The 288,358-nt window shown below is 41.6% G+C and overlaps 1 protein-coding gene and 1 non-coding gene across 10 annotated transcripts; one reads left to right on the top strand and one right to left on the bottom strand.

Annotated features, from left to right (window-relative positions):
• The first annotated feature begins 63,495 nt into the window (after window positions 1–63,495).
• Window positions 63,496–63,598, top strand: LOC126083480 (U6 spliceosomal RNA). The gene has a single exon (XR_007518824.1). It is a non-coding gene; the product is annotated as a U6 spliceosomal RNA (small nuclear RNA).
• Window positions 63,599–127,248: 63,650 nt separating this feature from the next.
• On the bottom strand, window positions 127,249–277,336 carry ZNF462 (zinc finger protein 462). Of its 9 annotated transcripts, none has more exons than XR_007518805.1 (14): window positions 274,195–274,794; window positions 217,790–218,039; window positions 211,426–217,022; window positions 210,506–210,670; window positions 208,581–208,684; window positions 204,832–204,950; window positions 197,886–198,077; window positions 161,784–162,051; window positions 159,426–159,562; window positions 149,054–149,277; window positions 135,714–135,846; window positions 130,959–131,082; window positions 129,079–129,676; window positions 127,249–127,610 (listed from the first exon to the last, which is right to left on the bottom strand). XR_007518805.1 is itself a non-coding variant. In XM_049897299.1 (13 exons), the coding sequence occupies exons 2-13, from the start codon at window positions 218,007–218,009 to the stop codon at window positions 129,469–129,471; spliced, it is 7,491 nt and encodes a 2,496-aa protein (XP_049753256.1). In that variant the 5' UTR covers window positions 218,010–218,039; window positions 277,251–277,336; the 3' UTR covers window positions 127,806–129,468. The 9 variants fall into 9 exon arrangements, 7 of the variants coding, with proteins under 7 accessions (XP_049753256.1, XP_049753253.1, XP_049753259.1 ...); XR_007518806.1 differs by lacking the exon at window positions 127,249–127,610 and adding an exon at window positions 127,806–128,381; XM_049897299.1 differs by lacking the exons at window positions 127,249–127,610; window positions 274,195–274,794 and adding an exon at window positions 277,251–277,336 and having other exon boundaries at window positions 127,806–129,676.
• Between the last annotated feature and the right edge of the window lie 11,022 nt (window positions 277,337–288,358).

The raw sequence follows: 288,358 nt of genomic DNA, 5'->3' as shown, positions 1-288,358 counted from the left end.
ATTCTGCTCCTATATCCTTCTATAGTCTATTTGAGAAATTTTATTGTTAATCTTTTGGATTTCTAGTTGTGTTTATATGATTTCTAATTGTCTATTTATTTTGTTGTTTTGTTATCGTATTGTTTTCCTGAATTCTTCTATTGCTCTGGTCTATGTTTTCCTTGATGTTGTCTATGCTGTCCTTGGTTTAGTGTGCTTTCCTTGATCTCTTGGAGGGCCTGTACATTAGTCTTTTGAATTCCTTATTAGGTGGTTCCATTGTCATTTCTTCCTCTGGAAGGTTTTCTGGTTCTTTATTTTGGTCACTTGTGGGGCCATCGTCTCCTGTTTCTTTATGTGATTAGATACTTTATGTTGTTTCCAGGCATCAAGAAGTTATTATATTTATTTATTTTTTGCTGCATACTGAATTTTTGTTTTGTTTTGATATATCGTAGTAGGCTGGGTATGTGTGCTACTCTGGTCACTCATTTGGCTGTGTTGAAGCTCTCACCTTCTGTCTCTAGGTGGGTGTGGCTGTGGCAGCAACTGGGTGTATAAGCATGAGTCTCTGTTCACTGGTCTTGTGGGGCTGCTGAGAATGTAGCTGGCATTTCTGATGAGGTGATGCGTCTGTTCAGCCAGTCACCTGGCTGTGGGTGCAGGGGGCATTCTCCCTGGTTGCTGGGTTGAATGTTGTGTGTGTGGTCTGCTGATTGCCAGGTGGCTGGGGTAAGGGTGCTCGGGTTCTTGGTCACCTGGTGGGTGGTGCAGAAACTCTCACCAATGATCCTGAGTGGGCAGGGCTGCACAAAGGTGTTCCTAGTGGACATAAGCCTCTAGTTGCGTGGGGGGTGTTGCAAAGGGTGAGACAGGGAGGATGTCTCCTGTCTATGGGATGAGCGCCCAGTTGGAATGTGTGCCCTTCTCTGCTAGAGCGTGTTGCAGGGGAGGTTGTGCAGCTGGTCATTGGGGTCCTGGTGCAGGTGGTTGTAGGGAGTAGGTGGCACCGCTGGTCTTCAGGTCCCTGGTGCAGGTGGCTGGAGGGAGTATGAGGCAATGTTGGTCATCAGGCCCCTTGTGGTGCAGTTGGAGGGAGTGGGAGGCACTGCTGGCCCTCAGGTCATGAGCATGAATGGCTGGGTGGAGTGGGAATCACTGTTTATCTTTAGGCTCCCAGTGTGGGTGGTTGGAGGGAGTAGGAGGCACCAAAGGTCTTTAGGTCCCTGATATAGGTGGCTGGAGGGAGCAGGATGTACCTCCAGCCTTCAGGGCCCTGGCATAGGTGACTGGAGGGAGTGGGAGGCACTGTTGTCCCTCAGACCCCTGGCAGGGGTGGCAGGAGGGAGTGGGAGGTGCCACTGTTGCTGTAAGAGGTACTGCAGGACTGTGGGCCCCTGGTGCAAGTGGCTGGAGGTAGTGGGAGGTACTGCTGGTGCTGTAAGAGGTACTGTAGTACTGTGGGCCTCCAGAATGAGTGGTTGGAGAGACTGGGAGGCACTGCCGGTGTTGTAGAAGGCATAGCAAGACTGTGGGCCCCTAGCATGGGTGGCTGGATGGATTGGAAAGCGCCACTGGCACTGTAGGAGGTGCTGCAGGTACATAGGCCCCCAGAGCAAGTGGCTGAGTGAAGTGGTAGGCTCCTCCAGCCCATTGGCACCTGGTTTAGGGGGTGGGACAGTGGTTGTTGCTGCCAGACTGTGATCATGTGCGGGGGGGGGATGAATAAGAAGGGTGGGGGGGGCCCACAGGCCCATGGGCCTCCAGCACAGGGGGCCGGGGTGGGCATGGTGGGTGCACTTAACTTTGGCAGAGGGGAAGCACACCTGCCTGGCTCTGGACACAAGTGTAGAGTTTCTCCTACTTGGCTACAGTAGATGATGGGGGTTTTAGCTGGGAATGCTGCTTGCTTTTTCTCAACGTGGCCATGTTGTACAGGTTTGGCTAGCAGGGGGCTGGTGATCTGTAATTCTCTGTGTCCACTGTTTTTATACTTCCTCTCCTTCCACTTCATGCTTGGTCTGATTCTTCAGCCTTGTCTTTGATGCTCAGGGTTCCAAAGTTGTCATTTATATCCAATTTACTTGTTTTCTTTGGTCTTTGTTATAAGAGGGATGCTATGAAGCATCTGACTACTCTGCCATCTTGGATCACCTCCTCCAAGTTAACAGTCTTGAAAGCATCTGGAATACCTAGGGAATGGAGAGAAGCTCAGTGTGACCTGAACTGGCAAAAATAATACTAGAAATGCTAGACTGAAACTAGATTGTGAGGAGTACCAAAAGCCGTTTAAAAAATGTTAAAAATATGTTTCTTGTCTCAGAGAAAGGGCCTGATTGAGTTTTGGAAGGATCTCTTGGCAACCCTGTGAAGAGTACATTGGATTGAATTTTGCTAGTCCAAGAGAGGGGAAGAAGTCTGAGGAGTAGCCAGCTTTGGAAAGCATAAAGAAACAAGCTTCTAGTAGCAGATAGGATTTCAGTGTGCGTGGGAAGGGAGTAAAGGAGAAGGGAGGGAGGCTTTAAGCTTATTGTATAGCAGACTTGGCTGCTTCTGTGTTGATCTCTCTCCCTGGGTCAGGATGTATATTTTGCTCAGTATTTTCTTCTCAAAGCCTAGCCCAGTGCTCATTTTTATGGTTATATGAGTGGAATAAAATATTTATCTGTGTGAGGCCAAATGACTCATTAATACTTCAACCTAACCAACTGGGTGAACTGTTGTTTTCCATTGCTCCTGACAACATCAGGTTTGGTTTGTTTACAGTCCAGCCCAGTGCCTTATAGTCTACAACATGCTTTAAACTCACGTAATTGTATTCCATTTTTATAATCAGGCAGTGTAACAGATATTATTATTTTCATTTTGCAGATGAAGAAACTGAGGTTCAGAGACAGTTGACATGGTCAGATACCATCAGTGGCAGAGATGGGCCTTATATGTGTATCATCTGACTCCTTGACCAGTGCTTCTATCAGCTCATGGCTGCTGACTGATTAAGTCCATCAGGATATCTGAAATCTCCAGTACCTAACATATAGAAGCTCTGTAGTGGACATGAGCTAGTTTTTCCTGCTCAATTTGCAAACTCCCATTTTTCTGATATCTGCATCTATCAGTTAAGCTAGCTGCTGTAACAAATCCCAAAATACATAATGTTTCAAACAATGAGAGACTATCCATAATGGGTGTTCCGGTTTGGCGGGCAGCTTTCCTCCAAACAGTAAAGATTTAGGGACCCCAGCTTCTTTTTTTTTTGCCTCCACCATCCTAAATTCATGGCTTCCAAGGTTGGCTGGGGGGGTTTCATGGGCCTAGAAGGAGAAGTCTTTGTGTAGTGCAAACAGTTAATGTTCTGGCTGCTCACTGAAAAGTTGGAGTTTCAAGTCCACCAAGAGGCAACTCTACTTCCATATCATCAGCCATTGAGAACTCTATGGAGCGTAGTTCTACTCTGACACACATGGAGTTGTCGTGGGTCGAATTAACTCCACAGCAACTGGTTTTTTAGAAGCAATATATATCACTTCTACTCACCTTCAATTGGCTAGAACTCAGTCCCATGGCCACACCCAACTGTAAGTCGACTAGGAACTATAATTAGGCTATGTATCTAGGAAGACAGGTTTGGGAAGAGCAAACCAGTCACTACCATAGCACTGGCAAGCTATCCATTCCTGTCTTCCGCCCAAGGGGCCTGAATGAAGCTGTTTGCCTCTTACCCTCGATCTCCCTCATCTAAGATCTAAGACAATTCAGCCTTAACCCATCAGCTGAATTCACTTCCTCCGTATGCTTCAGGTATTGACAAGTGATCCAAGATGTTCCAATGAGACTCAATCCCAGAACTTCATTGGAACATTTGGCAAAGAGAACTTCTCTTTCCCTTCGGGTTTCTAAGCTGTAAAGATAGGAACTAGGGCCAGTAAGCAGCCACTTTGTCAGCATGATGGGACAGCCTGCTTGAGAATGAAGCCAATACATAAGAAAGTGGAGCTGAGACAGAAAGAGATGAATTTCAGATGAGTATCTATATTCAGGCATGTCCGAATCCTACCCCTGGATTTTTCACTTAATAAATCCTTTAAAAATTGTTTTTCTTGAGCCCAGTTTGATTTGAGTTTCTGTCATTTATAAGAGACCTATTAGAGGCCCATTTGTAAAACTTGGGAACTCCCCTCTTATCCCGTCCCTCCATTCTCAAATCTGATGACATGTGCACACCCACTCTACTCTCCACTAGAGCACACCCTCTGCTGTTATACAAATGAGCCCTCTGAGACTGGGGACTGCCTTTTGAGTCAGCCCATCTCCATATGGCTGAACTGCTCATTTTCTCATTTATTTTATTTTATATTAACATGGGAAATGCTTTGAATCAGATACATTTGTTGCTTTCCAAAGAGGTTAGAATTATTTAGAATTACATTGATCTCTCTCTTTTTTTAAGTTTCTGTAGAAATAATGGCATGAAAACACTTTTAAAAGGATATAAACTCCATATAGGGTGAACCTTGATCTCACATTCATTTCTCATATGAATAGAACCAATTTTGAATTCTATAAGGAAAAATTCTTCTAGAAATCAATCCCATACAGGTGTTTTAAAGATCAAAGTATGACCTCCGTTCACAAAGTTTCCATTGGAAAAAAATGTGGCAAAAATCTGGTACAGCTTAGTGGCCACGTGGCATCCCATTCACACACACATGCACACACATTTTAATTTAAGAAATTGAGAAAGACAGGAGCATTACTCTTAAAGAAGTTCAAGGAAAATATGTTTGAGCTTTTCAAGAAGTTCTGGGGCTGCTGGAAGTTTCATTAAAGGTGTAGCAGGAGCTATAAGATTGCTTATTTTAGGTTCTTACTGCTAAAGAGGATTGCGGAGAACCCAGAGAGAGTTTAGAGGCCAGCCGCTTGCCCTCTTTCACAGCATGCTCTAGCCATGCAGTACTTTGTGCAGTTCCTCACACATATCACACCATCCTGTGCCTGCTGCCGTTACGTCAATTCTGACTCATAGTGACTCTATAGAACAGAGTAGAACTGCCCCATTTGGTTTCCAAGGAGCGGCTGGTAAATTCAAACTGCTGACCTTTTGGTTAGCTGCCTGAGCTCTTAACCATGTACCACCAGGGCACCACCACACCATCAGATTTCCCTAAACCTGCACCTAGAAGGCACTTCCCAAACGTCTTCACTTAGAACACATTTCTTGAGATGCCTCAAATGTTACCACTTCTGTGAAGGCTTCTAGGAAGAAGTTATGCTCTTCTCTGTGACCCATAGTGCTTTGCACTAATTTCCACATTATTTGTTTGTTTTTATCACATTGTGCATTTTTATTAATGGCTTCTTCGCTTGTCTCTCTGGCTTAACTGTTGATTTCTTGAAAGCACAGGCTGTGGATCAGTCATCTTTGCAGTTCCAGTGAATTTAGACTAGGGTTCGGCGTACAATGGATATTTTAAAAATGTCAAATACATGGAAAACTACCACAGATCTGATAAGATGGCACACCAAGATTTATGACAGAGAGAGGAAGCTTGCTTAGCTCTGAGGTGAGCATGACTGATAACAAACTGGCAGTTCAGAGATGGTGCCAAAGGGTCATTTTGGAGAGGTGAAATAAACTTTGTTCATACTTTGGTTTGCTTGTGACTGAATTATTTTGCTCAGTCACATGGGGAAAATCAGACTAGAAGAGTTCCTTTAAGTGAAATGACAAATATACCCACTAATTCCATTTATACTGGTCTTTATCCAGTTAGTAGTAGGGGGGCCCAGTCTGCCTGAGAGAGTTCCTGCTAACTATAGTGCCCCTGTTAAGTCTCAAAAGTGTGCCAGTGTCAATGTAAATTCTTTGGCCACCATATTAATGGGTTCTGAGATATCAAAGATAGAATTGGCTTGGGAGGCAATTTCTTCTAAGTTGGAGAAGGGCTTGACTCAGCTAGTCCCTTGCCTTAATGGTCAGGGAGGAGAAATTTCACTCTTGGTGCCCCTCTGTTGCTTTCCGCATTGGAGGAGAGAAATTTACTCTCTTGCTCTATTAATATTTGTGACAATAAAAATAAATCACGGTTGATGTTATTTATATCATTTTAAATCTTTACAATAACTCTGCAAGCAGTAGCCACATTTTACTGATAAAGAAGCTGAGGCTAAGAGAAATTAAATAAATTGCTCAAGATCATAACACGAATATGGGTCAGAATTAAAATATAAACCTCGTATTGTCTGACTCTAAACTCATTCCCTTTTTGCTTTACAACATTGCTTATAATTTAGCAAACTGCATTCACACCAAAATTCCTTTAAGATTTTGGAACTCATTTTCCCCTGTCTGAATTATTAGGTAATGGTGCGATTCTAGCCTAACAAAAGAAGACTTTTTTACATCTGTTTGTTGTAAAAGACTGCTCAGCTCTGTAAAGTTCAGTCCATAAATTAATGCATTGTTTCTGATATGAAATGAGGATTGGATTTGTGTGAATGAGTGTCTGTGTTGTAATTAATCCCAGTAATGATCTTTTGACTTAGGAACCATTAATATGTAATTAGATAGGTTTAACTGGAAAACATTTTAATTATTTATAATAGGGACAAGCAAGGGAGTCAGGAATGGGGTGGAGTAGACAGAAATTAGACAGCAGAGCTAATAATGCTTTGCCTTGTGATTACTTCAGCATTGAAGATTACATTGTTGCTTGCAATAGCAAAAAATCAAAACCACCTGTAGCCTTGTCTATACCATGAAATACTATGGAGTGGATAAAATACAATGGATTACTATACAGCCATATAAGAACTGGTTATAGGTACTGTCTTAGTCATCTAGTGCTGTTATAACAGAAATACCACAAGTGGATGGGTTCATCAAACAGAAATTTATTCTTTCACAGTCTAGGAGGATAGATGTCCAAATTCAGGGCATAAGCTCCAGGGGAAGGCTTTCTCTCTGCCAGCTCTGGAGCAAGATCCTTGCCATCAGTCTTCCCCTGGTCTAAGAGCTTCCCAGGCACAGGAACTCCAGGTCCGAAGGATGCGCTCTGCTCCCAGTGTTGCTTTCTTGTTGGTATGAGGTCCCCCACTTTCTACTCGCTTCCATTTTATCTCTTGTAAGATAAAAGGTGATACAGGCCACACCCCAGGGAAACTCCCTTTACATTGGATCAGGGATGTGACCTGAGTAAGGGTGTTACATCCTACCCTAATCCTCTTTAACATAATCTAATCTTGCCTCATTAACCACTGGCGGAGATTAGGATTTACAACACGTAGAAAAATTACATCAATCACAAAATGGAAGACAACCACACAGTACTGGAAATCGTGGCCTAACCAAGTTGACCCATATTTTCTGGGGACACAATTCAATCCATGATAGGTACTTACTGATGTGGAAGGTAGATTTAAAACATTCCTAAGAATAAAAAGCAGGTTATAAAGTAGTAAAACTATGATACAGTTTCTCCTGTTATCTGAAAGTACAGCATTCCTGTGAAACCTTTTGTAAGCAAAAATGGCGTAAAGCAAAGAAGTAATTACCATTAATTTATATGAGGAAATTTTTTGAGTACTCCCAGACTCCCAAACCCCAAAAATAACCTACCAAATCATACCAAATGACACATAAAACCTACAATAACACTAACATATAGTAAAAGCAGGAATGACATGATAAATACACAGCCCATATAAAGTAGAAATAATGTATGTATAGTGTAGTTTCACAGACGGTTCAAAGCAATGATGGCTTGATGCTGAGATGCTGAGCATAGTTCCTGGGGAAGGAGCTTGGCGGGGCCACTCTCCCTTGGGGTGCACACTGCCTTTTTAAGGGCTTGCTGCAAAACAAACACTGAAAGCTATTTCCTCTTTTTGCCTTTTTTCGTAAAAGTGAAAATCCTCTTCAGATTTCTTGTGGTTAGTGAAAACAGGTACTAATGTAGGTCTTTTGTAAAAGTGAAATGGCATAGAGCAAACTTTCAAAAAATGGGGGATACTTGTACGTTCTTTTTTTTATAATATACTCCCAGAAAAATGTTTGGAAAGATACATGTAGGTGTCTCTGGTGCCAAATTTTAGGTGGTTTTATTTTATCCCCTTTCTGGTTTATGTATATTTTCTAAGTTTTCTATGTTGTTGTTGTTAGCAGTTGTTGAGTCAGCCCGTGACTCATGGCAACCCCAGACACAACGGAACAAAACATTTCCCGATCCTGTGCCATCCCCATGATTGGTTGCAGAGCAGACCATTGCTATCCATAGGGTTTTCGTTGGCTATACAAATGTTATTGTTTTCTGCACCATGAAATAAAAATAATTGGGAATTTGGACTCTGATGTCTCCCTTAACCCTCCAAAAATTAAGGTAGGCACTGTTAGTTCAAGCCCAAATCCAGTCAGTAATACAAAGGCAGGACTGGACTTTGCAATTTTAGTCTCTGTATCCAAGGAATACTCTGAGTTGGACAGCAGAATCTGTGACTCAATGAGCTGAAGCCCCTGGCCCCTCAGTCCCAGCACATCCCCACCCCTCTTCTCCTGGCTTGGAAAGAACTAGCCCGTTGACAAGGTTAGTAGTGACCACACACGCTCAGTGATAACCAGAGGGAGTGTTGAGCAAATATAAGCTACAGACTGTATTTTTGCTTCTTATTAAGGCTCTGGAGACAAGAACATGACAACATTTTGGCAACTGGGACTGTAGCCATGTGTGAGGAGAAAGTGATTTGCATGAGCAATGCAAAACCACCTGGTTTATTGCAACTCTGAACAAGTTAAATGAATCAAATTCCCAGTTGGATCCCAGAAGAAGCTAACTTACACACACACACACACACACACACACACACACACACACACACACACCCTGCAAAAACAACTCCAGTTCCATACACATAAACCACTGAAGAGCCTTTTGCCCTCTTGCTCTCACCCCATCTGCCTTGATTTTCCTAATGAGCTTGTATGAATCCTCTTACCCTGGTTGCTTTATGGTTCAGCTTCTTTTCCTGAACCACACCCCTCAATGGCCATTCTCCAGAAGATGTCTTCAGTGGTGCAAAGGAGCCAGAGAAATAGGAGTGCTTGTCCTCTCATCACCAACAATTAGAACTTCCAAGAGATGACTGGCCACCAGCCCATCTAACTGCATATTCTTGGAATCCACTCCAGATCAACTGCATCAGAACCTCTAGGCATGACACCGCAGCATCTTCACTGTTATCATATTTTCTGGGTGGTTCTTTTACATGCTGAAGTTTGGGAACAACTGCCTGAGACTGTAAATGCTGCTTATGCATCTGGCAGGCCCTTACAGCCCCTCAGCCTTTCAGGGCTTCTGCTTTCCTCTTGCCAGGTCCTGGAACAAAGAAATGTCCCAGCAATGCATTTCTTTCCCAGAAAGGCTGTCACCGGGGCTGGGTACAGCGTGGTACAGATTGAGGAGATGAAGAGCTGTGTGTCAGAATACTGGAAAAGGGAGCACAAAGTAGGAGAAGTTATAAAGAAGGCCTTGTGTGTAGGAAAAAGAACTAAGTAGGAGACTGAAGACCTGATTTCAAGACTGAGTTCAGCTACAAATCTTCGTAATCATGAGTTTTCTTGGACTTTCATCCCTCATTCATTCATTGAACAAGCATATCCTAAGTGTCTGCCTTATGCCAACACTATGGCTGCTGAGGGATAGAGTAGCTGTGATAGCCAGCTTCCAAGATGGCCTTCAAGGATCCCTGTCTCCTGGCATTCATACCTTTGTGTACTCCACCCTCACTTCTCCCTGCCGCCCCTGCCCCCCCTCCACACTTAATAGGGCTAACCTGTACAACCCATAGAATATTGCATAAATGACAGTGTACGACTTCCGAGGCTAAGTCATAAAAGACATCGTGCTTTCCACCTTGCTTTCTCTTGGATTACTTACTCTGGTGGAAGCCAGCCTCTATCTTGCGGGGTTGCTTAAGCAGTGCCTGCTCAGAGAGGCCCATTTGGGGAGAAACTGAGGCCTCCTGCCAACAACCAGTGCCATGAGAGTGAGCCATTTTGGAACAGATTATTAGCCTCAGCTAAGCCTTCAGATAACTGTCAGCAGTCTGGCTGACATGACAGAGTCTAATCCAGAACCACCCAGCTAAACTGCTTCTGAATTTCTGACCTGCAGAAACTGTGAGATAATAAATGTTTATTATTTTAAGCAACTTCATTTTGGGGTAATTTGTTAAGCAGTAAAGTATAACTAATATAGTTGTGAACAAGACATATAAGACCCCTACATTTAGACTATAATAGAGATTATAGTCTAGTGGGTTGGATTGGGATTAGGCAAAATAATTAAACAATCAAATGAATACATAAGTGTAGGTTGTGATAAGTGGTGTGATGGAAAAAAGTAGGGTGCTGAGCTGGGATAAAGTTGTATGATGGAGGAGTACCTTTAGATCAAGTGGGCACAGAAGCCTCACTGAGATGCCGAATCTTCAGCAGACACAGAAAGGCAAAGGTGCCTAGAGGAGCCATCACGCACCCAGATACTGAAGGTGTACGTTAAATATGACAGAGCTGCCCTGCCTGTCTTGGGCCTCTTACCTCTGACTATTTCATGAGAGAGAAATAAACTTCTACCTTGTATAAACTATGGCATTTGTGGGCTCTCCTGACAGTTTTGCTGGTCCCCTACCTATAACTAGAGGCCATGTTGGGGCCTTGGAGGCCATGGTTTGGGCTTGGCCTTTTTCTCTAACAGCATTGGAGAAGTCATTGGAAGATTTTAAGCAGCAAAGCAAGATGATCTCATTTATTCTCTAAAAAGTTCACTGTAGCTGTTCCCTGGGTCTCTGCTCTCTAAGTTTCAGATTTCTAATTTGTAAAACAGGAGTCTGAGACAGAATTTTCCACCTGGCTTATCCCCTCAAAGTCTCTCCCTTCCAGGCTAAACATTCCAGTCCTTTTAACCATCCTTCACACAGTTTGGTGCCTTCACAAGCTTGGATATTCTCCATGGAATTTATGTGTGTTCACGTCTTCTTGAATTGAGATACTTCAAAGCCAGCCCAACAGTCCAGCCATGGTCTGCCTAACGAGAGGTCGAGCAGGGCTGAAGGCCTCCTCATGAGGTCATTTTTTGACGTGTGTAAAAAATCTCTTCCTCTGCTGCCACTCCGGAAGGTAAGTTGTATGAAGTTATCCTTTGCTAGTTTGGAACTGCTTCTTTGTTTATTTATTTATTTCATCATGTATTCTCTCTACAGATGGCAACAGCAGAACAGAGAAGTCCAGGGGTACATCCAGAGCATCTCCTCTGAGATGGGTTTGGGGCAAGAGATGGCTTACTGGATATTCTGGATGTAATTGCATGAGAGTGGCAAGTTCTTTTGAAAAGTGGCTACAGAGACCATCTTTGCATTAGAAACATTATGAACTTGAATATTTTATTTATTTTTTCATAGCATCTTAATTTTTTTATTGAACTTTAGATGAAAGCTTACAGAACAAACTAGTTTCTCATCCGTTAGTACACACATTTTTGTTTGACATTGGTTAACAGCCCCACGACATGTCAACATTCTCCCTTCTCAACCCTGGGTTCCCTATTGCCAGCTGTCCTGTTCCCTCCTACTTTCCAGTCCCCATCCCAGGGCTGTGTGCCCCTTTGGTCTTGAAGAACTTGAGTATTATAGTTTCAAAGTGAATCATCTAAGAATGATGCTACAGATGGGTCTGAAACCTGATGGATATTTCTCATACAAAGGATCAGTTCTGCCTGGAGTTCAGAGAAAAGATCACACTAGCTAATTTAGATAGGAATGATAACTTTCCAACTGGGGTAACAGATAAGTGCTTCCAGAAACAGCTTCTTTAGAAAGTGAAGCCACAAATGGCTGCTTTCAGAGAGAAGGAGGAAACAGTAGAAGAAAGAAGAATTTAGGTCAGCCAGAATGGGGCCCCAAAAAAGTCAAGTTCAGGAATAATTTAGCAGATAGGGATCCAAAGAATATGTGGTTTGCTTGACAAATGACATTCACTTTGAGAAGTGAAAATGAAATTGGAGGAAGCAAAATTGCTGCATAATAGGTCCTGGAGATTGAAGACAAATGATACCAGGGAAGAAAAGAGTTGTAAAGCCTTCCTAGTTAAGCACAAAATTGCAATGTATGAATTTTGGTCCATAAAGGGTCAGGGGAAGATCCCACAGATAATGGCTTTATCCCACGTAGCCCCCAAACAATGTTCATTAACAGAGGATCTCAAGCACTTGACAAGCGTGTCTCACCAGACTCATGCTGCCTTTTCTTGAAGCTGCTCATTCTGGGCATAACTCTTTAACAGGATCAGACCATTTAATTCAACAGTTAAATCTGGGAAAGATGGAAAAAGACTTTTACCCTGAATGTCAAGGGGCTCTAAGAAGAGCTGAGGGGAATTGGAGGGGGATAGAGGATGCACACTGAAACTTAGGAGCTGTGGGGCTGGCAGAATCTCACCCTTGCAAAATAATGATCCTTGGCCAGAGCACAGCATACATGGACTTGTGCCTGGGGACATCTGGGCTTCATTCCTGGCCTAATGAACGACTCTGTGTGAGATTTTTAGACCAGTCACTTCATCTTTCTGAGACTTATTTTCTCCACTCCCAGGACAGATGTAATCATATCTATTGACCCTCTCTTTCCACTTTACAGAGATAAAGAGGCAATAGTGTGTACACAGTGGTTAACAATTTACAAAGTGCTTTAATCAACATTGGCTTCTCATTTAACCCTCACAATTTTTAATAGTCCTACAAGGTGGTATAATTGGCTCCATTTTATGGATGAGCACACTGAGGCCCAGAAAAGTTAAATGACTTGCCCAAGATACAAACCTAAGTGGAAGAGCAAAAACTAGAGCATAAGTAGTCTTGATTCCAAATATAGGAATCTTTCAATGAGCCCACAACCGTCTAATGAAGGACAAAGAAATTATGAGTGCTTCTTCTGGGATATAATAAAAAACCAGTTGCTGTTGAGTTGATTCCACCTCATGTGTGCCAGAGTATAATTATGCTCCATAAGATTTTCAATGGAGAAGCAGGGCCAAGATGGCAGACTAGTCACATGCTTCCTGTTATCCCTTTTACAACAAAGACCCAGAAAAAAAAGTGAATTGGATATATATGACAATCTAGGAACCCTAAGCATCAAAAACAAAGCTGAAGAATCTAATAGAAGGACCACTGGGAGGAGAGACAGTTCATAAACCACAGAAATGGGGAATTATGGATCACCAGGTTACCAGTGTCCTGCTAGCTGAATCTACACAGCACAAATATACTGAGGTAAGCAGGAGCATCCCAAGCTGAAACTCACCCCTTCTGGTCCAGCTAAGCAGCAGCGACTCTGCACACACCTCCAGAACCAAACAGCAGTAACATCAGACCTGAGAAAGTTAAGTGTAAGCTCCCAACCCACTATGCACACCATATCCCTTCCCCCACCAGAGCTCCCTGGCTGAGGAGCAATCCCTTCTCCTTGTCTATGCTCCTCCCTTCCCTGACACCAGTCTCGCAGCATTCCTCTAAGCCAGGAACTCACAGCCTGGTCCAGAGACACCCACAACTTTGCCTAGCCACAGGTGTAGGGGGTCTATGGAATGGCAGTGCCCTTCACTCCTGCTGATCACTTGCACCAGTGCCTTGCCAGCCAATCTGGCATGGCATGCCCTCATTAGGACAAAATGGGCAGGGCTTCCAGATGAAGCCCATTTTCACCTGCAGCAGCCAAATGGGAGCTACAGATTTGTGACATTTGACACCACCCTGCCCCCTAAGAGTGGGCCTCACCCATCTACACTAGGGGGCTGAGGGCTAGTGGTACAACACACTCCATCTAGCCTCCCACAATGGGAGCCTGAGAACCAGTGGCAAGCTCCAATCATTCCAGCCAATGGCACTGGCCACCCAAGGACTGGTTGCAGTACTCTGCCCCTCCCCCCACCACCACTATGAACTCTAATAGACAGGGATGCATCTTCCATCCAGGCACCCAGGGATAGCTGACAGCCCCCTGCCTTACCCCCCCCAACACACACATTGTCCTCCACTGCAACCAGAGACCTGTGCCTGCTCTGAACGCCTCCATGCAGCCCTGCCTGCCCAGAACTATAGTTGAGAGTGTTCACACCACACACTAAGTGACCAATGACCCAGGCACCTGCACCCCAACCAACTGGTAAGCGGTGGAGCACCCACATAATACCCAACTCAACGACCAGGCAGAACACCTCCTACATCTATGGCCAGGTGACTGGCAGGACAAATTCATCATCTCAGCAAATGTCATGTATATCTTCAACAGCCCCACAAGAAGAGTGAACAGACTCCCAGGATCACACACCTAGTAGCTGCTCCAACTACCTGGAGAAAGGAGGTGAGAGCTTCAATGAAGCCAGATTAAAGACCAGTATAGCACACATGCCCAGCCTACTTGGACATACCAAAACAAAATAAAAATTCAGGACAGAGTAAACAAAAATACAATAAATAAAATAACTTACTGATGCATTAGAGACAACAGTCAATATCAAATCACATAAAGAAGGAAGATAGCTTCAGCAAGCAGCCAATATAAAGAACCAGAAAACTTTCCATAAGAAGATAAGGCAATGGAACTGCCTGACAAAGAATTCAAAAAGCTAATATACAGAACTCTCCAAGAGATCAAGAAGGAGATCAGGCAAAACACATAGACAAAGCAACAGAAGAATTCAGGAAAAAAATATAAGAACAAAATAACTGAATAAACAGGCTCCTAGAAACCATACAAAAACTGCAACTAGAAATCCAAAAGACTTACAATAAAATTTAAGAATTAGACAACCCAATAGGAGGTCATAGGAGCAGAATCGAGATAATGGAAGTCATAATTAGTGAGATTGAAGATAAATCCCTTGACACCAATTTGTTTGAAAAAATCAGAAAAAATTATGAAGAAAGCCTAAGAATTATGTGGGATAACTATAAAGAGGAAAAACCTATGAGTGATCAGGGTACCAGAATGAAGGGAATAACAGAAAACAAAGACAGAATTGTTGAAGATTTGCCAGCATGAAACTTCCCCAATATCATAAAAGAAGAGAAGACATCTATCCAAGAAGCTCAAAAAACCCCACACAGGACAGACCGCCCCCCCCGCCCCGCCAAAGAAAGTCACCAAGACATATCATAAACACACTTGGCAAAACCAAGGACAAATAAAGAATACTAAGAGTGGCTAGGGATAAATGAAAAGTCGACACAACAGAGAACCAGTAAGACTAAACTCTGATTATTCAGCAGAAACAACGCAGGCAAGAAGGCAATGGGATGACATATATAAAGCCTTGAGGGAAAAAAATTGCCAACCAAGAATTATATATCCAGCAAAATTGTCTCTCAAATATGATGATGAAGTTAGGTCATTCCCAGATAAACAGAAATTAAGGGAATATGTAAAAACCAGATCAAAATAACATGAAATATTAAAGATAGTCCTTCGGCTACAGAAGCAACATCAGACAACAACCCAAGACTAGGACACAGGACAGATCAACCAGATATCAACCCAGATAGGGAATTTGCAAAAAACAAAACAAAACTAATAGACTGAAATAGGGAACCAGAAACGTCAATATGTAAATGACAAAAACGTCAAAACAGAAAGAGGGAATAAACGCTACAGTCGTAGAACTTCCATACGGAGAGGAAGCCAAGGCAATATCAAGAAGTAAAAGACTGATTCAAACTTAGAAAAATAAAGGTCAATGTCAAGGTAACCACAAAGAAGCTAACAACCCTGCCCATCAAAATAAAAAGGAAAAACACAGACTCAGCAAGCATAAAATTAACACAATGAAAGAGATGAAAAGAAAATCCATAAACAAAAAGAACTCACCACAGAAAATTAAGTGGATCAAAGAAACAAAACAAAACAAAAAAATGGAATCAGTAAACTCATACCTATCAATAATTATGCTGAAAATAAATGGTCTAAATGCACCACCAAAGAGACAGAGAGTGGCAGAATGAATTAAAAAAAAAAAAAAAAAAGATTCATCTATATGCAAGAGATACACCTTGGACACGAAGACATAAACTAAAACTCAAAGGATAGAAAAAATATGCCAAGAAAACAATAACCAAAGAAGAGTAGGCCTGGCAATATTGATCTCTGATAAAAAAGACTTTAAAGCAAAAGCCACCATAAAGGATAAAAAAGGACACTATACAATGATTAAAGTGTCAATCCACCAGAAGGACGTAACCATAATAAAATATATGCACCTAATGATGGGGCTCCAAAATACATTTAAAAAACTCCCACAGCATTGAAAAGAGAAATAGACAATTCCAAAATAATAGGAGGAGACTTTAACACACCACTTCTGGTGAAGGACAGAACATCTAGAATGAAACTCAAAAAAGATACAGAAGATCTAAATGCCACAATCAACCAAGTCAACCTCAGGGACATATACAAAACACTCCACCCAACAGCAGTACAGTAAACATTCTTTTCAAATGCACATAGAACATTCTCCAGAATAGACCACATTTTAGGCCTTAACAAAATTCAAAACATCAAAATATTTCAAAGCATCTTTTCTGATAATAATGCCATAAAAGTAAAAATCAGTAACAGAAACAGCAAGGGAAAAAAATTGAATACATGGAAACTGAACAACACCTTGCTTAAAAACTACTGGGTAATGGAAGAAACCAAGGATGGACTAAAAATATTCATAGAATCAAATGAGAATGTACACATATCTTACCAAAATCTCTGGGGCACAGCAGAAGCAGTGCTCAGAGGTCAATTTATAGCAATAGATGCACATATCAAAGAAGAAGAAAGGGCCAAAAAACTCAAACAAATAGAAAGAGAGCAGCACAGAAGCCCTCAGACACCAGAACAAAGGAAGTAATAAAGATTAGAGCAGAAATAAATGAAAAAAAAAAATTTTTTTTTAGAGAACAGAAAAACAATAGAAAGAATCATCAAGACCAGAAGTTGGTTCTTTGAAAAGATCAACAACATCAACAAACCATTGGCTAAACTGACAAAAGAAAAACAGGAGAGGAAGCAAATAACCTGAATAAGAAATGAGACTGGACATATCACAACAGACCCAACTGAAATAAAAAGGATCATAACAGAATACTATGAAAAATTGTACTCCAACAAATTTGGAAACCTAGAGGAAATGGATGAATTTCTAGAAACACACTACCTATTTAAACTAACACAAACTGAGGTAGAAAAACTAAACAGACTCATAACAAAAGAAGAGATTGAAGAGGTAATAAAAAAACTTCCAACAAAAATAGCCCTGGCCCAGATGTCTTCACTGGAGAATTCTACCAAACTTTCAGAGAAGAGCTTACACAACACTATTCAAACTATTTCAGAGCATAGAAAAGGAAACAATACTCCGGAACTCATTCTATGAAGCCAGAATAACCCTGATAGCAAAGCCAGCAAAGACACCACAAAAAAGAAAACTACAGACACATATCTCTCATGAACATAGATGCAAAAATTCTCAACAAAATTCTAGCCAATAGAATTCAACAACATATCAAGAAATAATACACCATGACCAAGTGGGATTCATACCAAGTATGCAGAGATGGTTCAACATTAGAAAATCAACCGATGTAATCCACCACATAAAAATAGCAAAAGGAAAGAACTCACATGATCATGTCAGTCGATGCAGAAAGGCATTTGACAAAGTCCAACATTCATTCTGATAAAAACTCTCAGCAAGATAGGATTAGAATGGGAATTCCTCATCATAATAAAGGGCATTATACAAAACCAACAGCCAACTTCATTCTTAATGGAGAGAGACTGAAAGCATTCCCCTTGAGTACAGAAAGCAGACAAGGATGCCCTTTATCACCACTCTTATTCAACATTGTGCTTGAAGTCCTAGCTAAAGCAATAAAGCAAAAAAAAAAAGGACATCCAAATTGGTAAGGTAGAGATAAAATTATCCCTATTCACAGATGATGTGATCTTATACACAGAAAACCCCAAAGAATCCACAAGAAAGCTACTGGAACTGATTGATTTCAGCAAAGTTGCAGGATACAAGATAAACGTACAAGAATCAGTTGGATTCTTCTATGCCAACAAAGAGAACTTTGAAAAGCAAATTGCCAAATCAACACAAATCAACACCATTTACAATAGCCCTCAAGAAGATAAAGCACATAGGAATAACTCTAACCAGTGATGTAAAAAACCTATACAAAGAAAACTACAAAACACTACTGCAAAAAAACAAGATACCTATGTAAGTGGAAAAACATACCACACTCATGGATAGGAAGACTCAACATTGTGATAATGTCAATACTACCCAAAGCAATCTACAGATACAATGTAATCCCAATTCAAATTCAACAGCATTGTTTAATGAGATGGAGGAAAAAATCACCAACTTTATATGGAAAGGGAAGAGGCCCCAGATAAGTAAAGCATTACTGAAGAAGAAGAACAAAGTAGGAGGCCTCATACTACCTGATTTTAGAACCTATTATACAGCCATGGTAGTTGAAACAGCCTGGTACTGGTACACCAGACACATACAGCAGTGGAACAGAATTGAGAACCCAAACCTAAATCCATCCATCTACGTGCAGTTGATATTTGATGAAGGGCCAACTATTAAATGGGGAAAAGACAGTCACTTTAACAAATGGTGCTGGCATAACTGGATGTCCATCTGTAAAAAAATGAAACAAGATCTATACTTCACACCATATATAAAAACTAACTCAAAATGGATAAAACACCTAAATATAAGATCTAAAATGATAATGATCATGGAAGAAAAAAATAGGGACAACATTAGGGGCCCTAATACATGATGTACACAGGATACAAACCGTAACTAACAATGCATAAACACCAGGAAAGACACTAGATAACTGGGAGCTCCTAAAAATTAAACACTTTTTTTTTTTATAGTTATCAAAAGACTTCACCAAAAGAGTAAAAAGAGAACCTACAGACTGGGAAAAATTTTTTGGCTATGACATATCTGACAAGGATCTAATTTCTAAAATCTACAAAATATTTCAACACCTTAGTAACAAAAAGACAAAGAATGCAATGAAAAATGGGCAAAGGATATGAAGAGACACTTTACCAAAGAAGACATTCAGGCAGCTAACAGACACATGAGGAAATGCTCACCATCATTAGCATTAAAGAAATGCAAACAAAAACTGCAATGAGATACCATCTTACTCTGACAATACTGGCACTAAGCCAAAAAACACAAAATAACCAATGTTGGAGAGGTTTGGGGAAGATTGGAACTCTGATGCACTGCTGGTGGGAATGTAAAATGGTACAACCACTTTGGAAAATGATATGGTGCTTCCTTAAAAAGCTACTAGTAGAAATACCACATGATTCAGCAATCTTGCTCCCAGGAATACCCTAGAGAAATAAGAGCCATCACACGAATAGACGTATGCACACCCATGTTCATTGCAGGATTATTCACAATAGCAAAAAGATGGAAACGAATGCCCATCAACAGATGAATGGATAAAAAAATTATGGTACGTACACACAATGGAATACTATTCAATGATAAAGAACAATGATGAATCCGCAAAACATTTTACAACATGGACAAATTCGGAGCGCATTACGCTGAGTGAAATAAGTCAATCACAAAAGCACAAATATTGTATGTTGTTGTTGTTTTTGTTAGGGTCCATCGAATCGGTTCCTACTCACAGCAACCCCACGTACCACAGAACAGAACACTGCTGGGTCCCACGCCATGCTCACAATCACTGTTATGCTTCAGCCCATTGTTGCACCCAGTGTGTCAATTCCCTCTCGTTGAATGCCTTCCTCTTTTCTGCTAACCCTGTACTTTACCAAGCATAATGTCCTTCTCCAGGGACTGATCCCTCCTGACTACATGTCCAAAATATGTAATATGCAGTCTCACCATTCTTCTAAGGAGCATTCTGGTTGTACTTCTTCCAAGACGGATTTGTTCCCTCTATTCAATATTCTTCTCAACACTACAATTCAAAGGCGTCAATTCTTCTTTGGTCTGTCTTATTCATTGCCCAGCTTTCAGGTGTATATGATGCTATTGAAAATACCATGGCTTGGGTCAGGCTCACCTTAGTCTTCAAGGTGACATCTTTACTTTCCAAAGCTTTAAAAAGGTCCTTTGCAGCAGATTTGCCCAATGCAATGGGTCTTTTGATTTCTTGACTGCTGCTTCCTTGGATGTTGATTGTGCATCCAAGTAAAATGAAATCCTTGACTTCAATCTTTTCTCTGTTTATAATGATGTTGTTTATTGATCCAGTTGTGAGGATTTTTGTTTTCTTTATGTTGAGGTGTAATCCATACTGAAGGCTGTGGTCTTTAATTTTCATCAGTAAGTACGTTAAGTCGTCCTCTTCACTTTCAGCAAGGAAGGTTATGTCATCCGCATATCACAGGTTGTTAATGAGTCTTCCTCCAATCTTGATGCCCCGTTCTTTTTCATATAGTCCAGCTTCTCGGATTATTTACTCAGCATACAGAATGAATATGTATGGTAAAAGGATACAACCCTAATGCACACGTTTCCTGACTTTAAACCATGCAGTATCACCTTAATATCATTAATATCACACACAAGCAAAATTTTGCTGAAGATCATCCAAAAGTGGCTGCTGCAGTATATCGACAGAAAACTGCCAGAAATTCAGGTCGGATACAGAAGAGAATGTAGAACCAGGGATATCGTTGCTGAGAGGCATTCGACTGTGTGAATCATAACAAATTATGATAACATTGTGAAGAATGGAAATTCCAGAACACTTAATTGTGCTCATGAGGAATCTGTACATAATCAGGAGGCATCGTTTCTATCACCAAAGCCATATTTTCCAACTAGTAATCCTTCTTTGTTTCCAACTTTTTTATTTCAATCACCAGTAACTATCAGTGCATCCTGATTGCATGTTTAATCAATTTCAGACTGCCTAAGTCGGTAAAAATCTTCAGTTTCTTCATCTTTGGCCTTAGTGGTTGATGCATAAATTTGAATGATAGTCATATTAACTGGTCTTCCTTGTAGGCGTATGGATATTATCCTATCACTGACAGCGTTGCACTTCAGGATAGATCTTGAAATTTTTTTTGACGATGAATGCAACGTCATTCCTCTTCAAGTTGTCATTCCTAGCATAGTAGACCAAATGATTGTCCAATTCAAAATGGCCAATATCAGTCCATTTCAGCTCACTAGTGCCTAGGATATCAATGTTTATGCTTTCCATTTCATTTTTGATGATTTCTAATTTTCCTAGATTGATACTTCGTACATTCATATTGTATGAGGCCACTATTGTAACAACTCAAGAAAAGATACACACACACACACACACACACACAAAACTTTGATGGTTATGAGGGTGGGGAGGGAGGGGAAGGGGAAATCACTAAGTAAATAGTAGAGAAGTCTCAACTTTGGTGAAGGGAAAGACAATACACACTAGAGAGAAAGTCAGCACAACTTGACCAAAGCAAGGGCATGGCAGTTTTCTAGACACGTCCAAGCACCTTAAGGGACTGAGATGCTGGGGTTGGGGGCTGGGGACCATAGTCTCAGGGGACGTCTGGGTCAATTGGCATAACATAGTTAACAAAGAAAATGTTCTACATTCCACTTTGGTAAACAGCATCTGGGGTCTTAAAAGGCTGCAAGCAACCATCTAAGACACATTACTGGTCCTATTCTGCTTGGAGAAAAGGATATTGAAGAAAACCAAAGACACAAGAAAAATACTAGCTCAAAGAACTGAAGGACCACATGAACCAGAGCCTGCACCAGCCAGAGCCCAGAAGAACTAAATGGTGCCCAGCTACCACTACCGACTGCTCTTACAGGGATCATAACAGAGAGTCCTGGACAGAATGGGAGAAAAATGTAGAACAGAATTCAAATTCATGAAAAAAGACTAGGCTTGCTGGTCTGACAGAGACTGGAGGAATCCCTGAGACAATAGCCCCCAGACACTCTACTAACTCAGAACTGAAACCAATCCCAAAGTCCAGCTTTCAGACAAAGATTAACCCAGTGCTAGATAGGCCTATAAAACAAACAATAGCACACCTGATCAGCATGCTTCTTAGTTCAACCAAATATATGAGACTGAATGGGCAACTCCTGCCCAAAAGCAAGACGAGAAGGCAGGAAGGGACAGGAACTGGATGAATGGACACAGGGATGCCAGATTGGAAAGGGGGATCATGCTGTCACATTGTGGATATTGCAACCAATGTCACAAAACAATATGTGCATGAATTTTTGAATTAGAAATTAACTTGATCGGAAAAAGTTTTTAGCTATGACATTTCCTATCAGTGTCTGATCTCTAAAATCTACATGATACTGCAAAAACTCAACTGCAAAAAGGCAAATAACCCTATTAAAAATGGGCAAAAGATATGAATAGACACTTCACTAAAGAAGACATTCAGGTAGCTAACAGATACATGAGGAAATGTTCACAATCATTAGCCATTAGAGAAATACAGATCAAAACTACAACGAGATTTCATCTCACTCCAACAAGGCCAGCATTAATCCAAAAAACACAAAATAATAAATGTTGGAGAGGCTGTGGAGAGACTGGAACACTTCTACACTGCTGGTGGAAATGTCAAATGGTACAACCACTTTGGAAATCGATTTGGTGCTTCCTTAAAAAGCTAGAAATAGAACTACCATGGGATCCAGCAATCCCACTCCTTGGAATATATCCTAGAGAAATAAGAGCCTTTACACGAACAGATACATGCACACCCATGTTTATTGCAGCACAGTTTACAATAGCAAAAAGATGGAAGCAACCAAGGTGCCCATCAACAGATGAATGGATAAATAAATTATGGTATATTCACACAATGGAATACTATGCATTGATAAAGAACAGTGAAGAATCTGTGAAACATTTCATAACATGGAAGAACCTGGAAGGCATTATGCTCAGTGAAATTAATCAGTTGCAAAAGGACAAATACTGTATAAGACCACTATTATAAGAACTTGAGAAATAGTTTAAACTGAAAAGAAAGCATTCTTTTGTGGTTACGAGGGGAGGGAGGGAGGGAGGGTGGGAGAGGGGTATTCACTAATTAGATGGTAGATAAGAACTACCTTAGGTGAAGGGAAAGACAACACACGATACAGGGGAGGTCAGCACAACTGGACTAAACCAAAAGCAAAGAAGTTTCCTGAATAAACTGAATGCTTCAAAGGCCAGTGTAGCAGGGCAGGGGTTTGGGGACCATGATTTCAGGGGACATCTAAGTCAATTTGCATAATAAAATCTATTAAGAAAACATTCTGCGTCCCACTTTGAAGAGTGTCGTCTGGGGTCTTAAACACTAGCAAGCAGCCATCTAGATGCATCAATTGGTCTCAACCCACCTGGATCAAAGGAGAATGAAGAACACCAAGGACACAAGGTAATTATGAGCCCAAGAGACAGAAAGGGCTACATGAACCAGAGACTACATCGTTCTGAGAACAGAAGAACTAGATGGTGCCTGGCTATAACCGATGACTGCCCTGACAGGGAACACAACAGAGAACCCCTGAGGGAGCAGGAGAGCAGTGGGATGCAGACCCCAAATTCTCATAAGACCAGACTTAACCGTCTGACTGAGACTAGAAGGACCCCAATGGTCATGGCCCCCAGACCCTCTGTTGGCCCAGGACAGGAACCATTCCCGAAGCCAACTGTTCAGACATGGATTGGACTGGACAATGGGTTGGAGAGGGATGCTGGTGAGGAGTGAGCTTCTTGGATCAGGTGGACACTTGAGACTATGTTGGCATCTCCTGCCTGGAGGGGAGATGAGAGCGTGGAGGGGGTTAGAAGCTGGTGAAATGGACACGAAGAGAGAGAGTGGAGGGAGAGAGCGGGCTGTCTCATTAGGGGGAGAGTAAATGGGAGTATGTAGCAAGGTGTATATAAGTTTTTATGTGAGAGACTGACTTGATTTGTAAACTTTCACTTAAAGCACAATAAAAATTGTATATATATAAAAAAATTAACTTGAGCTGTAGACCTTCACCTACAGTACAATAAAATTAAAAATTTTTTTTTGCAATGCCTGATTTTTCAGAAGTAGATCACCAGGACTTTCTTCCGAGGTCCCTCTGGGTGGACTCAAACCTCCAACCTTTTGGTTAGCAGCAAGTGCATTAACCGTTTATACCATCCAGGGACTCCCTGGGATATAGTATATTGTCATAAAGAGAGTGGGTTTTGGAATAAGCCGGCTTGCGTTCAAATTTCAGTTTTGTCACTTTCTAGTTGTGTTACTTCATAACACAAGCCTTGGTGTCCTTGTTTGTAAAACAGGGGTCAAAATGGTTCTTCAGCCATGAAGTTATTGTAGATTCACTGAGATAAAGGACTTAGAATATTCAGAGCATCGAGTAGCAACTATTCGATGTAAGAAAGTTTACTGTCCTAGCAGATTATGGAAACGTGGTGCAGAAGAGCTCAGTGGGGGAGAGGTTAGCATGGCTCTGAAGTCGGATGACCTGGGTTTGAATTCTGACTCTGCCATTTAGTAAGCCTCAGTTTTTATGTCTGTAAAATAGGGTTGCTGTTGCTATTGTATCATGGCTGTTTATTAAAAATCAGGAAGAAGAGCTAGAGTCTTAAAAAAGTGAGCAGTTCCAGAAACTGGTAAACCGCTTCAGGGTGAAACAAGGACTTATTTGGGGCCTGAAGTGTTTTCCTCAGTTCCCCAAATCTGGAGCCATACTTGCATTTTGGCATCTTCATCTCAGCGTGTTTCTTCTGTCTACCATGCTTTGCAGTGAGTCCTATCTCATCGTTCTATAATGGCTGCATGGGAGCCCTGGGGACTCAGTGGTTAAAGCACTCGGTTGCCAGTGAAAAGGTCAGTGGTTTGAACTCACCAGCCACTCCCTGGAAGAAAGATGTGACAGTCTGCTTCCGTAAAGATTTACAGCCTTGGAAACTCTATGGGGCAGTTCCACTCTGTCCCATAGGGTCACTATGAGTTCAAATGGACTGGACAGCAGTGAGTTTGGTTTTGGTTTGGGATTCTTGCCATCATCAATGGGTCTTCATTTTCAACTTAATCTATTTGTTCATTTACTCATTCCCTCATACATTCACTCATTTACACCCATCTGCTCATCCTTCTGTTCCACAAACATTTCTTGGGTATCTCCTTGGGCTCAGAATTCATTTATTGGGAAAGTAAAAATTAATCAGACATGGTAATGACATCCCAGAGCCTAGGATGTATTGTGGGAGATAAGACATGTGTATAAATTCCAAAGTACAAAGGCGGATGAGGTAAGTGTCACTCCAGAGGGATGGTTAATTTGGAGCAGCACATTGAGACAGAGCTCACAGCCATCAAGGTGGAAGGTGGTCATGAGGGAGAGGCATTGAGACGGATCGAGGTAGGGAAAGGATGCTCCGGGTGTGGTAGCAGCACAGCCAAAAGACTCACAGATCCTCGAGTGGCTTTGCTGCCCAGCCTTGCACTAGGGATGGATGCCTAACCTGGCTGCCTGGACTCAGAGCCCTGTGGGGCCTGTCCGTGGTTGGCCCTGTTGGGTAAGTTGGGAGAATCCAGGAGTCAGATAAATATAGGTTACATTTCAGCTCCACCTCACGCTAGCTGGATGGCTTCACTTCTTGGAGCCTCCATCCTTCCATCAGCGATATAGGGATTAAAAAGCCTTTCCTACAGAGGGCTGTGATTGCTCGGATAAAACAACATATGTGAAAAAGTCATTCTATAGGACACAGCTATTGCATTGATGACACTTTGTTGCCAACCTATAATTTCCTCAGGAGAGGTGGTGCCATCCCAGCTGTGACACAGTCTGAGAGCTGGCCCTGTGAATTCCATCATGCTTTTCCTGTGGGTCCCCGACCTGTCACTCACAGTGCACACTGGTGGAAACTCTAAGTGCTAGGCTCAGCTTTGGAGGTATAAAGGGATATTTTTCTCCTTTGTGTTCTCTTCTTCCCCTTTACCTATTTAGGCAGGGAGGAGGCTCTGTGCCTTCTTGCCCCAAAGAAGTTTTGTGTCGGAACAAAAGCCAAGATTTGCCTGCAAAGGACTTGCCTTCCTGGCTTCTGTTTTCAAAAATCTAAATCCACTGAGGAGATTATGCTCAGAGTCCTCAAGAAAGAGTAGAAAGAGAGAATACTTCCTGGGAAAACCCTAAAAGAGAGACCAAAGAGGGATCTACGAAATCAGAATCTGTGGAGGGGCAGAGAGGTCAGTGGTAATGTGGGCACCAGCGCCTTGCTCCCATTAGGCCTCAGTGGAGAATGGCTGCATGGTTTCCAGACTTGTGAATACTCCTTTACATACAGCAGAAGCAATGTACTTTTAAGTACCATGTACAGATGCACAATGGGCATCTTAGATTAAACAGTATAAAATGATTGTGGATGATTTCGGTAAGGGAGAACTAAAAAATCAAACCACCTGCTGACGAGTCTATTTTAACTCATGGCAACCCCGTGTGTGTTCCATGATACTATGTAAGATCCCAGTACCTTGAACTGCTCTGGGAGAAAGCCCCCGGAAATATTGTGGTTGAATACCTCACAGCTTGGAGGAGCAGGGGCTTAGCGTTAAGATGCTGATGAAAAGAAATTAAAGAAATGTGACATTGCTTGCACCCTTGAGTATGTGAAATGAGAATCATACCTCCTCGGCTACAATACACGTGTCCACACATTTTCCAGCAATTTCTTATGGGGGCATGTGCTAGGGGACATTTCATTTGTGTAATATGTTGAACTGTATTTTTACTCAGAGCAAGTAAGAAAGAATATGCTATGTTCCAGATAAAACTGTCCTGCCATGTCTTCATAGCAGAAATAGTCACTGCAGTCTGCACTCTGGTAAATGTGCATCAGTGACTGAGGTTTGGCTCAGTCAGCCCACAGGGAAATTCAACCAATCGGAATTAGCAAGACCGGCCAACCACACACACAGGCTGGCCTCAGAATTCTCAAACTGGCCTGCCTTGGGAGTTGATGTGGCACTTTATACGCAACATTGGCCACCTGAAAAAGTGAATTACCTGAGAATAGCATGGCATAAATGCCCTGACGGTGCGGTGGGTAAAGTGCTTGGCTGCTATCATGGATTGAATTGTGTCCCCCCAAAATATGTGTCAACTTGTTTAGGCCATGGTTCCCAGTATTGCGTGATTATCCACCATTTTGTCATTTGATGAGATTTTCCTATGTGTTGTAAATCTTATCACTATGTGGATTAGAAGCAGTCATACTGATGAAGTCTACAAGATTAGATAGTGTCTTAAGCCAATCGCTTTTGAGATATAAAAGAGAGAAGCAAGCAGAGAGACATGGAGAAAGCAGCGTCGGGAGCAGAGTGCGTCCTTCGGATCCAAGGTTCCTGTGCAAGGGAAGATTGATGAGGAGGATCTTCCTCCAGAGTGAACAGAGAGAAAAAACACCTTCCCCTGGAGCGAGTGCCTTGAGTTTGGACTTCTAGCCTACTTAACTGTGAAGGAATAAATTTCTCTTTGTTGCAGTCATCTACTTGTGGCATTTCTGTTACAGCAGTACTAGATGACCAAGACAGCTGCTAACCAAAAGGTGGGCAGTTTGAACCCACCAGCCACTGCATGGGAGAAGGATGTGGCAGTCTACTTCTGCAGAGATTTACAGCCTTCGAAACCCTATGGGGCAGTTCTACTCTGTCCTGTAGGGACACTATGAGTCGGAATTGACTCGATGGCAGTGGGTGGGAGGATGGCATACTAAAACAATAATGCTATAGTAATAGTGCTATTGTCATTATAGAAATGTCTACACTAGGACAAAAGCAGAACATTCAAATCAGGTTATTCAAATCGACAAAAGTGGAGCCTTTGAAAGATTGGTCTTACTAGTGTATGATTTTTCTGTAGGGTCTTCTTGGCACTAGCTATTTTTGATCTCTACTTATAAACATAAAGTTCTCTTTGCCTTTCACAAATGGGCAGGTAAATGGGCAGGAACTGGGGTTGGGACAGGACAGAGATGTTGCTCAGGATTTTCTTTCACCTAACCTCACCCCAGGGCTCACTATAGAAACACCCGAAGTATATTTGCCAAACTGAACAAGAATTCTTAAAAGAATGGGCTTCACGTGGTGTTGGCCAACAACATGGCCTCCTGCTGATCAAACGCCAGGCATCACTTCTCAATTTCTATTTCTTTCTCTCTGCAAGACCCTAGAGGTCCCTGTGCTCCAGTCAATTTCTTAGTAGTAGGCTCTCCTCTAACCTGGCTGAAAATTCCTCCCTGTTCAGGTTAAAGCTGTTTCATACTTTAGGGTCAACCACTTTACAGCTAACTGCTGCTGTTAATCCCACAGAGAACTGGCCCTTGCTCATCCATCCAATCTCAGTGAGAAAAGGAAAAACACGAGATCAGATCATGGCCAAGTGACATTTTATGTTTGAGCAAGAAGGACTGTATGGCCACTAAGTGAGTTGAAAAATTCAGGAACAGAGTGGAGATGATGGAGAAGAGAATGCACGTGGGAAAAAAGAAGCATGTTGAAGTCCTACGAGACCTTAAGGTGAAGGTTTCCACGTGCAGTTGAATATGTAGCCTGAAACTCTGGGTAGAGGTCTTGATCATAGATACAGAGTTGTCAGTTATGGTTTGGGCACAGATAAAGTAGAAGCCATGTAAGTGAGTGACATGGCCCTGGGGGAAGGTACAGAGTGGGAAGAGAAGGGACCTTCCCAGGAATACCAGAATTTAAAGAACAAACAAAGGCAAAGGATTCAGGGAAAAGCTACCAGGACTGATGAATGCAGAAGGAAGAGAAAAATCCAAAATAAGTGCTAGTTCAGAGATGAAGGAGAGGGTTCTAAGAAGAAGGATGTGGTCAGCTTTGTCACGTGCTTCAGAGAAATAACTAAGGTGAGAACTAAGAGTTGCCTGGGTTTGACAAATAGGAGGTAACTTCAGAGGTGGAGCGGTGGAGGAAAGACGCAGGTTGCTGAAATGTGCGCTATTTCAAGAGGCTGTAGAGGGATGCAAGGGATTAGCTTTGAAAAGAATCTTCCCTTCCTAAGAGACCACAAGTAAGGAAATAATGATAGATTAAAATGTAGTTAATTCTGAAGTTGAACAGGAGAGGATCTGAGGGGAATTTATACGCAGCGACCTGCGTATTTACTATACTAAGTAAGAGATACTTGCGGTGCTGAGACAACATATGTGGTACAGGACTTGAGAAGAGGAATGAGAGTTTGGATCAAGCCTGTGAAGAATGGGAGAGAGGAACAAATAAAAGATTACAGCCAGGTGGATGGTTTTTCCAGGTGAAGGTTTTGGAGGTAGATATACGTGAGGTGAAGGTTTTAGAGGCAGATGTTTGCAGGGGCAAACTGTGGCCATGGATGTGATTTCCTGGAATGGAGGGGTTGTTGCTGTTTGGTGCCATTGAGTCAGTTGCCACTCATAGCAAACCTATGTATAACAGAACGAAACACTGCTCAGTCCTGTGCCGTCCTCACAATAGCAGGTATGCTTGAGCACATTGTCGCAGCTACTTTGTCAGTCCATCTCGTTGAGGGTCTTCTTCCTTTTTGCTGACCCTCCACTTTATCAAGCATAATGTCCTTCTCCAGGGATTGGTCCCTCCTGATAACATGTCCAAAGTAAGCGAGACAAACGCCCCTAAGGAGCATTCTGGTTGTACTTTTTCCAAGAAAGGAATGGAAGGCAAGGGTGTAGAAATAAGATGCTGGAAGGATCTTTCAGCAGATCTTGAGGGCATCTGAGCTGGCAGCAGGGATTGGGGTGGAGAGAACACTGTGAATCAATGCCAACGTGCAGCAAATGTTGAATGAATACTTACTTCACACCAGGCACTGGTCCCCAGTGAAAGCAGAGGTACATTTGAATATGGTTAGTGGATAAGAGGACTAGGCTAGGAGGCAATGGTATAGCCTAATGCGGTGACTCAGAGAGAGAGGAGAATCTTTGAATCACTTGGGGATGGAAACCTTATAAGTAAATGACAGTGGGAGGCTGGGATAATGCTCTCCTTCCCCCTGGTTGTGGGCTGTGTGTTTTAGGGAGTGGTGAGGACCGTGGGAAGATGAGCAGCCTCCACTGGAGAAGGCTGCGGAGAAGCAGTCATTAGGGATGCGCCATGTGCCTAGCCATGTGTCAACTGCTTGAATAACCACAGAGCTTGGCCCTACTCTGAGGGTCCCTGGAACCTTTTTGAGCGCCCATCTGTGCCGCCAGACCTTGATGGGTTTACTGTTTCTCTCTGCTCTGTTGGCTAAGCCCTGCTCACACAGGGATAATGAAGGTCTCGTTTGCCTCTGACAATATGGTGCCTTTCTGCATAATTTACATGTTTTCTTCAAGGCCCAGACACTAAGTAATTAGGTAACAAACTTTGGTGCAGGGCCTTGCTACTGAGACATGGAAACCCAGACTATGTGCTTTTATACTCTTTTGTGGTAGCTTCCAGCACACGTCTGCAGCCTGGAACAGTGTCTCTCTATCCTGGTCTTGGCAGGTACATGCTACATAGAGGACTTGGGCTTCTCAGGGTGACTGGCTGAATCTAAGTGTTAGCATTATGTCGCCATCACCTCCTGAAATTCAGCTGCAGCCAGTAGGCTTATAAATATTTCTCCGAGACAGGATTTTGTCTCCAATTTGCAAGAACGTTAACCACCACTTATTGAGCACTTGTATGTGTCAGGCACTGTGCTAAGGATTTTCATGAAAAAAAATTTTTTTTACTTTGTACACTGACCAGTGAGGTAAGTACTGCTTTTCCCTTTTTTGAAGGTGGTAACAGAGATTCATTAGTTGCTGTTGAGTCAGCTCCAACTCATGGCAACCTCATGTACAACAGAATGAAATGTTGCCAGGTCCGGCTCCATCCTCACAATTGCTGGTACGCTTGAGTCCATTGTTGTTGCCACTGTGTGTTTTGAGTACCTTCCAAGCTAGGGGGTTCTCATCTTCCAGCGCTGTTTCAGGTAACGTTCTCACTGAGGCTTAGAGAGGGAAAATCAGTTGCCCATGGACACAGCTCCTGATGGGGGCAGGATTGGCTGCCGGGTAGTTGGACCCCAGAGGCTGCCCTCTTAATCACTGCCACACCGCCTCCTCGGGTCTTCTCTTCCCTCCATCATTTGGCATCTGTGTTATTAGAGTTTCAGGACTCACACTTATTCATTCAACAATCTTTCACTGAGCATCAACTCTGTGCTAGATCCCATGGGAGTTTAAGATTGCTGGAGAGTAAAATAAGGCAAAGAGTTGAAATCTCTGCGGCTACAGATGCAGACAGGAGCCAGCTGACGAAGGGTGATGGGGCCACATTCAGTAGTCTGGGCTTTCTCCTGAAGGTGACGGGGAGACAGGGCTTCCTCCTGGAGGTGATGAAGAGACATTTGGGGATTTCAAGCAGAGGAGTGAACATTATGCAAACAAATATTCACCACCCATCTCCTTTGTGTCAGATATTTAGTACGAACTGGTGCAGGGAATAGGGCGAGATAAACCAGGATGCTAGAATGCAAAATTCAAAGTCTCAGAGTGGGTGCTTCCTGAAATGTTGCACCCTAGGTGCCTGGATTACAGTAACCTAGTCCAGGTCTTGGAGGATGTTACGGGGGAGACAAAGATGAATACAATTTAGATCGCCACTCGTTAGACAGTGATAAACTGTGGGGAGAGGAGGAGCAGCAATAGGTATAGTTGCAACTAACCACTTATACAAGGCACTGAATGAAGGAGTGACTTAGGAACTGAGGAGCATTAGATACTATCCATATTCCTACTGGAGAAAATGCAAACATAATCATGTCCGTGGCTCCTTACCATTACTCTCAATTGAATACAATGTCAGATTGTGCTAACCACATTTTGCAAGTCTTCTTAAGTGGGTATGGGTTTTACTAATTCCATAGCTTTTTGTTGTTGGCTAGGTACTAGCCTGAAGACTAGGTACACCAGGTCTGGAGGCTGGTTCTGGGAACTCCTACAAAGAAAGTTTCATCTTTGGTCACCAAGACCCACCAGGATTCAAAGTCAAGCTAGGTCAAGAGCTCGAGTGCTTGGGATGGGCGTAGGATGACGGAGCAGCTGCTACCTTTTCCTAAGTTTTAGAATCCAAGACTGGGACTTTTTTAAATCTTCCCAATCTTTTCTGTGTCTGTGTGTGTGCGTGCGTGCGTGCTCACGTGCACGTGTGCTTTAGGTGAAGGTTTATAGAGCAAATTAGTTTCCCATTCAATAGTTTATACACAAATTGTTCCATGATATAGGTTGCACTCCCTGCAATGTGTCAGCAATCTTCCCATTACCACCTCAGTGCCCTATTTCCATTCGTTTGGTTTTCCTGCCTTCTCACCTTTGCTTTGGGTGTATGTTGTCCTTTTGGTCTCTCGTAGATGGTTGTTTTAAGGAGTGCTTTCCTCACGTGTGTTATTGCTTATCTATAGGCCTGTCTATTATTTGGCTGAAAGGTGATCTCTGGGAATGGGTTCAGTTCCAAGTTAGACGAGTGCCTAACGGCTATATTCTCAGGGGTTCCTCCGGTCTCTCTCAGACAAGTAAATCTGTTTTTTTTTTTTAATGAATTTGAATTTTGTTTTACTTTTTTTTTCCCCCTACTCTAACTAAAAAAAAAATAATAATAACTTTTTTTCTTTTTTACTCTAACTGGGACCTTCTACTGTGATCCTGGTCAGAGTGTTCAGTAGTGGTAACTGGGCACCATCAGTTCTTCTGGTCTCAGGCTGGTGGAGGCTATGATTCCTGTGGTCCATTTGTCCTTTGGACTAATTGTTTCCTTGAGTCTTTGGTTTTCTTCACTGTCCTTCACTCCAGATGGAAAGAGTCCGATAGTTGTATCTTAGATGGCCCCTTGAAAGCTTTAAGACCTCAGACGCTGCTCACCAAAGTAGGTTGTAGAACATTTTCTTTATGAACTATGTTATGCCAATTGATCTACATGTTCCCTGGGAACATGGTCCTTAGCCCTCAAGCCCAGTAACTCAGTTCCACCAGCTTTTTGGTTATGTCTAGGTTGTTTTCATGACAGTACCCGCTGTGTGCTCTATTTTATATATGAATATACATGCAGCACATATGAATATGTATGTAGAAATATCCACAGCCAAACCTATATATGCACGTGGGTGTACTCCTGTATGCCCTTCCACACCTATTCAGCATACATATCTACCTATGTGTCCTATCATAAATTGTTTGTTTTACTATTGTTGCAGGATTATGTATGTTGTAGTATTTACCTTCATTGCCTTTTATTCTTGTGTACCTCTAGGTGTCTTCCTTTGCCTTGGTCATGTTGTGCTGACTTCCCCCACATTGTGTACTGCCTTTTCCTTCACCAAAGGTTAACACGTCTACTCTGTAGTTAGTGATTCCCCCCTCCCCCACCCATACCTGGTAACCATTAAAAAATGTTTCTTTCTTTGTGTAAACCTTTTCTTGACTATGTACAATTGTGGTTTCATACAACATTTGTCCTTTTGTGATTGACTTTTCACTCAGCATAATGTCCTCCAAATTCATCCATGTTGTGAGATGTTTTGTGGGTTCATCATTAGTCTTTATCGTTGCATAGTATTCCTTAGTGTGCATGTACCACATTTTGTTTATCCATTCATCAATTGATGGGCACTTGGGTGGTTTCCATTTTTTTTGCTGTTGTGAATAATGCTGCAGTGAACATGGGTGTGCATATGTCTATTCTTGTCACAGTTCTTGCTTCTCTCAGATGTATACCAAGGAGTGGGATTGCTGGATCATATGGTATTTCTATTTGGAGCTTTTTAAGGAAACACCATACCGTTTTCCATAGTGGTTGTGCCATTTACACTCCCACCAGCAGTGTATAAGTTCCAATCTCCCCACAACCTCACCAGCATTTGTTGTTTTCTGTTTTTTTGATCAGTGCCATCATTGCTGGGGTGAGATTGTATCTCATTGTAGTTTTGATTTGCGTTTCTTTAAAGGCTAATGATCGGGAATGTCTGTTCATGTGTTTGTTAGCTGCCTGAATGTCTTCTTTGGTGAAGTGGCGGTTCCTGTCCTTTGCCTATTTTTTACTTGGGCTGTTTGTCTCTTTGTTGTTGAGGTGTTGAAGTTTTCTACAAATTTTAGAGATTAGACTCTTGTTGTATATGTTGTAGCTAAAGATTTTTTCCCAGTGTCTAGTTTCCCTTTTTACTCTTTTGGTAAAGTCTTTTGATGAGCATTAGTTTTGATTTTTAGGAGACCCCAATTATCTATTTTACCTCTTGCCATTTGTGCATTTTTAATTATGTTTGGTATTCTATTTATGCCATGTATTAGGGCTCCTAGTGATGCTCCTATTTTTTCTTCCATGATCCTATAGTTTTAGGTTTTATGTTTAGGTCTTTGATCCATTTTGAGTTCATTTTTGTGTATGGTGTGAGGTATGGATGTTGTATCATTTTTCTGCAAATGGATGTCCAGTTTTGCCAGCAAGATTTCTTAAAGAGACTATCTCTTCCCTATTTAATGGAGTTCGATGCTTTGTCAAAGATCAACTGTCCATAGGTAGATGGATTTACTTCTGGGTTCAATTAATTCTGTTCCTAAGGTCTATGTGTCTGTCATTGTACCAGTGCCAGGCAGATCTGATTACCGTGGCTGTATGGTAGGCTCTGAGATGGGGGAGTATGAAGGCTCCTACTTTGTTCTTCTTCTTCAATAATGTTTTATTAGAACTTTCCAGTCTTTTGACTCTGATTCTGTCACTCCAAAAACTAGTTCATTGCTCTTTAGGAATTTTACTGACCTTTGCCCTAAATAAAGAACAGCTATCATTCCCGCCTACTTCTCCCTGAACATTTTCAACCTCAATAATTGTTAATGGTTTAGACTTGTGTTACTAACAAGTGTTAGGTGCTGTCAAGTGGGTTCCAACTCAGAGTGACACTATGTACAACAGAAGGGAACACTGCCTGGTCCCGTGCCATCCTCACAATCATTGTTAATGCTTGAGCCCATTGTTGCAACCACAGTGTCAATCCATCTCTTTGAAGGTCTTCCTCTTTTTCTCCGACCCTTTACTTTACCAAGCATGATGTCCTTCTCCAGGAACTGGTCCCTCTTGATAACATGTCCAAAGTACATGAGACAAAATCTTGCCATCCTCACTTTTAAGGAGCATTCTGGCTGTACTTCTTCCAAAACAGATTTGTTCATTCTTCTGGCAGTCCATGGTATAGTCAACATTCTTCACCAATATCATAATTCAAATGCATCAATTTTTGTTCGGTCTTCTTTATTCATTGTCTAGTTTTCGCATACATATGAGGTGATGAAAATATCACAGCATAGGTCAGGCCCACTTTAGTCCTCAAAGTGACACCTTTGTTTCTGAATACTTTAAAGAGGTCATTGGCAGCAGATTTGCCCAGTGCGATACATTCATTTCTTGACTGCTGCCTCCATGGGCGTTGATTGTGGATCTAAGTAAAATGAAATCCTTGACAACTTCCACCTTTTCTCTATTTAACATGATGTTGCTTATTGGTCCAGTTGTAAGGATTTTTGTTTTCTTTATGTTGAAGTGCAATCCATACTGAAGGTTGTAGTCTTTGATCTTCATCAGTAAGTGCTTCAAGTTCTCTTCACTTTCAGCAAGTGAGGTTGTGTCATCTGCATATCACAGGTCGTTAATGAGTCTTCCACCAATTCTGATGCTGTGTTCTTCTTCATATACTCCAGCTTTTCAGATTATTTGTTTAGCACACAGATTGAATAAGTATGGTGAAAAAATACAGCTCTGACGCACACCTTTCCTAACTTTAAACCATGCAGTATCCTCTTGTTCTGCTCAAACAACTCTCTCTTGGTTTATGTACAGGTTCCTCACGAACACAATTAAGCGTTCTGGAATTCCCATTCTTCACAATGGTATCCATAGTTTGTTATGATCCACACCGTCAAATGTCTTTCATAATCAATAAAACACAGGTAAACATCTTTCTGGTATTCTCTGTTCTCAGCCAAGGTCCATACGACATCAGTAATGATATCCCTCGTTCCACGTACTCTTCTGAATCCAGCTTGAATTTCTAGCAGTTCCTTGTCAATGTACCTCTGCAACCGCTTTTAAATGATCTTCAGCAAAATTTTGTGTGTGATGTTAATGATATTGTTCCATAATTTCCACATTCTGTTGGATCACCTTTCTTTGGAACGGGCACAAATATATCTCTCTTCCAGTTAACTGGACAGGTAGCTAGCTGTCTTCCAAATTTCTTGGCAGAGACGAGTGACCACCTCCAGTGCTGCATCAATTTGTTGAAACATCACAATTGGTATTCCATCAATTCCTGGAGCCTTGGTTTTCGCCATTGCCTTCAGTGCACCTTGGATTTCTTCCTAATTACCATTGGTTCTTGATCATATGCTACCTCTTGAAATGGTTGAATGCCAACGAATTCTTTTTGGTACAGTGACTCTGCATTCCTTCCATCTTCTTTTGATGCTTCCTGTGTCATTCAATATTTTCCCCATAGAATCTTTCAAAATTGCAACTGGAGGCTTGAATTTTTTTTCAGTTCTTTCAGCTTGAGAAATGCTGAGAGTGTCCTTCCTTTTTGATTTTCTAACTCCAGGTCTTTGCAAGTTTCATTATAATACTTTGTCTTCTCGAGCTGTCCTTTAAAATCTTTTGTTCAGCTCTTTTACTTCATTGTTTCTTCCTGTCACTTTAGCTACTGTATGTTTAAGAACAAGTTTCAGAGTCTCTTCTGACAACCATTTGGGTCTTTTCTTTCTTTCCTGTCTTTTAATGATCTTTTGCTTTCTTCATGCATGATGTCCTTGATGTCATTCCATAAATTCTCTGGTCTTTGGTCAGTAGTTTTCCATGTGTCAAATCTATTCTTGAGATGGTCTCTAAATTCAGGTGGGATATACTCATGGTTGTATTTTGGCTCTCGTGGATTTGTTCTAATTTTCTTCAGCTTCAACTGGAGCTTGCGTATGAGCAATTGATGGTCTGTTCCACAGTCAGCCCCTGGCCTTGTTCTGACTGATGATATTGAGCTTCTCTTCTCTTTCTGCCTCTTTCCACAGATGTAGTTGATTTGATTCCTGTCTATTCCATTTGGTGAGGTCCACATGTACAGTCACTGTTTATGTTGCTGAAAAAAAAGTATTTGCAATGAAGAAGTTGTTGGTCTTGCAAAATTCTATCATTCGATCTCTGGCGTTGTTTCTATCTCCAAGGCCATATTTTCCAAGTACTGGTCCTTCTTCTTTGTTTCCAACTTTTGCATTCCAATCACCAGTAATTATCAATGTATCTTGATTTTGTGTTTGATCAATTTCAGACTGCAGAAGTTGGTAAAAATCTTCAATTTCTTCATCTTTGGCCTTAGTGATTGGTGTGTAAATTTGAATAACAGTCGTATTAGCTGATCTTCCTTGTACAAAAAACTTGTTGCTATTGAGTCGATTCCCACTCATCTCGACCCTATAGAACAAAGTAGAACTACCCCATATGGTTCCCAATGTGGATTCCAACTGCCAACCTTTTAGTTAGCAGCCAAACACTTAACCACTGCTCTACCAGGGCCCCAAGGCCTTCCTTGTAGTTGTGTGGAGATTATCATATCACTGACAGCATTGTACTTTATGATAGATCTTGAAACGTTCTTTTTGACGATGAATGCAACACCATTCCTCTTCAATTTGTCATTCCTGGCATAGCAGACCATATGATTGTCCAATTCAAAATAGCCAATACCAGTCCATTTCAGCCCACTAATGCCTAGGATATCAATCTTTATGGATTCCATTTCATTTTTGACAACTTCCAATTTTCCTAAACTCATGCTTCATACATTCCAAGTTCCAGTTATTAATGGATGTTTGCAGCTGTTTCTTCTCATTTTGAGTTGTGCCACATTAGCAAATGAAGGTCCCAAAAGCTTTACTCCACCCACATCATTAAGGTCAACTCTACTTTGAGGAGGCAGCACTTTCCCAGTGATATTTTGAGTGCTTTCTAACCTAAGGGGCTCATCTTCTGGCACTCTCTCAGACAATGTTCCACTGCAATTCATAAGGTTTTTACTGGCCAATTTTTTCAAAAGTAGACCACGAGGTCCTTCTTCCTAGTCTGCCTCAGTCTGTAAACTCCATTGAAACCTGTCCACCATGGGTGACCTTGCTGATATTTGAAATACTGGTGGCACAGCTTAAAGCATCACAGCAACACACAAGCCACTACAGTATAACAAACTGACAGATGTGGGGATTCAATGGCTAAAAGGCAAAACTGCAATGAAGCATCAAGTTCCTAGAGAACACAGAAAAATGCACAGTAAAATGTGATATACATCCTGTTAAGACCCTTTTCTGAAAGGCTGAGACAGAGAGATGGAGAATGTTCAGCAGTTGCCCTGAGAAGAGTCAGTGGGAACTCAGGGGCACATTCACCCATACTGGGCATGAAGTGCAGTGGGGTTAAGATTCTCATAAGAAGGGAGAAGAGGTCTGCTTTCAGTTTTGGTTGTCAGCTAGATGATGGAAAGCAGCATGGTTCAGTGGAAAGGGCACTGGTCTGGGTGGTAAGAGACTTGGTTCCAGTGCAATTCTGCTACTGTCCCAGGACAAATAACTTGGCTTCTAATTTTTTCCACTTCAAAATAGAAAGATGATCACTGATGTTGTTCTCAGTTCATAGATTTCACATTCTATGAATGCTCGGGAAAAAAAAAAGAAACATTGCCCCATCTGGCTCCCACCATGTATAGGATGAACTGTGAAGCTGTAGTTCTTTAGGGACAGATGGTAGGCAGGTACCCATTTCCATATTTGGTATGAAGTAAGAGGAGGAGGGAAAGAAAATAATGATGTCTGAGCCAACCTACTCAGGCAGCCAGCTCCTCACACAGCCTTCCTCGTCCGCTGTTCAAGTTGGTGATTGTCATATGATCTCTCAGCGTCTGGTACCTGACCCACTTCCCCATCCAACTGGTTGTTTATAGGAGTCTTCCCCAGGGAAGCCTCTGGCTGTACTTCTTTGGGGATTCTGTTTTTAATAATGCTTTCAACTGTTCTCACAATCCTCTGTCCTGGAGGTCTCCCTTGAAGCCAACCAAGCATGTAACACTTTAAATGAAACGTGGCTACATGTAAGACATTTAACACTGAAAATCCCCTCTGTGGGCACAACTTCTATCTTTCAGCTTGACTCCCAGAGTCTGCAGTGTAGAGGAATAGAAAGAGCAGACACTTTTGGAGCGCAGCAGAGATGTGGGACCCTGCATACATCCCAGAGGTTGTTTTCTTATTTGTAAAGAGAACCTAACGACATATGCATAGAGAGTGGATGAGAGAACTGAAAGAGCAGGTGTATTGTAGTGATGGCTGCACAACATAATGAACGTAATTAATGTCACCGAATTGTACATGCAAAGAATGTTGAAACTAAAAATGTTTTGTTGTATGTGTTTTTACCATGATGAATGAATTAATTATTAAAAAGAGGGTGTGTGTGAGAAATAGCCAAGAGCTTAGAAAGAACACGTGGGGTTCTTCCTTTCCCCCCTTAGTGGCCTCTTAATTGAGTCTCCAAAATTTATTCCACCCCAGACGATGTCAGGAACCCCCTTCATCTGCTGTGGTTGGTTTAGGCTTGGGCAACTGACCTAATTCTAGTTAATGAGACCTGAGGGGAAGTCTGCTGGGAGGCTTTTGGGAAGGTTTTCTTTCTCCAAAGAAGAGATGCAAGGAAGAGTTAGCCCCTGTTTTCCTTTGGATAATGTACTTTCTGGAGGTGACATCTATAATTCCTGTACCCATTTTGCTGCAGATAAGCTAATATATAAATAAGGGCAGAGCCCATAGGCTGTAAGAGAAGCAGAGTAAGAGTCTGCATGTCCCTTGTCCGATTTATAGACTTTTTGTTGTACTGGTTAACATATATATTTCCTTGTTATTTAAATCAGTTTGAGTCAGAGTTTTCTGTCCTTTGCAGTTGAAAGCATGCAAGTGGGTAAACCCTTGTTATGGGCTCCAATTCTTTATCATGAACTCTTCATGTTCCTCCCGCTATTCCCAACTTCCTCCTGCTATTCCCCTTGATTTATAGCCCACTCCAGTTTTCCAGAGCCAAGTGTTCCACCAGGAGGACACTTCCTGCCAACCCTTCCTCCACTGACATTCAGTTATTTCTGCTTTAAAAAGCCCCAATATCCTTTCTTTGCCCCCACTCTCCAGGGCCACAGTGTATTACCATGGCAGTATGACATCATGCCCACTGGCCATGTTATAGACCCATGCTTTTTCCCCTTACTTAGGCCTTGCTGCTGCTCCAGTCAATCTGGATTACATGCTATTTCCACCTCCAAGCAATTACTCATGCTGTTGCTGCCAGCTGGTATACACTGTCACTCTCTAGAGCAATCTTTCTTGTCCTTCCAATCCAGTCCCAAATGCAGCTTTCCCTGAATGAAATGCAAATGCCATCTCACCTGAATTCCCATACTAACTCCATATCTCTCTTCAACTCCGGGTCAATGTTCTCATGTACATATATGTCCATTTCTCTTATATTCCCTAGTAGACATATTTTGTTAAGTATGAAGAGCCACACAAATATAAATTAGAAAAGAAGCAAAGGATGAAGACCAAAGGTGCAGATTTTAAATCAATTGGACTCTAGTCTGAAGATGGGCCATGTCACTTATTAGCTAAGGGAAATGAAGACAATAACTTAAACTCTGTGCTGCAATTTTCAACTGAAGATGGAGCTAATACTACCTACCTCTTAAGCAGTTGGGAGAATTATACGAGATAGTTATATAAAAATATATGAAGATGTTAGAGACAGAGGAAGTCCTCAATATTACTTCATTTCTTCCTTTTCACTATAAATGGGGCAGAGTATGTCCTTTCTGCTGACAAAATGTGTGTGTGTGTGCATGCAAAACTTTGGATATCAAGTCATCTGTGGTATTGTAAAACTAAGTTCATTTTGACAACATTCAAGTAAAATCAAAAGCCCCCGCCCCTTTGCCCATCACACGGAAGTAGGCATAAGGACATAAACTCAACAATCCATGCACACCCCTATATGCCAGTGCTGCAGCACATGAAATAGCATGCAATGAACTGAGTGGGAGCTCAAGCCCATTGCCCTGAGACCCCTCAGTGTGATTCTTTGAACCTGCGGGCACTTCACAGATAGCAAATCCTCCTGCCTGGTGGGTTGCCTCACTCAGATGTTTACACCCTCCTCCCCACAGATAAAAACAGAAGAACTATTCATTTTAAGAGTTTTTTCTGTTACCCTACTTGAAGATATGGCTATCAAACTTTCGAGGGCATAAGAATGAGTTGGGGGTTTGCTAAAGGGTAGATTCCTAGCCTCACCCTTAGGGATTTTGCTTGGTATAGGCATAAGTGTGGCATAGCTATGGCCCAGGACTCTCTATCTTCAACAAGCATCTAAAGTGATCCTCATTTAGGTGAGAAACACTGAGTGCCAGATTATGACCAATGGCAGGAAAAGCTGGCTCTCACAGAATAAGTACACCATGACATCCTGAGTCGACGTGGTTAATAACCCTGGGCATTTGTTGGATCTCAATGGATGGACCTCACAGTCCTGCGAGTACCATGGGGACGAAGGATCTCATACCATAGGGAACATTCGGAGCTACAGGAGATTCCAAGGAAGAACAGGTTGAACATTAATAAGGAAGAGCCTTGGCACTGGCCTAGGGAACAAGATAAGCTAAATCTCTGGATCTACTCTGAGACCAGAATAGCCTGGGGACTACCTAGAAGTGATATAGGCAGGTGAGCTTGAAGGGTGGGAAGGCAATCAACACCAAGGTGTAGGACCATCAGGAACTTGGACTATGGAACTTGAACTATGGGAACTGCTCAACTTTCTAGTTCAAATATTTATTTGTTCGTTTCCTTTTTGAGGCCCCTAATTGTGTTTTATCATTTCTATTGAAAATATCAACCAAGTTTGGGAGTCCATTTATGGCAAAAATTTAAAGGAGTACAGCCCTGAGTGAGGCCACTTACTGGGAGGGTGGGAATTGACTACTGACCACCACTCATTTTCTTGAATGCCTTTATGAGCTGGCACTTTATATACATTGTCTCTAATTCCCACAGCACACTATAAAGTCAGCGTTAATTGCCTCTGTTTTTCGGACGAGGATCCAAAGTTTCAGAGAGGTTAAACAATTTGCCTAGGGTCACACAGCTAAGAAGATGAAAGTCACAAGCACAGGGTGGGCCCTTCTTAACTGGAGGTTCTCCCGGTATTTTGTCATGCTCCCACCTGGGAGGGCCTTATCCTTCAGTGGCCAGGGAAAGACCTCCTAGGACCCATGATCCAGCCTTACTAGACACCTGGCAGAGAAAGTGGTTTCTGAAGCAGGGAAAACCCAGGAAGATTGCTCAGTTCCCGTGCATGCTGCTTCCCAGCTGGGGATGACAGTTAATCTTGAAAATCAATTCAGTGCCTGCTCTTTTTGTAGATGCTCCCTAGGGCAGGCCACGGCTCCTCTCACTGCTGTTAAACAGCACAAAAAATGGGGAATTGAGAGGGATAAGGCATGCTGTGTTCACCAGTGTGAGCAAGTCAAGGGTAACTGAGTGCTGGGCAGGCGATCACCTACAGAGCGTTCACTGTGGGCTTGTTGATGGCACCTTCAGCCTCAGGGGCAGAAAAAGAATGGGTGGGCAGGAAGTGATTCTGGCCCCTTCACTCTGACAGTGAGCAGAATTGGCTCCTGTAGGCAATCTCAAGTCTCTCTAGAACAGCCTGGGCCTGGGCCCCTTTGGCTCTGTGGCAAAGCTGTGCTTCTCTGGATACTTTCTGGACTGTGGCCAAATACCCTCTGAGGCATCTCCAGAAGTGGACAAAGTTTACCCATGGTTGATGACCCCACAGGGAGCCCAGACCCAAAGTGTGGCTGGAAGACTTGTGACATCTCACGTCCAGGTTATCTCAAGGCTGCCATTATGCCACACTGTTCCAAGACTAGTGGACGATGCCAGTTAAGCTGGAATTTGCTTCCAGATTCTGGAAGGCCGGCAGAAGGGGCCATTTTCAGAGAGGACCACTTCTGCTTCAGATGAGAAACCAATGGCATCCCCCAGTGGGACAGGTTGCAATATTACCTCACGGAACCATAACATTCATCTTAATGCATTTTTACCTATGAGATCACAACTCTGAGAGGAAGGCAGGATAGAAATTGTCCCCAATTTACAGAAGAGGTAATGGATGCTCTGAGACTTTAATAAGAATTGAAATGGTAGAAGACAAATTTAAACACAGAACTTCTAAGAATGGTATTTACTTTTTGCTATTACTACATATGTCTGAGATTGAGTATCTTCTTTTTTGAGGATATTGTTTGCTTGAGGTAAACCAAAAAAAAAAAAAAAAAAGTTGCTGTTGATTCTGACTCCTGGAGACCCCATGTGTGACCCATGTGCGTTAGAATAGAACTGTGCCCCTTAGGGTTTTCAATGGCTAATTTTTTGGAAATAGGTTGCCAGGCTTTTCTTCTGAGACACCTCTGGGTGGACTCTAACCTCTCAGCAGCTGAATGCATTAAGGGTTTTCACCATTGTGGTAATAATGATAGTAATGAGTATGTCAGAGTGTGTGAGGAGGCACAGAGACCATTAACATGAAAGTGCATTGTAAAGCAACAGTGCAACACAAGGAAATGGAATATTAATCAAATTCTTGCCACCTCACTTTCTCTTCCCCTTAGAATATTTTCTCAGTAATGACTTTCCTTCCTGTCTCCTCCCTATGCAGCTTCATCGTCTGAGTGAAGATAACGAGAGCCAGTGTAGCAGGCCTATGGAGGTGGGGGTTATTATCGCTTTTTTACAAATGAGTAAGCTGAGGCTCAGGGAAATGATTTTCTTGACTTAATTAGCTGGTGTTTGGTGGAGCCAGGGTTCTCTCTGACTCCTGCTGTGACCCCCACACAAGCCCAGGATAGCAGGAGATGGAGGTGAGACTCCAGAACTCAGAGTTCATCTCCCAGGTGGGGCCTCACTCACGGCTCCACTGTGCCTCTCTGTATTGGTGATCTCAAGGCCTCCCAGACCCTGAACGTTCTAGAGAGAGAGCCTGCGCATACCTCAAGCTATGGCCACTGATTCATACACGCATTTTCTTCCAACCTGAGGCTCAGTCCGCTCCCCTGAATGGCATGGTCGGGGCTGCCAAAGTGTCTTCATACGTAGATTAGGCAGCAGGGAGAGCAGATGGAAGCTTAGCTCCTGCCTCCAAAAGTCCGTGGAGAAGGACAGCTTCTCAGAGTCCAATTAATCAGAGGATCTCAACTATCAGGAAGCAGAAAGCCACCAGCCCTCCCCTTTTAAGAATCTGTCATGGTGGGAGAACGGGGCACTGGACTCAAGGACAGGAAATCTGGATTTTAGGGTTGAGTGAAGTTTCCAGAGAGAGATTGCACGTGGTTGAACTACATAGTTTTGTCATTTGCTAAATGTGTGATCTTGGGCAAATCACTTGATTTCTCTTAGCCTTGGTTTTCTCACCTGAAAAATGAGCATTCATTCATTAATTCAAAAGATTTGTTTTCACTCTTAGCCAACCAAGCTTTTCAACCATATTTTGATGCTCTGCTTCCTTGTCTTCCCCATAGTCAGGCCCTTGAATTGACAACCTATTGTAGGTCTTGTTAATTCAACTCTAACTTTATCTCCAGTGTATTCCTCTCAGTGCCTGTCTCTCTCCTGCCTCCCCATCTTCCTGTCATGCCCCAACTCCATTCACCTCACTCTGAACTTCACACCCAGTAGCTATACAGTAGAGGTGCCCACTCCTCCCTTTAAAGCCGTGGGCTCCATCCCCAGTGGTGGGTAAGCGGCTGCTTTTGGTTAGGCCCAGAAAGGTTCTTGCCAGCCCAAATTTATTGGATTCTCAACTTTTAGAAGGGATTTCTGCTCTTTTTGTTATTATTATTTTAATTGTCCTACAAACAATTTAAGGGAGCTCAGGTTCAGAGATGTTTCCTATTGAACTGAAGCTGACACTTTGCCCCAGGACAGCATTGATTCAGGGGTAGCTGAGACCTAGTTCAATATGAAAGACTCCCAGGAGCCCCTCACTGCCAGAGTGCTCCTTCTGTCTTGATGCATCACCCGGTCCATGCCAATTATGCTGTCAGCAAATGTATCCATTTTTGAAATTATGCTCCCATTATGGGTTATTTATATAGGGTAGACCAAAGTGTCCATAATGCTTGCCCATAAAGCGAGCACCTTCTTATTTCTGACTACTCTTTACTTGAAAGTCACTACCTGTTTCCTGGATTTGAGCCAATTTGCCATCCGTTTTTAATAGATGGTGCTACTTCTGTGCTTTTAGTCTATGTTATCCACTTTTTTGGGTGGCTCTGGTCTCTATTAGTTTCCTGGATTTAGAAGGGTCACAGACTCTGTTATCAATTTTAACCTGCCAGGTTACCAAGAGAGGTGAGCCTGCTCTCTGCTTTCTCTTATACACACACACACACACACACACACTCACAGACAAAGTTCTCACAAAACTTAGTAGTCCCGTTTTCGGTGGGCTCTCCTGGGCTCTTTTTGCCTAAGTAAATAAACAGGTTTAATTGTTTTTCTTGCTCTGGAAACATGAGTGTCTACCTAAGTAGTCCGTGGGTTCCTTGATCCACCAGGACTTCTTTCGTGTGTCAAAGAAAGTGAAATGGAACTTGAGTTACCGTCCTCCTACTACTCCAGTACTGTTCTCTAAACCTTTCAGCTATGAAAAAATTGCCTCCAAAGAGTTCCTGTTATTTTCCTCTATTTGTTCCTTCATATTTAGATTTACCTCTTCAAAACCATTTTCCTTCTCAACCATCTTCCATCCTGACCACCTTATTATTCTGTTCTATAGAGTCTTTTAAGGCCATATGTCATAGTCCCTTACTGTTCTGTCCACTCATCCCCTTGTTTGGTAGCCTCAGTACGAGGGAAAGCTAGTGTAAGGATCAGGTGATGGCTATTTCATGGATGTGGGTCTTTCCATCTCAGCCTTTGCAAAGAAGAAAGTGGCCTACGCCAAAGCACAAGGTGATGTCTCCCATTTCCCAGTTTCTCCCAGGAAAATTTGGCCCATGATGGTCAAAGAAGCAGAGTTCCATTACTACCCCTTCAGGGTGTTGATCTTCAACTGTGTAATTATTGGTTTGGACTAAAGGAGGCCTTAAGCTTTTTTTTTTCCTTTAAATTAAACTTTTTATTTTGATATAATTTAGTCACATGCAGTTCCAAGAAATAATACAGTTTTACCTAATGGTAAAATCTTGCAAAATTATAGTACAATATCAAAACTAGGGTAATGACTTTTATACTGTCAAGATACAGAACATTTCCATTACCACAAAGATCTCTTGTGCTACCCTTTTTTTTTTAATAATTTTTATTGTGCTTAAAGTTTGCAAATCAAGTCAGTCTCTCACATATAAACTTATATACACTTCACTACATACTCCCATTTACTCTCCTCCTAATGAGTCAGCCCGATCCCTCCTTCCAGTCTCTCCTTTCATGACCGTTTTGCCAGTTTCTAACCCCCTCTACCCTCCCATCTCACCTCCAGACAGGAGATGCCAACACAGTCTCAAGTGTCCACCTCATGCAAGTAGCTCACTCCTCATCAGCATCTCTCTCCAACCCATTGTCCAGTCCAATCCATGTCTAATGAGTTGGCTTCGGGAATGGTTCCTGTCCTGGGCCAACAGAAGGTTTGGGAACCATGATCACTGGGGTTCTTCTAGTCTTAGTCAGACCATTAAGTCTGGTCTTTTTATGAGAATTTGGGGTCTGCACCCCACTGTTCTCCTGCTCCCTCAGGGGCTCTCTATTGTGTTCCCTGTCAGGGCAGTCATTGGTTGTGGCCAGGCACCATTTAGTTCTTCTGGTTTCAGGATGATGTAGTCTCTAGTTCATGTAGCCCTTTCTGTCTTTTGGGCTCATAATTACCTTGTGACATTGTTGCTCTTCATTCTCCTTTGATCCAGGTCTTGCTACCCTTTTATAGATACACCTACCTTTCTCTCCGACCTTGACTTCTAGCAACCCCTAATCTATTCTCCATTTCTATAACTTTGTCATCTCTAGAATGTTATGTGAAGGGAATCATACAGTAGGTAACCTTTGGGGACTAGATTTTTTCACTCAGCATCTTTCTCTGGAGATTTTTCAGGTTTTTGAGTGTATCAATGTTTCAATTTTTTTTTTTTTTTTTTTTGAGTAGCATCCCATGGTATGGATGTACCATAGTTTGTGTAACCATTCACCCATTGAAGGGTTTTTGGCTATTATGAATAAAACTGCTATAAACATTTGTGTACAGGTTTTTATGTGAGCATACATCTTTATTTCTCTGGGATAAATGCCCAGGAGTACAATTTCTGGGTTCTTTCCATTCTGTGAGCCTTTCTAAAAAATGTTCTTACCTACTGCACTAGTGACTAGAACTTCCAGCACTATGTTGACCAAAAGTGATTTAAACAATGGGCATTTGTTTTTCTGACTTATTAAGCAGTCTGGAGGCCGGGGGTTCCAGCAACTCAGTAGCTTAGTGATATCAGGACTCTGGGTCAGCTTCTTGGCCTTCTTCTCAAGGTTTCCAGATGGCTGCACAGCTCAATGCATCAGGTCTTCCCAGGAAACCATCCAAAAGCAGGAAGGGAGATGCAGGGATTTATTCTCATGCATGTCTGTCTTATTGGCAAGGACAATCTTTCCCAGAAGAGTTTTGCTAACTCCTCTGATCTCATAGGCCACAGCTGAGACCCATGCCATACCTTAGCAGCAAGGGAGGCGAAAATATTTGTTATCTACCCTTTTTAGTCTCTATCATGAATGGAGGGCTCTGCTAGCAAGGAAGAAAGGTAGACAACCAACAATATATGACACAATCCCCATTTTCTGATGGGAAAAACTAGATTTCATAAATTTTTTTTTTGAAGATCACACAACCAGTAAATGGCAGATCTCAGCATTGCAGGTGGAAAAGGAAGCAATATTTCTTACAAGGCCAACAAATTACTATAGATAAACTAAATACAGGCTCATATTCTTTTCCTCTCACTTCTTCTCAAACCTTAAAAAATTGAGGAAAGTGTCAAGTTGTCTTTGAAGGACTCAAACCCTAAGTGACTTAGATTTGTATGGTCACAAGGGCAGTAACTGATTATTCATTTTCCTGTGCTTGACTCGAGCCCATGGTACTCATGCTGCCACTTCCCCCTACTGCACCCCTGGCAGACATTACTAATGGAAGATAGCTCTCTTTCACTGAGCCTGGTCAAAAGCTAATGATTCTCTATACAACATTTCAGGCAGGAATGGCAAATTGTTTTCAGTGGTCAACATAACAGATGAAGCCAATTACCCATCCCTGCTGGAGACTCTGCGAGGATCATATGACGTAACCAGTGTATTACAAAGCCCTCTTATAGTCCTCTGGTGACAAACTCTCACGTCACAGAGTCCTGTCAGCCCTCACAAAGCTGGTTCACTTCTTGTTTCACATGTGTCTGACACGAGCAATTAGGGGTGGATGTGACTGAAAAACCTTGGAGCAGTTAGTATTCACTAGCCTTTAATAAAAACAGGAGCCCAAGCAGGGAAATGAAAGAATGTCCAGCTGCAAAGGACGCCAATCCCCTGAGGACAACTCTGGCTGACAGAGGTTCACCCTTATTTTGAGATTAGCATTTTGCCAAAATGGTATCAATGCTGCCTTCCGGTCATACTGGGAAAGGACAGTAACAAGGGCCCAGGTGTTGAGATGACAAATTATGAAAGAGGCCTCAGTAAATAAAGAAATTGCTGATATCATGCCTCTGCTTTTCTGGTAAATTCTTATTTTCTTCTTGGCAACTCTTATGCTGACAGGTTGAAATCTGGGCTCCTTAGCCTGGCGTGTTAGACCCTTGGTGATCCTATTTCAGAGCTACAGATGGTTCACGCTGGAAGACCCATAGCAAACACACAGACTTCTTAGGTTGCCTCATGCCCCAGGGCTCTAGTGCCAGTTATGCATTCAGCCAGAAAGAAAGCCACATGCCCAGAAAGGCCAATGTAAGGAGCTGTAGATGACTAAAGGCCTATCATTTGGTCATTCTGACAGCCAGTTAGCCAATTCAGTTAGCCAATTAGCTTAGGTATTTCACTTAAGTCACTCCCAGAAATTTAAGTTAAATGAAAAGATACATCTGGCAACAAAGATGCCTATAGCTCATGGAAAGTCAAGAACCATCTCTACCATGGAGGCTGGAAGCTCAGCGAGAAGCCAGGGCTGCAAGGATCATCACTGTATCTCAACACCACTGACCGGACTCCCCAGGTATTCTCAGGGCAACTCCATCTACCAACTCTGCCACTCTCTGCTCTGCATATCTCTCTCTACCTCATGTTTATTTGTCCTGCTCAGACTTCTGGCACATTCACAATACCTAGTACTTCTCTTCTTTGCAACTTTTCTTCTTGGCTTCTGTTGCCAATTGGGTGAATCTTTCTGCATTTCCTGGTTCAAATTTTTGAGAGAGTCTGATTGGCACAGTTACTATTTTGGCAGTACTTTTGAAAACAAGACCACCCTTGTAAGTTTCTATCATGGATTGGCTGTCCTTGGGTTAAGTGCTAGAGGGGATCAGTGGCATAATATGTGCCTGCCAAAGGCTGAGCCCCCACCAGTTGCTGTGCAAGGGGCTCAAAGTTTTGACCGTTACCATGGTTTACCTGTCCAGCACACCTGCAATGTGCTAAGCCCTAGGGATAGAGAGCTAAATTAAGACAGCCCCTGATTTTAGACAGTGTAGGATTAAGAACAAGAACTTCAGAATCAGATATATTTGGGTTTGAGTCTGTGTATCTCAAGCTAATTTTGTGACTATAGACAAGTTACTGAGTTTCTTTGAGCCTTGGTTTCTTCATCTGAAAAATGGAATAATAGCATCTCTCTTTGGGGTTATTATGAGGATTAAATGCAGTAATGTGAGTAAAATACTAAACACAAAGCCTAGAACACAGATGTTTAATAAATATTAGTTTTTATTAATTTATACTTATAAAGATGAATTCATGAGCTCAAAAGGGCCCTCAGTCCTTTGTTTACAATGCCTAGGAAGTCTTGACTATTAGCTAAAGAAGTTTCATAAATTTTAGGCTTCAAATTCACATCAAAGTTTACCCCAGACCCAGAACACTCCAAGCCACAGGTGTGTACCACAATAGGAACTCAGTTAGTGATTATTGCATCAGAAGTCACAAAGATCTTAAACTTTCATGAAAAAGAGTTGTGCTACTGCTCCTCTCTGAACCTCAGTCACTCCGCCTGTCCAGCGAGGGAAGTTGACACATCTGTCCTTTGTGGTCCATTTGAGTCGTAATGTCTTGGGATTGTATTTTTCATTATCGACCTCTCTAGCAGATTGGAGTGGAGGAGAGGTTAAGAGAGAAGAAGGTACTGGCACAGATCCAACTTTTTTTTCTCTTTAAAGTCTCCCACAGAAGAAGTTATTAAATTTGGAATCCCTTGAGACACTTGATTTAATTTTCAGGGAAGAAGTCATCTGCTTGCACTTATTCTTGGGGACTTTCTGTAAGTAAGAAGCTGGTAGACTTCTTTACTTTTCCATTTGTCATTTGCAACTTAAATTTCAGCGAAAATAACAGAATAGTATCCTACGTTATAGCCAGTATCAGTACACTCCTGAGTTAGCGTGGAGCCTAGCATGTAGTAGGCACTCAGGAAATATTTGTTGAATGGATAAGTGAATGAAGCCACTTAGAGATCTAGTCCAACCTGACCATTTTACAGATTGGGAAACTAAGGCTGGGAAAAAGAAACTGAGTCATGCTAGTTCATCAGTGACAGAGCGGGCCCACAAGCCCAAGACTTCTCTGAGCCTAAAAATTATGAAGTCCCAGGGATTTAATGTCTAAGTAGATACAATTGTGAATACGATAAATTATAATTTTGACTAGAAAATAGTCTCTGGTAGGCATCAGCAAACTTTTCTTAAAAAGGCCAGTTAGTAAATATTTTAAGGAGCTCTGGTAGAGCAATGGTTAATGCTTGGCTGCTAATTCAATGGTCAGTGGTTCAAATCCACTAGCTGTTCCATGGAAAAAAAGACCTGGCAAAACCCTATGGGGTTGTTCTGCTTTGTCATATAGGGTCACTTTGAGTCAGAATCAACTTGGTGGCACACAACAACAGCAGTAGATATTTTAGGTGCCACTGGCCATATGGTATTTCTCACAACTATTTGATTCTGCCCTTGTAGCATGAGAATAGCCATAGACAATACACCATTGAATGAGCATGGCTATGTTCCAATAAAATTTTATTTATGGATGCTAAATTTGAATTTCATATAATTTATGCATGTCACAAAACATTATTCTTCTTTTGATTTCTTTCAACCAAAAAACCATTCTTACTTCCCAGACCATACAAAAACAGGGATGAGGCTGGACTTGGCCCATGGGCCATAGTTTGCCAACCCCTGGCCTAAGACATTAAAGAAGAGAAAGTATAACCAACTACATTAGCTTTTTTGCAAAATTTTTGGCAGCTTCAGAAATTCCCTTCTCCCTTCTCACAGTTACACTGCAATTACAAACAGTGCCATAAGCTTGGAAGAATGGGGTTCCAAAACTTATTCCAATTGTAATCAGGTTTTTCTACTAGTTCAAGGTCTGTCTTTTTAGGATCAGCCTAATTTCTTTCAAAATGGTTGTGTGGGTTTCTATAGTCCTGAAAAGCCTAAAATGAGAAAATAGTGGGGTTGGTCAAGTAATTATTTGTATCAGAGCCCTGGTGGCACAGTGGTAAAGAGCTCGGCTGCTAACCAGAACGTTGGCAGTTTGAATCCACTAGCCACTCCTTGGAAACTCTATGAGGCAGTTCTACTCTGTCCTATAGGGTTACTATGAGTTGAAATCAACTTGACAGCAATGGATTTTTTGTTTGTTTGTTTCATACAACATAATAATAAGCAGCCCCAAAATTGATGATGGTGTTGATATCTATTGACATTGGAAAACCGTTGTTCATAATTAAGTGAGGAAAGGTAGGCAATTAAGCAGTCTGTCTAGTTTAGTCCCATTGATATAAATCTAATGCTACATAATTGCGTAATAAAAATTATAAGAATGTATAACAGTCACTTTACAAATGAAGGGTGCAAAGGTCAGAGGGAGGCAGGATTAAGAGTCCAAGCCTACATGGCTCCAAAGACCATGTGCTTTCCATTAAACAGAAGTAATTAACTCAGTCGCTAAACCTGTTGCCGTCGAGTCAGTTCTAACTCATAGTAAGTCCCTGGCTGGTGCACATGGTTAACACGTCCAGTGGCTAACCAAAAGATTGGCGATTTGAGCCTACCCAGTGGTGCCTCAGGAGAAAGATCTGGCAATCTATTTCTGAAACATCAGCCACTGAAAACCCTACATGGGGTTGCCATGATTCAAAATTGAGTTGAGTGCAACTGGTACTGGTAGTTAACTCAGTTTTACAAATGCAAATGAAGCTCAGTTCAGAACTAGCTCACTAATTTTGCCTTTAGGGAAAATTTAAGAAAAAAAATTTAGTCAATGACCTTAAGTCTCAAAGCAAAACAAAATTAAAATTACATTGACTAAGTATTTCACAACCTTATCTAAAAGACTCGGGTTTATGTAGAATTACAGCAAGTACCCCAGGGATTGTAGTAAAGCAATCTGAAACTGTTCTATCATCAGAGATTTTCACAGGCAGAAGAGACTTCGGATCTAAGAGAGGAAATGGCTCTAAGCCCCTAGCAAGTCAGCGAGGGAGCCGGTGCTAGAACCCAGGTTTTCCGACTCCTGTTTCTTTCTGCTTGCTCAGGAAATCAATCATTATTGAGGCTCTATATGAGATGTTTGGTAGAGTTCGTGAGTTCAAATTCGAGAGGGAAACAAAGATGACTAGGGAAAGTTTTCCGCTGTCATAGAGTCTATTGCAGGAACATCCTGAGAAACAAATATGAGCAAGTTTAATGTTATAATTAAAAACCAAACCATTTGTTGTTGAGCTGAGCTGATTCCAGCTCATGGTTACCTATGTGTGTCAGAGTAGAACTGTGTGCCATAGGTTTTCAATGGCTGATTTTTTTGGGGGGTGGGGGGAGGGACGGGTTTTATTTTTCTTAACTATTTTTAAAGAAAGAGTTTCCCTCAGTGATCAAATTTATACTTGAAAATTTCTACTGAAAACACTGCATTTACCTTGAAGACGTGATCTATCTCCCCAACCAAACTAAATCTCCATAAGGGCTAAGAGGAATCCTGTCTTCAGCTTCCTCAAGATTTGTGTGCATGTGTGTTATAAAACGTAACCTCTTAGGAATTTCTTCTTTAGGTGTATCCTAAAAGCTTTAGTGTTTTAAGCTGTCTTTTTTTTTTTTTTCCTAATGTGCTTTAGGTGAAAGTTTACAGTTCCAAGTTAATTTCTCATACAAAAATGTACACACATATTGTTTTGTGACATTAGTTTCAATCCCTACAATGTAACAGCACCCTTCTCCTTTCCACCCTAGGTTCCCTGTGTCCATATGACCAGTTCCTGTCCCTTCCTGCCCTCTCATCCTGCTTCCCGACAGGAGCCACTCATTTCATCTTGTGTATCTGACCATACTAAGAAGCACACTCCTCACATGTATTATGTTTGTTTTACAGCCCTAACTAATCTTTGTCTGAAGAGTGGGCTTCGGGAATGGTTTCAGTTCTGGGTTAACAGAGTATTCGGGGGCCATAGTGTTTGGGGTCCCTCCAGTCTCTGTCAGACCTTTAAGCCTGGTCTTTTTGGTTGAATTTTAGTTCTGCTCCACACTTTCCTCCCACTCTGTCCAGGACTCTGTTGCGTTCACTGTCAGGGTGGTCATTGGTGGTAGGTGGGCACCATCTAGTTCTTCTGGTCTCAGGCTGGTGCAGTCTCTGGTTTGTGAGGTCCTTAAGTCTCTTGGACTAATATTTTCCTTGTGTCTTTGGTTTTCTTCATTCTCCTTTGTTCCTAGTGTGATGGGACCAATTGATGCATCTTAGATAGCCACTCACAAGCTTTTAAGACTCTAGACATCAAAGGCTGATTCTTTGGAAGTAGATTGGCAGGCTTGTCTTTTGAGATACATTTGCGTGGACTCAAACCTCCAATCTTTTGGTTAGCAGCCAAGCCTGTTAGCCATTTGTGGCACCCAGAGGCTCCTGTTGTTATAACAGAGGGAGGCATAGCTTGATAAGGAGCACAGTGAGGGAGCGAGTTTAGTTTTATTGCTTGTGTGTGTGTGTGTGTGTGTGTGTATTTTCCCTAGGTTTTCTTTTAAATTCTGAATTAAATGAATTTTTGTTTTGAATAACACCAAAAAAAAAATTTTTAAGGATGTTCCTAAATTTTACTCCTTGAGATACAAAAGTTGGATTTATAGCTAGTCAGCTCCTTAGTCCTTTAGTCGAGGCCCATGTGGCCTGAGGAAGCAATTTGAGTTCAGGGTAAAAACAGCCTACAGTTTACAGCAGAACATTCCCCAAACAAAATGTGAGTGTTGAAAATCTCTCCAGCTAGCCCAACTCCTGGCAAACAAGGATTTTGTCAACCTGCTTGGGTCCTTGCCAGAAGCCTTTGTTACACAGCCTCACAGCTCTTAACAAACCCCTTCAAGGCAGAAACTTGTTGTCTGCCTCTTGGTGCTTCCTTTTTGACAGCATCTGAAGATCTTTCCAAAAAATAATTGCTGTTAAACAAGGAACTGGCCACTGTTGCAGACTCGCTGTGTAATCTGGATCCAGTTGTTTTTTCTCTCTGGACTTCAGCGTCCCTCTCTGTAAAAGGAAAGTGTGGGACTATGTCAGAAGCAGCACATACATGTCATTTATTATAGTGGTGTGCTGAAATTGGCTACCAAGAGCTCAGGAAAGCTGAGTGTGAAATTTTCAGGAGTTCTGTGAGCTGGTTCACAACTTTCTGGTTGCTTGAAATCAGCTACGTAAATTGGTAAATGCTACAAATCAACATAAAAACCAGTTGCTGCTGAGTCATTCGTGGTGACCCCATGTGTATCAGAGTAGAAGTATGATCCATGGGATTTTTAATGACTGACATTTAGGAGTGGAACACTAGGCCTTTCTTCTAAGTGCCTCTGAGTGGACTTGAACTTCTAACCTTTCAGTTACCAGCTGAGCATGTTAACCATTTGCACCACCCAGGGACTTTTTTTTTTTTAACCAGCATACCACTGCCTTTATGCCACATGGGAAACCCTGGTGGCATAGTGGTTAAAAGCTATGGCTGCTAACCAAAAGGCCAGGAGTTCGAATCCACCGGGCACTCCTTAGAAACCGTATGGGGCGGTTCTACTCTGTCCTATAGGGTCACTGTGAGGGAAGGCAACAAGCTTTTTTTTTTCTTTTTTTTTTGAGGTTAGTCTACCTTCCTGCCAGACATTGCTAATCAATCACAGAATTCTAGTCCAGCATAGCCTGGATATGAATTGAAATTCTTCCTTCCCCCTTCCTTCCTTCCTCCCTTCCTTCTTTCCTTCCTACCTTCCCTTTTCACATTCCTCTTTGCAAAAAATAATGTTTGAGTACCTTTATGTGCCAGGAAGTACGAATGAAATAATGGAGAAAATCTATAAGTTTCCTCTTCTCATGAAATTTGCTTTTAGTGGCGAGAAACAGATATGAAACATAAAAATATGATTATAAAAACATAATTTTATGTGATATAAGTATTCCAAAGGAAAAAAACCCAGGTGACATGATACTGTCTGAGGAAAGGCTAGTTTAGCTAGGGTGATCAGGAAGACTTCTCTGAGGGAGTGGCTTTGAATTGAGACACAAATGATAAGAAAATGATAATCCTGTGCAGAGCCAGGGAAGGGCATTCTGGGAAGAAGGAATAGTGAGATACAAGGCTGTGAGGTGAAAACAAACTCAGTGTGTTTAAGAAACCACAAGGCTTGTATGACTAGCGGGTAGTATGTGAGGGTGATAGTAATAGGAGAAGTGAGAGAAGTAGGCAGGTCCAGATCTTGTGGAGTATTAGAATATATGGTAATTAATTTGTAATTGATTGTAAGAGAAATGGGAAGCTGTTGGGGGGAAGCTTAAGTAAGGGATTGACATAATATGGTTTATAACACCTTTTTCAATATGGCACTCCAAGCAGCTACTATCAACTTACAGAATTAAAAAAAAATTTTTTTATTGAGGTGAAATTCATATAACATAAAATTAGCCATTTTAAAATGAGCAATTTAGTGGCATTTAGTACATGCACAATGCTGTGCAACCAAAACCTCTATCTAGTTCCAAAACATTTTCATGACCCCAAAAAGAAACACTAGAACTCAAGAAAAGGTTTAAACACCAGAAGAAAACATTCTTTCATGGTTTCAAAGGTAGGAAGGGAAGGAGAGGAGAATTCACTAACTAGACAAGAATAATCTTAGGTGAAGGGAATGACAACATACAGTACAGGGGAAGTCAGCACCACTGCACTAAACCAAAAGCTAAGAAGTTTCCTGAACACAACCAAACACTTTGAGGGACAGTGTAGCAGGGGCAGGGGCCTGGGGACCATGGTTTCAGGGGACATCTAGGTCAATTGGCATAACAGAGTTTATTAAGAAAATGTTCTGCATACTATTTTGGTGAGTGGCATCTGGGGCCTTAAAAGCTAGCAAACAGTCGTCTAAGATGCATTAATTGGTCCTAATCCACCTGGAACAAAGGAGAATGAAAAACACCAAAGACACAAAGAAAATATTAGCCCAAGAGACAAAAAGGACCACATAAACCAGACACTCCATAAGCCTGAGACCAGACAAGCTAGATGGTACCTGGCTACCACCAATGATTCCCCTGACAGGGAACACAATGGAGAGTCTCTGATGGAGCAGGAGAAAAGTGGGGTGCAGAACTCAAATTCTAGTAGAAAGATCAGACTTAAGGGCCTGACCGAAACTAGAGGAACCCCAGAAGACATGGCCCCCAGACTCTCTGCTAACCTAGAAGTAAAATCATTCTTGAAGTCAACTCTTCAGACATGGACTGGACTATAAGACATAAAATGATACTCGTGAAGGATGTGCGTCTTAGTTCAAGTAGATACACAAGACTAAATGGGCAGCTCCTGTTCAGAGGTGAGATGAGAACGCAGAAAGGGATAGGAGCTGGCTGAATGGACATAGGATCTCTGGGGTGGAAAGGAGGAATGTGTGGTCACATTATAGGGATAGCAACTAGGGTCACATAAGAATGTGTGTATAAATTTTTGTATGAGAATCTAACTTGAGCTGGAAACTTTAACCTAAAGCACAATTTAAAAAAAAAAAAAAAAGGAAACCCCATACACATTAAGTATGATTGATAGGATTTGACGTGTCAGGCCAGCCATGCTTTCTTGGTGTAGCTGTAGTAGATGATCTCCTAGACTCCTCTTCGCTCTACTCTATATGGATCTATGATTCTGGGAACCTTAATAGACACAGCAGAGTGTATTTAGCATACTGAGGCCTCAGATTTCCAGGTGTAGGCATATGTCTCCAATTAGACTCAATGCTCGGGAAGAACGAGGCCTGATTCACTATGGGTTTGCTCCTTTACAATGTGAAACATCGTGCAAGGCTCTTAAGATCCTGAGCAGATATTCTTGAAGCAACGTTATTTACTTCCACTGTCATCATCCAAACCCCAAGCCAAACTAGTTGTCGTCAAGTCGATTCGGACTGATAGCGGCCATATAGAACAGAGTAGAACTTCTGCTTAGGGTTTCCAAGAAGCAGCTGGTGGATTTGAACTGTCGACCTTTTGGCTAGCAGCTGAGCTTTTAACCACTGCGTGCCAGGGCTCCACAGTCATCATAAACAAACAAACAAAAAAAACCCATTGCCATTGAGTCAATTCCGACTCATAGTGACCCTAAAGGACAGGGCAGAACTGCCCCATAGGGTTTCCAAGGAGCACCTTGTGGATTCGAACAGCCTATCTTTTGGTTAGCAACCTTAGCTCTTAACTACCATGTCATCAGGGTTTCCTATAGTCATCCTAGTAGGTACTAAAATGCTAGTACCTGGTATCAGTTTACTATTTGTGAACCAAAATCTTAATGCCCTTGGCAGAGATTCTAGAATTCTCCATTTCCCTCTTTGAGCAACTCCCTACGCTCAGAATGGCTCATTCTGCCTCTCCCACTAATCCATACCCATTTCGATGACTAACATGAATGTGACTTCTAAAGGCTGTCCCAAACTCCCCAAAAGGCTCCTTCATGAGTAGCTCTTACACCCTGAGAACCTGCCTCCATCTCTGGTGATAACTTCACTGGTACTGACAGCATCACTGTTCCTGGTACATGATCTATAATGAAGACAAATTGTTGCCATTTATCCTTGTTTCCTGGTATCTAGTTTGGTGTTAGTGAGGACATAGGAAAGTGGGCTGTTTTAAGTACACATTCCTATTTACATATTAACGAAAGTTATTTGAGATTGTCCATTGTAAGGCCAAGAGCTCTAATATATAAATGGAGTTCCAGGTCCACTATCAGAGAGTATTCTGCAGGCAAAAACCATGATACCCTTCATTGTCTTCATATTTTTTCACCTCTAGGACTCTAAAGCTGGCATTTGTGTGTGTGCTAAGACAACAGCCTATACTAAGTGACCCATCAGGGACAGGGAGGACTGGTTGTGAGCATCCCTTCATTTACTCTTTTTAATGATGCAGGACCTGGGACTCTGGATTTCCATTGCTTCTGGGTTCTTGACCTGATAGTGTTGAATAAAGTCATTTATGGTGTGGCAATTCTGAATAGTTTCTCAAAATTTCCTCCACTTAACTTTGGTGAAAGTTGAGATAGTACACAATTCTTGGGAAGTCAGCACAGCTTGTACAAGGCAAGGTCATGGAAGCTCCGTAGACACATCCAAACTCCCAGAGGGACTGAATTGCTGGGCTGAGGGCTGTGGGGACCATGGTCTCGGGGAACATCTAGCTCAATTGGCATAACATAGTTTATAAAGAAAATGTTCTACGTTCTAGTTTGGTAAGTAGCATCTGGGGTCTTAAAAGCCTGTGAGCAGAGATCTAAGATACTCCACTGGTCTCACCCCTTCAGGAGCAAGGGAGATTGAAGAAAACTGAAGATGCAAGGAATAGATTAGTCCAAAGGACTAATGGACCACATCTACCATGGCTTCCACCAGACTGAGTCCAGTACAACTAGGTGGTGGTCGGCTACCACCACTGACTGCTCTGACAGTGATCACATTAGAGTGTCCTGGAGAGAGCTGGAGAAAAATCTAGAACAAAATTCTAACTCACAAAAAAAAGACCACATTTACTGGCCTGACAGAGCCTGGAGAAACCCTGAGAGTATGGCCCCTGGACACCCTTTTAGCTCAGTAACGAAGTCACTACTAAGGTTCACCCTTTATCCAAATATTAGACAGGCCCATAAAACGGAACAAGACTACAAGGGCCCAGGGGTAAGAACTAGAAGGCAGGAGGGAACAGGAAAGCTGGTAACAGGGAACCCAAGGTCGAGAAGGGACAGTGTTGACATCTCATGGACTTGTTAACCAATGTCGTAAAATGATATGTGTACTAACTGTTTAATGAGAAACTAGTTTGTTCTGTAAACCTTCATCTAAAGTACAATAAAAAAAACTGAAAAAAAAAAGTGCATTTATGGCCTACTTAACTACTGATTTCAACAACAAAAAAATCTCCTCCAGTGTCATTGAACTCCAGGAACATCTTTAAATTTCTATAATTGAGGGGCAGGGCCAATTGGCTAATGTATTTGTTGTGACAGTACCAAACATCATTTATTGAGATCAAGCAGAACTAATATTTATCAAAGAGCAATATCAGGTATAGTTTTCTTCAAAAGCCCAGTACCTCCAGGAGTGCATTCTTCCAAGGTCTTGCCAGAAATAAGTACCTCATTCAAAGAAAGCAGCACTTCCAGGTACTTTGTGCTTACTCATTTTTTCATCCAACATCAGAAAGTACAGAGAGTCAAATTGATAAAACCCTTTCGGCTCTAAAAAGATTTTTTTTTTCTTGTGACACAAATACCACAAGTAGTTTGCAGTAAAAGATAGAAATTTATTTTCTCTCATTTCAGGAGTCCAGGAGTCCAAATTCAGGGCATGGGAGGAAGTCCTTTGTTTCAGCTTCTAGTAGCCGGCAGTCCTTGGAGTTCCGGGGCTTATAGATGCATCCGCCATGTGTGTCTGTCTTCACGTGGTGCCTTCTACTATGTGTGTCTCTGTGCCTATTCTGCTCTTTTTATAACTCAGGAGTCATTATGTTTAGGGCCCACCCTTCTCTGGTATGACTTCATTAATGTAACAATACAAAAGCCCTTTTCCCAAAAAAGGTCTTATTTATAGGTATATGGGTGTGATCATTAAGGGTGTGTGTCAACTTGGCTGGGTCATGATTCTCAGTGGTTTGGCAGTTATGATGTAATTTAGCATCAGCGAGTTGCCATAGTGAAGGATTCTCTGGGGAAAATATTATAACGATGCAGGAAGCATCATAAGAAGATGGAAGGAATACACAAAGTCATTACACCAAAAGGAATCAGTAGACATTCAATCATTTCAAGAGGTAGCATATGATCAAGAACCGATGGTACTGATGGAAGAAGTCCAAGCTGCACTGAAGGCATTGGCGAAAAAGAAGGCTCCAGGAATTAACAGAATATCGATTAAGATGTTTCAACAAATAGATGCGGTGCTGGAACTGCTCACTCATCTCTGCCAAGAAATACAGAAGATGAGCTACCTGGCCAACCGGCTGGAAGAGATACATATTTATGCCTATTCCCAAGAAAGGAGGTCCAATCAAATGCAGAAATTATCAAATAATATCATTAATATCACACACAAACAAAATTTTGCTGAAGATCATTCAAAAGCAGCTGCAGCAGTATATCAGCAGAGAACACCCAGAAATTCAGGCTGGATTCAGAAGAGGACACGGAACCAGGGATATCATTGCTGACAACAGATGGATCCTGGCTGAAAGCAGAGAATACCAGAAGGATGTTTACCTGTGTTTTATTAACTATGCAAATGCATTCGACTGTGTGGATCATAACAAATTATGGATAACATTGCAAAGAATGGGAATTCCAGAACACTTAATTGTGCTCATGAGGAACCTTTACATAGATCAAGAGGCAGTTGTTTGAACAGAACAAGGGGATACTCTGTGATTTAAAGTCAGGAAAGGTGTGCGTCAGGGTTGTATTCTTTCACCATACCTACTCAATCTGTATGCTGAGAAAATAATCCAAAAAGCTGGACTATATGAAGAGGAACGGGGCATCAGGATTAGAGGAAGACCCCCCCAAAAAAGTGAAAGTGAAGAGGACTTGAAGCACTTGCTGATGAAGACCAAAGATCACAATCTTCAATAGGAATTACACCTCAACATAAAGAAAACAAAAATCCTCACAACTGGACAGTCATGGATTGAATTGTGTCCCCCCAAAATATGTGTTGACTTGGTTAGGCCATGGTTCCCAGTGTTGTGTGGTTGTCCTCCATTTTGTGATTTTAATTTATTCTAAAGAGGGTTCGAGTGGGATTGTAACACCACCCTTACTCAGGTCACCCCCTGCATCCAAAGTAAAGGGAGTTTTCCTGGGGTGTGGCCTGCACCATCTTTTATCTTTCAAGAAATAAAAGGAAAAGGAAGCAAGCAGAGAGTTTGGGACCTCATATCACCAAGAAAGCAGCACCAGGAGCAGAGGGCGTCCTTTGCACCCAGGGTCCCTGCGCCTAAGAAGCTCCTTGACCAGGGGAAGATTGAGGACAAGGACCTTCCTCCAGAGCTGACAAAGACAGAAAGCCTTCCCCTGGAGCTGACACCCTGAATTTGGACTTGTAACCTACTAAACTGTGAGAGAATACATTTCTCTTTGTTAAAGCCATCCACTTGTGGTATTTCTGTTATAGCAGTACTAGATGACTAAGACATGGACCATTAAGCAATATCATGATAAACAGACAAAAGACTGAAATTGTCAAGTGTTTCATTTTATTTGGATCCACAATCAACATCCATGGAAGCAGCAGTCAAGAAATCAAAAGACGCATTGTATTGGGCAAATCTGCTGCAAAGGACCTCTTTAAAGTGTTGAAAAGCAAAGATGTCACCTTGAAGACTAAGGTGCACCTGACCCAAGCCATGGTATTTTCAATCACATCATATGCATGTGAAAACTGGACAATGAATAAAGAAGATCGAAGAATAATTAACGCTTTTGAATCGTGGTGTTGGTGGAGAATATTGAATATACCGTGGACTGCCAAAAGAACCAACAAATCTGTCTTGGAAGAAGTACAACCAGAATGGCCCTTAGAAGCAAGGATGGTGAGACTGTGTCTTACATACTTTGGACAAGTTGTCAGGAGGGATCAGTCCCTGGAGAAGGACATTATGCTTGGTAAAGTACAAGGTCAGTGGAAAAGAGGAAGGCCCTCAATGAGATGAAATCACACAGTGGCTGCAACAATGAGCTAAAGCATAATAAAGATTGTGAGCATGGCACAGGACCTGGCAGTGTTTCGTTCTGTGGTACATAGGGTTGCTATGAGTAGCAACTGACTCAACGGCACCTAACAGCAACAATAATGATGCGGTCATCTCCCTCCATGATGAGATATGATGTAATGTGATCACTTCGTGACAGGATGTGCTATGAGCAGCCAATCAGTTGAAAGGGAGCTTCCTTGAAGTTGTGGCCTGTATCCAATATAAGTGGACTTTCTGGCAAGGCTTGTGGGCTTTTTCTTGCACTGGATTCTGTAGCTGGCTCCTGTTTGCCTGACCTCTGGTTCTTGGGACTTGAACTAGGGGCTTACCTGCCATTTTGCTGGTCTTGGAATTTGTTGATTTTCACAGCCTGTGAGCCAGAGCCCTGCTCTCTGACCTGCCGATCTTGGGTTCACCAGCCCCAGTGGCTATGTTGATTAAGAGAAGCCTCTATCCTGACCCATGCACTTGAGACCTTCCAGCCTCTACAACCGTGTGAGCCATTTTCTTAATATAAATCTCTCTGTGTATATTTATATGTTTTACTGGTTTTGCTTCTTTAGAGAACCCAGGCTAAGACAATGGGTTAGGACTTTAATTCATATTTTAGGGGGACAGAGTTCAATCTATGATAGTTGGTAATGTAACTTTGGAAGTCACCAGATTATAATTGAAGCTGTGTGACTGTATGAGATTATCCAAGGAGATGACATGAAGTGACAGTAAAAGAAGACCTAGGGTGCTCACTTCAGCAGCACATATAGTAAAACTGAACAATACAGAGATTAGCACAGCCCCTACGTACAGATGACATGCAAATTCGTGACGTGTGCCATATTTTACCTTAAAAAAGCAGAAGACAGGACAGAATGTCAATACTTAAGTATAGGACAAGAAACTGAAGATTGGAAATTTCTAAAGAGCTTCCTGGAAAAGAGTATACTACATTCTTCTGGGCACTATACTCTCAAGTAGAAGCATAGTTACTCCTTCAGACCAGGAAAAGCTGGGAGGTGGTGCATATGCACCCAATGTGATGCTCTTGAGTAACAATAACCACTGGGTGTCCTTTTCCCATTTCTGGTCAATTGCTTTCAAAACTTGTGGTCTCAAACCAATATGGAACTCTTCTGAACTTTAGACCTGTATTTTCTAGTGTGTCCTAGATGCCCCACAAGCACCTCATCTTCCTTATCAAAGCTGTTCCTCACTAAGAAATATTGAGAAGGTAGAATAACAGGATCAAGGACTGATTGAGTTGAGGAGTGGAGAAGAGAAAAGAGTTGACCACCTGAAGGTTGTAGTATCCTTTTTGAAAAATACATGTAAGAATGGAGAAGTTGTATTTAAACAAAAAGAAAGTTGTGCTTTCAGAGATATTTCCCAGTATTAAATATCTACACCTACTTAACTTTGAGCTCTTGAGAACTGGGGCTGTGATATTTTTTTGTATCCCAGTAATATTTTTTGGCACATATAAGAGCTATGGACAAATGTTGGTAGAACTGATTTGAATGTACTTTCATATGGAGTAACACCTTCCCAGGAGAATTTATTACAAGTATCCCCAAGTGGCCCTCAGAACTTTTGCTTAGGCAATAATTTCATCACTCAAATGAGGGAATTGGGGCACATTCTGGGACAAGTAGTGTAAAACTCTTCTCTATTGCACCAGACTACCTTATTACACCTATCTATAACAGAGATTTTATCAAGAGCACCATTGTTTTCACTTCTAATGTGTACATATATATCTCAAAACCTTGAATTAGAGCAACCCAATCATCTGTCACTCATGATAAATTCTGTACTTAAAAGGACCATCCTTTCTTCATCAAAGGTTTTGGGGTTCCTGGTCTGTCTGATGGAGGGTGAAGAGGGGGTTGAAGCTAAGTGACTTGTCTGCAGTGCCTGGATGATAGCATTACATAAATTTCTGTGAATAGTGAACCGTACAGAGAAGGTTGTGGATGCCAAGGAGAAGGAGACCATCAAAAGGAAGTTGAGGATCCTCTCCAACTCTTTCTAGATTGCAGATATGTTTGCATGGCTGAGGGGAATAAGCTGATGTAGACGGTCTTTATATTCTGACTATGCTCTAGCCTCCTTAAGGGGTGTGTGTCGGGGGTGTTCTTGCCATTATGATTCACAGTTCTTCTTAATGGGTGACTGTAGACAACATTAAGAGCTATCTATAGGATAAAAGTAAACCCTGGTAGCGTAGTGGTTAAGTGCTATGGCTGCTAACCAAAGGGTTGGCAGTTAAAATCCTCCAGGTGCTTCTTGGAAACTCTATGGGGCAGTTCTACTCTGTCCTATAGGGTTGCTATGAGTCAGAATTGAATCGAAGGCACTGGTTTTGGCTTTTGGTTTTTATAGGATAAAAGGAAGCCCTGGTGGTGCAGTGGTTAAGAGCTACTGCTGCTAAACAAGAGATCAGTAGTTTGAATCCACCAGTCGCTTCTTGGTGACCCTGTTGGGGCAGTTCTACACTGTCCTTATAGGGTTACCGTGAGTCAGAATCAACTCGACAGGACAAGTTTTGGTGTTCTTTTTTTGTTTGTATATGATAAAAAAAAAGAAGCCCTGGCAGCACAGTGGTTAAGGGTTCAGCTGTTAACAGAAAGGTCAGGTGTTTGAACTCACCAGCTTCTCTGTGGAAGAAAAATGTGGCAGTCAGCTTCCATAAGGATTACAGCCTTGGAAACCCTATGGGGCAGTTTTATTCTGTCCTATAGGGTTGTTATGAGTCAGAATCGACTCGACAGCAATGAGCATATGTTAAAAATCAGTGATAGAACCAATGAAATGACTCCCATTTCAAGGAGACACTACCACTAACATCAGATGGCTTAGCTACTCTCCAAAGGAAAGAAGCATTTTGGAGCAGCGCACATGGGTTTTGTGCGGGATGAATGAGACTTGGTTCCATGCTTTAGGAAGCTCAGCCTTGAAGGGGAAATAAGATACAAATAAATTGCTATTTAATTGGTAAATAACCCGAAGAACTATATTCTTGTAAATAAATCCTAAGAGCAAAATGAACATAGTTTTGTTGGAAGGACCAGTCAAAGAAAATAGGCATCTTGAAAGTAGACAGAATGATTCAATTTCATCAGAGAGATACAGGATACCCCAAGACCATGAATGATCATAGGTCTCCAGGAAGCTTTCGGGAAAAGGCAGGCACTGCAATGAGTCTCTGGTGACCTGAGGGGCAGAGGGGGCCACCCAGTCAGGAGGAAGAGAGTAAATAAATGCAGGGAAGGGGGGTAATCCAGGAATTATTCAGAGTCTAGCTGGGTTTGGTGAGAGCAATCATTCCTCAACAAGTAGAAGATGCTGAACAGTCAGTAGCACCTATCACAAGAGGCATCAAAGGTCATGCTAAAAAACCTCAGGTCTGTTTTCCAGGTGTTGAGGAGCCTTTGAAGGTTTATGGGCAAGACAGTAATATGATCAGAGCTGGGCTTTGGGGAGAGTATTATGGCAGCTATGCTTAGTATGAGTTGAAAGAAAAAAAGGGTAGAAGCAGGGAGAACAATTGGAAATGTATTGTTAAACCACCTATATTTTCTAGAATGGCAACTTGCTGATTATCACTCTATTCTTTGGAGATTTAATTACAGGTGAGTTTCAAGATCTGCAAAGAAAGTTCATAGAACAAGAGTCTTAGAAAATGGAGTTAGAACAAAGTAGCAAGTCCCTGCCAGCTACGTCCATTCCCTCTTTTCCTATTACCTTAAATAATAATCAGTAAATGTCAGGGAAGCGTGTGATTTATTTTACCGTTGGTTTACAATTAACAAAAAGTAGGAAGCACAGTTCTAAGGGATTTGGTTATGAGCCTCCCAATTTCTAGATGTAATAAAGAATTACTACAGTGTACAGTGTCATTGAGGTTTACTGGTTACACACCAACTACAAAGTTCATTTTGAGAAACCTTAGTCATTTATCGCCAAAAGAGTTAGAGATATTCTACCCAGCATTAGCAACATTTTGTGTGTGTCTGTGTGTATGTGCGCGTGCGTGTGTACACTAGGGCCAATTTAGGGAAAAATAAATACATTGTACAAATAATAAATTTTCTGTCAGTCAAAACGAATAAAAAGATAGCTTTACTAACATATATTCTAATAACTTTAGCTACCTTCTGTATTAAATAGAAAAATGCCAATAAAAAAAATTAACACTGCCTTTTAATCACTATGCATATCGGAAAAAATTACAACAAGGAGGCAGCTTTCTAACTTTATACTTATATTAGATCAAAGATGGTGTTAGTTATCATAAATCAACACATAAATTAGATCATATGTGTAACTAGTGGGCCACATGCATTCTTTAGGACAAAGCTTGCTTCTTTAGATTTAGCCAAAATCCTTTATCGTACACCTGGGAAATGAGTTTCAGAGATGTGAGGTGATTTGCTTATGGTTCACAGGACTACTAAATTATTGAATTCTACCGAAGATCATTCATTTGGGATCCTGCATATTTATTGTCTCATTATAGTTTTATTATTTTACTTCTTCCACTTTCACTATAAAATAGGTCCTTATCTTGAGTGACATAGGAAGTTGGGGTCAGTACTCTGACATTCACATCTAGAAAGCGTTCACAACTTTTCATCTTGTTTTCAAGCCTGCAGATTTTCGGAGTTCTTACCACTCTTGTATTAATTCCATAAGACTGTAACCAGGACATCAGTTCTCTCTTGTTCTATTCTTTGAACACTTCTATAGAATTAGCTTGGACAGCGGGATTTGTGAGCAATGTGGACTTTGCTGAAGATTGTGAAAGGGAGACAGAGAAGAGAGTTTACGCTGTACATTAAACAGCATTCTGCTTGTAATCCCAAATTCAGACATGTCTGTCCTCAGTCTTTCTTCCATTGCCCAACCTCAAGAGGTCCTTCCTTTTTATCTCTTTGAGCCAATGGAAAGGTTACCATCTTTTCCTTTTCCCACAGTTCAGCTATGTGTAAATACCCACTGGTATTCAGAGACAGGAAAGGAAAGACTGGCTAGTTAACAGACTCACCACCTTAGAAAGCAAGTTTAGGAAACCCACCAGGTGCTCCTTGGAAACTCTATGGGGCAATTCTACTCTGTATTATAGGGTCGCTATGAGTCAGAGTCAGAATCGGCTGGATGGCAAACAGGCTTAGTTTTTTGGGTTTTTTTTTTTGCATTTAGCTTGCCCTTTGGACTCTTGCTTCCACATAAGTAACTTATGAAGGCATTTCCACACAAATTGTGGAAATACTCTATGGAGGAGAATTTCTATTTCTTACTCATTGTTGGGGTGATATATGAGTAAAGATGATGATACACCTCGTATGTTACGAATGAAAACAAAATGTCCATAAGTAGAAGGGGAAAGAAGAATACGCAGAATCACTGACTGAGCCTTTGTGTACTCATCTACACTCAAAGTTGATTGTCTAATTAAGGCCATCTGGCTTATTCAGCAGTAGCTAACACAAGGAAATACTTAAAGGACTTGTTTTTTCTTATTAAATATGACTTTTCAAACCCAAATAGTTCTTATTATTAAACATGAGATCACAAAAGAATGTAATTAGTTTTAGGAACAGAACTGTAAATAGAAAAAACATAGGCTTACATATCATGTGTCTTCAGTGATGATGGAAAAAGAAATATGTTTTGGGGAAAAATATTAGCAAAATACTCTCAAGGGAAATAAATGTTTTATACATACATATATTTACATACGAAAGACTTTTAAAATAACGATTACATTTCTCTATCCCTCTTATTAATCATTTTTAAGCACAAGGCTTCAAAATTTTTGCTAAGATTTTTCTCACCATTAGACATTCAGAAATTCTTGAAGGATCCCATAGTAAATTAGTACTGCTATACTAAGACTCTTAAATCCTTTAATTCTTTGGATAATTCCTAAATTACTCTAAGAACTGTATCCTTGGAAATTGTAAGAACAAAATGAACATGGTTTTGTTGGAAGGACCAGTTAAAGAAAATAGGCAACTGAAAATACAGTAGAAAAGTGGCAAAAGCTTTTTAGACAACCATTAGCTACCCTCATGGAGGAATAGATTAAAATGTCGAAAAGAAATAGAAATGTTAAATGCTCTAATTTTGCGTCAAGTATGTAATTTCTTTTTTGTTTTGTTCTATATCCAACCAGTTGGAACCTACAAAATAATACCGCACAGATTTCTTTTTGTTGGTCCTATAATACTTCCCCTGGAACAATTATGCATGTGATTCGGGGACTGTCACAGCCAAACTGATGTCTTCCCTTGGGACCATGAGGAACAATTGCCCTTCCCGATGGGGTGGCTCTAAAAGCTGCACCTAAAAGCCGAGCCTGGTAGATGAATGGCATGTAGCTCTCCGAAGTGAGCCACCCTTTGTGGTTGGGGTAGGAAGGCTGTGTTTTTGGGCCAAAACACCTTCTCCCAAATGGTCAACTGCAAATTGTGTGTGACTGCTGCAGAGCCCTGTAATAACCAAAGAAGGGAACCCATGACATTTTTTTTAATTAGTAAAAAAGCATTTTTTTTCTTTAATCTCCTAAGGGACTTAGTTTTTGTTTATTTTTCAATTGTCCCAATTTATGTCAATCCTTTTCTAGGATTTCCTGTTACCAAATCGACAAGGCATGCCCATTTTATTTGCAAACGAAGTACCATAAAATATATTTTTATTTTCTAAAACTCACACAATATGACTTCAGGTCTGTAAAACCAGTGAAAGATAAGTATTTCGTTAATGCAATTGTTCCCCAGATTTCCTTTTTTTCCCCTCACTTCTGAATTGCCCCTCCCCCTTTTCTCTTTTCCTCATAGAATTCAAAACCTCTGGACCATGAACCTATTGAGTATAATATATGGGGGAACTTATGGGCCTTGGAGTCAGGGATTCAAATGCTTGCTTGGCTACTGGCTAACTCGATATTTGGAAGACTACTTGACCTTTCAGAAGCTCAACTTCTTATCTCTAAAATGGGACTAGTGAAAGGTCTCAGGGCACTTGGTAGTATTAAGTATTAGAAGGTTAAATGTAGTCCTAGAAGTGGCTGTGTTGTACAGTGGTCAGGAACAGGGGCTCAGAAGCCAACAGTCTGCGTTTGACTCCTCAGTCAGTCACTTGGTACCTGAATCAAATTCCCTCACTTCTCTGTACCTCACTTTCCTTATATATAAAATGGAAACAAAAACAGTACCTACCTTGTCTGACTGCTGGGAGACTTAACTTCATACATGTAATATGCATTAGACACTCCCAGTCATGTAATAAGCCTGCCAGCTCAGGGGGCACTCGAGTGACTTGTCCAGCTCCAAAGTCCAGCTCCGTTCCCATACAGAGAGATGATGCAGTGCCTCTTGGAGCTTATGTGTGGTGATGTAGCCGGGAGGGATCCTCGGGCAGAGGCTAGATTTTTGCTTTCCAAGGTCTAAAAACACAGGCTGGGTGTTGATGCCTTTCATGCAGGGGAAGGTAAAGTTGTAAAGCTAGGTAATGACGCCATCCACACAGTGGGACAGTCTGCCTTGGCCAGACTGTGGGCTCAGGTCAGTACTTTAGTCCAACAGGGCTCTTGGGCACAAGTATGGTGCTGTCATTCAGATTATGATCCCAGATAATGAAGGCACCAGGAGATAACCTGGTGCTACTGAGAGCCTGGAATTATGCAGAAGGCACAAAATAGATGATCACCAAGAACTACTCCCTGCATGTTAGCTAACTGCAGGGAGCAGGTGGTCCAGGGAAGGTCAAGGTGCTGCAATGAAATAATTTATTGTCCAGAGATCTGGTCAGGAGAACTACCCCCATAGACCCCAACCCACTTGAGTCTGCCAGGGCAAAAGCCAAGAGCCAATCTGCAAGAATGTATGACATTTGACCCCTACCTTATTTTGAACTTTTCCACTCCCACTAGTTTAGGGCCTTTTCACAGTATGTTACTTTCAAAATTTCAGAATTTTACCTTCATCTGGGTGAATTCTGGTGAGGAACTTGCATACAAAAACAGCCTCTCTCCTAGAATTTGGGTGACTGTAGATGCCCATGGTGGGATAAGCCTGGCATAGTTGGTAAAGAGGTTTGTCTCCACTCATGTATTTCCTAGATGTTGGCTCCTTGTGTCCTTTTGCTGGCCCACAGCTATGTAAGCAGGCTGTTGTCAGTTCAGCTTCGATGTGTGAATCAACACTGGTTCCCACTTTGAAACACATTCCAACGACCTTCTACACAAAATCCCCAAATTTCCAGTTGATTGCTTTGGCCTAGAGTTCTGATTTGTGCATGAGTTCCTGATCTCTTATACACGTTGGACTTTGCTAGTAAGAGCTGTAAACTTCCTTTTGTTTTTATTTTTGACCTAATGTGTTATAACCCCAGGACCTCAAAGCTGACGTTTCTGTATAAAAAAAGAACTTAATGGACTCTTGTGAAGGCTAAGACAGAATTCTAAATGCTTGGTCACAGGCTTCCCTTCATCAATTCTGAGAAGATTTGATAGTCTTGTGGGGAGTACTCTGGTGGGGAGGACTCCGTCCTCTAGGGTTGCTATGAGTCAGAACTGACTTGACGGCAACAGATTTTGGTTTTTGTTTTTATTTGGTGGAGAGAGGGATGCCAGGGTTACTGTTACTCCTGGAGCTTCCTCTTCCTGTTAGATAGTACCCCAGCCTTAACAGGGTAATCTCAAAACAGGTCACTAAGTGACTTAACAATCCATAAATAATCTTTTACAAATATCCTCTAATACCTCTAACTCCCAGAGCCCTCTTTTTCCCCAACTAAATGTGTCCTGTCAGCCAGAGTCCTTCCTTAAAGATGGACAAATGGACTCTTGCTCAGCAGAAAATAAATGAGTTCCCTACAGGTCACCAAGTAGCCAAGTGTTTGGTGAAATGATTTTCTATATTCACAGTATTTTACACAGACTTCACTTTATTCAAGTTCTTAATAACAACCCCCAACCACTCTTTTAAAAGTTTGATGTTAAATGTTAAAATGCGGGGGTTTGAACTTTAAGATCCTTAAGGACTTAGCGACTTGTGATGTTTATCTAAAATATTTGGCCATCAGCATATTGGACAGGTTATACTGGGCAGCTATAGGTTCTTCTTATGATGTTGTTGTTGTTAGGTTTCATCAAGTTGGTTCCAACTCTTAGCGACCCCGTGTATAACAGAATGAAACATTGCCATGTCCTGAGCCATTGTCACAATCGTTACTATGCTTAAGCCCGTTGTTACAGCCACTATGTCAATCCTGCAAGTGACATCTTTGGTTTTTTTTAACACTTTAAAGAGGTCTTTTGCAGCAGATTTGTCCAATGCAATACACCATTTGATTTCTTCACTGGTACTTCCATGGGCATTGATTGTTGATTCAAGTAAATGAAATCTTTGACAACTTCAATATTTTCTCCATTTATCATGATGTTGCTTATTGGTCCAGTCGTGAGGATCTGGTTTTCCTTATGTTAAGGTGTAATCCATACTGAGGGCTGTAGTCTTAGATATTCTTCAGTAAGTGCTTCAAGTCCTCCTCACCTTCAGCAAGCAAAGTTGTGTCATCTGTATTTCACAGGTCATTAATGAGCCTTCCTCCAAAGCTCATACCACATTCTTCTTCACAGAGTCCAGCTTCTCGGATTATTTGCATACAGATTGAAAAAGTATGGTGAAAGGATACAACCCTGATGCAAACCTTTTCTGATTTTGAAAAGTATCCCATTGTTCTGTTTGAACACCTGCCTCTTCATCTACGTACAGGTTCTGCCTGAAGCACAATTAAGTGTTCTGGAATTCCCATTCTTCGCAATGTTATCCATAATCTGTTATGATCCACACATTCAAATGCCTTTGCATAGTCAATAAAACACAGGTCAACATCTTTCTGGTATTCTCTGCTTTCAGCCAAGATCCATCTGACATCAGCAATGATATCCCTGATTCCCCATTCTCTTCTGAATCCAGCTTGAATTTCTGGCAGTTCCCCAATGTACAGCTATAGCTATTTTTAAATTATCTTCAGTAAAATTTTGCTTGCATGTGATATTAATGATAGCATTCGATAATTTCCACATTCTGTTGGATCACCTTTCTTTGCAGTGGGCACAAATATGGATCTCTTCTAGTCAGTTAGCCAGGTAGCTGTCTTCCAAATTTCTTCACATTGGAGAGTGAGCACTTCCAGAGTTGCATTTGTTTGTTAAAGCATCTCAATTGGTATTCCTTCAATTCCTGGAACCTTGTTTTGGGCCAATGTCTTCAGTGCAGCTCAGACTTCTTGCTTCAGTACCGTCAGTTCTTGATCACATGCTACCTCCTGAAATGGTTGAACATTGACCAATTCTTTTTGGTACAGTGACTCTGCGTATCCCTTTCGTCTTCTTTTGATGCTTCCTGCGTTGTTTAATTTTTTGTGCACAGAATCCTTTAAAACTCTAATCTTGAATTTTTTTTTCAGTTCTTTCAGCTTGAGAACTGCCAAGCATGTTTTTCCCTTTTGGTTTTCTAACTCCAGGTCTTTTCACATATCATTATAATTCTTTACTTTGTCTTCTTGAGCCACCCTTTAGATTTTCTGTTCAGCTCTTTTACTTCATCATTTCTTTCATTTGCTTTAGCTACTCTACATTCAAGGCCAAGTTTCAGAGTCTCTTCTGACATCTATTTTGGTCTTTTCTTTCTTTCCTGTCTTTTTAATGACCTTTTGCTTTCTTCATGTATGAAGTCCTTGATGTCATTCCACAACTCTTCTGGGCTTTGGTCATTAGTGTTCAACACATCAAATCTATTCTTGTGATGGTCTGTAAATTCAGATGAGATATACTCAAGGTTGTGCTTTGGCTCTCATGGACTTGTTCTAATTTTCTTCAGCTTCAGCTTGAACTTGCATATGAACAATTGATAATCTGTTCTGCAGTCAGCCCCTGGCCTTGTTCTGACTGACAATATTGAGCTTTTCCATCATCTCTTTCCACAGATGTACTTGATTTGATTCCTGTGTATTCCATCTGGCGAGGTCCATGTGTATAGTTGTCATGTATGTTATTGAAAAAAAGATATTTGCAATGAAGAAGTTGTTGGCCTTGCAAAATTCTATCAAGCAATGGTTTCTCTTATCAAGGCCATATTTTCCAACTACTGATCCTTCTTCTTTGTTTCCCAACTTTTGCATTCCAGCTGCCAGTAATTAATTATCAATGTATCCTGATTGTATGTTTGATCAATTTCAGGCTGCAGAATTTGGTAAAAATCTTCAATTACTTCATCTTTGGCATTAGTGGTTGGTGTGTAAATTTGAATAATAGTCATATTAACTGGTCTTCCTTATAGGTGTATGGCTATTATCCGATTACTGACAGCATTGTATTTTAGAATAGATCTTGAAATCTTTTTGAATGTTCTTTTTGACATGAACGTGATGCCATTCCTCTTCAGTTTGTCATTCCCAGCATAGTAGACCATATGACTGTCCAATTCAAAATGGCCAATACCAGTCCATTTTAGATCACGAATGCCTAGGATATTGATCTTCAAGCATTCCATTTCATTTTTTGATGACTTCCAATTTTCCTTGATTCATACTTCACACATTTCATGTTCCAATTACTAATGGATGTTTGCAGCTCTTTCTACTCATTTTGAGTTGTGCTACATCCGCAAACAAAGGCCCCCAAAACTTTACTCCATCCATGTCATCGAGGTCGGCTCTATTTTGAAGAGATATTTGCGTGCCTTCCAACTTGCCTTCTAGCACTATATCACACAATATTCCTCTGATACCCAGAAAAAGTTTTCACTGGATAATTTTTTTTTTTTTAAATAGATCCCCAGCTCCTGCCTCCTAGTCTGTCTTAGTCTGGAAGCTCTGCTGAAACCTGTCCACCATGAGTGACCCTTCTGGTATTTGAAAAATTGGTGGCATGGATTCCAACATCACAGCAACAAGCAGGTTATCAGAGTATGACAAACTGACAGACAGGTAGTGGCGTCTTTTAATGACTTTCTTAAAATAATCAAAGAACTTTTGAAGATGACCAAACCTCAACTTATTTGATGCACATTGGTCATATTTCTTAAGCTAAATTTTTTAAATAAATAAACAAAAATACCCAATCTTGATGCTGTAGAGTCAACTCTGACTCATGGAGACCCCATGTGTTACAGAGTAGAACTGCTCCAAGGGTTTTCTTGGAGATAATCTTTACCAAAACGGATTGCAAGGCCTTTCGTCTGTGGTGCACCCGGGTGGGTTCAAACCGCTAACCTAGGTTAGTAGTTTAGTGCAGACTGTTCGCAGCACCCAGGGACCTAAATTCTTAATAGAATTCATTAAGACCAAAAGTTCTCGAGGTAAAGTTGGTCAAGTCTGACCTTTGCCCTAGCTGGTGACATAATCTCCAGAAGATCATTAGACAACTGAGTAAAGTGTTGTGGGATGGAAGGGGTGGGGTGGATGAAATTGAGACTCAACATTTAAGTAAGTGACTAATTTGATCTCATTGTAACCTGGAGCTAAAAGATTGGATCTCATACCAGCACTACAATGCATTTCCTCTCCAAGGAAGTTGATTAAGAATGTAGAACCATAATGACAATAGTGAAGTGTGATTACCAGGACCTCAGCCAGTCAATAGAGTCAGGTTCAAGGTTGCTTTCTTGGAGGGAAGTGTGTAGAGGAGCGTTAACGTGGGTAGTAAAGTGGGTGTAGCCACCCTAGAGCCCTGTGTTAAATTAATCATTCCTGAGACAATCTCACTGAGCCAAAATGAGCATCCAAAAGCAAGTAACCATTTCGCCCATGCACAAATTTGCAATCTTCAATAGTTTTCATCATTTGACAAAGACCTCCTAGAAACCTTTCTGGCTCAATTGTCTCTATCTTATCCATAGGCATAATAATCTTAATTGCAATCAATCACTGAAGAAAATGCTAAAATCTTGCATTCATTTTTTTATGGGTGATTTCAGTGGACTTTACTCTGTCTTTGTTTTGAAGTCTATAGAGTGTACTGGAACATTGGTTTGGCCAAGGTTACTTCCTCTTTCAGCCTGGCTTGGCTTGGCTCCTGAGTGATTTAAGACCTGTTTTGGAACTAAGTGTGAGAGTTGGACTGATGTGGAAGTAAGGATCAGATAAATAACCATTGTCATGAGGAGACCCAGGCAGAAATGAGTCAGCAGATCCACAGGGAATGTTCTTCGTAGACCCTGTCCCACTGATTCCAACTTGTTCCAAATGACCCAATTCATTCTCTTTAGAAGGAATGAAGAAACTTTCATCCTAGCAATGTTCTCTCAAATTCTAGGTCCCTAGTTCATGCTTTTTTTTTTTTTAGTTCATGCAGAAGGGTATAAGAGATTGAGGTCTCTTTCTATCTAGGAATTCCTCACTTGTGAAAGAGATGGTGTTAGGATCCATATGAGATGCCTGTGTGTTGGGGTCTGAAGATGGAGCCTGGGAGGGTGTAGTTTTTTTTTTTTTTAATTGTGCTGTAGATGAAGATTTACAGAGCAAATTAGTTACTCACTAAACAACTAATACGCATATTGTTTAGTGACATTGGTTGCCAATCCCACAACGTGTCAACACGCTCCCTTTCTTGACCTTGGGTTCCCCATTTTTATTCGTCTAACTTTCTTGTCCCCTCCTGCCTTCTCTTCCTTGCCCCTGGGCTGATGTGCCCATTTAATCTCATATAAACGGTTGAGCTACATATATTATTGTTCGTTTTATGGGCCTGTCTAATTTTTGGATGAAGGGTGACCCTCAAGAGTGGCTTTAGCACTGAATTAAAAGCGTGTCTGGGGGCCATAATCTCAGGGTTTCTCTAGTCTCTGTCATATCAGTAAATCTGGTCTTTTTTTGTGAGTTTGAATTTTGTTCTACATTTTTCTCCAGCTCTGTCTGGGACCCGCTATTGTAATCCCTATCAGAGCGGTTGGTGGTGGTAGCCAGGAACCATCTAGCTGTGCTGGACTCAGCCTGGTGGAGGCTGTGGTAATTGTGGTCCATTAGTCCTTTGGACTAATCCTTACCTTGTGTCTTTTGTTTTCTTCATTCTCCCTTGCACCAGACGGGGTGGAACCATTGACATATCTTAGATGGCCATGCACAAGCTTTTAAGACCTCAAACGCTATTCACCAAAGTAAGCTGTAGAACATTTTCTTTATAAACTATGTTATGCCAATTGAGCTAGATGTCCCCCAAGACCATGGTATCCAGTCCTCAGTCCAGTAATTTGGTCCTTCAGGGAGTTTGGGTATATCTAGGAAGCTTCCATGACCTTGCCTTGGTCAAGTTGTAATGACTTCCCCAATATTGTGTACTGTTTTATAGGAGGGTGTAGTTTTGCTTGCAAAGCTAAGTAAAATGTTCCCTCTCCATTGCAGCCAGCTGAGCTTTTATAAAACACTAATCAGATTATGTCACTCCCCTGCTTAAATCCTTTGATGGCTTAACACTGATTGTAGAATAAAGCCCTACCTCTTCAAAAAAAAAAAAAAAATTTTTTTTTTCTTCAGTCTGACATTTTAGGTATCTATGATCACCCCCCTGCTTACATCTCTGCCTCTTTCCTCACTGTGGACCTTATCTACTCTCCTTTATGGCCATGATTGGCAGACACTGGCCCACCAGCCAATCTGGCCTGCTCATGCCTGATGATGAGCTAAGAATGGTTTTTACATTTTTGAATGGTTGCATATTAAAAGTTATGTAAGTACCAATGCAATATCTTCTGTGTTGCCTCTTAGCCTGTGAGGCCTAAAATATTTACTATCTGGCCCTTTATAGGCCAACTTTGCTAATCCTTGTTATGTGGTATCATGATGCTGATTGCTGTGCAATACTCTCAAACACATCATTGTTGCTCTCCATAATGACATTGCTCAAGCCATTTCTGCTACCTATTACTGCCTCTTCCACATGGAATAGTGTCTGTGTGCCAAGGAACCCTTGGGGCTCAGTGGTTAAGTGCTTGGCTGCTAACCCAAAGGTCAGCAGTTCAAACCTACCTGCTTCTCTGTGGGAGAAAGATGTAGCAGTCTGCTTCCATAAAGATTTGGAAACCCTATGGGACAATTCTACTCAGTCCTACAGGGTCACTATGGGTCAGAATAAACTTGATGGCAGTAGGTTTGGGTCCATGTATCAGGTGCTTTGAAATAAAAATTAAACAAGACACACCCCTCACCTTCCAGGACTCATAGCTTAATTGGGAGACATGCATGTGTACCAGTGTGTGAAAAGGACTCAGTTGAGTTAAACAGAGGATAGGATATCAGGGAAGGCTTCCTGAAGAAGGTAGTACCTTAGCTGCATTTTTTGAGAAAGACCAGGAGTTTGTGAGGTTAAAAGGGTATTCGATTATGGACTTCCCAGGCAGATAAGCAGCATTTGGAGCCACAGACATTTCAAGACTTTCATATCAGGAGAAAGCTGAGTGGGGTCACTGAAGGATTTTTAACAGAGAATGGCAGAGTAATATTTGCAGTATATAATGATGGTCCACCATGTGTCTCCCAGTGGTGGCTTACATGTTGTTGTGATACTGGAAGTTTTGCCACCAGTATTTCAAACAGCAGCAGGGCCACCCTTGGTGGGCAGGTTTCAGCAGAGCTTCCAGACTAGGACGGACTAGGAAGAAGGACTGGGCAGTCTACTTCTGAAAAAACTGGCCAGTGAAAACCTTATGAATGGCAGTGGAACATTGTCTGATATTATGCCAGAAGATGAGTCCCTCAGATTGGAAGGCACTCAAATTATGACTAGAAGAGCTGCCTCCTCAAAGTAGAGTCGACCTTAATGATATGGATACATCAAGCTTTTGGTACCTTCATTTGCTGACGTGACATGACTCAAATGAGAAGAAACAGCTGCAAACATCTACTAATAATTGTAACATGGAATGTATGAACTATGAATTTAGGAAAATTGAAAGTCATCAAAAAATCAAATGGAATGCATAAGCATCGATATCCTGGGCATTAGTGAGGTGAAATGGACTGGTACCGGCCATTTTGAATCAGACAATCAACATGTCTACTATGTTGGGAATTACAAATTGAAGAGGAATGGCATCATGTTTGTTATCAAAAAGAACAATTCAAGATGTATCCTGAAGTACAATGCTGTCAGTGACAGGATAATATCCATATGCCTACAAGGAAGACCAGTAACTGTGACTATTATTCAAATTTATACACCAACTACTAAGGCCAAAGATGAAGAATATGAAGATTTGTACCAATAAAAAATTGATCAAACATGCAATCAAAATACGTTGATAATTGCTGGTGATTGAAACATGAAAGTTGGAAACAAAGTAGGATCACTAGTTGGAAAATATGGCTTTGGTGATAGAAACAATGCTGGAGATTGTATGATAGAATTTTGCAAGGCCAATGACTTCTTCATTGCAAATATCTTTTTTCAAAAACATAAACGGCAACTATACACATGGACCTCACCAGATGGGATACTCAGGAATCAAATTGACTATATCTGTGGGAAGAGATGATGGAAAAGCTCAGTATCATCAGTCAGAACAAGGCTAGGGGCTGACTGTGGAATAGACCATCTATTGGTTATATGCAAGTTCAAGTTGAAGCTGAAGAAAATTACAAGTCCTTGAGAGTCAAAGTATGACCTTGTATATATCTCACCTGAATTTAGACACCACAAGAATAGATTTGACTCATTGAACACTAATGACCAAAGACCAGATGAGTTGTGGAATGACATCAAGGACATTATACATAAAGAAAGCAAAGGTCATTGAAAAACAGGAAAGAAAGAAAAGACCAAAATGGATGTCAGAAGAGACTCTGAAAGTTGCTCTTAAGTGTAGAGCAGCTAAAGCAAAAGGAAGAAATGACGAAATTAAAGAGCTGAACAGAAAATTCCAAAGGGCAGGTCGAGAAGACAAAGTAAAGTATTGTAACGATATGTGCAAAGACCTGGAGATTAAAAACTAAAAGGAAGAACATGCTTGGCATTTCTCAAACTGAAAGAACTGAAGAAAAAATTCAAGCCTCAAGTTGCAATATCGAAGGATTCTACAAGGAAAATATTGAACGTTGCAGGAAGCATCAAAAGAAGGTGGAAGGAATACACAGAGTCACTTCTGCCTTCAGGATGGATTATACATCAACATAAAGAAAAAAATCCACACAACTGGACCAATAAGCAATATCATGGAGAAAGCACTGAAGTTGTAAAGGATTTCATTTTACTTGGATCCATAATCAACGCCCATAGAAGCGGCAGTCAGGAAATCAAAAGATACATTGCATTGGGCAAATCTGCTGCAAAAGATCTCTTTAAAGTGTTAAAAAGCAAAGATGTCACTTTAAGGACTAAGGTGCACCAGACCCAAGCCATGGTGTTTTCAGTTGCCTCATATGCATGTGAAAGCTGGACAAGAACAAGGAAGACAGAAGAAAAATTGAAGCCTTTGAATTATGATGTTGGTGAAGAATACTGAATATACCATGGACTGTCAAAAAAATGAACAAATCAGTCTTGGAAGAAGTATAGCTAGAATGCTCATTAGAAACAAGGATGACAAGAATAAATGTCACAAACTTTGGACATGTTTTCAGGAGGGACCAGGCCCTAGAGAAGGACATCATTTTTGGTAAAATAGAGGGTTAGTGAAAAAGAGGAAGACCCTCAATGAGATGGATTGACACACATGCTGCAACAGTGGGCTCGAACATAACAAAGATTGTGAGCATTGCACAGGACCAGGCAGTGTTTCATTCTGGTGTACATACAGTCACTATGATTTGAAACTGATTCCATGGCACCTAACAACAACATAAAGGTGGTACTGTTGGGAAGGAGGGGTGGGGACAAGATAGAGGCAAGGAAACCAGGTCAGAGGTGGTTTTACTCATCCAGCAAAGAAGTCATGGTAACATAAAGTAAGGCAGTGCTGGGCATAGAGGCTGGGGATTAAGTGGCAAAAGGAGCACTCAGATTTGAGAGAGCTTAATGAATCCTCAGTGACAAATGAGTTGTTGCAATTACTGTAAGAGAGAAGGAAAAGCCTTGTTTTGGCCCTGACCTACAGGTGCCTGTAGGTGCTGATCTCAGATCAATGAGTAGATGCTAGAGCCACCACCTGAGCTGGGGAATGCATCTCTATATATATGTATAAAAAATGCATAAGTGTGTGTATATATCAGGAGATACACACTCATGGCCTTTTCTGCCTATTTTTCAGGGTCATTGTAAGAATAAAATGGAGGCAGCATGCATGGGGAAATGAGGTGCTAGATCTCTTATCCAAACACACATGCCTCAGGCATCACCTCTTTTAGGAAACTCTCAGGCTGACTTGGGGTCCTCCTTTGTATCCTCATGGCATTGTTTAGCACTATCATAACATTTGCCAAATAGCTCTGCAATAACCTATTTACTTATTTGTCCCCCCCGCCCACACACACACTTAGATGGAGTGAGTTCACTGAAAGTTGATCAGTGACTAATTAATCTTTATGTTGCTGGGGCCTAGCACTGTGTCCAGGTGCTTAAGAGTGATCATTGAGCTAAACTGAGTAGAAGTGGGCCCCTTGGAGAGTCCCCCAGTGTAGTGTGGTTGGCAGAGCACCAGCTATGTCTTCAAGCAGAGCTGGGTTGGAATCTTTCCACTTTCTAGCTTTGTGACCAAGGACCCCTGGAGCTGCAGTGGTTAAATGCTTGGCTGCTAACTGAAAGGTCAGTAGTTCAAACCTACCAGCTACTCTACAGGAGAAATATGTGTCAGTCTACTTCTGTAAAGATTACAGCCTTAGAAACCCTATGGGGCAGTTCTACTGTGTCCTAAAATGTCACTATGAGTCAGAATTGACTCGACAGCAACAGGTTAGCTTTTTGAACTTCCCCAAGTCATTTTATCTTTATATATATGTATAAGTGTGTGTATGTATCAGGAAATACACACTCATGGCCTTTTCTGCCTATTTTTCAGGGTCACTGTAAGAATAAAATGGAGGCAGCATGCATGGGTAGTGGAAAGAGCTTGGGAGTTTGGAAGTCGGGAGGCCAAGGTTCCAGTCCTGGCTCTTCCACTGACTCTACAAACTTGAGTAAATTAGCCCTACTCTCTTGGCCTCAGTTTCTCCATTTATAATATGAGAGCATTGGATTAGGTCATGTCCTCTTCTCATCTAGCATTCTTTTATGTTCTATGAAGCCAGGCCATAAGTATGGAACGGTCATGCAAATGATCAATCCATAAGCAAATGATAGAGCACAGTCACTTCTTAGAGTCCAGGAAGGGCTTTGGCAGTAAATTTTATGTATAGTGCATGCTGTGATGTGCCCTTCCAATCCCCCTTCAGAACCAAGGCACTCATTCCCTCAGCAACTGGGAGTGCTGCCTGCAGATAGTCTACAGTTTAGTCCCTCTGAAGGAATTATCTTTAGCTGAAAGGAGCCACCTCTTCCAAGGTAGCCCCTTCCTGGGGTAACAGCCTTCATCCAATGACTGGTCAGTGTGGGGACACAATGACTCAGCCTCTCACCTTCATTTCACACATCTCTGAGGAGCTTCCTCTACTTCAGAGCTCCCCTGGGAATTGCATCACATTTCAACTTCCCCTCTTCCCAAACCTGATCCCTTCTTTCCCTTACAGATGTTCTGAGAGCACGCCTAAGAAAACATCTGCATGCTAACCTCTTTCTCATAGTGTTTCCCAAGGAACCTAAATGCTATGGATTAAATTGTGTCCCCCCAAAATATGCACTGTAAATCCTAACCTCCATGCCTGTGGTTATAATCCCATTGGGAATAGGTTGTCTTTGTTTTGTTAATGAGATGGGACTAGTGTAGGGTGTGTTTTGAGTCAACCTTTTGAAATATAAAAGAGATTAGGACAAGCAAGAAAGCAAGCAGAGATGGGGAAGAGAGATGCCAAGCTACATGAAGATCTCCCAGGAACAAAAGCTCAAAGAGACAAGCACATTCCTCCAGAGCTGACAGAGGAGAAAGCCTTCCCCTAGAGCCAGGACCCTGAATTTGGACTTTTAGTCCCCTAAGCTGTGACAGAATAAATTACTGTTTGTTAAAGCCATCCACTTGTGGCATTTCTGTTATAGCAGCACTAGATAATTAAGTCAGAATTTGGTACTGAGGAGTGGAGGTACTGCTCTAACAAATACCTAAAATATGGAAGTGGGTTTGCAATTGGGTAACAGATACGGGCTGGGAGAGTCTTAATGTGTCTAATAGTAAAAGCCTAGATTGCCTTGAAGAGACTGTTGGCAGAATTATGGATGTCAAAGGCAATTCTGGTGAGAGCTCAGAAGGAAATGAGGAGAGCTATACGGAAAGTCTTTATCATCTTAGGGAATACGCATGGCACCAGCAACAAAATGTTGCCAGAAATGCGAACTTTAAATGTGCTTCTGGTGAGGCTTTAAAAGAAAATGACGAACATGTGATTGGACAGTGGAGGAAGGGTGATGCTTTTTCTGCAGTGGCAAAGAACTTGTCTGAATTATGTTCAAATGTTTGGTGAAAGGTAGAACTTGTAAGTGATAAACTTGGATATCTGGCTGAGGAGATTTCTAAGCAAGATCTTAAAGGGGGTTACATGGTTTCTCCTTGCTGCTTACAGTAAAATGTGAGAGAAAAGAGGGGGACTTAAAAATGAACTATGCAAAATGAAAACAAAAAGTTAAAGATTTGGAAAATTCTGTTGTACAAACTAAGTACGTGTGTCCTAGAATGCTCACCAAGGATATGACTACACAATCTTTTGTTAAGGAGATTGAGCTTGTAACTGATAGAGCTAACCAACTACTACAGCAGAAAATCCATCAGTTTAGACTGAAGGGGACAGAGAAAGAATGAAAGAGAGAACACTGTCCTTGGAATTCTACAGGCAGGAAACAGGCCAAAGGAGCTACATCTGTTTTCCTCTAAGAAAAGAAAAGAATCATCCCTGGAACAGCTCGGAGAACAGCAGAACTGTTGGAAGGAGCACTGGAAGCAGAGCTTTTTCAGTCTCAAAGGGTGGGGCCACAGCCTCCTGGGTTTCAAAGAATCAGATCTTCACCAACTCAGTTTTGGAATGTGGGGCTGTCATTCAGTTTGGTCAAGAGGATAGGGACTCTGTCAGAGCTGAAGGGTGAGGGCTGTCATGCCCAAGAGGCAGAAGAATGGGGCCTGCCTGTGCCAAGGGGGTGGGATGCCACTCGGATGGACTAGGGAATGGGGCTGCCCAAAGCCAAGGGAGCGGAGTCATCGTTCCAGTGTGCCTGGCAGGCAGAGCTGAGCCCAGGGCCTCTACCCAGAATGCAGAGGGCATTTCCAACACCCAGAGTCGAGAGGGCAGGGCCATTGCTCAGATAGTCTCAGAAAACAGGATTATTTTCAAGCCTCGAGAGCTAATGTAAATTGTTCTCTTTTGGAATTGCTTGATGCCTATTATCCTTTCTTTTCCTCCTATTTCTACCTTTTGTAATGTAAATGCTACCTCATGCTGTGCCTGTTCTACCACTGTATTCTGGAAACAGATGACTTGTATTCTAGATTTCACAGGTTCACAGATGAAAAGGAATTTTGCCCCAGTACGGAACATGCCTAAAGTGTTCCCCTTACTTCATTTAGATGATTCAGAAGATGAGATTTTGGACTTGGAGTTGATTTAAGACTTTTCGGATGATGTGATGGGGTGAATGTATTTTGCATGTGACAGGACATGAATTTTGGGGGGCCAAATAGTGGCATGTTAGAGATTGAATGATGTCCCCTCAAAATATGTGTTGTAAATTCTAACCTCCATGCCTGTGGTTAAAATCTCATTTGGGAATGGGTTGTCTTTGTTATGCTAATGAGGCAGGATTAGTGTAGGATGTGTCTTGAATCAGTCTCTTTTCAGATATTAAAAAGATTAAACAAGCAAGAGAACAAGCAGAGATGGGGAAAGAGAGATGCCAAGCTACATAAAGATCTCCCAGGAGCAAAAGCTCAAAGAGACAAGGACCTTTCTCCTGAGTCAACTGAGAGAGAAAGCCACCGCCTAGAGCTGGCACCCTGAATTCGGACTTCTAGCATACTAAAATGAGAAAATAAATTTCTGTTTATTAAAGCCACCCACTTGTCATATTTCTGTTATAGCAGCACTAGATAACTGAGACTCTAACTTTTGACTTCATATCCCCTGGCTTCTTGTCCTCTATGCTACTTTGATCAGGTATCTCAATGTCCCCAACCAATAGGTCTAGTTGGAAGACCAGCCAAGCCTTTGCTCCTCCCTGGTTTCTAATCACTAAGTGTAGAAATGCAAATTCGGGTGTTTTACTCTAAAGACATCTCCTGCATATCCCAACGTACTTCAAAATGGCAAACAAGATTTCTTCTAGCAGGAAAAGTCTTCTAATGCCCAAAGAATAAATAAGCCAGAGAAGGACTGGGTTGTATTCCCCCCCTCACCCCAAAAATGATACATGTCAAAAAAAAAAAAAAAAAAACCTCTGGAAAATAGACCATTCTTAATGAAGCTTAACTCTCTATAAAGCCACACCCAGGAAGAAGGGGCATAAGCCTTACTTTTCATGGGTCTTGCACTGGTTGTCCGAGATTCACAGCCTAGCCATGCCTCAGCCAGAATTTTACTTCTGATGTCTTAAGGTCTGGAATGAAGAAGCTGGAACTTCCTTCTAACTCCTGCCCAACTTACAATACACCACGAAGAGGCAGAGAAATATAATGAAAGAGAAGAGGAGATAAACGATTAGTTATAATTCTTTGAACAGCTAGATAAATATTGACTAAGAGTGCCTATGAAAAAGAAGAGTTACGATCTGCCTGGAAAAATTAGCTTTCCCGCTTCCCTCCCTCCCCTTTCTGTTCAGCAGCTCTGCTGTGAGAATCTGGCTCCGTTATTTCTCGCAGTGGGAGCTGCCATCTTAATGACTCAGCGCAGCACTTCGGCAGCAGGAGACCCTGCCTCAGGTGGCAGATCAGGCCTGGGAGAATTGAGGTCTCATTTAAACTAAGTCAAAAATTTCCCAACTTGTTTTAAAGTGAAATGGATTTGTAAAAATAACAATAATAATTATTTGACAGTGCTGTTATAGCTCCCAGATCGAAATTTAACCTTTAAAGTAGAATCCGTCCTTTTCCTTCCTCCCTCCCAGTGAAACTAACTTTCCACTTCTCTGTCAAGCATTTCCAAACTGAGCTGAAACATTTGCCAGCTCAGTTAAACCCAATCAAGTGAGTGAAACGGCAGCAGCATAATTTGTTTGAGTTTTTCGTCTTTTGTACATCTTCATTATTGCTCATATTAACCATTTGTGGAGTATACATTTTAAAAGTAATTTTATCTTCATTCTTTATACCATATCGACTGTATGCTCACATATCGATTATCTCCTTATCTGACATTTTGCATTTATGACAAGAGTAAAAAATCTACTGTCCAACTATTTTGCACATTAACGATGTACATCTGGCAGTAGCGAATGCCAGTGCGCACAGCAAGAGTAATGCTGGTTGGGATGGTTAAGGCTATGTGTCAACTTGGCTGGGCCATGACTCTCAGTGGTTTGGCAGTTACGTAATGAGGTAGTCATTCTCCATTTTGTGATCTGATGTGGTCATCCTCCATTTTCATGTAACGCCAATTTCACATAACCGCCTGGTCTTTGGAACCTAACCATGTCAATAAATGAGGAGAGGGTGTGTGTCTATATACCCAGTGTTGCCATGAAAGAAAGGCTTGTTGATCTGCTTCTGCAAATCAGCCATTGAAAACCCTATGGAGTACAGTTCTACTCTGAAACTTGTGGGGTCATCATGAGTCAGAATTGACTTAACAGCAATGGGTATATATATATCCCAATTCTTTTCATTTGGGCGAAATTGTTGATATTTTTCTATGTCATTTTTAAATTGCCCTCATGGGCTTTTAATTTATTTTCTAAAGAGAGCATAATTTACATACAGTTAAATGTACTGATCATAATGGAACTCACTGCTTCCTTCAACCCGAGGTCCATCTGGTCAGTTGTCCTCTCTCATTTTCTCAGTCTTACCCAGTTCAACCCTGACCCAGTGTCAAGCTATTCTCCCCTTGGGACTACCTCTGCACTGGGCCTCCATTAGACAGACTCCTTATCCTCAAACATTCCCTGGTGTGCTCCCTCCACCTCTTCACCTGAGCTGAGACCTAATGGTACCTGACCCCACTGCATCCTTCACAGGCCTCTGAAGTGAAGGCCACTCAATCTCTCACACCGTCCATCCCAGGACCACACAGTGGGGTAGGAACCTTCCTACCTTCCCATTCACCTGTCCAGAATATTGTCTGACTCCTTCCTTTGCATCTCCTGTTTCGTGAAGGCAATCCAACTGCTCTTTTCCTAACCTCATTGACATTACTTACCCCACCTCTCTGCCACTTCCCTTCACTGTTAGAGGATTTTTGTACTTTATTCACAGGCTTCCTCTTCTCCCACACTTGTCATCACCCTTGAAGACTTTGAATTGGCAAGGATGCGCATGCCAGTTAATTCCTCTATTTATCCCTAAGCTTATCCCACTGTGTGGCTGATCTTTTTGTAGACCATTTCTACCCAGAACTGTCAGCACATGGAGTTTTCCCATCGCCCTGGCCACTTAAGAGCTCAGCCTGGTGTCCAGCTTGCCAGCTCATAGGGTTCCTGTGGGCTGCATTTTCAGAGCTAGAGCTAATATCTCATCTTCCTGACCATGTCCCATGTCTTCGATGGTTTTCCAGCCATTTAACTAATATCTGCAAGTGCTATTCTCCCCCCAACCCCTCAAATCCATACTCTTAAAGCTAAGTTTCCAGCTTGTTGTATAGTTTGGACCTATCCAGATGGATATCATGGCAAACTGGCTAGCTTGTTTATGAAAGCCATTCCTTCTTGCAAGGCTCTGTTTCCTGCCTTCCTTGCAGTTAGGTGGGGCCATGTGTCTGCATTCTAGCCAGTGCAATGTAAGTGAAAGTGAGGTGTGTGCCTTGCAAGCCTGGCCTGCAAAACTCTCCCATGCCCTATCCTTCATGCTCTCCCTCTTTTGAAAGCTGGATATTCATACCCAGGATGGCCTTGAAGCCATCTGATAAAGGTGGTGGAGCCTCTGTCAGTCCAAATCCCTAAATGGAACATGAGCCCCTCTCTCCCTGCCCCCACCACTGTTCCCCATGGCTGAGAAACACACACACACACACACTCATTGGCCATGAATAAAAAACACACTTTTTACAAAGTTAAGCCAGTGAAATTTTGGTTACAGCAGTTAATTTCACCCTGACTAACACAAATGTGTAAGGAGAAGGGATTCTAAAACAGATCATGTTCAAATATAGTCATCAGGGAAATAAAAATTGGGCCACAGAGGAAGAGCAAGCTTCAGGGGAGGGGACAAAGAGAAGCTCTCGCTCTTTCATGGATACTTTTTGTTGCTGTTTCAGCCTTTTGGACTTCTTCTTTCCAGAATGCCTCACTCAGGAGGCTGGGGCTTCTCCTGCCTCTACCTGTAATGCCAAGTAGGAATGTGGGAATAATCCAGAGAAAAGTAGACACTGAGCAGGGTGAGAGGAGTGACTGATGACCTCATGCCAGAGAATCCAGTCTAAGATCCTCTACCCCACCCCCGCCCCCTCACCCCCATTCTGGTGGTAGACTAAGTATGTATGTGCTTTTTATGGTGTGTGCCCATGAGGGACCTATGGCGTCAGTAAACCACCAGTGAGGAATTCTGAACTCTGGATCCTGGTCATCTTTTCCTCCACCGCAACTGACAATCTCAATTAGGTGGGGAAGTGGAACATAAGATGAGTTAGAAGCTCCAGAACAAAGATTGTACATGAGTCTTTGGAAGGCCCTCAGTCTGTATGATATAGGCTGAGTGTGTGGCATAGGGTGGGAAGTGGTGGGCTCCTCCTGATTCAAGATGTTACATAACTCTGAGCATCTGTACCTAAGTTCCTTAACTGGCAACCCGGCATTTCTTTGTGCTTCCTGTAATGGATTGTTCTAGGTGTGATACTGATGAGGGAAATTATGTAAGAAGCAAGTGTTTCTCCCTTCTTTCAGCCCAGCATTCCTGCAGTCCAGTATCTCTACTTAGAAACATTACCTCCCCAGATCTCACAGAGTCCCTGAGCAGTAGCTACAGCATATCACCTCAGGGAAATCAAAGTGCTTTATGGATATTATCTCATTAAATCCCCCAGCCCCTTCCCCAGGAGTCAAGCTACCCCCCCCACCCAGATCACAATTCTTGCTCCATCAGAACCAGACTCTGAATAATAAATTTTGTGATTTATTGTGAGTCATTTGGAAGAAGCTATAAATGGACCCTCAATGTCTCTGTCCATCTGCCTCTCAGAAAGGCACCCTCTTAATGTGTGTACAGGAGAGATAATGTTTTTCTGACACCCACTTATCTGGGATGTCAGTGATTTATGGTTATTGGGCAGGGATTCCCAGGTGGCTTTTACTCCCATTGGGCAAAATCCCCATTCTTCCCCTGAATGTTGGCATTTCAGACCTTTCCTACTTCTATCACTGCATACACCCTGGCCAGTATACCTTTTGTTCCACCTAGAAATATTTACTGCTCTCTGAATGTACCAATTTTCTCCAGGCTTTCAAAGCTTTGGATAAACTATTCTCTGCCAGAATGCTCTTCTCCCACCCTTACTCATGCTCATCCTTAAGAACCAGCTGAAATCTTATTGCTTCCACGAAGCCTTCTCTGGCTTCCATGGGATGAGTTCATTGCTCTTTGAGTTTCTATAGACTCAAATAGAAGGAGCTACCACTTGTACCAGACTGTAGCTACTTGCTGTTCATACATATTACTATTAATTCTCACAACATCCCTATAAGGCAGGTAGTTTTAGTATAACTAATTTCACTGCAAGAAAGGCTTGAAGAAGTTACCATCTTTCCCAACATTATATGGCAATTAAGTGGTGGAGTCAGATTTCATACCCAGTTCAGACACCAAAGCCTGTAATTTTAGCTTCTAAAGGACATTACTGAGCACATATTATATGCTAGGTACTATGTCAGGTACTAGAATATGAGCATAAAGAGGTCAAAATCCCTTACCTTAAGAAGCTCAAGACCAAAAAGTGATAAGAAAGAAAAAAAAAAAAAAATGGAGGCAACTTCATGGAGTAAAAAATCACAGACTTTGGTGTCTGACCTGGGTATGAAAGGGCAGAACTGAGTAGTCAGCAGAGACTCTGTGTGGCCCTTGACAGACAAAGTTTACCAGCCCTTGTTCTAGAGCCTTAGTATTATCTAGGACCTTGTTAGAAATGCATAATGTGCAGCCCACCTCAGATCTCCTGAATCAAACTAGGTAGTTTAACAAGGTCTCAGGTGATTCTTACAAACCTGCTGAAGACAAGCAGGGGCTCTAACTAGAATGCACAGTCCCTAGGCCAGTACAGGGCCAACTGGTGCAAAACCAAACCAAACCTACTGCCGTAAATTCAATTCCGACTCATAGCGACCCTATAGGACAGAGTAGACCTGCTCCATAGAGCTTCCAAGAATCTCCTGGTAGATTCGAACTGCCAACCTCTTGGGTAGCAGCCGTAGCACTTAACCACTACGCTACCAGGGTTTCTCAGCTGGTACAAGCTGATTGAAATTGATGAAGAGGCAAGGCCTTGGCCTAGGAAAGTGGCTCTCAAACTGTGGTTGATAGAAGAGCAGCATCTACAACATGTAGGAGTTTGTTAGAAATGCAAATTCTAGAGCCCCTAGATCAGTGGAATCAGAAACTTCGGGGGTGGGGCTCAACAAGCTGTGCTTTAAGGAGCCCTCCTGGTGATTCAGATGCAAGCTTAACCAGTTCGAACCTTTGCTGAGAATTTGCATTTTTAACAAGTTCCCAGGTGATGCTAATGCTGTTGGTTAGAGACCAATTCTGAGAACTGCTAGCAGAGCAGTGGTTGTCAATATTTATTATACATAAGAATCACCTGAGGATCTTGTTAAACTGTAGATTCTGATTCAGTATAACTGGAGTGGAAATGTAAATTCTCAGTAGGGGCTTGAACCAGAATGAACCATTCGGAAGCCCTGATTTAAGTACAGGCCCTAATTCTAGAGATTCTGATTAAATCAGCCTAGGGTGAGGGCTTGACATTGTTTTAAGTTCCAGGTGATTCTAATGTGCACCCAGGATTGAAAAGCAGTTTCAGACCCTTCAATCAAGCAAACATTTATTGAGCACATACCATGTGCTACATGGAGGAAAAAGATGCGGCAGTCTCCTTCTATAAAGATTTACAGCCTTGAAAACACTGTGGAGGCACTTCTACTCTGTCCTATTGGATTGTTATGAGTTGGAATTGACTCAACAGCAATGGGTTTAGTTTGGGCTATGTGGTAGGCTTTGAGCTAGGTCCAGGGGATGGTGGCGCAATGGCTAAGTGCTCAGCTGCCAAACAAAAGGTTGGCAGTTCAAACCCATCAATCAAGTGGCTACACAGGAGACAAGACCTAGCAATCTGCTTCTGTAAGGATTACAGTCTAGTAAAACCTATGGGGCAATTCTACTGCCATTAGGGTTGCTATAAGTCAGAATTGACTTGATGGCACACAACAACAATAACAACATATATATGTGTGTGTGGGGTGTGTGTGTATCATAGTCCTGCTCCTGAGACATTCAGCATCAGGTAGGGAAGTAGTCATATAAATCAACACATTTCATACACAGCCACGTCTGCTATAATGGAGGTAACCTTCGGCAAAGGAGAGGGATGACAAACCCACTGGGGAGATCAAATAAGAAGCCATGGTGGCGCAGTGGTTAACAGGTCTGCTGCTAACGAAAAGGTCTGCAGTTTGAGTCCGCCAGTCACTCCTTGGAAGCCCCATGGGGCAGTTCTACTTTGGCCTATGGGGTTGCAATGAGTCAGAATTGGCTCGACAATGTGTTTAGTTTTTTGGTCCAGAGAAAGGGTGTTTGAGCTGAGACTTAGGGCATGAGAAAGACTCTTCTGAGGCATTCCAGACATAGGGAACAGCAAAAGGCACAGAGGCAAGAACAGGACCCCAAGAAATGTGCAATTAGGAAATTACAAGAAGCTTGACATGGCCGAAGTATCAGAAATGAGATGGCAAGCACAGGATCTGAAGCTGGAGAGCTAGTCCAAGGATCTCCTGTCTCACTGGAAAAGTCTAACAAGGTGGACTTGAATAGTGTGCCAAAGTTGCTCAGAATCTATCCCCATCTCAATAACTTGTGGACAGTGGCCACCATGTGAGAAGAATCAAATGAAGCACAGTCCTTAAAGTTCCCAGGCAGTTCCACATAAACTGTTGGGTCTCTGTTGCTTCTCAAATGAAAGATTTCAGTGAGTTGGCACTGCGGCAACTCTGCATCCACACACACCCCCTAGCACACCTGATTTGAGAGAGCTGACCCAACTTTGCCCAGGAATCAAAGGTGATATCTCTCCCTGCACATCCCCAGGCAGCTTCTTCCTCAGCCTGCAGGTCCCTCATACAGAAGAGGCTGGAGGAGGCCCCCCGAGCTTTGCAGCCGGGAGACACCGTGCCAGCACACAGCTGCTGACTTTCTTCCCCCCTCATGTTAAGCTGGAACATTGTGCACTTTCTTCTCCAACTCTTTCAAAGCAAGTCATTTTCCTGCTCTGGAAGAATGCCCATTGTTCATTTGACATTAAAGATAGGTCTTCACTGTTTTCTTAAGGCAGCAATTGGTGAAGTTAAGCTGTATTATGCGGACTTGTCAGAAGGATACAACATTATACAAAGAAATGATGTGAAACAAAAATTGCTCTCTTCAACCTTCCAAGCCTTTGCCGCATACAGATTTCAAGCCATTTTTCTGCCCTTGTGTGTTCCTGGCATAGTTCAGAATTGGGGGTAATTGAAGGGAGAGATGGCGTTTGGGTCTCTGCTCGCCGCCCCATCCAGGTGCCACGGAAGCAAGATGGTGCTGGGAATTGTTCAGTGCACAGTGTAAGGGGGAGGAAGGGGTGGGCCTGGGGAGCAGGAAGACTAATCAGGAAAATCTTTCTCACCTTGTTCTTTCTTCCGAATATGGTTATTTTGGGCTCTCAGAGTTGTAGGATAGTTGGTTAGTTTTTAAAGAGCTATGGTCTTCTCTTTCCCATCATGAATTCAGCGTTTATATTCCAGTGATTTTTATTCAGGGTTACTCAGTTAAATATTATTAGTGAAATGTGGTCCTATCTAAATTCCAAGCAGAAGCTCTAGTCACTGTGCTTCCTGAAGTCATGATTTCCTCATTCAATCAGAAATTGGATTGGGCTGTGAGCTCTGGTCTCCATTCTGTCATTTACTAAATGTGTGCTGTGATGTTAAGCAAATTACTTAACATCCTCAAGCCTTAGTTTCCTCAGAAATAAAATGGGAATAAGAATGTGAGTCACCTTATTAGGTGGTGGCATAATGGTTAACAGCTATGGCCGCTAACCAAAAGGCTGGCAGTTGGAATCCACCAGGCGCTCACTGGAAGCTGTATGGGGCAGTTTTACTCTGTCATATAGGGTTGCTATGAGTTGGAATCAACTTGACAGTAACAAGTTTTGTTTTGTTTTTTGTGTTTATAAGGTGGTTGTAGGGGTTAAAATGATACAATGAATGTAGTTAGCCTGGCAGTCTAAGTCCTCAAGAAATATTTGGTATATGTTATTATTTGTATTATTTGTCCACAAACATTAAATGCTGCTGGTATTGTTCTGGGACCTGAGGAGAGGATGATGAACGAGATGGCCTGGTAGGAGAGGCAGACCAGACAGTGTTGGTTCTGGTTGGTAATATGTGCTGAGGAAGAGATAAGCACGAGGTGCTATGGCAGGTCAGGGAGGGGCATCTACCCAAACCCAGTGGTCAGAGACAGCTTCTGGAGGAGGTGGCTCTTTAGGGAGACTTGAAGGATGAACAGTGAAGGAGATGGTGTGAAGTGCAGATGTCAGCCAAGGGTCTTCCGGTCAGAGGGAACGGCAGCATGTGAAAGACATCAGAACACCCCATGCTTTCCCAGGACTGTACACTGGTCTGAGTGCCTGGAGGGTAGGGCAGCTTGGTGGCAGAGTTGCAGGAGATGGGCTGGAAAAAAAAACCTGGCCCCTCAGGAAGTGCTTTCGGTGGCAAGATAAAAGGCTTGGATTTTATCCTGAAGGCAATAGGGAAATAATTGTTTTCAGCAGGAACGTGGCATGGCCTGATTCAGGCAGAATGACTGATTGGTTTCTGAGTGGAGAGTGGGTTGGACGGATAAAGGTGTCAAGAAGACACCTCAGAAATCTGACGGGGGACTGAAGAGAGGGAGAGCTGTTGTGGTTCCAAGACATTTCAAAGCTAGAATTTCTAGAACTTGGTAGTGAAAAGACACATAAAGAGTGGGAAATGCACCCCAACACACACACCCACACTCACCAGGTTTCTGCCTTCGGTGACTCCTGATTAATCCTTCACAGAGCTGAAGAACCAGGAGAAGCAGATGAAAGTAGTGAGTTCCCTCTGGACATGTAGTGTTTGAGGCACTGTGAAAGCCAGATGGGCATGTTCAAGACGCATCAGGGCCTCCACTGGCTTGGAGCACAGGGGGGGCTCTGAACAGGTGAAGTGCATCATCAACACAGAGGTTGATGCCAGGAGAGTGGATAAAGTCACTCAGGGAAAGTGAAATGAGAAAAGAAGGTGGCTGAGGTTGCAGTCTGGAGGACAGCAAGATTAAAGGGATAGAATGAGGCTGAGAAGTCAATTAGAGGCCAAGGTAGAGAGGCCAGAGTGGTAGGAAGAAAACCAGGATAAAAGCAATGTTTATGGAGATCATTTGGGATGGAGATCATTGCCAGAAGGAGGAGTGGTCCCTGGTGCTGATTGTCACTGCTGGGTCCATCGTGGTGAGCATCTAAAAGTGGCCCCTGGATTTACAGTAAGGAGTGGTAGTTGGTAGTGGAGGCAAGGACAGGATCAGTTGTGGTGAGGCAGGAACAGGAGCTGAGGATAGGAGATGAGGAGACAATGAGTAGAGTGTTCTTTCGGTCCTTGGTAGCCTTGGACTGAGACAAGAGAGCTGGCTTCTCTTCACAACTTGGCTGTGGCCTTGCTCTATGACCTGAGGCAAGTTTTAACTGCTCTGGGCCTGACTTAGTGCCTCTGATAAACACAGAGCTGAGAATAGAGAACCCTAAGGCCGGCTTACAACTTGACGATCTAGTTGTATTAATGCTGGAGGCACTCTGAGTCACCAGATGTGCCAGGATTAGCTTCTGAAGGACTAGTTCCAGGGTTGGTTCTAGACTCTACCCAGAGCCTGGGGAAATATACCTGGGTGGTACAAATAGTTAAATTCTCAGCTGCTAACTGAAATGTTGGTGGTTCAAGTCATCTCAGAAGAAAGGCCTGGCGATCTACTTCCAAAAAATCAGCCATTGAAAACCCCATGGAGCACAGTTCTACTCTGACATACATGAGGTTACCATGAATCAGAATCAAATCCATGGCAGCTGATTAGAGGGCTTGGTGCTCCTGCCTGAAAACCATGGTGAACCATCTGAGAAGAAGGGAGTTTGATTTGGAAAGGGGGAATCGGCAGGTGTCAGTAGTCACCAGCGGGAGGGCTCCATCTCCTCACCAGTTTTCCTGACCCTAGGCCCAACTCCTGCCGCAGACATCACTCTCTGGGCTCTCTGCTGCTTGGCCCTTCTTCTCTAGCAGCTAGAGAAGGTTTAAAGAATAGATAGCTCTCCTTTCGCCCTCAAGTTTGCTTGTGAGCTCCTGCTGTTTGTGGAGTGGATCTGTGACAGCTATCTCTCGGAGGCTTTTATGTCCACCAAGGCTCTACTGAGTGGGCCTTTCACTTCTCAGAGGGACCTGTTCTTTCTTCCTGGGCATCATTTTTTCTATGGAAGACTGTCTTTGGTGTCTGCAGTCTACAATCATAGAAAACTCAAAAGTAATTTTTCAAAAAGCAGCAGTTCTTTCCTCCTAGAGATCTTCTATGGTAGGCTCTTGGCTGGGTGGAAGACCACAGGGTCACCCATGCTACTTTCTCTGTACTCAGCGAGAGCATTCCGGCTTCCTTGATGCTGGTAGTCTTGGCAGCTATGCACGCAGAGGGAAACGCTGGCCTTTCCTGGGGTCCACACCCCGGCCCAGAGACCACTTTCTTTAGTTCCTTTTTGTTCCTGCCACATTTTGGCTCAACGTGCAGATTAAGGACAGGGGCCTAAAGAACAAAGTCTCTCTAGCCGCCTCATGGGTTGTTCTGGAATTAGGCTGCTGCTGTCAGTTTTATTTGGTGATCCCAGTTGGATCTCTAAGTTATACCTGTAATTTGGTGCACTCTGTGTATTGCAGTCTGTCAGAGAAATCCTATAATTATTTTTTAAGTGACAAAATTTTAAGGAATAGCTAAATAAATGTAGCTAAATTTAGAGCACTGTCTCTGTACAATGGAATGTGGCAAGAGGTAGAGAGAAATATGATGAGTGGCTGGTGGAAGGAGAATTTTGTTACTATCCAAAAGGTGGCAGCAAAAATTACCTCAATTAACTTAACAAGAAGCCGGTCGTCCCCTGCCAGCCCACCCAGGAGCCCTGGCACACACCTTTTCCCTTTCTGCCAGAATTCCAGGCCTTCCTCACAAAGCCGTCCCCGGCTCCATCTGCTGCTCCTGTCTGAGGCTGATCCCTGAGCCCCAGTTGCATCCTGCTGTCTCCCTTAGAGGCTCCCACTCAGCATTCCAGAAGGAACAGGGTCAGGAGTTCACACCTCAAAGAAATCTCAGTACAAATCAATGCTTAACAGGGAGGCCAGAGAGAAAAGGCTGAGACCTATATCCGCCCTGTATAAACTCCATGGACAATGAGAGGTTTTCTACAGGTCCAGCTCTGAGTAAAATTCTACAGAACTGTAAGTCCTCAGGAGAAACATGGCAAATACCTTATCTATCTATTCCTCCGAGTCTTTTATTTTTGTGAATCTACTCTGTGCTCAAAGTTTATGGATGACAGAGATGTATAAATGTTATCAGGAGGGACCAGTCCCTGGAGAAGGACATCACGCTTGGTAAAGTAGAGGGTCAGCGTAAAAGAGGGAGACCCTCAACGAGATGGATTGACACAGTGGCTACAACAACAGGTTCGAACATAGCAATGACTGTGAGGATGGCGCAGAACTAGGCAATGTTTCATTCTGTTCTACATAGGGTTGCTATGAGTCAGAACTGACTTGACTAACAACATGTACCAGGTACCCTTCTAGCTTTCAGGTTTACAGCAGCGGCGGTGGTGGTGCGATGGTGTTTTTAGCTGCCATGGGGTCAACCCCTGACTTATAATGACCCTGTGCACAGTGGGATTGGACCATTGTAAATCTACAGGGTTTTCATTTCCTGATTTTCAGAAGTTTATTGCCAGACCTTTCTTCCTAGTCTGTCTTAGTCTGGAAGTTCTGCTGGAAGCCTCCATTGGCAGATGGGTGATGGCTGCATTTGCTTTGCATCGGGTGCAAATGGAACCCGTGTCTCCTGCATGGAGTGAGAATTCTACCTATAGTGGTGTACCAAACAGAAATCCCTGTCCACACAGAGCTAACATTCTAGAGGAGGTAAGACAATAAACAAGATAAACAAGAAAAATACATGCCGTTAGGTGGTGATGAAGGCTAAGGAGAAAGACACTTCTGGGTGCCATTGAGTTGATTTTGACTCAGCAATCCCAGGTGAAAGAGTAGAACTGTCCCATGGTGTTTTCTTGGCTGTAATCTTTACAGAAGAAGATCGGCAGGTCTTTCTTCTGCAAAGCAGTTAGGTAAGTTCAAGCAGCCAACCTCTCAGTTAGCAGCCAAGCACTTAACTTTTACTCCATCAGGGCTCCTTAAGGAGAAAGATAAAACTGGGTAAAAGGGGATCAGGAGTGTCAGGGGATGCTGTTACAGTTTTAGATCTGAAGGCCGGGACAGCCTTGTTAAGAAGGTTACATTTGAGTCAGGAGCTGATGGCGGCGAGGGAGCAAGTCTTGATGCAATATGGTGGACACATATTCTAAGCAGAGGGTATACCAGGTGGAAAGACCCTGAGTTGGGAAATGTCAAGTGGGATGTGGGAGACACAGGATGAACACCGCAGGTCCCTGCTTGGGAGAGTCATGACGTATTGGAGAAGAGAGATAAGTTAAATTTTTTTTTTTTTTATGAGTTCCTTGTAGTCATTTAGGCAAACTGGGGAATACTCCTCGTGGGTCAGATCTGGACCAGTGTATGTTTTTGTATGACATAAGACCTAAGAATGGCTTTTATGCTTTTAAGTAGTTTTAAAAAAATGAAAATAAGGAGAGTATTTCATGACACACAAAAACTATATAAAATTCAAATTTCAACTCCCATAAATAAAGTTTTATTGAAACATAGACATACTTATTTGTTTATCTATTGTCTCTGGTGACTTTTGTACTACAATGGCAGAATTAAGCAGTGGAAACAGAGAGCATACGGCTTACAAAGTCTAAAATATTTACTACCTGGCCGTTTACAAAACATTCACTGACCCCAGGTCACTGACCCCTAGGCAATATGGAAGAGTTGTTGGACCTTGGCTTTGTGGGTCTGGAATCCCTGATTGCAGGCATGGATGGGGCTGCCACTTGGTGGTTGTGTGACCTTGAGCATATGGTCCATCCCCTTACGACTCAATATCCTCATTGCTAAGATGGGGCCAAAGTACCTTCCTCTTAGGGTAGCTGTAAGAATTAAATGAAATAAAGTCTGTGAAGCACATAGCAAGTGCTTGATATTCATAGCCATTAGAACAACTATGGTAAAGTATGGAGGTAGAATGAAGGGACTAGTAACTGGCATTACTGGGTGGAGCCATAGAAGTAGTCACTAAGCTATCTTTCTAAGGATGAACAGAATTTCCCTAGGTCTCATTCTGAACTTCAGGAGAGAGATCTGGGCTGAAGTTAGAAATCAGGGACTCAGGGATGGTGAGTGAAGCCCCAGAGTGCCAAGATCACTGAGGGAGACATCCTATCTGCCTGCGTGCTACCCCCCTTTGGCAGGCTCTCACCAGCCATGGGATTAAATGCCATGTCACATTTTGCCTTTTGAAAACAAACAAACAAACAAATACTTCAGTCCCTGATGACTCAAGTGGCATGTGTCTGGCCCTGATTGTGCAGACATTTTTACGGGAAGTTGCCAACACAATCTGAAGCCTCTAATGAAGCAATTATAGTATGTGGAATGAACAATCAATCAACTGTAAACTCAGTGGTGAGAATTTTACAGAGACATAGAGTAGATAACGGGCTCTCTGCGGTTAAGTCAAACAGAGTAACTTGATTCCTTACTGGAGATGAAGTATACATAATATGAGAACACTACTCTCCCACCTACCCCCAGTATACACAAAGGAAAAAATTCCTGTAACAAGAATACCACCACCCATCAATCAGTGTCTGCTCTCAAAAGTATTGTCCTGGAATCACAAAGAAAATTGTTCACATTTTGGGAGGTCATGGTTAATAAAGACCTCTTTACCTTGGTGGGATCTCCACAATACGTTCAATGCTTCACACTTCCCATTTGATTCTTGAATCTAAAATAGCTGTACTAAGGCAGATATCCAATCTATGACAATGATTATAGTATTATTTCCATTGCAATATGGCAGTTCTGTACAGGTATTATCTCTAATCCTCACAACGAGCCTGCAGAGTAGGTATTATTAGGTCTAAATGATAATGAGTGTCTTAGGCTGGGTTCTCTAGAGAAGCAAAACCAGTAAAGTGTATAAATATATAGAGAGAAAGATTTATATCAAGGAAACGGCTCATACAATTGTGGAGGCTGAAACGTCCCAATTCTTTGGATCAGGATAGAGGCTTCTCTTGATTCACACGGGCAGGTTGGAGAGCAGGGCTCTTGCTCACAGGCTGTGAAGATCCACGAATCCCAAAATCAGCAGATAAGCTGATAGTTCAAGTCCCATGAGCTGGAGGCCAGATGAATAGGAGACAGCTGCAGAGAGAGCAGAAAAGCCAGAAGGTCTTCTTATATTCAGATGCAGGCCACGCCCCCAAGGAAGCTCCCTTTCAACTGATTGGATACTCGCAGCAGATTCAATCATAGGAATGATCACATATAAACACTGAGAATCTTGGTCCAGCCAAGCTGACACACAATCTTAACCATCACAATGAGGAAAGAGAGACTCAAAGTTTAAATAACCTACCTTATATCACAGAGCTCAGATGGGGCAGAGCTGGAGCAACCCAGGTCTATTTGACTCCAAGAGCTTCTACCTCCTCACCGCCTGCTACCTTTCATCTGGGTTGAACACCTTGAGTTACCACTCCTCTGCTCACCCCATTATCTTAATTGCTGGGATGTTAGAAGATTCTTACTGAAATCTGCACTTATTGTCCTAGATTTGCCTTCTCCCATTGCTATCGAGTCAATTTGACTCATAGCAACCCTATAGGAAAGAGTGGGAATGCCCCATAGGGTTTCCAAGGCTAAATCTTTATGGAAGCACACTGCAATATCTTTCTCCCTTGGAACAGCTGGTAGGTTCAAACTGCCCACATTTTGGTTAACAGCCAACTGCTTAAAAACTGCTCTACAAGTAGGCGCTTTCTAGATAACTCTTTAGAACCATGCATATAAGAGATGTTGGGCATTTGAAAAGAGCAACAATGCCCCTCTTCTTTATTAACCTCTCTGAAGTAACACTTCCATTTTTTTCAACCATTCCCTGTGTGCCATGGAGAGGTATGCTTTGCTGGTTGCCTTCTGTAGTGGGCTGAAGAATGACCCTCCAGAGACATCCACACCCTAAATCCCTAGAACATGTGAATATGTTATTTTATACGGCAAAAGTGATTTTGCAGATGTGATTAAGGATCTTGAGATGGAGAGATTATCCTGGATTATCTGGGTGGGCTCAAGGTAATCGTAAATGTCATTATAAGAGAGAAGCAGGAGAGTTAACATAAGAAAGAAAAGATGTAAGGACAGAAGCAGATGTCAGAGAGGAGATAAAATGCTACACCACTGGCTTTGAAGAAGGAAGGGACCATGAGGCAAGGAATGCAGGTGGTCTCTGTTGTTGTTAGGTGCCATCGAGTCAGTTCCAACTCATAGTGACCCCTTGTACAACAGAATGAAACACTGCGCGGTCCTGGGCCATACTCAAAATCATTGCTGTGTTTGAGCCCATTGTTGCAGCCACTGTGTCAGTTCACCCCCTTGAGGTTCTTCCCTTTTTCACTGACCATCTACTTTACCAAGAATGATGTCCTTCTTCAGAGACTGGTCCTTGCTGATAACATGTCCAGAGTATGTGAGATGAAGTTTTGCCATCCCTGCTTCTAAGGAGCATTCCAGCTGTACTTCTTCCAAGACTGATTTGTTCATCTTCTGGCAGTCTATGACATACTCAATATTCTTCACAAAGACCATAATTCAAATGCATCAATTCTTTGGTTTTCCTTATTCATTGTCCAACTTTCACAGTCATATGAGGTGACTGAAAACACCATGGCTTGAGTCAGACGCACCTTCTTAAAGTGACAGCTTTTGCTTTTGTAATACTTTAAAGACGTCTTTTGCAGCAGATTTACTCAATGCAATGCATCACTTGATTTCTTAACTACTGCTTCTATGGGAGTTGATTGTGAATCCAAGTAAAATGAAATCCTTAACAGCTTCAATATTTTCTCCGTTTGTCATGATGTTGCTTATTGGTCCAGTTTTGGGGATTTTTGTTTTCTTTATATTGAAGTGTAATCCTCAACTGGAGGTTGTGGTCTTTGACTTTCATCAGTAAGTGCTCCAAGTCCTATTCACTTTCAGCAAGCAAGATTGTGTTATCTGCACGTCACAGGTTGTGAATGAGTCTTCCTCCCGTCTTGATGCTGTGTTCTTCATATAGTCCGGTTTCTCGGACTATTTGCTCAACAAATAGATTGAATAAGTATGGTGAAAGGATACAACCCAATGCACACCTTTCTTGACTTTAAACCACGCAGTATTCCCTTGTTCTGTTTGAACAACTGTCTCTTGATCTGTGTACAGGTTCCTCATGAGCACAATTAAGTGTTCTGGAATTCCCATTCTTCGCAATGTTATCCATAATTTGTTATGATCCAGATAGTAGAATGGAGCCCTGGTGGTACAGGGGTTAAGAGCTCGGCTGCTAACCAAAAGGTCTGCAATTTGAATCCGCCAACTCCCCTTTGGAAACTGTGGGGCCGTTCTAATCAGTCCTATAGGGTCACTATGTGCCGGAATCAACTCGATGGCAATGGGTTTGGATTTAGTTTGGTACAGAGTCGAATGCCTTTGCATAGTCAATAAAACACAGGTAAACACCTCTCTGGGATCCATCTGACATCAGCAATGATATCCCTGGTTCCATGTCCTCTTCTGAATCCGGCTTGAGTTTCTGGCATTACCCTGTCGATGTCCTGGTGCAACTGCTCTTGAATGATCTTAGGCAAAATTTTACTTGTGTGTGATATTAATGATATTGTTTGATAATTTCTGTATTTTGTTGGATCGCTTTTCTTTGGAATAGGCATAAATAAGGATCTCTTCCAGTCGGTTGGTCAGGTAGCCATCTTCCAAATTTCTTGGTATAGACAAGCGAGCACCTCCAGCACTGCATCACTTTGTTGAAACATCTCCATTCGTATTCCCTCAATTCCTGGAAGCTTGTTTTTCACCAGTGCCTTCAGGGCAGCTTGCACGTCTTCCTTCAATACCATCAGTTCCTGGTCATATGCTACCTCCTGAAATGGTTGAATGTCAACCAATTCTTTTTGGTACAGTGACTCTATGTATTCCTTCTAGGCCTCTAGGAGCGGGAAAAGACAAGGAAACAGATTCTCCCCCCAGAGCTTTCAGAAAAGAATACAGCTCTGCTGACACCTTGATTTTATCTACAACCATCCCTGGACATAGCTAAGTGCTATTCCTTTCCCCTCCCTTCTTCTCCCTTTCTTTGCTCTTCTTTCTCTTTTCCCCTTCCTTTCTTTTCTTTCTTCAGAACTTTTTGTATACACCTCTAGTGTATTTCTCACTACCTTATTTTGAATTTTGTTGACTGGTCTGCACCTCCCCTGCCTTCCATCCCGTACAATGAGTTCCATAAGTTCAGAAACGATGTCATCCCCTTGGTGTCCCCAGTACCCAACACAAGGCTTGACCCCTTAATAGGGACTCAGTAATTGTGGGGTGAATAAACAAATGAAAGAGAACATTTAAGAAAGCACAAAGCCAGAATAAAGATGTACATTCATTTTTGCCTGCCACTGGGAGATCAAACATCAGATAATGAAGTATATTGACATAAAACCTTCCAGGATAACCCAAAAAATGTTTAATTTACATTCTCCCTAGAACTCCCTTTAACAAATGCAGCCCAACACCTGGGAACAAGAGACCTGCCACCATATCATCCATTTGATTTCAAAACTGAAGCCCTAGACAGATTCCCTCACCTGCAATTAGCCAGGTGGAGCACAGGCAAGTTAATATCAATAGCTCATCTTGATCCCTACACTGTCCCCAGAATCCAGAGAAAGGTGTTCTTCCTTTAATCCTCTGTGGCAGGACAGATGGTACTTACAACCCAACCCTGCACGTGGGAGATGTTTTTCACGGTACCAATTAAGATGCGTTTGCGCCACTGTGTCCATCACTTGCACCTGTAGGACAAGCAGGAGCCTTTCCAGGAGCATATTCTGTCTGATTGCTCCCTGTTTGTTGGGGTATTTGCTACAGACCTAAAAAGGGTCACAAAGGAAGAAAATGAGAGTCGCATCTGAGTTAGAAAACTCCTGGTTTCATTCATGGAGGTCCCAGCAAATTCTTTTATTTGTTCATCCAATTCACAGTTCAGTGAACCTACTATGTACGTATAGACACTGGGGGGAAATGAAAGATTATTATGACTCTGCCTAAGAGAAAATCATAGTGTGGTGGGATAAAGAAAGGTTAGTAAATAACTAATTAAAATTTAGTGTGAAAATGCTACAAATAGAGACACAGAGATACTGATGAACACAGAGAAGAAAAGACTCGTTAATTTTGAGAAAGGGTCAAAGTAAAGCCTCAGTTATAGAAAGGTAAATATATTAGTTCATATTTATATAAAAATACGAATTCACATTTTAATGGATTTTATGGCAGTATGGTTTTCATAGTATTTTCACGTTTATCTCATTGGATTGCCCCACTACCTTTATGTATAAATTGCTCTTCTCCCTTTTTTATAGTTTAAGGAATTAAGGCTCAGATGGGTTAAGGGGTTTGGTCAAGGTGACAAAAAATGGCAGGGCAGGACTCAAAATAAATGTCTTGATTTTAGTTTATTTTGAACTTATTCTGAATTGAATAAGTTCTTAGGTGAAAGAAAAAAAGTTAAAAACAACAACAAAAATACCAAAAACCCCCTCTGACACCAGACTTGGATGCTCTGTAGCCAGGAATACCACAACCCAATCAGGCCCAGCGCTGGCCTGGTGAAGGCACCAGTGCAGCCTTTCCTGGTCACTAGATGCCAGTTTTAACACCTGAAGCCACCAACATGGAATACCTTGGACTCTCTCTACAACTGCTGCCTCTGATGCTTCTGGAAACTCAGTGGAGCTGCCCTCACCCATTGGTAGAATGGAGTCTCTGGAATCCTGCTTCTTAAGTCCTTAACTGCTAGTACAGTCTGCCCTTAGTACACTGATGGTGGCAGGGTGTAGATTAGGTCCCCGAATTGCAGGGAGGACCAGGAAGGCAAGTATTTGGCATTTTCAGTTTCTATTATGGGAATTGGACTCTATTTCATAAGTTCAGTAATTCCCAAACACGGGAAGGTTTGGAAGCCAGATGATCAATACTTTGTATTCTTTTAATCATTACCTCTCAATAGTGATAATTTCTCTGTTTTAAAAATTATATTTATTCTGTTTGCTCACTTTCTAACTCCATGAAGCCCCTTTGAACCCAACATGAACAAGCAAGACTGCCTGCATCATCCAACCTGACCACGGCTTCATCATCACAATCATCCCAGCAACACCTCACTTAATTATTGATGGAACCCATTCCTTCAGGTGTGCGGTTAAGCCCTCTTCACCGGACTACTGAACAGCCTACCTCTAGAACTTAATCACTCAGAGCCAGTGACTTTCACATGGAACCGCTGACCGGGAAAGAAGGAACAAGGGTCCTTATTAATTGTGAAAAAAACAACATCTTCCTCAGCCAACAGGGAATAATGCTGGCTCTGCTGAGAAAAGGGGCCATGTCAGGAGCAACCTGTGTATCAGGACGGTAGTGTTTTTAGATCAGTGATTCTCAAAGTGTGTTTCCCCAACCATCAGCAGCTCTGCAGCAACTGTAACACCTGGGAACTTGTTGGGAATGGAAATTCTTAGGCCACACCCCAGAACTACTGAATCAGAAACTCTGGCAGCGGAGTTTTAACAAGCCTTCTAGGGTATTCTGAGGCATGCTAAAGCTTGAAAATCACTGCTTTAAACTCAGGAGCAGCTCCTGACTCGAGTAATGGGTACCAAGCTTGTGATCCTTTATAGAATCAACCACCTTTCAGTTTTTCCCAGTGGACGTGGATGGGAACTGAGGAAACAGTCCATTTAAAGCAGTAAGCCTATCTCAGAGATCTTTTTAGATAAGCCTACTCTTTAAAAACTCATCCTCAAACAATTGTATGATGGTTGGGCATACCAACAAAATAATGACTAACCCTCATGTTACTTCATATCCATTATCTCATTCTATCCACACTACTGCCCTGGAAGGGAAATTATTTTCAAGATGAAAAATCAGACTTAGCAAAGTTAACTTACTTGCCCAAGGTCACATGTCTAGGCATGGCAGAGCTTGTGATATCTAAACTATGCTAGGACTATGGGCATGACTGGGGACAATCCAGGGAGAATTCTATCACCACCAATCTATAATTATTATATCACAAACACCTCAACTAATCATCTCTTTCTGCTAAAGAAATGTGTCTCCTAGACTTGGTGAAATTCTGAAGAATTGTTCCTTCTTGGGGATCCTGTCATTATAAATACATTTTCATACAAATCTGCCATTATATCCATGCTTTGTGACAAAAATGATCCAAAAGATGAAAGTGCAAGCTAGGCAGTCTATCCTAATACAGAAAAGCACAGGGTATGAAAGGGGTATCAAGTAGCTACCAAGCCCAGCTTTGTCAGGTTTAGACACAAATGGAATCATTAACCTTCACTAGTTCTTTCGAAACATGAGACAATTTTTAAAGTACTTTCGAGCTTTCTCTTTACTTGTATCCCAATATTTCCAATTCCATCCAAATTTTTGTCCTTTCCCACACAAGCCCGAATTCAACGGACAGTTATTTTAGCCACATTCAACCTTCTCATCCTGCCCCCATCACCCCCTCCACACACACACTCTTCTCTGCCCCCATAGAGTTTCTGAGGAGCAGCTGGTGGATTCCATTTTTGGTTAACAGCCAAGCTCTTAACCACTGTGCCACCAAGGATCTGTATTCGTCTCTTACTCTAGGCAAATTCACTCTTCTCTTTGTTCTCGCTCCTGAATTAGTGATCACTCCTGGACTAAAAGCCTTAGCCAGGCTCTGGATCAACTGTTTCAAAGTTATATCTTCACCTGTGAAAAGGCTCTCAATCCTCCCCGCCAAGGCTTCTCCTCTCCTGCCTGTTCCTGCCCTTGTTCCCTACTGCTAGGTTTCAAATCACTTCTCTCCCCAGGCCCCCAGCATTCCCAGACCTTGCATCCTATTGTTACAGAGAAAATAATGGCTACCAAACAGGAACTTCTTCAACTTCTCTCCCCTCTACTTCCGAAATGATCTATATCTTCACTCCTCCTTTTCTCTTTTTCTCTTATCACATGAAAGAGGTGACCTTTCTTTCTGCCAAGGTGAGCACTTCTACCTTAGCTTTGGTTGTTTATTTTTTCAGTGTATTCAGGGTTTTATCTTTTCCCTCTTCTTAGTTCTTGCTCTGTCAAATTCCCTCTGCATTTATCTTCAATCTCTCTCCCTAACTTTCTTTTACCTCAAAATATAAGCATGATCAAGTTTCTCACCTAAAAACCTTTCTTCTTCACTGTCTTATATAACTCCAAGGAATCATGATTACATACACTATATCCTTTCTTCTATTCACTCCTCAACAAAGAGTGTTCTGATTCCTTCCTCAGACATTCCCCTGTAACAGTGAACTGCATGCAGACAAATCCATTGGCTTCTCTAGAATCTTCTTAATTGGACTTTTTACTGCATTTGATATTCTTGAATACTCTCTTTTAAACTCTCTTCAATTTCCATGATATCAATCTCTCCTTGCCCTAATTGTAATGCTTGTATTTATTTGCCTTTAAATGTTGGTGTTTGCTATTCTCAGTTTATTTCTTAAAGTTTACAATACCCACTTGATGATGTTGATGAGTTGCTGCCAAAGAACAAAGAGGCAGGTTGTCTTCCTAGGGGCCCTACAAAATGGCCTTCATTACCTTGGTATAGCCATTATAGTCTGACATCTGTTTTCAGTTCTGTAGGCTCAAAATCCTGATTTTTGTCAATACCCAAGAGAAGATTCATCTCCTTGAGGTCAACTTACATTAACCAAGCTCACAAAACTTATGTATAAGTCCAGAAAACCAATTTATTAATTTAATATAAAAAAATAGGTGTCAAAAATTATTTTGACAAATCAAAACCACAATGAGAAACCACTTTGCACCCATTAGGATGGCTATTATCCACAAAATGGAAATAACAAGTGTTGGCAAAGATTTTGAGAAATTGAAATCCTCACCCATTTCTGGTGGGAATGTAAAATGGTGTAGTCTCTGTGAGAAACAGTTTGGTACTTCCCCAAGAAGTTGAACCTAGAACTACCATATGACTCAGCAGTTCTACTCCTAGATATATACCCAAAAGACTTGAAAGTAGGAACCCAAACAGATACTATTTTTTTTTTTTTGCCAACAATGTGCCCACACCCATACACATAGTACACAAAGCACGCCTAGGAAAATAATGCACTAGGAGGTTGCATGGTTGGCAAAAAAAAGTATAACGCGTATGTTATTTGCATAAAATATGGTACTTATACACCAATTGGAGCCCTGGGGGCACAGTGGTTAAGAGCTTGGCTGCTAACCAAGAGGTCAGCAGTTCGAATCCACCATGCACTTCTTGCCAACCCTGTGGGAAAGTTCTACTCTCTCCCACAGGTTCACTATGAGTTGGAATTGACTTGAGGACAATTTTTTTTTATATACACCAATATTCGTTGCAACATTAATCACAATAGCCAAAAGGTGAAAATGACCCAAGTGTCCATCAACAGAAGAGTAGATAAAATAATGTGGTGTATCCATACAATGGAATATTGTTCAGCCATAAAGAGAAATGAAGTTCTGATACATGCTACAATATGGATGAATTTGGAAAACATTATGCTGAGTGAAATGTCAGACACAAAAGACAAATGTTTATGATTCCACTTACATGAACTATCTATAATAAAAAAATGTACAGAGACAAAAGTTTATTAGTGGTTATCAGGGACTTAGGAGAGTGGCAATGGGGTGGTACTGCTTAAGGAGTGCTGAGTTTCTGTTTAAGGTGATGAGAAACATTTGGAAATGGATAGTGACAATGGTTTTGCAACATGGTGAAGGTTATTAATGTCACTGAATTGTGCACTTAAAAATGGTTAAAATGGCAAGTGTTTTATTATAGATATGTATATATATCATGTGTTGCTTAACATCCATGAAACATTCTGTGAAATAGTACTTTATGTGATTTGGATGTTGTGCAAACACCAAATTACAGGCAGTCCCTGGGTTATGAACATCTAAATTACAGACAACTAGTACTTAAGAGCAGACTGCCATAAAGCCTATTATATTAAGAATTTGAGTTAAATACACTGGCTGTGCAATTGCTTTCTGTATAAAAGACATGAGATATACACATTGCATGCAGGAAGCTGTTGGGTTTGCTATGTTCTGTTATGTCCACTATGTCCTGTTCTCTGATCGGAATTTCTGAACTCTATTATAACCCTTTTGGGACCATGGACGTATATGCAGTTGGATGTTGCCCAAACAGATGTTATGCGGCTCATGAGTGTATATATAGCTCCACAATAAAATCATAAAAAATTCTTTTGAACATGTGTTTTAATTTCTCTTGAGTAAATACTTGAGAATAGAATTTCTGAATCATCAGGTAGGTGTATATTTAACTTTATAAAAAACTGCTAAACAATTTTCCAAAGTGATTTGTACCATTTTACATTTCCACCATCCATGTATGAGAGTTCCAGTTGCTCCATATCCTCACCAAATATTTGGTGTTGTCAGTTATTCTAGTGGGTATGAAGTGGTATGCCATTAGGATTTTAATTTGCATTTCCCTGATGACTAATGATTTTGAACACCCTTTCATGTACTTACTGGTCATCTTGTATATTTTCTTAATAGCCAAAAATGGAAAAGAACTAAAAAAAATTCATCAACAAGAGAATGTATAACCATAAAATGGAACACTAGTCAGCAATTAAAAGGAATGTCTACTAATTCACATAACTACATAAGTGAATTTCACAGAAATTATGATAAGTGAAAGAAACCAGACACAAAAAGAGTATATACTGTATGATTCCATTTATATGAAGTTCAAGAATAGTCAGAACTAATTCATGGAGAAGGTAACCCCAGCAGTGGTTGTTCCGTGGATTGTAGGATTGGTGGAAAGAGCCACAAGGGAACTTTCTGGTCTTATGGAAATGTTCTATTACCTTGATTGGAGGTGAGGATTACATGGGTATCTATATTTTATTAAAACTCATAGAACTAAGTAAGATCTGAGCATTTTGCTTTATGTAAATTGTCTCAATTTAAAAAAATCCTAAAAAAAATTATTGAAATCTTTTTTATCAGTACCTTCTTTCCCTTACGTCATAATTGCATGATGCGATGGTAGTGGGTAGGTTGAAAGATTATTGGGTGAGGTCTGGAATTAGTAAGGAGGGAGTAAGTGAATTGAATGTTTAATGGCATTAAGCTGTCTGATAAACTCATCTCTTAATTGGGATGGCCTGTCCTGAAGACTTAAAGTATGTTAGCTAAAACCTCCTTTCAGTTATTTACACCAGCATAACAAGCCACCACAAAACTCAGGGGTTTAAAACAGAAAAACGTTATTTCGTTTCTCTCAGTTCTGCAATCTAGGCTGAGCTCAGCTGGGTAGTTCTTCTACTGGGCTCGCTGCTGATCATTCATTCATATATATATTTTAGGATAAATTTTACTTTCAAGTTCTTCGTAGAAGATCTATTAGCTTTCAGGTACCAACAGTCATGATTTCATAGAGCTCTTATCCCTTGCTAGAGGGCAGTGGTGGTTCAGTGGTAGAATGCTCACCTTCCATGCAGGAGACTCGGGTTCAAGTTCTGGGCATGCACCTCAAGGCACAGACAACACCCCTCTGTCAGTGAAGGCTTTCGTGTTGCTAGGACGCTGGACAGGTTTCAGTGGAGTTTCCAGACTAAGACGGGTTAGGAAGAAAGGCCTGGCAATCTACTTCCGAAAATCAGCCAATGAAGACCGTAATGGATCACAATGATCTGATCTGCAACCGATCATAGGGATGGCCGAGAACTGGATATTTCTTCAGTTATGCATAGGGTCACCATGAGTCTGGGGCTGACTTGGCTGCAGCTAACAACAACAATAATATCCCTTGCTATAGCCTTGCTTTCCATGTCTGAGTTCAGAACCAGCAGAGACCTGAGTTCTAGCTGTTTTCAGTGGTGTTTAGAAGGCTACAGGTACTTGGCAACTGTGCTAGGATAAGATTTTGAGTTATTAATCCATGACTTTCCTTTGCTCCACACACACATACTTCCACATGTCTGCTTCTGTACAACGGGAGCCTTCTTCTCATTTCAGGCAGCAGCTAGGGCAATCCAAACTTATTGCCTCAAAGAAGGGAGGCCAAGGCCAAACAAAAGAGAACAAAGGCATCAGTTCTCAATCTTGAGTTTCAAAAGAGTCTTTCAAAGTCCTGGCAAAGAAAACAGGTTGACAGAAAAGGTTTTTGAGCTTCAAAAGCTTGGCTTGCCTTGTGCCAAAAGCCATATGCTATGCTGCTTACAATAGATTTGGGGAGATTGAGTGATGATATATAAAAGCCAATAGTCTAGGTCTGTGGACTGTAAAGATTCCAGGGCCTACACTGAGGCAGGGAAATAGAAGAGGAAAGAAGAGAGTAGCAGTGGGGATTCCTGAGAAGGGACCCTGAGACTCGCCCAATTTATCAAACTTTGCAGATTGGGTTCTCTGCAAGCAGATGCTGAGACAAAGTTTGGGGTGCAAGATATTTATTGGGAATTAATACTTAAGAAAGGAAGGGGGAGAACACAGGATAGGGCAGAAGGAAAAGTTGAACTGTGAATTAAACCTAACAAAGACTTGGCCAGCAGGGAATTCGGGAGGAACTTTAGCTTGCTAGGGCTGATCTGTGTTAGATTGAATGGCTGGACCTTTATACTCTGCTGGCCCAGTAACCAGATACCAGCTGCCCTGGTAAGGGCATGACCTTGGACAAGGTAACTCTGTATCTGCGAGGAGCTGACAGCTGGAGACCATCTGCTGACCCCACTCACTCCCTGCAGTTAGGCACCAAGTCCTTCCATTAAAAGAGATCTGGGCAACAACTATCTCTGCAGCTACCATACCAATCTTCTCCTTCTGGAGCTTCATCCTAGGCCAGGAGATGATAGAACATGTGGATAGGTTTGGGAAGCCTGAGGAAAGAACTGTGCAGAACTTCCCAGATGCAAACCAAGAGAGGCAGTATCGTGGACTGGAAGTAGAGAGGAAATGGTTGCAGGATTCACAGAGGGCCTGAGAAAGCTCTTACAGTCTTGCGTGGCCCAGGATGCCATGTGGGAGTATCTGAAAGTTTGCTGAGACTCCATGAGGAGTCCAGCAATACTTGATAGAGGGTTGGACATGGATTGCTTGGACCAACTGACCCCATGGAGTTGATGGTGGGCAAGGGATATCTCAACTAACCAATGCGGGATTAGCTGGTGATGAGCAAAGTCCATGTGGAACAAAGTTCTTAGTATATTCTAGCAAGAACAGATTACAGCTGTAAATCAGTTCCACTTCCTTTTTCTGCCCAACAGTAGGATTACAAAGCTTCTCCCCAACCCACTATGGTTTTTAGATGCCCCCAAGTTGGTTCTAACTCACAGCGACCCCGTGTGACAGAGTAGAACTGCCTCATAAGGTTTTCTTGGCTGTGATTTTTACAGAAGCAGATCGCCAGGTCTTTCCCCCACAGAGTTGCAGGGTGGGTTCAAACTACCAACCTTTTGGTTAGCAGCTGAGCTCCTGAGTTCCACCAGAGCTTCTCCCCATTCCACTAGCTCCAACAATTTAGAAAAATCTCAGGTCTTGAACAGAATAACTCGCAGCCTTTGAGTAGATTCTGACTTATGGTAACCGCATGTGTTACAGAGTAGAACTTCTCCATAGGGTTTTCTTGACTGTAATCTTTACAGAAGCAGGTCACCAGGTCTTTCTTCCATGGAGCCACATGGGGGGTTCGAATTGCCAACCTTTAGGTTAACAACGAAAACTTAATTGTGCTCATGACGAACCTGTACCTAGGACAAGAGGCAGTTATTCGAATGGAGCAAGGGGATACTCTGTGGTTTAAAGTCAGGAAAGGTATGCATCAGGGTTGTATCTTTTTACTATACTTATTCAATCTGTATGCTGAGCAAATAATCCAAGAAGCTGGACTATATGAAGAATGCAGCATCAGGATTGGAGGAAGACTTATTAACAAACAACCTGCAATATGCAGATGACACAACTTTGCTGGCTGAAAGTGAAGAGGACTTGAAGCACTTACTGTTGAAGATCAAAGACCGGAGCCTTCCGTGTGGCTCGACATAAAGAAAACAAAAACCCTTACAGCTGAACCAATAAGCAACATCATGATAAAAGGAGAAAAGATTGAAATTGTCAAGGATTTCATTTTACGTGGATCCACAATCAATACCCATGGAAGCCGCAGTCAAGAAATCAAACGATGGATTGCATTGGACAAGTCTGCTGCAAAACACCTTTTTAAAGTGTTAAAAAGCAAAGATGTCACTTTAAGGATTAAAGTGCGCCTCACCCAAGGCATGGTGTTTTCAATCACCTCATATGCATGTGAAAGCTGGACAATGAATAAGGAAGACTAAAGAAGAATTGATGCATTTGAATTATGGTGTTGGTGAAGAGTACTGGCTATAATATGGACTGCCAGAAGAATGCACAAATCTGTCCTGGAAGAAACACAGCCAGAATGCTCTTTAGAAGCAAGGATGGTGAAACTTTGTCTCACGTGATTTGGATATGTTCTCAGGGGAACAGTCGCTGGAGAAGGACATCAGGCTTGATAAAGTAGAGGGTGTGAAATGGATTGACACAGTGGCTGGAACAATGAGCTCAAACATAGCAATGATTGTGAGGATGGCTCAGGACCAGGCAGTGTTTTGTTTTGTTGTTGTACGTGGGGTCACTAAGAGTCAGAACTGACTCCACAGCACGTAACAACAACAGGTTAGCAACCAACTGCAAATGACTTGCACCACCCAGCAACGGGTGAACAGAAGGAAGAGACGGAGAAAATCCAAATCGACTGAGTTTAAACTTGAAGCAACAGAGAAAACCCTAAGTTATCTAAATTTTCGGATACGGTAATCCTACTTTTAGATATCAACCTTAAAAAACTAACCAGGTATCATTCTGAGGGCTATACAAAGAATTGAGTACGTGGGGACTTTGGTTAGGGGGCTTGTCTTAAAATAATTTGGGCAATGAATCCTGGTCCTTTGCACTTGGATGATGACAGTAGAGATGGAAGATGTGGAGGAAATCGGAATTTTTTTGGACGTAGAGCTGACAAGTAATGCCAGTGGACTAAATGTGTGTGAAGGCTAAGGGTATGAAAACTTAAGCAACTAGGTGGATAATGGTAGCATTTAATAATGTGGGGAAGAATGGGGGAAGGAAAAGGTTTTGGGGAAAGAGGGCAAAAAGCAAGAGATTTATTGTGGCCATATTGGTGCCTATTAAATATCCAGGAGTCATTGGTGGGGCAAATTGTTAAGCATTTGGCTACTAACTGAAAGGTTGGCTATTTGAACCCATCCAGGGGTACTGTGGAAGAAAGGCCTGGAGGTCTGCTTCCAAGGTCGCAGCAATGAAAACCCTACGGAGCACAGTTCTATTCTGCAATACATGGGGCTACTGTGAGTTGGAATCAACTCAAAGGTGACCCGTTATTAAACATCCACGAGGCTCTGTCTCTGACATCTAGTCTGGAGTTGGGGAAGAGGGCAGGGCTGGAGATACTAATTTGAGAATCATGAGAGTAGAGACAGCATTTAAAGCCATGGGACTGTATGGGGTCATCTACTGACTGAGTTACTGAGTGTGGATAGAGTGGATTAAGTGGATGATAAGATTATAATAGATTTTTATTTTGTTCTTTATTGTTTTCTATCTTTTCCAAGATGTTCACAATGAAAATATACTACTTCTATCAGAAAACAAGTAAAATCTTCATAGATCTGCTGCCGCTCCGAAACACATCTATACAACTTCCCTGCTCCTTTTCCCAGAAAAAAGTATTTTGCCTAGGTTAAGCTTTAAAAATATTAATGCGATTATTTAATTGGGACTCTTTGAGACAGCGTTTGCATGAAAATCAACATCTTCGCCTCTTCTGCGGTGCAAATGAGCCATTCGTAAGCACCCATACTCAGGGAACCTGCACCTCGCTGCTGATTGAACCTGTGCCTAATTATGGGTTACTCCTTGAGTTCTGGAGTATGTAATAGCAATGTTTATTTGCCAAGGTTGACAGTGATGACTAAGTGATTTTCCTCTTCATTTTTTTTTTTCCTTTTTAAAGAGGAGGTGAGATTGTTTCCGCCTGTCATGTCATTAGCACGGTGGCTTGATGGGGTTGTCTGTGGCAGAAGCTCAGGCATCTCTGGGATGTTTTTGCAAAAGCCCTGGTGAGAGGCAATTTCCGTGAGTAAGTCGTCTGGGATGACTTTTAGGCAGTAGTAAAGGAGCTTCTTGGCCTCAGCATTGATTCATTCAACTAACATTCCCTGTTTCTGGTGCTCCAAGCCCTGCAATCTGGAAAGTAACCCGGAGATAAACAAGACCCCGTGAGGGCCCCTGGGTGGCTCAAAAGGTTTGCTTTCCACTGTTAAACTGAAAGGTTGATGGTTCAAAACCACCCAGTGGCACCACAGAGATCATAAAGATTAGAGCCAAGAAAACTCTATGGAGCTCACTTCTCCTGTGTAACACATTGGGTTACCAGGAGCCAGAATCAAGAACTGACTCAACAGCAATGAGTTTTATTTTATTTTTGGTGTATGCTCTCAGGGAACACGAAGTCTGGTGATTCAATTTCAGTTCCTTTGATGAGGGTCATGTTGAGGAAAGTGTGGGATAATACGGAAGCACATAATCAGAGGAGTATGGTTCAGGGTCAAGGTTACCTGGAAAGGATAATAATAGCTAACGTTTACTTAACTTTCAGGCACGGTTCTTAGTGCTTTGTATGGATCAACTTCTTTATCCTTTCCAACAGCCTAGGTACCATCATCATGCCCAATTTATGGAAGAAAAAATTGAGACAGAGTGGTTAAATTCGAGGCAAGTATTTCAAGACAAATAGGAGTTAGCAGGAGGAGGATCCTGGTATAGAGCCCATGTTCCAGGACGGGTCCCATCAGATCCCAAAGGCCTGGTGTTTCTGTCTGCCCTCCCCACCTCGCTGAGATGTGCATAAATGTTTGGTCTTTGAGTGACTTAAGCCTGGTCTCTGGGAAACAGGAGACAATTATGCCCAAGCAAACAAATAGGCAGACAGTTAATATTTGGAAGGAGGAAGGAACAAACAAACAACAAACAAGGACCTCTTAAATTAACCTGTCTCTCATCTGTAACAGAGCAACCTGAACTTTCAGCCTTTTCTTGAAACCTCAAATGGAGGGGGATTTTAAAAATCTTCTTACAAGCAGGATGGCAAATAGAAATTAATGGGGTAGCACTTTTATTAGTGTTTTAATATGTGATAAATGTCACTGACATTTTGTGTCTTTTTTTTTTTACTCTATTTTAGGAAATATTAAAACTGTATATTTATGAGACCTTTCATAGGTTTACTACTGACTGATATTTCCTTTCCCTGCCCCCAGTTCTCTGTCAGATCTTTATTTCTCCAAATCCAAATTACCCTTCTCTGACAGTTTTTAGAAGTCCATTCTTGGAGGTTCGGGAGGCATTGCCTTATTTATGACCACCCTATTTCACAGATAAGGAAAAGAAGACTCAGAAAGGGTGAGTGATTTTCCTGTGCTCATTTTCAAGTCCAGAGTGGAGCCAGTGTTCCAACACAGAGCCATCAGACCCCAAAGGTCTGGTGCTTCTGCCTGCTCTTACCACCTCCCTGAGAATTGGGTTAGGTAGATAGATAGGTACACAGGCTTGGAAAACGGGCTGCAATTCCTTATTTGTCTCCAAGGAGAGACTTCAGGTTCTTGAAAAATAACGAGCGCTGGAGAGGTTGGTCAGAAGTAAGACAAAAGCAGCAGGTCTGCTAAACACCTCTCCTCAGGGAAGTGGTCTGCGATAAAGAGAGATATCTGAGGTGCTGCCTACAAAACTCTAGAAATGCTGTCACTTGCTGGAGAAGCTTACCAGTATCCCTTCTGAGCAAGAGGACTGCTGAGGTAGAAGCAGCGGATTGGGAATGACCCTGTTGTATCTAGGTCAGTTAAAGCTTCCTGAGGCAGAGAACATCCCAATGACGGGAGAGCCCCCACAAAATCCTCATCCCTCCCATCTTGTTGGTGGACTTACCCATTAGAAGAACTCCTAGGAGTGTCAGGCCATGCTCTCACTTTTATTATTCATTCACCAAATAATTATTTAGCACCTATGTAAAGGACACTGTGGGTTGCCTAGCCCACATCTAGTTCTCCTTTCCTTCTTCCCAATAGAACCCATATTTTTTCCATCCTAGTCCTATTCCGGAGGGAAATCATGATTAATCTAATACCATCAACTGTTGTCAATCACCTGGCAAAGGTTATTGTTCCAGGGCTATATATGAGGACCAACCGAAGTCGACTCAGTCAGGTCACAAGCAAGGCCTTATAGTCTATGCTTGGGGGTGATGTTTCTCTATGTTCCCTTCTAGATGTGAACAGTGAAATATGTAGTGCTCATGGTCATTCTGTGGCCACAAGGGGAACCAGCGTTAGGGTGGAGCTGACACTGTTGGTGGTCACTGCAGAGTCAGAGTCTCAATCTTCGATGACATCATTGAGCCGCTGACCTTCTTGCACCTGTGTGCCACTCTAAGAATGGACTTCTGGATCGGAAAATTGCACAATGCTCATGGTTTAAGCCCGTTTGAGTTGGGATTTTCTGTGACTTGCAGCACAAATCATTCTGCCTGAATCAAGCTCCTTTGTTGCAGGCACAGTGACAGGCACTATGCATACAACTAGTAGAAGAGACACAGTCTTTGCTCGCTGCGGTATGAGGGAGGCATGCAAGTGAACAGAACGTTTCAATTCTGAGTAATCAGTGCTATGAGCTCGATAAGCTATGAAGACTATGGAAGCACATGGAGGTAAGTCTCTCACAGTCTTAGGGAAGTTGGGAAATCTTCCCAGAGAAAGTGGCATTTAAGACTTGAAGGATGAGTGGGAATTCGCTGGAGGAGGGAGATATATTTTAAGCCTGGAAGAAACAGGCTTAGATTGAATTTTTAGAAAGATCCTTCCAGCAGGCTACAGGGCAGAGTGCTTTGTCCTAAAATGTTCATGCACATTGGTTCCCTGAAGACTTAAGGCCAGGCAGCTGAGTATGTACTTGGTCAATAAATCATGGGAAGGGAGAAGCCCTGTTGAGTAGTGAAGAGTTCTCTAAGTATAATGTAGAGGCCATTTGGGAGCTCCAGTATCTTTGATAGTTTCATAGGCAAGAGTCCTTTAATGCTTATGTTTAAAGCAGGACAGTGACTATGTTTCTGCTCTCTGGCCAGGCTGAAAACTGATTTAAGATAATTAACAGAGAGCAGACATCTCCTCACTGCTGTTTCCACCGAAGTGTGACCATCCATCCCATGGATTCCGGGAAAGGCTCTTTCTTGTCAGTGGCAAAGAGGGGGTGGCGGTTAGGATCAAGGGTAACTGGGTAGAACTTTAAAAATGTGGGAACCCTCTGAACACCTGCGGAAAACCATTTCACAGAGCAATACTTTTATTTCTAGAAGAATTGAAGAGAATTGTCCCCCCCCCAAAAAAAAAAAAAAACTGTGAGGGAGACACTTGGTCAACTGTCGCTAAAGGCTTTAAGATGTGAGTACTTCCTTGAGCCATTTGAGTTATTAGTGAAAGTGTGAAGCCCGTGGACCACACCTCCTTTCAGAAATTGGCACTGATACTCTCCTGCCTCACCTCTTGGTCCCTCAGTCCAAGGATATTTACTGAGCATCTTGAGATGGGCCAGGTATGCTCAGAGGTGTAAGAATATAATAGGAAGCCGAAGAGCCCCTGCCCTCAAGGAGCATTTATTCTCTCTCTATAGCTCTCCTCTGGCCTTACTGGATTTTTATAGTGGATAAGTGCCATGGCTGCTAACCAAAAGATTGGTAGTTCAAATCTACCAGGCACTCCTTGGAAACTCTATGCGGCAGCTCTACTCTGTCCTATAGGGCCACTGAGAGTCAGAATTGATTCAACGGCAACGGGTTTGTCTTGTTTGGTTTGTAGCTCTCCTCTGGCCCAGATGCTGCTTTATCTTACTGGATTTTTACAGTAGATACTATTATTCTCCATTTTATAGATGAGGAAACCAAGGCATAGGAAAGCTAAATAACTCACCCAAAGTCTTGAAGCTACTAAGGAGAGGACCTGACACTCAAATCCAGCTCCATCTGACTCCAGAGCAAATAACCAGTTAACCAGTTGCCATTGAGTCGATTCCAGCTCTTAACTGGGACTGCACTGTGTGTGTGTCAGAATAGAACTATGCTCCATAGTGTTTTCAATAGTTGATTCTTCAGAAGTAGGCTGTCAGGTGTTTCTTCTAAGGTTCAGCTTGGTGGACTCAAACCTTCAACGTTTAGTTAGCAGCAGAGTGTATTAACTGTTTGTGTCACGCAGAGCACATAGTGTCAGCAAAAATATCTTCTGTTGCTGCACTTTTTGGCTGCAGAAACCAAGCCCTTTGCATTTTGGCAGAGCCCAGCAAGAGAAAAAGCAGTAGATGTCAATGCGGTGGCCACATACCGAATGCCTGCAATGGGCCAAGCATCTCACAGTTTCTCTAATCTAGTCTCAGAGACACAGTGGCTGCAACAATGAGCTCAAGCATAACAACGATTGTAAGGATGGCTCAGGACCGGGCAGTGTTTCGTTCTGTTGTGCATAGGGTCAGAACCGACTTGACGGCACCTAACAACAACAACAACAGTCTCATCTGAAGTCACCTTAAGAGAGGAGACCTCATTGTCCTTTCTTTACAGATGGGGAAACAAAGGTTCCAAGTCAGTAAAGAATTACCAACAACAATGATTACACTGATCGTAAATATCTATTGCGCACATACTATGTGAGAGGCATTGCATTAAGTGCCTTATATTCATTGTTATATTTAATCCTCATAACATCTCTATGACTAAACCAACAGTTGCTGTCAAATCGGTACCAACTCATGGCAACCCCCTGTGTGTCAGAGTAGGATTGTTCTCGACGGGGTTTTCAATAACTGTTTTTGGAAATAGATTGCCAGGCTTTTCTTTCTCATGTCTCCAGGTAGACTCAAATTGCCAGCCGAGAGCATTAAGCCTTTGCACCACCCTGGGACTCTATTATATGACTAGGCACTCTTATCCCCAATTAGATGGCAAAACTGAGGTGTGGACAGGTTAAATCAATTGCCCTAGGCCACACAGTACATGGAAGAGTCAGGATTTGAACTAAGGCAGGCTGACTCCAGAGCTTCCACACTTAACCAGGACTCCACTATATTTATCTACAGTCTACAGCACAAAAAGGAATTAAAATGCAGTGCTGTTAATCTAGTTCCAAGTTCCTTGCCCTTTCCCCTGCCCCACTGTGTTCCAACATTTTGGCATCCGGGTTACCATTAGAGAGCCCCTGGCGGCAGAGTCTCTTCCATGACCGAATCTGGAGAAGCCATGGTGACCACAGACCAGGCCCACACACTTTGCATAAGGTTTTCCTCTCTTTGCCCTTCGATGACCTCCTCCCCTCCTGGCCTCAGTGATCTTTCCCTATTCAGCAGGTTCACTTCCGAAATCCCCAGCAGCCTTCAGGTCTATGCCTGTCAGGGACAGAAGGACAGACAGAGGCTGGGTTTTCCTGCTTGACAGGACACTGAGAGCCAGAGTCTCGGGGAGGTGTGGATGGGCCCAGGCCTGTAGCTACAGTTCTCCCAGCAGCCCCCCGGAGTAGGTTCTTTCAGCTTCAGGGAAAGGTCAAAATTCCAATCTCGTGTTTTCACACATCTTAAATGGATCTCAGAGGCGCTGGCGCTGTCCCGCCTCTCTTTAAACAATGTGGTTAAGCTGCTGTAGCGTTGCTAGAGGCTGCATTCCTCTCATGTTGTGATGTGGTTTTTGGAAGTCATGCATGCAGTTAGCTAAACCAAACTAAGCTGTTCCGTTAATGGGAGCAAGCTCAAGAGAGAAATCATGAATAGAAGCAAGGCAAGTTTGCTTTCCACCCCTAATTGAAAAAGCCAGATAATTAAGTAGGCCGGGAAAGGAAGTGTCCTTTCTGATTCCAAGAACTGTCTCTCTCTCCATTTCCTCTCTTTATTTGGTGGTGGTGATGGTGTTTGTGGGGACGGGACATTGTGGGGGAAGCCCTAGCAAAGATCTGTTACCCTGGATCCTCTGAGCAAGCTTTTTCGGTCATATGGGAAATATAATAATAAATTATAGGGCAATAATTTATTGTTGTCTTCAGTGCCATCCAGCTACTCTTTTACCTCCATTCAATTCTCTCTACATGGCTCTTAGCAGCAGCTCCAAATCTTTACCTCTCTGCTTCCCCGACCCCATTTTTCATTTGGGATCCCACCTCAAAGGCTGGGTTCATCAACATCCTCACCCTCCTACAAATGCACATTTAGAGCACTTTCCCTTTCCTGCTCGCTTCTGCCCTCTGGGGTATAAAGGGTCCTCTTCAGCTCCGAGTACAGCCAATTGTTCTACTGTGCCCTGAATCCAAGCTGCTGTGGAGCTGAATTCCAACTCGTGGCAACCCTGTGTGTGTCAGAGTAGAACTGTGCCACACAGGGTTTTCAATGTCTGATTTTTTGGCAAGAGATTGCCAGACCTTTCTTCCATGGCACCTCTGGTAGACTTGAACCACCAACCTTTCAGTTACCAGCCTAGCATGTTAACCCCTTTGCACCACCCAGGGACTCCACCTTGGATTGCAATCCCTCCTACCTCCTCCAAGAGGTTGCTTGTCCATTACCCTGCAGCTTCTGTGGCTCCTTCCCTCCAGTGTAATACCAAAAACCCAGCGTCGTCAAGTCGATTCTGAGTCATAGTGACCCTATAGGACAGAGTAGAACTGCCCCATAGAGTTTCCAAGGAGCGCCTGGTGGATTCGAACTGCTGACCCTTTGGTTAGCAGCTGTAGCAGTTAACCACTATGCCACCAGGGTTTCCTCCAGTGTAATAAATATGTTCAAATCACTTGGATTCTGAAAACAGTCTTTCCTCAACCCTGCCTCTCTTCTGCTACCATTCCCGCTCTTCCCTGCTTGCTCTCTACAGTAAGCATCTGGACACAGTCATCGCCTTCATTTGTCACAGGCGTCTCCACTCCCCTCACTGCCAATGCTGGCTTCTGCTTGCTCCCACCACTCCATGTGTGGTCACCACTGATCTCTAGTTACCAAGCCCAGTGGACCTCACCACCCCTTTCCTATGCACCTCTGGGCAAGAGAGGAAGAGGATGGCCAAGGTGACCTCTTAAAAAGAGTGTTGGTGTTCAGATTCTCTAGCGTTTTCACAAAGAGAGCCTAAAATTCAGACAAAGACATTTCTCATTTACCACACTGCATATTTTTACTTAGATATTTAAAAAAGCAATATTGAGCCCCGAAAGAAAATGTAACATTGATGCCAAATCATATGAAAACTAACACTTGGTATCAACAGGAATATATTTGAATTTAAAAAGGCTAGCTGCATCTGACAGCAATGTGTCTCAGCTACTTAAAATCTGAGTTGAGGTGGGGGGTGGGAAGAGAAGAACATTTCATCATCCATCCATCCATTTCTTCCACAGACATTTATTGAGTCCTGATTCAGGGCCAGGTTCTGTATATGGCACCTGGGAGACAAAGATAAATAGGAGGTAGAGGAGCATATAGTGTGTGGTTATACAAGTTCTCTCTGGCTGCTTGGGGGTGCTCTAGCTTTTCTGAGCTGTGAATCTTGGGCAATTATTTAACCTTTCTCTGAAAATCAGCCAATGAAAGCCCTATGGTTCACAAAGGTCTGACATGCAGCCAATCATGAGCATGGCATAGGATCGGGCAGCATTTCATTCTGTTGTGCATGAAGTTGCCATGAGTTGGGGGCTGACAGGACAACAGCTAATGACAAGGATTCTAATCTATAAAATGGGGCTAATAATAGTAGCCACTTCATATGTTTGTTAAAAACCAAAACCAAACCCAGTGCTGTCAATCAATTCTGACTCATAGCAACCCTCTAGAACAGAGTAGAACTACCCCGTAGAGTTTCCAAGAGGCGCCCAGTGGATTTGAACTGCCGACCTTTCGGTGACATAGCTCTCAACCACTATGCTACCAGGGTTTTCCATGTTTGTTAGGAGGATTAAATGAGATGTTGTATATGAAGTATTTAGAACTACCCCTGGGACATAATGGGTCTTTAATGTTTATTAAGACAAGCAATAGGTGACAACTAGGGTGACAATATCATGTGACATGTGGGTAGTCAGGGAAGGCTTTACATCAGAAGTGACAATTACAGTGAGTCTTCAAGAGCAGTTTCCAGTAGAGAAAAGGACATCAGCCCTCCAGGCAGAGGGAACAGCATGTGCAAAGGCTGGGTGTTTGGAAAGGAACTGAAATTTCCAGGAAGTGATGAGTGTGATAGTTCAAGGCGACCTGTGGTCCTTATGTTGACAAAACTGGCGAAGACTTCTTAAACTTAAATCTGATTGTGCCAGTCCCTTGCTTAATACTCTATATTGGGTCCACATCTCTTACAGGCATCTCCACTTCTTTATGTCTAAACTCTTTGGCATGGTAATCAAGGTCCTCATGAACTTCCCTGACAACCTTCCTAATCTTGGTTTATCCTCTCTCGGCATTCCTCGCTCCAGCAACCCAACGCTCCCTGCTATTTCCAGGATATCAGGCTCAGTATTTCTCACCTATACCGTTTATGTTTTTTTCTCTCCCTGGAATGTTCCCTCTCCATCCCTTTATCTCCCTGGCAGAGCCCCACCCCTAATCATTTAAGATCCTACTCAATGCTCCAGCTCTTCCCATTCCAAGTATTCCTTATCCCCCAAGCAGTTACCCCCTCCTTCATGCTCCTAAATTGCTTACCTTTGTAAATGGGTTGTGTAAACCCCAAACAAAGTCACCATGGTCAATTTCTTACTGGTGTATACCATCAACTTTGGCACCAGAGTTTTGTCAGCTCCTGAGTCCAGAAAAAACTGAGTAAGAATTCTTCTCCATCTGATTAAGCAGACTTATGTTGAGACTCGCTATTATTATAGATAGTTGAACGTAAAGGTCCGGTCTTTCAATTGTGAATATCCTGGCTATGGTGAAACACCTAGGGATTTAAAAATAGCAATAAAGACATGCTAGATGCATGGCTAAATATTATAATCTCCATTTTACAGACAAGGACCCTAAGGTACAAAGGGGTTTAAGCAACTTGCCACAGTCACACAATTAATACATTTTTCAGCTGGGATTTGAATCCAGGTGGTGTGACTTTAGAACCTACATTCATGATTGTGCTATATATCATGTCCAAGAGTATGATTAAGTTGTTACCTCCAGTCATGGTTGCTGTCAATGCAAATTAATAATAACTTTTTGAAAATTAACTGTACCTCTGGGTATCTATTTTAGAAAAAATTATCCAAAAAGGGGGTGGTGGGTGCAGCCACAGGCAAGAAGATGTTAACTACGGCATTATTTATGTAACTGCAAAATTAAAAGCAAGCAATCTGAAATTTCAGTAACATTCAGCAGTTGTTATAGTTTTGTGCTTCTAGGCAATAGGTTACATAGCTTTGAAAATTTTTAGTTATGAAGGCTCTATAGCAACATGGAAAATATTTATACCATTAAGTGGAAAAAAAGCATGGTACAAAAGTGTTGACCATAATCACAGCCATGTAAAAAGTGCCCAGGAATGAAAGTAGAAAATATCCCCAAATGTGATGTTGGCGGGTAGGATTAGAGTGATTTTATTTTGATGTCTCTTCTAAAGTGGTCACATCACTTTAATAATTTTAAACATAAATTCTTAAGTTAAATGCTTCTCCGGTCCTTAAAACCCCATCCCTTGGCACATTTGTGTGAGCCAGTGAGAGGAAGACAGAAAACCTTTTGTGACACTAAGCTTGTTCCTTCGAGAGCTGTGACATGGCAGTGGGCAAACAGTGGGTAAACATGGATAGGTGCAAAGGAACAAACATACCTTACAGTGATTTTTGTTAACCTTAGGGCTAAAAACTCACCAAACGTTCTAAATAGCCAATTTCTTAAGTGTTTCTCTAAGTTTGAGAAATGCCTAAATCAATCATGTGCTTTTAGATGGACAAACGTACTCATATCAAGGTGGTTTCCTCAGGGGTGTCAGCATCAACACCAAGATGCAGTCAAAGCCTCACAACTGGAAGCTAATGATCCAGCCAAGGCCCAGCATCTGCCAAGGTAGACTCATTCTTCCCAACGCTGCATTTCTTAGCCTCACAATCCGTGAGCTGTCAGAAACCAAGGACCATTTCTGCCCTGTCTGTTGTTGCTTTCCCAGCTCCTAGCCTAGCAACTAGCATTCAATACTTGCTCAAAAAATATTGGTCAAGTGCATGGGTGATGGGACAAGCATACTGTGCTTTCCAAAGAACAAAGGGTTTCTTATCTCCTCTGCTGTTTCCAAAGGAACACTTTGGCCATTCCTGATTGTGGTAGAGGCTGCCAGCTCACACATTGTCCTTCCTGGGCATGTTGGTAGACAGACCACACACTTCCCAGCCCCCTTTTGAGTTGATGGGAATGTGCAACCAGGTCTAGCCCATGGAGATTGGAAGGGATTTGTGCTACTTCTGGGATGAGGCATTGGAGTGGGTACACCACCTCCAAGTTCTCAGCAATGACCCTGCAATTCATGTGCTGGAATAGCAGCATCCCCAAACGTGAGCCTGCATTCCTGAGCCCAAGATGAAAGGGCAGCCCTACCTACTGTCACTGGAAATTTGCGTAAGAAATAAACCTTCATTGGGCCAAGATTTCAGGGTTTGCCTTATTGCAGCAACTACCATGAGTAAGCAGTTCGATAGCACCTAACAACAACCATGACTAATAAATACATCAGTAAATTCCATCTCCTCTACATAAAAACAATGTAGGAGTATGGATTAGGAATGAACTCAATAAAAACATTGTTCATTAAATGTTTGATGGAGGCCATGAGAGAACAGCTATGTTTTGCAACGAACAAGTCTATTATGTCACTTTCTTTTTTATGAAAACACACAGGAGAAATTTCTCAGCCTACATTGCTAGAAAGTATCTCTTGAGCATTTGATAACACAGAATTACTGAGATTGTGATTCTTATTGACTGAGCCTTTGCCTTGCCTCCCAGAAAGCTCAGAGCCGAATACGTGGCTTGTGCACGGTTTCACGGCATACACACTTGTGAACTCTCCTGTGATCACTTTCCTGCTCAATCCTCATTTTCCCTTTGGGTCCTGATTTGTTTAATTTTATGCTTTATCTAATTGTGTTGTGTATATACTTGTGTAAGTCTCTTAAAGTTTTTTCTGTAATGAAGGGAACAAGGAAGGGTGAGAGCCAAGTTTTTAGAGTGAGCTTTGGACACTCTTCACCTAACACTGGTGAAGGCAGACAGTATAAATTAGCTCTGTGTGTAACAATCAAAGCTATTGATTTTAATTTACTCTTCTGGGTGCATGATGATTAATTTTTCCTTTGATTTATCACAGGGCAGCTGTTTATGATGGTAATTACTGGTGCAGGACGTACACTGAGATAGCTTGTGGTTCAAGCTTTCATGAAGCAAGTACGGCAACATTGTGAAGTGGATCTCTTCCAGTAGTTTGCGACTTGTATATGCTTCATTGAAAATTACTATGCTCATGGATTTCTGGTCCCTAGATGACACTTGAACACTGGCACTTCCCCTTCCTGAAGCTTCATACACCACTTTGAGTAACAGTTTTGATGGAAAACATTCCCTGTATAAAATTCCACCAGTTGGTGATAAACATCTGATGCGGGAATGTTAACATCTTTAAATCCCACCTCCTACCTCACCTTAATTTTACTTCATCTTCTATACTGGTATAGAGTCAGTACTTTGAAACCTCTCCACTGTATATGCATTGAAGGAATGCCTGAGTGGTGCGAACTGTTAACACACTCCACTGCTGACCAAGAGGTTGATGGAGGTTTGAGTTCACCCAAAGGCACCTCAGAATGCCTGGTGATCTACTTCCAAAAACTCAGCCATTGATAACCTTACAGAGCAGAGCTCTACTCTGATATATATGTGGAGCCAGGAGTCAGAGCTGACTTGATAACAACTGGATATAAATTGAAAGGCTATGCTAAATTATTTCTACATTTCATATCTATAGTCTCTTTTTATTAAATGATTCACAATAGATGCACATAGACACATGTGAAAAAATTCTTTATTAATTTCTCACACTTCATTACAAAATGTATGTTGCAAACAACTTGAATAACCTACTTGTGTTTTATTAATTTTTTTTTTTAAAACCCTTGGCTTCAAGGACTCAGAGTCTCCCTATCTTTTCTCAAGTATCGGGAAACACTGATAATTGGAGTCAATAGGTTATCATTTTGCTATTTATTTTCTTCTCTCAAGCTTTGAAAAAAAATGTCCTCTGTATAAATTAAACAAAAAAAAGTTGAAAATTCTATGTCATTACAGTCAACAGAATTATAATAATGCATCCAAAATGTGCGGCCACAAAATATCAGGTATATGTTTTGAAAAAGAAAAAAAAAAAAAAAATGACATTCTAGCCTTGTTAAAAGGATAATGGTCCCATATTTTTATTAACAGGTTAGCAAAACAAAATCCAATGGATTACAATATTTACATGTTATTTGAAAAATAAAGTAGTGATAAAAGCATGTCACAATTATTTTCTTTTTCCTTTTTTATTTTTCTTTGTTTTTTTTTTTTTGGTAACCATTACAAACACCCAATCCAGGTATGGAACTGTTTAATACATTTGAAATGAGGCCAATTAAAAACAATTAAGGACACAAAATGAATCTCTGTCTAGATAGTTCACACCTTCCCCATTTTCTGGTTTCCACATGATGGCCCCATCCCTAAAAAAAAAAAATTAAATTAAACACCCGACAAATAAAAAATTTTAACAGCAAGAAAATAAAAGAAAAACATGCTTTTCAAGTAAGCACTTATTCCACAAATGCAACATCTTTCCATGGATTTTATTTGAAGCTGTGTGGGACACTGTCATCTCAGCAATTCCCCTTCCCTTTCTGCCCTCCCTCCCCCCCAACCCTTCCAAGTTAAAAAAAAACAAAAACAAAAACATGAAAACCAAAGGACTCACACCCACGTACACACACATACAAGTGCGAGCGCGTGCATGCACGCGCACGTGCGCGCACACACACACATACTTCTAAAACCTAAGCTTCAAGGAAAGTTCTTTTCTACTTTGTGGAACGAAACCCTTTGTTCACAATCAGAACATATTATATAGACTTAGATTTAGTCTAAGCTGCTCCCCTCCTGAAGAAGCTAATATAGGGGAAACAGAGCAGCTGGCAGCTAGATTAAAAAAAAAAAAAGTAGTTCTCCAGGCTCCTTGTAGGATTTAAGTATTTCTTGTCCATTCTCACCAAAGGAATGGGATTCTAACCATCCTTCTTCTCCCCTAATAAATGAGAAAACGTCTAAAGCACAACACAAACAAAAACAGAACATATTTTAAATTCACACATAAAAGCCAGCTCACCTAACAGAAATTATTTGTGTGAGACAGATACTGTGTTAATTGGACAAGCAACAAAAGGGTGAAGAGGACCTCTCGTCTGGCCCACAAGCTGCATAGCTGTGCCGAAAGTTTGGTTCTTTAGTTAAATTAAAAAAAAAAAAAAAAAAGTTAACATCTTTGTTATTTTCATGTTTTAAAATAAAAACATTCCTATTCACAAAAAACTAAATCTCCCTTGCCCCCAAATCGAAACAACAATAACACGCACACACACACACACACAAAAACAATTTATATGAAAAACTGAATTGTGCTGTGTTTGTAACACTCAAATTGATAGAAAATAAACATGTGGCAAACAAAACTGCACATCACCTTAAAATTAGCTCACATGAACCTACCAAATTCTAAATTATAGTTGAACACTAATAAACAGCTTACCTGGAATAAAGGATGACAATTCACAAACAGTTATCTAATAATTAATGTCTGTTTCTTTTTTTGTTTTGTTTTTTACTAAAATAATTAAAAAAATCACAGTATTTTAAGAAATAAAACCCACATGGGGATTTTAAGCACAATTTGTGTTCCTTTCTTTAAAACTCTTTTTTTTTTCCTCCATTCACCATCTTGCCCAGCAGTTCTCTCTACATTTAACCACGACGACGACAGGTAGTACTGACAAATGCAGAGAATTCCCTTGGTTAATTTTGAGGTACTAGGAAACAGGTGACTGTTTTATGCAAAGCAGTTTTTTTTTTTTTTTTTTTTCCCCAAAGCGGCTGCAGTTAGGTCTTGAAAAAGCTTAAGGTATTAAAACTAGAAAAACGCACCAAAAGTTGTGCGTCAAGAAGTTGTTCCCCTCTGAGAAGTCTTCTACGGTCACGGAACATCTGGCCTCCACGTTCTGTCCAAGACCGCCACAGAGTACACCACGTACACGCGAGGTGCTTCCATATTCCGCAACGAATGGAACTTCCGTGAAGATCCGGAAGAAAAGATGCAGTGATGGAAAAGGAGCCACATATTCCAACCATTTAAATAACTTTAATTTACATACTCATTCACAAAGGTACCAGTGCTTTGAAAATAGATTGTTCAGTCCTAAAAAGCAGCTTTGTTTCTGTCTTCTCTTTTCTGTCCCTCCCTTCTCAGCCCAAGCCGGCCCACCCACCTTTTCATCACTGTTCAAGTAAGGTTTGATTAAGAATTTCACCAAACGCTTATTCTTTTTTGGCCTCTGCATTCTCCAGGAGAGATTTGTTGGCAGTTACCACACAGATGGCTACCGTTTCATTCTTTAGGGAAAAGTCTATCCCGATTGCCTCGTCACCTTCCTTTTCTTCTATGGAGGGCATTTTGATACCGTCCTCCAAGCTCTCTTTTGCATGGATTTCTTCTCTGCTCACCTGCTTGGTGTCATTCAAAGCCCTGGAAAAGAACATTTATAGAAGAGACAAGATGAGTGTGTATTTTTTTCTAGCTAAACAAAAAAGACTCAAGTGTCCTTATTTCCTTGATCCATAGGTTTTCTTTTGAGCAAATGTCATGGGCATACAACTAAATTGTGAGCAGTTTATTTTTACTATGAAGTCCCTGGGTGATGTAAATAGTTAACTTGCTCATCTGCTAGCCAAAGGTTGGCAACTCAAGTCCACCCAGAGGTGCTGTGGAAAAAAAGCCTGGCGATGTACTTCCAAAAAATCAGCCTAAAAACCCTATGGGGCACAGTTCTACTCTGGCACTCATGGGGTCTCCTGTGTTAGGGTTGACTCCACGGGCACTGGTTATCCTTGCTGTATGTTAGGCTTAGGTCATGCATTTTTGGTATCTTTGTAAAGAATTGAACCTACAAAAATAACTACCTTAATATGTTTTGATTATGCCATGATTTATTTCCAGATTTACACAGTATTTTTATACCAACTTCTCTCCTGGGGCATAAGTGGTAATAGCAAGAGTTGTCTTATGCTCAAACTCAGCAGCTGAACCCAGGAGCTTGGAGATTTAACAATATTAATTACAACTAAAAGAGCGACTCAGGTATGAAAGATTTAATGGACAAGCCCAGAAACAAACAAACAACAAAACTCTTAAGATGGTACCCAACTCTTGGGATGCTTAGTTATATTCTCTGGGGTCTAGATGCTTGAGGTTCCAGAAGCATTCTCTCATAAAAGGACCAAATCCTAGGTTCTCTCTGGTATAGAAGATGCTGCTATGTTCAAGGATCTTGTAAGTATTTTACAGGTGTGCTCCCACCTACCTGGAAGGCAGGCAGAAGCTGGCTCTGTCCCCGAGGCAAGGCATTAAAGGCACCAAGAGGCACCTGGCATTGTTCGAGGTCCCCTAGGGAACATGTCAGAGGCAGGAACAGAAACCAGGTCTTCTGACCCCCGGTCCAGCGCTCTATCAGAGAGTGTCGTGCTAATGAAAGCTGAAGGGACACTGGCTGGAGATTCCACTCTACTTCTGCACATGGGCTCGAGGGGGATGTGTCATTCATAAAGATGATTTTTGACTTCTGGCTGGTGACAATGTTAAAAACCACCAGAAAAGGAGAAACCTGGTTCCTCACAACTGCCTTTCCTCCCACAGCCCGGAAATGTGGCACAGAGGGGACTACATACTGTCAGGCGAACAAAGAAAAGAACCCCATCTCCCTCCCAGCTCCCACTCTGGGCCAAGGCATTTTTGGGGTGGCCCCACTTACATGCCGTGCCTTAGCACGTGCCTTTCCCACTCGGAGCCCTGTGAAAACGCCCGTCCACAGAATTCACATGGAAAACGCTTCTCAGTGTTAACAGCAGCCCCATGATCAGAAAATCTCATAAGATCTGTGAAAAGAAGCAGACGTGTTACCTGTGTGCTGTGGGAACAGGCAGAATAGATGAGTCAGCATTCCTCAGGAAACTCCTTTCCCGCCTTCACTTGTAAAGCCAGGTGGTGAAAAGCAATTTCCACATTCCTTACTCCTTTTCCTACCCAATATGTCCCCTAAGGACATTTCTTGAATAGTTCTCCCCTTTCTCCTCACTTCTGTAACTACTTCCGTTACAAATAATCTGCATCTGTATTGCCCAAAAAGCCCTTCTTCCCATTCTAAAGGTGTGGTATCTGGGCATTTTTTTCTATCGTATCTCTCCCTTCTGTGCCTCATTGTTTAGCACTTACTAGTTTTCTACTTGACACAGGTTTGATCTTATTCACTGAAAAGAATATAGCCTGCTGAAAGGAGCAGACCACATTATACACAGACGACCTCAGGGTTACGATGCCTGCCAAGTAAGGCCGAAGGTCCAGACTTATGGTCATATGTCATGGATATCACAATCAACACCTTACAGGGTTGTTATGAGTATTGAATGAGATCTTCAAGCAAAGAATCTAACATGAATGTGAATCCTGGGCACCTGGAGCCTGGTGGAATTCTCGCCTTCCATGCAGGAGATCTGGGTTTGATTCCCAGCCAATGCACCTCAAGCGCAGCCACCACCCATCTGTCAGTGGAAGCTTTCATGTTGCTATGATGCTAAACAGGCTTCAGCAGAACTTCCAGACCAAGAAGAACTAGGAAGAAAGGCCTATCGATCTACTCCCAAAAACCAGCCAATGAAAACCCTATGGGTTACAACTGTCTGATCTACAACTGATCATGGGGATGGCTGGCGTAGGACCCAGCAACATTTCATTCTATTCTGCATGAGGAAGCCATAAGTCGGGGGCTGACCTGATAACAGTAAATAACAACAATGTGAAAACATGTCCCCAGCTAGTGATGGATCCTGGCTAGCTAGCCAACATCTACTTCTCAACTGGTGATATTCATGAACGTGGGACAGACAGACATTTCTGGATAGGTCTCGTTGTAAACATCAAATACTGACTGTAGTTGTTTTGTTTCCTCCATGGTGCTGGGCACATTTTAGGGGTTTGTTAAATGTGAACTGGCTGGCTAATTGTTAAGAGGCTACTCCTCCTGGCAGACTCAAAGACTAGAGCTTATACGGCCTTTGTGTTGTCCTGAGTCCCCAGCCCATATGCCTTTCATTATACCACAGAGGCCAGATCTTTATGTGGGTAATAAACAGCAAGACCTAGACGGTTCTATAGCCACGTCCAAAGTGCGGGCAGCGAGCAGTGAAACGCTGATCGTCTCTACAGATCTGATCACTCTGTGCCTGTGCACACAAGATGTCAGAGAAGGATGTCTCCTGCCTCAAACCCCCATCTAATAAAATTCTCCTAACAGGATAGGTGTTTCTGTGCTGCCTTAATCTTCAACACAAAAAGCTCTGTGAATGGGGCTGGTTCTAACAAAAGATGAAACATTTTCTCACAAATTAAGAAGATCACCCCACAAGCCATTAAAAATAATTTGCACAGACTATCTTCCTTGATTCTTTTCATTGGAAATGAGACAGCACCATCTGCTCTTCGCATTAATTCCTTAGCAGGGATTATCTTGGGCAAGAAATCAACAGAATGCCTTCCTGACTCCTCCCCAACTGCATAATGAGGAGGGGGTGGGGAGGACTGGGCTTGGCTTCAGTTTGATTTCTTCATGCCTGGTTTCTTCTCTTTAAAATCCACCCCCCCTTCCCCCGCCAGCTTCCTAGGCAGGACCTGCAGTTTGTCCCCAAGTCAGCCCTCTTTCCAGCTCCCTTGTTTAGAAAGGATATTGGGAATCAGGTATCTCCAATTGGGCAGCCTGATGAGAATCTACATTGCCAAAGAGGAGAGGGCTGCTGGTACACTTGCTCCTTTGCCCTTAGGAGACCGGAAACCAATCATCTTGTCTTTCCAGTGGCTCAAGCTAAGTTTCATCTTCAGAGGAGGAGGCCACTCATTACCTGTGGCACATCAAATTGCTCTCCATCAGCCCTGAGAACTAAGCCAAAGCACCGCCCACTCTCTGCTCCTAGAAGACATAACGTCTGGCAAAAAACACCCCCAGGCTATTGTGTGCCATTCCTTCTTCTTGGCAAGAAAATACCTAGATAGTGGAAAATTGATTCTAGGTCTGTTCAAAGGCGATGGGACAAAGGAGGCTGTGCTTTCAACGATTCCTGAAGGAGAAGGGAAGGTTTAGGCTTGTAATTCCCATTAACATTACTGGAGGTTACTCGTAAATCCCCACCCTCCGAGAGGAATACATGCCTTCTCCACCCTGAGGACTATTTTTTTCCCCCCTTGTGGTTAAGGCTCATGAATGTGGATGCCACACTTTCCAGTGAGAAGCAATCGGAGACCAGGAAGTTCTTTCCAGTCAAACCGACCTGGTCTGATGCCACAGCGCCGATGAGAAAGGGAGGCCAACCCATGGGAGAAGGGAAATTTGCCTGGTGCTTTATGCGTCTCAACTGCCATCTTTTTTCTTCGGATTTTCTGGCGGAGTCACAGGGGAGTAGAGGATGAGAAGGAGTTCTTGACTCTGTCATACTTATAACCTCTACGATCATGTGTATTCAGCTTTAGAGATTAAAAAGTCTTAATATTCGATGAGGAGTAATTTATTTCCTGAAGAGGAATGGCAGAGCGCAGAGCACCAGGAAGAGAAAGGAGGCTTTGTACCCACTGCCAAAAGCATCCTCTCCCAGAGAACTCTGGTAACAGCACGTGGATGTTAAATATTCATCACTAAGAAAATATTTGTGAAATGGTTAAACCGAAGAAAAGAAAAAGCTACACTTCTCAGATCATAGCCATCTTCCTTATGAGAGATAAATGAATGAACATGGCCTCGATTAATAAAACCTGTAACTTTACAATTCTTGAATAGTGCTATCAACCTTCAGGAATAAAAAAAAATAGGATATTTTATTTGTTTATATTTCAGGTTGACCAGTGGGCATGGGAGTTTTGAAGAGCCAGCACACCTTGCCTGGCAGTTCTAGCTGTCTGTCTAGGTCGGGGGTCCAAGTGCCAAACTAGACCCCTATTTGGCAAACCCATGGTCTCCTGCCTTGGCTGGGGGCTAGGGGAGTGCAGACAAAGAGAACAGAGGAAGAACAGGGAGAGCCTTGGAGGGAAATGATCCACCAAATAGGTTTCTTTAGGCTTGTGGACTAACAGAGCAGGGAAAACAAAGACATTTTTACTGAAGAGCTAGGCCCCAAAGGCCTCCAAATCTACATATTACCTTTAGTGAAGGACATTCCATTGTCTAAGGGGTTGGGAGGCTGGCATGCAGAATAAGAGAGGTCTTGGCTTTGGAGCCAGAAGACCTAAATCCAACCTCTGGTGTTTTTTTTTTACTTTGGACAAGCTCTTACATGACAATAATCCCACTTGCACTGCAGGGTTATCAGTTAGTAGTGATTATATGTTCTAGGGCCTGGGCTAAGGTCATCTTATGCATTATCTCATTTAATCTTTATAACGTTTAATCATTTACAAATCTTTATAATAACCCATAATTATTTTATGGATGATGAAGGCACAAGGAGACAAAATAATTTACCCGAAGTCATACAGCTAGTAAGCAGTAGAACTGGGAGCCAAACCCAGGCAAACCGACTGCAGCGCCCTCTACAATATACAAGATTAAATAAATAAGGTCGTATAAAAGCCACCAACACAGAGCCTGGCACATAATGATGCACAATAATGGCAACTGATACCATTCTTCTCATCACTGAGGTGACAGCTACAATGTTTACTTATCGGGTTTACAGTACCCACATGGCTTTGATAAACTTGTAATAACTAAGGTAACAGATCTCAACCTATAATCTTGTATGTGCAGTTTGGGGATTTCCACAATATTCCATGTTGGACAATATAGAAAACCAACTATCTACAACCAAATACACTTAAATTTTTTTTTTTTTTAATTTTGAAATAATCAGAGACTCACAGGAAGTTGCAAAAATAGTACAAGAGTTCCAAGAAAACCTCCCCAGTGTCCCCTGTAAATACACAGTTAAATAAAAGCTGTAGCCTCTTGCTCCCTCTTCACAAACCGGAAACAGGGCAGCAAGGGAATTGAGAAGAGGACCAAGCAGAGAGACATATGGAGAGGGTTCAGGTTGTCTGCAGGCTCTAACCCCAGCAGTACAGATTTTAAACAAGCTTTCAACTGGAAGTTCATTGTCATTCCTCGATAGCTTTACATTCTCATCAGTCTTGCTATCTGCCTGTCCTTATTCTGAAGATCCCCTAGACACCAGTTTTCCTTATTGAAAAAAAAAAAATTAAATGCCATATATATATATATATATATATTTTCAACAAACATGTATCTGTAGTTAGAGAGAAGATGTCTGTTTTCCTTGGCGTTTCTGTAGCTGGTAATAGTTTCCTATGACATTGCCCCTGAAGTGTTTCTTAAGTCAGTCTGTTCTGCTCCTTAACTAAGAGGGATCATTCCTTCTGTTACTCCTACAACTACCGCCTGTTTCCCTTCTGTCTCACCGTGGACGTGCTGGCTGCCATCTGGGACTAAGAGGGCAGGGAGGAGACTAACCTCTGTCTTCAGCCTTGCCGTTCATTTCTTCTTCCTTGTCTTCATCCTCACTGCTGGAGCTCTCCATTTTTTCCTTCATCTGTTCCAGCTGATCCAAGTTAACCCGTCCAACCAGCTCAAAGTTCCGGCTGACCTGAAAAAGGCCCACACAATCATGGAATGATGAAATGAGCGATGAACCAGATTCAACGGGGTACCCCCTGGTGGAGACACCTTTCCAAAATCATTTTCCTATGACTGTGTTTTCTGAATCAGGATCAAAACAATGGTGCTTAAGAGGTCTGTTTCTTCATTGCTGACTCTTTCTGAGGTGGCTCTGCATTTTTGCTCCCACATTCCACCATTTTCACTGGGATAGTCAACACTGGACCTTCTTTACCAAACTTGTTAAAAAACACGATACAATCGGCAGGAGTCCCTGGGAGAAAACGGTTAAGCACTCGGCTACTATCCGAAAGGTTGATGGTTTGAACTCACCTAGAGGTGCCTTGGAATAAAGTCCTGGCAGTCTACTTCTGAAAAATCAGCCATTGAAAACCTTATGGGGCATAGTTCTACCCTGACACACATGAAGTCGTCATGAGTTGGAACTGACTCAACACTAACTGGTTTTACAATCAGCAGGAGGTAAAAAGTATCATCAAGTCTGGGGTATACAGTAGGGGTCTGATACATTTTTTTTAGTTAATTCAAAGGTATAACTTTCATAAAGTACTCAAGCTTCAAATACTTCTGGAGGTGAAGGGGCTCTGTGAGCATCCTGGCCACGAGCAGCAGAGATGACAACCTTCTTCGTCATGTTCCTATCAGCCTGGAGGGTGGTGGGCTGCCTCAGTGTAAGTCAGATGACAACTATTTGATTCCTAACTCCAGTTTCAAATGGAAGGCAACATTGTTACTGTGAGTATGACTACTGCTTTTGAAGCTGACAATGGACTATTTATCCAGGCTGGGATTAGATTATTTGAGAAAAATCTAGATGACTAATCCCCTAAAACCTTTGAAAAGCGGCGACTATGGCTGATTTATGTAAGATGTGGTTAGACTAATGGGGGATCCAAACTTTCTTCAAAATACCATTCAAAGGGAATAAAAGTCTACATTAAGGAAAGTTATAAACAATTATCTGTTTCAGGTTCTCACATCAATGTAGCACAAAATTTACCTTCTTCATTAATCTGTTTTCAGAACCTCACGAATTTTCAGGAATAACAAGTTAGCACAGGACTGAAGTCAACGAAATGACTCAAGTCAATACAGTGATTGGCAACTCCTCTGTGTAAGGCCTTGGGGGTTCGGGGAGGGGGTACACAAAGATGAATGACACCTGGTTCTGGCCCCCAGAGGCTCACAGTTTAGTGAGGAAGGAAGAGAGACATCATTAATTAGAATCCCAGGCAGATTTCCATAGCTGCTACAGCAGCGGTACAGAGTGTAATGAGGACACAAGAGAGGAAAAGAGAATTTACAAGACAATTCCAAAATCTTCTCTGGGCCCAGAGTGGAACAAAGATTTGCTGAGTACCACCGATTCCATATGCCTGGCAGATGGGAACGTCATCACTGACTGTGACAAATGTGAGAGAAAGAGACTCAGAGTACCAGGGCCAACAGGCTAAGTACTGTCCCAACAACATCATGTAGGAGATGGGCAGCATCTACAAAAAGGAGTAAAACTCAGGGGAAAAACTCTTTCAAAAGGGGAGGAACAGTACTTTGATCTTTCTGTGACACTGAAATCCATGAAGTCAGTTGGCATTGAAAACAACTCAACATGAGGGTGGAAAAGATGTTTTTGTCAATCTCAGTGCTAAACATTCAGGGACATCAACTTTTCTTGCCCATTAAAAAAAAGTTCTAAAATTAGCAGACTAAGATAAGGAGGAGGAGGAACAGGTCAATTTTAGAATCTTTATTTTTCTTTCCTTCCCTCTAAGGGTTCACAGTAATGATCTCCGAAGGACTTTTGCTGTAGCATCTCCCAACTAGGGATTTATTTACCACGGTTCACTCATACAGGCCTATATCAAAGCATGGGCTCTGAAGTCAGACAGATCTGAGTTCAAGTTCAGAGTCTGACATTAACCACTAGACTCTTGGGCCAGGTTACTAAACACAGAGGTCTGCAATGTTCTCATTTGTAAAAGGGGTCAGCATAGTACCTGAAACACAATAGTACTCCAAAAATGTAGTTTCCTTCCCTTTTCGGAGAATGTGACCTTTTCCAATTTTGATTTTGGAAACGCTTATAACAAGCAATGTAAATACATATTTAAGAAGTAAGGTTTAGTCACAAGTCCATATTTTAACCAAACAGCATTTATGACAAACATTTAAATAAAAGTTTTCTGGGTTACTAGTTTGCCAGGACAGGAGTACAAAATTCCAATTTGCCAAATTTTGAAATACATACAAAGAAAAATCTGACCACCTTTAGTAACCAGGGCAGCTGTAGGTGTGTGAAAGGGGAATGAGGGATGGGCGGTCGCCAGGAAACAAAATTATAAAACCATGGAAGCCAAAAAAGAATCCTTAAACATCTGCTTTAATCCAATGGTTTTCATTCATTCAAACAAGGCCTGCCTGAGGGCCTGCTGTGTGCCAGGCCCCATGTTACATACTGAAGCCTTAGCCCCTCAAGGAGCTCACAGTGACAGAAGGAGACCTGTCACCAAACCAAATGTTATTTTTTTTCCTCTTGACTTTTTCTGGTAGGATTTGTCCATTTTCCCATCACTATCACCCTTTCACTGGAAAACTGTTAACATTTTGGCATCTGCACATCTTTAGAATAATGGAAGATATTTTCATGATATGATGTTCATGCAAGGCTAACCCAGGACCGACTAATCCTGAAGATTTCTAAAATCTTTACTACGCAATTAGATTCTAAACTAAAAACTCCTTATGGTGCTGGATTATTACTATATTTGAAATCCCCGAACCAGCAATCCAGTGGTAATCCTAACACAAAAGGAAGGCTCCCTCTGTATTTCTGAGTCATCATCATCTCTTGCCTGGATTATTATAATACCCCCCTCCCCTGCTGGTCTCCCAGCATCTACTCTGGTCCCTTCTTATATCTATTTTCCAGCATGGCCAGGGTTTTTTTTTTTTTAATTAAGACTATTTTTTGGAGCAGTTTTTGGCAGAGCGATTTTTAAACTTACACCTGTTCACGTCAGTCTCTGATTAACTTGAGGGTATAATCCAAATTCCTCATTGTGATTGACACGGCCCACTGTCACCTCAGCCCACTCTCTCCAGACTCCACCATACCCCTTCACACTGAACTTACTGAGGCTCCTGGACTGTGTCATGCTCTCATGCTCTTGACTTTGTGTCTCTGCATGTGGCGTTCCCTCTGCTCGGACCTCTCTCAAGCCCACCCCCTTCACGTGGGGGCTCCTGTGAAATCTTCCAGCCCTGGCTTCAATGTCCCTTCATCTGGGAGGCCTTTCCCAGACCCCTTCTAGGTTAAATATCCCTGCTGTATGTGTCCACAGCACCCTAGACCCCCCCTTTTGTAATTCATCCCACTTGGTAATTAATTGTTTACGGTTTGCCTCTCCCCTACTTAACTGCAAACTCTGGGTATCTTGAATTTACAGCTGGATCTCCACTGACCCCCACCATGTCTATAGAGTGGGTACTGTTCTCATCTCTTGGCTATGGGAGACTTCCTCATTTTAACATAACGGTTTTTCTTTCATATAAATATTCACAGAAAAACTTGGAAAGCAGAAAAATTATTTGAAGTCCAGTCACCTATATATAATGACTATTAACAAGTTACTACATTTCTATATTCCTGTTTGCTATTCTATATTCCTGATTACTTACAACGCTGTAATCATATTAAAACATACAAGTCTGTATCCTGCTTTTTTATACTTGGCATGGTATAAACACCATTCTCAGAATAAATATGACTTTTAATCACCGATATTTCACCAAGTGTATATACCATCATTTACTTGACCATTTCCATATGACTTCATTATTGTTGTTTGTTGCCATCAAGTTGGTTCCGACTCATGGTCACCTTATATATAACGGAATGAAATGTTGTACCATCTTCATGATCATTGGTACGTTTCAGTCCATCGTTGTGGCTGTTAGGTCAGTCCATCTCAATGAGGGTTTCTCTCGTTTTTATTGACCCTCTACTTTACCAAGCATGATGTCCTTTTCTAGTGATGTTTCTTTCCTGACGTGAGTGAGCTGAAGTCTTCCCATTTTCTAAGGAGCATTCTGTTTGAATTTCTTCTAAGACTGATTTACTTTAGGCTATTTCTGGTTTTTCACTATAAAAATAATGCAGTAATTAACCTTTTTGTTTATAAATCTTTCTTTAACGTTTAGTTTTAACTTTTGTAGGCTAAATTTCCAGAAATGAAATTATAGGGTTAAAGTCAAAGGGTATGAGCTTTATTAAAGTTCCAATATTTCTAACTTGGCTGAAATGATCATAACATAGGTCACTCTCTCTACCTAGAGGTTGGTGGGTATCTGTGTAACTTCTTGGTGGTACAGAAGACACATTGAGGGAAATTCATTTTTTCCCCCAGAGATAAGAATAAGTAATTTATGACCCTGTTTTCCCAAAAAGTCACAACAAAGGAAGAAAGAGTAAGCCTCAGAGTTTGGGATTTACTAGAACCTGGCTTCTTGCAGCCTGTCTCTCCAACTTGCTTATAAACTCTTCAAAGTAGCGACCACCTCTTACTTAGCTTCATATGCTCAATACAGATTATAAGTTCACTCAGCTAGTCAATGCACAATAAATGTTATTTGAATTCACAGGTAACATGAAAACCCATGGGAGATCATAAAGGACAAATAACATAGTAATATGGCGAAAAGACTTGCATCCCATGATATACATTTGCATGTTCATGACAGAATAAAATTGGCCACTCTCTAAAAGATTTTGTTTCAATATTTACCAGATATGTTATGTGCTAAAAACGAATCGAGTACCTTTTACATGTATCATTTAACCCTTACAGCCATTTTACAAAATATATGTTAACCTCCATATCTGAGATGAGGAAAACAGAACACAAAATGAACGGGTGATAAAAAACAGGATTAGAACTCATATCTTCAAATTACATAGTTCAAGCTTTTCCTATAATAATGCAAATCATCTGTAGAAATGCAAAATTAGTTGCAAAATACGTAATGATTACCCATGGTGCATGGGTTGAATGCAAAAAGAAGGAAGAAAAAAGTACAATGACAATAATATTCTTTTGCAAAATGTAGTGGGAATACAGCAGTAGGGTCTTCTGAGAATTTGTCTTCAAAATAGAAACTCCTTCAAGAACACTAAGAATAAAGGAGCCTGACGTACCCAGAAGAGTATGGAGCACAGAGCTCAAGGAAGAGATCTAATTTCTTCTGCAATTACTGAGTCAGAATCAGAAAATATGCTTCTGCCTGACCTAGTTTAGCAAATGCCCAGACAAAATTAACTCATTTTGAGAATCTCAGCATAACTCCACTCACAAGTACTCAAGACACCCAAGTGGAAGGTATTACTAAGAACGGAGTGCAACTCTGTTTTTGGCCAGTGGAGCTGTTGTCAATCTTCAGGACCCCGAATCCAGGGACAAGGATGCTGATGGATGCCACCCTATACTGCTTAGTTGAGAAAACAAAACCAGTCATTTAAAACCAGGCTTCAAACGAGTTCCTTCTGGTTTGAACCCCTGCTGAGAATTCACATTTCTAACAAGCTCCTGCTCATTTTGTTGCCATTGAGTAGATTCCGACTCACAGCGACCTACAGGACAGAGTAGAACTGCCCCATAGTTTCTAAGGAGCGCCTGGTGGATTCGAACTGCTGACCTTTTGGTTAGCAGCCATAGCTCTTAACCCCTACACCACCAGGGTTTCCAACAAGCTCCCAGGCGATGCTAATGATGCTGGTTAGAGACCAATTCTGAGAACTACTAGTAGAGCAGTGGTTCTCAAAATTTATTATACATAAGAATCATTGTAGATTGTTAAAACGTAGATTCTTTTTAAGATGTAGATTTCTGATTCAGTTTATCTGGGATGGAAATGCAAATTCCCAGCAGGGGTTCGAACCAGAAAAGAATCCTTCAAAGTCCTGCTTAAAACTTCCATCTGAAAAGTGGTTTCACACATTGGCTTATTTAACAAACAGCTCTGAGCATTGATTGTACACAGGGTACTATGTTAAATTTTAGAATAATACAGAAATAAGATCTGGGTTTTTTGTTGGGGTTAAGACGGTTTCCACTTTTAAGAAAGTTGCATCCAATGATAAGAGAGAGACCTGTTGACAGCTAAGTACAAGTCAAAGCAGAATGAAATCAGTGCCTTCAGACAGGAAGATGCAAAGTGCTATGGGAGACAGGACGAAGGTGTAATTAATTTTTGTCTTGGGAGTTTAGCGAGTAGTTTCAGAGGTTACAGACAAAGAACATCTTCAAACGTTCACCGAGGGATCTTGTCTAAGGTTCTGTCAGGCTTATTGTGCTGAAAAATGGTCACAGCTTTTGCTCATCTACTTCTGATTTCTCTATCTTCCAAAACACATGCAAGAAACTGGTCTATGGTTGACAAATCAAGAAGCAAAACTAACATGAGAGAAGGCAGGGGTGAAACGACATAATCTTGTAGAGAATCCTTCAGTGTGCAGAAATCCTTAAGGGTTGAGGAAACTAACACTGCTGGTACTTATCTCAGAAATTAAGTGGAATTAAGAAACAAACAAACAAGAAGTGGCCAAAGGTGCGTTTTATGATTTGGATTGGGGGAAGTCTCCTCTTGTTTTTTTCTTCTCATTTTCTTTTCTGGAAACACATGTTCTATATGACTTTTGTGCCATTATGGATTTCACTAGTCCAGAAAGCTGAACAATTTTATCAGTGCTAACTAAAATGTTGGTGATTCCTTCTGTGTCTAACTTTCTGCTGCTTTCCCCAAACTGGCAAAAACTAAGATACCAGGTTCCTAGAGTTCAGTCGCCTGAGGCTCCGTTTGTATAAAAAATTAAAAACATTTCAAAGTAAATTCAATTAGCGAATGTGTACTGCCTGAATAGACTATCTTCTCAATTCATTACACTGAGCATGACAATTTTACAAGCATACCAAGTTAGAGATAATATATTTTTATGTTCCTCAAACTAGCAAAGAGACTTCAGAAACATAAAGAACACTAACAAGGTACACAAATACTTAAAAAACTTTCTTTAAAAAAAAAAGTAAGAAAATGCAAGGCTTATTTTTTTCCCCCCACAACTTCAAGGTTTCCAGAAATGTAAAGCCTTCAACTTTGACTAGTATTGTTCATAAACAGGATAACTGATAGATTTCAGGGTGTGTGTGTGAGAGAGAATAGTTCAGCTTCTAGAAGACCTACTGAGATTGAAAAAAGCCAGGGAGTTGAAGAGTGAAAAATTAAATTTCAAATAGCCCACACGGTTTACTTCCATATGATTAGATCTCAAGAGATTACAAGTGATTCCTTCCTTGCTCACTGGCCTGAAAGTAAAGGTCTAGAAGGACAAGGCTCTGTTTCTCACCAATAAAATGAGGGTGCCGACTGTCATCCCTTTGCTATTGCACTGTGGTTTCTGAGGATGAACATGGCAGCCTAAATCAAGTGCACTTGAGACTTTGACTCTTAAATGGAATGGTGTTTTTTGACTTCAAGGGCCTTTCCTGCTGTTACCAGTACTTTGTCCTGTCCATGAAGGACACAGTCTGACATGTTTAGAGATGCTCCGGAGCTTTAAATGCTTTGCAGGCAGAATTCAGAAGTCCAGTTTTGAATGCCCTGATCTGTTTAATGAAATTCTTTGACTGAAAATACATCCTACAGTGTCTTGTAATTTCTTCTGCACAACATCACCTAAAGCTGTTTATGGAAGAACGCAATGAGCAATGCACTCAACACATAGTCATACTGAAAAAAAATTATTAGTAAACCCTAGCTTAGAACCATACTTTTGATTTTGGCAGTTTGCACATTGATCTTGATCTTGAATATCTGTGGATCTATCTGTTCCAGAGATCAACTTCATAAGGAAAGACTGCAAGAAATTAGTATTTACTGAGGGCCTCCTGTGTGTTAGATCCTGGAAAACTTGCGTATGTTTTAGGTTTTGGGGTTGTCTCAGGCTGGGTTCTCTAGAGAAGCAAAACTAGAAAAGTGTATAAATACATATATAGAAAGATTTTGTATCAAGGAAATGGCTCACACAGTTGTAGAGGCTGGGAAGTCCCAAGCCCCTGGGTCAGGCTGGAGGCTTCTGCCGACTCACGTAGCTGCAGGGGCTGGCAAACCCAAGATGGGCAAGTCAGACAGCAGGGCTCTGACTCACAGGCTGTGGAGACCGATGAATTCCAAGGTCCACAGGTAAGATCGCAGGTAAGCTGCTAGCTCAAGTCCCAAGAACCAGCAGCTAGCTGTAGGAACCTGAGCTAGCAAAAGCCCATGAGCCTTGCCAGAATGTTCACTTACATCCAATGCAGGCCACATCCCCAAGGAAACTCACTTTCAACTGACTGGCTGCTCACAGCAGATCCCATCATGGAGGTGATCACATTATATCAGGTCTCATCATGGAAGTGATTACATCATTATATGACTGCCAAACTACATCATAACTGCCAAACCACTGAGAACCATGACCCAGTCAAGTTGACATACAACCTTTACCATCACAGGGGTATATAAAACACCATAAAATTCACCTATTTTAAGTGAACAGTTTAATCAGTTTTAGTAAATTTATACAGTTGTGCAACCATCACCCCAACCCAGTTTAAGAACACTAACATCGCTCTGAGAAATTCCCTGGTGATCTCTGCAGTCAATCAATCGCTGCACCCAACCTCCAACCCCAGGCAACCTCTAACCTACTTTCTATTTTCATAATTTTGCCTTTTCTAGAAATTTTATATAAATGGAGTCATACAATATGTATAGTCTTTTGCGTCTGGCTTAGCATGAATTTTCTGAGATTCATCCATGTTGTTATATATAGTGGTAGTTCATACCTTTTTTATTGATTAGTATTCCATTCTATGGATATGCCACATTTTATCCATTCACCAGCTGACATTTAGTTTGTTTCCAGTTTTGTTTTCGACTATTATGAAAAAGACTGCTATGAACAAGTCTTTTTGTGGGCGTGGAATTACTGGGTCAAATAGAAAGTGTATCGAACTATTTAAAAAACTAACAAATTTCTTCCAAAGTGGCCATACCATTTTACATTCCAACCAGCAGTGTATGAGGTTTCTGGTTTCTCCACATCCTTGCCACTACTTGGTACTATGGTCTTCTTAATTTTAGCCATTCTAGTGGGTGGGTAGTGATATCTCATTGTGGTTTTAATTTGCATTTCCCTAATGACAAATCAAGTTGCTCGTCTTGTCATGTACTTATTTGCTATTTGTATTTCTCCTTTGGCAAGTGTCTATTCACATCTTTTTCTCACTTTTAACTGCGTTGTTGTCTTATTAGAGTTGCAGGTGTTCTTTATATATTCTTGTAACAGATTCTTTGTTAGGTATTTACTTCGCAAATATTTGCTTCCAGTCTGTTACTCGTCTTTTCATCTTCTAAATGGTGTCTTGTGAAGGGCAAACATTTTTAATTTTGGTGACATTCAATTTATCTATTTTTTTCTTTAATGTCTGCAGCTTTTGTGCCATATCTAAGAAATCTTTCCTTACCTCAAGACTGCATGATTTTCTGCTCTTCTGAAAGTTTTATAGTTCTAGCTTATGCATTTAGGTTTATTATCCATCTTCGGTTAATTTTTGTGTAGGGAGTGAGGTAAGGGTTTGGGTTATTATTTTGCACATAGATATCTAATTATTTCAGCACCATTTGTTTAAAAAAATCCTTTCTCTATTGCTTTGGCACCTTTAATGGAAATCAGCTGACAATAATGTATATGAAGGTCTCTTTCTGGACTACCTCGGTGTCGTTGATCATGCAACTATCCTTATGCTAATATCCCACCTTCTGGATTACTGTAGTTTTATAGTAACTTCTGAAATCACCTTTGCTCTTCTTTACCCACATTGTTCAAGCTATTCTAGGCCCTTTGCGTTTCCATATAAATTTTAGAATCAGCTTGTCAACTTCTACTTAAAAAGTACCCACTGGGATTTTGATAGAGGTTATGTTGAACCTGTAGATCAATGTGGGAAGAGTTACCATCTTAACAATACCGAGTCTTCCAATCCGAGAACACAGTCTATGTTCCTTTTATTCAGTTCTTTTATTTCTCTCAGCAACATTTTATAATTCTCAGTGTACAGCTCTTGCAGTTCTTATGTCAAATTTATTCTTATTTTCTTCTTTTTGATATTACTGTAAATGGAATTGATTTTTTTAAATTTCATTTTCAGATTGTCCATGCTAGCATACAGAAATATAATTGATATTTGTATATTGATCCTGGATCCTGTAACTGTGCTAAACTCACTAATGCTCTAATAGCTTTTCTGTAGATTCTTTAGGATTTTCTGACTATGAAAATCACATTGTGAATAAAAACAGTTTTATACCTTCCTTTCCAATCCCTATGCCTTTAATTTCTTGTTCTTGCCTTATGGCCCCTGACTTCTGTGTTTGAATTGTTAGCAAACTTTTCTTTAGTACCTTGTCCATTGACACCCCTTTCACGAACGCTGAAATCAGACTTTCGTATATCCTTCACCCTGATGAACGACCACTTTTAACTAGCATTTAATGCCACTGACTATCAGCTGGAAATTCAGTTTCAGCAGCCTACCATCTTTGTTTATAAAATAGTGTTTGGCCAATTATTTCAAAAATTTTAATTGCATTTTGCACTCATCATTTAGGAAAAATCAAATAGAAAATAGGAAAATGAAAGTGCTGCTATCAGTAGTCTCATAAACTTAGTAACAATTGAGACAAAGATGAAAATAGGTGTGCTAAAACTGGCAGTTCTTTAGCCTCAATTAGTTACTCACTGGACTTAATAAGCTGGTCAACCATAAGAAAGAATAAAATTAAAGAATATAATATGACAGTAGAAATATAATGTCAACAACTATCTAAAATACAAGGTGATTTTATAACATATTTTTGGTCTTAAGGAACATAACTGCCTCTATGATAGGTAAAACTATTATTATACTTGAGGAAAATGGAATTTCATAAATACTCTGAGGAACAACCGGCAAAAACCAAACCTGTTGTTGTCGAGTCGATTCCGACTCATAGCGACCCTATAGGACAGAGCAGAAATGCCCCATAGAGTTTCCAAGGAGCTCCTGGTAGATTCGAACTGCAGACCTTTCGGTTAGCAGCTGTAGCACTTAGCCACTACGCCACCAGGGTTTCCCTAAGGAACACAGTAGGTTTCAAAGTGGGGTAAAGGCGAGGACTTCATCTAATCCTTACAAAACTTCCGAGGAAGGTATAACAATTCCATTTACAAATTAGAAAACAGGTAGATAAATTTAAGTAACTTGCTACAAGTTTGTACCGTAAAGGGTGGAGACCAGGTTCAAAGCCAGGTCTATTTGTTTCCAAAGATCTAAATTTGGGCATCTTTTTTTTTGCTGAGGAATCCATTCACCTGGCCCATATCCCAAAGCCTCGGCCTTCTACCCACTGGTCAGGAAGCTTCCAGTTCCACTTCTTGGAGAGTTTCTAACATTCTCTCTCGTGCCCCGTTGATTTGCAAGCTAAGGAGCAACAACCTGATCTGCTCTTCCCCAAAATATTGGACTGGAGGCTTGGACACTATAATAAAAAGCTCTGACTGAGGTGGTGACATAAAGAAGATACACGGAAGTAAATACGGAATGTTTGGCTTGAAATGGATGAGTGGTTTTCCTTTGAGTCTGGGGAAGAAATGCCCAGGATGTTTGAATAAGAAGAGAAATTAAAGTTCTTATGTGAGGCTAATTCAGGCTTTTCCTCTCTGTTTTTATGTTTTGGGTAGACACATTAGAAAATGAATGAGTTCCAAGGCAGAAAAGTTACCATAAAACCATTAAATTGAGGACAGGCCATAAAGCTTAGCCTCCTCTCTCTTCACTTCAGAGAAAAATGCTAACCCCTGGGTGCAAGTGATTCAAACTAAAATCTTTATGACTTGGCTTCGTAGGGCCAGAAAACAGTCATATTTCCACTGATAAAAATACAAAACAAGGAAAAAGAGAACACTATCAGAAGTGCTTGTCATTGTGCTTTAAGTAAACACTCAATAGGTGTTTTGGATTTGTTGGTTAATCAAAAAACATTTCCATAGGTTCTTTTCATGAAATGAATATTAATCAGAGCTCCCACTGCACTTTGGGCAATGCACAAAACCAGAAACGACAATCTCAGTTCATTATGTACAAGATAAGTTTTTTGCAGAGTGAGGAATTCATCCTTTATGATTTTACCCTCCCCCAAATAAAACATCCATTTTACAGTCCTTATAATATTCAGGCATTCATAGAGATGCCTCTGAAAATCTTTGTAGTTAGCAACGTATTAGAAACAACCTACATGATTGAGGGACACGGTGGAACATCCATCTGATAGATGAGGGGTTGACAAACTATGGGTCCACAGACCGTCATCTATTTTTATAAATAAAGTTTTATTGGAACACAGCCATTTGCATTTATTTATTATCTATGGCTGCTTTCTTGCTACAACAGCAGAGTTAAGTAGTTGCCATGGAGACCATATAGCCTGCAAAGTCTAAAAGCCTATCTGGCCCTTTACAGAAAAAGTTTGCTAATCCTTATGATAAAACCAAATCAAACCAAACCCGCAGCTGTTGAGTCGATTCTGACTCATACTGACCCTATAGGACAGAGTAGAACTGCCTCATAGGAGGCAGCTGGTGGATTCGAACTGCCAACCTTTTGGTTAGCAGCTGTAGCTTGCCTAACCAGTGAGCCATCAGGGCTCCAACCCTTATGATAATACATTTTAAATGACATGGGAAAATATCCACTAGGATGTTAAGTGAAAGAAAACAAGGTATATATAATATTTCGTGTATAGCATAATCACTACGTAAAACAAAGTAAAATGGGCATAGAAAAGAGGCCAAAAAGGTTAAGCAGTTGGATTTGGGTGGTGAAATTACAGGTGGTTTTCATTTTTCCCCTTCTAAGTGTTCCAATTTTCTACAATGACCTTATACTTCTTTTATAGTAGAACTAAACTTCACTTTAAAAATTATTTTAGTTCATGTCTATGTTGTATGCAGTAAATGTGACTAAATTCAGGCTCTCTCTCCCAACTTGGCCCCTCCCCACAGGTATGCCGAGGGCGGGAGGCAGGAAGTCCCGAGCCAGTACCTTATGCTCATCCCGGAGGTGGCTGTCCAGTTCCTCTGTGTGCTTGGTCTCATAGTAGCAGAGCTGGCATTTGTAAGGTTTCAGTTCATTGTGCTTTTCTATGTGTTGCTGGAGGCTCTCGTCACTGGAGCAGGTGAAGGTACACTTATCACAGCGGAAAACTACTCCCTGCAAGTATTTTGACAGTTTGGAACGGCACACTTCAATGGGGACAACTCTCTCTTCTGTGGAAACAAATTGAATGGAAAGATGGGAATTTTTACTTATGGTATGCAGACGGTCTTTCTTTGGAATATAAGAATAAATTCACATATTCAGTTTGCTACTTCTCACAGATCTGGGTGCTTGAGCTACACACACATGTACACTGTTCTTCCCCACAACTTCCAAACCAACACATTCCTCTGCTTATTGTTGTTGTTAGGTGCCACTGAGTCAGTTTGAACTAAGACCAAAGCTCTTTGTGTACTTAATACCTAAAACAACCTATAAATAGAGGCAGGGTGGCTGAAAGGTCCTGGTTAAGTCCTGAATAAACAAACAAACAAACAAAAACAGTTGTTGTCGAGTCAATTTCAATCCATGGCAACCCCGTGTGCGTCAGAGCAGAATTGTGCCCCATAGATTTTGCAATGGCTGATTTCTTGGTCTTTCTTCCCAGGTGCCTCTGGGTGGACTTGAATTGCCAACCTTTTGGTAGGTAACCACTTGAGTGAATCATTTGCACCATCCAGGGCCTCCTGAAGAGGGATAATTAAGGTAGGGAAGACCAAATGGAAGTGGTCGCTATTTTTACCTCTAAAACCAAAAACCAAACCCATTGCTGCTGAGTCAATTCCGACTCACAGCGACCCTATAGGACAGAATGGAATTGCTCCACAGAGCTTCCAAGGAGCAGCTGGTGGATTCAACCTTTTGGTTAGCAGCTGAGCTCGTAACCACTGTGCCACCAGGGCTCCATTTTGACCATATTACTCATTTTTGACAACAGCCATTTGTACATCCTACCCCCTCAGCAGGAAATCCTGGTGGCAGAGTGGTTTAAGTGCTACAGCTGCTAACCAAAACGTTGGCAGTTCGAATCCACCAGGCGCTCCTTTGAAACTCTGTGGGGCAGTTCTACTCTGTCCTAGAGGGCCGCTATGAGTTGGAATCGACTTGATGGCAATGGGCTTGGTTTTTTTTTTTACTCCCTCAGCAAGCGTTATTTAGGCAAGACTTAGGGGAGTCATTAAGGGAGAAGAAATCTAACATTAGCTAAGCACCTATGTGACACCACTGTGCTGGCACCTTCCTACCAACAACTCTGTAGGGCAGAAGTTACTCCCATCTTACAAGTAAATTGAGGAACACAGCCCCTAAGTAACTCTGTAAAGGTCACAGATATTGTAATTGGCAAAGTTGAGATGTGAATCCATGTCTTTCTAACTATAAATCCACATTTTTTTTTTTCCCGTTTCAGTAGAGTTGGTTCTGACTCATGGTGACCCCATGTGTTTCAGAATAAAACTGTGCTCCACAGGGCTTTCAACAGCTGATTTTTCAGAAGTAGATCATCAGGCCTTTCTTCTGAGATGCCGCTGGTGGACTTAAACTGCCAGCTTTTCAGTTAGCAGCCCAGTGCGTCGACCACTGACACCACCCACGGACTCTTTAAGTCCACTATTTCCCACCATTTTCAATTCCATCACTGTTTCCCCTTCCAAGATGTTCTGAGAAAACTGTTCCCCGTTTTTGACACCAAGGGAATCTCTATTCTAATATCAAATCTGAAAACAAAGAAACCTGCCCACTTTCATTCACTAAAACTCCACCTCCAACTATGAAGAGCTCTCAAATGAAACCGCTACCGAGACCATTCAAGGGGACGTGGGAGTGGGATGGGCAACATGGCGGATTTTGCCTTCTCAGACAATCTGTAATCTGATTGTCAGAAGCGAAAAACTAAAAGCAGAGAGGATTTCGGTGCTCCTCCTGTTGGTGTACCAAATGCTGTAGGGCTGGAAATGCGTGTGCTTGTTTATTTTGCACTCCCTCACCCTTGTGTTTAACTGCTCAAATTAAATTTCACACCAGCCTGCCCAGAGTATCAGCGCACGCGCCAGATATCCATAACTGGGATAAAATTAAAATCTGTGCTATTTATGCAAGGATCAAATATAGTGTGCGTTTTCATGCTGTGACTGGATTTCAGAAGACTCTGAAAGTTTACAAACGGACACACACCCATATACTTACATTATTTAGAAATAGCAATGTATTATTAAGTCAAGAAAGCACGATTTATCCTCAGGGCCACTGCGCAGCGACGCTTCCGGGGCGTTAAGTATTCTGTGCACCGATGCGACTTACTCAGTGGTGAGTACTCCCTCTGTTGTTGCCTGTGTTTGGTCCATGGGGAATGCTCCCCACCCAACCTCATGCCTTAGTCTCAGCCACCACATTCTAGCTGCAGGGCAGTCACTGCCTTGGGAGCCCTTGAATGCAGTGATTACTTGGCCAACAAAATGCTGGGCAGAGGAAGGGTGGAAGGTGGCGTGGCAACATACTCCCTGGAGCTCTAAGGCATATGTTATTTTCCCTATACAAAGAGCCAGTCGCTTATTTGGAAATACAAATATTTTTAAACCAATGTATAGCAGACAGCTAAGAAACACATAATTATAATGTAATCTACACATTTTCTCAGAATAGCAAATGTTTAAGTCTTTTAACCAGTCAGTTCCATGGTTTGGTGTAAAAAGATGAAAAGATGTTTTGGCTTAAACTAGAGTTGTTAAAAGCCCATGCTAGGATACTTTACTCCTCTCACCTCCTAACAGTAGCACTAAGGCATTTGGAGCCGGATAATTCCTTGCTGTGGGGGGGCTGCCCTGTGCATTCTGGGATAATTATCAACATACCTGGCTTCTGCAAAATCAACCCTCCCCTCTACCCCCACCCACCCGCCTTGAGAACGACCACTCTAAATGAAATGCCTGGCATTAACTCTAGCTGCTCTGGTTAAGGCACACGTGAAAATGACTTGTGTGCAGACTGGTGCCCGTGCAAGAGTTGGGGACCACCTCCACACTAATGGTTATGCCTTTACACCTCAGGTGTGCGGGGGAAGTGTTGACATCAACTTTTCAGGCACCTTCCTTGAAATGCATCCCCCTTGCTTTGTGTTTGTTCCTGAATTCACTCCTCGCCATCTCTACAGCCTCCACTTCTGTTCTTTGGCACTGAGTTGTCCTGTCTGCCCCGCTTCTGCCAGACCCCAGTGGAGATGGAGAACTGCAGGGTGTAATTTTCCATACGATGCCTCAAACACCTTGAAGACAGTCAACCAGTCACCCTCCAGCCTCCACAGCACATAATCGGCTCTTTAACATTTTTTTTATAGGTCTCCTTTTCAATTCCTCTACCACTTTGGTTAGTTTTCTTGGCAGTTTCCAATTTCACTACGTGTGTCTAAGTGAATTTTATACAAAGTCATGAGCACTCTGAATAATATCCTGGAGTTTCAATAATAATAATTAATGTAAACAACCACTATAGTTTATGAAGTGCTCACTATATTTCAAGCACTGTTAGGCATTCAACCCTCAAAGTCGGTTTTATCATCTCCAGTTTATTTATGTAGAAGCTGAGAACTGATGAACTAAGCTACTTCCTCAAAGTCACACGTCTCGTTCAGTACAAAGCTGGGAGCTGGGAACACAGGTTCTCTGAGCTCAGCCAGCACCCTCCTCCTCCCCTGAAAAAGGGCTCACAGGGGACACCCATTCTGGACACAGCACACTTAAAAACCTTTTTTTTTCCTAATATTTTAAAAATACAAAAGGTACAGCTTTCTAAGGTAATCATTTACATGTGAATGATGTTTCTAATATCTTCTGGATCAGTAAGAGCTAAGTTCCCTGCTTGCTTACTCTGAAATGTAAGACTGCCCGTTTCTACTCTAAGACATTACCAATTTACTAGTTTTGTTGGTATATGGATTTTTATTATGATATTAACTTTAGAAAGAAGTTTACTTATTCTCCTTCCTAAAAACACAGCTAAAATCACCAAGATAAAAAAACAAGACAGACTTTCCAAGGCAGGCAAATAACCGACAGCGTTTTCTGAATGAGGTTATTCATTACTGAGGTGAGTGAAGAACATAAAGTTAAAGACTGGAATGTTCCAAGGTATGGACGGAGCCCTGCCTTGGCTCCAGAAGCTCAATGCCTGGGTCCTTTTTTTTCTATGGAGGCAGCGACAACTGCAGGTCTTTCTTGACTTCACACCTCTCAAAGTTAGCTTGAGTGAGCAATTAAGGCCTGAATCACACTCATTGTGGCCCGGCTTCCAGCACGGGCTGCAAAAATGTGATGACTTCACCAGTAAGATTACAAGATGAATTGTGTCTCTCACCTCCTCCTACTGAAAAGATGCTTGGTGCTGCAGGTGGACACAAAATCCGGGAGGCTAGATGGACCCCAGAGGAACGCCACCCCAAAACATGCCTGTACTAAGGCACAACAGGTGCCCAGAGGTGTGTGCCGTCGAGCTCCTGTGGAAACGTCTGCAGGGCTGCAACTACAGGGGCGTCACTTCTGCTCCAATCAGCAAGAAACCACATCACTGTGCAGTCCAGAATTACCAAGTACAAATCCTTCCTGAAAGGCAGACCACAACGTACACGGGTTTCTGCCCCGAACGTGCCAAGTCTAAATGAAGCAGGGAGAGATTTGGAATTCATTCACTCCAATGAATGCTGTATGCAAATTACCATTCTAGAGGACTTAGATGCCATTGGGACAAAACCAAAGACCTACCTATTACTCACTCTGCCAAACAAGCGACAAAGACTGAGGACTAGAAAGCCATTAAGAAAATATCAATATCAAAAACAACCATCCCAAAACCTAACCACAAATAGACACCCATGAATATAAACGGAACAGTTCCTGGTAAGAAGTATTACGTTTTGATGTTAGCCAGGTTTCCCCCTCAATCAGACGGAATTGGGAACAGCACCTCACATTCTAACAAGCAAAAGTATTTGGTGGGGATGGAAAAGATCTTTGCTTTCACTGAATAAAATTAAAGGGTAGGAATCTCACTGTAGCTTTTTTCTCAAGAAAAATTATACTGGATCAGAAAAATTAGGGGAGATTAGTTCCATTCCCTGGAATGGTGCCAATGGTTAACTGCTCGGCTGCTAACTGAAAGGTTGGAGGTTTGAGTCTACCCAGAGGCACCTTGGAAGAAAGGCCTGGTGATCTACTTTTGAATAATCAGCCATCGAAATCCCTGTGAGCACAGTTCCACTCTGACACATACGGGGCCACCGTGAGTTGGGGGAGACTGGCTGGTAACTGGTTCAGTTCCATTCCAAAGGATGACCACCTGCAGAGTTCAGTTAAATTCAGCATTTGTCTACATATTATTACAGGTTGGGCAACAGAAACTTTAAGCTAATATGCCAACTGGAGACCAGTATCAGTGATTACACAGTTCCACAATTACAATGGAAATAATGGGCAAAACTGTGCTTCATCCCTAAAATTGGACCTGTGCCCAACTTTTCAGGATCTGATCCACAGGTGCAGAAGATACATGTGTACAAAACTATGTGTGAGGCATTGTGCTTCCAACAGTGATAAACTCAATGGAAACCCACTGGTAAAATTATTTTCTCACTTGTTATCTCTCTCCCCATTGGAGTCCAAGGTCCTTCAGTGCACATACCTTGCCTATCTTGTCATGACTGTATTCCCAGGGCATAAAACAATTCTGGTGGTCAATAAATATTTATGGCATAGATGAAAACTCATCAAAAATTCTACCACTAAATTTGTTTTGGAGCAAAAGTCTCAGGACTGAATTTTTTCCTAGCTAAACTCCTCAAATCATGGCCAACCTCACCAAATATTGATCTGACCTAAGTTCAGAGTTCCTCAAAGAGATAGGTCTTTCAATCCTTTGCTTCGACCTTTGGGAAATCAGTATTCATTAGGTGTCTCGTCGGCGCCCTGCTCAAAATTTGCCCTGGCTTTCCATCTGTCCACTGAGTAAAGTTCAAACTCCTATGTTGGTATCCAAGCCCTCCATAATTTGGCCCCAACATACCTTTGTAGCCTTGCCTCCTTCTATTCCCTTAAGGTACAGTCTAATACCGTTCTACAAACCAGGGCTTCGAACCAGTTCTCTCCAGTTCAAAGTTTCTGATGAAAATTTGCATTTCCACCCTAGATATACTGAGTCAGAATCTACATTTTAACAAGACCCCCAGGTGATTCTTATGTATAAATAAATTTTGAGAACCACTGCTCTACTAGTGGTTCTCAGAAGTGGTCCCTAACCAGCAGTATTAGCATTGCCTGGGAACTTGTTAGAAATGCAAATTCTTAGCAGGGGTTTGAACCTAGGAACCAGTTCAAAGCTCTGCTGCAAACATGTCTTGCTTTTACTCACCTCAGTGGTTTGTTGTGCTGTTCCCTCCCTGTGGCCTTAAATCCTCTTGGCCTGTTGAAATTTTATCATGGCTCAGTTTGAAAGCCACCCCCTCTACCACCTTTTTCTACCCCAAAGAAAAATATTTCTGCTACTGTGAGTCTCCTAGACAGCTTTCACTCACTGCCTTGTGTTATACTTATATGTACACTTCATTATTTGAGGAGAGCAGGCAGGAAAAAAAAGAAACCCGTAGCCGTCAATTCCAACTCACTGCGGACCCTACGGGACAGGGTAGAGCTGCCCCATAAGGTTTCTATGGCCGTAGATCCTTACCAAAGCAGACTGCCACATCTTTCTCCCACGAAGGGGCTGGTAAGTTGGAACTGCTGACCTTTCAGTTAGCAGCTCTGCCTTGCCCAAAGAACCCAGCACACAGCATGGCTTGTAACAAGCACACAATGAATGCTTGCTGAATGCATGAACAAACAGTATGCCCTCTTTTGCCACTGCCAGCATAAATATATGATAGTTCTCATTCAAATTTCACATAACTGAAGTGGATTCTCTTCCCTTTTCTCCCTACAAAAATATATCAATATGTCCAGACATAAAGCTATGGAAACTCTATTCTTGTGAATAGTAGCAGTTTCTCAAGGCCAGTTCGGAAGTTGTTTTTCTTACCTTTCATTCCAAGCATTTTATTTAACCAAGGCCTCAGAAAGATCTCTTGCTGCAGGCCCTAGAGACCAAAGATGTTTATTCATCCACAGAGCAAGGAGAGCTCAGGTGCAGAAAGAGCCACATCTTGTTACTTTGAGGTCAGTTCCAACCCTAAATTACAAGGCAGACACTCAACCTATCTCTTGACTTGTCAAGACTGACTTCCCACTGAGCTGCCATTTTGAGTTGAGATGGACACTAAAGCCAGGCCAGGACACAGATGGCAGACACTGCTGTCTTAAAGCACTCTGCCATCTGTGGTTCTGTGGTCCTTGTCTCTGACCTCCAGCCCCTGGACTCAGCTGCCACAGCCACTAGAACACTCAACAGGGTGACACCACTTTCCCAAGGGTAGGATACTGTTAAAGGCATGGGCTCTGGGTCAGACAACCCTGGGTTCAGATCTCAGCTGGGTCGCTTAATAGCTGTTTGACCTTCGGCAACTCACTCAGTCTTCTGACCCTATTTTTTTTTTTTTTTTCATTTGTCATTGGGGATAACGGTATCTACCACATAGGTTTTCTGAGAATTCCATAAAATAACATATTGTAAAGCACTTCATACAATGCCTGCTACCTAGTAAGCAATCAGTAATAGTAACCGTTATTATTACTACAAATCCTCAAATGCCTATGTTCATTCCAGATTGTGTACTTTCTGACCCCAATGAGAACAATATTTACACACTCAGATGCCTCTTTTAATAAAAATCATCTCCTTAAGTAAACAGAAGAGACTAAATAATCAGTGACAGGCAACATGGTGGGATACGGGATCAGAGGACTAGGGCTGACACCTAGTTTTACTGCCTATAGGTCAGGCGACTGGTTAAGTGACTTTAGCTTTCATTGGTCCTGTGGAACTCACCACGGTATTTATGGGGGGGCCAATGTTCACTACCTCATATACTATCCCCTTCAGAAGAACCTACTGGAGAAGTTCCTTTCAGGTTTCAATGTCTAGAGTTCCTGAAATTTTCCAGAACAGCATTTCAGAGAAATATCTAATAAATATTCTAAATCCAAATGTTTCTGATTTCTCCCATGGCAGGCAAGAATCTCAGGGTCAACTGTGCAGCCCACTGCAAGGAACGTTCATACTTTATGACAGACACTGAGTATCCAAACTCCTGTATGTCTATTAGCCTTTTCATTCTATTAGTGTATTTTCCACTGGTTCCATTTTATTTTGTATTTACCATAGTTTCTTCACATGTTTTTAATCCTATGGTTCTGCATGTATATCTATCAGATACCTTAAATCCTTTGTGAGATGAGATAGGCTATGAACAAACACACTGAATTAATATGCTCTTTTTCAGCTTCAAGTTTCACAAATGTAAACAGGCATTGCAATAATAGTATTATCCCTTACTATGGGGATGGAAGATGAAGTGTGTTCGTGTGTGTGAGAAGCACCGTCAAGTGTACAGCTCTAATGGAGTGTTCACCACAATGGTATTGAACTTCTCTTTGCCTCTTTGATTCTTTTATTTTCAGCTCATGGAAGAAAAGTCACTGAGCTCATTAGGCATGAAAGCTCTGGTCCTGCCAGGCAACAATATGGGAAAGGAGAGAGAACCAACCACAGAAAGTGAGGTCTCACCATTTCTGTTTGCTCAGCAGCAACACTGTTGATGGCCTCCACCCAAGCTGTGTTGGGGCACAGAGCCACAGCAACACATGGGCTGGGGGACCAGAAGCCAGGTGACTGAGGCAGAATACCAAGTGGGACCACTTGGGCCAAGAATTCCTGCCTAAATGTTCCTGTGCTGCTTCTCCCAGCTTGCAAGTGGACGTCCTAGCCAGCACTGATCTCACGTCTCATTAGTGTGATGGGCGGGAAAATCTGAGAGTCAGAAATGATGGGCCTTGTGTGGCATTCGCAGTTTTGCGGAAGATACGGGTGGGTGTGTCACAGAACACTGGCTAAAGGCAGTGGCTCTAAGGAAATGTTGGATACTTTGCAAATGCCCCCAAATCTCCAGCATTTTAGAGTGAGTGATATCGCAGTTATATGGCAAACAACACTCATTGCTTTTGAAACGCATGTGGCAAATACAGAAAAGCTTTCCAAGGTTAGAAGCAAAGAAAGGAAGAGATGAAGGAAAGAAGGATTAAAGGAGGGATAGAAAGATCAGTAGAAGGAAAAAGCAAGTTAGACTGCCTACGGATATTACAGCAATCTTTTCCATCTACCTGTAGTTTGAATTTTTTCAGGACAAAGCAGGTTATTCATAAACATATTTTTACTTCAAATGCAGAGGAAGCTGTTGGTTAGTAATGTTTCAACTGGCTAAGAGTAAATTCAACTCAAAGAAAAAATGAAGTGGACTTAAAAGAAGTATCAGTGTTTATCAGCAGGAACCAACATTTATGGAACACCCATTATGTACTAGACATTACACACTAGGCAGAGTAGAACTGCCCCAGAGGGTTTCCAAGGCTGTAATCTTTACGGAACCAGACTGTCACATCTTTCTCCAGCAGAGCAGCTGGTGGGTTCGAACTGCTGACCTTTTGGTTAGCAAGTGAGCACTTAACCACTGCACTACCAGGGCTCCTTAGAGGAAATATTTCTCATCATGTTATCTCGTCCTGTTTGACGTTCTACATGTTATCTCATAATAGGTATAATCATTCCTTGTTAGAGACGATAGAGAGGTAAACAGAGGTTTTAAACCCTGCATTTAAATCCAAAAGTTCATAGGTTTTCTAATCTAGATCACGCCACTTTTATTTTTAAGAATTCTCTCTATCCATCCACTTCAAAGAAAATTGCACGTTCAACTTTGGAAATCATCATTTGGGTTATCCTCAAAAGAATCCCTTACATGATATACCTCTTCACATTCTGCAACGTGTCTTCACCTACCCGTCTCTCATGCACTCCTTCCTTGGGTGCATTCTACACAATGCTGTGAGGACCAGAGAATTCAGAGTATAAATACCCCTTTAACTGGGAAGCCCTACAGAAGCGCTCACTGCCACTGGTGTCAAATCCAGCACCTTTGCCTCCCTTCTGGTGGAGGAAATGGTCTCGGCAGGTAGGTGTTTTTATCCTCTTGACTGTCACTGTGGTTATCACTGTGATTTCTTGCCTGGAGATAAGGTGAGGAAAAAGGGACCAGGAGAAAGGTGCCTCTGTCACCTTTAGAGGGCACTGCTATAACGCCACCCATGCTATCAGTGGTACCCCAAGAAAACGGAGTTACGAAGGTTACCTCGATGCAGCACGATGTGATCGATCATGTTGCGTTTGTATTTGGTGTGATAGAGGCAGAGAGGACAGCGAAGATCTTTGGGGCCCTCCTCGGGAACAGCTGAATGGCCAGCTTCCACGTGCATAGTAAAAGCAGATCTGGTAAGTGGAGAGACATGATCGGGGTGACAAGAGGGCATTTCACTCATCCACCCCCTGGTTAGCAACCTCACCACAGAGCATCTGGGTGTGACTCCCCCACTTGAGCGGCCAAAAACATAGTTGTTAATCATGTTTGCTGACTACAGGTTCTTTGTTCATTCATCCAATGACTGACCCCAGCATGCAGTGGTACCCCGTTTTCAGTAACTTTGCCACTTGGCTGGGTTAAGAGCTTAATTTGAAAAGAAATGGATTTCCCAAATACCTTATTCTTGAAAATTAGAAATTTCCTATTAAAGGAAAGAAAACAAAACCTCTAAACCAAAAAAAATCCATTGCTGTCAAGTCGGCTATGACTCATAACAACCCTACAGGACAGAGTAGAACCGTCCCATAGGGCTTCCAAGGCTGTAACTTTTACAGAAGCAGACTGCCATATCTTTCTCTTGCAGAGGAGCTGGTGGGTTTGAACTGGTGAAATTTCAGTTAGCAGCCAAGCACTTAATTGCTTAACCACTGCCCCACCAGGGGTCCTTAGAGGAAATATTTCTCATCATGCTTGCAAGGTGAGGGACTATTTTAAAGTGAAGTTGATTTAGCAATTACCTACATGATTCTTCATGGTAAGAGGAAGGGGAGAGGACAAATTGCTTAGGAGGGCATGATGGTTGATGATGAGGTAGACTAAACTAAGGGCTGTTGTACCAGCTTGAGAGTGGAATGGCACCATTGCCTCCCCCTCCATCCTTTTCAAAACCTGAAAATTTACAATGCCTTAAATGTCTCATAAAAATGGATGAAACCAAGTATTAATGGGCGAGGACCCCTTCTTATTAACTGAAGTGTTTTTCTCTGGAGAACTGTGTACATCTGTCAGCGGATCCTCGTTATCCGGGTCCTGTAGCCTTCACTCAAATATAAGGTCACATACATATTTATTTGAAAAATAACTGAATCAAACTCGTAATCAGAGATCTAACACATTTTCCACCAAATCCCTGGCAACTAAGATGTTGGTGGAAAAAAGACTTGTTGTTCTTCCAATTCATCTTTTCTTTTGGACATGAAGCCTATTTTTGAAAGCTTCTCTGTGTGCACTGAAGAAGCCTAAGGCTCAGGTCTTGATCACAACAAAAGCAGATAATGATAGCTTATATTTATAATATTGTAATGCTCAGTAGTGCTTGCTTTGTGCCAAGCACTATTCTAAGCACTTCAGATACATTGGTTCACTTACTCCTCACAACAGCCCTGTAAGGTAGGTACTATTATTATTCTTATTTTACAGGTAAGGAAACAGACACAGAGAGGCTTAGTGATTTTTCCAAGGTCACACAGCCAGTAAACAGCAAAGATGGGATTCAAATGCAAGTTAGGCTTCAGACTACGCTCTTAACCTACTAAGCTAAAAGGTATCTCACAAGATAAAATTAAACCACAGGAGAAGACAGTTAAATAGGAAGAATCCATCCTTTGAGGTCACCAACTCTATAGTACATAGAAACATGGGTGGCTTTGGATTATCTTTTTCTAGATAGAAACACTCTCTATGATCGCTAAAGTCCAGCCTTCCCAGTGCCAGGATCTTTACTCTCTGGATATCTTGAAATACTATGATCTTAAGAAGCAAGAATTTTTTCACAAGGGTAGTAGGGGAAGTCACTATTGCTAAGACTTGACTATGACATTGCTTCCAAGAACATTTTTTTTTTTTTTTCAAAGAGAGAATTAATGGAGGTAGTTCTCCCGGGGTGAAATACTCACTGCTCCATGCACTGGGCTGCGGAAATCCTTCACCTTGTTCTCATACTGCTTGGGTGCTCGTTTGCTCTGATTTTTAAACTCATTTGTTCTAATATAGCTCTTCATCCTTTCCCCAGCCCCAATGCAGTCTTTTGAAACTAGCCCCCTTTTGTGATTTTTAAACTCATTTGTTCTAATATAGCTCTTCATCCTTTCCCCAGCCCCAATGCAGTCTTTTGAAACTAGCCGCCTTTTGTGAAGATTGGACCTAACACCCATATCCATGAGCAGGGCTTCTCCTGAGCCCCAGGTAGGAGAGGGTAGAGAAAGATGGTAGCGAGAAGACAGGCAGGGGACAGCCATATTGGTTGCTTATTTTATTTTTCGACTGTGGTAAAATACTTATAAAATTTACCATTTTAACCATTTAGTCATATTTTAACCACTTAACTATCTATGCTTCGAGTCCACTTACTTAAAGCCTGTGTAAAAGGAGCAATCTTTGCACTTGAAGAGCTTCTTCCCGCCATGCTTGTCCCGGTAATGGCGCCTGATGCTCTGGATGTAGCCAGAGGAGAATTCACAGAATTCGCAGTGAAGAACGACTTCGGTTTTCTGCTCAGTGCCAGCAGTGGCCCCAGAGAGAGGCACAGGGCTCACACGGCTGTTGTTCCTTGCCAGGGCAGCTGACTGGTAGTGGTTCAACTGCTGCTGAACATCTGGGGGCTCTGAGTATGAAGAGTCTGTGGAGAGACAGGGTCAATGACACCGGACGCAGACAACACAGGAGAGGTTTGACGCTTCAAAACCCCCAACAGTAGTTTTGAGTATTTTTTTTAAAAAAAGGGATAACTACGATTCCATCTTTCATCTCAGTTTACATTACCACACAGATCTGGGGAAATGCAGGTAGGGAGGAAGCGTCACTTCTCTAATCTGACTTTGAGGGCTCATAGCATTTAAAAATAAAATTCTGAGGTTAAAGGTTTCAAAGTGAAGGAAGAAAGTAAACTTTTTTTTAAAGGAAACTGCACTGCGGCAACAGGCTGCCACAGAATACCTGTCCTTCTCGGTGAGATAAATAAACCTACATAACGTGTGCAGGCATCTACGCGCGAAAGGAAACCAGATGATGCAATACCTCCTCTTTTGCAGCTCAGGATTATTCAAGGCAATGGGAAAAAAAAAGTCAGTCTTTAACAGAAATGCTCAAGCACACAGCACTCACAAATATAAAAATGTTTTATGCCTTCACTGTTGAATGATTTCAATTTTTAAAAATATAAAAATTCAATAGTGTTCCCCTGGAATGAATGTTTAAAGCTTAGTCAGCATTAAGATGGAGATTTATTCATAAGGCCCATTAAAATGAAATTCCAAACAAGTTTCCCTGAAAGGTATTTTAAAGTTTGCAATTCAGAGGAAAATGTCGGAAATGAGACAGGCACAAATCTTAATCCTGAGAAGCTTCCGTGGCCTGTGATGGAGAAATCTGATCTAGATGGGAGGAGGGGAAATCTCAGTTTCTTCTTCAGAGTGAAAAAAAAAAAAGGAAAAGGAAATAAAGAGAACCCTTTCCCAACACACCACTCTGAAGGTTGACGTTTGGAATTCAACATTGTCCTGCACGACTTACCGCTGCCTATGAATGACACAAATGAAGCCCATGAATACCATGCAGATGAATTTCAGTGTAACTTTCCTTGAAAAGAAAACAAAGGGCTCTTTTCTTAAGCCTCTCAAAAAGCAGGGGGGTAAGGGGATAGAAACTGTACAAGCCTCCTCCTGATTTGATGGACACTTAATTTTCTAAAGCATGATTCCCTGAGGCACGACATGGAGGAATTCTGTAAAACCCATATTTGATGAAATGAGCACCATCCATCCCGGCAGCCTCTTCGAAAAGAAAAACAAAAGCAGAGCAGCCTCCCTTACTGTGGGGCCATCTCCTGTCTTCCAAATACTAAAATACCTTCCCTCCTTGTTCTCCTCCTTTCTAAATTCATATTCCTCAAGTTTGAGGGGGGGGAAAAAAAACCCTTTGGAAATTGTAAACGAACCTGCCAGACACAAAAATAAAACAAAAGGAAACATGAACAATATCTCCAAGCCTCCAAGGGTTCATTACCAGGTGTAAACGGAAGACAAAGGAAGAAAGGAATGACACAACTGAATTCATTTTACCCGGTTCTTTTATCTCCTCTCTCTTTATTCTTCTACCCTAGCAGATGAACCCACTCAGGATCACAATAAATCGATTGTCAACTTCTCAGTCTTTCTTTCAATAGCAGGTTTGTTTACCATTTCATGGATTGTTCGAGATGTTTTCTAGTTAAGCCCTCACGGCCAGTTTCTGCTTAAAACACACGCACAGTGAACCACAAAACACACTCCACCTCTCTTGTTAACATGGTCCTGAGCGCAGGTGAAATGCTGCCCTGCGGTTGCCCTGGAAATCTCTGGCCTCTTCATAGCATTGGTCCTGGTTTGTCCTCTGAGCTCTGCAGGGCCGAAATTCTCTAACAAGGCCAGAGCCAGGTCCTGCTGCCCATGACCTGTTCAAGACTTACAAATCTACCCACAGACTCAAACAAATGTCCCAAGGACCCATCCACTTCTTGATAAGTGGCTGCAGTTCCCTTCAAGACATAGCACACACCTCAGTGGGTCTCCCAGGTACGGTTAGTACAAATGCTGGTAATTGTCGCAGGCACCAAGCAACTGACAGTTTCAGTCTCTTTACAGCAAAGCTATAAAGAAATAAATGGCTCCTACTCAGATGATAAGCCAGGTGAATTCATCTCCCCTGCCCTTCCCACACCTCCAACCCAGCACACGCGCTAGATCTCTTAGGCAGATCCCTACAATGGAATAGGGTCTCTTTTTACATAACACATCTTTCTTGTCTTTAAGGCCTATTGATGGCACTGGGTTTGTAAGGCCTATTGCACATTATTTCATCCATCTCATAAAAGAAATTCTAGATTTTAACTCTGGTATTTATATATGATGTTGTCGTTGTTAAGTGCCGTTGAGTCGGTTCCGACTCATAGCGACCCTATGCACAACAGAACAAAACACTGCCTGGTCCTGTGCCATCCTTACAATCGTTGTTATGCTTGAGCTCATTGTTGCTGCCACTGTGTCAGTCCACCTCGTTGAGGGTCTTTCTCTTTTCCACTGACCCTGTACTCTGCCAAGCATGATGTCTTTCTCCAGGGACTCATCCCTCCTGACAACATGTCCAAACTATGTAAGACGCAGTCTCGCCATCCTTGCTTCTAAGGAGCATTGTGGTTGTACTTCTTCTAAGACAGATTTGTTCGTTTTTTTGGCAGTCCAGGGTATATTCGATATTCTTCACCAACACCACAATTCAAAGGCATCAACTCTTCTTCGGTCTTCCTTATTCATTGTCCAGCTTTCACATGCATATGATGCGATTGAAAATACCATGGCTTGGGTCAGGCGCACCTTAGTCTTCAGGTAATTTTATATATGACAGGAAACTTAAAGAAATACAAAATGCAAGAAGTGGTGGGGAAAGCATTCCAAGAAAGAGAGACTCATGGCCTTCTTGAATGCTCTAAAACAGCAGCTCTCTGGATCCATGTTATACATTCCTATTTTCCTGGTTAAAATTAGATGGGCAGGTTTACTTACAAAAATAAGGAAGTTCCACCACTTGTGGTATATTTGTAATGACGCCCAGGATACAACTTTTTCGGTCTTTTTAGAACTCTACTTGCCTCTCTGGCACCAAGACACTCTCTTTCTCTCTCTCTCTCACTTGGAGTTTGTGAATAATGTACGATTTTAGCACTCTGGGCACTAAAGTGACAAAGATGTGAGCGTGTATGCGTTCACCAATCTTAAAAAAGCCCACTTGCTAAGCTACATAAAATTCCAGTTTGTTCATGAAGCTCAGCCTGAAGTGCAAGAAGAAGGTCGTTTGTGCCCAGGTTAGAACGGCAAACAGATTGTTAGTAGTGAAGGGCATGTCACATAAGTTAAAGATCATCATTAAGACTGTTCTCTTTCATTCTGCGCTTAAGGAAAATAAAAACACCCTGAGCTTGGAAAGCCAGACTTCTGGGCACAGAAAGGCGTAGGGGGGAAGGATACAGGGACTGCAGTACAGGGATGAGAATCCACTGGGAAACCCTGCCCCCAACTGCGGCCAGACAAGTTACATCTTTATGACCTGTATGGCCAGTGGAATCAATAGCAAAGGCTAGGTTGGTCCACCTTCAAAGACAGGTCATGGCTGAGCATAACCAGACATTTCTAACCTAACCCTGAGACATGTAGTCTGAGACAACAGTTTAATCCTCTGATCTGTGACTTTATTTATATGCAAAATTTTAGAAGTTAAATTCTAATTTATAATCATAATTATAAATACATGAAATTATACATAGCTACCCATTCAGTAAATTGCTTGTAATAAGAGAATTACATTTTGTAAAATCAGGATCAAAGTGGAATTTTAGCATGGATGGTCACAGTGCATACAGGTGTGGGTTTGGAATTACGGTATTAGCCCAATTCAACCTCACAGTGACTGTGTCAAGTATAGATTCTCATTCCAATTTTACTGATGGGGTAGCTGAGGCTGAGGATGGCTGCTCAAAATGTCAGAATTTGAACAAAGATCTGTACAGCGCTAACTTCTGAGTCTTGTTAAGCATCAGTATCCTATGGCAGTCCCATGATACCAGTCAGAGGAACGAGAAAGAACAGCAGTGTTCCATTACCAAAATGCACACAACAGAGAGGAGAGAGAGACGGTGGCAGAAAGGTTGAAATGGTTATGATAGAAAATAACACTGAACTGATTAAGAAAGAAAACATTAACATAAGCATTTCAGAGAAATGGAAAAAAATAATAAAGCAAGATTTGTGAGAAAGAAAATGAACAGCCAAAATTTCAAAACGCTTAAAAAAAAAAAAGGACACCACAGGGGACCTTTCTATAAGCCCACTGTACAGACAGGCACTGCAGACACCCAGCACTGGAAATCTGCCTGCCCAAATGTCACACTTTCTTTAGAAGCCTGATAAACATCCCTAAAAAAAATATCGTTCTAAAATTCCTCAGGTGGGATTTGGCTGGGAAAAGGAAAGTACATAAATGCAAATGGCAGATGGGTGCTTCTGGGTGACTTTTGAACAATTCAGGATTTCAAACCAGGGGAAAAGGCGAGTTTCAGATGGGACCTCCTACCCTCTCAACTCATTCATGCTCCCAGAGAAATGGGAAACCTTTTGCTAATTCCAGCTCCCCAGAAAACCAGCCAAGGCCAGGTGAATATCAGTTGGAGGTCTTAATTTTTTTCTTTCCAGAAATTGGCCAGCGCAGAAACAATCACAGGAAATTTGACTTTATAAAGGCAGGTGGCAAAAAAGAAAGCTCTGGAAGAACAATAAGCATGACAGAGGGAGGATCTCTGGAACCTAAAACAGTTTGGATTCCGCAAACATTTAGTCAACACCCTTTTAGTGCCAGGACATGTGCACAGATTCTGAGAATTCAAAGTCAAAGAAGACACGAAGGGCACTTTCTAAGAACTCAGATCTATTAGGCAAGAGAGCCGAGCAGTCAACTGTTATGGAAATATAAGCCTTCTCCACGTCTAGCAAACTTACTCCATTGACTGAAGGAATAAAAGAGGCAAAGAGAACAAATGAGCAGTAATAGGGGAGTTTAACTATCAGAAGATTAAGGAAGACACAAGGAAGAGTAAGAATCAATTGGGCAGTAAATTGTGGGAGCCACAGAGGAGACTCCCCTTTATGAGCTCTGAGTGATACAAAGAGGAAGACGTACAAGAGGATCAATTCTCAATTTTCGACAGCTCCACATAGACGGTGTGAGTGAAGGTGGAAAGGCAGAAGTACCTTGGTGCCAGCAACCACGTTTAATTATATTTAAGCTAGCTTTCTGTGCACACTTGGGAGTAGGCTCTTTGGTCAGTGTGCATTAAGTACCAGGAGAAAATAAAAGACAAAGAATTTTAGAGATGCCAGGTGGCGAATTATTAAATTATACCCATTCATTCAGCAAACATTTATTGAGCATTTAAGTAAATGAGAGACAGTATTCTGGGACAGAAAGACTTGATCCCTGCCCTCAAGCCACTTATTATATCAGACTTACATGTAAATAATTGATTGCGATATAATGCAAAAAGGAAGAAAATATAATGCAAAAAGAAAGATTGTGATATAATGCAAAAAGAAAGAAAATAATGCAAAAAGAAGGAAAGAAAATTGATTGTGATTAATGCAAAAAGAAAGAGCTAGGGGATAAAGGGAAAATCCGCTGCACTTGGTGACTGATGGTATGTGGGAAGAGGAAGATGGAAGGGGGATGTCAACACAACCTTCAGCGCCCATTAATAAATATGACTAATATTAAATAAGCAGCCCTGTTGGCATAATGGTTAAGTGCTCAGCTGCTAACTGAAAGGTCGGTAGTTCAAACCCACCAGTGGCTCTGTAGAAGCAAAGAACTGACAATCTGCTCCCATAAAGATTACAGCCTAGGAAACCCTATGGGGCCATTCTACCCTGTCCTATAAGGTCACCATGAGTCGGAATGATTTGACGGCACACAGCAACAACATCAACAGTATTAATTAGTGTGTTAACTAATGAAATCAACACTAGACATAGAGATACTTGAACATTCAATTCACCACACCTCTACCTCAATTCATACATTTGGGGAACATTAAATAGAAATTAAAGAACTATATTATTATCACGAAGGGAAAAAAAATGTGACTTAATTTCCACAGGGAAAAGAAAGGAAGATCAGGAAGAGTCTGAACATAAAAATGTGTACATCAGAGGACAGGGTGGACTGCATAAGAATTTAAAATCTTCAAGTTTTAAAACACAGTAAAGTTCAAAGTAACGAATGGACTTCAGAATAGCAGGCTGTGTAGCAACTAGAGGCTGGTAGTATAAGCAAGCAGAAGTAGAATATTATCTGTGGATAATTTAACCACAAATATTATAAATGCCCAAAGTATGTGGGGGAAGGATCCAAATAAGCTGAATATACAGCCCATTATTTCTAGTCAATAAATTACAAAATATATATATATATATATAAGAAAGGCACACTACCAATGACAAGAAAGCAGCTAGAGACAATTTAGTTAATAGCCAGGAAACTTGGAATGGCATGCAACTTCTATTATACAACTGCTAATAAACTTAGGCAAAGGACAAAAGTAGTTTATGTACTTTTGTGTACAGGTAGTCCTTGACATACAACATACTCAAGTTATGACGAATCACACTTATAACCATCTTTTTTTTTTTTGTACATGTGATCTTTAGTAATTTGCTCATGTTATTCTCATGCCAACCCCCAAAGGCAAAAAAAGATCGAATTTATAAAGATACTGATAATAAAAGGCAACAATAATGAAAACTAAAAAAAAAAAAAAAAAGGTATTTGACTTCCGTCAGAGCCAACTTACATCAGAGTAATGGGAACAGAACACTGTCCTAAGTTGGGGACTACCTGTATATGATAGTGACCCAGGACTCTAGTGACAAGATAGTGACTTCTGCTGCAGTGGAGAGCCCATCAAGATTGGAAATGATCTGAGCCTTCATTTAAAGCTCAAAACACTGTTTTGAGCTGTGTCTGACAACTCCTCAAACTCAACATTCTGAAAACTGACATCATCCTTACCCATATATCTCCTTTGACATTCTGGATGTTGACGAATGGCCCACCACTTTGTTCAAACTCCAATTGTGAGACTTTTCCTTCAAAATGTCAGACTTCTCCCTTTCAACTGGCAGTACATTTAACCAGGCACCAAATCTTAGATACATATCTCATGACCCACCTCCAGTCTTCCTCAAATTCATTTATTTTCCTCTTTAGTCCTCTGCCTTCCCTTCCCGTCCCAGTGTTCATCCAGGTCCTCGTATTCCACATGGGTAACTCTAATAGCCTCCTACCATGTCCGACTCCTTCCTCTAAAACTTTCTCTTCTAGTTCAGCTAACATATATATCACAGGCATATAATTTATATCACTTGTGAGTGATTAGAGGGTAAAGGCTCTATTCCTTAGCTCAGTACACAAAAGCCTTCACCAGTTGGTCTCAACCCATGTCTCCAGCCTCACTTCTAGCTAGTTCCCAATTCTTTGCACATTCCTCATATTTCAGGGCTATCCAATGTTCTTCCCCCACTTTTTGCCTGGCAAATTCCTACCCATCCTTCAAAACTCAGCTGAAATGCTATATCCTCTGTTAAGATTTTTCTAAACTCTGTGCTCTCCTCTGTGCTTCCAAACACATACACATTGTGATTCTTGCCCCAATCTCATTATGCATCGTATTACACTTATAAGCTCTATTAAGCTACCTCCACTAACAAACTCACCAGATCAGTGCCTCTGGCTTTCATACCTCCTTGATGGAAGAGCACCCATGCACCAGGGGTGTTTTCAGTGGTGTTTGGGGCTTAGTAGACCATTCTCTAGCAGGCTCATCCATTTTTGCTGCCAGCGGTTGAGTTAATGCTAGTAAGAATTTATTTTATTTGCTCCCAAACTTCTTTGTACTAGTTGTATTGGTAACTGTATTTATGCAATAATTAATATGATATAAAGCGATGAAATATGAACGCAAAAAGTGTGATTTCTATGAAAGCTACATTAAATGCCTTCGAAAGACTTGATAAAGTCAAGTTGCTAAAAAAAAACCTTACTGTCAAATTATGTTTTGGCCAGACCAACTATAAAATATTAAGGAGAAAATCTAGAAGGACTCTGCTCTAAGATTGTTTACAGATGTCTAAGCTCTCATTTCATTTAAAAGAGACTGGAACTGGAGGTAGCACACAATGCAATAATACATGAGGGTGGTTTAGACAACAGAGAAAATAGGGAATTCCAATCAAAGGACACAGGCTCAAATCCATAGTCTTGGCCCTACATCACTGTACTGGTGAATGAATGTATTTACATTTTGAGTTAAAATAAAAAGCTTAAGGCATTTTAAAAAGGATTTCCTGCATTAAGAAACTTTCAAATATGACTGAGCAACTCCAGGTCTTGATTATATCAAGTAAGAGAGTTTCTACTCTAAGTTTGTCCCTCATTTCATATTAATTTAGGAAATATTTATTGAGAGCCTTCTATGTGCCAGGCACTTCTAAGCTCTTGGGATATATCAGTAAAAAAAAAAAAAAAAAAACTCAGCAAGGATCCCAGCTGTTGTGAAGCTTACATTCTAGATTGACAGCAACAATGCCTCCTGGACCTTTACAGCCACAAACACTCACAACAATGCCTAACGGACCTTTACAGCCACAGACACTCACGTGTAATTTTCATAAAGAAAGGTCCTCAAGAAAAGGTTTGCTGGATTGAACTTGCAGCCAACTTTCTTACCTCCAGGGATAAATGCACACACACACACACACACACACACACACACATACGCATGCACATAATTTATATAAATACATAAAATTGTATTTATTTTTTATTTACTAAAACAGTATATAGCATAGAGATAACAAGATGATTCAGGCTCCAGAAGTCTCCTTAATTTAAAAAGATTTCTTAGGTTCTACTTGAATTCCTTTGTAAATCTATTGAAACTCCTCCCCTTTTTTTTCCTCAAGATACCTGTTGTTCACTTGAGGCTATGAAAACAGCAGAATATGGCATCCAGAAGAACAACAGCAGTTACAAATTGCCAATGCAACTTTCCAAGCATTTCCGTTGAGGAGCCTCAGAAATGTTCTCTATCTATGGCCCAGTCTAAGAGAAAACTGTATTAGAAACTAAGCTTTAGAACACAAACCATTTCAAATCCCTCTGGATAGTGTCTAAGGGGGAACATAAATCTCTAGAGGCAGCCACGTTGCTTTATTTCCTTGTTTTGATTATGCCTTGAAAATCTCCAGGCCAAGGACGCTGGCACCTCCTTGTCTTCTATCATCAGTGGAGTCTCTGGCCTGGATGCACAAGATTATGATACAATGGCCAGGGGGACAATGAACGCTGGATGACTATATATAGGAATTCTGGGCCTGGTTGTCATGGAGGCAAACGGAAAAACAAACGCCTAATCCTGAAAATAAGGTTGGGGCCAAACTTGAAGGAAACACACACTAAAAATTTCCTGTCATTCTGATGAGTAAAAAACAAACCTTGAAATATGATCAGGGAATATCATGAGAAACAAAACAGGCTTTGAAATGACAAAAACACAACAAGAGATGGGCAATCTTCTCTTTTTGAGATTTAGTGTCCCCTCATCATTAAATTCATTACAAGGGTCTCTCAAAGACCTTATTCTGCATGAAGCTTCATGTTCTCACCCTCTGTGTTTTCGGGGAAATTCAGGCAGGTATGATCTAAGACAAGAGGACTGCTGGACTTTTAATTCACTAGGTCCCGTATTTGAGGACAACAAGTTCATTTGTCTCTCAGTATTTTCTTCCAATGGATTCACGCACCATCCACTCATTCACCCAACTCAGAATAAATCCTTGAGTCATTTCTCTCTTTCCTCCTACACATTCGACAAGTCAAAAAGCTCTGTTGATTCAACCCCCTAAAAGCTCTTACTCTGATCTACTGATTTGATCTTTTTAGTACAGTTATTCAATTCTCCCTCTGGGCTCTCCAACCAGCACCTGTCATGACACATTGACATTACTTTATTTAACCCCTACCAGATTATGAACTCTTTGGAAGTAGAATCAATCTTATCTACTTTAAGATTTTTTATTCCCTGGAACATAGCATAGGACCTGGCCCAAAATAGGTGCTCAATAAACATTTTACAAAGATCCAAAAAGAGTTCAAAGTGAAAAAGTAATCTGGAAAACCCAGATTTAAGTGGAAAATCCGATTAACCTAATGTCACTCTCACTTTGGTCACTGAGGTTAATAGAGCCTTCCCATTCAAATACTGACTCACTTTTACTAAAACAAGCTGGGTCTTTTTCACTACCTGGACAATGGTTTCTGGAACACTGAGAATTTGAATGCAATGAAATTCAGAATCCATGACCATCCCAAGTAGCCAAACATATCATTTCTGGTTTTGGCTGTAAGTCAGCTATAAGTTAAAATCCTAAAACAGATGGTTTCCAGACATCCGGGACACATCACAGATGATTCTATATACAACTTGGTCTCCCTTTTTTTTTGCACCCACTGGTAGGCACAATGTTTGTGAAATGCACAGGAATGACAGGTACCATGTATTTAAATAAACTTTGACTCTTCTATAGTCAATTCCCAAGGCCAAGCAAACAAAGCCCTTTGCAATCAACAGGAAGGTATTCATGGAGTATTTTCAAGTATTTAACACTACATTCTCACTGTACAAGGTGTCTGACCAATTTTCTTCCACCAGGAATGCACCCTCATCCCTCATCCCAGATTCGTAGTGTACAGACTATTCATCTTGCACACAGACTCCAGGTGGTTCAGAAAAGCAGAGGGAGCTTCGTGACACCCAGTCAGTTGATGGAGAAACATGAACATAACCTGGGGCTCCTGAATGCCCCAATTTAGAAAACCTGTTCGTTTTCTGCCAGCATCATTAGCAAACATTGTAGGTATTCCTTCTGCACTAAATGGTATTTGTAGCTTCAAGTACGTGTTCTTAAAAACACACTTGAACCTGGCTGGAAATTTCTAGGGAAGCGAATATGTCCTGAAGCTGGCTTTTTCTCATTTTTTTTTTTTTTTGGCAGGGGAGGAAACTCTGGGTGGCATCTGCCATTGTTAATTGAGAAGCTCTTACAATACCAAATGCACAACTCACCTGTGATTCTTTTGAATTGTGTGATGAGGAAGTAATGTTTCCTGCTGTTCATTTAGATCGTATAGATGTCTTTACCACACTGAAAATCCAACGAATAACGCTAAGTAGAAAAGCCTCTAGATATACATGACTTGGCCTTAACCATACTGAGCTTGCTAGCAACCTCAGACGGTGTTTAGAGCTCACAGGCCATGGGCAAGGCTACAGTGGTTCCTCAAGACCTGACAGGAGGGAAGATGCCTACTGACTTCAAGGAGTCTGTCATAATGTGCAGCTTGCTATGAACAGTGCTGCCAGAGCCCAGACAGGAAACAACTGTGAAGATTTTTGAAAAGATCAGATAATCAGGAGGAAAGAACACATCTGGGTGTGAGCATATATACTTAGATACATGCAGAGCTCTAAGTGACAATATGGAAATCAGGTGGGAAAGGCAATGGCTGATCAAGAGCCGGAATGAGCAGCCACACTTCAAAGCACAGAGCTTTTCTAAAATTGTCCCCAAGCAGGAGTCTATGGATCAATAAACTAAATGGGTTTCTTACCCTTTTTTCTTTCCTTTTTACCTATTCCCACATAAAGAAAAAAAAAAAAAAATTTAATCCTGGCTCTGGGTTAAGTGATATTTTTTATCACCATTAAAGCAGTAGGTTCTTCCGTTAGGATAGTTCTTCCACTTACGCCAAACTAGGGCTTCGAACTGGTTTGTTCCAGTTCGATCCCCTGCCGAGAATCTGCCTTTCCACTCCAGATATACTGAATTAGAATCTACAGTTTAACAAGATCCCCAGGTGATTCTTACATGTAATAAATTTTGAGACCCACTTGTCTACTAGTGGTTCTCAGAATGGGTCCCTAACAAGCAGCGTCAGCATTGCCTGGGAACTTGTTAGAAACGCAAATTCTCAGCAGGGGTTTAATCTGAATTGGTTCAAAGCCCTGCTCCAAACTCACTCACAGGAATATTACTGCCCAGTAATGCTGGGTTCAGGTGTGGGGGTAAGTCTTCAAGAAGTAGGAGGGGTGTAGGTAGTGGGATTCAGGTTCCCCTTCACTGTCTTGGCTGGCTCTCTATGTCTATCAACCGTGCCAGCCGATCTGCACCGGCACAGGCTCTTGTTGATATTCACCATGACTTTTTGAAATAGGAATTATTACTTCCCATTTTACAGATAGGGAAACCGAGGGAACAAGTGAAAACAGGACACTTTTCAGTTACCTAGAGCATGCTTGTGAGCCTCCTCGTAGCACTGTGGAGACTCTCAACTAAACAGACCTTTGTTTCCTCATTTGTAAAACGGAGACAGTAACAGTAACTTCAGAGGGTGCTGGGGAGATTCCATGAGCCCAGGTGTGTGAAGTACAGGACCTGGCACATAGGGAGAGGTCGTAAGACTTCAGTTCCACAGCAATTAAAATCTACATCATGTAATTTTGCATCACATTATAAATTGCCTTTTAGTGTTTATGGAGTATTTTCTAAATATGAAATAATTCGGTCTTCTGAACTGGCCTGCAGAGTCAAGTGGAATGGGCAGCTCTCACACTGCTATAAACATACGCAATGTTCCTCCAGCTCCGCGCACATGGTAGGTGCTGGGTCACCTAGGTTTTGACTGATTGATTCTGAGAAAAGCCAACTGCATTGCTACTTCTGGCAATAATCTGCCATCCAATTTTGTAGGTGGTGATGGCTGCAGTGGGGTGGGGATCAACTGAGGAGCCTTGATTCATCTCAAAGGCAGGGCTCAGCCTGAATACAAGCAGTTCCTGGGTTACAAATGAGACCCGTTCCTAATTCTGCCTTTAAATTGAATTTCTAGGTAGGCTGGAACAGGTACATACGGTTCTTACTTACTGTTCAGTTAGTCAAATGTTTGTCTTAGTATATAGTATATATTTTACCTTTCCATGCCTATAAAACACTTAAGAAACAAATACACTAAAAGACCTTAAATATAATACTAATATAGTAATAATAAAAGTAACTACATACGATGCTGTACTGAAGAGAATTTGTGTGTAGGTATATAGTACTGTTAAAAAAAAAAAATCATTAAAGAAACAGTTCTTAAGACAGTTTAGAGTAAAAAAAAAAGAGAGAAAAGATCATGATTAAAGGTTAACACTCTCATTCCATCTCTGTCTTGCATACTGGAAGGGGCATTCACCTTGCACTTCAATGTTACCTAAACTTGCCCTCACTTTGAAACGACTGAACCAACCCTAAAAACCCATTGCCATCCAACTACTGGCGACAAATTCTTCATCACAATCACCTTCACTTTTTGCACGTGCAGATTTTAAATCACTGAAAAGACTTCGAGCCTTTTCTTGAACTAAAGTAAGGCTAATATTACTCTGATTCTGATCGTCTAACCAAATTATCAGTAACCCTTCCATTTCAGTAATTAACCACTGCGTTGCTTAGTAATAATTGTAGCTCTCATTGGGGCGGAACCTTTCACATGCTCCATTATTCTCACTTTATCCTATAAAATTGTACCGATCATTGACCGACTGTAGCTTACAGCTTTTCCAGTGACCAATGGCGTTTCACCTCTTTCCGATCACTTTATTATTCCCACTTTATTTTCAATTGTGATGGTCTTCCTTTTCTCTGATGCATCGCCAGCACCTGCATCAGCTTTACGCTTTGGAGGCATGGTTACAATGAGAAATAAGAGGAAAACTTAAGCCAAATACGAAGTTACAGAGTTAACAGCAACACGACCCAACTTAAAATAAGGCGGCCGCTGTTCTCCTTCCTCGAGCTGACTAGTCGCTGAAGGCGCACAACGTTTTCATGAGCGTCACAAAGTAGTGCGTCCGTTAGTTATTATTATGAACCACTGTCCCTAACTCGAAATTTTACTACAATAGGCTTTATGGCAATCCATGCTTAAGTACAAGTTGTCTGTCCATAATTCCGACATTCTTAACCTGGTACTTACTGTAATACCACAGACTCAATAATTCACCCCCATTTTGTTAGCAAGGCGCACACAATGGTCATATATCAACTTGTTACAAAAAAGCTTCTCAAATCAAATTTAATTCCCAGCCTTTGGAGGGTTTCCTGTTAACCACTCTAAAGTCTATTTCCTTTTTCATTTTATTTTTTAAGTTGCCTCCAGCCTTCAGCATTTGGTGTCCAGTTTATGGGTGTGGCTCCCATCATTGACAATGCCCACCACAACCACCCTGACGTTGCAGCCCTGTCCTTTTCTACCTCTCACCTTGTTTTCTTTCTCTTGATAGCACTTCTCACTACCTGAGTTACAGTACATACATATTGGTTGATTGGATCTCCATACCACCTGTGTGGGTTTTGTCACAAATTTTTCAGCTTGCACTTTATTTCATAACTGATGAGGGCATCTAAGCACCCTGGGAGCTTCTGGTTCAGCTGGCCCAGGTTACCTCCTGGGAGTGTTCATTTAACACTCAATTTGAGAAACTTAAGGGCCTGTGCTGAGAAGCAGCCTGCCTTCTTCCCATGGTAGGTCCACATGTCTTGGTCTGTTGAATGCCAGTGGTTGGTGTGTGGTGCTGTGGACACCAACACTTAAGTCTAGATTTATTTACTGAAAAAACACAGTTGAGTGCCTATGGCGTGCCAGGTAATCTGCAGAAAGTAAAAAGATGGCCCCTGTCTTATAAAGCAGATGGTCTTAGAGGAGATGGAAAGACAGTTGCTACAGAGTATGATTAGTACTGTGATCAAGGTGAGCCCACAGATCTGTGGGAACAAAAGGGAGGCCCCTATACCACATTGGAAGAGGCAGGAAGGCTTCTGCAGGAGGTAAGTTTCATGTTTTCAAGGATGAGTAGGAATTAACCAAGTGAATGGAATGATGCGGGGAACGATGAAAATGAGTGGAGAAGGGTGTTCTCAGGCAGCAGGGATAGTGAGGCCTACAGGTGTGAGGGTAGCAGGGCCTTTGGCATGGCTTCTACGCAGCAGGGAAGAAGCGGTGGGGAATGATCACAGATGACAGCCTTTCCATGCTGGGCTTGGAATTTATTCTGAAGAAATTCATTGTAAAGGTGGAAGATGCAGCCACTGAATGGTTTTGAGCAGGAGACAGGTGTGAGAGAGGCCTCACATTTTCACCTTTTCTGTGTCTACAGACTGCACCCATACCCACTGCTGTCGAGTTGATTCTCATAGCGACCCTATAATGATTCTACAGGACAGAAGAGAACTGCTCCACGGGGTTTCCAAGGCTATAATCTTTACGGAAGCAGATTGCACATCTTTGCCCCCACAGAACAGCTGGTGGCTTTGAACCACTGACCTTTCAGTTAGCAGCCGAGTGCTTAACCACTGCACCACCAGGACTCCTTCATTGCACCCATAGCCCTGACCAATTATCATTCAGATGGGGAAGGCTGCTTGGTATAGATGCATGCCCACTGTGAGAAAACCAACTGGAACATTCTCTACTGGCCATGGATCAGGGATGATCCCATAATTGGGTTTGTTAAGTAGAAAACACCAACATAGTCTCTTTTCTCCTCTGAATTTTACCAGTAGTTGGAATTGTCCATTTGAAATTGTTTCTGCTCTTTGAACTGAATATATTACACTCACATCTGGAATAGATTATGGCTCTACCTGTGGGAAGGAAGAGGAAAACTCAGTGGGGTGCTTGCCTGCCCCCTACTAACACTTCATGGGTAAAAAACAAGAAAGCACAGGATACCAAGTGATGTGTCCATGTGCTGGCAAACACCATATAGTGCAGGGGTCAGCCGAGACCCTTTGGTCTATTTTCCAAATACTGAGCCTCAGCAACATCCAACATGTTTCTTGATCTGCATTTTATTCCTTAGTTCTAAAATCCATGTGTCAACCCAAGGACACTTCAAACCTATTCTTAGACTCATTTAGAACTCACTTCACTGATAAAACTATTATTTTGTAAAGTGATTCAATGTTTTTCTGGATTTGTTAGCTTTTTGAAAATAGCTTGTTTATTCATAACAAATATTAACACCTACTATGTGTTGGGTATTTGACAAATACCAAGATAATCAGATCTTGTACTTTGAGAGCTCTCAGGTGGTCAGGGAGATGAGACTTGTCCATACATTAACACACACCCAAAAAAACCAAACCCATTTCCGTCGAGTCAATTCTGACTCATAGCAACCCTACAGGACAGAGTAGAACTGCCCCGTAGATTTTCCAAGGAGCGCCTGGCAGATTCAAACTGCTGACCCTTTGGTTAGCAGCCATAGCACTTAGCCACTACGCCACCAGGGTTTCCACATTAACACAACACACACTAAAAATGAGTGAGTGTTCAAAGAAAACAGCAAGTGCCCATGGGAGTCCATTCTTTGTTGTTAGTGGAGTAGCAGGAAGACAATGGGGCTCTAGGGTCATAAATAATATTCAAATCTTGATTCACTGCTTTAAACTATTGTAATGACTATATATAAGGCACAATTAACTTTCATGTTACATTTACAGGACATAGCCTCTGGGCAGGAAGAAGCCTATGCCAGGTGTTTAGGATATGAAGTGAACAGGACAAAAACCCTGTCTCTAACGAGCTCCCTTTCTGGTAATATTACAGAGCTGGCAAAATGGACATGTCCCCACAAGAGGTAGGGCATAGCACCAAAGGATTTCAGCAGAGGGAGAATTCACTCACATCTGGGGAAGTCACAGGAGGCATCAAAGAAGTGAAGGGATTTGTACATGGCTTTGAAGGACAAGTACGGTTTGGGCATGTGGAGAAGGAGAAAAAGGAGGTACGGCATCAACAAAGGGAGAAGGGTGGAAAGGGGTGCTCATGCAAGTTTGGCTAGAATATAGGGAGGATGAGACAACTGATGGGAAGAAGAAAGGCTGGGGGAAGAGTATGGTAATTGCTGAGAGTGGAAATTTAGGGTTTTTTTCCAACAGGTCATAGGAACTGTTAAAGGTTTTTGAACAGGAGAGTGCTATGACTCTTTAACTCTGCTCAGAGTAGATTGAGTGGAGGAGTTTGCACAAGGCTGAATATGGCAGTTGCTTAGGTAAGAGATGGGATGGGAGGGAGGTGTGGATAGGAGGAGAATAAGGAAACTAAAACAATAGGACTGAGAAGGCAACTGACTGGCTGAAGGAATGTGGGAGAAATGTGTGTTTAAGATTCCTGGAATCCCTGAGGATTCTATCTAGCTGGGTACCAAGAACACGGTAGACAGGCAAATTGGAGGACGTCAGTGAGTTCCATTTTAGAACCTCTGAGGTCAAGGTTGCAATGAGACTCCTGATGGAAAAAGTGAGGAGTAGTTGGAAATGAGGGACTGAGGCTTAACCTGAGAAGTTAGCACTGGAAGTGGAGATTCTGGCACCATCATGATTAGAGTGAGAACTTGTGAAAGGTGTAAAGGAGGGGACCAAGGACTGCTGGGAGAAAAAGCAGTGAAAACAGGGTAAAGAGACAGTATTATCTGTCAGAGAGGCCAGAGGGGAGCCTGAATGGGAGAATGGAAGTAAAAACGAGGAATGGGGATTTCCCTGAGAGGAAAGTTTGCAGCTTTAGTGCCACAGACAAAAATGATGAGGCAGGAGCAGAGGCCATGGACTTGTCTGTCTGGAGCCACTGACGAACCTATGAAAGCCATTTCATTCAAGTGGTAGGGGTCAAAGTCATACTGCAAGGGATTCCGGAGACAGGAGTGGGAGGAAAAGGAGGCAGCAGCAGGTATAAACGGAAGGTAGCAAGAACTGCTCCCCAGAGAAAATGTCACTGGAGTTGGCCAATAGGAGGTCACTTCTCAAGAGTGGTTTCCATAAAATGCTGAAGGCATAACACAGATTCTAGCAGTTTAAGAAAAAAAAAGAGTGAGTGATGAGAAAGCAGAGTTGGGAATATTGGTTCTTTCGAGATCTGAGGATAAGACTGCAATTACAGGAATAAAATTACAGAAAGGGCATATCCAAGAACGGTCTTAATATTTAAAACAAAGAGCCCTTTCCTGGGGCTGATATTGCTACCTTTTTTAGGCTTTCTAGTGGGAAATAATGCCTCTAAGAATTTAGGTTTAGGGAAGCAGTGCGACATAGTAGACAGAGCTTTGGAAACAGACCAAGGTGCATCCTATTCCTAACTCTGCCAGGCGTTCTCTGGGACCCCAGCACACTACTTAAATTTCTTAAGCCTTAGTGTCCTCCCTGCTACAACAGTAGGGAACTGGTCGTGGAAGTTCCTGTCTGATAGGATTGTTGTGTATGTGAAATGAGACAATGTTTCTAAAGGATTTACTCAGTAGACATGCAATAAATGAGTTGTAATTAATTAAAAAATGTATAGTACTTAATGCCAATAATAACAATAATAATAATAATGGTATATGACCCTGGGACATCCCAATGCATTTCCCAGCCCATTAAGTGGATGGTTTCAATTAAATCCCAAAGTTCAAATAAGTTTTTATCAATAGGGTTCCAAATTAGGCACCACTTTCCCAAATACTAAAATATTTTAGATCCTCCCCCCCCTAAAAAAAAGAGCTCATGATACAGAGAGACTTTGTTCAGCTTCCAAAGCTAGGCATAAATGTCCCCCTTTCCATTTTTTTTTTTCCATTAAAAAAGAAAGAATTAAAAAAAAAAAAAAGATAATATGATGATAAATTACCATCAATTGCCAGGAAATTTGCTACTACTATAGTACTTTAATACTAATAATCCTACAGTAATTCAGAATACAAAAGCATTTCATATATTACTTCATTGGATCCTTTAAGTAACTCCACAAAAAAGGTGTCATTATTATTTAACTATTAGAACATTGAGGCTCAAAGAGGGGAAGAACTTTACGTAAGGACACGCGTACTATTCAGGGCTAGACAGGACCTCTGCCTAAGGCTGCATGGGCTGTGTGTTCTCATCCCCTACAGTGTGGATTGCATTTCCTGGACTGCGCCTAAAGCAGCCCTTAAGCTGAACCCTTTAGCCCAGAGGTCCAACCTATCCTGGTGGTGACGAGCAATTAAGTAAAGATCTTTATGGAGAACTGGTTTCGAAAAGACCATTTGCCCATAATTTTTCCTAGCTTCCGCTGTGTGAAAATGGTGCCCCTCGGCATTTGCCCAATCCAAATGAACCCAGGGATACACAGTAAGAGTCACATTTGATGCCAGGACTGAAGCATGACTCTAAAATTCCAATGAAAAAAAACTGCTATGAGTTGGGGAAGAGATTCCATGAAACATTTGGATCCTTCCCATGAGTAGGAATGCCTGAGGGGAGCCACGGCAACCAAGAATCCCTGGGGAAGAGCTTGGACAGACTTGCAGTGTAATCAAATGCTGCAGATCTGTTGCTGTCAATAACCACGCTCCCCTTGTGGATACGGCAAGCCGAGGGGCACAGCGACAGCCTCTCCACCTAGTCTGCAAGGGGAGGCTGGCACAGTGGGGCTGGCCCGGGCTCAACACTTTCCTAACAGTTGCTTTTATATGGCCTGCCCATGCACACTCACCTCTTTTTATTGCAATTACGAGGATTAATTAGTATAAGAACAGCCACCAATCTGTTCCGTACATTATTCTTTACAAGGTTTCTTTCTCATACATTGTTTTTTCGGTCTCTCTTAATTTAGAAAATGATGATATATGCAAACAGAAACCTGTACACCAATGTGCATTGTGGTGCTTTTCACAACAGTCAAGATGAAAACAACCAATTTCATCAACAGATGAATGAATAAACAAAATGTGGTATATACACACAACGGAAGACTACTCAGCCATAAAGAGCAGTGAAGTCCTGATGCATGCCACTACATGGATGAGCTTTGAAAACGCCATGCTGAGCGAAATTAGTCAGTTGTCAAAGAACAAATACTGTATGATCCTGCTTTTATAAAATAAGCAAATATACAGAAACCAAAGATGATTAGTGGTTACCAGAGGTGGGAAGAAGGGGGAATTTTTGCTTAGGGAGCATTACATTCATGTTAATGGTGGTCGACTCGACGGCACTGGTTTACTAGGTAATGGTGGAGTCATTTGGAAAAGGATAGTGAGAATGGCTGTACAGCTTAAAGAACCACTCTTGCTATCCTTTTCCACCCCCATTAACATAAACTTAATACCCTCTAAGCAGAAATTCCCCTGTCCTCCCACCTCTGGTAACCACTAATCATCTTTGGTTTCTGTATATTTGTTTATTTTATATAAGCGAGACCACACAATGATTTGTATGTAAGTATTTTTTTTTAACATAACTAAGAGACTATAGATATATTAGCAAAAATAATCTTATTTTATGGTTACCATAACAATTATAGAATTTACTGATTTGCACGTTAATTGGGAATTTCACTTACGCTTCCCTGTCTGCCTTTGATTTAGTTATCACAATTACTGTTTCTTCTAACAGACATATTGGCGGCATTACTTTCACTTGCACGCAAGGTAGATGTGGATTTCTTCATCTTTCCTTCTCTGTATTCCTAATTAAAAACTTACCCAGGGGCAAAATTTTAAAATACTGTAATATCAGAGTAACAATAAAATCACAACTCACACGTACAATAATTTGTGATTGCCACAGCTATTAACTATACAGCTGCTCACTCCACTTCCTCAGTATTAGCTTTGGGACATCCAAGATGGACGGCAACTATTCATAACTTCTAGCTCATTGGTTGTGGCCTCATTTCTGCCTCTTTCATGCAAGAAAGTACGATGACGTGCTTATGAGTAAATTGACAATATATAGAGATATATGTAAGTTCAAAAATATCTTTTTAAACAAAGATAACCTGATAGAGACTAGAAAAGACTGCAATTAGGCGTAGGAAAACGGGCTGAAATCAGAGGAAGAACAGAGCGAGGGTTTTTCAGGGCTGGGGTCTGCCAAACTGAAAGCCAGAGAAGGACAAGGGAGCTAGAGAAACAAGGGAGCTGGAGAAAGCCTGGAATGGCTAACCTTGGGGTCTGGCTGGGTAAGGAAGGCAAGGAGACTACACAATAGAGGTGAGAGAATTTAAGAGTCTGAGAGGCTAGGGATGGAGCAGTTATGGTGAATTCAGCCATAGATGGGCGGCTGAAGTATAGTCAAAACCAAACCAAACCAAACCCACTGCTGTCGTGTCAATTCTGACTCATAGTCAGGAGTGAGGCAAATCTCTCTCTAGCTGAGGAGACTGAAGGGTTGAATGGGTCACAAGAGCTCAGCTGCTAACCAGAAGGTTGGCTGTTCAAATCCATCAGCTGCTTTTTGGAAACCTGATGGGACAGCTCTGCTCTGTCCTATAGGGTTGCTATGAGTCGGAACCAACTCTATGAACACCTAACAACAAAAACCATTTGAGCCTAGATACTAAAATTCTGGAGCATGGTGGTCACAGTTGGAGTAAAGAAGTTGTGAGCTTGGCTCTGCATTCACTGAAGAAGGGGAAGGAGCATCCCCAAGGATTGTTTTGCAAGTTGCCATAAAGTCAGCTCCAACCCATGCGACCCAATGCACAACAGAGTGCTGCAACATCTTGGGATGCTGAAGTCCACTGTTACAGGCACTGCATGTTTTGAGCACGTTCCAACCTTGAGGGTTCATCTGCTAGCACTGTCTCAAACAATATTCTGTTGTGATCCATAGGGTTTTCATGGGCTAATTTTTGGAAGTAGATCACCAGGACTTTCTTCCTAGTCTGTCTTAGTACAGAAGTGCTACTGAAACCTGTCCACCCGGATGGTATTGAAATACTGTTGGCATAGCTTCCAGCATAACAGCAACACTCAAGCCACCATGACACCAAACTGACAGATGCGTGGTGGTGCCGAGGATAGGGAAAAGAAAATAACCTAAGAGCAGGCATTTGAAACAAACAAACAAACAAAAAAAACACACAAAAAAACCCGTTGCTGTCAAGTTGATTCCAACTTGTAGTGACCCTACAGGACAGAGCAGAACCACCCCACAGGGCTTCCAAGAAGTGACCAGTGGATTCAAACTGCCAACCTTCTGGCTGGCAACCGTAGTTCTTAACCACTGTGTCACCAGGGATCCAGGCATTTAAAGGAAGAAGGAAAATTCACAAGAGGTGGCAGAAAGGAAGCAATGTTCCACACTTCTCTTCTTGACCCCTGGAGGGAAGGTACTAATTACACAGGTTGCAGGAAGTTGAAGGGATGTGGTGTTGCCACTGGAATGAAGGACAAAGTTAGTTAACTGGAGAAGGGAAGAGGGGCCAGGGAAAGCACAACAACACAAGACACACGCATCATTGTACACTCACCACCCAATTCCAAGGGGCTTAGAGCATTGTTGGACACAACTGAGTTTACAGTCACTAAAAATTCCCAGGCTTTTACACATGGGCACTGTTGTTTGGTCGGCTCTCCTTGTGTGCAGTTGCTCTTGCAGCCCTAATTCAAATCAACTCAAGAAGTATTTATTGAATAGCCTGCTAAGTTCTACGTTTCAGGGCTCCAAAAATGACTGGGAAACAGTCCTTGACCTCAGAAAGCACACAGTTTAGCTGGGGAAACAGATATGTTAACAGATAATTATAAGAATATTTTCTAAGTCCAGTAATGGACATGAATACAAGGGTCAGAAGTGACCCAAAGTACTTTATATTTATCCACTAGCGAAATCTCATTTTTAGCCCATTACTCTGAACAGTCTAGACAGTCTGTAATCTTGATTTTGTCATTTAACTTATGGACCATTTGCCAGTATTTTAAATGTACTAAGTCCTAAGGAAGCAGTAGGAAAATAGACTTTACGTAAATAATTTTTGAGGGGATGAGTGAACCGTAAGAGGAAATAAACTAACAAATTTTTGATTGGCAAAACTTCAAAGGCCTTATATAATTCTGAAAATTCCACCTTAAAAACACACACCAACACACACAAATACCTGAAGATTTTAAGTACTCAGTACTTATTATTTGAAGAGAAATCATCTTTGTTTTTTTTCTTTTTCCGATAAGGGGCCTCATATTTCAAAACTCTAGTGTGTCAAATAGTGAAAGAATCTGCTAAGTGCAAGCAAAAATATATATTAAAAAGTTTGAGTGGTATGCTCCTAGTTTTATAAAAAATAATCAAAATAACAAACAGAACCTATGTTTGTATACACATAGGAAAAAAAAATCTAGAGGACTCTATAGTAAATTGTTGACAGAGATTATTTCAAGGAGACGGGGTGGAGAGGCTGGTATTATGGAAGACCCTCACATTTTGTTATGTATTTTCATAAAGCTGTTCTTTAATCATGTGCAGGTATTACTTTTGTAATTAAGAGGAAAAATCTATGCAGGCATCTTAAAAGGGATGACTACCATCCACGACTGTTTAACCCACATTCATTCACAAATACCTGTAGATGCTAGCTTGATGCACCTACAGCTTAAAAGTAACCTGCCACTTCCAGAGGGAAAAGCACCTTGCTGCTGGTGTTCCTTGTCCAGGCTGTTTCATTGCAAACCTAAAGTTCTCCTCCTGGTCTAACTACCCCTATAGTCTGGCTCCATCTCTTGTCACCTAGCCAACTGTCCTCCCACTAACCTCACCAAACACACTTGACTCTAGCTGAGCTGGTCTCTCCGCTGTCCCAGGATCCCTTCTTTTATTGGCTCATTTCCGATACTCCTCCCACCTGGAGTGACCTTCCTTCAGCTTATATAAATGCTACTCACCCGCCAAGGTTCAGCTGGAGCCCCACCTCTTCCAAGAAGTCATCCATGACTCATCAATCCCTTATCTCCACTGCTACAGCCTTTCAAATCCGGCTGTACAATCTCTCATTTCATTGTATTCTGCTCTTTTAACATTATTTGTGTATCTATAAACTTAAGCTCGGAATGTCAAGACATAAAAAACTTGTCTTTACATCTTGATTTCAGCTTTGTGAGACCATGAGCAGAGAACATAGACATGTGATGCCAGACTTGTGACCTACAGAACTGCGAGCTAATAAACAGATGCGGTTTAAAGCTGGAAAAAAAAAACAAAAAACACTTGTCTTTGGTTTCTCCTGGAAGATTACAAGGCTCCCAAACATATAAGAGACTGTGCCTTAGCCCTCTAGATTGTTTAATAGATGGGTCTTGAGTCAGAGTCGACTCAACTCAATAGCAATTGGCAAAAAATTTTTGCTGCTAGACTTCAATGAGGAGCCAGTTCCTGGGTGGCACGAACGGTTAAGTGCTCAACTACTAGCCAAAAGGCTGGCAGTTCAAACCCTCCCAGAGGCACCTTGGAAGACAGGCCTGGCAATGTGCTTCTGAAAGGTCACAGCCTTGAAAACCCTATGGAGCAATCTCACTCTGCGCACATGGGGTCGCCATGAGCGGGAACTGACTTGACAGCAACGAACAGCAACAAAGATTCAATGAGATGGCATGAAGGTTAGGCACAGGCTTTGGATTAAGACAAATCTGTGTATGAAACAATTCCACACACACAAGTGTTGTGACTTTGGGACTTTGTCATTTCACTCCTTCAGGTCTCTTTCCTTCTTTATAAAATAAGACTAATAATTTAGACCTCTGATTCATTAGACATACTAAATCAGATGATGAATTTAAGGCAATCCGCATTATTTTAAAAAATACAAACAATTATTAGTTTTATCACTCAGGAATTAAATAAGGAGACATGCAGGACTCTTATGTTAACAAGAATGGGTGACTTTCAAACTGACAAAGGGGAAAAAGCAGCTAGCAGTGCTAAAAATCAGTAACTAGACTAAGGGTTTAGAAGGTTCTCTGTCTCTTTTTGTGGCTATCACTGCAGCTTTCGTGAAGGACTCAGTGCATGAAAATAAAAGATGACATAAGGAGAGTGGCTTGCACAAGTCATCTAAGAATATTTTGTGTCCCTGAGGAAGCTGAAAAGCCTAGTCCTGGAATGACTTCTCGAAGAGCAGTGCACTGGTAAATGAAACCTTAGCTGGGCCCTGCATTTGCAGCCAAACACCTCCTTTGAGTTGAACTTGATGACTCTGAACCATCTTGCAAAGTAGAACATATCCCTTCCTGGGCATAAACTGCAAGGGACCGAACCAAGTAAGAAGCAAGGAGTCCGACCTGAACACTTTGTTCTCATGACACACGGGCCATTCATTACCTCACTATTTTTGTTTAACCACTATCACTGGGATTTTTCTAGAGGGTATTATGATTATGAGTGAGTTAATAAGAAAATGTGTCCATGACTTCAACATGCTTTCCTGGGCTATAACACCAAAACTCATATTAATTTATTAAAAAAAAAAAAGTAATTGTTTCTAAGAGGTTATTCCTGGCACCTTCTCATCTCTGTACTTTTTTTTTTAAAAAAAAAAAAGAAGATTCTTCTTCACAGAGCCAGAGCCATCTTTCCCCGAACACACCATCTGCTCTTTAGGCTGTCCCAGGCTCTCTACCTCTGAGTCATTGTTCACGCGTGTTAGTCCTTCCAACTCCAATCCCTTCCCCTGCCTGTGAAAAATCCTCCTCGGTACTGTACACAACTGTATTAGAAAGGCAGGACAGGACCTATGAACCATAAGAAGTCTTAAGATAGCTAGAGAGATTTTGTGTCAAACATAATTGGGCTAAAATTTCTAGCTTCAGCTCCAGGGAAAGAAAATTTGTGGTGGGCAACGAAGCCACAAGGGAGAATTCTTTTTCGAAAACAAAGATTAGTAGTTTTAGATGACTCGACTAACAAACACATTATCTACCAATATATAAAGTTGGTTTCTTCTCTCTTCTAGATACTTCACACAATTGAGGTTCTGGAAGATTTAAGGTAATCTCCAAGCAGTTCACCAAGAGTTTGCAAGAGTTAGATGTGCAATATTGAAGCAAATTCTCATGTAGCTGGGAACTAGCTCTGAATGAGCTTAGTAGCACATGCTCTTATTTCTGACGACCACATAGTTTTCTTGTCATGGGAAAATGGAGATGGGTTAGTTGATTAAGTTCCCAGGGCTCAAATAGAATACAGTTGCAATGTTTTTTAATATTTGGCACACAAAACTATGACTAATTTGAAAAAGTCACAGATGTCCCAGGCAGGTGGGTTTCTGGGGAAAGGTGTATCATGTGATCTTCAAGTTCACGTTGGTGATAATTTTGGAGGGTTCCTCAATTGAGGCCAAGATCTAATAGTTTAACTTCTGAAAAGTTCTGGGTATATAATAGAGGATCTAGGGTGAGCAGTGGAGCCGAGGTGGCACAGTGGTTAAGAGCTTGGCTGTTAACCAAAAGGCCAACAGTTCAAATCTACCAGCTGCTCCTTGGGAACTGTATGGGGCATTTCCATCCTATCCTATGGGGTCACTATGAGTCAGAATTGACAGCAACTGGTAGAGTGAGCAGTACCACTTGGTACTATTAGAGTTGCAAACCTTTAAGTCTTTATAGTAGAAATGCCAGTCTTCATAATAAGCATTAAAATAAACTCTAGATCACATTTGAACATAGAAAGTCTGATGTCAAAAAGGGAAGGTTAGTATTCTCTGGTCAGATAACTTTGAGACCAGCAGACCTATTAAAAATTATAGTCAAGCCATTAAGATTATGCCTTGTGTCCCATCTGCCATAAATGATGTAAATCTTCATACTTCACAATTATTCACTTGAGAGTCTCCATTTCATTAACTGTCATTTTTAAAGAAACCACTTCTTCTTTCTTTACCCCAAGAGAAATCTGATTGCAATTGGAACCTGTGTAGACGGTCTGATGCCCTAGCAACTAATTGGATCCTCTTAAAGGTTGAATTTTATGTCTGACCTATTTAGAGATCTGAAAAGCTTCTCTTTGAGGAGGAGGCATCTCAGATCTTAATTTTTAAGTGTCAAGTCAAGGTTAAATGAGTTGATTGTTTGGAGCTAGACTGAATAAAATTCTTACGCTTAAATGTAAATTCACACACTAATATTTTTAAAGCTTTATCAATTCCTTATGTTTTATATATGAAACAAAGAATATATTTAGGTAAAATTGCACTTTAAGTGACATCTAGGTATATTCCATACATTAAATATCCAGGTATAATGACATTTATTAATTTCAAGGGTACTGCTGTGATTCCCCGCCCCCAATCAGCTATGACGGGGTCAGTGAAATACTGCTCAAGGCCAAAAACCTGACCTGCCCAGTTTTTGAACATAAAATGTTATTAGAATACTGCCAAGCCCATTTGTTTATATATTGTCTATGGCTGCTTTCACATTACAACAGCAGAGTTAGGTAGCTGGGGCAAATATTGTGTAGCCCACAAAGCTGAAAGTATTTTCTGTCTAGCCCTTTACAAAAAAAAAGTTTGCTAACCCCTGATGTATGGTTTGAAGAAATCAACCAATACAAGTCTCGTATAATGAGTTTTTTCTAACCAATATATTATTTTATGTTAAAAGACTGGTGAGTAAAATTTTCAGGTAGAATCGAAAATTTTACTATCAATGAGTTTTGTCAGTTGGTTTCTCTTTATAGCTTCACCGAATTTGTATTTTGCTGCAATCAAATGCTATATATTCTTTTGACAGAGACACAGAGGACAAACTCACCCACTGCAATCACTGTGTGTACTTCCACACGTGGCTCTGCTACCAGCTCACCACGCTGGTGATGTCCTTCTCTCTAGCTCCACCTCTGAGGGATGGAAACGCTTAAAATCTGGCTTCAGCCTCCAGTTTCTACCTCTACAGAAGGTCTCATTGTTCAAAGAACAATGGCAATGGTTAGAACACTCATTTTCAAGGAAGTCTTTTCCCCTTGGCAGAATGGTTATGTCAGAAAGTTTCTGTTGGAGCAGTCCCTACAGTTTTTTTATCTTTGGATTGCTTTTTTTTTTTTTTGAAACTGCCTCTCAAGCTACCCTTGTATAACTTGGTTCTTGAAGCTAGCGATGTGAGGGAACTCAGTACCAACTGACATGAACTGAAAATCATGATACCTCCAAGGGGTCACTGGTTAGTCAAAAGATGTCAGTATTTAATACGTATCTACCTAACTACCCCCATTGGAAAATCAGGGGACTGATCCCAAAACACAATCCTGAAGACACTTTTAAAGTAGCATACCCACCAGTATGGAGTCTCTGGGTGGTGCAAATAGTTAACACACTCAGCTGCTAACCAAAAAGTTGGAGGTTTGCGTCTACCCAGAGGTGCCTTGGAAGAAAGGCCTGGTGAGCTACTTCTGAATAATCAGCCACTGAAAACCCTGTGGGGCACAGTTCTACTCTGAAACACATGGGGTCACCATGAGCTGGAATCGACTGGACGGCAACTGGTACAAATAGCGTACTGAGATAAGTAATTAAAAGAATAATCCAGAACCAGTAAAGTTAGCCTCTAAAGGAAGTGAAGCTCATAGAATCACAGAGAGAAGCAGACAGGGAGGAAATATTTCCAAGCACCCAGCAGAGCTTCTTCACAGACATGGGAGTGGAAATGAAGCGAGGGTAGCAAGTACAGAGATGGTGGGAAACAGTATTTGCTAGTGAAGCCTTTCTGGAATGGGGAAAAGTGTGACTAAATGGTACAAACGGAATGCCGTGCAGAGGACTTTGAGTCTGGTGGATAATAAGAGTGCCTGTGGTTCCTTGATGAGAGATGTCCTGACAAAAATAGGTTTTAGCAAATATTATTCTAGAGTCTAGGATACAAAAGCCAAATGTGAAGCTGTAACAGAAAATCTTTCATTAAAAATAATCGCAAAACTCCTTGAATATTTTTCTCTTAATCCAGAATGTCAAAGACTTCTCTGTCAGGTGGACTGTATCAAGATCTACAATGATAAAGGGAGAGGGATTGTGGCCAAGAGGTCTTCTTTTGTTTGCCCTAAGCTGCTGACTACCCTTGGAAGTCAAAACTATGTTACCCTCACTCAACTTAATCATTACGCACATGGTTTTAGTGTCTGATTTTTGTTTTAAATGTACCGCGGTAGTTATTTTCTAAAGGACGCAATTCCATACAGCATAACTAGATACACAGAACGAATAATTCATTCTTCGGGGGAAATTCGAGGAACGGAGATGATGGAATGTCACCATAGGTCTGACTTCTCATCAAGGATACAGCTGAATTTTAAATCATGTATCATTGCCCATGCACTGTGTAGCTCCTCAGACCTAAACAAATCTCCTAGCTAAACTACACTGCCCCTTGTTTCTTTGTTATTTCACGTGTGTGTGCATATATTTTTCTGTACTGAAAGCAGAAGTTTGAAAAAATAAATTCAGTCCTATCTTTTACATAGCAGGAGAAGGGACCAGTAAACACAAACAGCAGAGCACTTCCTTTTGTTGACAACCTTATTGTTCTCCCTTAATGCACTGTTTAGAATGGCAACTACGTGTCATTTCCCATTACCCTATAGACAAAACCAATAGCACACAGCTGCTGCTTCTCTTTTCAACAACCGATCATGAAGAATATAAGAGGAATCGTGTGCTGGTGAAACGTGTCAAGACTGACAGCCCAGAGCCCAAGAGCTCCGTTTATGCAGAGAACAGGTGTGTGGCCGGGCAGCTGGGGGGAAAGTTCCCCTCCACCTTCTCATTTGTGCCTTCTCAGCTGCCCTTGCTCACAGTGCTTCCCTCTTGACTGGAAGGGAGGGTGGCCAGCTATGGAAGAACCTCGTTTTCCAGGCAGTTTCTCTCCGCCAGAGAATACTGGCTCGCTCTCCAGACAGCAAGCATTTGACCACTGCAGCACTGAGCGTGTCAACTTGTTTTATTCATATCCTTCACCAGGGAATGAGAAAGCCAAGGACACACTGGTGATTTCCCTGGTTTTATGGCTCTCTACTCCCCCCAGGCCTGCAACACATTTTTGGTTCTTGTGCTCACAGAGTCCTGGCATCTGCAGTGTGGGAAACCTTCACTGAGAGCCAATAGCCCACAGCTTCTGCCTATTAAAATGTGCAATTGGATTTCACATGTGTGTTTCAAACACTATTCAAGGCGTGATTTACAGGCTACTGTGTAACCCCACAGCTGTTTTTTCATGGCCTGGACTTAGCCGTTTCTAGGAATCCACCACCCAGCTCCCAAGCAAATAGTCTTCCTAATTTCGGGCCCCTCAGTCATTCGCAGGCATCAGTATCTCCATTCCAAAACAGCGTAAAACCCCATTGTAAGTATTTGAGAAAATACTGAATGAATAAAATATTATTCTTTCTACATAATTATCCATTTATGAGAACAATATATTTGATGTCTTTCTTTTTGCTTACTCCCACCTTCTAATCACTGAGGGCCTCTTAACCCACTGTTGTTGAGTCAACTCTGACTTATGGTGACCCCATGTGTTACAGAGTAGAGCTGACCCACAGAGTTCTCTTGGCTGTAAGCAGATCCCCAGACCTTTCTTCTGTGGGCCACTGGGTGAGTGTGAACCACCAACCTTTGGGTTAGCAGTTGAGTGCGAACTATCTGTGTCACCCAGGGACCTGGAAGGCCTCTCAGTATAGGTTATTTATGTACATTAAAAACAGCACAGACCCAATAGCTTTTGTGCAGACCTCACTAAATGGTCCTCACCTGCATTATGTGCTTTCCTTAGAAGGAAAAGAAAAACACAAAAACACTTTTATATATTTCAAATTATCTTCCTATGGCTGAACAAAGATAGGCCTATTTGTGTTTTACGCAGAAACATGGATATGATATCATCATGTTTCTGTGACTCCAACCCCCCATCCCTACAATATCCTAACCCGGTCCAGTTTCCAAGGATATGAAATCACCCCCAAGAGGTTAGGCTCCAGGCTTGGGGTTGTAGTTAGTTCACAAGTGGGTACTGATTTCCTAAACATTTGATTTTAAGCTCTTTGAGGGGCATGATGGTACTGAATTCATTTCTGATTCTTCTGTGCATGGCACAGGTCTTGGCAGACAGTAAGGGCAAGGAAGTTGACTGAACTCTTAGCCCATTCAGAGCAAGGGGACCCAAGCAGTGAACGGTTTATGGGATTCTCATGAGCTGTGACTGAGACCTATCTTTCAAGGCAGAAGGGCACAGGAAAAAGAAGGTATGACGTGGCAAGGACTATTCCAGAAAAAGCCTTTGCTGGAAATGGTGTTTGGATGGATCCAGTTCACCCAAATGACTCCCCATGTTTAGCTTCCATTTCAGGTGAAAGCAATTAATAATCTTGTTAATAAAGATCTTACAATTGGGGTCAAATTATATTTTGCCCTCTGGTTGTAATATACAAATCTTTTCCAGTGAAAAGAATTCCAAGGTGAGAAGGGGACATGTTCTGGATCCTCACACTTGCCCTCACCCCTGGGCTTGAGGCTCTAAGTTTTCCTGGAGAAAAAAACAAAAGGCTTTCCTCCTATATTTTAAGTCACTACACAAAAATTGAGGAGATAGTGTGCTCCATCATGACAAGTCATAGCCATGATAACTAGGGCCTTCTTTGTTAAACAGAAGTCTTTTAAGTCCAGAAAACCAGGGAGAAGCTACAGTGCTTTAACAATGATTTGCAAAGGAAAGGCCACCTTTGTGTGGCCTTCACTTCAATAAAGGAAGAGTTAAGCATGGGACTTACCTTTCCATTTCCTTCTAGTTATCTGCTTATAGACCATATGAATAAAGATTACTTGCTTACTCTTTTGATAATCTGATAATTACACCATGCTGATAAACTGGGATCTTCAGATCTTCAAGTTACCTAAAGCGTCTCTATTTTAAACCTCTAAATAACTCAAAATTTGTATTTGTTATGTATGGACCCAAAAGCCAGAATTACAATCAAAGGATGAAAACCACAGGGATAAAGCTACCATTTAGTGCGTACCTATTACGCGTCTGACGTTGTATCAGGCATATTACACATATACCCTTTCTCATTCATCTCTCGCAATAATCTATTGAGAGAGACAGGGTTATCCAATTTTACATAAGGATATAGGAAGTTAAAGTTGCCTAGGGAAACACTAGCTATTCAAATTCAGGCCTTTGTTCCAAAGGATCCATGAACTTTCCTGCCAGTTGACTAAGTTCCTCCCAAAATGTAACAGACATTGAGAAACAGTCCATTCCCAGGCCTGGGAAATACTCAAGCTAGTGCCAGAAAAATGCTGACTAGTGATGCTGGAAACTCTATGGGGGCAGTTCTACTCTGTCCTATAGGGTCGCTATGAGTCGGAATCGACTCGACGGTACTGGGTTTGGTTAGTGATGCTGGAGATTCAAGGATTAGAGGCGGCTAGTATAGAGCAGCTCTAAGGTCTTCTACTCCTCTAAGATTCTGTAGACTTCCTCTTCCTCCCTACGTAAGTGTTCATGCAGCTCCACACTGGGCTGTTCAAGCTTCTTCCCCACTAATGCTTCCTCAACATCCCTCTGCTGTAAGAAGGCACCATGTTACCCACGGCAGCACATGACTCAATCGGACATACAGGCACACCTCGTCTTATTGTGCTTCACAGATACTGTGTTTTTTTACAAATTGAAGGTTTGTGGCAAGTCGATCGGCACCATTTTTCCAGCAGCACGTGCTTATTTCGTGTCTCTATGTCATATTTTGGTAATTCTCTCAACATCTCAAACTTTTTCACTATTATTATATCTGTTATGGTGATCAGTGATCTTTGATGTACTATAATTGTTTTGTGGTGCCACAAACTGTGCCCATAAAAGACAGTGAACTTGATCGATAAATGTGTGTGTTCTGACTGCTCCACGAACCATCATGGTTCTTGTCTCTTCTCCTCTCCTCAGACCTCCCTGTTCCATGAGACATGACAATATTGAAATTAGGCCAATTAAGAAACCCTACAATGGCCTCTAAGTGTTCAAGTGAAAGGAAGAGTCACACATCTCTCCTTTAAATCAAAGGCTAGAAATGATTAAGCTGAGTGAGGAAGGCATGTCAAAAGCCGAGATAGGCTGAGAGCTAGGCTTCTTGCACCAAACTGTTAGTCAAGTTGTGAATGCAAAGGAAAAGTTCTTGAAGGAAATTAAAAGTTCTACCCCAGTGAACACATGAATGATAAGAAAGCAAAACAGTCTTATTGCCGATATGGAGAAAGTTGTAGCGGTCTGGATAGAAGGAAAAACCAGCCACAACATTCCCTTAAGCCAAAGCCTAATCCAGAGTAAGGCCCTAACTCTCTTCAATTCTATGAAGGCTGAGATAGGTGGGGAAGCTGGAGAAGAAATTTAAAGCTAGTAGAAGTTGGTTCATGAGGAAAGAAGCCATCTCTGCAACACGTAAGTACAAGGTAAAGCAGAAACTGCTGCTGTAGAAGCTGCGGCAAGTTACCCAGAAGATCTAGCAAAGCTAGTTGACGAAGGGCGGCTACACTAAACAACAGATTTTCAATGTAGATGAAACGTCTTATATTGGAAGAAGATGCCATCTAGAACTTCCATAGCCAGAGAGGAGAAGTCAACGCCTGGCTTCAAAGCATAAGCTGATTCTCCTATTAGGGGTAATGAAGCTGGTGGCTTTAAGTTGAAGCCAATGCCCATTTACCATTCTGAAAATCCTAGGGCCCTTAAGAATTATGCTAAATCTGCTCTGCCTGTGCTCTATAAATGTAACAACAAAGCTTGAATGCCAGCATACCTGTTTACAACACGGTTTACTGACTATTTTAAGCCCACTGTCGAGACTTACTGCTCAGAAAAAAAGATTCCTTTCCATTGACAATGTACCTGGTCACCCAAAAGCTCTGATGGAGATGTACAAGGAGATTAATGTCGTTTTCAAGCCTGCTAACACAACATCCATTCTTTACCCCTGCATCAATGAGTAATTTCAACTTCCAAGTCTCATTATTTAAGAAATACATTTTGTAAGACTAGAGCTGCTACAGGTAGTGATTCCTCTGATGGATCTGGGCAAAGTAAATCGAAAACCTTCTGGAAAGGATTCACCATTTTAGATGCCATTAAGAACATTTGTGATTCATGGGAACAGGTCAAAATATCAAACATGAACAGGGGTTTGGAAGAAGTTGATTCCAACCTTCATAGGTGACTTTCAGGGGTTCAAGACTTCAGTGGAGGAAGTAACTGCAGATGCAGTGGAGTGGCAAGAGAAGTAGAATTAGAAGTGGAGCCTGAAGACTGACTGAATTGCTGAAACCTCATGATAAAACTTTAACGGATGAGGAGCTGTTTCTTATGGATGGAAAAGAAAGTGGTATCTTGAGCTGGAATCTACTCCTGGTGAAGACGCAGAAAACATTTTTGAAAAGACAACAAAGGATTTAAAATACTACATAAACTTAAGTTGATAAAGCAGTGGCAGGGTTTGAGAGGACTGACTCCAATTTCGAAAGAAGTTTTATCGTGGGTAAAATGCTATCAAATGGTATTGCACGTTACAGAGAGAAATCTTTTGTGAAAGGAAGAATCAATCTATGTGCAAACTTCATTGTTGTCTTATTTTAAGAAATTGTTACAGCCACCCCAACCTTCAGCAACCATCACCCTGATCAGTTAGCAGCCATTGACATCGAGGCAAGACCCTCCACCAGCAAAAAGATTAAAACTTGCTGAAGGCTCAGATGATGGTTACCATTTTTTAACAATAAAGTATTTTTTAATTAAGATATGTACATTGTCTTTTTAGACATAATACTATTGTATACTTAATAGACTACAGTATAGTATAAACATAACTTTTATATGCACTGGGAAACCAAAAATTTGGGTGACTCGCTTTATTGCGATATTGGCTTTATTGCAGTGGTCTGGAACCAAACCTGCAATATCTCCGAGGTATGCCTGTACTTTCCCCGCTCACTCACCCTTTCCATTTCTACCCTGAATTTTGTGCAGTTAACTTATGTAGCTGGCACCCCAAGTACTTTACCAAACCAAAAACCAAACCTGTTGCCACTGAGCTGATTCCAACTCATAGTGACCCTATAGGACAGAGCAGAACTGCCCAACAGGGTTTTCAAGGAGCGCCTGGTGGATTCAAACTGCTCCTACTCTGAATTTTGTGCAGTTAACTTACGTAGCTGGCACCCCAAGTACTTTACCAAACCAAAAACCAAACCTGTTGTCATTGAGCTGATTCCAACTCATAGCGACCCTATAGGACAGAGTAAAACTGCCCCATTGGGTTTTCAAGGAGCACCTGGTGGATTCGAACTGCCGACCTTTTGGTTAGCACCCAAACTCTTCACCAGTACATACTTTTTAGAACAAGACAGGATACAAATAAAGACAAAAAAATCTACACGGCATTCCTTTTGTTTTCTTTCTCGAAACAACAGTGGAAGTGTCCATCACTAATCCATCCCACACCACGTGCTCTTCCCACAAGCAAATGTCAGTCTATACTCGTATGTCACGCAGGTATTTAAAAGAAAAAAAAAAGCCAACCAGTTATCATCAATTCATTCTTGACTCATGGTGACCCCATGTGTCTCAGAGTAGAACTGTACTCCACAGAGTTTTCAATGGCTGATTTTTTAGAAGTAGATCTCCAGGCCTTTTTTCCAAGGTGCCTCTGGGAGGACTTGAACCTCCAGCCTTTTCATTAGGAGTTGAGAACATTAGCTATTTGCATCAGCCAGGGTGTCCTACATGAACAGACTGCCATTTTTTGCCATGGAACAACAGGCTCCCACTGAGTTCACCTTCCTACTCCAACTTCTATACTGTCAAATTTTCACATTTCTTCCTCCATTTGAACCATGATTTTTCATGTAAGAGTCTCATATAAGAAAGAATGATTGGTAATTTCCATCCCCTTAAACCCCAGCCCACCACAGCCCTAGGTGGTTAATTCTGGCTCAGAAGCCAAATTTTACCATTGGAGTCTTCCACTTCTTCAGCTGGGGTAGCTTTTTGTGAGGAGTGGTGGGCATGTGAGGAGAGGAGACTGACAATTCGAGGCCTGGGGAGGGTCAGGGCTTTTCCGTGGACCTTGAGGGAGTGTTCTTTCAACTGGCTGATTGTCATGGTGGAAAACGAGCACCAAGAACACTTGTAGGCATGTTCACCTGGAAGAAGGTGATGGGAAGGGACAGAGAATAAAAAGGGGGAAGAAGGGCAAAAGGTGGGGTGGGAGAGGGGTAGAAAACAAAATAACATCGTTAATTCACTCTACACGTTCTTCCCAAGATTCTTGGTCTATGTATCCTCACAGACCAACTGCCCACCCATTACCACAACCACAATGCTCCTTTGGGATTAAAACTCTTCAACGAGCTCCATAATCAAGTGATCTGGTCCCTTTTCATTTCATACTGTACTTACAAGGATGAGGCTATGGCCTGATTCCCCAATAGGGAGTGAAACCCAAATATCTATGATACCTTCTTCAGAGAAGCTTTCTCATTCCCTCTTTCTCCCTCTCTCCATACTTAGAAACGACTATGCCAGTTTTCATATATGGTTGACTTTTTATCATCTGCAAAAAATAATATGCTCGATTCTCATTCCAGGGGGCCATCAGTGGTTTTTCAAGCACAAAGTCACTGAGTACAAGCTCTATTGTGCTATTCTTCATCTGTTCTTCCTTGAAGACTGTACACGTCCTCTATCTTACACATCCTGTAATTTTTATTTTGGACCAGTTCACAAACCTCAGCATAACGTATCACTTCCTTATCTAATCAATAGCACAGATTGTTAAATCATTTCTGTGGCCACCTGAGATGCATCAATTGGTCTCAACCCACCTGGAGCAAAGGAGAATGAAGAACACCAAAGACACTGGGTAATTCTGAGCCCAGGAGACAGAAAGGGCTATATAAGCCAGACACTACCTCAGCCTGAGACCAGAAGAACTAGATGGTGCCTAGCTACAACTAATGGCTGCCCTGACAGAGAACACAACAGAGAATCCCTGATGGAGCAGGAAAACAGTGGGATGCAGACCTCAAATTCTTGTAAGAAGACCAGACTTAATCGTCTGACTGAGACTAGAAGGACCCTGGAGGTCGTGGTCCCCGGACCTTCTCTTAGCCCAAGACTGGAACCATTCCCAAAGCCAACTCTTCAGACAGGGATTGGACTGGACTATAAGACAGAAAAAGATACTGGTGAGGACTGAGCTTCTTGGCTCAAGTAGGCACATGAGACTATGTGGGCAGCTCCTGTCTGGAGGCAAGATGAGAAGGCAGAGGGGAACAGGAGCTGGCTGAATGGACACGGGGAACACAGGGTGAAGAGGAGGAGTGTGCTGTCTCATTAAGGTGAGAGCAACTAGGAGTACATAGCAAGGCATATATAAGTTTTTGTATGAGAGACTGACTTGATTTGTAAACTTTCACTTAAAGCACAGTAAAAAATAAACCATTTCTCTAGTTGAGAAAGAAAGTTGTATATGTATAAATGTGTGTGTGTGTATATCCACAATATACTTCAATAAATTGTACATTTAAGTAAAAATAAGTATTTTCTTCAGTTTTTGTTTATAGCACTGAAATACAGGACAGATCACAATGACCAAATTAAGTTAGAGTGTGATTTACCTTTGCCATTAGTCAGCTTTTGAATTAATTACATTTTGTGAAAAAGACAGGTGCATGTTGTTGGACAGAGGTACACTGCTATGATCATTCATAAAACAATTTTGCTTTATGTAACAATAGCTTATGCTCATGCCTTGGACTCAATAATTCCACTTCTGAGAGTCTATATTAAGGAAATAGCTTTTAAAACATGGAAAACTTTATTTAGAAATATCCATTATTTATGCTTGAAAAAGGTATAACACAACCTAAATTTCCAGCCATAGGGAAATGATTGAGTAAACACAGACAAATCCTTTTGATGAACTATCATTCCATTAAAATAAATTCTTGAAGAGTTTGTACTAACATGGAAAACTATAAATAAATACATAGAGAAGATATATTGTAGATTAAATTATAATCACAACTGTTAAAAACAATTATAGAGAAAATGGTTGAAAGGAAATACACTAAATGTTAACAGTAGTGGTCTTTAGGTAAGATTATGGATGGCTGACTGTATTTCTTTTTTCATTTCCAAATATTCACTAATGCTTACTTTTTAAAATTTATTTTTCAGGTTAAATTGAAATCTCAAGAGAAAGAAGAAAGGAGAAGAGAGGATCTTCAGCCCAGTGCAATGAATTGCTTAATACAGCCCTTCTAGCCATAACCTTTGTGATTCACACACAACAACTGAGACTATGCAAATAAGGTATATAGAACTCTAACAAAGGGATTGGTCAGTTTTGCAATCCCATTAGGCTTAAAATGAATCATGCCAGAGGCGGGAAGAGAGGATCTCACCACCACCAAGGAAGAAAACCCAGGAGTAGAGAGCATCCCTTGGACTGAAATCCCTGTGCTGAGAAGCTCCTGGAACCAGGAGACCAAGAGGAAGAGCTGTAACACTGAAGATGGCAAGACGTGGTGGCAGAGAAACAGCAGCAGCAGAGGCAGGAGATCGACAGGAAGCTGCAGGAGACAGTGCCTTTGGGCAGGAGGCTTGCTGGTAGAGTAGGTTGCCTCCAGGAACTTGGTGGAGCTAGGTTTGGTGATTCACAGAACTAGAGCTGAGCTAAGGCTTACTGGCAGAGTGGGGTGCCTTGAGGTACTTATCTGCAGAGCTAAAACAGCTTTGTAACACTTGCCAGAGCAGGGCAGAAGCCAAGGGGCCAAAGGAGCTTTGTAACACTTGCCTGAGCAGGGCAGAGGCCGAGGCCCAGAGAAAGGCATGCCTATAGGCATGGCTGAGAAGAGGCTGTCCTGATGGAAGAACTATATCCTGAGCATTCCTGAACCTGAATTGTAACCTGTTGCTTTCCTTAAAAACCCCATAATCATGAGTATTGTCTGTGAGTTCTGTGTGGCCACTGCAATGAATTATTGAACTCTGCAGAGAAGTAAAGAGTGCCATGGGAGGAACGGTTGGTGTTAGAATTGGTAAAGATGGCGGAGAGAGGAAGCATGTCTGACCTCTGCCTCACAGGAATCAGCCTTGGGCTGTTGATCCTGATTCTCCTTCCTCCTTGTGAAGTCAGAGGAGGTCAAACGCTGCCCCCACGCCATCTTTATATTCAGTAGCAAAAGTTTTGTGTACCAGAAGAAATTGAGTGAGGACAGAGCTGGTGGTCTATGACTGAAAACAACAGGAATCAGAAGTTGAATCTCTACCCTTGCTGTTAACCAGCTGAGATTGTTACTTTCCTCTCACCCTGAAAATCACTAAATGGTTCACATGTGAAGTGAGCCCAGCCTCCCAAGTTCTGCATTAAGCCTCCTTCTCACCACTTATGACCCACAGAACTTAGCATGTCCAAGAAAGCACTGAAGAGAACTACAGAAAACCTTGAATTATGCAGCCTTCTATAGCACAAGAGAGAATTGAATGGCTCCTCCAAAGAAGTCAGAGGAGCCACACACTCAGAACCAGTCAGCTCTTTCCCCAACCGTCACACAATAGTTACACTACAAGGCTAGGCAGTGAGCAGTGGTATTTACTAATACTACAGGATGCATTTGAATTGTGGTGTTGGTGAAGCATACCGAGTATACCATGGACTGCCAGAAGAACAAATCAGTCTTAGCAGAAATACAAGAATGCTCCTTAGAAGCAAGGATGGTGAGACTTCAGCTTGCTTACTTTGGACATGTCATCAGGAAAGACCAATCAACAGGAAAAGACACCATGTTTGGTAAAGTAGAGGGTCAGGGAAAACTTCAAAGAAATGAATTGACAGAATAGTCACAACAATGGTTTCGAACATATCAAAGATCATGAAGATGGCACAGGACCAGGTAACGTTTTGTTCTGTTATATATAAGGTGTCCGTGAGTCAGAGCCAACTCCACTGCAACCAACAACAACAGCTATTCTTATTCTATTTTTCATTTTCTAAATGGAGGCTTGGCTGCATGAACCTTTTGGAGTGGCTGTGAGTAGCATAACCTGAGAGAGAATTCAGATGCAGATTATTTGGTTAGTCCACACTACTTTTTAACCTTTAAAATAAAATAATCCATCTAGAATAGATAAGATCAGTCAAGAGTCTTTTAGAAAAATACGCTGGCTTTCTCCAAGCCAACCCACTCTCAGTGGCTAAGAGCCACGTCCATGGAGACCAAGATTCCAGGCTGCAGAGAGAACTGAATTGTATTGCTTTCACTCTCTCTCACTGGATGCTTCCTTCTCACCAACCAGAAAGCACAGGAGGTCAGTATGCTCAGTCGCTCTAAGAACATAACTTTAGCTCAGTGCCCTGGAGTTCATCTGCAGCCTCTGGCGCTCTTTTAAAGTCCTTCCCACAGGCCAAATTGTTCCGCCAACTCCACTAGTAAAAGTGCTTTTGACAAGGCTGAAGCCTATGGGTAAAACTCACCAGGATGGTATCCCAGCTGAATAATTTACAATACACACGAGTTAGAAAAGGGTGGTTTGAACCCTGAAGCTACCCACTTTACAGACTTCAGGAGAATTTTCCTGGAGATATAAAAATATGAACAGATAGATAAAAGCGCATATAACTAATCTCCTTGTCCCATCCCCACCTCAAGTGGGGTTTGGGAGCAGCTGGGCAGGTTTCGGTAATTTCACTGGGAGGATATGCCCAGTTCAACAGGATCCACCACTCAGGAGACAGCCAAGAGGCACGACCATGTCTCCACAGAGGTGGCAAAAGGGAAGAATCCAGGTTCTGGGCCATTTTTATAATGCTGTCAAAATGAGGGTACAAGGCACAAGAGAAGCTAATAAATCAGAGAGCAGAATCCTGGTAGGAAATACCTTTACAGAGCAAACTTAGGGAGGAGATTTGATTTCTGGAAGGATCTCTGATAGTATAGCTAGGTGTTCTGAGGTCTTCATTTCCCCCCGTTTTCCTTTGTGCTTGACCGAAGTTCCTCTAAGGTGGTCAGGACCTCTAAGAGGAACAAGGTTGCTACGAGATAGTCTTCAGAGAGTGATTGAGAACATCACGGAGAGGCCCCCAAACCACTTTCTGCTGCCTTTTGTACCTCAGGCCTCTTTCTTCTCCTGGCTAAGCTCTGATTAGCAACCCGTGGGCAAAAGAACAGGTTATTATGCATCCTCTACCATATGCAAGTAGAGAAGGGGAGAAAAGAGCAGGAGGCAGCATCATGTCGGTGAAAAGGATATGGGTTTTTTTTCTGAAGTCAAATTCTTAATGAATGGGCTATGTGGCCTTGAGCAGGTCATTTAATTCTGAGTCCCTGTATTCTCATCTAAAAGTGAGGATGACAATAATACCTACCTTGTAGGGTTGTCTTGGTTGCATTAAGTAAGATGATGAATATTATATGCTTAAGATCAAAAACTACAATCTTCAGTATGGATTACACCTCAACATAAAGGAAATAAAAATGCTTACAACTGGACCAATAAGAAACATCAGGATAAATGGAGAAAATAATGAAGTTGTTATGGATTTCATTTTACTTGGATCCACAATCAATGCCCATGGAAGCAGCAGTCAAGAAATCAAACAACATATTGCACTGGGCAAATCTGCTATAAAAGACCTCTTAAAAGTGTCCAAAAGCAAAGCTGTCCCTTTGAGTACTAAGGTGTGCCTGACCCAAGCCATGATATTCTCAATCGTCTCATATGCATGCAAAGCTGGAAAATGAATTAAGAAGATAGAAGAATTGATGCCTTTGAATTATGGTGTTGGTGAAGGATACTGAATATAACACTGACTGCCACAAGAATGAACAAGTCTGTCTTAGAAGAAATACAGCCAGAGTACTCCTTGGAAGCAAGGCTGGTGAGACATCCCCTGTACTTCGGACATGTTATCAGGAAGGACCAGTCCCTGGAGAAGGATATCATGCTTGGTAAAGCAGAAGGTCAGTGAAAAAGAGGAAGACGCTCAACAAGATGGATTGACATGGTGGCTGCAACAATGGGCTCAAACATAGCAACGACTGTGAGGATGGCACAGGATCAGGTAGTGTTTCGTTCTGTTGTACACAGGGTTGCTATTAGTTGGAACCAACTTGATGGCACCTAACATTTTTTTAACAACAACAATAAGGTCCTTGTGTGGTGTAAAGAGTTTGTGGTCGACTACTAAACTAAAGGTTGGTGGTTTGAACCCACCCAGTGGCACCATAGAAGACAGGCCTGGTGATCTGCTTTCATAAAGATTACAGTCAAGAAAACCCTAGGAAGCAGTTCTACTCTGTAACACATGGGGTCACCATGAGTCAGGAATGACTCAACAGCAATGGGTTTGGTTTTAGTTTTAGTGCAGAGCCTGGTATATAAGGAATGTTTATAAGGTGACTGCTATGAGATGGAATGACAGAGATCGGCATAGCTACTGGTCACTCCTGACTCAAAGTCATTTCCTATCTGGTATATGGAAATGTATCTAAGGGCATAATGCGAGCAATCTCACACATCTTGAGTTCACTTTGTCCCTGTGTACTTCCTTGAGATGATACCTTTAGTTTAATTGGGAATCTCTGTAGTGGGTGTAACAATTCTCTGCATTTCCATCAGAAAGGGTATGTGACTTAGAAATTTCATTAAAAAATAAAACAGCCTAACCCTAACCTGTTTAATAGCATGAATCAATTATGACATGGACTTTGTATTGTTTTGGCTTCTGGTGATTTTCTTTATTAGGTTAAAAAGCACGTAGCCATCTCAAGAATAACTTCTTACACTCATTTGTGGGGCAAGAGATAACATAAAAAATTTCACCCAATAAAGACCATTAGATTTCAAACTCAAAGAGTGCTGAGACCTTGTGCATCACCAGCACCCACTCACCAGCATGGGCTTTGAGTATATGGGTTTTCAGCCGGCTGTTATAGGAGGACTTGAAGGAGCAGAGTTTGCATCGGAATGGTTTATGGTGTCCGTGGTGGGTTTGCATATGGCGATCCAAACTGGATGCAGAGGGGGAAAAAAAAGAGAAAATGACAAGATTAAAAACTGTGTGCAACATTTTCTTATTGCCCTCTTCCAGAAATCCCATTTATAAGCTGTTGAAGTTGCCTTGTTATTCTTCAATGATCATCCTCAAACACATACAAAATAATAACATGACAATTAAAAACATTGGCAAGAGTTGCACCTGCTCCAAAAAGAGGGAAAGCTAACGGATGAAATCAAGAGATCTTTTTGGATTGAGACATGGCAGTGGTAACAAGTTGTAGTAGACTTTTGTGTTCCCTTCTCCAGAAGTACAACCTCTTCATAACTGAAAAAGGCCATCCAAAAAAACAAGGTAAAATATGGGTGAATTCAAATGTCCCACCAAGTAAGTGATGGGTGCCTATCAATTAGTCCTTTCACTTATTCAAAAAAAGAAAGAATGGGAATTCAGGGAAATATTGCATTTATAAACGGCTGTCCTTTTTTTTCTTAAAGCTTTTATTTATGGTGGATACTACAGTGGGGAAGAGACGTTTCAAAGCGATTGACCTACTTGTAATGGGCTCTCTTGTCCCCAGCATCTACAAAAATATGGAGGCACAGTGCAAGTGATACTAAAGGAAGTCACATGATCAAAATGGTTGCTCATCCTTCTGATAAACACAACCATGTCTGCTGTAAGTCAGTCTTCACAGAAGCGACTTATAAGGAAGTTATTTAATAATAATGAACACACAGTATTACATAATAATTACTAGTCTAAAAAGCAATAAATCTACCAAACAAGGTATAGGAAGAAGCTCTAATTTGTATCAGTACCCCAGAGAACCAAATTTCATTCTAAATGATTCATAAGGAATGGTACTGCTTACCCATTTAAACAGTGAACTCGCTCCTGAGCTCCAAAGCAGCATTTCCAATTGCCTCTGGACATCTCCCTCTGGATATTCTTTAGCTATCTTAAGCTCGATCAGCCCTCAACAACCCATCTTTATTTTTTTTCTCCAAAACAAATTCTCTTCATTTCCTCGTTTCTATAAATGGCACTACCATTCTCCTAGTCAACCAGACTCCGAATCTAGGGGTTACCTGTAGTCTACTTTGTCCCTCGTTCCCTACATTAAGTCAGATTTTTCCAAGTCATGCAGATCCTGGTTCCCCCAACCATTCCCAAAGTTCCCTCCTAACGTCTTTGATTGGCCATTGTAACTGCCTCCTAATTGTCTTCCCCTGCCTTCTTTTTTTTTCAATTCAAGAGCACAGTCTAAGGAGTCACTGCTTGGGTTAAAAATCCCAGCTATCACTTATAATCTCTATCACTTTGGGAAAGTTACTTCACCTTTTTAAACCTCATTTTTTAATCCATAACATGGAGATAATGGGGCCAGACCTCATAACAATGTTTTGAACATGAAACAATACTTCAAGGTGTTTAGCACAGTGCCTGACACATGGTAAGGCTCAAAAAATGTTAGCAATTATGATTATTTTACTCATTAGATTCATCCTTTTACCAATATCTATTATAAAGCCCTAATTCCTGACATTCAAAGCCTCCAAATATGGTGTCAACTCAAGTATATTCAAACTTTGTCTTCCATGATTTCTCACAGGTAACTTAAACCCAAAAGCCCATTGCCGTTGAGTCTACTCTGACTCATAGCAACCCTAAAGGACAGAGTAGAACTGCCCCATAGGGTTTCCAAGGAGCGCCTGGCGGATTCAAACTGCCAATCTTTTGGTTAGCAGCCGTAGCTTTTAACCGCTACGCCATCAGGGTTTCCACAGGTAACTTCAGGTTTAGTAAAACTGGACCACCAGCTCATCCCCAAAGGAGGCGCATATTCTCCTTCTCAGGCTTGTTTTCTTGCCTTTTCCTCTACCTCTTACGTCCTTTTCCAAACTGTGGTTCAGTGGTAGAATTCTCACCTTCCATGCGGGAGGTCCAAGTTCAATTCCCAGCCAATGCACCTCACACACTGCCGCCACCCAGATGCTTGAGTGTTGCTATGATGCTGAACAAGTTTCAGTGGAGCTTCCAGACTAAGACAGAGTAGGAAGAAAGGCCTCCAATCTACTTACAAAAATTAGCCAGTGAAAACCCTATGGATCACAATGGTCCAATACGCAACCAATCATGGGGATGGCACAGGACCAGGCAGCATTTTGTTCCATTGCCCATGGGGTCACCATGAGTCAGGGGCCAACTTGATGGCAGCTAACAACAAAATCTGTCTGTTTTGAGACTTGACTCAAATGCTCCCTACTTCATAAAACTTCCCTGACTTTTCCAAAATGGATGTAACATTTCCCTTTTTTGAAACTTCATAGCATTTCATTGATATTTTTACAGATATGTACCATATTTTGCCAAGTCATTTGTGTTCTTGCTTTATAACATGACCATACCCTAAATTCTCTTGGCTCATAGATCATGTCCTATCCATCTTTATACTCCTCCAAAGCCCCTAGCACTGTGCCTGGCGCCAGCTACATTCATTTACTCACAACTATTTATTGAGGTTCTACTATATGTCAGACGATGTGATAGAAGCTGTTCCATAAATACATACTGAATGGAAGAGAACCACACAAGTTTCATGCTGATGCACAGGTCTGACAACAAAGACTAGATATTAAACTCCGTACGATAATAGCTTATAACCCATCTTAACCTCTGTAGAAACACTGCCTCCTTCTGCCTTTTAACAGCCACTAATTCATACTTTAGCTTTTTGAGAAGCAAATAGCCCATCATTTATCTTCAATTATCATAAAAATAAACATTTCAGTCTTACAATCAATCACCTTTCATCCAAGAATGTCAGAATGCATCATTGAATATTTATCTCTTTTATACAGCTGGAAGAAAAAGGCAACAAAAGGTTTTTTCTTCTCAGAACTACCCTTCTCCTCACTCCCTCAAAGCCTTACATACCTATCCCAAACTTATAATTCCAAAGCTGTGAGGGGCAACCGGAAGCTCTCTCCCCTCCCCTCTACCTCCCTGTACTTTCAAGCAACTCTCTGGCATCCATGAACTTCCTTACCTTTCATGGTCTTTTTCAAAACAACTAGCAATGACTCTTTGGTCACATGGGCTAATAGTCCTAATCTCCCCTGCTTAATAACTCAATTTCCCAAATGGAAACTTACTTCCTCAAATGATGATTTGGGATGGATAGCTGAGAGATACATCCTGGTCCTCCCTTATGTAAATCGCAGCAATACCTCCAATTCTCGTTTACAAAATGCCTATATTTGCCAAGTCTAATAACATAGGGTTGTCATGCGTTAGAATTGACTCAATGGCAATTTTTTTTCCTTTTTTTTAATGTCACCCAAATAATTTACTGATTATAGCCCCAGTTTACAGATGAGGTGACTGAGGCTCAAGCTAACTAAACAGCAGGTGTGACCCATGAGTGGAGCCTTTTGGCTCCAAGCTTCTCCAGCTCTAGCTCAGCTGCCTTCTGCATGACACCTGCCTCAGCCTCCTGCTAAGAGCACCACACACACACACACGTACATGCCCCACCACCAAAATAAAATATCCACTGTTATTGCCCCAGCTCTCATCTTCTCCCTTCTATAAGACACTTCCTCCCAGTTGCCGATTGTGACCACCCAATAGCACTTACTTGTGCCTGAAAGCAGAAACAAAGGAGCAATACTGGCAGCTGTACTTGTCCTCCCGGGTAAACATGGCCAGGGCCAGATGGCTCCTCTCATGAGAACGCAGCCCCTGCATGGACATCAGGACTCTGTCACATTGACTACAATGGTATCCCCCCGGCCGGGTTTCATCCTCCAACATTCCATCAAGCAAGCAGTGTTCACCATCCACCCGGTCCACCAGGGTGCCACTGGCATCTTTGGCTGCTTCCAATCCATCCAGGAAGAAATGGGAAGGGTCTTCAGCCTCCTGCTAAGAGAACCACACACACACACATGCCCCACCAACAAAATAAATATCCATTGCCATTGCCCCAGCTCTCATCTTCTCCCTTCATTCTCCCAAACTCATCAGCATTGCCTGTCCAAGCTTCCTCCCTGCCTCTCTGGCTCCGCCTGGAGGAAGGGCAAATCTGATGACCAGTCTTCATGAGTGGTGGGGCTTTTGGGGTGACATGTTTGGCCAAAGTTCGATATTGCCTGGGAAGTGAAAGTGAGGGGCTCTTCGCCTTTGAAGACAGGTCACTCACTTATCCCCCATCCTAAAAAGAAAATTCAAATTGTGATCCTACCTAAACTGACATAAAGTTGGGTTAGAGTTATGGCTCAGAGAAGGGAATGAAAGAAAAGAAGAGAAAAAGTAGGACTAGCTTCAGTATTCAGGAGCCTTGGGCCATCACCTGACAACGAAGGGAAGGCAAAGATTCATGTCCCTCTGTCCCTTACTCTCACCGCCACCCCATAGACAGTGGCTTCACCTCTGGGCCAAAGGTTGCTGTATCATCAATTCAAAACTCAGAAGCGGCCTGATTTTACATCACCCCCTTCTCTAGCTGGCTCCTTGGATTTCCACTTCACGGGCAGACCGCTCTGTCCCTCCCTAGTGTGATCCCAGTACACAAGCCTGGGACACGCCATAGCAGTGTGGAAGAAGCTGACCGCTGCTGTGCCAAGTTCTATCGCTCTGCGGACAGGCAGAAGGCTTCCGTCTTTAATGAGGAAAAGTAGAAGCTTTCCTTCAACACTGAACTGGCAAACAGGAAGCAAGAGCAAGAAGGGCGGATGACAAAAATACATTCTTGTATGCAGAGGGAAAGTGCAAAGCCCCGAACTAATGTCTCTGCTCAAAAACGGTAAGTGCTTAGCAACACCCTGGAAGCCAGAAACAGTGGCTCTGTTAAACACCAAAACACTGACTGTTATGAGGACTATGGTGTTCAAAACAGGTGGACTAACAAAGGTCAGGAGAAAGAGGGGTGGCACTTGTCAGCAACACACAGGGAGAGGGGTTGGAGGAGACAAACCAGGTCAACAGATTCTCAAGGGCAACTCTGACTTAAGGCTTTCAGTTTTCAATTTAACATCTCTTGAACTCCCCAGAGGACATAAAGTGCAACGGAACTGAAGTTCCTGGGCTTGCCCAGGATGAGAAGTAAAAGACGGCTTCTCCCGGGCGGGCACCCTGCACCCTCAGCCAGATGAGGACAGGAAGAAGGTAGGCAGTGGGAGGAGCAGATGACAGGAACAGAACTCGCTTGATGGCTCTCAAGAGCTCAGGCAACTTGAACTCCAGCAAACACCTAGTGGCATTAAATGCAGAACACAAGGACAGCCTGAAGCCTTCTGCACAGAGAGAAAGGCCTGGACCTTCCGTCTCCAAACTAAACACGTTGGGTGGAAACCAGATTGAAATGCAACCTTCCCCTGGACGGGAAGCTGAGGAAGGTCCAACCTGCAAAGAAATCAAAACAAGCCAAGCCAAGCCAAGCATAGCTCAGGAATGCTCGCATTTTGAGCCTCCCTTTCCTGAGCGACTTGAAGCAGTGGGGTTAATAAGTAACTGGAATCGCTGCCACACAAGAATGCTCATCCAGACCTTCAGAGTTCTCACCTTCACGGCGGCAGACACGGCCGGGACGCTGCCGTACTGGACGTGCTTTCGGAGGTGGTTGCAGATGGCTCGGAGCGTCGGGTGCACTTCCACACAGAATTTACACTTGTAGCCCACCACTTTCCTCTCCTTGATCTTTGGCACCTCTTCTAAGTGACCAAAAGGCTGGTAAAATACAGTGGTAGCCATCAGTACTCTGAGCCCTCCCTCAAAGCCGGCATTTATTCTTGTCACTTACTAGCATATTTTATTTTAAAGCAGATTAGTGGGTTAAACCAAGGGATGTATATGTGAGTGTTTTTATATAACAAATTCATCAGCATCGCGGCACCCTGCCCACTATGCAAAGTCTCTGGAACCCAAATACGTTACACCTTGTGAGTAGAGCAGATTTCTGTGTAGAAGCCTCATCTTCATTGCCAACTGGTTTTCAAACCAGTTTCAACTACGCAGGTGAAACGTTGCATAGCTACGCCATTAATGACCTTCTTGGATAAAAATCTACTCCTGGAGATGTTAGGTTCATGTAGCAAACACTGAAGATCAAGACATGGCTGAGCAGTGCTACTGATACCAAGAGACAGCCCACAACTGCCTTACGGAAGAAAGCAAGCGTTGTCTTGTAACTAGGCTTCAAATAAGGCTACTTGGCAGAAAGAAATACACAGAAACCACCCAGACCTCCCCTGGGGAGCCTTGGGAGGAGTCAAAGGGAGGGAGGAAGTGGACTGGGACTGTGGAGAGGGGCGAGCATAGAATTGGGGATAATCAAGCTCGAAATGCTTAATTGACTTATTGAGCTCTCTGGCAAGCTAAGTCACTAGGAAGCCTGCAGCAGTTTGGCTGGCAACGAAGAAGTGCATGTGGGCACCAGTGATGAGAGGCCTCCTGGGGGAAGGGAAATCAAAACATATCCTTACCCTCTCTTGTTTGAAATCTGCAAAAGCACCATCTGCATATTTCTGCTTGCTCAAAAGCTGTTTCCTCCTCTCCTGACGTTTGGCACGCTTCTGGAATTCCTCATTGTGAATGTTCAAGTGTGAGGTCAGCTCCGCTGTGCTTTGCAGTTTGCTATCACAGTGCTTGCACTGGTAGGTGGAGCTCTGCAAGCGGGGGCCGCTGCTCAGAATGACGAAGTCTCTCTTGAGGTCCCGGCTGTGGTGGTCGGTGTAATGCATGCACAGCAGCTCTGCCGTGCTGAACGAGAGCCTGAAGCATTTGATGCAGCGAAACGGCAGCCACTCGATTTCCTGAGCTTCGCTTTCCACCTCGGCTTTCTCAAAGCTGCCCCTCTCCTCTTCCTCCATCAGCAGCGGCTTCTCGTGCTCGTCAGCGTACACGGCAGTGAAGTAGCCCCCCAACTTGCTGGCGTGCTGCTTCTTTGGGAAGACCCCCGGGTGACGCTTCATGTAATGGGACACGATGCCCTTCTTGCTGAAGGACTGGAAGGAGCACAGGGAGCACTTTTTCTTCTCCACCGCCCGCCGGAGTTCCTCGCTCAGCTGGGGGGAGTCGTCCTTGGGTGGGGATGGGATGATCACCTTGCTGGGCTTGTCGCTGATGGTCCTGGAGGCTGCCAGGCAGTGGGTGTAATAGGCGTCGATGTCGTGGCGCTTCTGGTAGTGGGCTGCCAGCCCTTTGCGGATGGGGTTGGTGTAGGCACACAGGGCGCACTTGAAAAGGTTGTTCTTGCCCTCTGGCTGGGCTCGGACGTTGTTGTGCTTGATGCGGTAGTGCCTGGCAATCCCCTTCCTCGTGGAGCAGAAGTACTTGCAGAGCTGGCATCGGAACACAGTGTGGGAGACCAGGTGCGAGGTAGAGAAGTGAGATGTGGACACAGGCTCCTCTCCCACCTCCTCCTCGGTCACCAGGACTTGAGAGGGGCTCATTTCAGTGGTAATCTCGGGCTCAAGGGACACTGGCAGATTTGGGGGCGACTGGGAAAAGACATCAAATTCAGGCTGATTGTGGTACTTCTCATAGTGGATTTTGAGTTTCTCCAAAGTGCCATGGGTGTATGGACACAGTTTGCACCGGTAGGCACCATAGCCTTGCTTGAAAATCCTGCTCGTCTCCTCCACGTCATTCTGGGATATGTCGGCAGACTGCTCCACGTCATGTACAAAGTCCTCAGCGGTCACCTTGATGGACGGGTGTCGCTTCTGGTAGTGGGTCAAAACGCCATGAATGCGGGTGTTGATGTAGGGGCAGTGCCTACACTTGTAGACAGCACCTGGGTTGATGTCGATGTCCTGGGCAAAGTCAGCAGCTTTCACTTTCATGCCAGGGTGCTTCTTCCCATAATGGGTGAGCAGACCGTGCAAGTTGTTGTACTCAGACTGGCATACTGTACACTGGTACGGGGTAGAGGAGATGGCAGGGTTGGCAGAAGAGAGCTGGATGCTTTTCTCTGGGGAGAGTCTTGCATCCTCTGGGCATTCAGCATCCTGCTCGGGGATTGGGGTGGGCATGTTATTTTCACAATTCAGAGGGTCCCCCAACTCTCCAGACAGGGGGATGGGCTTCTCAATAGCATCTTTCTCCTTGATGATATCCAGCAGCACCGACTCATCACCATTCATGGCCCAGGGGTGGAATGCTTGGTAGTGATTAGTGATGTCCCAGATAGAGGAGGCTTCAAAAACACAGTCCCTGCATCTGTAGGTTTTGGCTTCAGCTGGCATCGTGAGAGAGGGAGGGGATGGGTCTGGCCCAGCCCAGAGTTTGGTAGCCATGTAAGTATAGTCAACATAATGCTCTGGGTGCCTCCTTTGGTAATGCAGCAGCAAACCACTGGGCTCCATGTGAGAATAGATGCACCACTCGCAGTGGTAGCCAGCTTCTATCAAACCATCTAGAAAGGCCCACCGCATGATGGACGTGACTGTGGCCTTCAGGGTAGGGTGGTCTTTCTTGATATGCTTCCTCAGTGCATAGAAATAGGGGGAGGTATACGAGCACTGCCTACATTTGAGCGCTCGGAGTTTAGCCTTGTCCCGCTCCACATTAGACGGGGGGAGAAGCACACAGCTGGCCGACTTCTTCTGGTTCCGATCGCAGAGGCTTCGGATGGTGGCTGTGTGCTGCCGGATCACATCTGCATTGGCCTTGAAGTCTCGGTGCTTCTTCTGATAATGAATGAGTACACCTTTGACCGTCCGGTTCCCATAATCACAGTGCTGGCAAAAGAACATCTCAGTCTCCACAGGAGGGACATCTCTCTCGGAGCTACTGCGGTTCAGCTGTTGCATGTGGGCAGGTGGCCGAGGGGAGCCTTGGGGCCCCTCGGCCCCTCTCATCATTGCGGCTGTGGGAGGAGCCTGTCTGATATATTTGGCAGTAACCTTTATCTCTGGGTGTCTTTTCTGGTAGTGGACAAGCACTCCCACTACTGACCGATTGCTGTAGGAACAGTGTTTGCAGTAGTAAAGCTCAGTACTGAGGTCTGGTGGCGGGGGTTGTGGGGGGGGTGGGGAACCCATGTTGGACATTTTGGGAGACATTGGAGCACCCACCTCAAATGACAATTGAGAAAGGGCAGATCCCCTGTCCACAGACACCATTCGCATGGTTTTCTGGATCCTAAAGTAGGAGGCCTTTTCTTCAGGGTGTTTCTTCTGATAATGAACCAAGACAGAGTGCATGTTGGGGCTTGCAAATGAGCAAACGTCACAATCGTAAACAACAACAGTGTTGACCGAAGGGTCTTTCTGATTTTCACATTCTGGAGTAAACGTCTTTGAAGGAGTGTTTTTATTAAATGTAGCCGGCATGCCACCACCACGAGCCACGGGGGTGGAAGTCGCCATGCTCTTGGGAGCTGAATTCAGAATCTCCCTCAGTGTCTGGGATTCAGTATTCAGCCCTTCCTGCTGCTCCACGACATAGCTTGAAAATATCATCGCATTGTTAATCTTAACCGTGGGATGCATTCTTTGGTAATGTGGCATCAGGCTTCTCACATTCGGGCTCGTGTACGAACAAAACCGACACCGGTAGATCAGGTCCGAATGATCAAAGTTGAGTACATTCATGGCTTCTGGGTGGTGTTCACCGTAATGCTGCTGGAGATCTTCAAAGTTGGTGTAATCGATGTAGCATTCCAGGCACCTGTACACTGCACTGTGATCATTCGGGTCCAAGATGTACCTAAAGCTGAACTTAATGTATGGGTGCATTCGCTGGTAGTGGGTGCTGACACTTCGGGCAGATTTGTTGTTAAAGTCACAGTGTTTGCAATAGTAAAGCCTTCCAGAGTCACTAAAGTCTGTATTTTCATTATTGTGCTCAGTTCCATAGATAGAAGGTTGGGTGTTCAGCAGAGCAGTATTGGTAACTGGGTGATCTTTCATGTTTGCTGAGGAGCCATAATAATCTTCTTCATCTTCAGAAAGGGTGAGCTCAATCTCAGCCCCATTGGTGGCATTGTAATCATGGGTGATATTTCTGAAGTTGGGCTCCTTTTGGGGTTCATTGGCATCTCTCGCCCAAATCTGTTGGGCTGAAAAGGAACCGGGAACCTCCATGACCGGCTCTGTTGGCTCTTCTTCCCGGTCCAACTCAACCTCTATCTCCACTTCATTGTCTTCCTCTTCCTCCTCATCATCCTCGACATTGATCACTGCATCTTCCTGCTGTTTCGTTTGGTTAATTTTGCTCTGCAGGTTGCTTGCTATCTCGTCAATTCTAGTTCTCTTCTTCACGGGTGATAAATCAAGAGGAAAGTCATTAGCAAGTTTCCTAGGGGCCTTAGCTACAAAATTGTTCTTGGAGGACAACCCAAGAATTGAGGTCTGGCTTTTCTTCACAGTGTTGCTGGAAGAGGGGTGGCTGTCTGTCTCACTTTCCAATGGCAGGCTTGAGGGCTGTCCCTCGAATTTTGGCAAGTTGTCACAGAACGAGTGCTTGTGCTGCTGATGGACTCTTAGCCCTTTCAGAGTCATGGTGGAGTAATTACACATGGTGCATTTGTAAGGGTGCAGGGGTGGGGCTTGCGTGGGGGGCTGTGGCTGCTGTGTTGGTGGGGGCTGGGGTGGCAGCTGATGTGGTGCCTGTAGCTGTGGCTGCTGTGGTGGCTGTGGTTGTGGCTGCGGCAGTGGTGGCGGTGGCTGCGGTGGCTGTTGCTGTTGCAAGGGATCCAGCATGACTCCTGACTTTCTACCGTTGATGCTTGAGCTCTCGTAAGACACCACACCTTCATTCAATGAAGAAATGCTTTCGCTCTGGGAATTCACAGCATCCCAATCTGATGTACCCGTGTGACACTGTTTGTGAGCCCCAAGTTTTAACGAGCTCTTACAAGTAAACGGACATTCGTCACATTTGTAGACAGCTGTCTTTCCAGATAAGTGGATGTTTTCAATGTGACGAGAGATGCTACGTCGATGCATGGTGAGGAAAGGACAAAAGGGGCACTGGAACCTATTCATGAATCTTCTAAATGGTATTCCCTTGGTCTCCAATAATTTGTTGCCATCTGAGCCCATCAGCTGCTCTGCAGACATACCTGATGTCTGGTGATCCATAGAATTTAAACCATTCTCACTGTCTATTTCATTTAACTCTTCATCAGAACTAGAGTCATTTAGCATGCTGTTAGTTTCCAGGTCAGTGGAAGAATTTGTCATGTCAGACATTCCATAACGGGATCTTTCTGCCAAGTTAACTAGGCCAGAATTGTGAGGTGACTTCGGCTTCATCTGAGGATAAGACATGGGAGAAAACTTGGAAGCTGAAGAAGAATTGGGTCTCATGATGGAGTTTCCAACAGAGCCCCTGAAGTTGGAGACGTTAGTGTTGGGTATCTCCCGGCTTGCAGCATTCATGGATAGATAGGTGGAGTTGGAAGGGGGGCTGGGGGCACTTTTGTTCTGCACATCAGGTAGATTAGTCCCTTCTTGTTGCTGTCTGATACTAGAAAGAATCTTGACCATACTTCGGTGTTTCTTCATCATGTGATCACACCAGCGTTCTCGGCGGGGTGTCTGGTAGCTGCACCACTCACAACAAAAGTTGCCTCGAGACTTGGTCAAAGGCTTGACCATGGATTCTAAGATGCTGCGCTCCACGACCTCTGCGGGCAGTTCTTTGCAAGGGTCCTGCAGGGCCATAGGTGGAACCACAGGGTCTGGCATCGGAGCAGGGGCAGGGGGAGGAGCAGTGGTCTCCTTCAAATTGTTTTTGTGATACATCTTCTGATGCTTAATTATTCTTGCCCTTCTTGGTGACTTGTACGTGCAAAACTGGCAAGAGAAGACCTTGCCAAATCCCTCGTGCATCATGATATTATAATTTAAGGATCCTGGAAGAGGAGGTCCCACCGAACTCCCTTCAGCTTGAGCTCCATGGACCTTCCTAGTATGTTCTATGAGAAGGTTTTTTGACCTGAAGTAGCGTACGCAGAACTTGCATTGAAAAAACTTGTTTGTTGGTTTGGGGTTAGGGGCAATATGCTGACCGTAATATCCTGAACTGTGGCCATAGTAACTTCCGGTCCCCAATGCAGATGCATTTTGACCTAAAGAAAAAGCAAAAGTGGAAAGAGACAAGTAAGAATTAAGAAATTCTATCATGCAAATCAGTTCCATTTCAATTTTTCTTCATTAATAAACATCCCATTCAAAAGGCTCGAAGTCTCATGTTGGCATCTCCTCCCTGGAGGGCAGATGAGAGGGTAGAGGGGGTTAGAAGCTGGCGAAAGGGACACGAAAAGAGAGAGTGGAGGGAGGGAGAGGGCTGTCTCATTAGGGGGAGAGCAATTGGAAGCATATAGCAAGGTGTACGTAAGTTTTTGTGTGAGAGACTGACTTGATTTGTAAACTTTCACTTAAAGCACAATAAATAAAACAAAAGGCTCAAAGTCTCAAGATGAGGTCCTGAGAGTATTCACAAAGTTTTAACGAACATCCACGTACTGTATCTTCTCACGGATGAAGGTGCATTGTATAGCTGTACAGCTTTAGCTACAACACTCTTCTCATCTCCACAAATGTGCCATGTAGCTATAAAAACACAAGTTTCATAAACTTCAATATTCATTCTAGAACCTATCAAGATACTACCTTGTTCTCAAAACTAAAAGGAAACTCAGAGACATGAGGAAGCTGAGAGGCCAATAATCTAAGATACTCAAGAAGCGAAGCATGATGTCCAAACCACAAAAATGGCTCACAAAGAGCACGAAGCTCTGTAGAAACCAGGTATATCAAGAAACATGGTTACAGGCTAAAAATAAATGAGAGCAATTCAAATATATCAGATATGCTGAGTTTCATAGAGATTTACCTGATAAATCCTCTGCAATCACAAATTCATCCTTTATAGAAGAAAACTCCACCTCTGTCTGATTACTGGCATTCATGGACCCGGATCGTGGCTCGTCAACACTGTCCTCTGCAACATCAGTTGGCTGCAGAAATGCTGTGTGAACATCCTGAATGTGCGCCTTGAGATCTTCATAAGATGGAGCTCTGAAGTCACAGCCATCACACTGAAGCACCTCCATGATCTGGGTTTACCCTCTCACATTAGGAACCTGTGGTAGAAGTCAGAACAAACCATCTTAAACAACGTGGACCAATCATATACCCCAAGGTGACGGGCCACAAGTCCATCAATAGGAAAAAAAAAAAAAAAAAAAAAGGTCCAATAGAAATGGCACCTGGAATACTGGAGACAATCAGACATAAAAGAAATGATGTCCTTGACTTCATGACTCCAAAGAAGGAAAAAAAGAAAATAATTTTTTTTCTAGTTTGATAGATATATCTTAAAATGCCATTTGTCCAAGAAATTCTTATTCCTTCAAAGGTTTTAGTAGTTCCCAAATTTCTCAAGTGAATTCAGATCTCTTGGTAAATTAATATTGCCTTTGGTTTTGCCTTGGGCTTAGAAGTGGACGTTGGTGCAGAAAAAAAACGGCACTATTTGATCTTCGTTAGCGGATTGAGTATCATTGTATTTTTGTGTTATCTTAATATCTTAACTGATATTGGGGTATGCTTCTTTCCTTCCTTCCCCAAACCATTTAGTTATTTTTTCTCATGATCTAAGTAGTTATTTACCTTTTTACTACCCACCAATTATAACCTAACAGCTTCTCCAACCTAATTAGGTTATAAAATATTTCTCATGAGATTCTCAAACAACCAACTTTAAATAACGATCCAGTTTCTAGTTTAAAGTTGCATCTTGGTGCTTCAATTTACCTTAGGGCAACAGAAACTGGCTGTTTTGAAGAGGGGTTTCTAAGTCATGATTTCATCTTCCTCTTCTCTCCTTTACAAATGTCTAGTATCAAAGAGCAGTGAGCCTGGTATGGAACAAAGCAAAACTTGCCCAACTATCTTCCTTCTGCTATTTACGGTGCAACTGACATACATAGCTAGCTGCACACTAACTCAGTGGAGAGTGTCACCATTAAGAAGTTAAGAATGTATTGGAAAGGTGTAGTTCTTCCTACCTTAATACATATCCCCCATTGAGATACACAGATATTATCTTAATGAGTTACTTCATTAAGCTCACCATAAACTCACTCTACTGAGTCATTGTAATCTAGAACCAGATGTCCAAGAGCTAAAGCTGTAGCCAAATCTATTTTATGATGCAACTAGCTATGCTCCTATTATAAAAGATGAATTATTTCTGCAGGAGGAGCAAAGTTCAATAGGAGTGTGTCAATGCAGTGAAAGTGGCCCTTGCATGAGGAGTTTCTATGAAAGAATGCTCCTCCTGATAGCCTGCTAAAATAACTTCTGGCAAGTCTACCTCTGGACAGACTGAGCTTGCAAAGTGAGACACGGATATTTACCTACTCTTCTTTCACACAGCAATTTATCCTTTTTCAATAAACATTGAACTGTGCACTAGAGTCTTTTCAGCTAACTAAGTCTCAATATTCCAGATACACAAGCTTTTATGTCTAAGCACCAACCCAAATTGTGTGGAAGAGGTTGCTATCAGCTCTGGATCAAATTACAGCAGTCACCGAGGCCCCACCCCACTTCTCCTTTCGCACAGTCCATTAGACCTGAAAACAAATTTTTCCATGGTGCAGACGACTCCTGCATTTAGAACACTTTAGAGAAAAAAGCAGATCATCCAGTGTGTACTCCCCATCCCCCCAGCTTAGTCCTTTCATCTCAGCCAAACAAGCCACAGCTTTGCTGAATGTGTTTATCACACTTTCAAGAGATATGAGCTCCTGCGTCACTGAAGCTCTAAGACTCACTAAGCTGCCCTAGTCCTCTGAGCTTTAGGAGCAGCCATTTTAGCTCAGAGCTTCTCCTCCGTGCACAACATGGCCTCTCTTGGATTCTGCTAGGCTGACAATCAAATGAATGTGAGAAGAACAGGCTGGGCTCCTCCTATGCTCTTCTCTTCCCAACAAAGAATGAACTGTTTTCATTGCTTTCTGAAAAGCAGCACCTTTTTCCTCCTCAAATGTCATTCACCAAGATCTCCGAAGGTTCTTTTATTCCATGATTGATATGCTTGTTCATTAGTCCCAGCAAAGCACTGGTTAGAGCAGGACAGCCCTGGACCAGATACTGTTCTACAGCAGGATTTGGGGGTGGGGTGGGGGGACCTCCAGAATGCCTTGGCTTCTTGGGAATCGTCCTTCCACACAGAAGACATACCATCCGACTCTGCTTGCCAGATTCCAAAGTCTAATGACCTTTGTTAATCACCAGCCAGTCTGTCTGCATCAGCAGACCCTGCCAACAGACACACCCTTCAACACAAAGGCTGTAGCTATTCCTTTTAAAAGAGGTTCTCTGAAAGCTCCATTGTGTAGCCGAGAGGAAAACAAAATCTCTTCCCTTCAAAACCTCAAGCCTTTAGAAATAATGCAACAAAAGGCTTTCTGCTGTGTGTCTTTTGGAAAGTTTGAGCCTGGTTTGCACAACACCAACCAAAATTACGGTTCTACACAAGGAAAGCAGGGCACCTTCAGCATTAAATGATACACCCTGAGAGGAAATCCATCTCTGCAGTTCTCTAATATCTTTGTATCTTCCAAAGGCATTGTCGAGGATGCTAACTTCACTGGATGCAAACACAAATCAACAGTCTCCTTGTTCTGCTACAAAGGAGATTAAAGGGTTCTGAGATCAGAAAGGAAAAAAAAAAAGCCACTGATTTGGAAAAAGAAGAGATGATGAAAGTCATTTCCTAATGGGTTCTAGCTTTAATGTTGTTGCAGTCTCTACCTCAAAAATAGCTCAGAGCCTTAGAAGAGGTTAATCTCCAGGCTGCTGAAAGAACCAGCGTCAGGTACAGCTGAATGGCCTTAAATCTGATGTTTTCACCATGTACTGAAATGAAGATGTAGCCTACTTTGACAGCCATTTTGCCTTTGTGTATACATTTCTCCTGAAGATGCTAACAGAAGAAACCAGAAATTGCCAGCATGGCCTAAACAATCAAAGAAACAAAAACTTGATGTATTTATGAGATGGTAGATGTATACATGTACAAGAAGTGAGAGTGGGAGGGGAAGAAGGTACTAGGGAAGGGCAGAGACAAAGAGAGCTGGACCTGAGGATGACCCATCCATCAACTGGAGACTACGTTTGTGTAGCAGATTGCAATCCTCTGAGAAACCAGCAACAAGGAAAAAAAGATGAGAAATGAGCTCTGCATTTTTGACTCCTTCATCGAGCCAGAAGAGGAGCACCCTAAAGAGGCTAAAACAGTCACTGATCTGCTACGAAATGATAATTTAAAGTTAAAAGCCTTGATCTCATGTCTACTTACTTCATTTAAAAATACTGAGATAATGAGATTAGCAATATTTTTTTCTTACCAAATCAGCAAAATCAAAAGCAGAAGAGGAAACTTCTGAACTAGCTAAAAAGATATGTTATTTCAAAAGGGCATGAGATGAATCTACAAATCAAACCAGCCCCTCAGCTCCTTGCCCCCAACAGGCACTATTTCCAGGCCCCCCAAGGTCAAACAGGCTCCAGATAACAAGACTCTAAACTTCATGCATGATGATGCCCTGCTAAATGGATGTGGATTAATCCTGAAATGAAGGATCTACCACCTAACGTGACTGGTCCTCCTAACATGAAACCCCTAGATCATTCTAATTATTCACTACTCTTCAGTACTGAACTCTCCGTTGTTGGTTTGTTCAGTTCATAATTGTAGTTTGGGGCTTTCAGAATGTGGGGCTTTGATGGGAAATCCCATTGTCAGCATTTGACAAAGTCTTGAAGACATAGTTAAAGACTATCCAGAGATCTTGTTGAAGATTTGAATATGCATCTGGGAATTGGGAAGAGGAAGTCATGGACACAGGCTGCTCTTTCTCAGTCTTGAGAACACCAATTTTAATTTATATCATCTGCTTATACACTCTCTGTGCTCAGAATTGCAGGATCCATTATGCCTTGGTTTCTCTCCTGTCAAGGTGAAAAGAGACAAACCAGAGCTTCATCACGTGGCCTTCCAACTCACTGCTCAGATGTAATTGAAGACAGGAGGCGTCCTTGATGTTTCACAGCATTCTCAAAACTCTGCCACCATCAACCCTTGCCCAGGTCAGTCTGGTAAACACTGCTCATTAAGCTTGCATGGTCCAGGAGTGTAAATGTGGTCCTCAAGTCAAAGTCCCAATTGTATCCAGGAAGTGTCCAAATTAAAATGTACAGGCCTCGCCTGAAATCTAACTTTTTCTCTGACTGAAGGACTGCAGACCAGAAATAAAGCTGTGAAGCACCACAGCCATGTGGTTCAGTAGCAACTAATTATAACCTTCAAAGCCTTGGAGAAATAGAACCAGAAACACCATAAGGTGCTTCTCCTCTGTCCACTCCAGAAACCTAGTTTCATTTTTAAGACACTGAACTACACAGTCCTCCTGAATCATAATTCTAATAAAAGACTCTGGTTAGCACTTGTTTTATTTATTTCCTTTTTTTTTTTTTAAATATTTTATTGTGTTTTTGATGAAAGTTTACATAGCAAATTAGGTTCCCATTTAACAATTTTTTTTTACAAATTGTCACATAACATTGGTTACATTTTTCACAATGTGTCATCATTCTCATTATTTCCTTTCTGTTTGTTCTGTTTCCATTAATCTAGCTTCCCTGCCCCTCCCTACCTTCTCATCTTTGTTTTAGGGTAAATGTTGACCATTTGGTCTCATATAGTTGGTTATTTAAAGAAGCAACGTACTCATGGATGATATTGTTTATTTTATAAACTAATCTATTATTTGGATGAAAGGTGACCACCAGTCACCAGTGCCTTCAGTTCCAAGTACAAATGGTATTTTAGGGCGATAGTCTTGGGGGTTCATCAAGTCTCTGTAAGTCCAGTAAATCTGGCCTTTTTTATGAATTTGAGTTTTGATCTACATTTTTCTCCTATTCTGAACTGGGGCCTTCTATTGTGTCCCTGGTCAAAACTGTCGGTAGTGGTTGCCAGGCATCATCTAGTTCTTCTGGTCTCAGACTAGATGAGGCTGTGGTTTATGCGGCTATTAGTCCTGTGCACTAGTTTCTTCTTTGAGTCTTTGGTTTCCTTCATTCTCTTTGTTCCAGACGAGGATAGATGGATAGTTGTATCTTAGATGGCCTCCCACAAACTCTTAAGACCCCAGACGCTACTCATCAAACTAGGACGGAGAACATTATCTTTATAAACTATATTATGGCAATTGACCAAGTTGTCCCATGAGACTATGGTCCCAAGCCTTCAAATCCAGCAAACCAATCCCGCAAGGTGTTTCGTTATGTCTAGGAAATATCTCTAACTGTGCCCCCATGTGGTTTATTATATATATGAATATATATGCAGTGCACATAAACATGTATACACATATGCCTACAAATACACCTATACACGCACACCCATATACTCACATGTGCCCTCTTATAATGCATATGTGCATACATACCTATGTAACCACACACGTATTTTTGTTGTCGCAAAATTGTATGCTATAGTATTTACCAAAATTGTCCCTTATTATTGTATACTTTTTAGTGTCTTCATTTGCTTTGAACAAGTTGTGCAGACTTCACTCATATTGGGTATTGCCTTTCCCATTACCACTAATAACAACTGTCTACTATCTAGAAAGTGACTCTCCCTTCCTCCACCTCCCATCCCTGGGAAACATCAAAGAGCTTTGCTATCTGTGTGACTTTTTATAAAAGTGAGACCATAGTCCTTTTGTGATTGATTTATTTCACTCAGCATAATATCCTCCAGATTCATCCATGTGATGTTTCATGGAGTCTTCATTAGTCTTTATAGTTGCACAGTATTTCACCGTATGTATGTACCACAATTTGTTTATCCATTCATCTGTTGATGGGCACTTAGGTTGTTTCCATCTTTTTGCTACTGTGAATAATGCTGCAATGAACATAGGTGTACATATGTTCTTACATCCCTTTCTTACGAATGGAAAACCCAATTATCCAAGGACAGGTAACAGAATGCATAAACTTTGAAATATGTCAGCTAGAAAGAATAATTCAGGATCTAAAGACTATTCTATAAAACTATTCATATGATGAGATCAAAGAGTGGTGGTGTATGATGGGAGGTTAATATTTCTAATTAACCAAGCCCCAGGACCACAGTGTGGGAGGATGGATACATGAACATTTTTATCCTTAAGATTAAAAAAAAAAAACCACTAACTAATCCATTTGTGAATGTTGGGTTGCTACTCTGTTCTGTAACACTACGAATCTCTTACTCCTGTCATAGCCAACATGGAAGTTCTAGTAATATAAAAATCATTTAAAGCATCTATCCAAATAGTACTGAATTGAGATTGAGGTGAACTTCCCCTTTAGGAACAGTAGTTGTGGAATCAAACCTAAAAATGTAAATATCAAGTGCCCAATAAAAAAAAAAAAAAAGGTAATTTTCTTGATTTAATTTGGAGTCAGATATGGGCACATGTACTCTAACAAGAGCTCAGCTAGGGCAGAATCAGTCTTCTTCTGAATAAGTATAACTAACGTATGTACTAGTCCCGTGTCCCGTGTTACTGTTTTTTTTTTTTTTTTTAAATAAGCCACTAAAATAAACCAACAAAGAACCTCTGACAACAAGCTACCTCCACCGATACCATAGCATTTTGTCCTACTATAGATCCTTGCTCACCATGTGGCATCTTCAAGTGTCCTATCAAATGTTTATACTGTTTGCTACATGATCTAAGCAGTTCTGTGTACTCTTGGCAATTCACCACACTAATGAAAGGTTTAACATATCAGGGAGGATAAATAATTAAGGAATTCAGAAGGGAGGCACAGCTGTTTTTCAAAACCAAATTTTCAGGACAGAAAGGATCAATTTACAATCACATATGTAACCCTCAATATGAGACTAAATTTAAATAGTAGCAGAGAAATACCATGAGACCTCGAGTCCTGCCAAGGCATGTGGCCTCTGTTGTATGTGGTCATCCTGGTCCATCTGTGGGACCTTGTATATAAGCACAAAGTCTGAAGCAGGCAATCTGCAGATTAATAACCCAGTCTCCTTCTGGCTAAGGATGCCAGTCTTAAGGTTATCTCTTATTTTAGGTTTGTTCTCCTGTATAAAGTTTTCAAGTATTATAGGGTATATTGGAGGAATATTTCATCACAGATACCTTTTGGATCATCATTAAAATGAGATGAGCATCCAGGGATGTAATCTAAGTGAGTAAAAAATGTCAAATATGTAAATAAGAAGCAATTCTGGCTGAGTGACCTGTTATGAAGGCAGGTAGTGAGTGTCTAATATAGAAAGAGATAGTACATACGTTCTGGAGAATTCATGCATTCCTTTGCAATGATATAAGGCTAATTGAGGCCAACAGGCCAACAGGCAGTCTGCCAGCTCTCCTGTCCTTAGAAAAGGAAGCTTGTGATTTGAACAGGGAGATAAAAGAGGAGAGAAGGGAAAAGACAGAAAGGAAGGAAGCAGGGTGGTATCTCAGTAGCTGTAGACTCATTGTCTTTAAAGGGGGAACCACAGATAACCCTAATTCTGAGAAGTGTCCTGACAATATTCTCCTTGAGATGCGGCTTAGAAACAAAACAAAACAAAGATGCTTCCCCACATTAAAATTCTCAAAACACGACCATGACAAATGAGATTCCAGCTCATCATGTTCTTCTAAATGATGGAAAACCATTCTTGGTGTCAAATGAACAAATTAGAAGGGAGAAGTATAAAGGAATTTTTTGAAATGTCATGAGTTCATCAGGAAGTTCCTTGGAAACTTTGAAGCCAGTCTTGCCCTGGCATTTAGAACAAGAGATAACTGACCTCTCTCCTCTGGAGCCAAATCTCACCCAATGGCAGAGACACAAAATCACGGTATTCCTTTAAAGGTTCTTCAGAATTCTGGCTGGGTTTCTACAGACACTTTTCACACTACAAGAACTCTCATTACAAAAATTGTAAAATTAAAGGGAAGTTGTAGATATGCTGCTGGGTCTTCATTACAGAACTGATTAAGACGCAGAATAAGCAGAAGCTGCAGTAAAAGTCATCTTGCACATCATGAAAGACCAAAATGTGCACTGAGTACCTTCCCTCTGAGTTTCTCAGCCTGATCTCAGGCCCTGGACCTGTTTCCATGGCCATAGCTGTTCCCGGCATATAAGGCCCAACCAAACACACACACACACACCCCAAACCTACTGCCACCAAGTTGATTCTGACCCTATAGGACAGGGTAGAACTGCCCCATAAGATCTCCAAGGCTATAAATCTTTACGGAAGCAGATTGCAACATCTTTCTTCCGAAGAGCGGCTGGTGGGTTCGAACCGCCAACCTTTCAGTTAGTGGCCAAGTGCTTTAACCACTGTCTCACCAGGGCTCCAACCACACAAAGTCTGAATTCTACAATTTCAGTGAATGGATCCAGAAGCCATTTGAACAGCTGTCTTGCTCTCGACTACCATTCAAAGGAGGAAAAAAAAAAAAGATGCATGGTTTTCGACGTGTTATATCAACTAGTATAAGAAAGTTTTGCCCCAAGAACTTCTCTCATTTGGGAAAAAGCCCACAGAATCTCAATCTAATCACTCTGGGACGTGCTTACTATTTTGTGCTCATGGTTTGCCCAGAAAATTCAGACAAGTCACTTCCTTTAGGCGGGAACTATCCTGAGTCCGCCTGTATCTGTGGCAGACAAGGCCCTGGTGCAAGCAATGCAATGACGCTTCCAGTCCAGTTTCTTCTATCTGAGGAAGCTGATAACCTAAGGCTGGCACCTGGGTCTGTCTGTCTCTCTTTCTCCAAACCATAGTTCCTGATCTAATTACTCATCAAGACAGAAGCTCTAATCAGGCTTCTTTCTGAAAAGGCAAACAACCGCTAAACCTCTGTGTACCACGAACACTTTAAAGTCCTCTGACACAAAGAGATGGTGATTTTTCCCACCTCTTGGCTTCCTCCTGTGGCAGAAGCTGTTAAGAGGCTGTTTCTTCTCCTCCTTATTAAACTGACCATTGGAATTCACTGGTTCTTTCATAACCCTGCCTTCAACAAATTAATAGAACCTTACAGCAGGAAAAACACGACGTGAGTTTATGCATGGGACGGGCAGATACTCAAGTATTAGGTAATGTTTTAAAATGGTAGTTAAGGAATTTATTTTCTCTTACAATCCCCAATCTACTGTCAGAAAGTAAGTTTACTCCTAAAAATCACTGTACCCCAAGAATTTCTAAGCAGAAAGCTTAGACATTTGTCTGTCAACACAACAGGAGAATTTATCATCATGTGATAAGACTAGAGTGCTTGGGTACTTGGCCAAGCCCTACATTCCATAAATCCCTAATGATAAATCCCACTTTTCCCTAACAAACTTAGATTTTTCAGCTTATTTACTATTGAGCAGGTCTAGATAGTTCTAGATACGGTCGCTATGAGTTGGAATCGACTCGACAGCATTGGGTGGGGTTTAGATAGAGAAAAGCTTATCTGGAAAATTAAAGAATTTGCTCCCAGTTCACAAAAACAGGAAAGTGACAGCAGGTGTGATGACTCTGCCTGGCACCTTCACCTTGGGAAAATCTTCCCAGGCCCTTACTTTGATCATTTTGCCAAATGAAGACATTAGATCATGATGTTCAACATTTTTGTAAAAGGACCTGTTTTACAAGATTTCCTTCTTGTATTTTGAAATTTTTTTTCCCAATTTAATTCATTTCCTTACTGTCTTAGTTATCTAGTGCTGCTATAACAGAAATACTACAAGTGAATGGCTTGAACAAAGAGCAATTTATTCTCTCACAGTTTAAAAAAAAAAAAAAAAAAAGGAGGCTAGAAATCCAAACTCAGGGTGCCAGCTCTAGGGGAAGGCTTTCTCTCTGTGTCAGTTCTGAGGGAAGGTCCTTGTCATCAATCTTCCCCTAGTCTAGGAGCTTCTCAGTGCAGGAACCTCAGGTCCAAAAGACAAGCTCTGTTCTGGTGCTGCTTTCTTGGTGGTATGAGGTCCCCCTGTCTCTCTGCTGGCTTCTCTCTTTTGTATCTCAAAAGAGATTGATTTAAGACACAACCTAATCTTGTAGACTGCGTCCTGCCTTATTAATACAACTGCCTCTAATCCTGCCACATTAACATCATAAAAACCAAACCTGTTGCCATTCAGTTGATCCTGACTCATAACAACCCTATAGGACAGAGCAGAACTGCCCCATAGGGTTTCATTAATAGAGGCAGGATTTACAACACATTGGAAAATCACATCGGATGACAAAACGGTGGACAACCACCCAATACTGAGAATCACAGCCTAGCCAAGTTGACATACATTTTTTGAGGGTACAATTCAATCCATGACACTTTTTATTATAATACATACAACTCCATCTAATGTTAGCCATCCCACCACCACCATGAAATTGAACTCCCTACCCAAGGGGTCGCTGGGTGGTGCAAACGGTTAATGCGCTGGACTGCTGACCGAAAGGCTGGAGGTTCAAGTCCACTCAGATGTGCCTCAGAAGAGACACCTGGAAATCTACTTCCAAAAAATTAGTCATTGAAAACCCTACGGAACACAGTTCTACTGTGACACACATGTGGTCACCATGAGTCAGCATCAAACTGACAGCACAGAGTTTGGACACCCTGCATTTGGACTTCTAGTCTCCAGATCTGTAAGATAATAAATTTCTATTCTTTAAAGCCACCCACTTTGTGGTATTTTTGTTCTGGCAGCCATAGGAGACTAAGATACCACCTGTCTTCACAAACACTTCAAGGGGTCCTGACTAGGGAGTCTCTGGACTAGAAGCCTTGTAAGTTCTCTCCCAGTTTAGAGGGTCTATGATTCTATGGTTCTAAATGATCTTAGTACCTCTCATGTCATATACTATCATAAGTTTTTAGTTTTATCTTTCTGATTTGGAAATTTTACCAAAGATCTTTTCAAGAAAATTCAAGATTAAGGCATGTGGTAGCTGGCCCACTTTTCTTTAGTGACAAGTCCCTTGGACTGTTGATGATCCTGTGGGCCCTGTGGGTAAGGAGTCAGTATCATTAAAAATGGTCAAGTTCTACACTTAGCATGTGGCCTCTGCCTAAAATTTCTGTGAAAAACATGATGCATATTTTCTCCTTTCTAATAGATAAGATTGTCTTCTCTCAAAGTGATGAAGCCCCAGGCTATTCAAAATCACTCTTCAGAGGGCAAGAAATGTGTCTCTTTACTGTTCGTATATCCCGGGGGCCTAGCACAGGTCTGGCCCTGATAAGGTTTCTGCAGTGAAGAAGTGTATGCTTGTCTGCTTTCCTGGAGAAAACTAACCAATGCACCAGCTAAAACTAAATGTTTAGGAAGCTAAGCAATTCTAGAGAGCTTCCACGACCAGGGAAAAAACAAACAAAGCTTAGTTCTATATAACATTCCTCTCATCACAACCCTAAGCTAATGAAGTCACATCACAGTGATTAACTGATTACTATTTTTATTAGGGGTTCCAAGTCCCCACTTGACCTTGATATTTGTGTAAGTGGCCATACTCCTTTTTCTCACCATTCATGGGGGAGGTGGCTCTTGCTGTGTTGTGCCACCCATGTATTTATAACACTGCTAAGCTACCCTGCACTGAGGTAACACCTGGAGTCATCACCCATGGCTACACTTGAGACCATTTGGCTGCCTTCCCTTCAAAAACTTGGTTACCCTTGTTTGCAAAGCATCACAGAAAGCCTGAGGAACCATCCTCCCTTATCGCTTAAAAGAGTATAAACATTTTCAGTGAAGGGAACCATAAGAGAATTAGGTAGAAGTAGCTATCACTCTTTAGCCCCCTTGAAAAATATTGAAGCGTATTACTTGTGACTTTTTAAAACAAAGAGAAGAATCCACTCTAAAAGTTAATTATATATATGCACACAAAATGTCCACTAGAGAGTAGGTTTTGTAGATCATGAAGTTCAACTTGGCCCAATGTCTTCATTTTTCAGATAGCGAAACTGAGGCCTCAAAAAAAGTAACCTACCCAACGCTTCTCAAACTCTCTGAAGCCAGGAGGGAAAAATATCTTTTGAATTCCATAATTTGTGAAAGGAACTCAACTGTAAAGACACTATAAACGTCACTCCATTCATCAACAAGCTATTCACACTTAAAGCCTGTGCACCATATATTTTCGGTAAGAGTCTTCACTGGAGAGGCAGTTTCTAGAATAACCCCCACTGTCTCCTCTGCCCTGAATTCACACTGCTCACACTCAGGACAGTAACTGAAAAGGTACAAAATCCATTGTCTGCAGTTTGACTGTTCAAAGAACTTCTTAGGCATGCAAGCAGTGTGTTCATACTTTGGAAACACATTTGGAAGACCAAAAGTTGCTGACAAAGGTATACACAGAAGAACAAGAGCTATAATACTGAATTATCTTTCTTCAGAATCCAACCTCATGGAGTCAGAACAAGGTTATGTAGTAGCTTTATGCCTGCCAAATCTACCCCACGAGAAAATATCATCTTGTTTCTTATGGAAAATGTGCACTGCCAACAAAGTCACTGAAGAGTCTGGGTGAATGAGCCTTGGGGGTATCTGGAAATATCAGGGTCAGTTCATTTAAAACTAAAAGGAAAAGAGCAGTCAGTCCCACAAAAGCCTGGCAAAGAAGCCAGTGTCCTCATGGCATAGCTCGTGAGTGGCTCAGACCAACAATTTACAACATTGTGATACTGAATTTCACTTCAAATTACATACTGTCTTCTGAAGCCAACTGCAACTTAGATTTTTTTCCCACATTTGCTAATATATTTATTTATCATCATTCCTTTTGGATACTTGTTGGATATATAAAAGCTCAATATATCAGAAAGGCTAGTAATGGTCTTTAACTCTTTGAATATCCTCCCTAAGTGCCTCTTCTAAAAAAAAGGTCTCTGTAGGCAGAGTCATGCCATTCTGAAGAGGATGGCTTTATGAAATCAAGAAGATGCTGAGTTCTTCATGTTTGTTCATATTTTTCTTTCCTCTAGAATACTTCTACCTACAGTCTGAAGGCCCAAGTATTTCCCATCCTTTAAGACAACGGTTCTCAAAGTGTGACCAGCATCAGCATCACCTGAGGATTTGTTAGAAATGCAACTCTCGGTTTCACCCCAGACCTCATGACTCAGAAACTCTGGGGGTGAGGCCCAGAAATCTCTGTTTTAACAAGCCCTCCAGGTGATTCTAAGGACTGCTCAAGTTTCAAGACAAGCTAAAGTTTTCCTTCCTATATTTTTCCTCGCTGTATGAAACAGCTCCCAAAACTACCAGCTAGAATGGAGAGTCTTCTTCTCCTTTATGCTGGAAACCCTACTGATAAACACTTGCTGAGTGAATGAATGCAGTAATAGTCATACAGTCTTTAAATAGCCTAGGAGAGGACTAATGTCTGCAAATATTTAGCAATTAATGGGAAAATATGAAGTTGCAGGACCCAGCATCAGAAGCCAATGAGAGTATACTCATAAATGACAGAGTTACTGCCCTTGAAAGAGTGAGTAATGTGGCCAGTGCAATGCTGATAATGATATTCATCTCCCTCAAAACATTCAAAACAGTTCATGGCATAATGTCCTTGATATTTCTAAACTGGGACATGGCATGCAATCTATATAGGAAAGAATTTGACTGTTTGGTCCAGAAAGTACTAAAAGTTGGGTAAGTCCTCAGAACCTGAGACTCTTCCATGACAGGAGGCTTTCATAATAAACAAAACCTAACTAGAAAACACCTTCAAACTTGGACTGGTTGTTTGATTAACTGCACTACAGCTATAGTGCAGAGCTAAGCCCTCAGGAGGAATCAACCTCTGAAAACACAGATGTCCTTAGAAATCCCTCAAAAGGATATGTGCTTTTTAAGCTAACCAAGGAATTTCCAAAAAAGATGGCAGTTAATTGCTCAGTTGCAAACAAAAGCTTGGCTGAAGGAAAAGAACAAGAGTAAAACATAAACAAAGAAAATAAAGTTTGTTCACACCAAACCAACAGATCCGCAGGGCCCTCAAATCAAAAACAGGACTTAGAGCCACGGAGTTCAAAAATAAAATTTACCAACTGTGTCGTTCCCAGGAACATAACCAGGACCCTTTAGACTGTTGAAGGGCAACAGAAAAAAGACAAACCATCAAGACTCAAACTCAGGTTCTGAAACTAGAATTAATCAGGGCTTAAGGAGTTAAAGAAATATTTTAAGGAGAGGAGTTAAAGAAATATTACCCTTTTTATTTGGGAACCAAAAGAAGGTTCTAATGTCTATGTCCCAATCAAAGCTAAGTAAACTAGAAAAAAAAATGAATTGAGGGAGGAAAAAAGTCCACAGAAAGGAACAGAGCATGGAAATGACAGACAAACAATCTATTTTGAGGCAACAGGGCAAAGACGAAAATTATATACAACAATTAACAGAGATTCTATGAAAGAGAACAAAGATAATATATCAGAATGAGATAAAAGGGAGCTGGCAGTTAAATAAACTGACAGCAAAAAATAGTATCATTGTAGAACTAATAAATACATAAAATAATAAGAGGCAAAATCCACACACCAAAAACAAAGTTGATGATGTGGAAAACGGTCTCCGAAACACTGCTCGAAATGCAGAGGGAAGGACAAGTAGATGAAACAAGCAGAGAAGATGACAGATAAGAAAGTTCGAAAACAGAGATCCAACATACAGATAAAAGGTATTCTAGAAGTATACAGCAAACAAAACCAAAACAAAGCAAAATATGCTCGAATCTGTGACAGAAAATAGCTTCATAAAAATAAAGGAATATCTGATGTTCCAGGAAAAAGTAATACAGAGTCATCAAAATTGAGACATTCTGGTGAAGTTACAGAGTTTCACAGGTAAACACTGAATTCTATAAACATTCAGGCATTTAAAAATTACACAGTTTCAGAGGAAAAAGACAGGCTGGCCTCTGACTTTTTTACAGCAACATTCGATGATAAAAAACACCGGAGCAGTATCATAGAGGCTTGAGAAAGAGAGCAAGACTTGAGTTTTCAGTCCCCAACCAAGTATAAAAGTAACAAACACATTTTCCAATTGGCACAATTGGTTATGAACTCTTCTTCAAAATCTACTTGGTGATGTAATGTATCCAACCAAGAGAAGGCTCAAAATGGAGAACTCAAGAACAGGGAAATTTAAAGGTAAGCAGAGGTTGAGTATCTAACCCACTTAATTTTACAACAAAAATTGAATAATGTACAATAAATTGCAAAACAAAATTATAATCCCTTAAATGTGATAATTAATATGTAACAATAGGAGGCTATTCCATATAATAATGCCGACATAAAATTACATAGAATTGGAAAAAATCCTCAAGCACAACAAAAATAAAGAGGAGGGGATGAAGAGGCATTAGAGAATAGATATAGCAGGCAACATTTCTCAACCTTCATTGCAAGACATAAATATTTTTGATGATGTTTCATTTCTGAAGTTAATAAATCTCCAAAAAGAGATATAAACACATTAATTAAAAATCTGATTAGTCATAAAATTTTTAAAAGACCATATAGTTTTAATTAATAGGAGGAGGAAATCAAAGAAAAACATAGACAATTTAACAAACGGCAAAGGACAAAGGAAATGGCACGAAAATATAACACATAAAATTAATTAGAATAAAATATAAAACCCACCCCAGTGCCATCGAGTCAATTCCGACTCATAGCTATCCTATAGGACAGAGCAGAACTGCCCCATAGAGTTTCCAAGGAGCACCTGGAAGATTCGAACTGCTGACCCTTTGGTTAGCAGCTGTAGCACTTAACCACTATGCCTGCCACCAGGGTTTCCCACATACGTGTTATATTAATAAATGTGAATTTTCCTGTGCAAAATACCCCCAGATTAGATTAAAAACTAAAATCTAAGTACATTTGGCTTACGAGGGGCACACACATAGCAAAATGACACAAAAAGTTTGAAAGTAATAGTTATGATCAAAGACATACCACCAAGCAAAAGGATGCAGGGATCATGAATATTAGTCAATATTATTTTGAATATTAAATTCAAGATAAAAAAGCTTCTAAGAGGATAAACACTTAATGTAATTTAGAGCACAATCCACAATGAGGTTTTATACCCCCACTAAACAGCACTGGTGGAGCCCTGGTGGCACAGTGGTTAAGAGCCCAGCTGCTAACTAAAAGGTTGGCAGTTCGAATCCACCATGTGCTCCCTGGAAACCCTACGCGGCAGTTGTACCCTGTCATATAGGGTTGCTATGAGTCGGAATTGACTTGATGGCAATCGGTTTTTTTTTTTTTTTTTTTTTTGGTAAACAGCACTTGGAGCCCTGGTGGTGCAGCGGTTAAGAGTTTAGCTGCTAACCAAAAGGTTGGCAGTTCAAATCTACCAGCTGCTCTTTGGAAATCCTATGGGGCAAGTCTACTCTGTCTTCTAGGGTCACTGTGAATCACTATGAGTCAGAATCAACTAGACAGCAGCAAGTGTTTGGTTTTTTAAACAGCACCAAGGTCCCTGGGTGGTACAAGTGGTTTGCACTCAACTGTTAATCTAAAGGTTAATGGTTTAAATCCACCCAGTCACGCTGTGGAAGAAAGGCCTAGTGATCTGCTTGGTTTGGTTTGGCAACAGCACCATTTCCCTTGTATATGTGGTCACCAAGAGGCAGGAGCCTATGCACCAGCAGCTAACAACAACAACCCACCCACCCACTGCCGTCGAGTCAATTCCGACCCATAGCGACTCTACAGGACAGAGTAGAGCTGCCTCATAGAGTCTCCAAGGAGTGCTTGGCAGATTCGAACTGCCGACCTCTTGGTTAGCAGCTGTAGCACTTAACCACTATGCCACCAGGGTTTCCAACAACAACAACAAACAGCACCAAATAGATAAGGGGGAAAAAAAATGGTAAGGAAGAAATTGACATAAGACCTAATAGATTAAATGACGAACGATAACTAAGAATATAATTAATAAAACTGAGTTAAGAGATATTTCGTTTAAAATTCTATATCCTGGAAATAGAAAGCACATGTTCACTTCAAGCAACCGTGGGACATTTACAAAGGCTTTCTAGTGCCCACGGAAGGTTTACGGAAGTCTTTAATGCCAGGATTAAGAGATTATGAATTACAAATAGAAAAACCAGTTCGTAATTTCTACTCATAAGGCAATGAAACCAGGGAAAAAAAGAAACAAAAAATTTCAAACTTTTGGGAAAAAATTTTTTTTTACATTCCCCTAAGCAATTTCTGAGATAACAGGAAATAAAAACTCAACTGCAGAGTGTGATTTTTAAAATGTTACATATTTAAAATAAGGAATTTGGTAAAAGCTGTTTCCGACTCATAGCAAGTCTACGTACAACAGAACATAACGCTGCCCAGTCCGGCATACGCAGAGGTTCACCAACGTATTTCCAAAGCCACTGCAACATGGCTATCGACAGCTTACCACACAAAACCCTGGTGGCATAGTGGTTAAGAGCTATGGCTGGTAACCAAAAGGTCAGCAGTTTGAATCCACCAGCGCTCCTTGGAAACCCTATGGGGCAGTTCTACTCTGTCCTATAGTGTGGCTATGAGTCGGAATCAACTCGACGGAACAGTTTTTTTTTTTTTTCCTCCCCCAAAAAAACAACAACAACAAAAAAGCAGACTAGTAATGTCACTTATAAATATTGTGGCAAAAATTCTAAATAAAATCCAGGCATAGAGTAAAGGAATGACATTTCATGATCAAGTGGGGTTGACTGCAGGAAGGCAAATGTATTTTAATACAAGAAAATCTATATGCCACCATAAAAAGAAGTCAAAGGACAAAAAAAAAAATTTTTTTCTTTGATCAATACATGTGATGAAATTGAAGATTCATTCCTAATATAAATATTTAAGTAAAATAAAAGCATACGAATATATAAAGATCTTAACTCAATGTCATGCTTAATGATAAAGCATTAGAAAAATCTAAGTCAAAACCAAAACCAGAATCATCACTATTATTTAACATAGTCATGTAAATACAAGCCAATGCATTTATAGAAGAAAATAAAGTAAGAGAAGTTACTATTGGAAAAGAAGAGATAAAGTTATCAGAATTTACAAGTAAGGCAATTACCTTAATAAAATAACAAAATCCTCACAACTTGACCAATAAGCAACAACATAATGGGTGCAGAAAAGACTGAAGTTGTCAAGGATTTCATTTTACCTGGATCCACAGTCAACGTCCATGGAAGCAGCAGTCAAGAAATCAAATGGCATATTGCATGGGGCAAATCTGCTGCGTAAAACCTCTTAAAGTGTCCAAAAACAAAAATGTCACTTTGAGGACCAAGGTGTGCCTGACTCAGGTCATGATATTTCCCGTCGCCTCGTATGCATACCAAAGCTGGACAATGAATAAGGGAGACCAAAGAAAAATTGATGCATTTGAATTATGATGACGATGAAGAATATCGCATATACACGGACTGCTAGAAGAACGAACAAATCTATCTTGGATGAAGTACAGCCAGAATGCTCCTCGGACTGGAGGATGGCACGACTTCACCTGGTGTACTTTAGACATGTTATCAGGAGGGACCAGTCCTGGAGAAGGACATCATTCCAGGTAAGTTAGAGGGTCAGCGAAACGGAGAAATACCCTCAATGAGCTGGACTGACACACTGGCTACAACAATGGGCTCAAACATAGCATGGCGGTGTTTTGTTCTGTTGTACAGAGCGTCGCCATGAGTAGGAACCGACTCCACGGCACCTAACAACAATTACCTGGGTGTGGGCCCAGGCGAATGGTACTTTTTTTTTTCTACTTAATGATCTGAAATATTTTCAGTAAGATTTTATTACTTTAATATTTAAAAACAAGCATCCAATGTAAAGCAACTGAAGTGACTTGGCAAAATTTGGTTATCAATGACTTTAGGTTCCTAAGAATGGTGATTCATCTGCCAAATGTGACATTCCTTTTTCTACCCTGTTTGGGACTCCTTAATGACTCCTTTAAATCAATAATATCTGATAATCCAGTATCCAGTGATCTTAGGAACTCCAGTGTTAAGATCATGAAGATAATTTTTAGTTAGTTATATTTCAATATAATCAGTTCTCAGACAGCAGGTTGCTCCACTCATCCATTTAAAGGCCTTTTAGTTCTGTGAACAAAGAAGCTCCACTCTTTGCCCTCCTTAAAGTAATTTAAGCCAGTGCAGGAAAAATTATAAGAATATGTTCCTAAAATCACACTATGAAGCCCAACCTTCATTAAGCATCTGGAAACCTCCAACCCTGGATTGCTCTAAATAAGTATTTTCTCCCATCTTCTCTGCTTTCACTCAGTTTGGTGTCCCTGGCAGGACAAATTCAGAGTCTCAATTCTGAACCAAGTAATCTGATGTGTACATTGTTAAGGCTGTCTTCTACTCTATTCTTGACTGAGAAGTGAAAGAAGTTTCCATTTTCTGTCTGCCTTTCCCTTCCTCATACACACAGGTCCCCATCCTTTCCTTTAATCCTCCTGCCCCACGGAAGCGGTGCTCCCATCCCCAGTCATTTAGGACTGATTCATCAACTTCAACTTTTGATTCAGTCTTCCCTTGCCTCATCAAGGAACCCACCTGATAGTTATCCCTTCTACATTTTTATTTTCTCTAAGCCATTCCCATATTAAACTCCCCCTTGGGGGCACACACACACACACACACCCTCCACCTGGACTATCTTCTTCTCTGAGGAAACAATATAGGTAGTCAAAGAAGTGTGGCACTGGATCCCAAACCAAGATTTATGAGCCACAGAGGTCCTGGACAAACTATTTAAATCCTCCAAATCTCTATTTCCTCATTCATATGAGGAAATCCATATCTCAGGGCTGTTGTATGGGACAATCTGGATAATGAACATAAAACATTTGGCATAATTTCTGGCAAATACAGAAACCTTAATTATAACTGCCATTATCACCATCAATTCCTTCTGTTCACAGAGAAGCTGCTTTCAGTCTCCTTACTTCTCCTTCAGTCCTCTACATCTGGCTTTGGAGCTACCATTCCACTAAAACAAATTACGCATGGTCAGGAACGACCTTCTTAGGACCAATAAAATATATTCTCACTCCTTATCTTACTTAACTTCTTCACATCATTCTCTACCACAGCCCACATTCTTGTTTAAATAATTCTCTACCTTGGTTACCTATAAACCTGTCTATCCTGCCCTCCTCCCCCAGCACCACCACTTTGCACCCATACTTCAGTCTCAGTTTAGATCATGGTTTCTCAGTCACGGCACTATTGATGTTTGAGGCGAGATAATTCTTTGGTTATGAGGGCTGTCCTGGGTATCGTATGATGTTTTGTAGCATCCCTCGTTTCTATCCACTGGATGCCATTATGACAACAACAAAGTTTCCACTGGTCTCTCTGGAGACACTGCCAAATGCCCCCGGTGAGGGCCAAATCTCCCCCCAGTTAAGAACCACTGATTTAGACAGTATTTCTCTAAGGAGGCTTTCCTGACTCACCAAGGCTGGGTTGAGATCCCTCTTAGGTGCCCTGTGTCTCCCAAGCATTTTTTGCGTAACACCAGCACTGTCTATCTCCCACAATGCACTGCGAGTTCCTGGGGAGCAGGGGCTATGAGCTATGAGCTATTCAACCCTAGCCCTAGCTAGCACCTACATACTGTTCTTCCTCCATCTGGAGACACATTTACAGTAAGACATACTTTAATAACACTTTCAAGGGAAAAACCCATGTACACTACATATAAACTTTGATTATAAGATGCATCCCTTTTGAGAAATGTATAAATATGGGGGAAAAAAGTGTGTCTTAGTACTGAGGAAATAAGGAACAAGTCATTTAATAACACTGCTGAGTGGATGTGCTCTGTGAGTTTGGTGGGGGAGGGGGCGGTGGAGGAGGTAAGGATCAGAATTATAAAAAGGCTTTAGCCTCAGTCCCATATGGCCACGAGTTAGGAGCCTGGCTGTGGCTGGAGGCTATTCTAACTAAGGTAGGTCAACAGGACCCTTCTGCTGGCCTCTTTCTCCTCTCAAGCACAAGTCATTTCCTTCCCTAATCTCAATGCCATCCTTGTCTTTAACTTTCTAGCAGATAAGGACTTTTTGAACTTAATGATATGTTTCTACCTCCAGCCTCCTTTTCTCATATCCTTGTGCACATTACTATGCTCCTTATACTGTTCCTGCCTCTGGCAATGAAATTTCAGACAAAGAAGAGTGTCCTTACAAAATACCACTTCACTCATAAAACATTACTGCATTCCAGAAGACTGGTGTATTTAGGAGATGAAAAGTGTCAGGATTGAAGAGAAGTAACTGGTCTCCAAACAGTTTATTTCTATGGAATTACCCAAAAAAAGAAGTCTTTAAAGATCCCCATATTAAAGAACAATGAGGTTACTGATGGCCAAGGTTCAGCACAGTGTAGGTAAAGCTCTCACGTCCCCAAGGCTAAGAACCCCAGGCATCCAGCTCCTTTGCCTGCATTACAAGTACTGCATTTTCCTTAAGGAATTCCGAGGGAAAGTCTTCCTTAACATTTTAGAGTTAAGTGAAAAAACAAGTTGCAAAACAATGTAGAGTCTGACACTGTTTAAATAATTATGATAATAATAATATATGTTAATCTATCAACACACAGAAAAATAATCAAAAGAAATATGCCCCACCCCTTAACAATGGTTTTCTCTCAGGGTAGGGTTAAAAAAGACTTGCACTTTCCCTGAATTCCAACTTCTATAACGTTTACATTACTTATTAGTATGTTGGTTTTGCAAGCAGTTAATTATTTTTAAAGTTTACGGGTTTTCAGAGAAATAAGAAAACACACTAAACAATCTCCTTTCCAAAAAAAATTCCCAGGTCTACAAACGGCTGGCCAACAAGTTCGCCCACATTTTAGAGATTGCGTGGGTGTGTGATCACCTTGGATTTTAAATACTTAATATGTGTCCACGCAATAATGCGGGCACGTGAATAGCAGAGGCACAGCCAAGACTGACCACAGAACATTACCTGCCTATTAGCAAATGGACCAAGTGTCAGTGCTTTGCTAGCCTTCTCCATAAACTTCAGACGGCAGCAGTTGTGCCCCACACAGTTTGAGAAAGCAAGGTTTAGCAGGAGCGCATACTTGAACATAAACTTTAATCAGTTGACTCCACTAACTGACCATTCTATCTGACGTTCAGTTTTGTACCATGCGGCCCTATGAGCACAAAGACTGTTTTCAAGAGACTGTACACTTTATATGCTAAAACATGTAGAACATCTTATATGTCCCTCCAGGAAATCTTAGAAGCAACATAATTGATCACCCTCTGGAGATATATGGGACATCAGCCATGACCACGTCATCCCACAACTGAGGTCAGGCTGGAAATCTGGACTCAATGAGGTGAGATTTAACTTAGAAAGATATTGTCATTGTCTAAGTCCATTCCATCTCACATCCAGACTGGTGAAGAGTAAACCACCGACCTCGAGCTCTATGTCCTCATTTAAAGGAAAAATCATTTTCAATTGAGCAAAAAACAAATATTTATTGATCAGATATCATGTGCCAACACCATCCCTTTATTAAGCAAATATTTAGTGCCTACCAGGTAGCGAACGTGGTTCTAGACATTGGAGAAAAACAAAAAACTTACGGGGGGCCTGCTGTTGTTCAAGGAAGTTAAGATACAGTTGGGACAAGATTAACATCAAAAACTCAGAAAAAGAAGAATGTGGCCTGGTATGGTACAGTTTCCAAGTATGAGGATGGAGAGAACTGTGATGATTAGAGCAGCTGGGAAAGCCAAGGGCAAGGTTTAAGGCTAGAGGAGGTGGGTTTTATAATGAATGTTCTTAAAAGCTAGGCAGCCAGTTGAACTAGCAGAGATTTTAGCAACGAAAGATAATAGGGCCTCAACTCTAGCGGCTAGGGTCTGTCTAGCTCTATGGCCTACCACCTGACCTCAGGCAAGTTACTGAACTGCTTCTTCACCTGTATAAGGGGACTAAAAACACCCATCTAAAAGGGATTAAATAAGATAACATCTATAACCTCAAATGTCAGATCCTTCCTTTCCTCCCTTCACTGGACAGTAAGGGGGAACTCTTATCATCCTTAATCAGGAGAATGTGATATAATGAAAGCTGTGTCCTCTAAAGATTATTCTGGCAGCATCATGAAAGCCTTCTGAGGGGACAGAGTGAAGGCACAAGGTTGCTAAAGCAGATGGGAGAAGGTCCAGGGATAAGACAAAGTAGGTCTACTTCAGGAGGACGAGCTTGGGAAAGACAAAACCTGTTGCCATCCAGTCAATTCCGACTCATAGCAACCCTACAGGACAGAGTAAAATTGCCCCATATAATTTCTAAGGAGTGGCTGGTGGAATCAAACTGCTGACCTTTTGGTTAGCAGCCAAATGCTTAACCACTGTGCCACCAGGGCCCCCTAGGAGTAAATAAATAAAAAAAAAATCTCAAAACCAAACCTGTTGCTATCAAGTCGATTCCGACTCATTAGCAACCCTGTAGGATAGAATAGAACTGCCCCATAGAGTTTCCAAGGAGCTCCTGGTGGATTCGAACTGCCAACGTTTTGGTTAGCAGCCATAACACTTAGCCTACTACACCACCAGGGGTAAATAGGAGGGGTCAAACCTAAACAATATTTAGAGGAGAGAAAGGACAGAAGCTAACTCTTTCTCTGTGAACTCCGTCTAATAACCAGATTATCACCTTCTAACCCAACTAGAGTAACTAACGAGCAGTGATCCATTTAGCTAAAATTTTTTTAAGCATCTGTCAAGAGCAGTCAGTTTTTTTGCAACAGGTGAAAAATCAGGCTTTTAATTGAATTAAAAAAGAAGAGTGGCAGTGAAGGTGTCGAATATCATCCAAGAACTTTAAGAAGTACCAGTCCTTAGGCTGGAACAGTTTAACCAGATGGTGCTCAGGATACAGCAAGTCAACCTATGATAATGGCATCCTCATATCTTTTTTCATCTAATTAGATGGCAAGAACATCACCTAGACCAGCACTGTCCAATAGAAATATAGTGAAAGGCATATAATTAATTTGGATGTAGATCACTAGCCAGAAGCAGGTGTAATTAATTTCAATAATATAGTCTATTTAACTCAATATATAAAAAAAAAATACAAAATAATATTTCAACATGTAATCAGTATAATGGGAAGAAGATGTGGCAGTCTGCTTCCATAAAGATTACAGCCTTGGAAACCCTATAGGGCAGCTCTACTCTGTCCTATAGGGTCAGAATTGACTCAATGGCAGCGGGTTGTTTTTGTTTTGTTTTAATCAATGTAAATGATATGAGATATTTACATTCTTTTTCCTACTGTCACAAAATCGGTATGTTTTAGATTTAGAGCAATCTCCACTCGGACTTGGCACATTTCAAGTGCTCAACAGTATAGACCTAGGCCACCTTTAAGGGATCGTTTGAGAAATGTATTTATGCAAGAGTTTCACGGGAACTCACCTTGAGATAGTCACCTAATGCAGCAAACATCTGCAGTGAGGGATTTAAAATGCTAATCTAATCACATCCATTCTTGCTTACAGCCCTGTGACATCTTTATATTTTCCTTAAGATAAAGGCCAAGAGTTAGGGATCCTTCCCATTCAAAGAGAGTTCATCACATCAACTTTTGCAGATTACTGAAATAATATCTTAACATATCTTCTCCCTGTGGTAAACAGAGATACTACGGTCTTCCTCAAAGTACAGTCTACTGCCTACACTGTCAAGCTGGTTGCTTTCAGAATGCACCAACCCTAGAGCTGATCCAGCTGATAACATATTCAGCCAACAAGGGCTGTAATAAGCATTGGCACACAGCCTGCCTAGCAGCACACAGCATGGCGGTTAGGAACACGGGCTTGGATTCTACCTGCCTGGATTTGAATCTAGGTGTCTTGTTGTTAGCTGCTGTTCAGTTGATTCCAACTCATAGTGACTTCATGTGCGCACAGTAGAACTACACTCCATAGGGTTTTCAAGGCTATGACCTTTCAGAAGCAGATGGCCCAGCCTTACCTCCAAGGCACCTCTTGGTAGGTAGGAACTGCCCAACTTTCATTGGTCGTACAGTGCTTAACCATTTGTGCCACCTGGGAATCTAGGCTTAACTACTTACTAATTGTTTATAAGCTCTCTATTCTTCCATTCCCTCACCTATAAAAAGCAAGTAAAAAGCTTTTCTTTTAACTTTTTTTCAAAGGCTTAGAGCAAGGATTACACGTGGAAATACATGAAAGAGTTCCTGTGTGGTATAAATGGTTAATGTACTAAAGGTTGGAGGTTTGAGACCACCCGGATGTACCTTGGAAGAAAGGCCTGGTGATCTACTTCCAAAAATTCAGCCACTGAAAATCCTATGGCACACAGTTCTATTCTGAGACGCATGAGGTTGCCACGAGTTGGAATTGATTCAATGGCAACTGGCTTTGTTTTTTTTTGTTTTGTTTTGTTTTTAATACATGAAAACTATTTTTGGCACATAGTCTATTGCCAATAATTCTTAGCCACTATTGTCATGGGTTTCTCTAATACTCCAGAAACGCCAGTATCATATTTCTCAACAATCTTAGAGAGGTTTGTAGGCAGCATCACACAGCGGAAAGAACACAACTGACCTACATTCACATCCCCGCCTTGACACCTAATGCTTACATGACCATGTGTAAGTCACTTAACCTATCTATGCCTCCATTTTCTCATATGCTAAATGGGAATATCAATGAAATTAGATCAACCACACAACTATACAATGAGAATTAAATTAGACAACAATATGGCAGGTGATCTGACCCTTAGAAAATATAGTCTATACCCTCTTAGTAACATCAGCTTTCCCCATGCCCTTCTCCCTTAGAGCCTATTGCTTTGAACACCATTAGTTTGGGCATGTGTTGTGGTAGGTCTCCTATCTGAGTGAAGTAAAGGCAAAGGGAAACAATTATGGCAGGACTGTTTACTGTTTCAGGGGGTATTTGCTATTTTACCAAATCTTTACCATGTCCTTATTCATCACTGAAATCCACCCTACATAAGCTACCTCTGCCACTGGCTCCAAAGACTATTCTTTGAAGAACACGGTAGTTTCCTTCCATGATGATACATCCTCACAAGGTTAGAGGACGCCTCCTGAATATCCCTAACTTCCTTTAAAAGCCTACAAAGCATTTGTCATTTGTGAGTGAGTCATTCATGGTATACTAGAAAGGGCTAGTCAGAAGACAAAGTTTGGGTCTCTGTTCTGGCATTCAACCAGCTGTGGCTTTGGGGAAGTCACTTAACCTCTGTGGGTCACAGAAAGCACATCTGCTTTGTGGAGTTACTGTGCAGAGCAAATTTACATACTGTATACTGAAAGGCCTTGGTCTAATTTATAAAGGGCTTTGCAAATCAATGTAAAGCAAGGGCTTCTCTAAACCTGATTTCAAAGTTTTTATGTCTTGATAGTTATATTTTGAGAATTTACTGAGATATAGAAGGTGGCTTATGTTATCTGTGTCATCTTCCTTCTTCCCCAGTTCCAAAGCCAGGAATTGGAGATCCAGACCTCAGACTTTGAGAGCAGAAATAAGATGAAGCAAAGATGAGAAGCCTGGGGCAAGGGTGACTCATGGCTGTGGAATCTATTAAGGGGTGGAATGCTCTCTGCATTTCTCCTCCATGTCAAGTCTCTGGGTTACCAAGGTACGGACGACAGATGGAAGAAACAGACATATTTCTTTGTGAAGCAAATAATATTTCTATACACATGAATATACACATACATGTGTATACCTATATATATGCAGGCAAAGATCTAAGCAAATTATTCTTCTAATGAGGTTGCACAGAATAAGAACCCCATTTCCTGCTTCAAGAAGAGGTGTGTTTTAGAAGTCTGGCATGTCTTCCAGTTGTCCTTTTTCAAAGTTTGAAGAATTAAACCCCCCCGAATCCTTAGACATGATTAAATCTTTATATTAAAAAAAAAAAGTACGTAAAAAGAAAGAGAACTCCTTAGATAAACCACTGAACCATTTTGAGGCCCTGAAGTTGTGTTATTATTTGATGGGGCCTGGGGTGGGCAGGTTGTGTGAGAAACTTAATGATTCCAGAATTTAAAATTAAAAAAAAAAAAAAGAGATGTTCAAAATCCTAAAGCAAATGAGGAAGCCTGTATTACATACTCATGTAAAAAGCTACCTAATCGTTTGCTGGACTTGCACTTTTGTTAAATTGATGCCAGGATTATTACAGAACAATAGCAAAGGACCTCAAAGGGGACATTCCAAATACCTTGTGCTTGGATTTTCTCACACAGCCGTAGTTATTAAAACTCTATTAAATAACCAACTGCTAATAATTTTCAAATGGTCCATTAGTTATACCAATGACCTTGGGCCACCACCAATTTCAGACCTTGTCTTCATGTCTTAATCAACAGCCTCATATAAAATCCCCTCTTTCAATACAGAAATGCAATTTGAAGAGAGATTGTTGATTGTGTAGCTTCTTTGTCATTAAGGAATTCATATAATGTGGAATTCATCCTAAAAACCCCAATCTTCCTAAAAAAAAAAAAAAAAAATTACTCCTCTGAGATTTCCTTCTCTAAAGCAAGGTGAAAACTAAACTTTCTTTTTTTTTTTTTTAAATTTTATCCTTGTTTAACAGAATTGAATGCATGGATGGGTCTCTTAGGACTCTTTGGAAAACTCTCTTGAATGTGCTTAATCAACAGTGGGAACTCATCCAGAGAAAAAAATGCCAGGAAAATATATCCTAAGCCACTTCAGATAAATTTGAGAAAACGTCACCTTCTCTATAATCAAGGGTGTGGTGAGGGGGGAAGAACTTACAAAAGTGATTTCATTTTCAGATGTGATTTAGTAATGGGACTGAAGATGATGCTAAGAGAAACCAACACCATGAAAACAAGAGTGCCAAGACTAAAAGGAATGTCCTTTTCTTAGACTTGGAACCGAAAATATTTTTCTCTCTCGTGACCATCTTAACTTCAAAAGCAGAAGCAAGGAATGTCAACCCGTATGGAGTTCGCTGGCTGCTTACTATGTTTCCATTCTTTCCACAGAGAAGGGAAAAGGCAGCCCATTGTGTGTCTCCTTTGCCAAGAGAGATGAGAAAAAATATCACTTGTTTTTAAACTTTCAGGGGACACAGATAACTCAGGGAGAATGATGAAAACACACAAAGATGAATAGAGATTATCTTGGAATTAAATATTAGAGTTTAAAAATCCAGAAAGTCTGAGAAATCAAGAGATATTCAGAACTTCCAGTGACAAATGGCACGGACTTCACAGCTTGTGTACTAGGGAAATGCATTTTTTTGCCTTTTTTCATTATTTCTTCAGTACTTTTGTTCCAGGAAGAGCTCTTCTTTACTGTAAGTATATCAAATAATCTCCCATTTCCTAGAAATCATCTTCTTTAGCCTGTATCTTCTCTGTTCCACCTTTGACTTTTCACAAATTCTCATCAAATTGGCTAAAAATCTCCTTGACTTCCTGTACTAGCCACATTCTTTGTCCTTAAAAGAGGAGGTGGGGGCTGGGGGGTTGTCTTATTCTTTACTCAACCAGAAGGGTACAGGTGAAGCCATGAGATTTAAGGATGCCATTTAGTCTTCAAGAATAAAGGTAGGTGAGAAAGTTGTTTGAGGCATCTCTTTGTTCACTACTGCGGGCAAGTTTCCAAGCAAGATTGTTTTGTGCTCTCATGATAATTAAACAACATAGTCCACTATGCACTCCCTATGACGCAGTACTGTTTCAGGTCACAGCATGACGCAAGTGGCAAGAGCTTTGGTGCAGAGGGCAATGGCAGGGAATGACCTCTAGAATTCCATGTCAAAGCATATGCCCTTGAACCTGAACACATCTGACTTGAGACATTCACCCACAGTTTGTAGGTAAGTCTACGTGTGTCAGTGTTGGTGCCGACAGGCCTCAAATATTTCTCATCACAAACAGTTTAGCCTAATTACATAATATAACAAATGTTTAGCCATGGTTATGGACAATAGAGAAAGAATGGCAGAAGGGTAAATATGTACGTTTATTAAGTAGTTCCAGAGTGTCGCATACTGTTTCAGCTTTTTACATGCCCAAGAAAGGATTCTAGAAGAAGATGGAAGAGTTTTCCTAAAGATGCTTGGGAAACTCTTCCAAACCAAGAGACTAGAAGATCACCATGTTCCTGGAGAGGGTACCTCAGGTGTTGCTGGGTTGATGAGTGGGATTTTGAAGCACATACATGCAAATGGTGTTTAAACAGGCTGAAAACAAATTTGAAGAGTGAGGTCATACGTAGCCTAGTCAAGCTAGAAAGCCTTACTATTGCCAAAAGAGCTTAATGTCATCATCAGATTTTATAAACTTTTAGGCAGAGTATTATCTAATGACCAGTGCAGAAAAAGACTAGCCTAGGAATACTTTAAACATATTGGAAGGATGGCAGATGCAATATGAGATCCATGTGGAATCAAGTTGAAGTCTAGAGGGTAAAGCACTCAAAGAAATGGTCAAGTCCATTAGTTGGTTTGGATATGCATATGCATCAATGCCACTTGCAACTTCTTAAATGAGTTCATCTAGATCAACTGGAAATTCCAACATGCCTAAAAAAAGGAATGTCAAGAAAGGCATAAAAATAGTTTTATTTGGGAGAGTTACCTTCAGCAATTACAGATAGCACAGAAGTCAGAGAAAATGTATTAAAATGTACCCCGTAAGGTATAGCAATGTGCTACACTTGGAGAATACTGAAGGCATAAACAATAAATTGTGAGCTTCTAGAAGGCAGCGTCTAGTTCTTCACTTCTGTATCTCCAACATTTAACAGAAGAACCAGCCGGTAGTGAAATGCTCAATAAATGTTTAAAAGAATGGACAAATGAATCAATAAGAGGGAAAGGCAATTCAGTCTGGGGTCCAGCATTCAAAAACAGGCTGTGTTTTTTCAACTAACCAAGAAGAGTCTGAGCAGGGAAAGGCTGTGCAAACACCCACGGAAGCCACAAATCAAAGAGAAGGGCAGGGGGATGCACAGTCAGACAAAGAGCGTTCACCAGCCCTTTTAACCAGACTCTGCCGTACATATACCACATCTCATCTATGGCATCATTTTCAAATCCAAAAGACAGCAGCAGCGACAGCAACAACCTGAGCTTGTTAGTGATCACAACGCTCTGAGCTACCAGAGCACAGGAAAGCAAAGACACAGGAAAGTTTTACAAGATAAATGGAGAGGCAGCGATTTCTGTGGCCTCTCTTTGAAAAGGGGTGGGGAGGAAGGGTGTGTACACAGGGAGTGGAAGAACTGACTTCCACCTAGGTGCCCCATTAGGCCAACAGTTTGCAAAACCAGGTATGTGCAATTTGCTTATTAAAGTTCTCACCCTGGGGCAACTGACAAGACTCATCAGTCCTGGAAGACAAGTGCTATGACCCCAAGGCAAGTTAAAGCATATCCGGAATATTTTAAGCCAGAAAGAGAATCTTTTTGTTAAAGTGAAAGGGGATCATTTTGCTTAAACAACTGACTAGGAGGAACAGGAATTAAGAATGGTTTGTTCCCAGTTTTGTGTAGAAATTATACCATTATCTCCCAAAACAAAGGCTCAAGGTTAGATTGAGTTTCCAAAAGGAGCAAGAGAAATGTTTTCATTGATGATTCTATACGGGGTGGCACTTCAAAAGGAAATGTTCCAGCAGAGCACAAAAGCTCCAAGGCAGCCTACCTTGGGCTACTTCCTAGGAGGTCCATGAGTCAACTCTCTTTTGAATACCAAGAACTCTTAGAAATCTAGGAAACCTTTCCTCCTCACTGGCAAATACAGTAGAAAAAGGGATGGATGTGGAGTGGGTGGCCAATGGAACCAGATGAAAGTGTCATTGCGTAAGAGGAGCTGTCTGCTGCTGAGGATGTCAAAAAATAGGAGAACCCCAATTCTGTTTCCAGACCAGCCAAGAGTGGCAAATGGATGCACCTTCATGGAAAATGACAGTAGTGTTTTCTTGGTTATCAATAGCATTCATCTCGAATTAGGTTTTAACACGTTGCTCTGCCTGTTAAACACAGCCAGCAACTTGCCAAACACTGACCCTATTCAGGGAAAGGGATTATCAGTTCATGCATAGGAGGATAACCACACCAAAGCCCTGGTGGTAGGTGCTCCATCTCCAGCGAGAACAAAGTCCTCATATACAGAATACCTATCATGAGCCTAGCAGTGTACTGGGCAACCACACATGAGATTGCCAGGTACATTTATCCCCCACATTTGTCCTCACAACAACTTATCTTTGGAAGCAGAAAGTGTTCCAAAATTATACTTAAATCCTTGAGGGTCACATTACAAAAAAATTTATGACCAAAGTATTTCCTTCTAAATTTACTACATGAACTATATAAGGATAACACCAAAAACTCCTCTTTAATAACAGTTTTGTCAATCTGCCTATACAAAAAAATCTATGGATTCCAATATGTTGAAAGGCAATCATGCCCCTGGTGCATTTAGTGAAATACAGTTTATGCTCCCATTTCAAAAAAAAAAGAAAAAAAGGCAAGAGAGGGCAGAAAAACATGAGATTGGCTTTGTTCCTCAAGACAAGTATCTAGAAGATTGTGTGCTACTTAATACCTTAGTCACCTTGGACAAGTCCCTTAAATGTTCTTGGATTCAATTTCTCCATCAATAAAATGAGATTAAATAATCTCCAGGCTTCCTTTTAGTTTCAAAATCACATTTATTGGAACACATGTATTGCTGCACATCCCAGAACACAATCTACTTCCCGTTCCATTATCTTATGGGAGTTTGTGTTTCTGATTGTATAAAGATGACAAGTAGGGAGAGTGTGGGCTAAGGTCAAGCTGGAGGATGGGGTGGTGGTGGGTAAAATATTATTTTTGTTACTTCATACACTCAGCACCCATGGTTAACATCAGGAGTCGGTAAACTACAGCCTGTGGGCCAAATCCGACCCACCACCTGTTTTTATAAAGTTTTATTGGTGAGGAATTACCCAGTTACACGTGTTATAACAGATAGGAAACCACTAAAGAAATATCTTGAAACAGTGATGGTCAGGTTTCCAGGGTCCTAGTTCAATTCTCTTCCACAAACCAGTAGTGTGACCCTGGGCAAGCCATGACCTCTCTGAACCTTTTTTTACTTCCACTTACAGAGGATGAGGATTTAGCAGTTGGTCTACGAGGTCTCTTAGAGCATGTAGGCAATAAAAGGCAGACTGTGGACAACGTGAAAGATGGTAATGAAACAGGGAAATGGGTAATTCCTCACCAATACCAAGGTTAGGGTGTAAGAACAATGCAAAAAGAAAGATCTTCAGCTGAGCTGATAAAAACCATGGTGAATACCCCTATCATTGGTTCAAACTGCTACTTAACCACTTAGTTACCTTGGATAAGTCATTTGGACAAGTTGTTCTGAATGAGATTCTCTGCCTCCTGACTAAATATTCTGTTCTTTGGTTTTAAAAGTTTGGGAATAGGTAGCCTTCATGAATACCAAGTGAGAAAGTAGTGTTTTGGTAGAGAGTAAGTCTGTGATTTTTAAATCACATAATTGCAAGGGACAGCAAGTATGGGGAAGTGCCATCACCTGTCATTTACCCTCTTCCGCCTCTTGCAGCCTTTTCTGCTTGATCTCCCTGCTCTTTTCTAACAAGCCTAGACAAGGCACAGAATCCTCAAAGCAGAGCTCCAGGAGGTCTCCACCAATCAATCAAAATTGGCACAAGAAATGGAAGCTATTTGCCAACGTTGTTGTAGTAGAATAAGCATAGATCGCCAAGGCAGGAAACTGAATTCCATGTCAGGCTTCCCTTACTAACTTCCTATATTGTGGACTTTGGACAAATCACTGTTGCCTTTCCAGAGCTCCAAAATGATGGGGTAGGGCTAGATGATTTCATAGGTCTATCCTAGCCTGGGATTTCAGGTCTTTGAATATACGCAGCGACTTCACATTTCCTACAGATGACAGTAACTCCTTCCCTTTCAGATCTTATCCCTTCCCTGTTTTTGTCGGTGACTCTGCTGCGTACTTGTGGATCAAGATTTAGAATGTGCTCATGGACTATGTCTGGATCCTCAAGGCGGCATCCCGGCATTTTATTTTTAAAACTGGGAACCAGTATCATTGCCAACATGCAGAGGCTTGAATCCTGAGAGTTGGATACCCTTGAGTCATTATCAACTTTCAAAATAGGCAGCAGCACATTCACTCAGCTCAACAGAAAGACACTTCCAGCTTTAAAATAATTTGGATGTACATAAACACGCTGGAGTTATGAAAAAATAAGAGGAAGTTTAAAGAATGGGAGTGAGGCAATAATCCCACCTACCTTCCTACTATCCCACCCCCACTTTTCTTTTACTAAATCAATAATGTTCAACAAGTCATCATGCAGCTACCTGCCATCATGCTAAAGGCAACACATCAACTTCTTGGGTATGAGTTACCTCTTGATTATTATTCAGTAAAATACAAATTATTCAAAATAGGCATCACACATTTTTTAGGCTACTTTGAACATACTTTACCTTCTCCTGGGGAAAACAAAAGCCTCCGCCTATCTAGATGAGGAAACATCCAAAGAGCAAATCCTTATAAGAACTCATGACTCTCTCTGGTATTCTTCCCTTCTCTCCAAGTGCTTTACATGAAGGTAGGTGGTAGGGGTTGAGCTAAGAACTGGGAACTCTTAAGAATCAGATGGACTCCAAAACACCAACTCAGTCCCACGTGCAGGATAGCCATTTCAAGTTGTCTTTGTCCAAAGTCTTGGGCAGCATGAGCTCTGCACCATATGCCTAAGAGGTGACCTAATGCTGATTTCTGCTGGGGCAGCTGGAACACAACAGGATCGTCTGCCACAGTGATCTGAATCACTTCTCAGCAACATCTCAGGGTTAACAAGATCACATGTTCGGCTGCTACTTAAAGCCTTGGAGCCACTTCAACCTCTTAACTTGGGTAAGCATTAGAGGCCTAGTAGATAGTGTCCAACTCCTCAAAATAACTTTGAAGAGACTATCCTCCCTCTTGGAGCGTCTAAGGATGCCAAGGACATGACCATCAGTTCTAGGGCCAGACCACTGCTTTCTGTTACTAAAAAATTACTGTCAATAAGAGAAATTTCCTCAACTTTCTTCCTTCTTTCTACTCAATTGTTTCTCCTTCCCTGCTTGTAAAACAACATTCTACTCACTCCCTGTCAGACTTTTAAAGTTAGAAGAAAACATGGAGAAAAAAATCATCAAATTCCTTGAGCAATATTTGTTCAATAGCCATTCATTTTAATGCATGGAGGGTTTTTTTTTTTTTAGTCACAGTGGTGGTAGTTGTTTTGGGGGTAGACAATATGTAAACAAAATAAATAATTCCCCTGAATTATCTCAGGAACCCAAAGTGCCTAAGCTGTCAAATTTTGAAACAAAGGACATTTTCCTTTGTGTTGACATTAATGCAGAAAACGTACAAGAAAGGTTATGCTGAGCATACCCGTTTTTTTCAAGCAGAATTCCATCTTTCCAAGTTACTTAACTGGTTTGGCCATCCATTCATTCACCACTAGTGCACTCAAGATCAACTACAAATCAGGCAGACTATTCAACCCTAGATCATAGTGATCCTTTACCCAAGGTCACACTGATTCACAAATGGGCCAGTTAGCTCTGGCCCAACACCAGAATCAATAGCTTCCAACCAGGCTATGCAGGCAGACTTACAAATCCAAATCCTTGGTCAACAAGCACATTTCTTTGTTAACAGAAAAATACAAAAATTACTTGGGAGGTTCAGTAGCAATTTCTTTGTATATAGAAATCAACATAATGTAACTTCTCTTTGCTTCTGCCAAATGTATTAATATGAAAAAAAAAAAAACTCAGCCAATTTAATTGATGAATGACAGATCCTCTGCTGACATTGCCTTCATGGTTAGAAGGAGGGGGGCTGGGATGGTGGTAGTGGTGGAGCATAGTAAGTAGCCTGCCACTAAGATGACATTTCCCAAACCTAAATCACTTGGTATACAGCACCCTTAAGGTGCCCTGAAGGTACTGAATTCCCGGGGAAGAAAAGACGAAAGTCTATTCCATAGCCCAAATTATTATTTTATTTTTTTTTAGCAGCTGCCAAATATCAAGTTCTGACAGCACCTCTTTTCCTTTTCCTACTTCCTCTATGTAAGACATTCAAGCACAGTGACTGCCTCTTCCTCCCTTGCCTAATGACACTGAATACCCGAGACTAAAATCTGGCTGAGAATACACGTGGTTATGCATGCTCAGCTGCTTGCTAATCCAGAGCTCAGTGGTTCGAACCCACCAGACGCTCCACAGGAGAAAGATGTGGCAGTGTGCTTATATAAGGGTTTACAGCCTTGGAAACCCTATGGGGCATTTCTGCTCCATCATGTAGGATCACTATGAGCCAGAATTGACTCAACAGCAATGGGTTTGGTTTTGGGTTTTAACCTAGACATACCGAATCCCTCTCCAATGGCAGAACCTAAGAACCTATTTTTAACAAACCTTTTCATTTTTAAGTTCTCAAGGATTCTGAAGATCAGCCTGGCTTAGGAATCACTGCTCCAGTCCACAGTTGTGGTGATTTTTAAAAAAGTAAATTTAAAAGGAGCTGTCCACCCCACTCCACCCCTATACACACACACTTGTGGTTCCTCAAACGTTTTCTTTCTGAGCCATGGAGAGAGAACAGAATAGCTTCCTCCACTATCGCCCAAATATCCAGCAATTAGCAGACTAGACTCACAGATTCTTCACATTCTGAAGCTGTTAAAACAAACACTGTGCGTCTGGTGCAAAGTTTGTCCACCAGCCCCATGACTCGTGTGTGCTCTTCTAGCCACCGAAATGCATGAGCCAGGGCTGCTTGTTCCAGGTAACATAATAAATAAGTCAAAGGAGCCTCAGTCTTGTATTCTCAACTCCATCCAAACTTACTAATCCCTTGTTTGCAACACAAAAATAACAACAGAAAAACAAAATAACCTATCATTAGCCAAGTCTAATCTTTCTTGGCAGTAATAATTTCACTTCGGGTACATCAACACCAAACTTGGCCAAGCACACACAAGAAATGAACCAACAATGTAGACCTCTTGTGCAAGGTAATCTGGGAAAATGCAACTCTCTAGAATGAGTCAGGATGAAACATGATTAAAATCAGAATTAGTAAATGGGACTATGAAGAGAAAAGTCTTTTCATTTTCAGTCCATACACTATCCCGCCCTCACTGGGCCAGCATTAATATGATCTCTGCTTCAGAAAGGCTTTGACTTTCCTGCTATTATCCTAGTCTTGCTTTAACACATACTTTATATTAGAATGCGTTCCAGGAAGCATATGGCAATAGAACTAGGTCAACCATTAACCAAATAACAGGAAACTGCTCTGCAGCGCACACCCTTCAAAAGCTTGCTTAATGAGCTGGCTCTTCAGAATATGTCCTTCAGTGAGGTTGGAACTAACAGGATCCATGGGTTTCTTTAATGCTGCAAGGTCACCTCATACCTAGAAGGCTTCTGCACCTACTACATTTTCAATGGTCAAAATCATTCCATTGACACGGTCAAGAAATAAACTCTAAGGTGAAAAAGCATGTTTTCTGAGCCTACTTCACCATCTTCAAAGAGCATGACTATTATCCCGGTTCCGTTGCTTCACTCTTCCAATTCTGTTAAGTTTATAGGAAATATTACAAACCAATCTTTTCTTTCCATAACATTCTTTTCCCTGTATTCCTTGAGACTACCACACCACCAATCTACCCCCAAAGGAATACAGGTAACAATCCATTTAGACTTAATAGGTCAAACCCTTGAAAAAAAGATCTATCTTCCTAAATATAAAACTGCATCAGTTCCTCCAGAACCAATGATCTTGGATCTTTGAATAGTCCTGAATTCAAATTTTTCTCCCTTCAACGTTTCAGACTCAGGTCTACAAAATCTGGCTTAGCAATGCACTGAAGGGTCTTTCAGGGTCACACCAGGGAATTTTCATTCTCCAATTAGTATTCTTTAGAGAGAAAGAAAAGTAAGGCACGGGAAGAAACTACCAATAACCAAACTATCCTTGGCCTCTTTAACCTAATTGCAATCTGGACATTCTTACTCTCAAAATACATTTAATAGGGACTGAAGAGTTGAAACATTTCCCTTGATTAAGGACTCATATTAAATCTCATCTTTAAAATTAGAATTTCAAAACTAAATCTCCACTCACTAAAGTTGAATGGTATGTGTCTGGGAATATTTGGAGTAGCAATCATTGCTTAAAAGAAGTCAAGATATACTGTTTTATTTAAGAAAGCTAGGTGTAGTCAGGGAATAGATATCTAAGAACAATGTGACCTTTCAAAAAGTGCTTGGTTTGGTTTACTGACTAAACACATACTTATTAAATATGTCCTGCAAGGCAGTGGTGATACGGTGGTGAACAAGGGAGACCCTGGACCTGTCTTTCTGTACCTTCTAGTCTAGTCCTGCTCAATAATTGCATTGATCATGAGTCAAACGAGCAGTTGGCCTTCAAAGTTGACTTGGCTAAATTTTAACTCTCTAAGGTCTCTTTCCCTGAAAACAGTCAACACAGCTTCATTGAGTTGCCAACATAAGGAATGGCACACTAGACTAGAGGTCAAAGAAGCTTACAAGAGTCATTAAAATTGTTAAGTCTGTTGGATTCTGGATAAGTAAATAGCTCAACCTTGTGCTATTCTTAGAAATTTCAGGTTTGTTTGTTTTTAAAGAATTAGTTGTGTAATGACAGTCAAAACAAAACAAAAAAAAACCATAACCTCATCTAAAAAATTTCTATTACAGAGTGTTCAAGACAGTGCAAAGATAGGTTGATATTTCCCCTCCCCTTTACCAGGTTTTGGAGAAATTGCTTCAGAGAGGTGCACATTGGCTTTTAAAAGTCACCAAAAAATAAAAAATACTGCTCAGTCCCTCATGCCAAGAAGGTAAATGTTTATCAATCCCACCAGTACGAGCTTCAAAGAGCCCCCAACTGGGATCTCATGTGATACTGAAGCATATTATGACTCCTAATCAGACAGCTATTATTCAACAGTGCTCTGCCTATAGTAGTTTATAAATACTGTCTATAGTAAGTGTTTTATAAAAACTTACAGATGAAAGAAAATAGAATTAGTATTTCTTAAGTACCCACAAGACACTTAAATTCATGAACTTGTTTATTCCCCACAAGAACTTTATAAAGAGGCTATTTTTTTTCTAGATAGGGAAATTAAGGATCAGAAATTAAATCATTCACTCAAGGCCACGCAGCTACTCATTGGTTCTGTGGCCTATGATCTTTTCACTACACACCATGGCTCTCACCAAGATCTTTACTAGCCTACCCACACTGACAGCAAAGGCTTCAGTATATGTGGCTTTTGTGTTAGATTCAAGTGTTCCTCCCTACTATGAGTGCATGCTGAGCCCAAAGTAATCTCCAAGACCCTTGAGGGACACTCCAGTGTTTCTCAGAATGCCCAAATACTGATGATAGAACAAGGTCAGGGCAGGACCTAAGATATGAAGCAAGATGAACTCAGCAGGTCCTCCTGCCAATTGCTCTCGTCCTTACTCATCTACTGGAGCGTGCCAAGGCCTGCCTGTAATGACGCAGGAAAGGGTCACCATGGGTGATCCTATACCCTCCAGATTGCTACAAAATAAAAGCTCGGTGCTGAGACAGGCTGGCTTCTTGATAATCTGCCAACATTGTTTCATAGGAATCAAAATTCTTAAAGAAACTATTTGCATCAGTTAACCTGAGAGTTAAACCCAGGAGGTACAGAGTAAAGCAAAGGTCTAAAGGTAGAAGGTCTTAGAATCTAGGGACCCAATCTATCTGTGAAGCCCATGTCCTCACTAAAATGGTGTATTTTTCTTTACACTGAAGTTGTGACTATAAACACAGTTAAATACAGAAGTATAAGATGAGTATCATAATTATGAAAGGCCCAACTTGATGCCATTAATAAAAATGTGCCCACACAACCACTCTTTCTACTCTAGTAGCTCCACAAAACCAAAACCCGAAAAAGCAGGACAGCTGAAATTTAGAGCTACTTAGCATAAACAAACACAAAGTCCACACTTGGGTTAGGAAATGTTGCTAATTTTAGACGACTGCTGGTATCTGATGGAGTGGAGCCTGGACTTCTCATCAGTTGATTCCAACCCTCGCGCCTACATTTAACCAACCCCACCTCAAGGTTTCTCCACGATGGAAAACAAGTGGTGAGTTAGCTCAAAGAAGGAATTCACTCCTGCCCTGTGAGGTCTTCACAGACAAACTATCCCGTCGGCTCCAGACCCCCTGTGCCACGGAGGCACTGTGCCATGGATTGAAGAGGACATTTCAGCATTAGAAACATCTGATGGTCAGACCTTGTCATGCTTCTACTGATCAGCATGTGAGGAAAGTATTCATTCAAGTGAGGCTGTGAAAATCCCGAGCAGGCAGCAAGGATTGAGCAGGCTCTTCTTGGTGGTCAAGTGCAACTCAGCCGATCCCAATCCTAGGAAAGCTCTGGAATGCTCCATGTCTTGCATGCACACAGAGCACAGTCTCAGACATTAGAAACAAGTCTAGTATTACCTGCAACCGATATGAGAATCTACTATTGTGAGAGGCAGTGAGTTGCGCTCTCTCCCTCTTTCTCTGTCAGCTGTGAAGTCCACTGAAAGTCCAGCCAAGTGTACTTGCGAATTTCTTCCCCTCTCATTCCAGTGATAGGACCCAATTTCAGCCTGGTGGCTTGCTTTACTTGCTCAACAAAGTTCAGCTTTATAAAAAGAAAACAATCTACCCCTCCGACTGCAGAAGCTTTCTTTCCAGGAGAACTAGACAGTCCTGATGGCTCTCTCCAGTTACACAGCAATTATGTAATTGCGAAGCTTCTACAGAATCACTGGAACCACTCTGCAGCCTTCTACCAACTACAGCTGCAACACACTGTTCTGAGATGATTGCAGTCTTTGAGCGATGGCTGTCTCTCCTCTGAGTACAAAGGAACGTACAACGGGATTCCATCTCAACCACAAAGATGCTCCTGCCTAACGAAGCCCTTTCTCCTCCTCCTAGTCTGTGCAGCAAGCTCTTTCCTTTGCCCGCCCTACATGTGTGTGGAATGTGGCTCACTTTGTTTATGCTGACAGGTTCCAAAAGAGGCTGAAAATCAGCTGAAGTTCTGCCATGGACCATGCACAAGGTAATCATTTAACACATAATATGTAAGCTCCAGAAGAGGACAAGATGCAAGGGGGGCGGGAAGCATCTCTCTAGGCTTCCTGCACTGGCATGAAATGACTGCTTCCCTTCCTTCTGCCAGCTCCAATCCTTCATGTTGACATTACACATCCTGTACTGTAGATCCACCCCCATGCTGCCGCTTGCCCAGCTGAATTATCTCCTGCGTCACAGCGGTGGTAACAGAACTGCTGGCTCGGCAGACCTGAAAGCACCATTTCAGTGCTTAATGCATTCAGCAACTGGACACATCACCAGTGCGTCCGGGCTGGTTTGTGGCCCTCTCAGCAGCCATGCAAGACTCAGCCTAACCTTCTGCTAACCAGATGGTCTGTTTGCCTCTTGGGACCAAACCATTAAACTTTACTTTATTAAATCCTATCAAAACGTGGGGACAGTTTACAGCAGTGTGTCTGGTTCATCTCCAACAGGGTTGCTAAGATGAAAATGACCTAAAAATAACTAGAAACTCTACTTCACACCAACAGAGAACAAGAGAATCTGGAGTAAATATTTAAATGATCTACCAGATTACGTACCACAGCAGCACCGACTACATGTTTAGCAAACTATTTTGTAAATACACACACACAAAGAGGCAGAAATGCATGCATCTAAACAGCCACCCACTTCCCATTGCCTAAGCCACAGTTCACCATCCCCGGGCCATTTTAATGTGGTGGAGGACCTCCATCTCCATCATAATCACTGTCGATTACCAAAACAAAGAGCCTATCACAACTGTGACAGAGATATTGTGATAGATCCACCCCCTGGCTGGACTACATAGGCACATGGCAGGCAAGGATCCTACTCAAAAAGGTGTTTGATAAATGTTGGATGAATGAATGAACAGAGGAATGAGTATACGTTTCTTGAATATAACCACTTTCTATAAAGCACATCTTATGATAGAGAAGATACTACATCTTTCTAATTCTCTCATCATCCCACAACTACAAACTAGGCATGCAAAACCAGGCTGCAGATGAATGGCAAGTTGCAAGCCATCTGCACCAGAAGCACTGGATGGCCACTAATTGGTAACGGCAAATGAACTGTGGAGGTGGCCATTTCTTGGGCACCTGGTAGGGTGCTAGGTGCTTTATACGCATTATGCCTTTTAATCTTCACCAGAGAGAGAAATCCATGTTAAAGACAAGAAATCGGAGGTTACGAGCAAGTTCAGAGCTAGGAAATCAGCAGTAGGTAGGAGCTTGAATTCAGGTCTTACTCCAAAACCAACCACTTTCTACTACTGGTAATAATAGGTAAATACAGGGATTACAACGTGTAAAGAACTGAGCACATGTGAAGGTGGCCTTCCCAAATATATCCCTCATCTAAGTCTTAAGGAAACTGGAAAAACGTTTTTACTCCCAGAGCTGTCCTGGAAGTTCTGATTTCAGATTCTACCGCCTGGCTTATATTTATTATTATACTGAAGGCATTCTGTATTATTATAGCCATTACCATACCCACAACTATACCCCCACTCCTTTAGTTCTGGGGTCCACTCTTTGAGACCAAAAATCTCTAATTGCAGAGAATCTTAGAGCTCTGAACACTGGTAAATGCATGGTCTCTCTTCCTCAAATATCTTTGGACACAATTTCTAAGTGATGACTATAAAGTTTTGTTTTGTTTTTATAAATTAAAAAAAAAAAATTCCAATGACACCTTCATGGGTAATTTGCTTTTAAAGGTGAAAAATCGTGGTACTGTTTACCAAACAACCACTTCCATCTTCTTCATCTTTGCCACTAACATAAGCACTATCACCACCACTGCCACCAATGAAGCCACCCATGAATGTTCGTTTGGCCAGAGCAAACGAGGTTAGGTTAGGTAAGTCCTGTTAGGCTCCACCAACATTATTCCACATTTTGAAATATCATCCACCCTTAAGATACTCTAAAATTAGCCTCCTTCTTTACCCCTGAGATCTCAAAGCATCTGAGTACATTAGCAAGACCAAGTGAATGTGGACTATTAAACATTTGCACAGAAAAGATCAGACCCATTTGTATGCAACGCTACAGGACAGTCCTCAAGCTGGCTTGGAGCTACCTACATGATGGAAGCAACAAAGGGACATCCAACATTTACATTAAACCAAAACCCAAACCCGTGCCATCCAGTCAATTCAGACTCATAGAAATCCTATAGTACAGTAGAACTGCACTACAAGGTTCCAAGGAGTGGCTGGTGGATTCGAACTGCCCATCTTTTGGTTAGCAGCCAAATGCTTAAAACACTGCGCCACGAGGACTCATTTATATAAACAGAATCACCAATATTTCCAATGCAATACGTACAGTTTTCTTAGACGAATCACTTTTTCCAGAATGATACCGAACAACAGGAATAGCAATAATATCTTTCTTCCAAAAAAAACTCAAAGAACTTCACATTTATTTAAATCATTCTCCCACAACACTCCAGGGAATATCTCTGCCAGGTTAGGCCAGGCATTGTGACTGAGTAGATGCACTCTTCCAAGAGGACATGACATCATTCTCAGGTAGTTTACAAATTCCTCCTGAGTGCACATACACAGATAGGGAGTGCTGCTGCATCCACAATTAAACAGACCAGAGGCTCGCCATCTAGAAATGTCTATCTATGCATGGGCAACAGATACAAGGACCATTTATCAGTTCAGGCGCACCCAGCACAAAATTAAAGAGGCAGGATTCAAGAACTGAATTTAAGACCAAGGACCAAAGAGTTAACATACTAACCATAGTTGAATACGGCAAAGCCCTGCGAGACCTTGACCTCAGGCTCTCTAGCAGTGAAGAAAGAAAATTATCATTTTCTGAGGGCCTATTACGAATCAGGAGCCCTGGCAGCATAGTGGTTAAAGCACTCGACTGCAAACCGAAAGGTAGGTAGTTTGAAACCACCAGCGGCTCTGGGGTAGAAAGATGTGGCAGTCTGTTTCTGCAAAGCTTTACAGCCTTGGAAACCCTATGGGGTCGCGATGAGTCGGAATCCCCTCGATTGCAGTGGGTTTGGTTTATTATGAACCAGGGTCCTTCCACACATGTTGCTGTTGTTGGGAGCCGACAAGTCAATTCCAACTCATAGTGACCCTATAGGGCACAGTAGAGCTGCCCCACAAGGTTTCTGAGGCCGTAATCTTTACACAAGTTGATCTCCCATGGAGCAGCTGGTGGGTCCAAATTGCCAAACCACCAAGCTTTCAGTTAGCACCCCAGCACTTAACCACTGGACCACCAGGGCTCCTTCTTACACGTATAATATTGGGTAGGAAATCGTGGGGACAGAGAGGTTAAGTGACTTACACAAGGTCACACGGCTAAGAAGTGACAGAGTCAGACTTCAAATTGTAGACGCTCCTTTTCCATGAGAACTACGGTTCATCTACTTTCTTAATGGAAACTCTTTCAAGGAGCACTTCATTTTCACCTAGAAATCCTAAGGGCAAAAATTTGCACTCCTGATATTTCAGCAAAAAATGAGTGCCTTTTTTTTACCTAGAGAGGCCCTACATAAAAGCTAACTGAGCTCCTAATTGTTCTTCAACTGCAGGGACATTTAGCCATGGTGCGCAAATTTTAAGCACATTATTTTCCCTATATAATTGCATGTCAGGAAGGGAAGGCTGCCAAGTGACAATCTGGCCCAGTGATTCATGGTGTCATACTGGCATACCCACTTATGATACAGGTTGTTGTTTGTGTTTCCTAGAAATCATTGCCTTCGTTTGGGAGATAAACAGTAAACAATGTCTCCAGCAATGACAACTTCTTTTTATACTAGAATACACTGGTAGTGAATTTCCTGAATTTTTTAGGGGGAAGGGAAAGGTAATATAAAGTTAAAAGTTATAGCATTATATTCCTCAGACTTCAATGATCATGTTGATAAGACATTATCTTAAACATAGCTGATGCTTCTTTTTTGTTTAGAAACAATAAACCATGGCTGTCAAGACAATTCCGATTCATAGTGACCCTACAACAGTACCTTAGAGTAAAAGCTCTACTCAAATGACTCACATTCAATATACCAAGCAGGTTCCACGTGCTGGGGAGAAAAATGATCTAGCCAGTTTTGTATTTTTATGCTTCAAGATCCCTATTTGCTGCTTTATTAATGCTTTTCAGTAATACCTGCCTCTTAAAGGCTTAATTAAGGATTTATTTTTCCCTAAATACCAACACAAACTATACAATGTGTGCATGGTCACAGACAAAATAATTTTGTCACTGACCTTTCTACTAACACAGGGAAAAGAGGATGGGAAGGTGGCAAGGTGGGGTGGGGTGGGAAGGAACAGGCAGGAACACATCGAGAACATTGAATTCACTGCCCAGAAGCGGCTTCAAATAAGATCACTAGCACTTACCTGTGTTGGGGTCAATTTTGATAATTGTAGTTGATGTCTAGAAACGGGGTTATGAATACAATTACCATGAAGCAGCAATTGGGCAATCACAACCTAATTAAGCCCACTGACTAGATTATCTTGTTTTCCCCCTAATAATCACATAACATTTAACACTTGCTAATTTCAGGACCTATGGGTGATGTTCATTCATTATTAACAAGCCACAGGCACCGGTCAGAAGAATGGGCAATGTACTCCAAACACTTGAGTCAACCAAGCGGTAGGGGTGAATTGCAGGGACAGCCAACATCTGCTCTCACCACTTCACTTCTCAGCCCCTCAAATTACTCCTTGGAGGCAAAGCCATGGGAGAAGACAGAACGAATGATGAAAACTTCTGCTTAAGTGGAAGGATACAACTCTGCTTTCTTAAGTGTGTGTGCTATTTTCTGTCATCTGTACAATATGCTTTTTCACATTACAGTGGAGACTATGATTCCTCTGCCAGGCCTGCATACTTAAGCCTTATACATTTATTTTGTTGAACCTGCTCTAAGGCTCCCTCTCCTAAGGCACCTCTCTTGCTGAATGTGGTCTCAAAGTCAATGTACTAGTCCCACTTGAATGTCACTGCACCCACAAAAATACACTGGCCCAATTCACCTTTACTTTCTGCAAAGCAGCTCCTGAGTGTAACCTGGGTGGGTTCCTCTTCAAAGAATTAAGAGGAAGATTGAAGAAACAAGTTAAGGACTGGTCTTTGAGACAAGCTGGTCTGAAGGAATATCTTAGATGGACAGATACTACTGACTAGGGTCACAATTTATGCTAAGGCTAAATTTCTCTAAATTAGAAATTCTGTCCAGAGAACCACATCCTTTGGTACCGTTCAGTTTTACTCTTTTCAATAATGTAGTTAATTTTTTTTTTTTTGAGTCTTTTTTCCCATTAAAGGCCATTATCTAAGAAAAGAATGATTTTGATAAGTTTGGTAGATACTGATGTTCATGTTGGGTAAAAGCAGATGGCTCTGGGGCCTTCTCTGAAACATTTTATGAGCAGTATAAATACTATCCTCCTACAAAGGCTTTGGGTATGGGTTTGTCAGGGGACAGAGCAACTGAACAGATCCATAGCAAAGTTAAGATTTTACAAAATCATCACCAGCTGCTTTGGGCTGAAGGGTCTACTCAGCAATTAATGCCCAACTGGCTGTCTTACAGAAAAGCTACTGTACTGGATATCTTAGGGATATTTGGACTTGCTCCATCCCCCTTAGTACAGCTTGTTACTCTATTAGGGACATTTGCAGTCATCTATGAACAGCAGCTTCCTTACTGTACTGTGATGTTTCAAGGAGAGGCAAATAAAACCAAAATGTTCATCATGTCTCCATGATCTAAACAGAGCACGTGATGATCACTGAGGTGGAAGGGAGGACTTACTAGCACTCACACTTTTAAGAATATCTGCACCATTTTTTTAAAATGGCCATTAGACAGGAGAACTAATTTGCTAATACACCTTTTAAAAACATTTCTCATGCTTACAGTAACCAGATCAAATATAGGACGCTGAGGCTTCAAACGAGCCTTAAGAAGGGAAAAAAGAAAGCACCTTTTCTACTTAAAAAAAAAAAAAAAGGGGATAAAAGCCACACAGTCTATCTTTCTGGCATTAACAGGTGGGTCCTCTTTTTAAAAATCCACGTTTGTAAGTACTTTACACTACTGAGCTTGATAGGAGTACAATTTTAAAATATTCATTATATAAAGTGCCCTCTACATAGTTCCTTGTTTTGTTTTTCCCACTGTCTCTGCACTCAGAAGAACAGAAAGTGGGTACTCTTTAGTTAAACATACTGTCACTCTATTACAATAAGTTATATCCCCCATCAACTAATATAATTAATTTTCCATTATGCTCTGATTTCCTTCCAGAATGCCAGGATATTCTCCTGGTATAAGCAACTGGAAGAGATAAAACATCATAAACATAAGCTATCAGCATACTAAGTAATAACCAATAATCAAGCTAAGAACCAAGTCCCTGGAGGTAGTCCCCTTGAGTATGGATCTGGGCTCCTCCACTTTGTAGCCTATGGACCTTGGGTAAGTTACCTCTCTAAACCTCAGTTTCCTCATCCATACAAACAGTCCCTGAGCCACACTCAATGTTAAAAAAAAAAGTTACCTAATTAATATTAATTATGAGACACTCCAGGAGAGGAAACAGCGTTTTGTTGAAGGTCTATATGGTATTTCCACTCTATAGAGGAGTTTGCAGAATTTTTGATAAAGTAATCATATTTGTTCTCCTTATGGGCAGTGTTCTTACCCAATATTAGAATGGACAATATTGAATTAAACAGCAGAAGGGGCAGAAAGTCCTTGCAGCTGAACTTTGACATTCAAATGATAATGGTATCTTCCATACAGATCCCTTCCCCAGTTATAATTACTGAATATTAATAGCCTTCAGAGGAGACTACTTAAGATAGAAACCATTGAAGAGAAAAGGTTCTGGGTGATGAGTTATTGGAATCTTCACATGATCTCTAGGTCCATCTTTCTTCAGTCTATAACCCACTGTTCAAATTTTCTACCAAATGAGGAACCACTAGATCAGATCCACGACAATCTGAGAATTGAATGACAGATGCTCAATACCTGACTAATTGATCAAAACACAAAGGGATAATGTAAGCAAAGATTAGCATGACTAAACATTCTGGACCACACCGACCTTATTTTGGATTTTAAAATGCCAGGACTGCGTTGACAGGCCAGTCTGTGACACTTGGCTGGAGCAAATGGCTTAATCCCAAAGAGGACACCATGTAGTAGTCATGGGCCATTCCTTTCCCTCTGAAATAAGCATGTCTGTGTTCTAATTTCTTTCCAGTACCCAGAGCATAGGTAGAGAAGCTCTATGGATAGCTTTAAAGAGGACTATCACATTTTCTGCCCATTAATAATGCAGCTATTTTCTGTTGTGCTCTATTCTCTACTGAGTTCATTTTCCAGGAAAATCTCCACCTAGGCAGAGTTAACCAGTTCCCTCAAATTTCCATTTACCCCTTATCCGAAAGGCTGTATTTGTAACTCCACAGTCACATAAATTGCCTTCCAAACCTAATTCTATTTGTTACAATAGGGACTGACCAAAAAATATGGGCTTAAGCACTCGTCTTCATATTTCACATGCAATAGGTACCAAATTACAAGGTTTTTTGCTATTTGCATTACTGTTTTCATAAAAGCCATGCCTTTCTTCTTCCTGAGGGCTCTTCCCAGTGGACAGACCTCTTCTGACTTATCAATCATTCCCCTGCCTCTCTTCTTTTCCCTCTCCCACCCACCCAAGCAGTTTCTCCTTCCCACCCAATTTCCACCACATAATTATGGCAATGCTTTAGCCTACTTTTCTGTTGGCTTAACAACCCTGTCTATTTTCTACTTGTGCTGATGCTACTGTTGGCTTTTCTGAAGGGCTAATCCGCGTATCCTTTCAAGGCCTAACTTCCCCTACCATGATAGCAGCTGGAGCTCTGATTCACAGGTCCCTTCCAAAGCTTTTCATTAGCAATAGAAATGAGATGGTTTAGAAACCCATTTCTTAATCTGCAGGTGAGTACTGGAACCTTTGTGCTGCAAACATCTTTCAAGTATCCCACATTGTGCCATTACACAATTATTTTCTGGGTAATAAGTACAATGTTATAGGCACATTTGCAGGTTAACAGGGAGAATGTTCACTCAGAGGAAATCAGCTCCCAACCTCCTGGCTCTGGCATTTCCCAGCTCAAAAGAGAAACACTCAGTAGACATGAGCAAAATTGAAGGATAATAGCTTTACCTTCTTAAATCTGAACAGGGAAGAGAAGAATTCCAAAATCTGAAGGCCTTAGCTTGTGTTCTGGTTCAACTGGCCAGACAAGAGCTTAGGGAGCCAGTTTGGCCTTCCCCAGCTGGGCTCTGTGGCAGATAAGCCTCTCCACAAATCCTGGGCTTAATTACTTCTGACACAGTTGTCTCGCCTGGGCCTCCAGCTCCTTTTGTGCTCAAACCAATCTGAATCCAAAGGTAAGTCTTTGCTTACTCACCTTGGACAAATGCTTCATTTCCAACTAAGTGATCCTAAAACATTTTAATCAGGATCCATTGGTTCCTAGTAGAATTTCTCCATCTTTCCTTGCAGTCTTTTTTTGTTAAAAGTTTTGTTACCCAGAACCCAGGCAAATATCTTCCTAAGTCAAACAGTCCTCATCTTCAAGTATTGGTTTATGGAACAAATAAGTATCTACTGCCTTCCCTTCACCCTTAAGAGCAGGTTCTACTCTGAATAAAGTTGAGGTCAGACGTGAACAGGCACGGCAGAAGTATTTTATTAATATCCAGAAGCAACACGCAGTGAACTTAACAAGCAAACACATGAAAGCAAGGAAATCAATACCAAAATGCCCATGACCTGGCACAAAAAGAAACCTTCCCTCCAAAAATAACTCAAGAAAAATGTCTCCAGCTAGGAACTAGGCAAGAATACTTTGAAGATGGCAAGTAATATCTGCTCACCAGAAGCAAAGGACGATGCACTTGTAGGTGACAATACTAGCACCCTCTCATGCCACAACTCTACTACCTCTTGCCTTTCTAAGCAACTTTGTGTTGGAGGTATTGCTCCATACGTCCAAAGCTTAAAAAATCTCACATAAGCTTCAACGGGTAAGGACAGGAAGCCTTAGAAAGAAGATGAATTTTCTAATAGCATTTCAAAGCAGAAACCATGAATACAAAGCTCTTCCAATTTGACTTTCCATTTATCAGTTTGTGCAGTTCTCCAGATACAAAGTTCAAGGGGACAAAAGATTTAAAAGAGCTTCCTAGTAAACTGCAAATATACTCTAAATTCATTAAAAAAAAAAACAAAAAAACAAAAAACCATCTTCCTTCATTTGTAAGCTTCTTCTCCTGGGTTTTATAAATCCAGGAGATAGTTCAATTTATGATTATCTTCTCTTCTCTCCAATGCTCCCCCTCAATCCAAACTTTTTTTCCCCCTTCCTTCAGTACTGGCATGCAAACCATGCTGTTTTAACTTCTTTCCTGTTCTCCCAGTTCTTCTGGAACATTTTATTTTCGACAGTCAACTCATTTGGAGGAGTGCCACACTGAGGTTCAACTGTTTACAACGTTAACTGTGTTTCTGCCAGAAGTCCACATCCAGCACTACCTTCTTCAGACTGCCTTCTGGATTAAGAATTTATGCTTCAGTTTGGAAAAAGCTTAGAAAATGTGGAAACTTCCAAACATCACTCTTCTTTACAAAATTACTTTCACTCATCCAAGAGAAGACAGAAATGGAAACCCATTTCACCCTTCCTAGAGTACTGTCCCCATGGCTCATGGTTAAATGTTGCCCGTGTTCTTAAACGGTCACTTAAAGGATGAGTTCATGTATATTGGGGAATGGGAAAATAGCTGGCCATTGGTCTGTAAGAGAGAACTGGGCTCTAAGAAGATAAGCATCGGGCAAAGTTTTGATGAGTCTGGAGCACTGGAAAATCACCAGTAATTGTTTTAGACTGAATTTCACTCTCTCGGCCATTCACCAGAATTACAAAATGGCATCTCTGAATGAAGCCAATTTAAAGCTGTACCACGTTGCAAAATAGATCCTCGGAGTCCAATTGTGGGTGCTTTTGTAAGTTGCAATAGACCCAGACAAACTCCCAAAGAAAGACATTTGAAAAGGACTCCCAAATCCCGGATGACAGAACTAGAGAACAGAGCAGGAAAATTCAAAGAAAATCACCAACACGAGTAGCAGAAACTTGACTGAAAGTCACATGAACCAAATCATCTCTGCAGTCTCTCTTCTATCAGGGAAAGCATGCTTGCTCTAGGTTCCCCAACACGCTAAATTCAACTAAAAAAAGTCAACAGTCCTGCGCATTAGAGTAGGGTTGGGGTTCAGCGAGCACTCTGGAGAGCTGGTGTTTCACAACCCGCCTCAGTCAAATGCAGGAGAGTAGAGGAAAGGGCACTAGGCTGCGAGTGAGCCGACGTGAGTTCTAGGCCTGGTTACAACTGAACTTTCTGACCTTGTGCAAGTCGCTTCATGTCTCAGTGCCAGTTTCCTCTTCAGTAAAATGGGGCAGCGGGGGAGGGGAGTGCAATTGAAATATATGATCTAAGGTACCTTCAAATTATAAAAGGCACTAAAATATACTCCAGTTCTACAAAACAACTAGCTTCCTAATTGGAAGTTCTGACTGGTGAATATGGATCACTTACAGTGTGCATATTTGTCAATTTTTTAATGATTTTAATGTTAATTTCTACTTGGGAATTAATATTTTTGCCTACCACCCCAAAACCTCAGTTTAAGCTCCATGCTTCCTAGAGTTGGTTCATATTACAATAAGTGCCTCTTTTCTTTTCCTTTCTTTTATTTTTTTAAGCAACCTTCCCCAAACTAAGACTTGTGCTATTAAAAGAGCTTAGAACTTCCCATTTCCTTGCTAGGGCTAAAATTAAACTGTCCGTTCCTTAGGGCCCAGCATAACATCTGCCAGATGTCTTGGCATATCACAGAAGGAGAGGAATTTTCTTCTAGTATTATCTATTCTCCTGCTTTCTCATAATCAATTAATAGGTCACCAACACCAAGCTAATGCTTCTCTCAAAGTCATCAACTTCATAAGCATGTGAACCTCATAAGATACTTGCTTTGGCAATACAGACAGGCACATACACATGCACGCACACACACAAGCCGGTTTTTTTCAAGTTCATTGGATTTTAGCAATAGAACCTAGAAATATTTCCTCCCTTTTCTTTCGCATTTACTTTTCCACGTATCACCCAGCCAATTAATGCACTCGTGTCACATCCTTTGCAATCTGAGTTTATTATTCATATATTTCCTATATTTGTGATTGTGGTATTATGAAATAGCATCTCTTTTCTCCAATCATCAACTTGAAACATTCAATATAGCTTTGACAATTCTCTGCTCCACGACGCTGTGAACTATATATCTGATTAAAGGACCATACCACAGAGAAGAAAAGCAGGGTTACCTTAACAAAGATGTATCAGCACCAAGGAAAAACTCAAGACAGACTAGACTCTATTAAGCCCCATCACACAGACAAGAGGACTCTTTCCAAAGGCAGCTTTACTACTGTTTTCCTTCAGGAAAACTGACCACAAGTACCCTAAAGTCCATTAGTAGAGTTTATTTTCCTCCCTACTGTCTTCCAGAAGACTCATTAAAAAGAATACATATAGCTTTTTTTTTTTTTTAATTTTTTTATCCTCAAAAAGTTGCCTCCAACTCCAAAGAGTAGGGAAAAAGCAAGTCCTCAGAGAATGTGGTCAATGAGTTAGACTGACAAAAATCCGATATAAGAAAATATTATAGAATACAAAGACCCAACAAGAATCTTTGTATGACAGGGTGCACCACAGCTCACATATATTTCTCCAGAATGATTTCTCTTTCTGATATATTAGAGCTATGGCAAAAATTTGCAAAATGAGCCTTATCAACTTCGTGTCTCAAAAATGAATAGGATTTGAGCTTTGACATCAAATGAGAATGTTCAATTTGACACTCTATTTCTCTTGTTGTGGTTTATTGAAAACACTTATCTTGATTTAAATGTATGTGTCTAGGAAATTCAAGAAGCTATGTCTTTAAAATATGGGTGATGCTGCCCACATTGATGAAAGGATATTAGAGATGGATGTGTCTCTTAGATAAATCAGAATATATTCTCAAACCCCAAAGAGGTCCTTAGATACCTTATTTTTTCCCCTCCAGATAAACAAAACTTAAGACTGTCTATAAGGACACCAAAACATTTGGTTGCAAAGTAAAAAATGTGGTGAATCAAACTGCTAGATTGGCAACCAATCTGTCAGACTTTTTTTTCCCACCGAAATAAGTAAACAATTGTCCTCGTATCAGCAACAACAAAAAAGATATAGAAGTTTATTTCAGGATAAATATATAATGTATTTATGTTCACATAAACATACATGGTTAATGAGATGTAAAATTATCTTATAATTACTTTCCCAAATAACTCTTTTTATTTCATTGCATTTGAAATTCCAAGATTGAACATGTAGCATTCATATATGCCCTAGCAAATTTAAATATAACATTGAATACATTCCACTTATGAGCAAACGCAATGGCATCAAAAAATAATAAATCTAAAAATGAATAATGAATGGTATGATTCCAAGTAAGATTTTCAAAAGTGCTCTTGGAGAGGCCTAGATTTTTAATAAAGGAGCAGAGATTTGAACAGAAGCATTTTTACGTGACCATACACATCAACTGAAAACCATACATCTTCGTCTGCACAAGCGGGGTTTTACTTCATTGACCATGGACAATTATCAGCTAAAGAACCATGTATTTCCCCTCTCCTTTCCCACCCCTCAGAAGAACAATAACCCTCAATTAATGACACAAGAGTTTGGTTTGGAAAATGTGATGTTGTCATATATAGCATTGTGCATTTACTGAATGGCACTGCTACCAGCTACTCATCATAATTGCATCTGGAATCTAAAATCACTTCAATATGCACAAAAATACTGTAGACATAAGGAACTTTACACACAAAAAATCTGACAATGAGAAAGCAAAGCAAGAAAAAAAAGCTGATATAAGTCGCTCACCAATGTGTTCCTTATTTCTGTTGAAGCTGGTACCTTTCTACATTTCTTAGTTGAAAACAAGGTCCACTCAGTTTCCTTAGAATACATTAACAGGTCCTGAATCTCCTCCAAGTTTTCATTCCACCATGGAGCCTTCCTCACCTGTCTTCAGCAGTCCATCTAAAATTCTTCTAACATCTTCCCTCATCCTCAAGATGGCTACCTTACCTAATGGAAAATCAACATCTTCATGGTTGGCTTTTATGAATTCCTGAGGCGTTTCAGGATTTAATTCTTTACTTGGGTCAATTACATACATTCTCTAGAACTAATCTGTGAAGAGTTCTAATCAATGTGTGTGAACTTGGGGAGGTTTGAGTCCTTTTTCAAATCATCCTCCCAAAATGTCTCCCTAAAGACTAATAAATTACTCCCAATTAAAAAGGTGAAGATACCTGGGTATAAGGTTTTCTCAACTGACATAACATTTTTCAAAATGTGTTTCCATAGTGACATTAAGAAGACATACTGATATTTCTGAAGACTTACAATAGTTGAGAACACAGAAAAAAAAAATAGCAGAATGGAAGGGAAAGGGGGAAACAAAGGAACTAAAACAAGGCCTAACGCACAAGTGGAACAAGCTGAAGAGAAATGTAGAACCTCAAGAAACTGGTGTCAGTCAGTCCTAGAGTTCCTCTGAGATCTTGCAGGATTTGTTTTTGTTTTTGTTTTTTGCAGCAGTCATTCCAAACCAGACAATGAAGTCTTGCAATGCATTCAAAACATGATGATAACCAAGCCCCAGAACTCCAAAATCTCAGTTTAGGGCCACCACCATCTTCACAATGAAGAAATAACATTCCCTGGTGACTTTCAGGAGACCTGAAGCAGCTTAAAGTTGTGTGAAGATCTCACTGGAAATGTTTAAGGTTTTCGTCTTCCCTTTCCTGAAGGAGGTCAAAACCCTTCAGGTCCACTCAAATGGGGGAAAAAATTCCAAAAGTTTACTTTAAAACGGAAACAAATGCTCTGTAACTTGTGAAAGCACTCATTTGGTGGGAGAAAAATCTGACCAACCTTTAAAAGCCCCTCATTCCCTTGCGGAATGAAGCCATAGTGAGGAACCACCATAAGATTTCCCTTAGGAAAGGGAGCAGGAGTAGGCAGGCAAGCCTCCTCCTCCAGCCATCACCAGCAGAGCTTCAAAATGGAGACATCCATAATTTTATAAACACTTCTCATCTCAGCTTTGTCTCCTGGAAACCCGCTCTCCTCCATTTTCTGGTGGAGTTACAACATGACACGGCTTACCTGACTCAGTTCCCAGCTCTCAACCAAACTAGTCACTTCCTCCAAAAACCTGCAAGCCACCTCCAGAAACAAAACCAAAGCAAACCAAACAGCAAACAGACACAGCCCCCGGGAGCCCTGGGAGAAAGCCCCAACTGGTTGGTCTTTCCCTATCCCAGACGCGTGCTTAAAAATGAACTTTTTTTTTTTTTTTGGTAGGGGAGTAATATAAAAGGAACTCCAGGCAGCCTCCCTCCCTCTCTGTAGGTTAGAAGCTACAATGAAAAGAAAATGAGGGTTCCTTCAGGAATGGTGAAAAGCCTGGAGACTGAACGTGAGAAGGAGCTTTGTGTTTTGGAGTCTGGACTGGAACCAAAGCAGACAGCTTGCAAATGGAGGACAGGGAGATAAAGAAAGGGAAAGAGAGGGACTGCTCCAATGGGGGGCGGCTGCTGTTTCCCCTCGTGCCTGGAAGGAGGGCAGACTCCCGGGAACTGCACCAGGAGTGAAGCGCCCCCCCTCCCAGGCCCCTTCCTCCCTTTCTCCCTTCTTCAGAGAAGAGCCAAACGTGTGTAATGGCTTCTCCTCTCCAGAAACCGTTGTCCTCCTCTACCAGGCGCTTCTGAACCCCCAGTCAAGAGACAGCTCCTCAGCTGCCTCCTGAACCTGCGCTCCCCACCCGGCCCGCGCCCCCAGCTCCTTGCCTCTCTCCTCACCAACGGCACCGGCACCAGCAGCAGCAGCCACCCCCCGACACATCCCGACCCCGCATCCCAACTTCGGAGAGAGAGAGCCAAATACCTGAGGAAGAGGGGGGTGCCAATCCGCACAGCTTTGCCATCGGGCGGGGGACAGGCAGACAGAGAAGGGGAAAGCAAGGAGAGGGACAGAGAAATAAAGAGGTCAACCCGCTCAGGTCGGGGCCGCTCGGAGCGCTCCCTCCTCTGCCCCTTGCTCGCTCCCTCAGAGTCTCGGCTCAGGTCTCTTCGCCTCCTGCCCTCCGCCCCCCTCTCTGTCCCTACTCCTGTCCCCACACTCCGAGCATCCGTCCTAAGCCTCCAGCTCTCTTCTCACTCATCTTTCATTTTCTCTTCTCTTCGTAGAACTACACGAAATTAATTAAGCCACAGCGCTCCGCTCCCCCCAGAAGGAGCAGCCAGCAGAAAAAGCACAGCCACCTCCTCTGCCACCACCACCACCTTCTCCTCCTCTTCCTCCCTCGCTTCTCCTCCTCCTCCTCCTCTTCCTCCTCCCCCTCCTGCTCTCCCTCCTCCCCCTCCTCCTCCTCCTCCTCTTCTCTTTTGCTTCTTCTCCTCTTCCTCCAGCCAGACCATGCAGGGGACTTCCTCTCCTCCCCGCTCCACCAACCCTTCTTGGCCGAATGAATGAGCGCGTTTGTGCCTCCACCACCCGGCGCTCTTCTCCCCGAAGCACTCAGACCACCCCGAGGTGGTGGTTAATTGCAGTAACTTACAGAAGCGTCCCGGCGCCGGGAGGTGTTTCGGGTTCTCCAGCCCCAGCGCCTCCTTATCCTCTTTCTCTTTCTCCTCTTCCTGCTCGGGTTATTGTTGTGGAAGTTGTTTGGGAGTCTCATGTGCTTCTGCCGGGTCTCAGCAATGGAGGATCGCCATCTTCCCTGCCTTCCTCGGCTCCTCAGACTCGCTGCAGCTGCAGATGACCTGAGATATCCGTCTCTCTCTCCCTCTCCCTCCCTCCCTCACCCTCTCACTCTCTCCCCTCTCTCTCCTCTTCTCTCTCCTCTCCTCCCTCTCCCTCGCGCTCTCTCTCTCTTCTATGTCTCCCTCCCCCTGTGTCTCTCTCTGAATAATGAGCAACCAGAGGGAGAGAGAAAGCAAGACAGAAAGAGAGAAGGAAGACAATCTTCTCCTGCCACACAAAACGCCGGAGCACCAGGGGGTGCGCGAAGCCTTTCTAATAACAACAACAACGTGCAGGAGGGAGAGAGAAAAAAGAAAGAAAGAAAGAAAAATGAGAAAAGGACTGGGGGAAAAAGGGAAGAATTCTCCAAGAGCTGGAGAAGAGCAGAAGAAGAAGCTGGAGGAGATGCTGAGGCTGCGGCTGCTGTCCTCCACCCCCCCACCCCCCCACCCCCCACCCCCCGCTGAACCCCTGAAGGAGGCAAGGTGGTTGCAAAGTTAAGGCTGGGACATTGTCTTTGTCACTCAGAGCAACACAGAGCCCGACCAGTGAGATGCAAGAGGAGGAGGTGGCGGTGGCGGAGGAGGCGGTGGTGGAGGAGGAGGAGGAAGAGGAAGAGAAGGAGGCAAAGGAGGAGGAGAAGGGGAAGAGGGAGATGAGATGAATAAAGACCTGCGGAGAAGGCGGTGCGCTGAGCCGGTCCGCCTGGCCGAGGCGTGCGCGCTCGCGTCCCGGAGGCGCCCGGCCACCCTGGCTGGCAGAGGAAGCCCCCAGTGAGGAACCTGACCGACCGCTCATAGCGCTCCCACCATCAGCCCTGCCCCAGGCGCTGAGCCCCGGCCCCAGCGGTTCCCTCAAACGCATCCATCTAGAGGGCAATCTTTGCAAGGAACATACACGGGAACTGGAGGTTGCAAGTCTAAACCCAGATCAACCACGTGGGGCTTTTTAATCCCTTTCCAGCTTGCGGTGTGAGTATCTCCAGTGAAAAGCTCAAATTGCCCATTACTGGCACGTATTTTGAAGTCTTCTCCCTCGCAATAAAGGCTCTTTGTGCGTTTTATTTCTTTTCTGATATATGGAAAGGGGGGGTAGGGAAGGGAAAGAGTCCATCTTCCGAGCCTCGGAACCACCACTTTCTTTTCCCAACTTGTGAAATGTTTTGACGGCGCACCAAAAAAAAAAAAAAAGCCTACTTAAATAACTTTACACCCTCCAGCACAGCGTTGTTTGCGCTTTCTGGTTGATCATCTACAGCCTCGGAAAGTAACAATCAGCGCTCCTAATGATAAGGTGTCATGGTGCTGAAGACAGGAGAGCCAAGATGAAGCTTTCACACCCTGAATTTTTATTTAGTGTAATTTCCCCCAAAATCGTTAAGAGCAATCTCTTTTCCAAAAGAATGGGGCTGCCCCCACCCCTCAATCAGGTTGGATGTCTCTTAAGGCACTCGATGGGGGAGGGGGAACTCAGTATCCAAAAAAAAAAAAATCAATATAGGCGCAATTGAAGTTCAAGGGCATAGGCTGGTTGTACCATTTCCATATCCCGGATCCTCAAGTCGGGCATCAACAGCCTCGGGAGAAAGAACCCGGCAACGCGCGGGGCAGAGACCTTAATTAAAGTTTCTTTTGTCCGAAACTGAATTGGGGGATGTTTCTGGATTCCTTTGCATTGGAAAGCGCGCATCCGGCGGAGAAGGCACGGTGCAGTGGATCCAAGGCAAGATTGTGCTATTTAATACCCGCCGCCCCCAAGCAACAGTCCGGGAAGATACACACAGAAAATCCATACAATCAAGGGGGAGGAGACGCGCGCTGAGTTGGTTCCCATCGGATAGCGGGGTTTCCTGGATCTAAATTCTCGTTTCCCAAGATACTGCCGTTCGTGTGCTCCTGGGCAGAATCTCTCGCCCTCAGGCACAATTTCACCCCCTTCCATTCAACACTTCCTGCCCTTTTCTCCTCCCACTCACAATGAAAAGCTTGGGAGCTTTAAAAGGGTGTTGATGGCGGGGTGATAAATAAATAAATAAATGACACTCTGCGCGTGCGGTGAAGAAAGGAGGGGGAGGGAGAGGTAAAGGGAGGAAGGGAACAGAAAAAAAGTAGGGAGAGGAAGACACGGAGAGGAGAAAGGGAAACGTGAGTCAAAGAAAGAGAAAGAAGAAAGAAGCGAGGAGGATGAGGAGGCTGCTGCAGGCTGAACTAATCCTGGCTTTGTGCAGAATTGAGAGAACTTCCTCTCCCAGGTGTCTGGAGGGACCTGGGGAAGTCCTTCTGCCCCCAAGCTCCTCCCTCCGGGACCCCAGGGGTGTCTAGTCGCGGTCAGCCGCTCCCCCATAAATTCCTCGTGGCGAGGAGAGGAAGCGCGCCAGGTCTGCGCTGTCCCTTCAGTGCCCAGGCTGATAATTTACCTCTTTGTCTTTAATAAAAAGCTGACTTTTTCTGTCAAGCTCTGCACAGGGAAAATAACAATCGTATTTCACGTTGAAAGTTAGGTTTTGGAAGCTGCGATAAAATCTTCATCGACGTGAAGGTACCTTCTGGGTTGGCTTGGGTCGGAAGTACTAAGGTGGGGGCCGCCCTTCCCCGGGAGTAGGGACGTGGGGAACCAGGAGGTGGGGAGGGAGGAAAAAGCGACGAAGTCAGAGGAAACCGAAGGCTCCTGGGGCACCAAAGGGCTTCCCGCAGTCGGGGAATGAGCCCTGGGGAGGAGCCTTTCTCGAGAACATGAGCGCGCCTCAACACGCCTCAGACCTCATAAACCCACTTGGCAAAGACCGGAGAAGCGGCTGGCGGACCGACTGCGGTGAACTCAAGAAATTAACCTGCGCTGTAATTAAACGGGCTATCGCCCTTTCAGACTCACCTCGAGCGACCGAGATAGAGAGCTCCCGAACCGGCGGTGGGAGGACCTGGCTCCACCCTCCCGTCCCAGGAGAAGAGGACAAAAAGGGGAGATGGACTTGGAGATGGCCCCGCCCTTCAAACGCTCCAATCCTTGGAAACCAAACCTCCTTTCCAAGTCTCCACGTCTAGAAAGGACAAAGGCAGCAGGAGATCCGTAAAGACCGATGCGGAGATAGGTGGCTTTCGGTTTCTGAAGAGGGTGCCGTTGGAGGGGGGGAAAGGTACTGTGGCTAAGTTTCCATCCCAGATACAGAACCACAAAATGGTCTAGAAGACATACCGGATCTTCTGATTTACAAGCAAATTTACTTCCTAAAGCTGTGAAGCAAATTCTTGCAAAACTCCCGCATATCCCTGCTTTTTGAATGTGACAAGGCTAAAATTTCAGTGAATGATGCTATACACATATTTTTCAACTTTTTAGAACAGTTACAAGTGTCTTTACTTTCCAACTAAAATAATTGAAAGAAATTAAACGGAGAGGGGCAGGGCGGGGGCTGTTCGCTTGTTTGTTTTCATTTGGGGCAATTTTCTTTCAAATGATAGGAAAGCAATTGGATAAATAAAAACTGGGCCAGTCAAGGAGAGCATTATGGCTGAAGATTTTACTGAAAATCTTAATAAACTTGACACTTAAGTAACTGTAATTATGCTTTGCCATTAGAGGACCATTAAGATAAACAGGGGAAAGTTCACACCTCCAGCTATTTCATTCTCTAAGAATATTCACAAAGATAAGAAAGACAAGCCTAGCTGGTGAGTTATCTTCTCCACCAGGAGGGTTAATTTTTAAAAGAAAATGGAAAAGCTTAGGTTTTGTACACAGCCAAAACCGTGAGGAAAGCCTCATGGGGACATGGTAACACCTTGAAATTTACGTTTTATTCCTGTACCCCATGTCTTTATACCTCAGACTCATATGGGATTTCAAGACTTTATTAATATTCCAGGGAATATGAATACATTGAAAGTCTGGACTTTCTTCTCTCTCATCGTGGGTGACTGGCATACAGACTCCTCATAAAGGGAAATTATGGCTCATCAAAAGACTGACTTTATTAGCATTAATAGAATAATAAATCTTGCAGTTTTAGTTCAAGAAACAGTGGAATTCTGTAATGAGAGTGACCCATGCAAATATCATCGACTTAACTTGGCCAACTCTAGTAGAATAGGGACAGCCTATAAGTCATTTTGGTTTTAAAGCCTTAGGAAAAGAAGGCACCCAAATCTCTCAAGGAAAATATTGGGGCGGGGGGGGAGCTTCTATCAGACTTGCAGGACAGAATCATGGAAAGAATGAAGACCTGGTCCAGAGGCTACATTAAAAAGATAGAATTCCAACTGAGACAAAGGTATATTGATGCCCTAATGTCATTGTTTCAGTATTTACATCTGTCAGCAAAAAAAGGAAATCTCCCCCTGATTCCTGAAATTATTGGGGGGGGGACCCAGTTGATGTACCACTTTAAATTCCAGCTGGAAAGCTGTTCAAACTGATTATTTTAGCAAAACAGAGAGTAGATGAATAGAGAATGTGGTGTTTTCAGAATGCTTAATTACTCCATTCTAAAACGTGACCATACTGTTGCACACCTCTTGAACTTAGTGCTATTTCTCAGCCTGTGTAAAACTTTTCTATGCAGTTGAATATACTCTTTTTACTATTTAAGTTTGTATTTTTCAACTGATTATATTGAATCCTTGAGATCTTTTACTCTTGTTGGAAATTACTTGGTCTTCAAAAAGATTTTCTGAAAACTTCAAATTGAACAATTACGGACTAAACAAATATCAGGAAAGAGAAGTTACTAGCCTGCTCAATTGTAGGAGAATCAATATATTCTTATAAACCCATACTCAGACATAAGGGTTGACTACTGTCCATGCCTAGGGAGAAATGACTAAAGGAAAACAAAGATGGGTGTGTCTTTCTGAGCAGCTCTCAAAGGAAGAGAAATTACAGTAATTTATATTAAACTTATTCTGTATGAATCTCTGTATATATATAGCTTTGAATACCAAACAAGATGTTTCAACAGTGATATTCTAAAATTCAAAAATAAATTCTTTCCCATAGGTAGAAGTTAAACATATAGTTTTATCAAACTAGTTACCGTAATATAGAATGTTCATATTTTAATAGTCATTTGACCACCAAGTATTGGTCTAGCATCTACAGTGTGCCATACTCAGAGCTGAATACTAGGGATACAAAGATGAATAAAGGAAAGTAAGTCAAAACTACAATGCCAGCTCTACTTCCTGAACCACTAGCTTCAATATCACATTGATTGGTTACAGTACTTCAAATTTTTTACTCACTCAAAAGCAATACAAGAATTGACCAGTAAAGAGACTAGGATTAAATTAAACGTTTCTGTTTTTACTATGGATCTGTTGAAACGTAACGATAAAATACATTTATTTTAGTTCATTTTAGAGTCAATGTTTGCCTTAACTCATAATGGAACATGACATTCAAACTAAAGATCTTTTTAGAAAAGAGGAATCTGACATGAACTATGGTTAGATTAACCAAAATTCAGAAGAAAAAGACTCAGCTGAAAGATCTGCCATTTGTTGAGGCATCTCTTCCAGTAGAAAGACCAGTATTTCCAGATGCTTACCATTTGTACTCAAACTGAAGCACACAGAGGGGAAGTGACTTGTTCAGGAACACAACTAGTCAGGGCCGTCAGCACTAGAATTCACATTTCTATAGCAGTTTCTCCAAAGTTATTTTCATACAACCTTCAAGATTTTTTTTTACATGTTTGCATACTACTTGTACCGTTATTTACTTAATATATTTTTAAATCAGCTTTATAAAAATCTTAGCTTCTTAAACAATGCTGTGTTAGGTGCTATTTAAGTCAATTCTGACTCATAGTGACCCAATGTAACAGAGTAGAGCTGCCCCATAGAGTTTCCTAGGCTGTAATCTTTATGGACTGAAGTTATCAAGGATTTAATTTTACTTGGATTCACAATCAAAACTCATGAAAGCAGCAGTCAAGAAATCAAACGCTGGGCAAATCTGCTGCAGAAGACCTCTTTAAAGTGTTAAAAAGCAAAGATGTCACCTTGAAGACTAAGGTGCACCTGACCCAAGCCATGGTCTTTTTAATCACCTTATATGCATGTGAAAGCTCGACAATGAATAAGAAAGGCCAAAGAAGAATTGACTTCTTTGAATTGTGGTGCTGGAGAAGAATATTGAATATGCCATGGACTGCCAAAAGAAGGAACAAATCTGTCTTGGAATAACTACAACCAGAATGCTCCTTAGAAGCAAGGATGGCGAGACTTCGCCTCACACACTTTGGACTTGTTATCAGGAGGGATCAGTCCCTGGAAAAGGACACCATGCTTGGTAAAGTAGAGGGTCATCGAAAAAGAGGAAGACCCTCGACGAGATGGATTGACACTGTGGCTGCAACAGTGGGCTCAAGCATAGTATCAGCGATTGTGCGGGTGGTGCAGGACTGGGTAGTGTTTCGTCCTGTTGTACATGGGGTGGCTATGAGTCAGAACCTACTCGATGGCACCTAACAACAACAATCTTTATGATGGTGCAGTGGTTAAGAGCTCAGCTGCTAACCGAAACATGGTCAGTTCAAATTCACCAGCCACTCCTTGGAAACCTGATGGGGCAGCTCTACTCTGTCCTATAGGGTCGTTGTGAGTCGGAATCGACTGAACGGCAAAAGGTTTGGAATCTTCATGGGAGCAGATCGCCAAGCCTTTTCTCTGGTGGAGCTGATAGTGGGTTCCAACTGCCGACTTATTGGTTAGCAGTCGACTCCTTAACCATTGCACCACCAGGGCTCTTTAGGAGATGCCTATATGTGTAGGTTTTGTTTTGCTTTTATTTTGGCTTTCTCGGATTTTTCAATATTTCTACATGAACATATCTTTTTGAAATTAGAAAGAAAAACGTTTTAGAGCTTGCACGTGAATTTTGCCAGCATTAAATTTCTTCTAAATCATGAAGACTGACCAAATCAAATGTTTGTCTAATTTATAAAAGGATTTTTTTTTAATCTGAGTTTTGATTAATTACAGTTATATTTAAGGAAACTGTAGTGGCGTAGTGGTTAAGAGCTGCAGCTGCTAACCAAAAGGTCAGCAGTTTGAATCCACCAGATGCTCCTTGGAAGCTCTGTGGAGCAGTTCCACCCTGTCCTATAGGGTCACTATGAGTCGGAATTGACTCCATGGCAGTGGGTTTTTGGTTTTATTATGTTTGAAAACACACCTTGAAATTTTTGCCTATATCCATTTGATTTCCTAAACAATCTTTACTAAGAGTTCAGCAGATGCAGTAAGAATTTTGGACAATAACTGCTAGCAACAAGTTGGCTTGAACTTGCATCTACTGAAGTGCACCCATGTCTGACCCCTTGTAGATTACATGTTAGTTGCGCTTTCACCATAGCATGAAATCTACACATACCTTCTCTAGTCTACTAAATTGTGATCGATTTGATATCCTAGCAAGTTACTAAGAACAGTGTTTTACATAAGTTACTCATCGGTTGTATGTTTTTCCAAGTGTCTGGAATATGGAACAGGTTTATATTTTAATACCTCTTTGATGTTTATCTTGAAAATCTGCTCATTACAAGGAGGAGGTTTTAAGTGAGCACTTACTGATTTAGTGTTTAGAATGTATTTAAAAAAAGAAAAACAAAAAACAACTAGCAATGAGCATCTAGTCACTAGTTTCCAGCTCCTGCTCTTATAAGTGATGACCTTAGGCAAGTACCTTAGTTAAGTGGCAGCAGTTTCCACATTTGTAAAGGGAGTAATTAAATAGTTACAGGATAACTATGAAAATCAAATAAAATGAATACAAAGCACATGGGAGTCTGTTACTGTAAATTAATATCATCTAGGTCCTTTTAGGTGCCCTGCTGGCGCAGTGGTTAAGAGCTCGGCTGCTAACCAGAAAGTCTGCAGTTTGAACCCACCAGCTGCTCCTTGGTAATGCTGTAGGGCAGTTCAGCTCTGTCCTATAGGGTTGCTATGAGTCGGAACGGACTGGACAGCAACAGGTTTGGTTTTGGGCTTAGGTCCTTTTCAGCTTTACTGTGAAGCAGCATGAATAAAGGAAGAGCTTTAGATTTGGAGTCAAGAGAGGAATCTAAATGAGAATAGGTACCCATGACCAAAAAAAAAAAAAGATCCATTATTATTTAAATAAATAAATAATCAACAACAACTATAATTTAAAAACAAAAACCTAAGCATAATATTGTATCTAAGTTCTCCTATTACTATGTACTTGCTGCTGTTATTTCACTTTGTCACTTACTACTACTCAGCTACCTGACATGGGACAGTAGGGCCAAAGGTTTTTTTTTAAAGTACTTTTCTTGTACTTTAAAACCTCAGATTCAAGAAAATTTTGTTTATTGCTATCTCAAATCCACGGAACAGTTGAATAAGCTTAGAATGATCCATACTGTGCAGAAATTGTTATAATAAATATAAATAAATAAACGGTGCAAAGACGGACCATTCTACTTCATTTAATTTATCTGTGAATTGTACAGAAACTACCATTGTTCATTGGTCTAGCCTGGATCAGCAGTGTCTGCTGAAGCACAATTTGAAAATCACTGATCTATTCCAGATGAGAAAACAGTTTCAAGGAAAAGTGATTTGCCCAGGGTTACATGCCAAGTTTTGAAGAAGCTGAGATCGTGACCTGCACAGACCCCTCTCCATGACTATTTCCACTGCATCCGATTTGCCTATCCTAAAAAAACCTAGCAAACAGAATTTCCTTAAGCTGGTATTGAACTTGAAGCGCAGTTGTTTTCTTCCTTTCTTCTTTCTCTCTTTCTTCCCCTTTCTCTATACCACGCTTCTGTTCCTCCCCTACCTTTCTTCCTCCATCTCTCTCTCTTTCCTTTCCTTCCTTCCTGTCTTTCTCCCTCCTCCACTCCATCTTTCCCAGGCTTCTTTCCTGCCTTTCTTCCTACAGTACTTTCCATGGGTAACGATAATTAACAGTTTAGTTAGCCAAGAAACATATTTTATGCTTTCTCTAAATTACTTTGATGACTTGGTTCTTTTAATCTTTTTTCAAATCTCAGAGGATTAGTAAAACAACTAATTGTCTCTCCCCGTATCAGCTTCTTCTGTTCCTTGAGAATGTTTCGGGTTATCCTCCTTTTTTTTCTCATCTTTCAATCTAAAATGTTTTTTTTATAAGCTTTGGATCAGGAAAAAAAAGGGGAACATAAGGATTTTCACCTGAAAAATTATAATTCTGCTCTTAAATTTCACATAGTGACAGAGAAATACGACACCATTCTACACATCTGAGGTCATAGAAGCAAGAGTTGGTTCCTCTGTTCCTTTTGTATACACTGTGTACCATGGAGCGCTCACAAAGGAATTACCCCTGTTGTTGAAAAAGACCTGCCAGTGTTCTCGTTCGACCTTGAGATGAACACAGAATTCAGAACTAGTGGGGCTTTTATTAGTGTAATGGATATAGGATTATAGTGTCAATTTGGACATCAAGTTAACTCCGTGGATACTAAAATGAATGATAAAGCATTCGACATGGAAAAAAGAAAGCCATAGCGATCATAATTACTGTTTATCTCCGTGTCCCTATAGCCACAATCTAGCAGGATGCTCTTGTTCCATTCAAAGGAGATTGCAAAATCCAACACATTCCCATCCCGAACAGCAACTCAGGCACATAACCCCTCATCAGGTACAGTGATCGATGTTTGTAGGAAGAGGTGCACAGGTGCTGCCTGGAGGCTGGGAAAAGCCCTGACTCACTGTACCAGGGAATAGGAATCTCTGACATCTGTAAAGGATCCTCACAAAGCACTTCTGCATACATTTATCTGATCCTCACAACTTTGTAACAGGGAGATTATTCCCCTGTTTTATATTTGAAGAAACCGAGGCTCAAAACAGTTCAGTGACTTGCCTAGGTCATTCAACCAGCACTGGGACTTGAACTCAGGACTTCTGATTCCAGATACCACCATCTTTCCTCATTGCCAAGTATTAAACCTCTGACATTACATAAAAATGTCTCTCTCTCTCTCTCTATTTTTTCCTGATTATAAAAGAATAAGAATTGTAGCAAATTCAGCACCTACAGAAAATTTGAAAGAAAAAAGGCTAGTCCCTAAACACAGAGAGAACTATTAATTCTTTCATCTGTATTTCCTCCTTTGTGATTTGATAATTTAGGTCCTTTGATTATTTTTTATTGGTATGTTTGTGTGTGTGTCTTTACATTGATTTGTGACATCACTTTTATAAAGATAGCTATCCCTTATGTAATAGTTTTCTTAATTTTTTATTTACTTTTAACTTTAATAATGATTTTTTTGATATATCCCAAAACCCAGTGCCGTCGAGTTGATTCTTACTCATAGTGACCCTATAGGACAGAATAGAACTGCCCCATAGAGTTTCCAAGGAGCGTCTGGTGGATTCGAACTGCCAACCCTTTGGTTAGCAGCCGTAGCACTTAACCACTACGCCACCAGGGTTCCCTTTAGATATATAGAAGTTAAAATTTCTTGTGTTTAAATTGATAGATTTTTTGGTATTTCTATGTCAGTATATTTTTTATATTATAGTTATAATAGGTATCATTTTTATATATTGAAATTATTATCACTGATAAATGATAAAGCTCTCAATAATTTTTTTTATGTCTTCTACTGTTGGTGTAATATGAGAATGGCCTTCTAAACCCCTAACAGGACAATTCACCTACACGTTCTTTTACTAATTCCAGGATTTTCACATTTAACCTTATAATCTGTATAGAATTTATCTTAATATGTGTTATGAGGTAGGGATCAAACGAAATTGTTTTTTAGATCACTAACTAGTTGCCACCACATTACTATTAAAGAATACTCCTTCCTTTACCCACTTAATTTGCATTTACTTGTTTGTCTATCTTATCAAACATGTGTATTTAAAACTTTAATATTAAATAATAAATAGTATTTGTCAGTTTTATTCTTGATTCTTATTTACTCACTTATCAGATTTATTCCTTTTAAATGAAAATATTTTAATTTTATTGAATATTTGACCAAAAGTTTCCACGTATATGTAACTCCTCATCAGAATTCTCTCAGCATATATACAAGTTAATGTTTAGCTCATGTCCCGAAGTGGCAACTCCATCATTTCTCAAAATTACAGACATACTAATCAACAACAAATTCATTCAAAACTTTACACTAGCTTTTTTTCTTTACATATAGTTCAGGTTTAGCATTCCAAGTCCAATATCCTATACTACTGATTGCTGTTAGACTGTTTCATCTCACTGAGAAAGCAGTTAGGGTGATAGAGCAAAGACTTCAAAATTCGTGGAGGTAATAATGGTTTTGAACCTGGAATTGGATACTTAGTCAAGCTATCATTCAAATATGAACGTCAAGGCCTCAGAAACTTCACAACACAATGACACTATTTTTTTAATCACTCAGTGATGAAAATCCAACAAAATAAAAATATAATTCTAAGAAACAGAAAACATAAGATACAAAATAGATTAGTAAGCAAAGAAACCAGTAAGTCTTATAATTAACTAAATGCTGATAACATGACTATGACACTGTAGAAAATTTTTGAAATACCATATCAAAGAAAGCAGATGTTAAAAGGTATAAAATTACAGATGATTTCAACATATTTGAGATAGAGAAAAATGTAAACCTTTGGTAGGAGTTTGCCTTATTTCCATGTAGGGTTATACATGATGATGAATTCTTGATATTAATAGTAAGTTCATAGATATGTATTTAAAATGTAAGAGTAACCATTCAGAATAGGCATAAGAGTGATAATTTTTGAGTACCATAGGAAAAAAGGTGCAAGAAAACTCAATCTAGCAAAAGAAAAGAGAACAGATAAAATTATATGACAATAGAAAACACAAACACAATGTCAGAAAATAAGAAAAATGTTGGAAATAAAGCCATTTGGTTAATATGTTTATATTAATTTTCAGAATAAATGTGAATGATTAAAATGTGCCTATTGAAATAAAAAAAAATTTTTTTTTTATTGAGATAGGCTCTCGTATTGTTAAACAAAGAAAATAATAATCTTTAATCAAGTTTATTAAATGGGGTTTTCAATTCCTCAATATCCATTTTTATCTGAGGGTAACAGAATCTTTATTTTCTGAAGAAAGTGTGTTAAACAACAAGATAGTCAAATTATATAAATCACTGTGTAAATAAACCATACATAAAACTAAATGACCAGAAGATCTCGGGAATAAAAGAGACAAGAAATTAGGCAAATACTACCAGAAAGCAGAAGAGAATATGGTAATGTCAGACAAAACAAAATTCAAGGTTAAAAACATTTAATTTGAAACAAACAAACAAAAATTTAACAGTTAATAAAAACAATCCACCATTTTTGTATCTAATAATATGCATACAAGGAGAAATTGAAAAACTACAATTACAACGATAGATTTTTGACAAGCCTGTGGCAGAAACTGATAAATTAAGTGGTCCTCAAATATAAGAGGATATAGAGGAATTGAACGGCACATTTACTAAACTTGATTAAATAGATGCATTAATAAAACTGTGTGCCTGATGTTCTTGTCCAGTACCCAGGGAACATTTGCAAAAACTGGCCAGTTATTCAACCACACATAAAAAAGCTCTAAACTCAGTGGAAGTCCAAGGTAGAACGCAGACAGAATGCAATAAAACTATATATTAACTGCCAAAGGACAGAAATATGTACAAAAATAATCTACTCGAAAACTTTTAAATACCTTTCAAAATAACCCTTGGATAAAAAGAAAACCAAACTGAAATTACACCCTATTTAGATATAAACAATAGTTAGAATGCTACACATCAAAACCTGTATGATATAACCCATTTGTAAACAAAAATTAATATCCTCAAATGTACTCAAAAACAGAAAATGTTAAATGCACATAAACTATCAATTGAAGGAGCTAAAAAAATCCTTTAAAAAGAAAGTATTGAGCATTAGAAGTAGACTTTTTTGAGGAACAACAACAGACAAAGCAGAAAATGAACAAGTAAACTTAAACTGTAAATAGAAAAGTCAGGTAAGTCTGATGAAAAAACACAAATATATAACATTACAACAAAGAAGAAAACAACTAAGGACAAGGAGAAAATTAAAATGTTCTGAGAACACCGTACAAATCAATTTGAAAATCTTAGGTAAAATGCATCATTTTCTAAAAATCTATACAATAATGAAAACTGACTCAAGAAGAGGAAGGAAAGAAAAACAAACCAATTACCATAGGAAAAAATGAAAGCATAACCAAAACCCGAGCCCTCACCCTCTAAGTATTAGATAAATTCCACTACACCTTAGAGAAACTGACAATTCCTACTTGTAAATTTGTATGTATACGTGTATTTTTTTTTAATCTTTAATTTTTTTTTTTTTTAAAGCAATGGTTGTTTCTGGAAAATTTTAAAGATTACAGAAAGTTTTAGAAATAAAAGTCCTATGTTATTGAAGATTTCATATTCATTCTTTATGCCTAGTGTTATTCTATTTTCCAACAAAGCAAACCAAATACATAAACAAAACTTCATATCAATATTGCTTGTAAATATAGGTGTAAAAAATTCCCATATACCATATTATATATATAAATCCAACTATGTGTGGAAAAAAAAAAAGATTCACCATGAATAAATAAGGTTATCCCAGAAAAGCAAGGTTGCTCAAACTAGGAAATCCATTGATGTATATTGTTAAACTAACTGAACACAGTGGAATTACCGCGTGATCATCTTGATAGATGCCAAAGTAGCAGTTGATGTAATTTAATACTTATTTCTGATTAAAAACAAAACTGTAGTTTAGTGAGATAGACAGAAGGATACCTCTTTCTTCATCAGGGGGTCTATCAGAAAATTATAGCAAAATCATACTCAGTGCTGAAATGTAAGGGACATTCGCATAAGGTCACGAATTAAAAAGGAAAATACCTGCTATCCACTGGTACAATTCAACATTTCAGTGAGATCCCAGCCT

This window comes from Elephas maximus, chromosome 9, assembly GCF_024166365.1.
Source record: "Elephas maximus indicus isolate mEleMax1 chromosome 9, mEleMax1 primary haplotype, whole genome shotgun sequence".
In the NCBI taxonomy this organism is placed as follows: Eukaryota; Metazoa; Chordata; class Mammalia; order Proboscidea; family Elephantidae; genus Elephas; species Elephas maximus.
Note: the sequence above shows the minus strand (reverse complement) of the source record. Positions and strands in the feature narration are given on the sequence as shown.

Excerpts from the sequence above, each read along its gene's own strand:
- ZNF462 (XM_049897299.1), bottom strand. The coding sequence starts at position 218,009 with ATGGAGGTGCTTCAGTGTGATGGCTGTGACTTCAGAGCTCCATCTTAT. Across the intron at positions 162,052-197,885 it reads AGAAGTGGAAGACTCCAATG|ACTCTTCATACTCAGAGCCC; the intron begins GTAAAATTTGGC and ends GTCTCTCCACAG. Across the intron at positions 149,278-159,425 it reads TCACATCGTGCTGCATCGAG|AAGAGAGAGTTGTCCCCATT; the intron begins GTAACCTTCGTA and ends TTGTTTCCACAG.